Source organism: Myiozetetes cayanensis, unplaced genomic scaffold (assembly GCF_022539395.1).
Source record: "Myiozetetes cayanensis isolate MyiCay16 unplaced genomic scaffold, myiCay2020 scf18, whole genome shotgun sequence".
Lineage (NCBI taxonomy): Eukaryota > Metazoa > Chordata > Aves > Passeriformes > Tyrannidae > Myiozetetes > Myiozetetes cayanensis.
The window spans coordinates 11,971,480-12,253,656 of NW_026087389.1; the positions used below are offsets into that span (position 1 = coordinate 11,971,480).

Genomic DNA, 282,177 nt, shown 5'->3' on the forward strand with positions numbered 1-282,177 from the left:
TCTGCATCCTCTAGGAAGGTGAGGAACTCTGGGACCTGCCAGCCAGGAGCTGGCTGCTCACCTCCATCCATCTCAAGGGAATGTGACCACAGGGACTGTAGGGCATCACCCTGGGCAGAGCTGGATGGAGCTGCCACAGGGATCAGAGCCCCTGACCCCCACCGGGTTAGAGCACCAGCCCTGGGAAGGACAATGGTGGTGAAGGGCTGCTCCCCACACCAGCACAGCTCACACAAGGCTTCAGGACTGCCAGGCCTTGGGTGGGACTTTTCCTGCCCCCTCAGCTTGGAGTACCCAGCATATAGGGCTCTAGCACCCTTGTACAGGAACTGCCCTGAAGCCATCTGTGAGGCATCCTCCTGCCCTGCTCGAGACACCATCTCCCACCAGCTACCAGAGCAGACCAGTACCTGAAACCTACCCCAGAGCTGGAGAACCCGGCCACTGAAGATGTGGCTGCACTTGTTATGAGGAGGCAAAAGGGAAAGGATGCCCAGCAGGATGGTCAGGGACCCCACGTTACTCTAGTCTCACTTCCTGCCCACCCAGTGACTGGTGGAACTGTGCTCGAGGCTCCACAGCCCAGGGTGCCTCCCTGACCCTCAGGGTGCCCCTCACCCCCAGGGTGGCTGCTCCTTGGGGGCACATCACATCCTCCCCCGTGGTGTCTGTGCTCACCTGGGGCTGGCCCCGGCTCATGGCCCTGCCATGTGCCTCATGCTACCCCCCCTCTGTCCCCTTGGTCACCCCACATTCCCCTGTGCCCAGCACCTCACATACCTGTGCCCTCCCAGCCACTGGCGCAGGGGCTCCCCTCCGGCTCCTGGCAGGGCAGTGGACAGGTCCGGGGGCATCTTTTTGCGGGCAGCAAGGAGAGTGACAGTGGGGGTCGCTGGGACCCAGAGCCGTCTCACAGCTGGGGGCCCGGGACAGGGTCACCGGCCACCGAGCGAAGATGCTCCAGGGTCGGCTGCAGGCAACTTTCCCAGGCACACGCTGTTCCCAAGCAGGGGAGGAGTGGCGATGCCCCAGCTCTTCTTAAAGGCGCAGCAAGCAGTGCATCCCCTCCTCTTCATTAGCCCTCCTCTCCTTAGACCCCAGCCCTGGCCCCCACACCTGGCTGGGGGGTTCTGAAGTTCACCGTGGTCACAGGTTTCCCCCTGCCTACCCCATTCCTGTGAGTCCGGCCGTGAGTCCAGCATCCTCAGGTCAGGACCATCCCCAAACCCTCCTCCCGCCAGAGCTCGTTTAATGACGACAGGGCGGCCTGTCCCAATTAGACAAGGGGCTTCGTTAAACAGGGAGCGGAGGGGCCTGCCAAGGGCGCTGTGTCTGGCCCCGGGCCCGGCGCTGGTGGAGCAGCCTCAAGGCGCGGTGCCGACGACAGGGCACGGGCGGCCGGGGGTCACCCTGGCAAAGGGGGGCAGCGCTGGGGCGAGCATCGCCCGGCGGGCACCGCAGGCAGCGGCACCGGGACAGCGACACTTCGCAGCCGTGCCGGGGGCTCTGCCTGCCACCTCGGCCTCTAGGACTGTGCCAGGCACCGATTTGGGGTGGTACCAAAACCCGATGTCCATGGGGCCATGGACAGCATCTTGACCATCTCGTCAGCAGCATTCCCCTTACATTGGCACTGGAGGGGGGTACGCAGGTGTGCTGGGTCCCCAAAATCAGAGTGCCTTCCCCTCTGCGGTGTTTCCCAGCTTCCCCCTGCATACCAGGGCCAGGGAAGGAATCCGCGGCCCGCGGCGCGGACGGTGCTGCCTCTGCAGAGCGAGAGCGCCAGGTGCGAGTGACTCACGCGGGCGCCCCGCGCCGCTGCAGCGAGTCCCTCCGGGAACATCCCGAAAGGCTGTCAGCCCTCCCTGAAGCCTGGCAGGCTGGCAGCCAGGCCACCAGTCACTCCCACAGCCCAGTCTTGGGGTTCCCCATCTCCCAGCTAGCTCAGCCCCAAAGCACACTGACTCCTCTTCACTGACACTAATCAAAGTTTGCAGGGCTGACCCCGACCCCAGCTTCTTGCCTGTGCATGCCATCCTGGTTCCCAAATGCCACTCACCAGCCAGTCAGATCACAAGAAGACAAAAAACCTATCCCTAGGTCCCACTGACCCTGGTCCTTGCAGGGCACTGCCCAGGCAAGCAGGGGGCCACACCAACCCCAGGCATAGGAGCCTCCCCCAGTTTGAGAGTGCACACAGGGGAAGCACCAGGACTGAGCTTCTCCCTGCCCACGCTTGCCAGGCATGAGGCCTCACTGCTGCTTTGGTGGGAAACAAGAAGTAAATGTTTTCTTCAGCCCCAGGTGAGGTTTCAGCTCTCTTGGATAGGATGAGTCATACATTCATCATGGTGAGATGCTGCACAGTGAGATGGGTGCTGGGATGCAGAGACAGCTGTACCTGTGGTGCTGTAGGGTCTGCACCCCATCCTCTGCCCACCCCCTCCACACCCCACAGCCACTGCCTCTGGTGCTGATCTGACATGGGCTGGGATTCAGCACAACCCTTACAGGACTCCAGTTTTCTGGTCCTGCAGTGGTCCTCACTCCAGCATGACACAGGCATTTCCCAGCCAGTGGGAATGCATGGGACAGCTCTGGGGTGCTGTGAGGGAGAAACCCCTCTCCAGACACTTTTAAATTGGGAAGCTTTCAGACCGAGGGGAACAGCAGGGGGCTGGTGCCGAGGAGGGTGAGAAGAGGAGAAGCTGGTCAGAGCCCGGAGGGGGAACCTCGCCTGCCACAGGGGCCTGTTGGGACACGCTCCAGGAATGTCTCCCAGCACCAGTCACCGCCAGCTCTATGCTGTGGCACCCAGCCACCCAGTACCAGCATCCTGGGAAAGGGGCCCATGATCCCTTGCCATCATCACCAGTCAGCTTGGGGACAGCCCAGAGGGACAGCATCACACTCCCAGTGCAGCCTTGGGGAACCCCTGTGCCACCCCGTGGGACACCCCAACAAACCCAGGGGCCACAAAATAGGCCAGGGTGGGAAACTGGTCACCCCTTACCTTCTGCTGACCTGTCCCAAGGGATCCAGGGTGGAAGACAGCCGTGACAGCCCCTCCAGGCTGCAATTCACAAGGGAACAGACAGCAGACCCCCAGCTCTTATTGCTGCAGGGGACAGCTTGCAGCACCCCCCATCCTGCTGCTGCCCAAAGCCACATCCCTGCAGGAAAAGGAATCAAAGTATGACATCAGGGTGAAGCCATGACCAGCGAGCTGCCCTCTGTGCCCAGTGGCTCTGGGGATGCCCAAAGCGAGGAGGATGCTCCCAGTCGCAGGGATGATGGAAGCAAGTGGTCTCACTGCAGTCAGACTTGGGGTTAGGCTGAGCCCACTGTGCCCCCACACCAGGGCTCCCCATGGGGTAGGTGCGTGTCCCAGCTCTCCCACAGCTGCTGTGCAAGGATGGGAAGTTTTTCCTGCCCATAAACTGTTGTGTCTGGAGGCTGCTTCCAGCACGGCCGCACACCGGCATCGCACGAAGCTGCGCTGGAATGCGGCCAAGCCCTGCCGGCCACGAAGAATAGGATCAGGGAGAGAACGGTAACACCATGAGGATGTGACCCCCCCTTGGCTAAGTCGGGCAGGAAAAGGCAGCCCTGGTCAAAAGACAGCAGGGTGGCTCTCAGGGATAGTGAGGGAGAGGAGAGCCAGGCACCGCCAGGGCTCTGCAAAGGGCCAGTGGTGCTCTGCAATGGCATGTGGCCAGCATGCCAGAAGGGAAAGGTGATGATGGGGATGATGGAAGCAGGATGAGGAGCCAGCAACACTGCATGGAGTTCTAGAGTTGCCAGTTAACAACCTACCTTCAGCTGTGTCCTGTGGCTGGGCTTTGGATGATGCTGGGGATGCCCAGAGAGGATGCAAGGTGGCTGGGGCTGGGTGTCAGGAACCCATGGGGAGGCAGGGGGAAGGGTTAAGCAGGGTGCAGGCAGGAGCTGCAGGTGACCACTCACAGAGCCCAGCTCATCTGCAGGAATCCAGCTTCTCCACTGACTGAGGCAAGAGCTGTTCCCCTTCAATCCCCACCCTATAGCCCAAATTTTGCAGTAGGGTCTGGGCTCGGTAAAATCAGCCTTGCTTGTCCTTGAGGATGAGGATGAAGGAGACAGTGGAAATGCAGGGACCAGGTGCAGCAAAGGTCCTCCAACAACTTTGTGTGAAGCCAATGCTTCTTTTCCTCATGCTGAGAGTCCCATGGGGTGCTCATGCCCTAGAGACATCCCAGACAGCCCAACACACAGAGCTATGGAAGGGAAATTCCTGCTTCTTCATACAGGCAGATGAATTCCCTGCCTTGGGGTTACAAGGATTGAGGTGCTCCCAGCCCAGCCCTGGCTGCAGGGTTTGCAGGCAGCAGCAGGCAGTGTCTGGCAGCACCTGGGGCACAGCCAGGCTTGGGCGGCATGACGGGAGACCCAGGGACTCAAAGCAGTGCAAGAGCAGGGACTGGCAGAGCAGAGGGAGTGGTTTCCCCTTGGGTGCCTGCAGGAAGGAGGAGATGAAGGGAAGCCGAGGGAGTGCTGCCAGCCCACGCTGAGCACACTCAGGGCATGTGTAGGCTGGGCAGACGGTGCACAGAGCATGACTTGACACGCAGGGTGGCTGAGGCAGCCCGTGCCCACCTGCACCCACCAGAGCTGCCCAACCTGCCTGCCCAACCCCACGGGGGTCCCCAGGGACCAGCATCATCGGCAGCACAACACCACGGGCCAGGTGATGAGATGCAAAGGTGAAAGGTGGCATTCCTGCTGCCCCGGCTCCAGGGAGAGCAGCTCGGGGCAAGGCCAGGTCACTGGTGCTTCCCTGCAGCGCTGGGGAAAGTGAGGGGATCATCTTACCTGCAAACACCAAGGTGCCACATCTCTGGCTGCCTCGAGCCCTCACCAGCATCCCTCTGGAAAGGTGCGTGGCAGACAGGACAGCTCAGCCCCTGCTGGGTGCTGGGGGTTGACACTTGGCCTTGCAGGGTGCTTGCCACACTGCTCCAAATCTGGCTCCCAGGGGCACACAGCTTCAGGGAATTGGAGGGGCACACAGGAGCCCCAGCACTGTTCCCAGGTACCTCACAGGAGTGCAGACCAGCAGCACGGGCAGGGTGGTACTACAGCTCTCTCCTTCAAACCAGACTGACCTGGGAGCAGCCAAGCAGGAGTGTCTGCAGCAGCTCAGGACAGAGCCCAGCCCTGCAGAGCTGGGGCACTTGCAGCAGCACAGCAGCCCCTGCCACATGTGGGGACAAGCTGCCCACCGGATCCCAAACCTGGCACCACCTACACACCCCATCAGAGGGGACAAGCACCACAAAGCCATGGCTGCCCCATCCCTCCTCCCCAGCCCGTGCTGGGCAAGGCACCACCACCTTCCCTGTGCATGAGAGCTGCTCTGCTGCCTGACATTGAACTCTTCAGGGAAACGGCAGTTGCCCATCTCCCAGTGTGGCACCCGGGGCCACAAGGCCAGCTGTAGCCTAACCTGGCTGTGGGAGCCCCCACAGGAGCCCTCACAGACCCTGAAGACCCTGCAGGAGTGGGCAGCAGCGTGGCAGGGGATGCCAGGGGAGCAGCACAGTGGCAGGGGCTCACAGAAACCACTCACCAGGCAGGGAGGAGGAAGGGCAGACAGGCAGCACGCAGCCCTGGGATGCTGGAGCCGTTCCCGGGATGCTGCCAGCTGTGCTGGAAGAAGCTGCTCCTCGTGGGGGGTTCACACAACTTGATGGGGCCGGGAGTATTTGTTCCTGCCTCCAACGGCAACAGCAGATGCCTCCCCGGCTGCAAGGGCTCAGGGCAGCTGTATTCCCAGGGGAGGAGCGCTGCCAAGAGGAATAGCTGTGAGTCCGAGGAGCCAGCCCTCAGGGGCTCACTGTGGACTGCCATTTCCTTCTCAAGAGATGGAAATAACGAGTCACTAACGCCTTGTGCTCAGTCCCTCCTGCTGCCAGCCCACAAGCATTGCCACCACTGGCCTGTGCTCACAAGTGACAGCAAGAGAGACCCGCTCTGGAGCTGCCCCAAGAGGGAGTTTGCTCACCTCTGCTCTCTAAAATCAGTTCTCTATCAGCCCTTGTGCCAGGGAAAGGCTGTCCCTCACTTGCTCCATTTTTGGCTGATCCTGCTCTTACTTCCCCACTTCTGCATCTGGGATGCAAGTCTGGCATCTGGGAGGATGTGGTGGTTGCTCAATTCTTCCTCTCTGCCTCTATTCAAGTGTTTCACAACCTGCACCAACACCCCACTAAAGACTACCTGCGGCTTCTTATAAAGATCTGCCAGGACTCGTGAAAAGAGCCCCCATCTCACTCTTCCAGGGGCTTGGCTGCTCCTTGCGCAAGGGGTGCCCGGCAGAACTGTGGGGAGCATCGCCTGCAGCTCGAGGAGTGGGGGGAGACGTGTTTGGAGGGGGCTCTGCAGCCCAGCAGGCACCTATGGGTACGTGCTCCACCAGGGAGGGGACGGCACAGCTCACACCCAGGCGTGGCGGGGGCCCTGCCTGGGACAGGCAGGGGCACAGGATGGGGTACATACCTCTGGAGAGCTGGGACCACGCTGCAGCCTCTAGGGAAGGGGCTTTGGTAAGCCTTGGGTGCTGGTCAAGGCACATGGACGGCACAAGCCCTTTTACCTGCACTTGCCTGTAGCAGGGGGATGCTGGCTAACAGTGCTGGATCCCTGGCAGCTGCAGGATGCTGCCCTGAGTGTTTTACACGTGGGAAGGACGATAAAGGTCTGCTCATCAGTCTGCTGGGGTAGTGAGCAAACCACAGGGACCCCCCACCCAGGGGACCAAGGCTGCAGAGGGGTCAGGATCGCCCCTCTGTGTGGGGCAGCAGCCAGGCTGCAGGGGGGACTGTGCTCCAGAGGAATTTGTGCAGTTCACAAGACCAGACTTGTCCTCATGTCTCTCCCCCGCGAGGCTGGGCCATTGCTCCTTCAGCTCTTTGGCTGGGTGCCCAACTCCAGAAGAAAGGAATAAAAAGGACGAAGCACCCGCCCTGCCCTGTCGGGTGAATCGCTGTCTGTCACCATGGGAACTCCTCCCTCCCCAGTCCCCCCCAGGATGACTTCATATCTCCACTGAGCAGGAGGGTGCGTCACTGGGATGGCACAGGGCGGGGGGACACGTACACCCCACACAAGGACCCTGTGGGGTGGATGTGGGGCAGGATGCTGCAGAGCGCCAGGGGGAACGCTGAGCAGCCCAGGTGGGGGGCCCAAAGAGGGTGGGGGTACGGTCTGCACCCACAGAGTGCATTCCCAGGGGAATGACAGTGGAGGGCTCTCAGAGCTCCAGCTCCTCATGGAAAAAATGTCACCAGCACCTCCACACACCCCCCACCCCATGCTTCCATGAAGGAGGGAAGAGCACAGCATCCTGTCTCTGGCCCCTCACCACCTTCTGGAGTCACCTTGAACCACAAGGACCTCATCCTCCATCCCCCTCAGCAAAGCTGGGGCAAGGTCACCTGTGAGTCACCGCTGCATGTGCGAGGCAGGAACAGGAGATACTTGTGTTCCCATGTCATAGGGGCTCCTGCCAAGCGCTGCACATCTGGAACAGCTGTAAACAAAGCAGGGGACGACTAAGAACCACAGCGGACAACTGCCAGGGGCAGCGGGGACCTCCAGCCTTGCAGCAGCCAGTGGGGGAAGGGATGGAAAAGTAGAACTGCCACGTGGATCCCAGATGCCCAGGGCTCAAGCACACGCACGGGCTGCCTCTCCCTGATAGCCCCTTGGCACACCAGGGTATCCTGCTGCCAGGGGAGCAGAGGCAGAAACTTGCCACAGACACAGTGCCTGCTACTCCAGTTCCTAAAGCTACTGCTCACCAAGCCTCCTGTGAGAGACACCAGCCCTGCTCACCATACCCATGGGCAGTTATCCCTACCTAGAAATCCCACCTTCCAGGCTTCATGGGTAGCACCAGGTCTGTTCCTCAATAACTACAAGCGCTGCTCAAGAGCAGCGCAGTCTGAAAGGAGGGGCCATGGGTTTGTTTATACAGCAATCTGTACGGTGCCAAACTGTGCAGTGCACCCTGAGAAACTCAGAATGCATTTTTCTGAAGCTGAAATGCATCAACTCCTAAATCTTGAAGCAACATAACTTTAATTCCCTGGATTAAACATTCAAATAAGGAAGAAAAAAATACCCCCCAGAAGAGTAAACTCATCCTTCCCTGAATGTAACAAATCAAAGATAAGCAGCACGCTCCCTTTATAGCGTTATCCAAGTGCCTACTCTGGATAAAAGCCACATGCAAAGCAGAAAGCAGTGAGTGCACAGTACTGGGGCTGTTTTGCACATCTGTGCTGAGGGCAGTGCACAGGGAGCAGCTTTTTCCTGTGCATTGCACCTGGTGTCAGCATCCACCTTCACAGCAGGACAACACAGCACCCAGGAAAGCTGAATGCTCAGCATCACACTGCAGGCTCTTGGCAGAACCAAGAACAGCGCTCAGATATTCAGGCTCTCTTTCACTATCTTAAGCCTTGCTCAAATCAGGCCATGTGGCATTCAATCCAGCTTCCTTCACTGTCCCCATGCTGTCTGTGCTGTGCAGTTCTTGCATCAGAGCAGGATATGGAACCTTAAATAACCCCAGAGCACGGCAGAGGCTCAGCGATGGATGATGGGACACTAAACAGCAGCAGTGTCTTCAGAGCCCCTGAGAGGTGATCCAAAACTGTTGATACCTCTTTGCACAGAAAAAATCCCCCCTGCTCTCACAGACCAGGGCTGGAACCTCCCCATGTTGCCACCCCAGTAGCCCAGTGCTGGGCCAGCAGTTCCATTTTCCATTCCTGGGCAGGTAAGAAACCTGGGCAGATCCTCCTCCAGGCCCCATGCTTGACGTGGCTTTTCTGGGCAACTCCAGTGTTGGGCTGAATGGGCAGCAAAGCCAAACCTATGCCTGGTAGCCCCACTAAAAAGCTCAGAGCCTTGAGGAAGGAAAACATGTAAGGGGAAAGGACTGGAAAGCAGCGACTTGCATGGAAAAGTGAGAACCACTGATCCTCTTTGGATGGCACGTGGGGTAAAGCAGCTTTTAATGAGGATGTTCAGGGCTCTGAGTCACCCCTTCCTGATACACCATTGAAGACAGAGCCGAGACAAAGACAAGTCCTGCCACCATGCCTCGTGCCTCATAGCAGCCTGGGTTGGCTGTAGCTGGCAGTCAGGCCTGGATGGGCCTTTTGTCCACTGCTTTTCCACGCAATGAACACACTAAAGCTTTACATGAGGCATTTCCTTTTCCAAATAGGAAACAGGATCTCTGTATGTGTGTCTGGATACCACTGCTCACTGTTCCTCTCTCCGGGTGTACAAAGCCCCAGCAGTGCACAGAAGAGTAAAGTGAAGTGCAGGAGCCCTGGGCAGGGCAAGCCTGTGAGTCTGCCAAGCACCAGGTACCACCCTCAGCCTGGCAATCCTGCAGCCTTGCTGAGTGACATTTCATCACAAGGAGAACCCACCCCTCTCCTGGGCAAACCACAACCCCTCCCAGGGGCTGGCTGGGGGAGAAGGCCCCTGGTCACAGCCATGCTGATGCCTCAGTTAATTCCTGCACTGGGGTTCTGAGCAGAGCAAGGCTCCAGCAACACGGTGCAGCCCAGAGCTGCACTGCGCCCTGTCTCCTAAACCCCACTCACCTATGGCTCCCACTGCTTCACCAGCCTTGGCAGGAGAGCAGGTAGAGAGGCAGGCCCAGAGGGCTGTGGGCTCTCCTCCCAGAAGCTCTGTGGCACCAAAGAGCGGCACAGCTCCAAGCCTCTCATTTCTGTGAAAGCCTCCCTGCAGCTCCCTGCTTCCCCAGGACAGGCTTGGCTCAGCACCTATGATTAGTATCAACTGTACTTTCCAGGGCGGGTAATTAGTTCAGGTGAGGCAACTCTGACAATTGGCTGCTGTGGCCCCTCTCTTGGCAAGCACCCGGATCCCAAACAAGCATCTCACATATCAAAGGGGCTGCCTGCTCCACAAGCAGATCCACCCTGTGCATCTGCCCAGCCCTGCACTGGGGGTACTGGCAGCTTTTCCTGCAGAGAACAAGGAAACACGGAGCGCTCAGCACACGGCTCTAGTGAGTGCTCCCCATTTTCACTGCTGGAGTTTACATACCTGGAATAGCTCTGCATGGTGGACACAAGCCACTGTGCAGGTAACTGTGCAGAGCCTTGCACAGGATGCCACAATGAGCACGGTATCCTCCTTTCCAAATCCTCCTTTTTGACAGCCAACAGACAGAATGCCAAGGTGTCATGGAGGAAAGCAAACTGCCCAGAGGCAGGCGGAGGGTGCAAGGTTCAAAGAGGGAATTCACCAGGAGAGGATGAGACCGTGCAGAAGGGGAGGGAGCAAAGGCCAACTCATGCACCAGGCTAAATTTATCAGCACAGTCTAATGGGATCCCAAGTAACCTTCCAAGTGAAGTAGCAAAATAAAACACTTAAGCCATTGAAAACTAAACTGGTCAAAGAGCCCCGCTGAACAATCCCGCATTGTCCATGGAGCCAGGAAACAGATTTATTAGGTCACCCAGGCCATCTCCAGTTACAGTGAACTTGGGACGGTTCTAGGGATGGTTCCAACTCCCTCCTCTGGCATTGCCACTGTCCTTCACTGGGCAGCAGAAACAGCAGGAAGGGGAGGGGAGAGGTCCAGCAAAAGATCTCACTTTTTCAAGGTTCAGGAAAAGCACTGAGGTAGGACACTTTCATCATGCCAGACGCTTGCCAGTTTTGATTCCCTTGGACTGAGGCTGCTCCAGTGGAGCAACAGAAACACCCTAAGATAGCTCAAACAACAAGGCACCTGCCAATGAGATTAGAGATTCATTCTTCCAGCACCAAGGGATTCATCTGCCAAATGCTCAATGACTCTGCACCAATTCCAGGCTACACTTCCCAAGTCCCTGATAAGGCTCAGAGCATGAGTATCTTTGCCAAGCAATAACGCTCTCAACTCCCGAATGGATTTCCCCTCCCCATCTTTCAGATCCCCAGTCTGAATGCTTGTTGTTTACCAAGGAAAAGTTATATGGCAAACCTCTCAATCCTTGGAGCTGGGGAGATGCCTGTGTTTCTGGAAGCACGGAGTGCCACAGCACACAAACACAACAGGCACTCACTACAGGTGCCATCACAACTGCAGTCAGAAGATGCCAACATCTCAACCTCGACTCCTAGCAGGCACCCAACAGCCCTCTACATCCAGTGCCAGTCACCAGGACATGGCTCCTACTCCAGGTCAGCCCAGATACTCAGAGTTCTACATGGAAAAAGCATCTACAAAATCCATGTAAGGCTGCATAAGCCAGGCACCCTTGAAGAGCTGCAGCCCTTTAGTCAGGAGTTATCCTCGCTGCAGTGCTGGGAGCACACTGCTCAGCACAGCCAGCTGCTTTTGCAGAGAAACAGCAACTTGGAAAGCAGCAGTTGCAGAGGGGTTTGTATCTGTTCCCAGTATAAACTAGTGCAGGAGAGCCTGAGGAATTAATTACTCAATAAAAAGATACCTCCAAAGAAGAAAACTTGTAGGAAATGCTAAAGCAAGGATATACATCTGCCTTCCCTTGTATTTCTCACCAGCTGCAAAACACCCTGGAAGCTCACCCGGGAGGGGAAAATATATAGCAATGGAAGACAAAAGAGGATTACAGTCTGATTGCAGTCACCAAACCAAGACACAATCATTTACTGGTTCCACAGGGCTTGAGGCGTAAGTGAGCCTGTTTAGTTTTTCAGCCCTCAGTGCACTTGTAACGAGCCAGAGCTTGTGATGTTAGTTAAACCCAAATTGCACCAAGAACATTTAACAGTTTCAAACTTGCCTTGTATACGCAATGAGTTCAGACACACTGACTCTCTGATCAAGAATCCAGATTCAGCACAAATGATTTAGTACACTGGATTAGTCTCAAGTGTAGTGACTAAATCTCAGAAACTTTTTCACTATTTTTAAATCTCACTTGTCAGGGCAGAACCTGGAAATTAAATGAGAATCCCAGAGACACTCATCCCAAGACAAAAATCCAACAGGAGTACCTCACAGCCTCCAAGGGTAGCTGTGTCAGGCTAGTGCCACCTGGTGGGAAACTCTTCTCCACCCCCCTTGCTCAGTTTCATCCTTTCTGTTCCACATTCCAGCTTCCCGGAGGCAAGACAAGGGAGCAACAACCAGATTAACACCAAAAAAGCAGAAAGGGCTGGGTAGCTCTTCCAGCTATTCAGATTATCTTCCAGGTATAGGCTACAGTTTCTCAGCTATTGTAAAGTTGAGCCTGACTGGATGGATGGAGGGTCATCTGCAAAAAGAACATGTAGACCAACACCAACACACTTCACAACAATCTCTGCTCATTATTAAACTGGTTTACAGGTAACCAGGAAGATTAATTGACACATCTCCCCATAGAAACATGGGTTATTATAACACAGCTCCTCTGGAGAGATGTCTGTCTAGCAACAGCTCCAGCTCCTCACACCACCCTGACTCTGCTAGAGCAACACCAGCAAGGCCCTGCTGACCACCCTCTCCAACCTCAGCAAGTGGTGGGGATTCAGCTGGCCAGGTCTGGCTGCAGCTGATGAGGGACAGAGGGGTTGCACAAGCTGCCCTCCACCCCCACCCCCCGGTGCGCACTCCAACAAGAGGGTTACAAACACTAACACCACAGCCCAGGGACAGGACAAGGACCCACTTTCCATAGATGCATTTTGATCTCCTTGATGAGCAGAAAAGTGCAGAGGTTCCCCCAGACAGTGCCCTCTACTCTTAGGTCTGCACAAACAGCACAGCTACAGCTCCAGTGTGACTGGGCTGCTCCTTGCACAGAAGAGCACACTGGGAATAGCTTGAGCTACCCTGGCAGCCTCATCCCAGTGTAAAGATTTCATTCAACCAGCCTAGAGACAAAACCTCTAAATGACACTGCCAGCTCAGGACAGAGAAGGCAGGGCTAATGACAGACACACAGACAAGATTCTAGCATGAGCCCTGACAAATCAAGACTGATTGGTCAAATATGTCCCCAATTTGGCAAGATTAACAATGTCTACAAACACAACCCAGCAAGACACACTTGACTCCCAGCAGAACCAACTCCACATGGGATGTTCTTTATTTTTATACATTTAACACCGAGAAGACAGCTGCTTTGAATGGACTCAGCCTGCCCGTGGTATACAAGGCATTCAGTGGCAGAAGGAACCTGTCACAGTCCACAGCTTCACTCCTTCCAACCTGCAGGCACACATCCTAGAGACGGATCCAGTACATGGCACTGCGGAGACGGTTGTAATCCAAGAGCTGTTCAATGGGACCTGAGTGAACAGAACAAGAGTTAGTCACTGGAGACACAGTTAAAATCCCTGTGCAGTTTCTCATGGTCTTAAAGCAGACGGTGGCAGAGCAGACCATGCTCACAATCCAGAGCAGTTTTGCACAAAACCAGGCAACCACAGCTCAAACCTGCATCAGGAAACCCAGGAGATACCATCCCCTGACAGAATAAGCTGTTTTTCTCACACTGCTCCACAATGCTCAGTACAGCTCCACATACAGGTATGCAATACAGGGAGCCACCACGTCATTCCAACTTCCTGTTCATAAACTGTCTCCCTTCCCAAGCAGCTCCACTTAGAAGGCCAGAGGAAACAGCTGCCTGGAGGAGGGGAATTCACAACACACAGGAAGGAGGCAGCAGAGCAGAGCTGAGCTGCTTAGGCAGGTTTTCCGAGAGGTATTTGTCCTTGGCCAGATAGACATGCCAGAGCAGCACAGGAGAATCAGGTCCCTTCACTTCCCTTACATAAACCACCCTGACCCCAGGGTAAGGACACCTGGCAGACGTGCTGGGCCCACACCCAGCTACAGGACTCCCAGTCTTAGTCACAGCTCCACAGCAAGGAGAGGTGGGAGGACAGCCAGCAGCTCCCTGCCACTGCCTCTCCCTCACCTGCAGGTCTGATCTCCTGGGAAATGTGCCTTGGCACACCTCATGTGCACAGGCAGGAGGATACCAGTAAAGAACCAGAGTGGTTAAGGAGGTCAGGACAGACACACCAGGATTGCCTGCAACTCACTTCCACACAGCTCTTGGCCCCATGCTGTTTTTTAGCAAGTACTAATTACCACACACTACTTACCCACTGCTGCAATTGCCGGGCATTTGTCATAAATATATTTACTGCAGACATCTCTCACCATTCTTGCATCAACAGCCTAATAAATATCAAATAACCAATTAATGACTCTTCCAGTAGACCTGCACTTCTCAAAGTTGCAAATTTACTGTTGCCATTACATATCAAGATCATTAAAAAGACACACTCAGACTCTTGGGGACCAACTGCCCAGCTCTGCCAGTGAGGATGGCCAATGTCCTACACAGCACATTCCTCTGAAGGTACAGAAGACAAGGCAGTTAAAAATCTGAAGCCTTCCAAGGGATACAGTGGCTGCAGAATGACACAAATTAGGTGTTGGACACCTCTTGGTGAAATATTAAAGGAATTTCAAGTTGTGCTGCTTAAAACAGATGTATGCCTTCTTTCTGGGATGCCCACACAGACACAGGATACACTGAGTCTATGCCAGAGATTCTGACCTCTACATCAGTATCGGTGGGATAACCACCTGGACTCCAGGCAGTCTAAGGGATAAATAAGCCACATGTTACTCCAGCAAACTAAGGCCAGAAAATGCTGACATTAACCACGCTCAGGTACCTCAGCCAACACAAATGGATACCTACAGAAATCCTGGCATCCCACTCCTCCAGAGGGATACGGCGTCCATAGTTCAACAGATGGCTTGCAATATTCTCACACACTCGTGTAGTACCTAGAGATTGAAAATATCACATGGTCAGTGAAGCAGAAAGCCTTCCACAATAGCACAGTCCACAATCATCAGCCAAAGCACAGACGAGAAACTGCAACTATTAAACCAGTTGCTAACGAAGCACAGTCCTAATTCCCACTCTATGCAGCTCCAGCAGGAGCTAAGCAATACACAGATTGCTTCACTAGTCTCCAAAGTCTTACAGCCAAGGCAGACCAGTCTGAGGGTCTCAATTTTTAGGTCACCAGGCAGTATGTCACTCGCTGGAGCACAGCAGGCTGGGGATGGCTGCTCTGCCAATATGGCAGAAGAACGAGAAGCAGGGAGAGGAAGTTTTGCCCAGTGCCTGCCAGCAGAACTGCAATGTCCAGCACAGCTCCTGCTGCCCAGGAGAGACACGAGCAGTAACCCTCTGAAAGCTGCACAGTGGTCCATCCATAAAGCAGAACATACCATCCAGTTGAGCCACCATGGCGTTTCGGAGATAGTTCTTGGCTCTTGTCACCTCTGACTCTGTGGTACTAGTGCACAGACGCATCCTGGAGAGGAGATGGAAAAACCACAAAAGCTCTTAAAATTGCTTGTCTGCTCAGACAGAAAGGGAATTCCTCCCTTTCCCAAGCCTCTGCAAAAATAAGCTATTATCAACACTGCTTGCCCTGCAGGCTGAGATTCATCCTTGATCTCCACAGAGCAGCTAAGAACTGGGGAGCACCGAACAGCAGGAGGCAAGAGCTCAAGCTCACAGGCAGGGGATTCAGCCAGCAGGATACATACTGAGTTACACTCACAAAGGTCTGAACAGCCCTGGTGCTGGCTCTGGCTTGCCCAGCAGGCCCAGCAGCATGTGGAATGCACTGCCCTATCACAGGAAAAGGAAGGCGTGTCAGCCATTCCCACGCATGGCAAGCTGCTATGGAAACTGATGCTGAAAGAACAAGACAGCTCCACAGAGTCTGTTTGGACTCCAGCTGCTAAATCCCCTCCTCCCCTGCCAACAGCAACGTCTCTGGGGCAAGGGCTCACTCCACCTGCTCCATACACAGCACAGCTTGACTCTGAATCTCAGATGTAGCCTCAAACCATTACTGGTTTGTGGACACAATGAGATGGACAGCCAGAAGGTTCCCAAACGTTGGCATGACTCCAGCAGCAGGACATAAATCAGCTGCAACACAACAGCCCGAGTGGTAAGAACTCCGCCTGCTTTGCTTAGGCTTAACAAGACAATGGAGATACGTCTCCTGGGCACCCAGGAAAGCCTTGTCTCTGAGGAATGATCTCGACTGCATATAAAAAAACCCCAAAGCCTCGGTGCTAATACTTGAAAGTGTGAACAAAAGACCTGAAGAGCCCTAAGGGATTAAAACAGCTCCTCAAAAACCACATCCTACAAGATTTACAGAAACCACTTACAGGATCACTTAACCAGAATGCAAGTTACCAAGAAGTTCACAGACACAGCTCCCTGCAGACTTCATGTGCTCCCCCAGCAGCTCAGCCTCCCATAGGAGGGTCAAATCTTAAACACAATTTCTGCCAAAGTTGTACTTACCACTCCCCCTGAGCACAAAACATCATATCATCTATGGAAAGAGGATCGGACACAAAATGGAAACCGAAGAGGCCAGTGTCAGAGTAAGAGGTGTTGAATGTCTGGAAACTGTGGCAGAGATTATGCTCCACAGCAAGCGTAGCCAGCCTGCTAGACTGATTCTGTAAATAAGGAGATACTGTCAGCCATTTCGCTCTCAGCTTCCTCACAGCTCAAATTCTTTCCCACTGAGATGTTTTCATAAAGACCACAGACAAGACAGAGCGGAACACTTTGCTGAAGGGGATCTTAATTTAGACCCTTCATGTGGTCAACAGATGAAACTCACTGCTGGAAAAGCCACAGACAAAGGCCTAGGAGTCCATCCAGCAAACCCACTTCCTTTCCCAGCTGCAGATGAGGAGCTGGTATGCATACCACCGTAGGAGTGGGAGAAAATGGGAAGCACACGGTCTCCCAGCAGCAGGGGCTAGCACACTTACACAGTCCAGACAGATTCCAGACGATAATGGATACAATACTGGGATTTTGAACAAGTTCCACTTGCTCTGCAGTTGTAAGGCAAGCTTGCATCATGAGACTGTAGACTGTGCTTCCATCACCGCCCCCACCAAGTGGTTAGTTGTGAGAGTGGGAATAAGCTGCTGAGAATTCACCAGCTAAACCTCTTCCAAACTTAGCAGAGAAGGTTCAGTTCATCTCCCAGCATCACCCCTCAAGATCTGCCCTGGATTACCCTTGATTACTCTTCTATCCTATTTTCCAAGCTCCTAACCCCTTCACAGTTGGAAGCTAACCACAACAGCCTTCCCTAAGGCACATTCACACCTAGATTCCCCACAGTACTTCATATTAAAAGGTTCCAGGCTCTCCCTGTCACACTCACAAGCCTCTTACCTTCCCACCTCCAAAAGTGCGGTCGTAGCACCCAATGATGGCATTGGCCACGTTGAGGACAACGTTGTCTGGATCAGCCCATCCTGGTCCCTCCACAGCAAGAGCAATATGGGCAAGGGGCAGAGCATCATCTCTGGCACGGATCTAGAACATTAAAGGAGTGGAGGAGAACAGCATGAGCACTGTGACTTGCCCGCAGCCTGCTGCAACACCAGGCTGACAAAGCAGGGTACTTGATGTGACTCCAGTGAAATGAAAGAGTCTCAGGCACTACTGAGCACAAACTGCTCTGATGTGAGTTTTCCAGCAGATGATGTGAGCAACAGCCTCTCATTCCTAACGGATGTGGGTCCCATCTAAAACCCAACACGTGGCAATAAGCCCCAAGAACAGAACATGGGAGCACTACCAAGATGCCGCATCATCAGCTTCTCCGAGATACACAGATTTTTCCTCTCAGCAGCAGCTGTAATTGGTTTCACATTCATTCAACAGCTGGGCAACACCTGCTTGTTTTGATGGGGACCAAAACAACTTTACCTCACTCCCTGTGAAGCGACAATGCGGGAGGATAGGCACAGCATCCTCTTTGTACTTGACAGACACTCCACTGAAGTGTTGCTTAGCTGCATCTACCAGCTCTTTGTGCGAAATACCTGGCAACAGCAAAGAGAGACTTGCAGTCCTGGAGTACTTTAACAAAACGATCTGATTTTACATTAGAGATGTGTGACAGGGGTTTGATCATCAGTTGAAAATATCAGGCTTCCCAGAACCACAAGGATCTAGAACTTTACCTCCAGCAGCTGCCAGGACCATGCGGGGTGCCTTGAAGTGAGTATCAACATATGAAGCCAGATCTGCTCGAGTCAGCCGCCTAGAGAGAACACAGAGACCTGGCACATCAGCATCTCTGATCTGGAGGAATGAGAGGCTTAGGACAATCAAGTTTGCAGTGCAGAGACAGCAGTGATTCTGTTTGTTGTGGGGTAACAATACTTTTTAGAAACAAGACTGTGCACTGTGTTTTCCCTGTGCTCTAATTCTAGAACACGAAGAGCGGGAACCAGCAGCTAAGATGAAGAGTTAAGGATAAAATTCAATGCAGATTGGAAAGTACTGAGCCCAGTCACTGACCTAACGCAAGGCCGCTGCTTCAATGATCACCCTAGCTCTCAATTTCTCTAACAATTGACAAGCATGGGAGAAAGTTCATCCTGTCCCTTCCAACCTCAAGTCTTGCACTAGGGGGTTCTAAGGAATGTGTGCAGCATTATGCTTTCACCAGCTTCAACAAGGAAAACACAGGGCACAAGGAGAGCCCCACGGGCACAGATCACCTCCATGCACACACTGGTTTCCTCGTGCAGTCACCACAACCAACCAGCAGCAGTCATGCACCCCACAGACTGAACCCCTGGGCTGTGCCCTGCATCCAGCCTGTTGCTCACTTGATGTTCTCTGTGGTCCCCTCAACAGTGTGGGCCAGCGGAGTGCCCTGGAAAGCAGTGGCATGAAGGTAATCAAAGGTGACATCCATCAGGTTGCTGTCCATTTCTTTCAGCTCCTGAAGGATGACGCCACGTTCCTTCTCGATCTGAGAGTCCTCCAGCGCGCAGTTCTGCACAATGTCAGCCAGGAGTTCTACAACTGCAACACAATTCCCATGTTAGCATCCCACTGCCTGACTGCCACCCACTGTTGCTGAAAGGAGAAGAGACACACAGGAGGAGTGAGCAACAAACCACGCTGGGGAGGGGATGCAACATAAAAGGGCTGAGTGCTGCCCGTTCCCACAGCACAAACAACACCGGTTTAGCAAGAGCCTCCAAGTCAGCTCATCACTGCCAGTGGGAAGCAGGCAACATCTGCAGAAGGTGAAGCATGTCAGAAGCAGGGTACTGCTCCAGAAACACACTGAATCCTTACACAGAGTCTGTGATACCCCATATCTACAGTAAGGCCCATAGCCCTGACTCATCATCACCTCTGGCCAAAACCAACCCAGAGGATTCTGCACATGGCAGCAGAGCACAAGCAGCATCCACAAGAGCTGCAATGAGGACTCCTCACACAGCAGCTGTTCCTGACCTCAGTTTCCCAGCTCCATAAAACAACCAGACTCCTGAATCCCCCCATCCTCCCTCCTGGCAATACAGTCCAGCCTGACACAACTAAAGCTCTTTGTTTAGGAACACACGAACTTGCAGCGCTGAAGCACCATGTCACTGCACTTCTCTCTTTAACTACCAACCAGAACCTCCAACTTACTGTTCAGCTACAGCTTCAATCCCTGGTTGACAGAAAGGATGCTTGGGGGAGAGAAACACAAGCACATGCGCTTGCTGAAGCTCCCAATCAGACTTTGCCCCCTGGCCATCCTACCTTTGGGCATGTCCTTAGACAAGGCTTTTATGTAGAAGGCAGTCTGCTCACGGGATGTGTACCCATTCAGGTGAGCACCCAGACTCTCCACTTCCTTCTCAAAGGCAGAGCCAGGACGATTCTTTGTGCCCTAAAAGGAAACAGATAAACTCAATCACGAAATGAATAACTTTCCACACCCCCCACACCCCCCCGAAGAATTAAAGCAAGGAAAATAACAACATTCAGTATTCAGAGCAGTTCTGTGCAGACCCAGCACACCTCCTTACCTTAAAGGCCAGGTGTTCCACAAAGAAACCAGCCCCGTTGTTCTTGGCATTTTCATAGCGGCTCCCGGCCCCGATCCACACTCCCACCTGGCAGCAGAAACAGGGAGTGACAACAGCAGAGAAGAAAACAATCAGCATCCTCGTGCCATAAACAAAACAGTAGGGACAAGAAGTCTGCTACCCACACTTGACACCAGTAGCATCAAAGTAAGAGCAAACACCAGCAACTATTTCCCGCACACGTTTTGGCTTTTTATCTGTCAGCCTCACCAAAGCTGGTTTTGCCAGAGAGAGAACTCCTACCGATCACTTATTGCTCACGCAAAATTGCAAGGCTAAGAAAACTTGTAGAGCATGAAAGCTTGACTACAGACTTAAGACAACACTAGGCTGGGCCTTCTGCTGTTAGTTAATTAGTTAATTGATCACACCAGTTCACAGAGAGAAGCAGTGGGGACTCTGCCAAAAGCTTTGGTTCAGACTGGGTCTGTCACTTTTCGGAGACCAGATATAGGCTTCAAGCAAGCCCTCAACCTATCCTAAACTTACGGTGCAGGTTGGCTGCCTGGACTCCTCTGAGGCCACACGGAGCCCGTTCTCCAGGGTGGTGACCTCGGTCTCGGGGATATTTTGGAGTGTCTGGGCATAGGTGGCAGCACCTCGCTTCCTTGTCAAAGTCAATACAGCTGCCTGAAAAGACAAAGGCTGTCACGACCACCGGCCAGCAGCTCCCCTCGGCGGGGCCGAGGACCCGCCGCGGCGCCAGAGGTTCGGAGCAGGAGGAAAACCCCAGGGACGAGCCATGCGGACCAGTCACACCGGCACCGGGCAGGGAGCGGGCGGCGGGCCCCCGGAAAGCCCCGCACCGGGTGACAGCGACAGCCGCCACCACCCCCGCCCGCCCAGCCCCGCTCCCGCCCCGGGGTCTCACGGACACCGCCGCCCGCCCCGCGCCGCCCGCCGCGTCCCCGTGACCTTCCCGGCCGCTGCGCAGGCTGGGCCCGGCGGTAGCACCACCTTCCCACGGGGTCGCCCGCGCCCCGCCCGAACTCCCCCCGCCGGCGCTGCCCGCGGAGGGCGCGGTGACTCACGGAGGGGCGCGGCCCCCACAGCAGCGCCCGCCCGGCCGCGCTGCCCGCCCGGCACACCGAGCGCGCCGCCATCTTGTCCCTGCCCCGGCCGACCGACCCACCGAGCTGCGCCTGCGCGGAGGGCGGGCCGGGCGGCTGGGGCGGCACGGGCGGGCGGCGGGGGCGCCCTCTGGTGGCGGGAGGGCATGGGCGTCCCGGGATGGGGGTCCCTTAGGAATAGGGGTCCCGGGGATGGGAGTCCTGGGAAATGGGAGTTCCTTAGGAATAGGGGTCCTGGGAGATGGGGTCCTGGAAATGGGGGTCCTGGGGGTGGGAGTCCTGGGGATGGGGGTCCCTTAGGAATAGGGGTCTCGGGGGATGGGGGTCCCTGGGGAATGGGGGTTCCAGGGGATGGAGGTCCCACGGGATGAGGGTCTCAGGGGAATGGGGGTCCCGGAGGATGGGGGACCCTGGGGAATGGGGGTCCCGGGGAATGGGTGTCTCAGACCCGGTGGGTGGGGGTGTCAGGGGAATGAGGGTCTCAGAGGAATGGGGATCCCTGGGGATGAGGGTCCTAGGGAATGGGGGTCTCAGTGAGACAGGGATCCTGGGGATGGGGATCCTGGGGAATGGGAGCCTCAGGGGAGTGGGGGTCCCAGGGGATGGGGATCCCAGGGATGGGAATCCTGGAGGATGGTGGCCTGGGGCACAGGGGTCATGGGGAATGGAGGTCCTGGGAATGAGGATCCTGGGGAAAGGGGGTACCAGCTCGTTCCACTCCCTCGGCCGCAGCCCCATGGGCCTGAAGGAGTTGCAGGGAGAAGGGGCAGAACAGAGACACGGGGTGTCAGGGCACCCCACCTGCAGGGTGGTCATGCCCAGTGGTGCTGAGGGCCAGCCGGACAGCCCGTCCCGAGAGCACTGTTATTGAGGAAAGGGCATTGAAACCAACCCTAAGAAACACCATAATGCTTTATTGGCAATGCTAGCCCACTGCTGGGAGTGGGACCCCCTTGACCCCTCCACTGCCCCCCAAACCACGTCATGGCCAGTGGGACAGGCCCGTGTTGGCAGAGCAGGAGCACCAAGCGGGGACACCAGGCGGCCCCTCGGTGTGAGGGCCAGCAGCAGTTCCGTCCAGCAGCAGCCCCATCCCAGGGGTTCACGGCCAGGGCAGGACCCTGGTGGTCAGAGTCCAGAGGGGCTGGTGGGGGTACAGGGCCTTCAGGCCCAGGGATGGGTGAGTTGGTGCCATCAGGGTGGCAGAATCCTTCTCGCCCGCCCAGTTCCTGGGGGAGACATCTTCCTCTTGCAGGGCTACATCCTGGTGCTGTGGTCCACCTAAGGGGGACAGACAGGGAGAGGTTGGCTTGGCTGCCCCCTCCATTCCCCCCAACCTGTGATGGGGGTGGTGGGGCCAGGTGCTCACCGAGGCCTGGCGCCGCTCCCTGCTGATGTGCTCCACGGCATCGTGTACAGAGGGGAAGAAGGAGTGCTTGGTGATGGTTGAACTGAAGAAGTTGCCACGTTCCAGCTGGGCCAGCACGGGCCCTGTGTGGAGGGAGAAGCATCTAAAGTGATGGCACCCAGCTAAGTCCCCCACCCCCGCCCGGAGCAGCCTCCCGCCTCCTGTGTTGCGTGGGGACACCAGGATCAGCACCAGGGACCCAGGCTCAGATTGGATCCATGGGACAACCTGCAGCACCCATCCCCTGGGGAAGCCCTGGGGATGGGAGCACCATGGAGGGATCCCCAGGCCAGCAGCTGTGTGCAGGAAGGGTGGCCATGCCCATCAGGGGCTCATGGCTCTGCAGATCCCCCTCACCCGGGCAGCTGGCAATGAAGACGTCCACTTCTATTTCACGGAAATCCCTGAAGATCTGCAAATGGCAGAAAATATTTTACACAGGAGGAGGGAGGGACAGCATCCATGGGGCCACCCCACAGGGCCTTGGAGACACCCTCGGTGAGGCTGCTGTCCTGCCTGCTGCCCTGGGCCCTTACATTCTTCAGGATCTTGATGGAGACGGTATCCACGAAGTTGACAGAGCTGAAGTCCAAGATGATAGCGTGGAAGCCAGGCTGGGGCAGCCCCAGGCTGCGCAGGGTGGGTTCCGAGTGCACACTGTTCTCCCCTGCATTCAGTTCAATCACTGCCACGCCTGGACCATCCTCTGCGTTCTGGGGGAGGGAAGGAGACAGGGTGTCACTGCTTTGGGTCTGGAGCCCCCTGGGCTCGCCCTGCCCTACAGGGCAGTGTGGCTTGGTGAGGCTCTTTGGCTGCACCAGGGCATGGTGCATGGTCCCAGGAGTAGGGGCCCCTCTCATACCTTGACCTACTTTTGGGCTCTTTCCAGATACGTCAAGACCCACCCCTCTCCCCAGTGCTGCTCTCTGGAACCAGTCTCATTAGCTGGCACCAGGCCTGCCTTTGCTCTTGCTCTTAATTCTGATTAACTTGCCAAAAGGTTAATGACTCTCTGGTTCCACCACATAATCATTAACAGCTCAGCTTTTCTGACCGACTTTGGGTGTGACGATGTGGCCCAGTTCAGTCCCAGTGCCTTTCTCACCCCTTGGCCCCAAACTGAGCCGGGAACCCTGTGGGCCACTGAGCCAGGCCAGTGCATGGCCAGTAGGGCCAGAGCCAGGCAAAGAGGCAATGCAGGGTGGCACCGGAGCAGTCCCCTGTGTTAGGGAAGCACCTTTTTCTTCTTTGCCTTTTCCTTCTCTGCTTTCTTCTGTTGTTTCTTCAGCTTCTTGAGGGCCTTCTTTTTCTTCTCAATCAGGCGGTCCACATTGATGCCGCTCTGCGGAGCAGTGCAGCTTTGTGTCCCCAGCTGCCCCATTGCTATCCTGGTGCTGGCAGGCAGGGGCACACGGGGACCACTGTGGGGCTGGTGACTCTCCTACCTTCTTCTTCAGGGCATCAGCGTACAGCTCCACGTTGGCAAAGTAGAGGGTGCAGGAGGAGCGGAAGATCTTCACGCCAGGGACCTCCTGTGCCTGGGGGGCAGATGGGGAGGGTACTACCCCTGGGGATTAAGCCACCTGCTCTCTTTCCCTCCCTTCCCCAAAATGCCACCAGCTCTTTCCTCAGTGAACAGCCACTGGGGGTGCATTGGAACACCCCCCTCATTGCAGGTGGCTCTTCCCCCAACCCGGTGCTGTTACCATCTCATATTCCGCCACATCCCTGTAGACATCGGTGTTGGAGATGCGCCCCAGGATGGAGTAGTGGGGGCTGCGGGGAACACAGCGAGGGGCTGAGGTCACCATGGGCTTCTCCTGCCCTCAGGATGCAGCACCAGCCCCAACCCCGGGGTACTCACAGCTGGGTGCGGAAGATGACTGTGAGCAGCCCAAAGGCCACCGAGGCTGCCAGGCCAATGTCCAAGTTCAGCAGGAGGGTGGCCACAAAAGTCACAATCCAGACCATCTGGAGAGGGGACACGGTCAGCTGCAGCACGGCCTCCCCAGGGCACTCTCAAGCCTCAGGGAGGGTGGAGAAACCCTCTTCAGGGCCAAAAGCACAGCCTTGGGGCTGATCAGCACCTTACCAGGTCCACCCGGTTGGACTTCCAGAGCGTGCTGAGGTCACTGAACTGCTTAAACATGCCCTTGAGGTTGATGATGATGATGGCAGACAAGATGGCCTAAAAGAGAGGTCTCTGCAGCTATGAGGAAGCTGAAGGCAGGTCTGGGAATGTCTGCTGGCTGTTACCCTGCCACACTGCCATGCCGTGGGATGGGCACAGGGGTGGGATGTGGCAAAGAGGCCGTGGGACTAGATGTACCTTGGGCAGGTCATAGAAGAGCTCTCCAATCTTCAGGATGGTCACCAGGATGACCAGGGATGCAATGACACCAGCTACCTGTGTGGAAGGAGAGTGGGAGGTGAGGGGGGAGCCCCCACTGCTGGCTGTGCTGCCTGCCCCTGCTCCAGCCCCACTGAGGGAGGCAGCGCTGCCTGGACCCACCTGACTGTTGCCACCCGTGGTCTCCTGTACCAGGCTCCGCGACATGGAACAGCTGATGGCAAAACACTGGAAGAAGCCTCCCAGGAAGTTGCAGAGGCCCAGCGCAATCAGCTCCTGCAGGGACAGAGCAGCAGCAGGGCAGCACCATTCTTTCCTTTGACTGCAAGGGCAAGCTTGGCTTTCATCCAGGGCAGGGGCCCTGCGCCTCAGAGCATCACCTGGTTGCTGTCCACTTTGTAGCCATGCTTCAGGGCAAAGATCTTGCCCAGGGAGATGCAGATGGCATAGCCGACCACGGCAATGGCAAAGGCATTGCCTGCCACCTGCCCAAAGTAGCTGACATTAGGGACCACAGGTGGCTTCAACCTACATTCAGGACAGAGACATGTGGCTCAGAGAGGGGTGCTGTGGGGGGCACGGTGTCCCTGCCCAGCCCCTGCCACCACTTGGCCCTGCTCACCCGCTGGGGATGGTGCCCACCACGGAGATGTCAAACTTGTCATTCAGGTTGACGCCGTAGGAGATGCCGGTGGAGACGATGATCTGGGGGAGAATGACTGGAGTGAGGCAGGGCCTTCCTGCACAGGGACTGTGGTGGAGGGCATGACATGTGCCCTGGAGCTGCACTTGCCAAGGAACTCCATCCCATGCCTCCCCTCCCTGGAAGGGACAGGGACACGCATGTCTGCATCCCCACAGCGAGCTGGGGCAGCTCTGTGTACCGTGACAAGCTCGATGGGGATGGGCATGGGAAGCTTGGCGGCAAACTTGTGGTTGAGCTGTTTCACAATGAAGATGGCCACCATGGCAATGATGGCGGTCACCAGGGTGCCCACATTGGTGTCTGGCAGCTTCTTGCAGATCTCAATGAAAGTCTAGAGGATACAGAAGGAGGGAATGTGTTCAGGAAATCAGATGCCTCCCCCAGAAGGTTTATGGGGGCCTCACCCCACAGGTGATCCCCCAGGGTGTCCTGGGCAGCAGTGAGCCCCCACTCACCACAAACAATGAAAGTGGCCCCGAGTGCTCGCCTATGGAGATCCCGAATACATTCTTGAGCTGGGAGATGAGGACATGCACGGAGGCAGCAGTGGTGTAGCCACGCACCAATGGGTCCGAGAGGTAGGTCACCACAAATCCAAACTGCAGGAGACCCAGGGCCACCTGAAAGGAGAGGCACCAGAAGTGACCCACAGCTTACAGCTTCCTGTTCTCTGCTAGGCTAGGCTGGGGCCACCTTACCTGGAAGATGCCTGTAAGGACAGTGATGGTGGCGACCAGCTCCACCCTGGCAGCGTCCCGCAATGCCTCATTGACCGTGGCATTGCTGCCATTGACAGACTCCACGAAGTTCTCACTAGGCAGCAGGGACTCCGTCAAGCTCCCAATCATGACGGAGATGACGGCAAAAGGACCTGGGGACACGTAGAGTGTGGGCAGGGAGTCCAAGGTGAGCACCAGGACCTCTTTGAGGGCACCTCTTAAGGGGTCAGCTCCTTTCATCCTTGGGCGAGGCTCAAAGCCCACCCACTGTGCTTTGGCTCCGGTTTGGCCAATCACCTTCTGGGTGGGGAAAAGGCAAGAAAGGTCCGCCCTCAACCATTCATGTGGCAATGCTGTGCCATGGATGAAGGCTTGTCCCTCTCATCCTCGCTCCCTCCCCACCGTTGCTGTGCAAGCACGTGGTCCCTCAGCTCACCCACGGAGTTGTGCCTTGATGTCCCGAAGAAGAAGTAGAGGAAGACAGGGTAAAAGGAGGAGTAGAGACCGGTGACAGGTGGCAACCCAGCCAGCAGCGCATAGGCAAGACCTGGATGGTGGAGCAGGGAGAAATGTCATGAAGGGCCAACTCCTGCCCTCCCCTCAACCCTCAGGGAGCCCCTGGAAGCCTGAGCATAGGATTACTCACCCTGGGGCAGGTGCATGATGCCCACACTGAAGCCTGAAATAATGTCCCCCAGGAGCCAGTCCTTGACTGGGTAGCGAGGCAGCCAGTGCAGGAAGGGCAGGAAACGGAACAGCAGGGACTTGGCAGCGGAGCCCGTGCATCTGGGGGGAAAGGAGTAGAAGCTGAAGCTGAGCACAAGTGCAGGGGCTTGGGGACATCAGTAGGGGTAGACAGGGCCCCATAAGAAGCAATGGGTCCCATGGGACACCCAGCTCCATCCATTAGAGCCAAGTGTCCCTCCAGTCAGGAGAATGAAGTAGGGACATGGGTGCTTGGGTTTAGGGGAAAGGATCCCCAGGTCTGCAGCTCCTCGTGATGGTGGGGCTGGGGTGCACAGTGCCTGGTGAGGTCCAGGCACATGCCCCTGGCCATATGGTCCTACCTGATCTTGCGGAGACCAATCGAGCCCTTAGTGGGAGGCTTCCTCTGCGCCACCTCCTCCAGTTCAGCCTCACTCAGCACCTCACGGGGTGCTCGGTGGCTCAGTGCCATCTCTGCCGCCATGCCCACCTGACCTTCCTGCATGCCAGTCCACTGCAGGGACATCAGGGACAGCTCAGCTATGTCCCCACAGCTGGAGACACACAACACCCTACACGCCCCCCAGCCCCTCCTCCAGCTCCACTTGCCCCACAGAGCCATCCCATCCCAGCCAGGCAAGCAGGATTGGCCCTGAGAATAAGCATGAGCCAAGTTTTGGGAGTCCTGAAGCAGTGCCAGTGGCTCACAAGGGCAGGTGGGCAGGGAGGGAGCTGAGGCTTCAGCAATCAGTGCTGCCCACTCCTGCCCTGCACCAGCCCCCTCTGCCCCACTGCAGTGCACAGGTGGGGTCTGCCAGCAGAGCTGCCCCGGGGGGCTCCCCCTCTGCCTGCGCGTGCAGGACCCACCTCAGTGCCAACCCCTCTTCCCCTCCGTGTACCGCAGCAGGGCAGGGCACAGCTGCCGAGCAGAGCCCTGGCCATCCCACAGCCCCATCTGCAGACTTTGTCCCTTTACGCATGAGGGGAGCAGGAATGTGAACCCCCCAGCAAATGTCACAGCTTCCCATCCCTCCGACAGTGCCCTCCCCTGACCGCTGCACTGCAGAGCTGGGGTGAGCCTGTGGTCAGAGGAGGGAGGCTGGGCTGAGGTTTCACCCTTCACAGGGCTGGGATAGTGGGACCGAGGCTTCTCCCTCTAGATCCACAGCCTGGTCTTAGGGCTCAGTCTGAGAGCTGCACCATCCTGCTGGGCTCACCCAGCTGGTGGCCTGCCTGGTCCTGAGGTGCAGCTGGACCCACATCCCCTCACAGGGTGCCTGGGGTTGTGCCAGCCCGAGTCCCTGTGTTGACCCCTGTTATCACTCCTACCTGCTGTGCCCAAGTTGGTCAGGAGCTGCCAGGCAGGTAGGTGCACGCTCTTCTCTGCTTCCTCCTATTTATTAAAGCCAGCCCGTGATCTTTGAAACACCGCTCCCTGCCTCCTGTCCTTCCTCCTGTCCTGCCGAGAAGCTGCCTGCTTCCCAGCCCCACTGCTGCACCCACAGCACCCACCTCACTCCCCTCCATGCCCTGATGTGCTGAGTTCCTCAGCTGTGGCAGGCCCAGAGCTGTCACCACTCTCCCCAGAACCATCCCATACTGGGGACTGTCCATTCCAGTCTCAGTTCCTGGTCTGCAGCCATACCCAGGTGCTGCCATGCCCAACCACCCATGGAAGGGACAGGGCAGTGGTCTTGCTGCTGGGCACATCCTGGTGCCAACCTCCTGCAAAGAGCTGGTGCTGGGCACTTACCACCCCAAGGCACTGCCCAAGGTCCTGCCATCACCCTCCTGTGCCCCCACAGCTCCCATGGGTGTCCCTTCCCCAGCCCTGTCCTGGAGCAGGAGCTGTGCCGAGGACGAGGAGGGCTACCCATAGCCTCAGGTCATGGCATCCAGAGTATTTTCCACAGCCCCTCACTTACCTTGCTTGGAAGAGGTGTGCTGTGCCCTGTGGACTGCCCCACTCTCCAACAATTTAAACAGACCTAGCCGTTATCTTGTTCCAAAGGTCCCCAGCGGGCACCAGAGTCCCACTGAACCCATCATTCCTTCCTGGGCTCCATCATGACCTAGAATTGGTTTCAGAGAATGTCTGAGTCATGCTTGACCTGGTCCCATAGGGGCACGACTGTGAAAATCCAGGCACCCATAGCTGACTGGTACTAGGGTGTGGGGTGAAGGCAGCGGGCAGGGCCAGGCATCAAAGAGTACTGGGTTCCCTGGGTGGTGGGATAGGGCTGGTGAGTGGAGTAAGGGGTGACATCCAGGGCCACAATTTCCAGAGTTGGAGCAACTTGTCCGCCTCCCTGGTGTAGGGTAACCCACGGCCACCCTGGCTCTCCCTATGGTGAGCATGACCCACATCCCACAGCAGCCCTACACCTTTCAGGTAGTGGGGCTGAGCCTGCTCCCTCAGCCTCTCCCACATCCCTGGCCCCTGCTGTCCACCCACATGCCCATCAGTCCCACCGTGACCAGGTAAAGGCACAATGATGCTGACACAAGCACCATGTGACTGTTGCCTCCTCATTGTTTATTCACTCACCCAGCAGGAAATCAGAGGCCATCCCAGGGCTCCTGCTCGGAAGCAAATAGCACGGGGTGTCATTTACTGCCTCCTTATCACTGCTCCTTGTCCCCACCCATGACATTCCTTCCCACATCCCTGCCTCCAGCCCCTGACGTGCACCCCGGGCTGGCCACTCTGCCTGTGACTCCCCCTTGCCACCCCAGCCCCCATCCAGCTCTCCCTGCCCCTCACCCCCCTGCCAGCTTCAAGAAGGGCTGCAGGACAGGACCACAGCTCCCAGCACTGCCACTACAACTTCCAAGGGTCACCCTGAGCTGGCCCCCAACTGCTTAGGGGATGGAGCCCGGGAAGAACAGAGGGATGACAATTGATGGTGACCCTTGCTCAGAGTGCTGGGGATCAATGCTGACCTTTGATCTCCTGCTCTTTCCTCAACAGGAAGGGAGGGATGGAGGGCATCGGGATCATGCTTGGCCTCTGCTCCACACACTTCCTTCTCCTTACTGGAAGCCAGCTTGACACCATTGAGGTCAGGCAGCCTTTGGACAGTGGATCTTCTTCCTTTGTTCTAGGTCCGGTTGGGTGTGCCAGCTGCTGCCAGGCACCCGCCCCACGGCTAACCAGTCACTGTGGCACCACAGCCCTGCCGGCAGTGCTGGGACCACTGGCCACCACTGCAGCCAATCCCAGCTCTGGCTGAACCAGCCTGGACACAGCCCAGTTCAAGCAACTGACAGCCCCTGAAGTCCCTGTCCCCTGGTCACCTCACCCTGTCCTCAGTGACGCCCCTTCAGCCTACGAGCTGGCTGGGAGCTCCTGCCCAAGCCTCCTCCCACCATCATCTCAAGCCCCAGCGCTGCACCCATAGCCCCATCCACAGATCCACTGCACAGGGAGAGAGGGCAGAGAGGCCAGTACCATTTTATAGACTTTTATTTCCAAATCTGGCGCTTCCATGATACACTTTTACACAGCCGGAGAGGGGGCACGGGCATCTCCCCGCTCCCTGCCAACAGAATCGGGAGACAAAGAGAGGAAAAGAAACCCAACCAAACCCCACAAAGGAAAAAACCCAAACCCAAGGAGGATGCTCCCCAGAGCCCAGGTCACAGCACTACAATCAGAGACCAAGCCAAAGACTGGTCTGCAAGAAGTAGACTCCTGCTTCTTGACCGGCCCAGGTCTGCAGGGACAGCCACTGGATCTGCTGCTCTCTTCTTCTTTTTGGCACTTGTCACTTGCTCTCCATTTGGCACCAGCATTAAGAGCCCCACGCCCAACTTAGCAGAAACACGGGCCCTACAGCACCATAGGGAGGGAATCCCAAGACTCTGGTGCTGGTACTGCACAGCTGGAGAGAAACATGTAAACGAGCTTGTTCCCAAAGGCAAAGATGGGCAGCATGGAGGGGCCTGGCTGTTCCCAGTATGTGGGGCCAGCAGGCTTTCCCTCTGCACACTGGTCCCGAATGGCATGTAAACATGTCAGCAGGCCCTGCTGTCCTCATCCCTGGGAAAACAGAGAGCCTGCCTCATCAGGGCTGTGCTGGGGGGCCCACGGCACCCCAGTCACCAACCCTTCTGTTCCCTTCACACTCTTCCCACTGACTCTGGCATGTAGCCAAGAGGCCTTGGCCTCCCCAGGGGCCTGGAGGACAGCAGCACAAGTCCTCTTCTGTAAACATGTTGGGCTGGGCTACAGTAAGATGCTATGGCAGTGTGGCAGTAAGGCAGTAAGGGGCACACGGTCACACAGCCCCAGGAGCACCACAGGGCAGCCGAGCAGAAGCACCACGCTCGGCCAGTGAGACGGAGCACGCCAGTCCCCCAAGCCAAATGCCCTGGCCCGAGGCTGGGGTAGGCACAGAGGGGTGTTACTTCACAGCAGGGCCAGTAGGAGCCCCAGGCCAGGCCCCAGGCTGAGCAGAGACACCATCAGGGCAACCTGAATTTCCAGAGAGGGCAAAGTGCTGTTTATCTCCATTTCCCAAAATCCAGGCCACTCTGAGTTGGGGTCCTCTGCTAGTCAGAGGATAGCAGATATATGCAGAGCTCCCAGGGATCCAGCTAGATACAACTTTTGTGGGCAATGCTGGACCCCGAGACTGGGGTCCAGCACATCATGCTCCTGTGGACGCTAGTCCTCCACAGAGAGAACACTGGCTCTGGGAACAGCCTAGCCTGCTGCTGAGCAGGACGAGGGTCATCCAGCTCCTTGCCTGGACTCACAAACTAACAGAGAATTTCTCTGAAACATCCAGGTGAAAGAGCACAACACCCAGTGGGTAAAAACACAGTGCTCCCCTGTTGAACAGAGGAAACCAGCATTGACGAGACTGGGACCATCCTGGTACAGGACAGGGCGGCACAGCAAAGCTTGTCTCCTCCCCAGCAGGTCCCTGCTCCTGAATTTGCTGCCCTATTTGTTTGTGCTCTCACTGGCACACAGCCCCTCACCGAGGTGGGGCAGCCCCAAGGGGGAGGGTCCCACAGGAGGGCAGAGGGAGGCCTGGCTGCACGGGGCTGAGGGTCACCAGGCAGGAGGGTGGCAAGACACGTGTGGAGCTGCACAGTGGGAGGGTGGGAGGCAGCAGGGCCGGCTGTCCTGCAATGGGGCTTGGACAAAGTAGTGCCAACAAAGACTTAAGGATCACCTGGCACTGTCTCTCCAGTCCACAGGGACTGTGGTCCTCATAGCCCCAGGGAAGCTGGCAAAGGGCTGTTGGTGAAACAAATGCTCCAGGTCCTGGGAACAGACCATCCGTAAAAATAACCATAGAAATTTCTTTTCTCTCTGATTACAAAGATACAAAAAGGTAGAAAACCCTCCCCTGCTCCCATGTCCTGGGCTCCATCTCTGTCCCTCTGCCACTGCCCACCCTCCGCACACACACACGTACACCCCACGCACAAACAGCTCGCAGAGAAAGAGCTCAGCCCCGGCAGGCTGGAGTTGCCACCCTTGCCCAGCACTACCTGTCACACCGGGCAGGTGACGGGGAGCACAGCAGCAGTTGAGAGCCTGGAGGTTCCTGGCAGTGGGTGGCGTGGGCTGCCGGCCCCTCAGCCCACAGGGCAGGGGAAGGCAGGGTTGGTTTTGGGCCTCTGACCACCATCAGTTCTGGCCCCTGCCCCCTGGGGACACCAAACCTTGGCTGGCAGTGCCTAGCGAAGGGCTCTGCTTCTTCCATCTCTCTTCTGGACAACTTCGGCCCCTCAGGAATGGCCCTCATTTCTCATTATTCTTCTCAGAGGAAAGAAAAACAGCGTTAAGACATGGTATCTCTCCTGGGCTCCAGCATCCTTCCCCTGCTAGGCCAGATGGGGACAGGGCAGAAACCCACTCCCATGTCAGGGAAGGAGTAATTGTATCCAAGTCCCTGAGTCCAGGGACAGAAAGCAGGGATGAGGTGGAGTGGGGTGTGGTAGCAGCAGTACCAGCAGGGAGCAGAACTGGAGGGGAAGAAATGACAGACTGGGACAGAGTCCCTGGGGAGAAACATGGCTGAGGCAGGCAGAGCTCCCCTAGGATTTGGGCTCCCTCCTCTCCAGCCAGCCTGGCCCTTGCATACATCTGCCCACTGGGACTTAGAGCCAGTGCTGACCAAGGGGACCAGCCATGAGGTCAGCCTGGCTGCACAGAGCATCGTCCCCAAGTCCCCACGGGCCACAGGCAAGGGCCATTGTCTCTGGCAGAGCGGGCAGACTCACATACACAGATGTTCCTGCCCGTGTTGCACTGCAAGCACCCAGAGCTGTCACACTTGAAGCCTCTCCCTGCCCAGTCACTGTTCAGGACCAGGAGACACCTGCTGCTCACCCTGGGGGCTCACCCCTACACCGCCCTCTCCCTCAAAACCAAACTCCCCTCAGGAAGAAGCCGGGCAGGTGGACAATGCACAAGATCAGCTGAACAAGAGCTGGCTGAGGAAGGAAGGAACACACTTACTCTGAGTCTGGTGACAGCTCCGAAATGCTGTGGGAGGTGGCAGAGCGAGGCGTCGAGGGACACGCTGCGGAGGGCGTCGAGGTCTGCAAGGCAGAGGGGGTGGCAGTGGTCTGGGGGCCTGAAGGCGTGCTGGAAGATTGCACTGAGGACAGGACGGAGGAGTTAAAAGAAGCAAGGATGGAAGAAAGGATATCTAACTGTTCAGTGGAAGGATGTCGGCTGGGAATGGCCTCCAGGTTGTCCCTAGAAGGATGTCTCCTCGACAGCGGCTCTAGGCTTTCCCTAGACAGCTGCCTCCGAGAGAGACTCCCCAGGTTGTCCTGTGAGGGCTGCCTGCTAGGCACTGTGTCCAGAGGCTCTCTGGAATTAGATCTTCTGGATAGAAAGTCCAGCTGCTCCCTTGAAGCTTGTCTAGCTGATGCTAGCAGGTCCCTTGAAGGCTGTTTTCTAGAAAGTAAATCCAATTGTTCTCGAGAAGTATCTCGACTTGGTAACATGTCTATTCGGTCTCTGGACACTTGCCTACTTGGCAATGTGTTAAGCCACTCTCTAGAGACTTCTCTTACTGGCCCACAGTCTAGCTGCTCTCTTGACCCAAATCTGCAGGGCAAAGTATCAAGGCAGTCTCTGGAGCCCTGTCTCCGGGGCAGCGTGTTCCCATGATCTCTCTGACTGGGCCTAGCAGCGAGTAGATCCAAGTTTTCCCTCGATGCGTGCCTGCTTGGGATACTTTCCAGGTGTTCAGTAGACCCATGCCTGCTGGGGATAGTGTCCAACTCCTCCCTGGACCCATGCCGACTGGGCACAGCTTCCAAGCACTCTCCTGAGTTGTGCCTGCTCAGCTGCTCCCGGGACATCTGTCTCCTCATCAGCATGTCAAGCTGCTCCCGTGATGAGTACCGGCTGGCTGGCTGCGACAGACTGCCGGCTCCAGAGTAGATCCTGCCGTAGGAGGCAGCAGGGACAGCCCTGTGACCCAGCGTGGAGGTCTTATACCACGTCAGCTCGTTGGTCATCCTGCCAACGGATGGCAGGCCCTGGAGGGTCGGTGGGTACTGGAGACGGTTCTTCAAAATCCCTGCACCAGACAGAAAGAGAAGTCAAATCTTCACACAACAGCAAAAAGAGCATGAAAACCAGGGAGATAAGCCATACCTCCCCAAGGGCATGGCCAGATGGATCTGATGCTGAGCCTTCAGGGCCAAGTCAGCCTGACACAGACAAGGCCACCCTTGCCCGCTTGCTCCAGGCTGTTACCTTTTCTTTGCCGTTGGGTCTGGGTGAGGGAGTTCTCATCCCCGCTGGTCAAAGCCAGGTCTGGCTGATTATTGTTGGCCGCATCCTTGTTGATGTCAAATCCCAGCTTGCGCTCAGAGCCCCACTTCTGCAGGGAGCAGGGATGAACCTCGCACTCGCCCAGAGCTGGCCAATATGACATGAGGTCATTGCCATCCACATCTGAAGGACGCAGCAAAATGGGCCCCAGGGAAGAGGGAGAGAATATTTCGATGAGCAGCAATTGAGCCATCACAAGACATGGCCTGGCCCCCAAGGGACCTGAGCTCATCCTTTTCCCTGCCAGAGCCCTGGACTTGCCTTTGGGAGTGGTGTTGGCAGGGTTGGTGAGGAGGCGTTCGCTGTGTGCCGCCCGCTTGAACTGGCGCTGGAAGCGGCCCCGCAGGCGTACGTTCTCTTCGCTCTCCGAGGACGGGATGGAGAGGCTGCGCTCCTCATCCAGAGACAGGTCACTGTCGGAGTCCGAGTCCTGGTCTGTAGGAGCACAGTTTGTGTCAGGGAGATGTTTAGAATGAAGGTGAGAAAGGCTTCTGGCGCCAGTGCCAGGCAGGTGGAAACACCCCAGGGCTGACCACCCTTGTGAGAGTGACTTACCCCTCACTGCCTTTCCCTCAGCAGCAGATTGTGCCAGCTGCCCTGGCCCTATCACCAGGTACCTACGAGAGGAGCCTGGCTCCCTCTCACTGCACCTCCCTGTAAGGCAGCTGCAAACAGCCTTAAGATCCCCTCTGCCTCCTCCTCCAGGTTGAGCAAACCCACCTCCCTCAGCCTCTGCTTGTTTGCCCTGTGCCCCAGCCGTGAGGGTGGCTCCTGCTGGTCTCCCTCCAGTGAGTCAAATGACTGTGCTGTACTGGAGAGCCCAGTATTCAGACAGATCCCACAACAGCCAATGTTCCCTCTCTCGCTTTCTCCATCTCTAGCCCCTTGGGGCCCGGTTATGCCCTTTGTCATCTGTCCAGGAGGAGGCTCTGCTAAATCACACAGTGGCTGCCTCTCCCTCCTATCCGCCATGTTTGGAAGTCACAGCTCAGCACAGAGTGGAGGACATAATCATATAGCCAGAGCCTGCACTGGGGAGAATTTCCTTAAGCCAGGAGTTCATCTGGGATGCACAGAGTTGGCCCCAAACCCAGGCATAGGGCTGAATCTTACCTCCCCCAGCATCGCGGTGGAACATGGCGACGTCGATATCTGTGGGTCCGGCATGAGCCAACAGGCTGTGATCAAGGGCCGAGCCCTGACGTGCTGTCACGTTGTCTCTGAAACACAGGAGGCCCAAATGGTCACAGAGGCAGGAGCCTCCATCTGCCTGGGCACTGTGGCCCCCCAGAGCCCCGCTCCCTACCTGAGGTATGCCCGCTGGCTGGAGTGGGTGCGGGCAGAGCGCACGCTGCTCACCGAGGAGACGGTGGAGGCCCCCAGGGTGATGCGGATGAGCCCACTCTCCTCAAACAGTGCTGTGTTGTTGTAGGCACTGGGGCCCTGGGGAGGGCAGGGAGAGGCTATGTTAAGGAGTTGCCATGGCAGCTGCCACAGGGATGTGGGGACATGCCTGTCAGCTCCAGTCGCAGACATGCAGCCTGACCCTGGAGCCCTGGGCTGCTCTGCTCTCACCCACCTGTGTGCTCCTCGTGGCCTCCTCACTCTGCCCCTTCTTGCCAAGGCAGGCCAGCTTCCAGGCCTCCCACACCTCCTCATTTAGCACACAGAACAGAACCAGCACAGCCAGGCCCTGTGGGGAGAGATGCCATGAGAGACAGCCCCTCATTGCCAGCTGACCTGCTCGCCCACAGCACCACTGGACAGTCCCTGGCCCCTCAGGAGCCCAGCGTGTTGGCTCTGGTGGCCACCAGGACTGGGCTGCACCAAAGACCCCCCAAAGCTGATCGGAGCTACCACCTGTGATGGCCATGGGTGAGAGAGGAAGGGGTGGGGTGTCCTCCTGGCTGGCAGTAGCAAAGGAGCAGATGGCAGAGTCCCCTGCAGCAATACCATCCATAGTGGTAGCAGGAGGTTGGCAGGGTGCTGCCACGGGTCTGATTTTGGGTATCCAACACTTCTGCTGCACGCTGTTCTCTGCTCTGCCCTCTGAGAGCATGGAGGCATCTTCCCTCCAAAGGTGGGCCTTGCTATCCTTTGGATGTCACCTCTGAACCAAACACCTTGCAGCCACCTCCTGCTCACCACAGGTACAGCAGCAAGGACTGGCAGGAGTCACTCACTGCCAGTCACAGTGTCACAGTGGTGACAGCAGAGGGGTCAAGGAGCACAGCAAGATGCTGGGAGCTCAGTGCAGGCCACCCACTCTCCACAGATGGCTGTGGGGACCACAGGGATGCTCTCCTGGGCTGACCCACGCCCTCCCCAGCAGAGGCTGGGCAGTTACCTGGAGGCTGCAGAGGACAGTGTAGAGGTAGTGGAAAGCCAGGACACTGTTGTTGACAGCCAAGAGGCCAAAGAGCCAGGTAGTGCTAATAACTAGAAGCAGAACAAAGGAGCTCCGTAACGTCATGCTGGAGAGAGAGACAGACAGACAGACAGGCACACAGACACACACCAAGAGGTTAGTGCGTACTGTTAATCTACAGGCTAGTGCTCACAGACAGAGATCCAGAGGGGAAAGTGATCCTGTCCAGCCCTCCCTGTTGTTCCCAGCACTGTCGGCACATCCCTGCACAGTGGTCTAGCTCCTGCTGACTCCCAGGCCTTCCCTTCTGGATCATACATGGCAAACATAGGTCATCTGGAGCCACAGAGAGCTGAGCCATGCTCCAGGGCTGGCTCAGAAGGGAGTGGGAAAAAGTCCTCAGGAGCATGTAGGAGAGGAAGAAGCAGGTGCCGGTAGCTGACAAGGGTGAAGGGTTGAATCAAAGCACACACATGGGGTGGCTGTGAGGGCAGGTGGTGAAGGAGGACTAGTTGGTGGGTCAGGGTGGAGATAGGGATGTAGGAACAAGAGGAAAGGACAAAGTTTAGGAAAGGTTAATGTGGCTGGTAGGTGTGGGAGAGGAGAGTGGCTGCGAGGCTGACACTGATGCACAGAGGGGCCCTCTGTGATGGTGGAAGAAGGAGGATGGTCACTGAAAATGCTAAAAACCATGAGCCTCTTAGAGCTCTGCTGGGAGTTTGGCCACTAATACTCACAGAACCGATTTCTTCTTGGTCTCCTTTTGGCCTGGGGAACAGGACATCTTGGCCACAAGCAGGAACATGACCCCATTCATCTGAAAGTGTTGGCACTGATTAGAAGCTGTGCCAAGGGCCGGCTCTGACCTGACTTCCCCAGTGCAGAACATGGGCAGACTCCAGGTCCACCAGGCCCATGCAAACATCCCTTCCTTTCCCCTTCATGCCCGAGCCATGGCCTCCCCCAGGTTTGACTGGAGTGAGGAGGGACAAAAAGAGGGCCTTCTAACTGAGGGAGGGGGGTACAGAGAATGGGGGAGGCAGTGGGCAGCCAAAGAGGAGCAAGTGCCCGTGGTGGGGAGAAGGGAGGCAGGAGAGGGTTGTGGGTGAAACAGGACAGGGTTTTACCACAATGACGACAGTAATGGGGCCTGCAAAGCTCCAGACCAGCTTATCATGAATGGAAATCCAGCAGAAATCGGGGTTCCCATAGCCCTCAGGATCCAGGCCAACAGCCAGCCCTGCAAGAGGAAGAAGAGGTCAGGTCCAGACCCAGCAGGCTTGGACTTGTCCAAGCCATATCAATCCAATTGCAGCACTGAAGGCAGTGAAGAGGCTCTCTCCCTGCTCCTTGCGCTGTGCACAGGCTTCCCCACCACAGGGAAAGAGCCACGACTGCGAGCCCCACCACCAGGGCCTTTATTTCCTTTTCCCCAGGTATCCCTGATAAAGCCCAGCCCAGCAGGCACTCACTGCCAGTAACGGGTCACCCAAGCATGCATGCTTGGGAAAACAGGAGACCTCAACTACAAGTCCTGGGTTAAGGCATGGGGAGATGTGCTGAGAAATTACTGCTCTCCAGGAGGCAAGACAACAGCCCTTGGTACACGGTCCCCAGCTGACCACCCCAGCACTGCCTGCTGCCAGCATTGCTGTCCATGGCAAACCCACCCTCAGCTCTCTGCACTGGCTGAGCTGGGCACCACCAGGTGGTCAGGAGGCCGCTGAGAACCAGCACAAATGGTTTTGGCACGGCTGTAGGACAGGCAGCTCTTACCAGTGATGATGGCAGGCACTCCCCAGCCGATGGCATAGTAGAAACGCATGGCCCCGAAGTTGACGTTGCGGGCTTCGGTCTGCATGCGGTAGATGTGGAGGCCCTGGACGAAGAGCCAGGCAAAGGTGGAGAGGAAGAAGCAGTGGAGGAGGATGGCAATCACAGTGCAAAGAAACTGGGGAGACAAAAGCCACTCAGAGATGATGCCACTCTGCCAATGCTAATGGCATCATCCACACCTCACCCTCACCCCCACAGGCGTGCTGGTTCTACCACAGACCTGGTTCTCAGTGCGGTTGATGCCCAGGAGAAAGAGCAGCTCAGAGAAGAAGAGGGTGACTGATATGTTGGAGTGGATGCCACGGGTGTTGGACTTGAGGCCTTTGAGGCAGGTCAGGAAGGAGAAGGTCAGCAGCAGAGACACCAAGGAGAGAGACATCAAGGAATAGGTGACAATTGCCAATGTCTCCAGGTCACCTTCCAGTTGCTGAAGCAACAGAGAACCAAAAGCAAACAGTGGTGTTAGAGGCAGACACAGGATGCCTGCAGAGCTCTCAAACTCTAGTTGTGCCCACAAGGAATTTTCTGCCTGTGCCCATTTATTATTATTATTTAACAGTCCCCACCAGTGCCCACAGCCCCTTGGGCAGAGTTTACCTCTCGGTGCGAGCTGTCCATCAAAACCCCAAAGGTGCCAAACTGGGAACACTGGCAGTGGACGTGTGTGGTGTTTCGGTACACAAGCTCGCAGTCCCTGGCTGTCCAGAAGCCAGAGGGGTTGGTCCTGCAGCCACCAAAAAGCAGAGTGCACTTAGGAGAGAAGACAGATGAGTGTGGGGTGTGGGGGAGGAACTGCAGAGAAGATTGGTGACTGGCAAGGCTCTTCTACAGCTTAAGTACTGGAGTAAGAGTGTGGATGTGGTGCTGAGGGACATGGGTTAGTGGTGGGCTGGAGAGTGCAGGGTTAACAGTTGGACTCAATAGTCTTAGAGGCCTTTTCTAAACTAAACAATTCTATGACCCTGCTGTGCCCTCCCAGCAGGGAACCCCACCAGGAGAGAGTGGAAATGCCCCACATCCCAGTGCTGCCCAGGTGCACAGGCCATCTGGGGAACAAGGTGTCTGGGGAAAGCAGCTCAGAGAGTGGCCCAGCCATGCTCAACTCACAGGTTGGAGTGGTTCCACTGCACACAGAGAGGTTTGCTCCTGTTGGCTGTCTCCAGCAGGTAAAATTCCAGCACAAGAGGGGTGTCCAAGGGCCCTTGCAGGAAGGTGTGATTACTGAACACAGACACACTCACGATGGGGGAGTTCATCACAGGATTCTTGGGGAGCCTGCAAGGAGCAACAGAGCTCTACCATCACTGTGCATGGCATCTGCAGACCCTTGGGGACTTCCCAGATGTCCTGCCCTGACATCTCACAAGGAACAGGTCTGCCCAGTCCACACCAAGGGCCTGGGAAACATGGGACATAGCAACGCCAGGGTGGGGAACAGGCAAAGGGGAGGGGACGTACCTGACGCTGCGACGATCCACCTGGTAGCGCGCAGGCAGCAGCCCCCCGAGGGTGCGGTACATGATGAGGATGACCACAGTGAGAGCGGGCTCAGGCTCTGGCAGCACCTGCCTCGGGGAGGAGTTCTCCACAGTGTAGTTCCCTTCACCCCCAGCCAGTGTGGGCACTGCTGTAGGGGCAGCTAAGGCACACAAGGGGTGGTGAGAACACAACACACATGCTGCTCTGAAGACAACTTGTGAGGTCATCAGGAGCCTTTAGGATGTGGTGAAGCCAGAAGCTCAGGCTATCAAGGGGAGACTTGTGGACCTCTGACAGAGCCAGGTCTCAGCAGGGAATATGCAAACTAGATGGCCTTTAAAGGTCCCTTCCAACCAGAATCATTCCATGATTCTACATCTTTCCTGCCAGCCATACCCACCCAAGCTGTTCCTTGAGTGATGTTCACACGCTCACCTTCAGCTTTTGGCGGGCTTAGCACAGACAGCGGCAGCACAACGTGGGTGTGGGGGTCCCAGGCGGGCTGGCCCCGGAAGAGGCTGCTGTGGTAGCGAGGGTAGCGCCGGCGGATATGGGAGTGGTTCTCCATGCGATCGATGCTCAGCACTGCAGAGGAGCAAGGGAGTGAAGACAGATCTAGAATGGCCACCTGGAGAGAACCAAGCTCCAGGCCACCTCAGGTTTCAAGTCGCCGGCAAAAGGACCACATGAGCCACAGGCAGGGTTGTGGCTATGTCCTGTGTTTGGGCATGACCCATGACACAAATCTCAGCACCAACAGTGCTCCTTCCCAGCCCAGATCCATGCTCTGCTATAGGGTAGACTACTTCAGCCACCAAGATCAGCTGCTTTTTTACTCTAGACTGGGAAGTAACTGGGAGCCAGCACACTCCTGGCTCTGCTGCTTTTGGTGGTGTGTCAGCTAGTCCAAGCAGGGATGGGACCAGGACATCTCTCATGAACACCTCCCCATGCTTGAGAGAGCCACCAGGGACATTATCAGCACCCTCCCTGAGATGCAGTGAGATAAGAAGGGAAGTAGGTTAATGGAGGAATGTCTCTGCAGCACCCCAGCCAGCCCCAGCCAGCTCCTACTCACTGATGTTGGGGGTGACGACGCCAACGGGGTTGAGGTAGGTGAGTTTCATGTTGCTGGCCAAGGTGCCCGAGTAGTCCCGCAGCTGCTCCATGAGGCTGGCACTGCCGTGCTCTCCGTGTGGCAGCATGGCCCAGTGCTCCCGGTTCTCAGGCGCCAGCACGGAGCTGCCTGCGCGCAGCAGGTTCTGCACAGGAGAGACGTGAGGGCAGGGGGTGAGGAAGCACTGCCTTTGGGACCCTCCTGGCCACGCCCAGACTGCAGCACTGTACACTCTGCCCAACTGGCTGCACAAGGGTTTGGGGTAGAGAGGTACTTTCTGCTACAAGAGGCCTCCACCCTCATCGCTCATCAACCAGTGCCCTACAGAGACATCTTCCCTGCACTCCTGCCATGAGGGACCTGCAGGCAGCACTAAGATCTCCCTTTGCCTTCCCAGGCTGAGCAAACCCAGGTCTCTGCCTCTCCTCATCCACCTGGTGCTCCAGCCCTGACCATGCCTGTGACCTCGCTTCTGTTGGGCCACTGCCTGTGTGGCACTGGGGAGCCCGGTGCTCCTGACGTGGTCTCACCACATCCTCGATGCCTTCAGAGACACAGGCTCAGGGTGGCTGATAGGAGAAGCAGCACCAGAAGTCACTGATCTGGGGGAAGGACTCACCTCATTGAAGTGGGCGTCCTGTGTGGCTGTCAGGCCGAAGCCATGCTGCTGGCTCTCGAAGGCCATGAGGCGGGACAGCAGGCGGAAGGCGATGTGCACGTCATTGCCAAAGTAGTGGTCCATGTGGTCCGTCACAGCCCGGAGCCGGTGGGCCAGCTTCTTGGCTTCAATTGTGTTGAGCTCAGTCTTGTTCCTCTCCAAGCCCTCCAGCTGCCAGAGGGGAGAAAAGAGGGGATTAAATAATTAAGCAGGTTCCTTACCGGGAAACTGGGATGCTGCGGGCCCCACTGGACACAGAGGTTATTTTTGAAGCCACGGCACTGGCAGTGGTGGTCACTAGAAGAGGGAGCACTTCTGGTAGTCTCCAGCAACATGCCAGGAGCTGCACTGGCCCAGCTAGCCCAGTGCCACACACAACAGAGGCCAAGAAGAAAGGACAGGGCAAGGGTCTGGCGATACTCCCTGGAAACTCTCCTGGCTTCAGTTTCAATTCAGCCCAGGTGAGATGCAAGTATTGAAGATACTTGCCTGGAGATGTCAAAGGGATTTGTCACTGATAGAATCTGGAGGCTACAGAGCTTCCATGGAGCAGATATCCCATCAGGTTCAAACCACTCAGCCCAGCTCAGGGTTACTTATTTTCCTCTCAAAAGCTGTGGCAGGACACAAGTCATTTCTGATGGGGACACTCAGATTACATGAAGCCAAGTGAACTTAAGCTCAGACCAGTGCTCCCACAGAATGGGTTTGGGGACAGAAGATGAGAAAAAAAGGGTGCTGAACACTGTGGCAAGTCCCTCTCATACTCCAGGGAGAGCTGAGTGCTTTGAAACCTGGCTGTGAGCCCTTGTCAGAAGGCCCATGCTCTAGCAGGGCTGCAGAGCCAAGAGGATTACCAGCACAGACAGTTCCTTGAAGGCAGGTGAAGTGCAGTTGAAGAGATCTGGCTCCAGCCAGCCCTTCTCCTCATCACAGTGTCTGACAGCTGCACCTGAAGCAAGGAGGAAGGGCATGTTGGAAATTCAGCACAGAATACACATCCCCAGCAGGGACCCCCTGCAGCAGCTAATCCCAAATAGCAGCAGTGGCAAGTGATGGGGAGGGTCTATAACACCCCAGGGCCATTGTCCTGCAATTATGCAATTCATTCTACCTTTGGTCTGTAACACCTGCAGCTGCTGCTGTTCCTTCCCTCCAGGAGCTGGATTCCTCTGTGTGCTTCAGGGCTGCGTCACACCAAGTGACATCACACAGAATTGCAAAAAGGACTAAGTGACTTGGCAGGACTCAGGCTGGAGAAGCTCCAGGGCGTATGACTGTGTCCTTAGGGGACATCTCACCCCAAGCTACAGAAGCCCATGCAGCTCTAGGCATCCCCTGGCTGACATCCTGCAATGCTTGCTGAGGTCCTGCTCTCTCTACAGGGCAAAGTCACTCCAGGAGCACAACAGCCCTTCAGTGGGCTGGCAAACCTGCCCCAGAGATGAGCCCCTGCAGTTGATGGGGATGGAGCAGTGGGATGGAGGACTCCAGTGTGGAGGATCCAGCTCTGTGGGTTCAGTATCCAGTGCCAGACCCCAACCCCTGGCTGGGGCCTAAGCACTACTGCACAGCAATGGAGTCACCAGCACTGAGTGGGATCAGCTGTTAAATATCACCGAAAACCCTGCTAAAGCCAACATGGAGAGCAGTGTTCTGGGCCGGGAGTGTCACCACAAACACTTTACACAAGAGGAAACAGGCAATCCCAGTGTACACTGCAGGACTGTGGAGGAAGTCCTCCTGGGGAGAGCACCAGGGCACGGGAATCCACCTGAGTGCCCATGGCTGGGAGAGGGCAACAGCATGGCCAGGGCAGGGAGGAGGGGGAGCCTGGAGGAGATTCCAGTTGCTGCTCAGAAAAGCCGCAGTAATAAATGTGTCCCTCTCATCACCTCCAGCTCCTAGCTGTCCTCCCAGTCACCTTTCTCCCAGCTGCAGAAGCACAGGGACCAGTGCCACTGCAGCTGGGAGCAGGGAGGACAAGGAAATTTTCACACTGCTGGCCTTTCTCTTGGACAGAACAGAGATTTACTCAGCATCCGACCTCCAGGTCTCTGTGCCTCCCCCCACCAGTTGGGTAGAGGGAACAGGACCTAGTGCTGTGTCTGCCCATTAGATCCTGACCCTGTCCTACTGCCCCCCACTCTAAAAACTTTCCCCTTCCTCCACCCCACAGCCATTCATCCGTTGCCCATCACCAGCTCCTTTCCCTCCCAGCCTAAGCAAGCAGGTACCACCCAGAAGAGCCAGCATCCATCCCAGCCAGGGAGCAGGGCATGGGCCCACCCAGAGCCAGCACTGCAGGCTCAGGACAGTGGGTGGCAGGGGCTGCATGCGGCTGCAGCTGGGTTTGTGCTGGTTAGTGTGCTGGGAGCAGGGAAGAGCGTGTAGGAGCAGTGAGGCCAGGCAAAGCATTGGGAAGACTCTTGACAGCTCCAGAAGCGGAAGGGAAAGTGCAGGGGTGTGCAGGGTGTCAGGCAGGGAGCAGGGAGGGAAAGCCGTGTGGCGCAGCCCTTGCAGCACAGGGGGAAGGAGAGGGGAACAACCTTACCTGCACCCCTCAAGCCTGAGCACGGAGGGCGAGAGAACCGGGGAGAGAAGCGACAACAGTTAGGAGCCAAACCTGCCTCCTCCTGGGGCGAACGGCTGGAGAAGGACAGGGTTTGTATTGTCCCCTTGGGCTCCCACTGCCCTACATCCCAGACACCCTGTCACTGAGGACAGCTTTGCCTCCTCCAGCTCCAGATGCTGCCTCCTACCCAATATTCACCTGACGGGAGGCTGTGCCCTGCTTCCCTCGCAGGGCACGTGGGGATGGGGCCAGCAGAGCTGCAGAAAGGCACTGCGCTGCTGAGCTGCTGTGCCAGGCCTGACCTCAGCCTCAAGCCCACTGAACCCAAAAAGCAGCAGGAACAAGGTGGGAACCAAGGCTGAGGGAACAGCACAGCCTCAGGGCTGGGTGACGTGCCTAGACCTCACAGCTTTTACCCAGTTTCAGCCCCATGTCCAGCCCCCTCTGCTCTCCCCCAGGCTGTGGCATTTTCTCCACCAACTTCCTTCTCCCAGACCTCAAGTCTAAATGAGCTAAATCAGATTGGGGTAGCACAAGAACAGTGATATCACTGGGGCTGCCACAGGCCCTGGGAGGACAGCCAGGCTGCCCCCTCCCCTCCCCATTGCATCCACCACTCACCCAAGGAGCCTTTGGGACACAGCACTGCAGCTGAGAAGCCAAACTTGGTCTGAGGCCACCACACACCCGCCTTCAGGCTTTTGGGGCAGCCGTCATAGAGCACTGCGGAGACATGCAGCCCGAGGGGCTGGTCACAAGGAGGAGCCACTGACACTGAGCCCCCAGCACCAGCTCCCCACTGTGCCCACACTCACCCTCACAGCCGCTGGGCGTCACCTCAGCAAAAGGGCTGTCACAGCTGTTGCACTGGCGGCCGATGACCCCTGGACGGCAGTGGCACCGGCCTGTCTCCCTGTCGCAGGAGCGGGAGGTGGAGCCCACGGGGTAGCAGTCGCACGGCAGGCAGGTGTCACTGCCTCTGGGGCGGTAGTGGAAGTCCTGGGGGGAGACAGGGACAGTCACCAGAGAGCCCATTGGGACAGCAGCTGAGGCTGGTGCCTGGGGAACCCCTGGAGCCAGAGCAGAGAAGAGCCAGGCTCTCCTGATTTGCAAGCACCCAGTGCCCCCACCATCACCATGCTGGGGCATGAGGGCCACACAGAGGAGCTAAGCAGGGATACAGCCCAGAGTTGGGCACACAAAGCAGGGCCTGGGCAGCTGACAAGCCTTTGGAGGGGACAACGAACAGCAAGAAGAATGAGCAGGGCTTCAGCCAAGCCATGGGTCACATTCCCATTGGCACAGCCGCCCCTCACCTTGCAGTGGCACTGCCCGTTGGTTTTATTGCAGTCAGGGTCAAAGCCCTTGTTCACATCACAGTTACAGGGCCCGCAGGAGGGGTTCCCCCACCAGCCCTTCGGACACTGCTGGTCCATCCTAAGGAGAGAGACATTTCACTGTTACAGCCAAATCTCCAGGCCTTCTCCTCCCACCAGCCCAGCTGCTCAGCAGCTCCAAGGAGCCAGATGGCACTGAGAGGTTCCAGGATGAGAGGCCAGCATAGAGCCAGGCACAGAGGATATGGCTGTGCCCTGTATCTCACCTGTGCTCACAGTACTGCCCAAAGAAGTTCCCGCTGCACTCACACACGTAGCCCAGGGGGGAACCTGGCTTGCGGCGACACACAGACTTGTTCTTGCAGGGGTTGAGGTGACACACATCCACACAGTCCCCTCCATAGTACCCTGAGGTGTGGACAGACACCACCATGTAAAACAAGTATCTTCCCCCTGAGAGGGGCCAGAGCACCAAGGAGTGGACTCAGAGGGCTCAGGAGGGATTCTGCCCTCCAGGAAAATGGATGAGTGTCTGACAGGGATGTGACTCGCCCAAGGGATGGACAGGAGAGCAGTCACAGGCCAGGAGACAGTCACAGGGGTAGAGAAGAAGACAGGCAGGCACGGAGAGCAGAGGAGGGGCAGCGTGCTGCAGGTCCTACCTGGCTGACAAACACAAGAGTAGCTCTGCCATTCATCCTTGCAGACACTGTTGGCTGGGCAGGGGTTGGAGTCGCAGGGGCTTGGCACACTGCAGCCAGCCTCTACTCTCAGGGCATGGCTGGGCTTGGGCAGCACAGTCCCGGTGACACTGTCACCCAGTCGCACACCCTGCAGTGCAGGTGAAAAATTCACAGAGAAGCTTTGACAGACACACAAGGCTCCAGTCCCCTACTCTCCACAAAACCCCAGCAGCAGCCACTCCCCACCACCCCTATTTATGGCTGCCCCACCCAGCACCTCAGAGCCTTGAATGCTCAGAGGAAGAGTGACACCAGCAAGACGAATGATGACAGCAGCTGGTAGATCTGTGTTTTCACTCCTCCAAGTAGCATACCCACTGAGAAAGGATCAGAGCAGTGGACTTACCTGTATGCAGCCCCTCAGCCCGTTCTGCACCTCGCCAGAGCCCAGGACTCCACCCACATGCAGGTGTTTCACCTTCAGGCCATGTAGTTCATTTCCTACAACGACTGTATCCTGCAGAAGGAAAGGGAGTAACATGAGGTAACCAGCACCAGCCCTGCCCCAGCCCTCTCTGAGGGTGCAGAGGCACAGCCTGGCTTGTGTTTGCCAAGCACCCCCCAAAGTTCCTGTTCTGGTGCTGGGGTCTCAAACAGCACTCACCTGGTAGAGCCCAAAGTCCAGAGTGAGGGTGATGACGTAGCGCAAGTCTCGCCCACTGCGGACGTCCCGCAGCTCCAGCTGGAGGTCGTGCCATTTCCCATCGCTGAGCTGCAGCTGGTCCAGGAGGAGGCTGGTGCTGCGCCCGGACCCCCTGCTCACCATGAAGGAGAGCAGGCCCCCAGCCAGCTGCAGAGAGGGAACCAGAAATGCCAGCAGTGAGAAAAGGCCTCTCCAACTCTGGCTGCTTTCAGTCTACCCCCTATCTGAGGAAACCCAGCCCTCTAAATGCCTCTCCCCACAATCACACTCTGCTTGGGATGGAGACAGCAGGGATAGCAGTGTCCCCCTGCTCTCCTGGGGCAGACAGCAGCAGAGGCTGAGGCTGTGTCCCTACCTGGCAGAGCAGGGTGGTGTACTGGCCTGCATGGGCCTGCAGAAGCACCCCATCCATCTGGCGTGTCCGAAACGCCAGCCCCAGGTACCACGGCACGGAGATCTTCACATCTGTCTTGAAGTCCCAGGTCAGGACACTGTTGCCCTGGAAATAGTGGGCATGGTGCATGGCTGGAAGGGAAAGTGGAGGTGAGGAGAAGGGATGGGCACTTCACAGGGAACACTAGATGCAGGGACAACAGAGCTAGTTCAGCTCACACAGATCCCTCACTCTGTTTCCACAGCAACCCCAGCACAGCCTTGCACATACCCACCCTGCCCGTGCCCAGCAGTGCCCGCTCACTCACGGTGGTGGCAATCTTTGCCCCCGAAGCCAACAGGACAGAGGCAGGAGTAGGTCCCCCAGCTGACAGAGCAGGTGCCACCGTTCTTGCAGGGGCTGGAGTCACAGAACGTGTGCTTGGCGTGACAGCCTAGAGGTAGCAAAGTCATCTGTATCAGCATTAACCTGCTCACCACCTCCCCCCAGCCCACATGGAAAGTGGGAGAGCCTGCCAGATTTTTCCCTGGCTGACAGAGGGGCAAGCCCAGCCATTTAGTCTCTCTACACAGGCCCTGTGTGCTCAGTAATGCAGGTCAAGGCTGTCACTACTCCTTATGCCAGAATAAAGACACTATAGTGCTGGGCTGACTATCTAGCATTTCCCAGACAGGCCAGCTCTGCAGGCTCTGCACTTGGGATCAGGGAACATTCTCAGAACATTAGAGGCATTGGCTCATTTAGGGGTATGTGGAAGCCCTGTTCCCCAGGGGGAAGTAGTTCCCTAGGGGGAAGCTGCTCAGCTCCAACTGTGCTGCCATGATGATGTTACAGCCCAGCAGTGCTGTTGCCTGAGCAATCCCCAGGGCAGGGGCTGGCAGGAGCAGACAGAGGTGTTGATACCTGCAGTGGTTCCATTGTTGGCGATGTAGGAGGCCAGGTCGATGCGTTTGCTGTCAATGTACAGGTCTCTCATGCATCCCACAAAGTCACGGTGAGTGATGGGGAAGTTTTCTGGAAGGTTGGGGACCCCTCCAAGGAGCAAGGGACCTGTGAGATCCAGGGACCTACAGCAACAGAAGCCCAGAGTGTTAGGAGCTACAGCAACTCAGGCTGGCCAGCCAGCTCCCCAGTGCACAGGGCCGGGAAGCAGACATCCTCAGGGACAGGTATACACAGCCAATTTCCCAGATGTGAAGGGCTGGCTCCTCAGGGGACCTCTCCCCACCACAGCAGTGCCCACCAGTCTCCAAGGAACTCACTTCTTCGAGCTGGTCTGCACACCTTCTGCAGCACAGGAGTAGTTCCCAATCTCGCTGCCAAACTGCAGGGCCACCGAGGCATCACATTCATCTATCGTCAGGATGGCCACCTTGTCCTTGGAGGGGCCCTGCACCACCCCCAGGGTGCTGACCTTGGGCTGAAAGCAAATGCAGGGTGTCAGCAGCACATGTGCCCCAGACCCAAGCACTCAAGGGTTCACACAACAGTGAGGAAAGGCCTGAGCGTGACTCAGGCACTGCTGCGCTGCTGGAGGTTTGAGCAATGCAGGGGGGACATCTCTGGCTGAGCCCAGCAAGCAGCACCAGAGAGGGACATGGGCAAGGACACTGCACGGAGAGCATCCCTGCAGCCTCCAAGAGCTGTCTTGAGTGCCAATCTCCCCCTGCACCTGGCTATCTGTTCCACTGCATCCATCCCTAGAGAGCTGAAAACCACCTCTACCTTCTCTCCACAGCCTCCCTCAGAGAGCAGGAGAGCCAGAGCCACTCACTGGTGTTAAGAGAGAGCAACACATACCTTGTTGTAGTAGCGGAGCTGCAGCGTGTGCCACTGCCCATCACTCACACCCCCCGGCAGGTAGGGGCTCACCACTGTGCTGGACTCTCCTGAGGAGACAGAGATGATGGCTGGCTGAGGGAAGCTGGACAGCCCTTGGATGTGTCTGCCCTTCCTGAGGCACCAAGCCCACCGTGCTGCCCATGGCCTTGTGAAGCTTATGGTGACATAATGGGCCAAAACAGCAACAGAGGCCCCAGAAGGGTTTGTCTTGGTTTGTGCTCACAAAGCACTACTGCACTTGCACTCCTGAGCCCAGGGAGGGTCCTGAGACACACCTGTCCCCTGTGTTATCCACTGATGCTCACCAACACCTCTCACCCCTGCCTCCCCGAGCATGGACTCCATCCAGGGCACCACTCTGCTCTCCCTACTCTGCACAGGTCTTCTCACAGTTCCATGACACAAATCCTACAAGAGGCAGGGCTGAGCATACCTGTTGAGTATTTCAGCTGGACCTGCCCCTGGATGATCTCCACTGCCAGGAAGTCATGCCTCTCGTTCAGGCGCCCATTGTAGAGCAGGAGGCCGCTGGGCTCCACGGTGCTGAACCTGGGGAAAGGGAGGAAGCAGAGTGTGCAAGGAACATGTGGAGATCCCTGCTCTCCTGTGGCATGCATCACCATTCCAGCACTGTCCCAGGGACACTGAGACCTGAGCATGGAGGCAGTGAGCTGGCAACATGGAAAGGCTGAGGCACTGAAGGGAGGGATAAGCTGACACCAGGGCAGATTCAGAGCCCTTTGGTCAAAGGTCCCACAGCAGCCCCATGGGAAAGCAAAGCCAGAAACACACAGGTCTGGAGACCATCAGCCAGCCCCTACACTGGCCCAGGGTGCCCCAGATCAGGGCTAGGTGAACCAGGGACGCTGGTGTCCAGCGTAGGAAGGAGAGCACTCACGAGAGGGCAAGGGTGAAGTGGAAGCGCTGTCGCAGGCCCCGGAACATGACGAAGGATCGTGGTGGGAAGGAGCGCGTGGACAGCTCGCAGAAGGGCGTCTCAAAGCCGCCCGCCGGGCACTGGCAGCGGAAGCCCCCGTCGGCAGCGTTGGTGCAGGTGCCACCGTTGCGGCACACGCCGGGCACACACCGCCCTGAGCGGCTGTCCACTTCACAGTTCTCACCTGGGGGAGTAAGGAAAGAGGCTTGGGACACAGGTCCAGTGGCCACCCATCCTTTCCCCAGGAGTGCAGACCTCAGTCAGGTTTGGAGCAGGGTAGCCCCAAACAGGGGGGACAGGACTTTGTGGAGCAGCTGGGGGCCAACGAAGGATACGACAACCCAAGTGTCACCCAGGTGATCCCCACAGTAGTAGTTCCCCACAGGTAGCCAGTGAGTGAGCTACCACTGCCAGCCCTGCAGCACAAGCCACTGGGCTGGATGTGAACCCAGCTCTCACTGAAGGGGCAAGTATGGCATGGGAATGGGACAGGGACAGGAGGGCACTGGCCACAGCTGGGCTGCACAGTCCTAAGCATGGAGAGGCAAGGACAAGCCAGAGAAGTTGCGGTAATGGTGAAGTACCTCCTTGGTCCCTGCCACCACAAAGGCCTGGGACAGGCATCACAGTTCTGCCTCTGATGTATGGGGACAGCCCAGTGCCCCTGAGCTCCCCCACCAGGTGCCTGTGAACCCTGCGTGCAGGCTCTGACATAGGAGCAAAAGCCAAGTGGAAACCAGTCAAATGAGGGATACCAAATACTGTTGTGCCTTGCTGGCATTGGTAACAGGGAGACCTCATGCCAGCTCAGTAGTGCAGTGCAGGGGGTCCAGCCAGCCCCTTTTCCCATGCTATCCCCACAGTACACAGGGAACCACTCAGCTGCAGTCCAACACCCCCGGCACTGCTCCCATTACTTGCTCTGTGGCATGCAAGGAGGATGAGGAGACAGCATGAAGTGACAGGGAAATGAGCTCATTAACCCTTCTGCTAATGGCTGTTCACGCTTCAAATGCTGGGGGTTAATTACCACTGACTCTGCTTATCTCACCAGGAGCCACCAAGAGGAGAGCGGCTCCGAGGCAGCCATCTGCTGCCATGATCCCTCCCGGCAGCAAGGGCAAGGCAGAGGATCCCTCCTCAGTAGCCACAGGCCACCACCCCTTACCCAAAGCTGCCAGACATGGGTCTCCACAGCCTGCTGGTGATTTGTGGTAACAAGACACTGGCTTTGTCCCCCACAGTTAGGACCAGATCTGCCTGGATTGGATCCTACCTAGTGGGGCATCAAGGCCCAGCCTCCCCTTCTGTTCTGGGTGGGCAGCAGCTTACCCACTGCACATGGGGCCATCTCTGCCAGACCAGCTGAAGCACAGGCAGACACCAGCAGCTCAGATAGTACCAGAGCCTGTTAGCATGGGGGATGGCCAAGAAGCCTCCTGTGCCCCAGCCTAACACAGTCCATCTTAGTCCTCCTGCTCTGTGAAAAAGGCTGGGAGATGATGGCCAGGCTCCCCAAGAGCCTTTCATGCCACCTCCCAACAAGACAGATTTCTATGGCAACCTCAGCCCTGCACATCCAGCACCATGGAAACACGGAGAGCTGGGCTCTGACACTCGCTGCCCTCCTGGGAAGAGCACCCTGCCATGGTGACAGCAATGCCAAGGGACCTGCCCACCTGTCCCCCCACAGTCCCCAGGCTTAGCACTCACCACTGAAGTGCTGACGGCAAACGCAGGTGTATCCCCCCTCCTTGCGGGTGCAGATCCCACCATTCAGGCAGGGGTTGGAGTAGCAGAGGTTGATCTCCGTCTCACAGTAGTCCCCGGTGAAGCCCTGCGGGCAGCGGCACCGCAGGCCAGTGATGGGGTGGATGGGCCTGAAGAGGGTGGAGGGGGAGGCGATGAAGGGGGCCGAGCTGTCGAACTTGAGGACGGAGATGCACTTCATGTAGTTCTGGCAGGGCTCCCTCAGGCAGACGTTGTCATCGAAGGGCAGCACCTCCAGCATGGAGGCGCCCGTCAGCACCATGCGCTTCATGTACAGCTGCTCCTGCAGCTCCTCCGAGCTGAAGTAGCGCCCGCCCCGCGGCGCCAGGGCCGAGAAGCTGACGTTGAGCACCGTGCCGCCCACGTCCGTGTCGTTCTGGATGTTGAAGATGAAGATGTCCTCCTTGGGCGTCGCAAGCACGGTGGCCACCCCTTCCAGGAAGGTGGACAGCAGCGGGGAGAGGAACCGCTCCTGCCACATGTTCTCCAGCCGCACCGTAATGCTGTTGGCCAGCATGTCCTCCGTGATGATGATCACACGCAGGACGCACTGGGCCGTCACGCTGTGGATCCCATCTGTTGGAGGGAACAGGGACACACTGCAGGTTTCTGTTGTTTGGAAGGTTTCTTCCCTCCCACCCCAGGGCAAAGACCTGCACCCCAGTGTGGCCCCCGACAGGGCTGAGTCCTTGGCTAAGGAAGCCTGGAGCCAGAGCCCCAGGTGCCACCTGGGCTGGAGGGGGAGTGGCTGGTGTGGCTGCACCTTCTCCCTCCCATCAGGCTCTCCACTGAGAACTCTCAGGTTTTCTCCCTGTCCTGGATCTCGGCAGCAAACTGAGCTCTGAGGAACAAAGGTGCTCAGGAACAGAAGGAAGTCCCAGCAGGATGTTTGGCAAACACAGAAGCTGATGCCAGGGCCCAGGGTGTTTTGCTTCCCTGCTGTGCCCTGTCTGCCTCCCCCATGCTGCCTTTCCCTGCGCTCTCCTCCTGCCGTTTCCTTCCTCTCTCCTCCAGGCTCTCCCAGGCTTTTGTGCTGGTCTCCCTGCTTCCCCCCTTCCCACCATCTGCGCTGCATCTCTTCCTCCCTCGGTCCATCTCCGGTTTGTTTAATTCCCTTTAATCTCTATTTTCCTTGGAAGCAAACTCCATCCCTTTGGGACCCCACAATCTCCCAGGCAGGAGCACAGGAGCATGCAGGCACACTGGAGCATGCCCGCTACTCTCTCCCAGGACCTTGGCCAGCAGCAGCAGCTCACCCACCCCACTCACAGGCAGCAGCTCAGGCTGCAGGGGCACAGGCAACACAGCACAGCCCAAATGGGCAATGGCAGAGCTCCCATCCCAGCAGTTCTGTGATCAGGGGCTCCTGTCTCACCCCACCTACCCAGCTCCCAGCAACCCAACGGATCCTGCTGCCTTGGAGGGTCATATGTCCCTCCCCACCAGGCCAACCCAGACAGCTCTGCTAGAAGCTTTGCCAGATATACAGCAGGGAGAAACCTGTCTGCTGCCCCCAGGATGCCTTTCTCCTGGTCTGCTCCTTCTGGGCCCTCCAGCCCCAGCACAGGCTCTGGCAGGCAGAGCCAGCCTTCAGCATAGCAGATGCTAAAGCAAGGGCCACACCAACCTCGGTGGCCCCAGAAATGTTTGATAAGGTTTATCAGGAACCTCACTGCTCCTGAAATGAGGCAATCCATCTTCCAGCCCACTGCCAGCACCCCAAAGCTGGTGCTCCACAGGCATCAGCAGCACATAGCTGTCACCTGTTGTTCCCATCTCCTGCCCCACATCCACCTGAGAGCCCCAAACCCCCACATTTCCTTGGAAACCTGGCTCTCCATCATCATACCAAGACAGTGCATCTCAATAGTGACTACCAGGACTAATCCTGCATCCCAAGTCTTGCTGCAACATTCCCTACGTCACCTCTTCCAACCCAGTGCAAGGAGGCACAAAAGGCAGCAGGTTTCCTGGCACCCTGGTCAGCCTCAGTCCCAGTAAGGACCAGGGGTGCAAATGCCAGCCACCTGTCCCTCACCCAAGCCTCATGTGCAAAGGTGCCTTTACTGTTCCCCTCTTCCAATGGCTGCTGCGCTGCAAAGCCTTTTGATTTCCCTCAGCCCTGTTTGAAGCTTGCAGTGCAGGAGGATTTAAAGATTGTAACGTCTCCCTTTCTTCCCGCCTCTCTCTTCTGCTCTTCAGAAGGTGAAAGCTTTCTGGCGACCCTGCAAATTCCCGTGCAAGCACCAGCCTGCACACCGGGACTGGTGCTCTGGAGATAAGGCTCGCTCCAGGCTAGGGGAGCAGCGTGCCAGTACAGTCACCCAGGGAGCTAATCTCCTGCAGGAAAGGGGGGTTGCTTCTCTCTGAAATCAAACTGCTCCCATCCCACATGGAAGCAAGGTGAGAAACCACCCCTCTGTGTGACACCCTGCCAGCTCTGACATGGAGGGCAGCATGAGCAGCAGTTACTAAATGGCTTTGTCTGGCACCTGTCTGGACATGCCAGCAGATTTAGACCTGCCTGGGCTCAGGGCAAGGAACTGGCATCACCACCTGCATCCCTGAGGCACCTTCTCTTCGCAAGAGGCTCAAGGAGTGCCAAGATCACGCAGACCTTGAGGGGCAGGAGTGAGAGGAAAGCCACGAGCCTGACTCAGTCGCACTTGGCATAAGATGCTCCCCGACCCACATCATCCTGGCATCCCCCCTTGAGGGGCCACCTGGTGAGCCAGCACCCCAGGACACCACCACTTTGTGACCAGGTCCCTTCTCAGCACACAGCTGGGTCATGTCCCAGCTCCCCCTCCTCTCCCTTTGTCCCCTCCTTGCAGTTTGCCTCTCTGGCCAAGGCAAGCGTGAGCTCAGCCCAAGCCCAGCTCCCTTCCCCCTCCTCTCTTTGGCTCATAGCTCACCCGGAAGCAGCCACGAGGCCCCAGGGACAGCTCTCGCTCTCCCCAAGGGCTGCTCAGTGCCCAGCAATGGGCAGGCAGACATCTGCCTGATTTATGGCTGTTATTAGGCCTTGGCTGACACGATGTTGAGTCCTGGGGCAGGTCAGGGGCTAGCAATGCCTCCCAGGAGCAAGGAGGCTATGCCTGGGGAAGAAGGTGGGCTGGAGGACGACTGATGCCTTTGGTATTGCCCAGCCCATAGCAGGAAAGCCAAGCACCCCCTTCCCATTTTCCCACAGCAATGTGGAGCCAGCTCCAGATCCACAGCCAGCCTCAATAAGCTCCCTGTAACACACTGTCCCACCTCATCAGCACACCCAGGGCTGCCTCTAACCTCAGCTCCATGCAAGGAGAAGCAGATGGTTAAGAGAATGACCCGCTGCAAATGGGGAAAGCAAAAAAAAAGGCAACCAGAAGAAAGCCCAAAGCTGGCTGGAGGCACTGACCCCCCATGGGAAGCATTTTAATCACGAATGCTCAGCCTTTCTGATTAAATCCTGTGGCTGGAGAGCTGGTGCCTGGTGAATATTCATGCAGCAGAGTGAGGAGCCCTAGAAACATGGCTACAGGGAATGGAGCAGGTAAAAGGGACAAGGGGCTCTAACCCCTTTGCTGGGCAGCATCAGGTTTGCACTTCCAAGACTGACAATTATCAGCTTCAAAAGCAGCAAATTTCACACAGTAGTGCTGGCCATGGACACAGCCCCTCCACGCTGCTGCCCTGCATCCTCAAAGGTCAAGAGCAGATTTTAGCAGCCATAGGTGTCCACACACCTGTGAGAAGCTGGGGTCAGTTTTGGGGCTGTCAGTCCCACTGGAAAGGCACTGGTCTGTGACAGCCCAAGTCTTCCCTGTCTCCTACAAGGGACTGAGCTAAGGATACATACAGCTTGCACGCAGGCAGGCAGAAGGGCCCCTTGCCCTGTGTTTTAGAGGGATACTGCCTCCCCCAAAGGGGCGATGAAGCTCACAGGCAGGCAGGGAAGCCACTCCCTCCTTGGATGCTGACCCTTGGGGTACCCACCTAGGTGCTACTGCTGCCTTCCAGCAGCAGGAAGGTGCTCTGGCATGGTGCTGTGCCAGGGGCAAACAATGCAGCCAGGTCTGAATGTCCTGGCTGCCAGCTCTGTAAACCCACCCTCCCTCTGCACGCAGCGACAGCATGGGGCTGACAGAGCTGCCAGCTGGGCGGGGGGCTTCCAACAACAAAGACGGAGAAACCAAACCAGACTTCCACCTCCACAGCCAATACCAAAGCCAACAAAAGGCCCGTTTTCCAGTGTCTCGCTTCCCTCCCTGAAACAGCTCTTTCCCTTCCATCTTCCCCCCTCCTTCATGAGCACACCTCTCCTATTCTCCCTTCCCACTGGAAGATGACGACATTCTAATTGCAAGGGCCCCCTTGCCGCGAGGCGGCTCGATACAGGACTTCGGGATGTGATTGTCTGCTGCCTTTGTGCAGGGTTAAGTGTGCGAGGAGGCAGGGCTTGCATAAACACACTGGGGCAGAAGCTGGAAAGGTCAAAACCAACCCCCATCCCCAGCGATGGGCATGTGTGCGCCTGCACCCGCTCTCGGCCAGCCCTGTGGCTACAATTAGCCCCCACAGAGCCCCAGCCCACCGCCCGGCTGGTGCTGCCCATGCAGGATTGCCTTGAACAGGTCTCCTCTTAAAGCCCTCCGCTCCATCTTTTGAAAAAGATCCTCCTCTCGCTGAATAAGCCGGACAGAGAGAGGTAAAAGGGAGGGCAGTTGGCTGGGGGAGCATCACGACTTAGTGTACGGCTCCCCAAGCACTCTTAGTAATTCAGTGCTTGGCCTCTCCAGAGAGGGCTGTTGCCCTCCCTCCCCCAAAGCCACTCCACATTCAGCGATGGACAGATGCCTCCATTACAGATCACGCATCCGCCAGCAAAGAAAGGCTGATGGTGAAGGCAAACCTCAGACTCTGGGAGCTCCAGGTCCAAACCCCATTTACTCACGGGCAAGGCCCTAGGTCCATCTTTGCCCTGTCCTCAGCTGGGCTAGAGGGGACCCCAACACTCCGCCAAGCCACCCCGGCAGCTACCACTAGCATCTGCATTTGGACACTCTGGCAACATGCACTATGCAAGAGTTCCGAGCACTGCATTCAGGTTTGTCACAGCTGTTCCCAGCAGCACTAAGTTGGCCACAGAAAGGTAGTACCAGGCTTTAGAAGACCCCTCAGAAGTGCAGGTGTTGGCAGGTGCCACAGCCAGAATCAAGACTGAACCGTTTGCTACCAGCAGATGGGTATTTTTAAGAGGGTTCCCTCCAGACGGAGTTCAGTCCCTCCCTCCCACGCAAAGTCGGAGGAGCGCTCAGTCCCAGCAGGGAGAAGAACCACCTGGGCTTGGGAGCAAAGCAGTGTACCAGCCCCTGGGCCAGCAGCTTGGTCCTCCTAGAAACTGTCTGCTTGCCTAGCCAGCACCCTACAGCACACAACACAGCCTGGCTGGCCACAGCACCTCCAAATGTGCCTCACTCACAGCTAAAAGCAATCCTCACACCTGAGTAATGATGCTTTGTTCTTGCAGACCATCTCCAGCCTCAGCCCCTTTATAAAGCACTCCCCAGCAGCCTGGCTCCCCGCTCCCACCCTTCATACCACTCCAGTAGTATTCCCTGAATAAAATAGACTCCCAGTTCAAACCTTGCTGCCAGTCCCCAACCCGTCCCCAACAAAGAATGGGCTCCCTGAGGGGGACTGCGTGGAGTTCCCCCAAGGTACTGCACTAAAGGTTTATGATTTTTCACTCCCTACCTGTGACAGTCACCAGCATGGAGGCCACAAGTGGACGGTTGTTGTCCAGCTTACGGCTCAGCCTCAGCTCCCCGCTCGATTGATTTACAATCAACAAGTGCAGTTCATTTCCCCGCTCAAAGGTGTAGAAGAGGCGGTCGGATGCATCTGGGTCATATGCTGGGACCTTCCCTATGATCCCTGAGGGGAAGGTGTTGGACTTATTGGACACGTAGTTATTGAATAGGATTTGGAAGTTCTTGAGAACAGGACTGTTGTCATTCTGGTCAATGAGTTTGATGTGGACTGTGGCTCTGCTGACCAGAGGGGCAGAGGTGGCCTGCACTACAATCACATACTCGGGTTTTGTCTCATAATCCAAGTCTATCAAGGCTGTGAGCTCCCCAGAAAAGATGTCCATCTGAAATATCTCAGGGATGTTGCCCTCCACAATTTGGTACATGATCTGGGCATTGGGTCCCTCATCTGGGTCGACAGCTGTGATTTGGGCCACCACAGAGCCTACGATGCTGTTTTCCTTTACCAAGACCTCAAACTCTTCAGCGGGAAACACGGGGGCATTGTCATTCACATCCTGAATGGTGACCTGGATGTGGACGGGAGTTCGCTGAGGAGGGATGCCCCTGTCCACAGCATACGCAGTCAGTTCGTAGACGGGAACGTTCTCTCGGTCCAGCCTGCGGACAGTGCGAATGATCCCCGAGGTGGGCTCTATGGTGAAGTCTCCATCCCCATCCTCCCCGTTCTGGAAGGTGTACTGCACTCGCCCGTTGGTGTGGGCATCCCGGTCAGTGGCAGAGATCTGGAGCACGCTGGTGAAGGGAGGCGCGTCCTCAGAGATCATGCCCTGGTAATGAGGGCTGACGAACTGGGGAGCATTGTCATTAACATCATTCACCATGATTTCAACATATGTGGTGTCTGCTTTCTGGGGGATCCCGTTGTCCTTGGCAGTGATAGCCAATGTGTACGTGACCTGGTCTTCATAGTCCAGTTCTGCCTGGAGAGTGATGGCCCCAGAGTCTGGATCAATGCGAAACTGAGGGACGTTGTCTTCCAGGTAGTACGTGATGCGGGCGTTTTCCCCCACGTCATCATCTGTGGCACTGATCACCACCACGGTGCTGCCCACAGGTCGGTCCTCGTTGATGCTCACAGAGTAGTGGGCACTCTGGAACACAGGCCGGTGAGTGTTGGCATCGGTGATATTGATGTGAACGTGGCAGTTGTCACGCAGGGTGCGATCAGAGGCTGTCACGGTGAGCACGTAGCGCCTCTCCTGCTTGTAGTCCAGTGGCAGAGACAAAGTGATGAGTCCCATCTCGCCTTGGGTGCTGATGGAGAAGCGGTTCCTTGTGTTGCCTCCCGTGATCTGGTAGGTGATGGCACTGTTCACATCCCGGTCGATTGCTGTGACGCTGAGGACGCTGGTCCCCACAGCTGCATCCTCGTTCAGGCGGATGAAGTACTCCTTCTGGGTGAACTCGGGGCGGTTGTCGTTGACATCCATGACAGTGATGGTGACGCTGGCCGAGGCGGATAAAGACGGAGAACCATGGTCACGAGCCTCTACTCCAAAAAAATAGTGCTCAACTGACTCCCGGTCCAAGGGCCCACTGACTGTGATCCACCCTGTGGCACTGTTCACCACAAAGGGTGTGTCAGCAGAGACCCCTGTCAGTTTGTACTCCAGGCGCGAGTTCTCCCCATAGTCCGCATCCACGGCCTGGATGTGGATGACAGAGTGGCCAAGGGGAGCGTTCTCCAGGACAGAGATTTGAAAAGGAGTGCTGACAAAAATGGGGGCATGGTCATTGATGTCCACCACCTGGATGCTGGCCATGCCAGTGTTGTTAGAAAGGGGAGGACGCCCTGCGTCCTGTGCCCGGATCCTCAGGGCGTACTCCCGCTCCACCTCAAAATCCAGTGGGGCCACCACCTGTATCTCCCCAGTGACACTGTCAATAGAGAATTGGCCCCGGCTATTCCCACTGATGATGTTGTAGTGGACCAGTGCGTTGTTGTCCTTGTCCAGGTCCGTGGCGGTGACACGCAGGATCTCGGTGTGGGGCCGTATATCCTCCCTCACTTGGACGATGTAGCGCTTCTCGCTGAACTGAGGGATGTTGTCATTCTCATCGAGGACCGTGATGTAGACCTTGACCGTGGCAGAGCGGGGCCCTGGTTCCCTTCCCTGGTCATTGGCTTCCACCACGAGGGAGTACCTCTCCATCTTCTCCCTGTCCACCGGCCCGCTGGTGGTGATGAGGCCGGAGCGGGGGTCGATCTCGAAGACGTCGTGGGCAGCCCGTTCATTGACAAAGCGGTAGCGGATGTTGGCGTTGGGTGGGGAGTCGACGTCTGTGGCCCGCAGCTGCAGGATGGGGTATCCCTCCTCCACGTTCTCCCGGATGGTCTCCCGATACTCGCCCTGTTCAAAGACGGGGTCGTGGTCGTTGCGGTCGGCCACGGCAATGGCCACCATGGTGGTGGCGGAGAGCCGGGGTGCCCCGTGGTCGGTGGCTGTCACTCGGAAGTAGTGCAGGTCCATGCTCTCGCGGTCCAGGGCCTGGGTGGTGGAGATGAGCCCGGCCCGCGGGTCGATGCTGAAGAGCTCCCGCGAGCGGCTGTTCATCAGCGCGTCCATGGAGTACACCAGCCGCCCCGCCTCGCCCCCGTCGGGGTCCTGGGCCGCCACCGCCACCACCGCCGTCCCCGCCGGCTGGTTCTCCGCCACCTCCGCCTGGTAGTTGTACTGGGGGAACAGCGGGTGGCGGTTCGGGGCTGCGCGCCGGCCCCGCCGCCCCGAGCCGGGCGCCGGGGACAAGGGCGGCGGGCGCGGCGGGGCGGCGCGGGGCGGGCAGCGCGGCGGGGACCGGCGGCGGGGCAGCCCCGGGGGCGCGGCCGCCGCCCGGCACGGCAAGCCGGTGGGGCAGTCCCCGCGGGCCGGCGGCCCCCATCCCGGCGGCGCGGCGGCCCCCAGCCCGGGGGGGAACAAAGGGAGCAGCAGCAGCGGCAGCAGCACCGGCAGCAGCCCCCGGTGGTGGTAGCGGCGGCGGCAGCAGCGGCGGTTCGGGGCGGCCACCCGCTCCTCCGCCGCCGCCATGGTGCCTCGGCGGCCGCCGCCCGGCCCGGGCGCACGGCGGTGGGCTCGGCGCCGCCCCCGCTCAGCGCCGGCCGCCCCCCGCCCCGCCGCGGCCGCTGCTGCCGGGGGAGGCGGCGGCTCCTCCCGCAGCCCCAACATGGCTCCCGCCGCCCCGCCCGCCGCGCGCCCCGCCCGCCCCGCGCCGCCATCTTGGGCGAGGGGGAGCGGGCAGCCCTGGCTTGGGCTCTCGGGGTCTGTGCTCGGTCGCGGTGCCCGCGCCCCGGGGACACCCGAGCACCGTGCGGGGACAGGCGCCCGCCGGTGCCAGCCCTGCTCCTGCCCGAGGGGTGAGCCCCTCTGTGCCGGGTACGGCTGTGGCGGGCGGCTGACAGCGGCCAGCCCCGGGCAAGGGGCTCCCGGAGCCTCCCTGGACACCGACACGGTGACAGCACCCACCTGCTGACCCCCCGACCCGCTGCTGCGGCGCTGCCCCTGCACCGGCGTGGTCCTTGTGCCACCACCGGCGTCCCCAGGGCCAGGCTGCATCCCCAGGGTGGCGCGGATTTAGCTGTCCCACTCCTGTTCCCAGCGCGGACCTCAGCTGCCATCACCCACCAGGTGAAGCATCAGCACCAGAAAGTCGCACGTTTTTCTTCCTGCATCTGTGATTAAACAAACAAACAAACAAAAAACAAACACAACATTTTTTCTAGGAGGATTCAGTTTGGGGCCCTTGCACCAGGGTGGGTCATTAGCTCATCAGCCTCATAACTTAGCTGTTGGTTTGATCTCAATCAACTAATATTGCAGCCTAATCCACTGGAGCTTGTAATAGGCTTAAGAGTAGCAGGGATTTAGGGCCTCATTAGCATTCCATGCCACAGTGGGGGGACATCCTTGCCCTCGTCCTATTGAAGGAGAGGGCACACTGGGGTGAACACTAGGGAAGAAAGAGCTATGACAGGGAGGAAAATAGGGCAAATCTGGGAGATGGGGCGAATTCAGGATGGGGTAGGGAAGGGCAGGGAGTACATGGGACACAGTGCCTCCAGGCCCATCCCGGCTCCAAGGGGGCTGCAAGAGCCCCCTGTGCCACTGTGCTGGATGGGCTATGGTTCCAGGTGGGTAGGCTGCGGAGCAGCCCTTGTGCGGCCCCTGCATAGCTCCCCAAAAACCTCACAAACTAACAGCAAGATGGATTCAGTGGGGAGATGGGACTTCACTGCTCAGCCATCACTCCCAGCACAGCAGGAGCCACGCTCACTCTCCAACACACTCCCACCCTGCAGGAAACAACACAAGGCTGTGCACGGTCCCACAGTCCCTTGGCAGAAATCCAGGTGGCAGCTTGGGAGCCACACACTGCTTTGGACAGCACAGGCCATCTGCACAGTGAGGAGGAGGTCAGAGGGGACGTGTTGGCCCCAGGACACAGGTCTGGGGACCTCCAGGGTGTCCAGCTGCCACTGCCAGGGTGGTGCCCTCTGCTCCAGCTGCAGATGAGGCCATGGCATCCCACCTGCTGTGGCTGCAGCACTGAATCCTGATGTCACCAAGACCTTGCCTCTGCTGATGCCCCATGTTCCTGTGCTCCCCCACCAACCACAACCACCACCAGCTCTCACCCAGCTTCAGTTCCACTGACAGTGACAGATGGTCCCCTAAAAATTATTGTTAATGTAGATGAGGGGGTGGGATGAGCACACGCTGCCCACTGATCGGGGGTTTGACAGCAAGCAGGCTCCCACTCCCAGAGTGGAAACTGAGTGAACACAACGTGGGGTCTGCAGCACACCCAATGTGTCCCCAAATCACCCTGCTCTATCCTCATGGCTGATGGCTCTCCATGCAGGTCTGGTGTCTCCCAACACCATCACCCATGAAGGAGCCGAGGCCTGGCCACCACCTGGGTAGCCACGGGGTGGGCAGGGCAGGCAGGGCTCTTCCTTGCCCTAGTGCTTGTGGTGAGTACAGGTTTTAAGACCACCATGGGAAACACCAAGCAGGCCCTAAAGTGGTGGCCAGTGCAGCTGAGCACATGCTGAAAAGAAGCTCCCCTGATGCTTACACAATGCTCAGGGCTGATACTCCCTTGGTGTAGATTTCTAAGCCTTCAGAGGCACTGGCATGTTAATTTATAAACTCCTAGGATTGGCCATCTGCTGTGATTAAATCCTCAGCCACCACAGAACACCTCTGGCTTGGCTGGTCCAGCACCAGCACTGATGCAGCTGAGGCCATGCCAGCCGTGTGTACATGGTGCACCAGATTTACATTCTCTTTTCCAGACCCCCAGGTGCCCACCTGAGCCCTCCTGGTGCCATTAGGCTGATGCCAGAGCAGCCCCGGCCCCACACACAGCTCACCTGAGAAACCTCATCTGACAGAGGGCAGCACATCACCCACGTGCAACAGGACCATGCTGACTGGATCATCCATCACACCCCCTCAACTGGGGATGTGCCATCAAGAAACTGAATCAGGAGAGAGGCAATACTTTTTAAAAGTAATGAAGGCTTTCAAGTTTATTTGTTCTAATTGCCCAGCTGACAGCTCAGGGGAGGAAGAGAAAATTATCAGGGTATTACTGCCACAAAATAGTTGTAATTGAATCATTCCAAACAATAAAGCACAAGCGCAAGTCACAGGCAACGCATCGCTCCCCCCACCAGTCCCCCAACTCCCTTCACTGTTGTACCACAATAAAAACACACCAATGCAAGGAGACAGTGCTCTAATAGCACCCTATTACGGCTAACAACCTCAAGTGTGTCACCTACACAGAGAGCAGGAACTGCTGAGCAGGCTGAGTTTACACACTGCAGTTCAGTTCAGTTCAGTTCCCTGCAATGTGCAAAGGCCTTTCCTGGGCAGTGGGTACAGCTTTCCCCTGGGATCCCCATAGCCAGCTTCTTTCCCCCCAGCTCTTCCAGCCCTGGCTGCAGTGGCAGCAGGGTGGTGGTGCAGATGTCATGCAGCTGTGCAGCTGGGACATGGGGTGAGTGACCCAAGGGACAGCAAGGGCTCAGGAGCACCGACAGGAGCCACCAGCTCTGCTAGTCCAGGCTCCTGGCAAGCACAGCCTTGGGTGCTGCCACGCTGCCACTGGGTTTGCCTGGCACAGCAAAGCCTGGGCTGCATCACTGAGGGCAAGTGCCAGAGGAACTGGCAGCAGGGCACGGGCCAACAAGCCCCAGCAGCACTCAGAAACAAGCCAAGGTTGGCTCAGGGGGATGTGCAACCCTGCACTGCACAGAGCAATGGGGCACAGGAGAGCCACTGTGGGGGAGGCACCACAGAGTGCTGGCAGCCCTTGTGTTGTGATTCTCCCCAGAGAGATATCTTGATATACTTCAAGGCTGCACACCTGGGCACTTAAGAAACACGAGTCAAAGAGTCAGGAGCTGGGACACAGCCCTGGCTCCATTTCTGCAGGCAGCTGTGCTCGATGCCATCCTCATGTTTGGAGTGGCACAGCTTGCACCTGGCACTGACACCCCTACCCTTGGCCAGGGCTGAGCCCAGTGCCTGGCTGGCTCGCTCAGCACACAGCCAGGAGCACAGACCACCTTCCCTACTGCCAAGGCAGTGCTTTATCCAGCACCCACTGCCCTCCCACCACACACACCCCCAGCCATCCCAGGCACCCCCAAAGCTGCACACACAGGGCTGAGGTTTGGGAGCAGACATCCACAGCCAAAGCGATTCATTAGCACTTGATACAGACCATTAAACTCTTCCTGCCCGGGCTTGCTGCCTCTGCAGCTCCGCTGGGAGCCAGCTGAGGCTGCGCCTGCCTTGAAGGGAGCGAACTGCTGAGTCCAGCTCTGCCAAACCCTTAATCTGGAGCAGCGAGGCTGGGCAGGCCCCCAGCAATGATTGCTGTGCCCCTAGCAAGGGCTGCTGCCCTCCACCACTCCTTGTTGGCCAGCAACGTGGCAGAAAAACACAAGGCAAGAAGCTGAGTGTGGGAGAAGTATTGGATTACCCCCATTTGGATGTCAGCACACCCTGTTTTGCCTCAGTGGGCAGCAAGCACCCAAGTCCCCCCACCACTTCAGTTCCCCCATGACAGGGCAGGGCAGGCAGGGCTACGCTCACAGAAGTCCAGTTTAAGACATTTTTATTCCTCTGCAGGTTACACTTAGTGTTTAAGAAAATACAGGATCCCTTTTGACATTCATACATTTTTACAGGGAAAAAATAGGTTTCTCTACTAGGGTGGTTATTAAGCTTGGGCATTCCCAGGCTGACTTCAGGAGGTCCTTGCCTCCCTTGGCTGCCAGGCCAACCCGCTCTGTTCCCAAGCATCACTGCCCCAGTAGCCAGTCCAGGCCTGCAGAGCAGAGCTTGTATCATCACCTCAAGCTAACAAAAAAAAAAAAAAAGTAAATACAGTCCCCAGTATTTCCAGTTCCACTTTCCAACAGCTCCTACACTGGGTACTGCTAAGGAAGACCTGGGGACAGAGAGTGACCAGACTGCGCACACAAATATCTAAGAGACCCACGTTAGTGTGACTATCTGTAACAGGGAAATAGGTTAATCCCATTTACTAGAAACCTAAAGGAAATATAAATAAGGGTTCCCCACACTTAGCGTAGTCACAAACAGCTACTGGACACCAGGCTCACGCTGCCTCCGAGCGCTGCCACGGGGAGAGGGAGGGCAGCGAGGCAGAGCTACTATGAAGCTCAAGGCAAGAAATCCACACGCTTCATGAACAGAGCACACCTGCCCGTGGGCAGCCCCTCTGCTCATGGGCAACGCTGCGAGAGGGCTGGCAAGCGGCAGCTTACACTTGGCAGGACACGCCTTTGTGCCGTGTCAGGGCCAAGGGCTTCCTAAAGGCAGCGTCACCCACGTGGTTGTTACTTCTAGGCTGCCACAGTGTGCAAGAAATTCAAATTTAAACATCACTATAGAAAGCAGATTGAAAAAAGCAGCTGCTGGGGTAAGACCTCCGTGACCCAAGGTGGGCTGCTGCCTAGAGGCAAAGCTGAGGGCCAGGAGGCAGTGAAAGGCTCACTAGACGAGGCGTTAGACAGCGAGCAGCTACCTTCCCTTGGCAGGGCTGCAGCACATTGGCACTAGCAGCAGAAAACAAAACAGATGTTACGAAAGCTTCTTCCAAGCACCAGCAGACTCCACTTGGTCACTGCAGGGAGAGAGACGCACATGGAAAAGAAGTGATACTCTAAGGCAAAGGCCTTTCTCTTCAGGAGACCTTGGGACACCAGTGCAGCTAAACACCCCCCCCACACACACCTGGCTGCTAAGCCCCCCGCAAGCTCTCTGCCCTTCCCACTAACACCAGCTGCCCAAATAGCTCCTGCCCGAGTCTTGCAGGAAAACCACGTGCCAGCGCCCACCCACTCCAACTGCCCCGGGCACCAGGCCCTGGGGGCACCCCACGCCCTTTCTGCCACTGGCGTTTCTAAAGGGCCGGTGAATGCTGTCCCAACCTTAGGCCTCGCACAGAGGGATATAAGGTATGAGCTGTACTGGGAGGGAATGGGGAGAAAGTGTCAACAAGAGACGTCATCGATCCAAGTGGTTCAGACTCCAGTCCAAGCTGAGGAGCATTAGCTGGTACCAGGAGAGATCTCTGGGAACTCCTTGTAAATCTCCAGGATGATCAGTTTGTCCATCTGGCACTGCTGGTCCTCCTCCTCCTCACCCAGGATGCGCTGCAGGATGCCCTGCAGGTCAGCGAGGCGGTGCTGGTGCTGCAGATAGGGTGTGGAGCGGATGATGGCGTGCATCAGAGACAGATACTCCATCCTCAGCTGCCAAGTGGGAGGGGAGACAAACCACAGAGCACAGTGAAAGATTTAAAGTGAGATAAACAAGCAGGCCAGCCTCCAGTGCACTATGAGCACAGGAACAGCTACTGCTGCTCCACCAGCCAGAGCACGACTCTAGAGGCACCTGCTTTTCCTTAAGGCTTATTAGTAACTATGGAAAACTCTCCTTTTCCCCCAGTAACCCAGTGCTGCTCCTCACCCACCCTCACATCCCCTGCCTCTTGTGATACCAAACCAGAGAGGTTCCTCCTACTTCTATTACTCACAGAGGGTCCCCCTTCCCAAAGGTCCCTGGTCAGAAGGCTGCAGACCACCAGAAGCCTGGTAGATCTTTCTTCAAATATGCCTATAGGCCAGGCAAGGATAAATCCCCCCCTTTTCCTCAGCTCCCAAGGTTGATTTGAGCACCCAGAAATGTTGTGCCCAAGATTCCATTCTTGCCTGCAGCAGGAGGCCCCACAGGGGACCAGGAGAAACACTGCTGCTTTGGGACTGTGCTCCCTTCCCCAATGCCCATGGGTTGGTGTGAGCACCTTGTCTCCTGGGGAGAGATCAGCAATCTGCCGCACCAGAATGTCTATCAGGACCATCATGTCTGTGTGATAGAAGATGCTGGCCGTGTCCTTGCTGGCAAAGATGTCCTGCAGAAACTTCAGCACGGAGTGTGGTGGCTGAGGCTGATGTTTGAAGATGCAAACTGGATCATCTGAGGGAGGCAGAGAGACTGTGCTAAGCAACACACTCCCCACTGCCCCCCTCCTCCATCTTCCGAGCAGATCCCTTCATTAGACCCTTTGGCTCTGGAGAAGAGGCTGCCCTGCCCTTGTCCAGGCCCTCCCTGCCCGTGGAGAGATTCGTGACCACAGACCTTAGTGCCTTGCAGGAAGGTGTGTAATCAGGATGGCAGCTCTGCAGGGTACCAAGATGAGACCAAACTCATTATGATTAGCATTAATCACTGTTTATGTCTCACCTACCATTGCAGGTGAGAGCTCATTAGCACATCGCCTCTCAGTACCTCCCCTCTTGGCTCAGCAGCCACCACTCATTTTCTCCCTGGTTTATTAAGTCTGGTCCAATGACCCCTCTGAAAAGCGCATCAGAGCCTGTACCAAAATTAAGCTTTCACCAGAGACCAGGCTAGTACTGTCCCAGAAGCAAGAAAAGAAACACTTCCAAGTTTAAATGAGTCACCACATCCTGTTCTCTTCCAAAACACATCCCTGCAGACCCCAAGAGGGCTCTGGGCCACTGCAGCCCTGCCAGCAGTTGTCAGGAAGGCGGGCAAAAGAGAAGCATCTTCATTAGGTTGTGGTCTCCCCCTCGTTCTTCACCCAGCTCCTCACTGTAAGGTGATCCCTGCAGGGACTCTGGCAGGAAAAGGGCTAAACAAAGGCTTTGGGAGGGGGCCAGACAGAAGAGCACTGAGGTGCCGGCTGCCCTCAGGCTGATATAGTGTGGAGACAGTGATTTGTTACCCCGAAGAGAACTAAAGCCAGAGTAAGACAAGCTGCAAGCGTCCCAGGATGAGTTATTTCCAGCAAATCAACAAAATGAATCTCAGGCAGCAAAGCCCCTGTGCTCCAGAAGGTATTAAAAAGCACAGTAGCATTGTGCAGCACAGGCTGAAAGACCTGGCGCTGCTCTTCCCATGGAGACCTCCAGCTTTCCAGCAATCTGCGCTGCAACAGCTCTAAGGTGTGGTGGATTTCACTCCATGCCTGGAGCTGACACAATGCTAACCCTCTGCAAGTGACTCCGAAATGAGAAGTTGCACTCTAGGCAGCATTTCGGGAAGGCAACAGCTCCCTCTGGATCTCTCCCTCAGGGCAGATGATTGCCAGCACCGGCTGAGGTTTGTGTGCCAGCACTCACTGAGTCCTGCCTGTCCAAGGACAGAAGTGGCCCAGGACCAGCTTTCCTCCCAGATAGGTGGCAGCTGGCCATGCTGTGAGGTGGGGCTGATCTGACCCAGGAGTACATGGAAACCACGGCCCAGAGGCCACTCCCCTCTTCCTACATGCCATCACCTTATTCCTTGTGCAGCTCCATCCTCAACAATGCAGACTGTCACCCTCACAAACTCTCCAGGAAGCAGCACATCCATCCTGCCTGAGCCGACAGGTCCTCAGCTACTGCATCCCTGACATCCCACCCCATAATGAGCACCAGGCTTGTCTTCCCGAGCCAACATGAGCTGCATCCCCTGCCAGGCACACACAGGAGTGCCACACACACACTCACCTCCTCTGTTCAGCAGCAGCAGCAGTTTCTCTGTGAAAGTCTTGACATTCGAGTGCTTGCTTATTGTAGTCATGATCACACTGTGTTCTGGAACTGAGGAAGAAACCTGTTCAGCACTTCCTTTGTTTCTTCAAGACCATGGTAATAAAAACACATCATGTGGGGCTCCTATTTCACATCAGTGTTCTGGGGAACCATAGTCTATCAGGGCTATGAAAAGCTTCAGCCTCACAGAGTGGATGGGCAGGGAGAGGGAAGGTGAAATAAATCTGGAAACAGCACATGAAACACTTGGGCCTTGGCGCTTTCCCTGTACATCTGATTCACATGTGGGCTCCCTAACCCTAACCCTGCTGGAACTTACAGTCTTGAAAGTTCTCTTAGGAAGGGTCCCAAGAGCATCCCAGAAGGGAAAAGTCCTTCCCAGCACTCAGCTGTGCAAGGGTATGGGCTGAAGACTTCTCAGAACTGACCCCTAGCCTGCTTTGAGGGTGATTTGCTGTAACTGAAATACATTTACCCCAGCAGGCCTTCACACACGTGTGTATGTGTACACTCAGAATCACACAAACAGCACAGCTGTGACTATTTCTGTGGCCTGTAATATTTCACAGGCTGCAAAGTGCCTCAGGGTCCTTTATATTGAAGGGCATCAATATAATATGGTTTTGGAAGAGTTTTTGAACTAATGCTGCACCACTCAACTGCACGATAGATGAATCTTGCAGACAGAGGAATAAAAAATTCAATCCACTAATAAGCAACCAGAACATCATTTAACACGTTCTTAGCAACAGAGAACAAGTCACTGCTCTCGGCTACGCCCCAGGTGGGCAATAATCCCCAGAAACACATTGCCTGTCATGCATTACTGCCTAATTACTGCAGCCAGCAAGAATATGGGTAAGTGTGGGAAGGGGTAATGAATGAAAGCAGCAGAGATATACTTAATCAGTCTCTGTGCAATCAACTTCCACGTGAAATTAGAAACTTTCACATAAATTTTAATGAAGCGCAATTCAAAATAACAGGTAAATTACTGGACACGTCATCGCTGCTTTATCCTCCCCTCTCTCCACAAAGTCAAGGATAAAGCCATGAAGCAGAACAAGAGAAACGGAACAGCTGGAGCAACAGGAGGCTCTGGGTTAAGGAGTGGCCTTTTTTAGCAGGACCTGGAACTACGCTCGGATCTTCCAACAGGCTTCAAAACACACAGGCAGACTGAAGGCAAGTGCCCTTCCTTAGGGACCTGATGCACTCTCTGTCCTCATGACCATATTTTCCTCTAGGGTTTTGCACCATATTTAAATACAGTGTAGTGCCCAAGACTAGGGGAACTGGAGGGGTGGTTATAGCACCATCAAGACCCAGTGAGATTCTCCCTCCCCATTCTTCACATCCTCACTCCAGACCACTGAAATTCTGCCCAGGCAGAGCAGCACCAATGCAACCTGGAATGTGGAGATTGAAGGCCAGAAGGACGTTGACAAATAAGTCAGGCAGCTGGTCAGTGGTGTCCGAGGGCAGCCCATCCTCAATCACATCCAGCAGGAACTGCACAAACTGAGAGTTGAGATGTTCTGCACAAGGAGAAAGGGGCATTTACAGCACAGTGAAAATAAACCAAGCAACAAGGGACCATACACAGACCCCTCCTCTGTGCTTTTATGCTTAAAAACCATTACTGGAGTGCTAATGTCAGTCTCCAGGGAATGAAAAGCCCTGCAAGTGGACTAGACAGACCACTGAAGTGTCTTTGTGGCTCAGAGAACTATCCACAGTGCAAGGGAATATAGAAATTTGGTCCCCCATTGGCATTTTTTTTGAGTAAATAAAACACTAAATCCCGCTCTGTTTCAGCACCACTGCTGCCAGTGAAGGCTTCAAGGTAGGGAGAGATTTGTATTCTTGACCACTGGCTTAATTAATCTATTGTAAAAAACCCTAATAATCTAGATCATTAGTAATAACCCATTTTTCAATTTAGTTATTAGGAAAGCTCAGGAGCTCATGCAAATAAGTCCACCTGCAGGAAATAATTGCCAGGGTTACATGAGGAGAGAAAAGCAGGAGGTGTGGAGGCTCACTCTAGTCTCTACTGCATCAGTTTAAATCTTTTATGTGTTTACTGGGTGTTAAAGTAAAGCTGCTGAGGAGACACTAATAAAAATCTCTATTGCATTTCTAGGAAAACTAAGCCCAGAGTTTCCCAAATATAGGGAACACAACATAGCCTTGGCTAGAAACAGGCAGGGTTTTCTGGCTGAAGGCTGAAAAGACAGAGGAGAAAACAGGCAGAACATTTGCACTTCATGAATGACTTCAAAACTCTTAATCATCTCCAATTTCTCTAATAGCTTAAACTACACAGGACTGCACTATCCTGTTAGAAGAGATACCAGAAAGAGGCCACATTATGCAGCTGACAGCCTTAGTGGGCGTTCCTGGAGGGATCTGGGATCTCAGCCTCATCAGCAGACAGTCTCTAAAGCAATAAGAGGTGTGTGCTTTCACAGAGGCCAGAGGGAAAACAAAAAGCCACCTAGTTACAGTGATGGGCAAATCCACCTCTTCTACACTGTGGCATTCAATCCTCCACTGCTCTAACCCAGATTTGTGCTGCTCCCTGGAAATCCAACATCTCAGCCCAGCGCTTCAGCTGCCAGGCTCTACTGATAAAGGACAGACCCTACTCTCGCTGGGCCTTCACTGAGCTGTCTCCACCTTGGCCAAAGGTCCCTTCCCTGTGTCTGCCAGCACGCCCCAGATGTCCCACCATCACCTCTGCTGTCCTGCCAAGCCGTGAGCACAGCCCACTCTTACCATAGTGGTGATATGGCAGGGGCTCCCCCATGGAGAACATCATGGCCAGCACCAGCGCAGAGTAGCACATCTTCTGATGATCTGCAAGGCAAAGGTCCTGCCATTAGTTCTTCTGAGGGAGTGAAGCTGCTCCCTAGCTGCAGTGGGAAGCCACACATTTAGTACAGGCATTTAACACTGATTAGCCTGCTCCTCAGTCCTGTGTTGACTGAGCTGTAAGGGTGTTTTTCCCCGTTTTAGCACACCACACGCCTTCTGTGCCATGTGTTTCCAAAGCAATTTAAAAATAATCACAACAAGAATCCTTGATTTTTTTTTTTTTTTCCTCTCCACTTGAGAGGATCTGGGCAAACTTGATCTGAATAATTAAAAACCTCCCCTGCACAGTCCCAGGACACATCCCATAGTTATGTAATTACTGAACCCAGAAAAAGCATCCATCTGGCCACCTCAAAATACTGCCTGTTCCAACCAACACCACCCCCGGACAGCCATGCTGCTTGTTACCATCTCTGCACTGCTCTACTTTCACTACCTCAGCTCTGCCTGGAGGTATAAAAGGTCCCTGGGGAGACCAGATCACTGCTCAGGACTCGGGCTGTGCATCTGCCCACCTCCTAGGCCACACGTTTCTCCAGCAATGATACATCCCACAGCCTGCTAATCCAACACAATTTCCATTGGCAGCAGCTATTTGTGAATGCTCCCCAGAACCCCTGCCAGTGCCTTTCCTGAATTTTAATTAACGGACACGTCTCAATAGATATTTGCAGAAGGAAAAAAAAGGCATGGAATAGGATCTGTGTCACCATCAAATGTAACCTCCATCCAGTTCAGCAAGTCTGAAGACAATAGGAAAATGAATATTACTATGTATAGGTCACCACACATACTGCCTAAATACAGCTCAGCTGAATCTGCCAGAAAGAGCCCAGGGGCATTTGTTACAAGGAAACTTAGGGTTTATTTATTAAAAACTGACCAAAACTACTTTTCATAAGAGGACAAGAAGTTCCCTCAATGTATGATGCTTCTCTCAGCTGTACTGCTGCCCTGCATGACACATGTTGGTTCCAGTACCCTCTCCAAACGCTTTAAGGTATTTCACTTCTTCATGCACAAATCGACCCACCTCTAAGCACCTGCACCCTGCAGTTTGGCTTTGACTGCACAGCACAGATGCCTTCACTGTCACCACATACTCCTGGACTTGGCCAAAGGATTTGCAACACTTGGCAGCTCTCAGATTCACTGTTAGCATGGGGGACAAAATTCTACTGAGTCATTCCAGCCCTGTGCCCCTGGAAAGTCAACTCTGTGAGCAAAGCCCCTATAAACAAAGCACACACAGACTTTATAAGAGCTCCACCAGATGCCTGAGTTTTCAAATAGCAAGCAGTTTGAGTAAAAATAGATCACTGGGGGCTTAACCAGAGATACTACAGCATTAACAAGATTAAGACTTTGTAGGAGAACACTCTAGACCATGTGGCAGCAAAGGAAAGCTGGAAGTGGTTGTTTACTCTTGGTAAACAGAGAGGGAGGAAATTTAATGACTTAATTATAATTCACACTTATATAAGAAGCTCTCAGCTATAAGGTGACAGTGATGCCAAAGCTCTCTGTAACAAAAAGGGATTTGACAAACTGTTCACAATTTCTTCACTCTTTCCTCCATGGCTTCATGAGTTGGGTATTGGAGGCAGGATACTGCAGATACACAAGAACCTGCTGTTCCCACATTCCTAGAAAGGCTTTCATCAACAAAACATTTTCTCTCATCACATCAGGAGCAATGAAATAATGAACAGAGAACCAGAAGCCAGTGATAAACATGGTTGTAGCAAATATGGAGGAAGAGACTAATTAGAGATGGGAGGGAGGAGGGCAGTTTTACGTGTCCTTGGCCCATCTGCCATTAACTGATGTCCATTCATCTTGGCTGACAGCAGACTCCATGACTAGGAGGCAAATCTTGTTCTATTTCCCTAAGGACACAAAAAAATAAAATCAAAGGATGCTGAAATCACTCAGAAAGCTGAACCCGGGGCAAATCCAGATTAACCCGGCACACTCACCCTGCACAGACTCTACAAGTTTTTGGGGTGTCCCAGCTGCAGCAAGACTCATCCAACACTCACAGTGCCAAAGAACAGAGTAATTGTCAGTCAAAACACAGCTTTTTTTTTTTTTTTTACCTTCCAGAGCAGCCCCAGTGGCTGCAAGAAAGTAAATAGCATTAATGCAGCTCTCTTTAAGCAGAGGGACTGCTGATGACAGACTGATAAGCATCACTGAAGTAGCCATGAAGGGCAGGGGAGATGCAGCTGTTTTCATTTCCAAAGCCTGCTGAGATACTGGTAGGAAACTATTGTGTATGAAAGTTACTTCTCAGAGGCCTTCAAAGACCTTGCTTCCACCCTCTAAACACAGCAGTGCAAAATTCAGGCCCTGGGAGCAGACACAATTGTCTACAACTGAAGGGAGAGGAGTCCGACAGCTGAGTTGCGTGTACTGAGCTGCAACAAGGCAGAAAGTCATGATTACAGACTGGATTATCCCTGTCTGTATTCTTCAGGATTGTTCTGGCTAATTCTGACTCACTGTGGCTTATTATAAGGTCTTCTAACACTGATAGATGTGCAGGCCAGCTGCAGCAGAGGGAAGGGGCTGTCCAGAAGCAGTAAGACCCAAGCATCTGGCAGAAGAACTGGCCAGCAGCCAACATGCCTGCATTAGTCCCAGGGAAAAGTCCTTCTCGTCAAAGGCACCCAGCATCCATGCACAGAGCTTCTGCCTCGGCTGCTCTTCAGTAATAAGGCAGGAGGGATCCCACAGAGCTGCTGCAGCCAGTTCCACACTCCCCAGTTGCACAGTGCTGGCACTGATTGCTCTGGCTCCAGCCACCATAGAAGGGATTAGCTATTCTGCAGCATGTCACAGATCAGCTGCTATTCCCCAGTTTTTAGTACCAAAATAAGCTCAAGGATTCAAGGTCATGTTTTCACTGAAGGTACTGCTTGCCATTTGCTGGCAGGAAATGCAGCCATAACCATCAGAATGGCAGGAGGGACCTACTAAAGCCCTAAAACACCTCTGAAGGACAGACCTGTTTGGGTCAAGGATGGTTACTTCTCTGCAGCCCTGCTGTGAAGGCCAAGAGGACTGGATGCTGCACAGATGACACTGCACAAGTGCCTGCCATAAGCTCAGCACAGGGAAGGCAGCACAGGATCAGGACACCGACTTGTGAGGCTCCTGGATCCACACAGCGGTCTGTCAGCAAAGGAAGAGCAGCTTTTCACCCTTCAACTGTACTGGAAAAAAATCTCACCTTGAGATGAAGTTAGGGAAAGAGGAGATGCTGCAGAGCTGCAGGTTGGCAATGTGGGGGACACAGCAGAGCCACTTCTCACCCACTTTCACTGCAATGCTTTTCTGGTCCCCAAAGCAGAGCTAACACTTGCTGTGAGACAGGCCTGCTCCAGCCCTAAGTGCTACTTGGAGATCAGCAGAGGTGTGCAGAATTCCCCCAGGTCAGAGCTCAGTGCTCCATCACACCAAGAGGCTGAGTCACCTCGTGCTGTCTGGGATGAGACAGCCCCAGGCAAAACACAGCATCACTGTGACCAGTCAAGGCTTAACAAGGGTGACCAGCCTGCCCTGCCTGCACAAAGACAGCTCAGGGACAGGGCAGGAGACAAAACCCTGTTTGGTCATGGTGCATAGGATGCTCACCTGCAGACCATCTTTATGAATTAGTGATGGAGGCACAATAAAGTTTATTTTTGGCAGCACAAAAATCAGGAGAAATGTTGCTGCAGAAGCACAGTCACAGTCCCATAACCAAGTATTATTTGCTTCTTGGCAGGAAAACCTCAGCCTGGAGAAGATGCTTCTCATGCATAACCAGATCAAACACCAACAGCGTGATGGGTTCATGACATAGAATTGATGTTAAACAGCAGTAGCACAAAAAGAGAGCACAGACAACACTGAAGTAATGATCACAGTCTCACCCCCACCAGTCCTTTGCCCTGCCCCAAAACACTATTTTTCAGGTCCTCCTCACCTCTGAAATGCCTCCACTTCAAAGTGCTAAGTAAAGATGAGTGCAAAGCTGTGATACCTCACATAGTCCTTTCCAGACACAAAGACACAGCCTCATTAGTCCTGTCCACCATAGTCAGGTTGGCACAGTCTGTGGTGGGAAACTGGGGACAGGAACAGTTCAAGGTGGTCATCCTGGACATTTACTTGGCTCACATGAAATAGATGTGACGGTCCCTGGTCTGTGCAGACCTGTCAATCCCTACACAGTCTCATCACCAAATTTATACCTCTCCACAGATCCATGACACCTGCAGCAAACCAACAGGCTACAAACTGCAACCAGGACAGCAAGGCTGCAAACAACAGGCTCCACATAGTCCCTGAACAGTCACAATCAGCACAAAACAATGGATTTTCAAGATCCCTTTAAAGGAAAAAGTAATATATGACACTGACAGCATGGGTGGCCTACAGGCTGATTTCAGAATGAGGATCAAAGCTGTGACTGTTCAGAATCAGGCATGTCTGGGGAGCATCATTACATGTTCAACTTGTTCTCAGGTTCTTCCTCAGCATATGCTCTTGGCTTCTGGGAGATAAAGAACACTGGAAGAGACAGTAGCTCTGATGGACACCAGCAAAATCTGGCCACACCACCACCACCAAGTTTTTGAGCAAATGGAGCTCAAAGGGAAGGAAGAACATTTTTTATAGCGGGAACAGGTCATCCTAACAAAGGGAGCAGGAGAATAAAATAGCAGGAACCTGAAGGCAAAGCCTAGGTATGGAAGTCAAAGAGCTGGGAAAAACAGGGCTGTGGCACTATCCTGCAGAGGACCAGGACCGCACTGCCATCTCCCTTGGCACAGTGGTGGAGAGAAGGCCCTTTCCTTCAACCAGCACACATCTCATTCACCAGGAAGAAACACCACAAAGATCGGGTATAGAGTGCTGAGAAAAACTCTTTAAGAAACTGCAGAGACCTTCCTTGAGATCTGCAGGTGTCTCTTGTCAGCATCATGAAACAAAACTGTAACAGCTCAAAATGTGCTTTAAGACATCTACAAGAAGTGGCACAGATCATTAATGGCACGTTCAGAGCTGGAGGGCCTCGCACCATTGGACTGAAACATCCCCTCTTGTGCATCCTCAATTTACAGCTGTAATAACCTGGATAACTTTAAAATCAGACACCATTCTGCCCACAGCACTGGGCATGCAGAGCAGCCAGGCAATGGGGGCCACCAGTGCTGCTGCAAATCATTTAATGGAAAGACATGTTCCAGGGAGCTGGGTACAGCAGCTCTGGCTCACCCTGGGTGTGGGTCTGCATGTCCCGGGCCAGCTCCATGGGCAGCACAGAGTTCACAAGCGTTGAGATGACGGCAGCATCCAAGTTGCACATGGCTCCAAAGCACTTCAACAGCAGCAGCCGCAACGGCACCCTGTGTTCCTGCAAAAACAAGTCGTTAGGTCAAGCCATGTCCCAGATGAGGGCTGACTCTGAGCCAAGATGTAACTCCTGTAAGTTCCCAATGTTGGGAAGTCACAGATCCTCCCAGGGTGACAGTGAACTCAAAAGCTCTACAAGCTTTTAACAACAGCACAGGAGTTCACACAATAACATTCACAACTGGGCTGGCTATGGGTGTTTGGCACGTGTGGTCAGGGGGCACGTGGCAGCCAGAGCTCAGATCTGAGGTGCCCCAATTCATCCACTAACTGTGATAACACACCAGCAACCTACATCCATCCCCAGCAAACAGGCTGACTGTGCTGGAGCCAGGATTCCCTGAGCACACTAGGGTTTTGTGAATGCTGCTCTGATTGAGGTTTCCTGACAACACAACATTTGTAAACCCTCATCAGCATGTGATAGTCAATGAACAGGACTGAAGCAGCTCCTCCACTGTGATGCTGTTGGGTTTGTGCTGGGAGTAGAGGGTATAACCAGAAAGTTCTGGGACATGCGAGGAATTCCAGCAAAGACAACGCTCAACCTGCAGCTCCCGTGGAGGAACTCTGATGCTGGGGTAACCTCCATACTCCAAACTCAGCCAATCACTCCAGGGGTTCAGAGAACAGAAGTGAGCAAAGCCCTGGGACTGGGCATGACACCAGCCAGGACAGGAGGCTCAACTGTCCCCACCTGGTCAGGCTTCCTTGAAGTCCTGGTCAGAGAAGAGCAGGCAGTGAAAGCCAGCAGGCTCTGTTGTGCCCTCCCTGCCATCCCTCTGCTCTCAGATGTGCTACAGTCCTCTGATGCTGAGCTCTGACACAGAAGTGCCAGATGAAAGTAAAATGCCACAAGACTTGATGTGCTGTAACTGAGGACTTAGGGAGAAGATGGGAACAAGTTTCCAACCCCCACAGAGTCCTATAACAGCACATTCCAGGAAGGAGAGGGCCAAAGCAGTGCTGCATAGGCATTGAAAGCTAAACTTCCATTTCTTCCTCTGAATACTGATTTCATTCCTCATTCCCAAGGCTTCTACTCACTACCCACTTTTCTAAGCAAAATTATTTACTAATGCACAGGAGTGCATCAATTAAAAGAGGAGCAGTCACAGCCTGTCAGCTTTCCCAAGGCATCCTCAGAAATATTTCCTCTAGATACCAGTGATGCCAATGCTGTCCCTCAACGGGCTGGTAAAAGCAGCAAGCTTTACCCTTGGCAGTGCTAGCTACTGCTTCAAAGTCTATAGCATCCTCTTGCTCTTTCACACAACTTTCATGCATAGCATTGACATTAGCCAACACTCAAAAGGGATGTGCTGCAACTCCGGCTAGACCTCAGAACCGTCCTACCCAAGGGAAACATCTTCTGTATATTCATCATATCAACCCTGCTCTTTTGCATCTTCAGGGAAATCTCAAAAGAGAGAACTGGTGCATTCTGCCACCTTACCATCTGATAATATGCCACAAGGGATAGGACAGATTCAAACTCATTCTTCTTGCACATTTTCTTGCAAACTTCTGGGTCTGCATCTGTCTGGAAGGAGGAATAGACAGGTCAGCCCCGTGGCACATCAAGACACAAGGTGCCTGCTGCAGGGACCTTGAGGGGGTCCAGTTGCTTTCAGATCTGAGTAGACCCAGCCCAACCATCTCACAAAGAAACTGAAGGCAGAGCTCAGGAACCACCACCCTTCAGATTCTGCATCAAAGTGAATTCCTGAGACATGCCTCTGTCATACAGCACATCTCGGGCTAAAAACACCTGAAACTTGACCTGAGCAGCACCTTATTGAGTGTATCATACAGTTACACAGGGCAGCTCCAGCACTGTTCCCATCCCAGGGAGTACATCTCCTCCCACCCCTAAATTATGAGGGATGGTTGCACAAAACACGACTCTGCCTTGCCCTGCAGGCCCCCAGAGAGGCGGCACAGATTGTATGTTGAGTGACAAAGACCCCAGCGTTTATTACAGAAAATTTACCTGCTCTGCTTATTTCAGAACTGCACAGGAATATAAAACAGTGCCAGAGCAAACCCCTAACACAGATCATGTCACTGCACTGAGGGCAGCTCCCATATCATCACACTCCCTAGACACAGATGGGCTTGTACTGCTGCTCACTGTGGGGATGTACCTCTCCCACATGCACAGATGTGGTGAGATGCTTTGTAGTTTCTCACAGAAACAGCTTTAAAGCTCACTTTCAAGGCAGCCAAAGAATTTTCTTCACATGTAATGAGCCCCACCCCACAGATACTTCTCAGCAACAGAGGATGTATTAAATGGAAGACTTTTTAAATGGGCCTAAGAGTTCAACAACTCTCACAGCAGACTTTCCAGGTTTTCTGTGAGAGGTTGTGTGCTTTTGTTGGTGAGGGTTTATACTCTCCTGTGATAGGTAAATACCACAGCTATCAGGAAGAATAGCTCTGTAACATTTTTCAGAACAGCTCTGTAAGGTGGAGTTGAGAGTAGAAGGCAGTGCTGCAAACCCCACACAGGAGGGCAGGGCTTTACTTTAACAGTAAGGGATGCACAAGAAACCTATGCCCCTTGAAACAGCAGATCTGATGGCAACATAGGGGTGGAGGAGGTCAGAAAAAGGAACTTCACCAGGGCTGTCCACTCTGCTCTGGCAGTAAAGAGAAACATTTACTCACCAGGATGCGAAGCAGTTCCTCCAGGTAGCAGCAGATGACATTCTCATCCTCGTAGAGTGCCCAGCTGCGCTGCTGAGCATCATCCTTGTGCCTGGCCAGATCTGCAAAGATCACCTCCAGCCGCTGCTCGTCGTGGCAGATCTGGCCCGAGGGCAGCCCCGCACTCAGGTTCTGCACAACAGCAAAGCCACTGGTTAGTGGGGCCCTGACAGCTCAGTGTTGTTTGGGTGCCTGTTTCCTCCAATCTTGTCTCAGGACTGGCAACTGACCTCATTCAGTCAAGAGCTGACAGTACAAAACCAGCAAGTTTAACACACGTTATTTCAGGTCTCATACTTTTGGAGCCACTGCTCTTTGTAGCTTCTGAAAATCACCCTGAGAACAAGCAAAGCCAAACCCATGTGGCATGGGTTAGGACCACTGCTGCGCAGCAGCTGAGCACCCCCAGTAAAACAGACGTGTCCTGGACACCAAACACCGCACTGCACAACTGCCTCTAGGAAGAAGTTCCCTTTGCTGCCCACTCCCTCCAGCCTTTAATCCTTGACTCAAGAGCAAGCAGTTGTATGGTGCTCCACATGCCAGCTGTTCAATACTAGGTCTGAATCCTCTGCATCAAGGACAGAAACCAATTCACCATGCCTGGTTTGGTTCTGCTTTCTTCCAAACAGCAGAGCTGGGCCACCATTCACCACAGCTCTGAAGTGTAAAGCTACTCAGCAAATCTTACCGCACATACTCCGTTCTCAAACTGCTGTCAACTGCATCCCCACCACTTATACCTCATACACAACCTTGCCATGGAGGCCTCACTCTTTGGTTGTCTTTCCTTTGCTTCAAGAAAGAAAGGGGAGCAGTTGAGCAGCATTTAATCTTGTCCTGGAAACCCAGAGAAGATTTAGTCCTGTCCTGGTGCAGCTCCTTCCTACAGGTTGGCTGTGCAGGCAGGGGCAGCAGGCCAAAGCAGACTTCCCATTGGGAACAGAGTGTGAGGGGACACAAACCCATGTCCTGTGCCAGTGGTGACACTCACACAGTCATACACCCACATGTGGACAGCCAAGTGCAGGAGCTGCACCCTTCCTGATCACCTCCCACCTTCCAGCCCTCTCCGGGAAAACCACTCCAGGTTTAACAGTAGAGTCTCACCTGCTTTTTTAGAGACAGAATTGCTAGTCATTTGCTTTGGGGTATTCAGGATGAATTAATTAGGACTTGCAGTCCATGCTTCAGTTACGCAATGAAGAAGTTTTCTTGTTGTTGCTGCTTGTTACATAATTTTTATGAGGCAGGTAATGAAGGAAGGAGCGTGCTGGTTAAACACAAGCCTCTGTACAGTCTTAAATTTTTGGGAAGCTGTGGGTGGTCTAGCAGAAAAGCAGGTAACCAGCTGTGAGAGAGCATGACAGTTTTCAGGAGCTGAGTACAAACACAAGAGAATCTCCCACTGAATGGTGATTTATCACAGGAGCAAATACATTAAGAGAATCACTTCAGCTTGCCATCTCCTCCTTCTCCTTAGGAGGATCTACAGCACTGCAGTGTCACCTGCCTGTCCTCATGCATCCCAGCTGCTTGGGAGGGTTCTCCATTTATGTACCTTACTTGCATCCTCCTCACCACAGCAGTGGAGGGCCGGTCCTACCTGCAGTGCGGCACTGCTAGAACATCTTTTTGGATGATCATTTTAATGAGTACTTGTTTTAATGATCACTCTTGTTCAGCCTCTTATCACTAATCTGCTTTCTCCAATCTTTTATCTGCCACCCTTGACAACTCCCCCCCAGCATCAAGCTCCTAATGGACTTGGATGAGATCAGTCCATTAACAAGCTCTTCCAACCCATCAGTGCAACTACATCCACACTGTCTCAGTGCAGTCTCAGCATCATTCTCTGCCCTTTCACCATTGGGGTTAGGTCTCTACTTATTAAACATCTTGGCAGCTACTACAACCTGCAGCATCATCATATGGTGGTTTCCACGAATCTGCTGGAGAGCCCATAAGCAGAAGGAGGTTTTGGTATTTCTAACAATGCCACTTTGCATTATCTTGTTGCTCGAATGGTTCCCTCCCCCTGCCCAGCAGAACAAGCTGTTGCAGGGATTTTGTTCCTCCTGAGCAGCCCAAAACCATTTTAGGAACTTTATCATACCCACACTGCTCAGAGGTGACCACACCTGCCATACAAACCCAGTTGCCATCCTGACCATTTCTTCTTCACCCCCTCTCTTCTTCCCTCCCCATCACCAAGCATGATGGATCACCAGTGCCATGGATACACACATCTACCAGCAGTTTGACTTCACATGAGTCCCAAACCCACATAGCAGGTCCCAGGCACCTGCAGCCCAATGCACATTTGCTCCACAGACATTCCCAGCAGCTCTGGAGCACTGGGATCCAACTACAGCTGAACTGAGATGGTTGTGCATGATGACCCTGCCATGGACCTTCATAAAGTCTCCTCCAGAAATCAGCAAAGACTCCCCTAAGCACTAATGTATTCCTCCCACCCTCCAGATTCCCTTTTGTTACAGTATTTCACTGAGGAGGAGCCCTCCCAACAGTTCAGCCAAAGGACTCGGCCTTGAAAGCACTCGCTCTGCTGACCTTGTCCTTCTCTAGGGCGAGCAGGGAGACAAAGCTCCCACGGGCAGAAGCTGAGCCCAGAGCAGCCTTTGTGTCTTATCAAAAGCAAGACTCCTTTCAGTAAAGCTGAATCAATGAATGAACAGGGAGGCAGCCCCGTGGTGTCAGGGGAAGGAGAGGGGCTCGGCCACATTAGCCATGAGGTTTGTCAGAGCTTGTTGGGGCCAACAGGGGCTGGTGACAGGCAGCTCAGAGCAGGTCACAGCCCAGCACTACAAGGGAAACCCCCTCCAGAAACATGCCACCTCCCACACCAACTTCCTGACTTGTTCCTCCATCTCTGACACATCCAAGAACAGTTTGACCCCGCTCAGCAGCCTGGGCCAATCTATAACATCCAACTGCATTACACATCTTTGTCAGCAGTTTTCAAGCTTAAATTTAAGGCAACCAGAGATAGATCTGAGCTACAACTCAGCAATGCTAATGTAATAAAAAGCAGATAAGTGATTTCTAAGTGCTCCCTCTTAAGGTGCAGCCAGCTTGTGCATTGGGCAATTTTTGCTGCCACACACTGAGTTTAATAAACCCACAAAATCAACCTCCCTAGACAAGACATCAGTGCTACTCCCTCCTCTGAGATGGGAGTTAATCCAGCAGAGCTAAAGGCAATCACATATCACCAATACATACTAATCCAAGTGCTTCTCCAGAAGCTCAAAAACCAGGCAGCATCTATATTATCTTTAGTTCTGTCCAAATTTTCAACAAGTTGCCTTGAAAGACAGCTCCAGTTTAGACAGTCACTGCAGCAATGCCTTTGAAAAGAGGTTTCATTTCCCTTTGCACATCTTGTCCAGTCACTCTGCCACTCAGAAGAGGGGCCATTTCCAAGGCCAGGGCCATTTCCAAGGCCAGGGTAAGTGCTGACACACAAGTAAGCAGGTTTGCTCCTGTAGATCAGGCTTCCCCAAATAGTATGGCACCTCTAAAGCATCTTTCCTAAGGTGTGAGCTGTTCAGCATGCTTCTTGTCTCTGCTGTTCCCCCAGCTTAGCCTTAAGTCACCTCTCTAAAAGCAGGAGCAAGATGCTGTCCCAGCAGAAGAGTCTTTCATTCTCTAAAACACACAGGCCTGGGCAGACTCCACGCTGGAGGATCAGCAAGGTAAATAAGAAGGAAGTGCCACTGCCAGTCAACCTTCAGAAGGCACTGGGGATAGAAGAGAGGTAATGGATTCTGGAATTGATTTAGTAAACCACTGAGCTGACTTTAAATTAAGACTGGAATAGGAATAGAAAGGATATAACTAATTAAAGAACACGATACAAAAGGTTGAAGCAGGTATGGTATCTACTAAGAGCTGACCAAAGCATTAAATCAAAGCTGATATCTCGCTCTGTTTTAGGGAGTGGAAGAAAAAAAACCTTGAAAAATATGCAAGAGGAGAATTGCCTACATATTTGCATGGACTGGGGAGTAGAGGGATTTCAGAAGTTACAAATTAAAGAAAAAAAGTCCTTGACCTAGAACTGACGACTCAGCAACAATTCTACACAGAAACCCTTGAGATTGTGGAATGATTTAACGAACAACGCAAAGTCAACGATAATAATTTGTGCCCTTAAACTACACTGGTGAAGCTATGGCAGTACAACCACCCCACAAGTACACACGACTGCCCTTCCAACTGCTAGAGCTGGTCTTCTACACCAGGTGAACAACCTTACCTGAGACCAGGCCCCCACATATCAGCAGAGCTACATCCTCTGTGTGGGACACTGAGGAAAAATGCACAACCACAGTGTTTACACTTGAGCACTCTGCAAGCTCACCTAGGCTCTCCTGAAAGCAGTACTGCTCAAGATAGGTATGATGAGGTATTATGAAATGGGACAGGACCTTCTGCTGTGTCTCCATACACTACTGGTCATTTCAAGGTCCCACAGATGTCCTAGATTACAGATATTGAACCAGACATGAGTAGATCCATACTTGTCCCTGCACCAGCATCAGAATTTCTTACCCTCTTTTTCAGGCTGGTCTGCAGCAATGGCCATGAAATTGAGGCTTTCAAATCCTCTCTGCAGAAACCTGGCACTAAATGACTTTTATGGAATTAAGCTTATTGTATCCTGAGTACAGGTATTAACAGTAAAAATAGTATTCAAATCTTGGACAAGGTCCAAGCAGCAGAAAACTGAACTTCTCAGCACTCAAGTCAGAGCCGGAACATTTGCTTGAAACAGCTAAATTTTTTTGCTGAATCTAGATCACACATTGACAGGGCATTGTAATTGGAGTAGGAAGTAATTAACTGTTGAGTTACGGCCACAAACAGAGACTTGATGATTGCTTATAGGACTCTCTATTCAGTGCAGACAGTCAACCAGATTATGATTTGATCTAAAATTTGAATGTCATTAGTTTTCCATATTCAAATGCCTCTGAACTGTTCATTATAATCTTGCCATTAGCAATGGAATTCCAATCTTAGATGTTTATATGAAGCTTACTGCTCAGGGTTGCATTCAGCAAGTGGGAGCTGAAATTTATTATCCCTCCAACTAAAGCAGACAGCTGCCCAGGTGCACTTCATTTCAATGACTGCTGCAGAAGAAGGAGGAATATAGGATTATTTTGGCATAAGGTTTATTTAGACCAAGCTCAGGACAGTGCTCTTCAGTGGTTGAAAAACTACTCTTCTGCAGACTTTAAAAAATGCAGGGCTGAGCCATGTGTTACAGAATAGAGAGGTTCACATTCTGTGGAAACCAGTTTTCATTGCTGTGATGACAGACCAGGCCAGACATATGGAAATTTTGGGTCCTCCATCATCCAAAGGGACAAGAATCTGTGCAGATTTATAGTATGAATAGGCATGCTGAATCTACACAGAGGACATGCAGCACCATAGGATAAGTTTCTACAATTCATTGTTTTATAAAAGGTTTCTACACAGAAGCACTTATGATGCAGGCTCCATCTTCCTCAGCTTCTATTTGTCATGTTTATAACAGAAAATACCTCTTTTAAAAGTCACTATTTCTTTCTCTGATTTTATGCTGCCACATAAAGATCTGTGACCTTTCAGAATGAGAGGTCAACAACTCCTGTCAGAGCTTTTCAGTGTGACTCAAGTCCTGCTGCATCCATTCCCACTGCTGCTTTGCCACCATTGCCATCCCTGGGACCCGAAAGGTTGTCATCTCCCATTGGTGTGCTCGTGTGGTTCAATTCACTGCTGTCCATCTCATCACCCTCTCCCCAAACTGCAATCTCAGATGACACCCACCCTTCCACCACAGCCTACCAGTGCTTCCCAGCACCCAGAGCCCCTCAGCTGGTTCTGCCTCTAACCCTCAGCTCCAAACTCAAGGTTATGTCATACATCTGCAGCTCATCTGGGGAATAAACTCACCTGTTTTCCACTTCTACCAGTACTCGGACCCCAGTTCCTTTGGCTAGACAGTTACCCCCCTCTAGCACCTTTCCTTTGGGAACTCACTCATTTCATCATCGAGAGCTCACTGAGCTCACACCACCTCATCCTCGATGCCAGGAGTTGGTTTGCAGCAGTCCCCAGCCCAGCCTCGCAGGCATTACCTTACTCTCCACCACAGAGATGAGAATCTGCTCCATGATGCTGCTGGTGGCGGGGATGGAGGTCTGGATGTGGCCGATGACGATGCCGATGGCCACGCGGGACAGCTCGTAGCTGAGGTGGGTGTTCCTGCGCACCAGCTCGATCAGTTCGGCACCTATCGTCTTGGGCACGGAGGCCACCAGGCCGCTGGGCTCTGGTGGCACCGGCTCCACTGCAGCCACCTTCTTGTCCTCCAGGCAGAGGTTGCTGAAGGCGTCCAGGCTCGCCGGCGGGGCCGGAGCAGCTTTCTTCCCCTGAGAAGTCTTCTCCCCATCCACAGCGTGGGACCGCTGGGTCCCCCTTCGGCCGGCGGGGCCGGGGCAGTGCGCTTGGACTGGGGAGACTTGCTGGCCCCGTCCTTTGGGGACGTCCCGTAACGGGAATGGGTCACAGAGCCGCTGTCCAAGTTGCGCGTGATCGTGGTGTGGACGCTCCGGCTCGGGACAGGGGGTGGAGTGTTGGCAGGACTGGAGGTGGCCGTCGGGAGAATGGTCTCTGACACAGAAGAAGCAGTGTACAAGGTATCCAGGGATGTCGTGCTTATAGAGGAGGCACTAGAAGCTGACCCAGGAATAATTTCAACAGCATCTGAAAGGGAACAATTAAACATTCCTTAGCAACAGCATCAAAGGAAGAGAGAAAAAAACAAATTGCTACAGCACAGTCCATTAAAAGGCTCATTGTGCATGCGACCAGAGCAGTTTAACTCCTCTTCCGGCCTCACTTATCTCAAAGCAAAATTGTACCAGTTCTCTCTGGAGCATTCCCACACAATCACCTCTTTAGAAAGGGGAAAGCTACTCTATTGAGATGAATACCCTTCAAAGGGCTTAGTGTTTTAGAAGGGGGAGGGATAAGACTAAGGGACAGAAGTATTTCCCCCCCTGGCTTAGCAAGGGCCTTTTTCTGCATTCAGGAGCTAAGCCCTGACTTCTGAATGATGGTGCCTCAGAATTGCAAGACACCAAAGGCTTCACACACCAGCCAGCACCTCCCTCTTGCATGCACTTCATGGTTAGCACTGACGGTGAAGGAAACACTTGACTGACAACACCTCTAGTCTCTCCCTTTCAGCACTCTCCAACATTTGATCACGAGCCCTGCAGCCCTGCTAGCACCTCACAAGCCTTCACATTATTTGCTCTACTGTATTTGTCCCCCCACCTCCACTTTTGACTAGCTCTAGCAGTGGGGGTCCCACTTTCCAAGGGAAAAAAAATCCACTACAAGGAGTATTTGTCTTTCCTTTAACCTGGTCTAATATACAGTTTTGGTAAGTCTTATCTGTTAGTTTCTAGAGGACAGAAACATATCTGGGTCCTTCCCTGACTGAAAACAGTTGCTTGGGCAAACACTGAGCTATCTAGAGCTTCACAAGAGCAGCTGGTGCTAGTGCTGAAAGAGAAGGAGTTGCACCCCATGGGGAGCCCAGCTCTCAGGGAAGGCAATTACTCCCCACCACACCAATGGAAAGAGCAGTGGGACAGACATTAAATGCCTTTGCTGCACATCTGCAGGCAATTCCAACCCTTCCTGCTCCATATGGGAGCCCTCCACTACTCCATCCACTGCTCCACCCTAAGGCAAGCACTGGCTAGGCAGAAAAACTGGGCCCTTCACTCCCACAGGGGTTCAGCATCCCTCTTGATCCTCCTCCTCATCGAGGACCTTCATGAATCACAGTTCCCAGCATGCTTCATTAAATCAAGATAATGAGCTGAAGGAAGCTGACCTTTGCAAATTCCCACTACCACAGTGAAAAATGGCTCAATACCATTAAGTACCATTAAGGAAGCTGGTGCCAGTCCCAGGTCTCAATTAACTACCTGCAAGTCAATAGTTCTGCCCTGCTCCATGCAAGGGGACATGAGTGGGCTTGAGATGGACTGTGTGTCACACTAATGGCATCACCGTCACAGCACAGGAGAGCACTAGGGCAAGCTGGCAGCAACTCTGCAGGATGACCACTGCCTCTGCCAGCCCAACAACACTGAAGATGGAGAAATTCCTGCCCTGTGGTCCTGATATGAAGTGCTCCTCACTAGCTGCTCCTCTACCTGTTGGTAGCACATAGGCAGCTGTGCCCCTGGTATTATTACTGCTCCCTACAGGCACCAGCCACCAATTTTATGGAAATCCCACCAACGTACAGAGAAAGTGCCTGACAGAGTGGGATTTAAAAGCCAAACTTGAGACTGTATTAAAAGCCAGTGAGCCCCCCTGGTGAAGTATCACACTCTGCACTGCAAGGGAACACTCCCTCTGCCTTACTGGGAAATGGCCATGGAGTCTGTGGGAGAAAAAGGATCTTGAACCACTGAGGTTGAACACCGGCCAGACCAGCCACATGAGCAGGCAGAGAGTTTGCTCCTTGGAGAGCACCACAATTCCCAGGGCCACAGACACCAGAGGAGCAGGAGAATGCTGTACCTGACACCTATCCACAAGCATCAGGCTGCCCAGACTCTCCCAGATCAAAGAAGGCTTGAAGGACCATTGACCACCAGCTCAGGACCATTACACTAAAACCTACAGGAATTTAGGATATATATATATATATCTCTTACAGAGATATATAAGGATATAAACCCTATAGGAATTTACAACATAGATTAGGATACTCTTCTAAGCACAAAGCAAAAGCATCCAGGCACCCTGGCTGTTACATTGCCCAGTGTTTGTTTCGCGCCCGAGATCCGGAGAGCTGTTTGTCCTTACTTTTAATGGGAGCAGCAATCTGTGCATTCTTGCGCTTCTCCGGAGGTGGGGGGGTGACAGGAGCAGCACGCCGGGCCTGCGGTGGGATCTATAAGGAGAGATTTCAGAGCAATCAAAGGAGGTTGACAATAAAGACATTCTCTGTTATGAAACCTTCCTTCTCATGTGCATGTGTACATTTGTCCTTACATCTCCCTCATCATTCGGGGAAGTTTTCTCAAGAGGACAAATATTAATAGGCAGCTCTCTAGAAGAACAAAGCAGGACTCGAGCTGGCTTCATCCCCTCCCTGTGACAGGCAAAGCAGCCCTTGTTTAATTGCTGTGTTCGGCGGCACACGGCACATACATCGTGTAGACCTGTCAAGCATTTACTCCTCCTTTATTCCAAATGCAATCCCACACACTCGCTGTGTCTCCACATTACCCTCAATAGCTCCACAGAGGCTGCAAACAGAGTGCCTATTTACACACTCTTCTGGGGAGATCCATTACATCAGCTACAAATACCCCTGCAGAAAGACAAAGCCAAGGGCTGGAGACATGTAAATGCCTTTTCCATGCTCTCAGAGCTACTTTTGTTCATGCAGGGAGAAAACAGGGATAGACCCTCTGTGCAATACTACACTACGCATAGCAAGACCTGCTGGGAAAAGCTTTTGCCAGGGAGTTGTATTAACTCTCTGTACCTAGGGTTTCTCCTGTAAGTCTCTTCTAGAAATGCCAAGCCAGCAGTGCACAAGCCTCAGATCCAGGTTCCTACACTCGTCTTTTCCTGTCAGATCTAAACACCACAATCAGCAATACCACTTTCACCTGGAATTACTCTGGTGAGGTGCAGCCTCAGGGTTAAACTCTGATCAGACACTGAACACAACAGCCAAGACAGGTGGGAGCACACTCCATCGATACTCCAGTCCCCACAGCCCAACAGCTCAGGGCCAGGAGACTTGGTCTGGGACCTCTTAGGACTTGTGCGATTCAGAGCCTGCTGCCTGAAACATGCCTCTGTTTTTATGGGATATTACAATCACTGTCTGCAGCAAAACCACCCAGGGCAGCACAGGAAGGGAAAGGAGGTAATGGCCTCAATGTCTCAGGTAACCCAGGCTAAAGGTAGTTGGAATCTGTAACAAAATTTAGTCCATCACAAGGGTGAATTTTCTAGATTTGTTTAGCTCTGAGATGAGAAGTTTTTCTGTGCCTTGTAATTACTGAATAGGCCTGGAACTCCACAGAGGGCACAGTGCCACCCCACAGTGAAAACCTGAGACCGGTTCCTGAAAAGGTCTCTATCTTAGATAGCTCAGTACAAGGAGAATTAAAAATGTACTATTTTCCCCTGGATTCAGGAAGGGCAGAAACCTCCTCTGAAATGGGAGTGAAAATAAGACACTTTAGGAACCACCTCAAATGTTCAAGACTCAGTGCCAAAAGCTGACTATACAGGTGCTCACAGCCCATGACTGGACTCTATCAGACAAGTGAAGATGCAGCAGTTTGCATAAAGACTTTTTAAAAGGCATCTCTCAGTTCCTTTCTCCCACCGAACACCAAATACATCCAATCTTTTACTATATCACTGAAGTCGCTTCTTTACGAGTGCCTTCAGCTGGTGGATTAGCACGAGACACAGCTGCAGACTCCCAGCCTGAGCTCTCTCCTCTTGTCAATCCGCCCCACATTGTTCTCTGGGTGCAGTGCTATATGATACTTGCATACGGCTTCAAAAATGATCCGTGTCAGTCCAAAAAGAGACTGCACAGCTGAGAGAGGCCAAGCAGGTCAGGAGGGGTCTCTGCATCGCAGGGCTGGCAGGCTGGTCCCAAATGCAGAAAGCTCAGCTGTGCTAAAAGCAGAGTCCTCTCTGCAGAGGATGGAGCTGACAGCACGAGTCAAAGCTGCTTGACATGGCACGGGATTTAACAGACAGGCAGGCTCGGAGCTTAGAGCAGACGCATGACATTATTTGTAGATAGCTAGGGTTGGGTCATTCTGGAGTATTTCCATGGCTTCACTAGCTCTTCCAAATTTACCACGCAAGTTTAACACAGTTATTACAGGCTAGTGCTTAAATTAATAGATGTACAGCTAACACTAGCTCAGGCCTGCCAGCCTCACTTAGATGGCCACGCACCACAGTCCAAGCGGCTGCGATGGGAACGTGAAGTATCACACGAATTTCCCCTATGCCTGCCCAGGCTGGGAAGTGCCACAGAATCAGGAGTCATGAAGTGTAACTCATGGCCATCCCCAGCCTTCATCCCACATCCCAGCCACTGCCTGGGGCCAAGAGGAGGATGTACAACACCAACCCTCCCAAGGTAAGGCGAGAAAACATTCCCTGTGCAGCTGCTGTGTGGAAGGTGACCATGCAGGAGTCCCTGCAGTTCAATCCCACCTGTTCAGAGGGGAGAAGATGAGGGACCTTACCAAGGATCCAGAGGGAAGTAACTATACTCATGTTGTATACTCCCTTTCCCCAGGCCTCTACAAGGAGGATGTGAACTTCCCCAAATCCGCAGATTTTACACATCTGCTTCCTCCCCCTTTCCATTTTGCAGAGGCTGCTAGCAGAGGCTCTGCTCCCTGCACTGCTCAAGACAAGAGCTGACTCAACCATAACAATCCCATTCCCTTCCCAGCCAGGCAGGCAGAGAACACCACCCCTCACTCCTTCAACTCCTGGGAACAATGCTATTACAGCAGGAACCTTTAAACAAAATAACAAAACAATAAACCAAATGAACAATCTCCCACCCACCACCTCCTCCAGGCAAACTCTGCCAAGCCAGACACTCTGGTCTGCAGCAAAGGTTTCTGAGATGAGCGTCACAAACTCACTGAGCATGCACAAACACAGCAGACTGACTAAAATACTGTGAGAGCCCAACCTCCTCCCTTGACAGCTGGTATGAAACTGCCCCAGCCTCCCACCTTATGCTAACTGTGGAGGAGCTGAAGAGAGGCACAGCACCATTGCCATCACCACGTACTTCAGCCAGTTCAGCTCTGGGAGTAAAGCCATTGAGAGGAAATTTGCACCTCAAACTTTGCTTAAGTTTTCAGATGCAAACACTGAACACACCTGAAAATCCCAAGCAGTGAAAAGCACATGCCAGACCTCTGCTTCTCCAGAGTTATTTACAAAGTTTGGATTGCAGAAAGTCTCCTCTTAGGCTGCTGCATAACCAGTGGAAGAAGGCAGTGCTGCTTCCTCCACTTTGTATTTTCAAAGCACACAGGAAATCTGTCAACTGAGCTGTTAAAATCTCAAGGAGCCCTTTCAGCACAGGGCTAAGCTGGAAGCCCTTCGACTGCATCCTCAGTGCCACCCAGGCAGAAACAGATCTTTGTCAGCCAAGGAATTTGTCTTCCTCCTTTTCTGACAAGCAACCAAACCACAGACAAATAAAGACAGGGAATCAGCATAGAGAATGGGATGTAAGGTGCCCCATTCACTCAGCCCATAATGTACAGGCTTGGGAATAGAGCTGGTTTGGCTGCCCAGAAACAAAAAAGAATACCAAGGAGAAAAATAGGGCTTGTAGGGATTGATGTGTTCTGCGTGAGCCAGAGCTACCTCTCATCTCCACAGACTCACAGTTCTTCAAGTGTAAAACAAGCCTCATCTGCTAGGAGTGACAGCATATCAGTGCTTTATAAACACACTGCCTCCAAACACTCAGCCCAGAGAGATGAAGAAAAACTACAGTGCACATGTTCATCTGTAGGAGAAAAAAAATACCTCCATGCTCATCCTTGCTTGGCACCTTTAGCCCTAACATGCAGCTACACCTACACAGTGAAATCGGCTACATCCTTCATCCCCAACAACCGCTACATCCGTCCTGGGCTGCTACTTTGAAGCCTCCCTGGCGCCACACAGTAACCTTGGAACTCTGTGTCACCAAGATAAAAAAAATCTGCTCTAAATAGTATTTCCTGCAATTTATCATGACAATTTTAATTCATCATGACAAGCAATGCTCAGACAAAGCGGGATCTTTGGGGTTTGGTTTTTGTTTTTTTTTTGTTTGGTTGGTTGGTTTTTTGTTTTGAGTAGTATAAATAGACAGCCACAGCAGATAAAATGCTTAAGGACCAATGATCTTTGTTGTGCAGACATAACAAGGGGAAAATAAAGCAGAGCTCAGTACTTGGAGGGAGTTCTGCTGCTCATGTCAAAACTGCCTTTCAAAGTATCCTCCAGGGAGCCTGCAATCCTTTTAAAAAGTTGCCAAGAGACAGTCACACCATATAGAGTGGATCTTAAATGTTACTATAAAACCATGGACCCTCAAGGATTCCAAAAAAGCATCACAAGTGTAAATGGCAGAGGGACTGTTCCAGATTTCTTACACAGAGACACCACCACTTTACACTGCAGTAGTCACAGGCAAGCAGCACAAACGCCTGATTAGTGACTGAAGCTGCAAAGGCATTTTATTCAACAGGACAAGCGATGTCGCACCACCAAAGGAGGAGCCTAGAAAGAATCCAGCCACTGTTACCTGGTAGAGACCTTCATCCTCCTCCTCGAACTCGGTGTTTGGAAGACTGTGGTGTCGCTCGTACCCTGTCCGGCACACGCCGTTGGGCTGCCGTGCCACATCCAGGTGGTGGTCGCTGGAGGACTGTGTCATAACCGTCCCCTGCGGGGTGGGAGAGTGGCTTTTGCGGGACACAGTCTCCTTCCGGTGATGGATCAGCTTTCTGAAACAGAATGATGACATCAGGAAGAGCAAAGCTCAAGGGAGCGACCATGCTGCAACATTTAAATGGTATTTTTAACTGATTTATTGCATTTGGGTTATATATACCAGAATGGGCTACATTACTCTGAACACCAACTCCAGTTTCATTAACAACTAAGGAAGCACTTCTGGGGGAGGAAGGAAGAGGCTTTGCAAGAGCCCATAATTTATTCATCAGTTCGCTGGAGAAAAATGCCTCTTCCTCGGGGGAGAGTCACATATTGCATCGCAAGCTTCAGAAATTGCCTGCACTTTAGAAACGCTGTTCAACTGAGATTAAACCAGCGTGCCTCAGCACAGAGTGTGAGGTGTCAGAGAAAAACAAAAATCCTCCTCACAAGCAATTATTTAAGAACATATTAAGGACCTTCTGCCACATGCCAACAACCTCTACAATTCCTGGCTGGTAGAGCAGAGAAAATGCAGCCAGAAAGGTTTCAGATTTCTCCTCCAAGCCTACAGTGCAGCTGAGAGTTTCCTCTTGGCATTCACAGGGATAGAGGGGCAAGGCCAAAGTTCTGCTTTGCTGGACACGGTTGTCAAGAGGAGCAGCAGCAGTTGCCAGCTGGGAAGCTCAGAGTGGAGCAGTCACTTTGCAGCACAGGGGCTCAAACCAATGATGTCCAGCTTGACCCCCAAAGATAGAATCACATAAGCATCACACACTGACCACCCTGCATTCACCAGTTCTCCCAGGTGCCCATCATACTTACTGGAGGACATCCCTCTGCTCCAGGTTGTATTTTCCCCCATTTTTCATGGCGGCATTGTGCACAGCCTCAATTGCACGGTCAATAGACTGGAGAACCACATCTTGCTCCAGCACCTGAGAAACAACATTCCACACGTTATTGCACTGCTTCACCTGCAGTTCTGCTGCACCAGAGCTTACAGTAGGAGAGACCACAGTAAGGGAAACTCCCAGAGTTTACATCTGGAAAAGAATGTCACTGTTACAAGCACCTACAGGAATACCAGGGACAGAGCTTCAGGACCAGTCAGCAGCCTTGGATATTCAAGCATGCTGCAGGCAGCTTTCGAAATCCCACTGCAAAGCCCAGTTTATCCCAAACTCAATTATTCTTGCTCTTACTGCCCTGCTATAGGGCAAATACACAGCTGTGAATGTGAAAGACAAGAGTTGAAATCTGGTGGCCTCCAGAGTCTACTGACTCTGGATTTGGTTTTCTTGCTCACTTTTTTCTTAATGGCTTTTATACTTGTTTTGTAACTTGAAGTGCCTTTTCCAAATCTCCACCCAAACTGTCACAGCAACATTTACTCCTCCTGCCAGCCACTTTAGTGCTTGTTACTGCAGCTTAAATAAATGCCATCCTTGAAACAAGAAATACCAAAGACACCATTCCCTGGGCTCACACAGGAGGCTGGGAGAGCTGTAGCAAAGGGGAACAGGAAGGTAAAGCAGGTTTCTACACTTGTGATACTCTTCAAGGCTTTGTTTATCAGCAGTTGACATGCCTTCAGGAGAAAAGACCTTTACAGGACTAAGGCAGAAGGCAAAGGACACGCTATGGAGTGTGCCCAGGATCCAGCAGACTCACAGGTCTCCCACAAGCTGCCACTGGTGCCTGCACCGTCCCTTCGGTCCTGCTGGTCCAGCTCCAGCCCACGCACATGGGGAGGAGGGGAACGTTTGGGCGCCAGTGCTCACTGCAGCTGTTTGAACACTAAACCCCTCTTTATCTTCACATGCTTTGGCCCTCCCTCCCTGCATCAGAGCAACTATTTATCCAGCCAAGGAACGGTTGGAATCTCATCAAGGATGCACCTTAATTGGCCTTAGGGGGCTGCAGAGCACAGAAGGCAAGCCCTCCCCACCGGGGCCAAAAGTGCCTGCCTCCATAGCACTGGCATGCAGTTTTCTGATAACATGATATGTATTATTTATATCCTGATTAATTGCTTAACCAAATGTGAATTAGCAGCTACCACAGACTGTGGGGGAAAAAAACAAGGTGTGGATGAGAGGCCTCCTTTGCAATACTCAGCGTTGAAAAATTTAGGAGGTTTTTTTTGCTGTTGTTGTTGGTTTGTTTTCCCAAGAAAAAGAGATAGGGAAGAAAGCAACTGGGGAAAACTTAAAAAATAAAGCCAAATTTGTTAAAGTATCGGGTCAAGGATAAACCCAACAATCAGTACTCAACTTTAGGGTGAAGCCTCCAAGCAGCCCCATATGGCCAAGGGAGCATTTCACCACAACTACAGAACTAAGTAAGGAAACAGAACAAAGCACATTTGAACACATTCCAAGGAGGGTTGGAAGGAATGGCAAGTTATTTCAGGGAATTCACCTCATTTTCTGAGAAGATAAGAGAAATTTACAGCAAGCTGCATGTTCTCTCTAGGAAGGGGGGGTGGGAGCAGTGCAGGGCTGCTGTCCCCAGGGGAATACCAGCGCTGCTTTGAGCACTGCAGACCCCTGCCCTTTGCACAGCCAGCTCACCTTCCTGCAGTCCCACAGGAGCTCCCACCCCAAAATTCAACACAACTCCCATTACAGCCTCCAAACACTGGCCCTGGTGCACTCCCTGTTCCCCTATTTGTAGTCCCTCCACATTCACCACCACCCCCTCCAAAACCAGCCCCTCCACAAGTTGCAGCCCTTTGTGCTGCCTTCTCTCACCCTCTCCATCCTGCCAGCCTTTCATGCACATGGGTTTCAACCCTTTCTCAGTCTGTTCATCCCAGGGAATACTGCAGTAGGAGCACTGAATCCTGCTGAACAGCTCAGCGTCTCTGCCCTCCTCCGGAGGGCACATCAGCACCATCCACAGCCCACAGGAATCCACAGGCTGGAATCACAGCATGGTTTTCGTTGGAAGGGACCTTAAAAATTGTCTAGTTCCAACCCCCCATCACGAGTAGGAATGTCACCCATTAGACCACGTTGCCCAGAGCCCCAGTTTCACCTGGCCTTGAACACTTCCAGGGATGGGGCATCTACAGATTCTCTGGTCAACCTGTTCCAGTGCCTCATAGCCCTCTAAGTAGAGAATTTTCCCCAACATCTAATCTAAATATCTCCTCTTCTGGTTTAAAACCCTTCCCTCCCTGTTCTATCACTATCTGTCCTGTGTAAAAACTCATTCTCCATCTTTTCATGAGCTCCCTTTACTGGAAGCAATGAGGTCTCCCCACAGCCTTCTCTCCCCACTTTCTCAGCCTGTCATAGGAGAGGTGCTTCTATAGAGCTGCTCCTTGCTGTGCAATGCCATTTATTATGGAGAGGGTGCTTCCTTTCTGATAAAACACGACATCTTCACACTAATGCAACAGTGTTGTGACAACTGGCTTTTAGCTGCTGTGCTCTTTCCTTTGTTTCTGCTCCCCAACCCTCTATTAACAGGGCCCTGTCAAAGGACTGGAATAAAAAAGCAGCATTAACTTGCCACTTGCACTTTATGACATTGTTGATGCTGCTCATAAATCATCTCCTCCCTTTCTCAGCTGAGGGGGGGGTGGGGAGCAGGGTTGTCAGCACAAGGGCTGTTTGCATTCTGGGTTTATAGGACACCCAGCATTGGGGATCCCCTGAACTGTAGTCATAAACTAAAAAATAGAAAACAGTATCCTGGATACATCATGTGGTTCGAAGGAATCCATACACTCCTGGGGTTAAGCAAAATGACACTGCTTTTTTGAGGAGGATGGATGAATACACACATTGCAGTTGAAAGAAGCACGGGTTGCACAGGAGCAAAAGTCAGGTTTGCCGAAGTCTCCCCTGTGATCTCCTCCTCCCTGGGACCCAGCAGGAGCTGGGTCCTCAGAAGCCCTGCAGAGCCCTGAGCTGCAGTCCTGCCCCGTCCCATGCTCTGGGATGCAGAGGTGAAACCCTGCTCATAGCGGACTAAGCTAAGGCTCACATGGAAGCACGGGAATGCAAGAGAAGGGCATGGCTGTACAGCGTGCTGTCAAAGGAGACGGTACAAAGCAAAGCCCAGGAATTCCACGGGATTTACTGGAGCTGCACGGGTGGGGGTTGGCAGAGCCCTGAGCAACCACCGCAGCACGCGAGCTGTTAACTGTGTCCTTCACCAGCTACCGGCTCACCAGGCACAGCCACGCCAGCGGCTCTGGAAAGGCGGAGAAGGCGGCAGGGACAGGGCACTGGCGGCAGGGGAAGGTACCGGCCCTTACGGGGTGAGCACAGGGGTCTCCTCGGTCAGCGTGGGGTGACAATGCCCAGGCTGTGGCCAAGAGGCACCAACAGGGCACTACCTTCTGCCCAACGTACCGTGAGGATCGAGGGGTATTTGGTGAAGTATTGATCCACATTCCTACTGGCATCTCACTCCAGAAGGGAGTGGCTGCCACCCCCTCTATCAGATATTTCTGGTTTAATCAAACAAAATGCTGCAGCAGAGAAACGCTGGGCTTTATAAGCAGCCTGACACAGCCTGCCTGGCTGCAGCAAGGGGCAGGGGACGAGCAGGGTGGTGACCCTTGACAATCACAGGCCTGTCTGGCTATTGGGCACTGGATCAGAGAAACAGGGGCACTGTCAACACACCCCACAGGTGATCTGCCCTGCAGGAACAAGTTACTGCTCAATTAGAGCCATGAATATCAGCCAGGAAACTGAATTTCTTCCTTCATAGCCCGGTGTAAGAGAATCACAGAAGCATCAATAAATCATTACTTCCTCGCTCCGTGCTAATAACACGAGCAAACAAAGGGTCTCCCCAGAGCCTGCTGCCAATTTCCTCCCCACCTGAGAGCCCCACAGAGCTAGATCTCAGCGCTGCCCTGGGCTGCTCTGCACACCCCAGGGCAGGTGGGGAAGGACGACTTCACCAGGCCAAAGCCAGGCTTTTAAGAAGTGTCATTACAGGATGTCTCGTGGGTATCTAAGCACGGCCAACACAGGACATGGCCCTGCACAGGCAGGAATTCATCTACCCCCACAGCTCACACTGCTGCCCTCCTCACTGCCCCAGGAGCAGCCTCCCCAAAGAGAGCACACCTGCACAGGACGTGTGGCACAGGACGATGAGAGACCTGAGACTCCCAGAAGACACTACTGGTGTCCTTGCACAGGCAGTACAACCTCCTCTCCTGCCCTCCCAGGGCTGTTGAAAATGTTGCCCCCTCCCTCTTCGTTTTCAGTCCTTCCACACGTACCACTGGCGTTGTTTAAATGCATTCACACAGAAGAACTCGCTCAACAGTCTAGAATAATCATACCTTTCAGAAAAGCATTTTCTAGACAAACAGGCTGACAGCTGCACCAGCTCAGAGAGGCTGAGCCACTCTGCATGCGCGAGGCTCCCACGTTTATCAAAGTGGCCCATTAATGTATGGCAGCCTTTTCTTTGCCTCCGCAGGGGGCTGATCCAAGAAAACATGGCTTTTTCCCCACTGCCTCCCCAGTTTTTAGTGATCAAGGGCGTTTGCTCTTCCGCATGTGCAGGAATCAGTGCCCTCATGCTTGCGCCTGCCTTTGCAGCCAGAAGGGTGCCCAGGCAGGGCTGCTGATCTTCACCCTCATCTCATTGCTCCAGCTCTCACAACATGACAACAAAGGACAGACAAAGTTTTGTCTCCAGTGACAGCTCAGTTTTCACACAGCTGCACTGACACGGACCACTGGTGAAATTAGGATATTTATCCCGCTGGCGTACACAGGCACAGGCTGGTTCTTTGTTACTCAAATCAGAGAGGAACACCACCTCTTAGGTCACATGCCCTTCGCCCCCAGTCACCGCCAGACTGTCTGCATGCTGTATTCCTTCCAGATTTAAATGATCGTGGCACCAATTTACGAAAATCAAGTATCCTTTGTCTGCGGCAGAGTGATGTGCCAGATCTGAGTCCCCCCTTCGGGACCATAGCTCAAGCAAATGGGCTGAGTTTTGGGTTTCTGCATTGCTGGGAGAAATTCAGCTCCTTTCTCTTTCCCTTTTTGCAGCCCCAATCAGAAATTTGTAGTCCTCAGGCTGTTGGCTAAGAGATATGCATTAACTTATTCTTGTCGGCACGAAGATATTGCGCCTCGCAGCACTTAAAAACACACGATAAAAACGCAAGTGAAAAACAATGGGCAACTGTCCTGGCTCCTGAGCAAATAAGATGAGAGAAGCTCCAAACAAACCTGCAGCATCTCTGACTCGCTAGCGAGCAAACAAAGACATGGCTGAGCTCTTCTGACAAAGAGGCAGCCCAGGAGCAGATCAGGAATTCCTGCTGATGCGCTGCAGTGGGTTTCTAAAGGATCGGTGTTTTTCCACTGTGTGCTGACAGCAGCCGCTCGAGCGGACAGCCTGCACAAATGGGAAATGAAGAGAAAGGATAGCCAGGGAAAGGGCTTAAGCTGTGCAAATCACGCTAAAGCAAAAGCCAGAGCTCCTGGCAAAAGAGATACATTAACGAGGGACAGTACAGGCACGAGAGGCATTTGGAACAAACAGAACCCTGAAGGCAGCAGAGGGATGCACAGCAACCAAACCTCGACTGATTTCTCTCCCAAGAGCAGGCAGCTTTGGAGTCACGGAAAGGGGGCAGAGACAGGCTGAGGGACAGCAGAATGCATGCAACCCACTACTGCACACTTGGACTTCCCAAGGTGGAAATGCCTCATCCTGGGTCTCTCCAGCCATGCTCAGACACTGTTTACTGGCCATGATGACCAGAATTAGCTACTGATTCCTTCCCCTCGTAATTCTGTGCCCTTCAGTAACCAGAACATGTGTCTCATGCCAAAACACTCTAAAAGGATAAAAGCAGAGACAGAAGTTTTTGAAATAAAGCAATCAACATAATTACATATCTTGCCATTCTCTGCTGCCTTAATTCTTACTGCTCTCAGTGCGTCAGGGGACTTCCAGGCTCAGCCTATCCCAGGTGAACAGCCTCCAGACAACAGAGCTGCCCCTCTGTTTAGGTTTACCTGTTCAGCATCCTTTTGGCATGCAATTGTCAAGCCAAGTCAATACTGACATGGTCAACATGGCATCTCTGCAAGGGAAACTTACATTTTGACTGATATATACTTATATATAAAGGATATGTACATACACATATATATATGTTGGAGTTACCATCTGTACTGAAAAAGAAAACTGTACACAGGTTCTGCTTTGATGAAAGCTCAGGATTATGAACCAGGATATATCAAGGTGGAAGGAAAGACACTACAGGGAAGTGCTAGAAGTTATTCCAAGATTTTTAACATATTAGCACTTTAAGTTGCAAAAAAGGCCAACAGAAGGGTCTGTGCCAGTCTCTGCACAGTCTTCAGCTTGGCAGCCAAAGAAACTGCTACAGATGCCCTTTGCTCACTGAGATTCAGCACAGCTCCAAGATCACTTGCACACAATCAGCACGGGTCTATAAGAAAACCCCTATATTAATTATGATCAAAAATGCAACTAATTTCTAAGTTCCCAGAGTGCTGGGAAGAGTGCAAGGTGCTCATCTCAGCCCATCTTTGTTTTGATTGAGTTGGCAAAAACGTGGACTGTGGGCTGAAGATCCAGTTGCAGAAACACTCTGCAGTTAATCAGGTTTGCCAAGCATTGCCAGGACAAGGAGCAAGGTCAGAGCCCAGAGGAAGGAATAAGCCTGGGAAACTGTGCAAGTCCTGGCTCCTCTTTTGGCATTCAGAGATGAAGGTTGAGTTTCCCTCCAAAATCTATTTCCATAGCAGGGATTGTAGCAAAATGCCAGAAAGGTGACAGTCATACGAGAAGTAGGACGAAGAAATTCAAATTTCTGATGTGTTCAAGAGAACTCTCTCCCTTCCCATTCACCTCTGCCTTGGAGCACATTTCCAGCATATCAGGATTGAGTAAGTAAAGCCTCCAAGGTCAAGCAGGAAAAATTGCAATTAAGTTGGCAATTCAACTGATGCACAAAGACAGATGCAGGAGAAGAGCACGTATGTACACGTTAACTGAAAGGGACTTTCCTCCTGCATGCCCAGACGGGCACTGATTTGACAGCTTGCAGTTACATGTTTGAGAAAGAGGAAATAACTTGTGATGCATCTTGCACAGGAATTAATGATTTATCAGTTTTTCTTCCAAAAATCCTCCCTGTCCCATGACTGGTGCTCTGGCAAGGGTCAGAAGGCAGCACACTGCAGTTATGATGTTCTTTGGGCGTAGTTATCGCGTTACCCAAACCTGAAACTATGGGCAAATTATAAAGTGTTCCTTATTAACTTCACAGAAAATGGAAAATTAAGTGGACCTGACATCTCAGTCCCAGTGATCATGGGAAGGCAGACCTGGCAGTGGGCACAGACATACAACCCAGGAACACCAGCCAGGCATGAAGGAAAAGGGGCAAGGGGGGTGTATAGGACACCATCCAAAGAAAGCACAGAACCTGAGGGCTTGGGCATGAACAACTCAGATCTTCCACAAAGAGAACAAGTGCTGCTCTCTGGTATCTGCTGGATGAACAGCCATATGTACTTTATTAAAGCCACCAATGAGGGAAAAGAGCTTCCATCCTCAAGGGGCAACCACAGGACAGTCATCAGACCTGGACAGATGGAAGCTGCAAACCAGACATGAATCCCCAGGATCTTTTGAGCAGCACTGGGATCAGAGCTGCCAGGCCTGGCACAGCCGAGGCTCCTTCCTGCTAAGCTGTTACTGCAAAGATGAAAACCTGCCTTGCATTACCATGAGCAAACCTCAGAGAGGCCTTGGAAAGTTTTCCCAAAAGATTATTCCAGTCAGGAGGATCAAAGGGAGTTTGTTGCTGCAGGATCAGTTAACAGTCTGACTAGAAAACAATTTTTCTGTGTTTTGGACTCTGCATGCAGAGTAAACATTGCCTCTTCTGCCACAAAGGAATGCAGCTCCCCTGTACACCCCAAAATAGAAAGAAAGCCAGCAGGACAGGATCAGAAAACATATTAACTGACACAGAAAACCCAGTGCTTGCCTCTGTAATGAGCATTTCTCTTCCTCAAGTTACTGATGCATCCTACCCGAAACAGAGCTTATCACAGTGATGTGATCAGATCACATGTGCAACCTGCTCCAAAATAAAATGACCCACAAACTACCATATGGAAAAACCTGAATATTTTTTTTTGCCAGGAGTAGAACTGCCTGCCCTAAGCAAATGCAGAAAGGCTGGGTTTATGCTGCCCCTCTGCTCAAAGAGAGTGGCTCCACATTCTCACGGATCAAAGCTCGTTGCAAGGGGGAAGGATCACTTACAAACAGTACTTTTACTATCACCCCTTCACACAACTCCCAAGCACATGAGTTTGACCAAGAGCCTTGAGGATTTCTCCCACTAATGTTTCAGACCAAGGACTCAAGAGAGAAGCACACTTACAATGTTTCTCCACAGTAGGTCCCCCCAAAAAAGCTCATTTCCATATAATGTTCCACAGTATGGATCTCATCAGCAATTTCTCTTCAGTCCACAGCCTCCTCTGGGTCACAGGCACAGGTATTTGAAATATCAGTATTAGGAGACCACAGGATACCCAAACACCTTCTTCCCAACATTTTCAGGCTGTACAGACCAGCTCCCACCAGTGTGGAGCAAACACAGCTCCCCTGTGCTGGGCAGGTATTTCCCAACATGGGAATCCCAAACAAGTCTTCCACAAAGCAGAATGGCATGTCCAGACCCAGCAGCCTCCCTCTGGTTGCCAGGAACCTTCATGACTTAAATCTGGTTCATTAAGGGTCTTTTGAAGCGTGACAGCCAGGCCCCCAGTAAAAGATAACCCTTGAATGCTCATTTGCTTTCAGGTGGGCCACTATAAAGCCAAGGCAAGAAGGAACATCCTCTGGAAGAACAGCAGGCATCTCTCTCACTCCCCTGCCATGGATTTTGGGAGCATTGTATTTTGACACGTTCAGAGTAGCACTATAAAACAGATGTTATTCGTGCTCTTGGCTTATCCGTGCCATACACAAGAATTACACAAAGTTAGGTGTGCCAGATAATTACAGTACAGCCATTTTCAGACCTTGAGGGTGCAGGTGCAGGGCAGCAAGGGAAGGGGCATCAGTGGGGCTGAAATACTGCACGCAGGCTGTGCTGTCAAGACGGAGATCATGCTAATTGGTCACAGACAAAATACCCAAGTGTGCCAACGCCCTTGTTAGCTGAGAGCTGCTGCCACAAGCACATTTATTCCTGGTAAAGTGGATGTTTCTGGAGAAGCAATCAGCACCCTGACAATCACCAAATCCAGGGAGTCAACACAACTGAGCTTTACTGGGACAGTGATAAACCTAATGCTAATTCATACTGCAAAATAAATGAAGATACCACTGAGATATACAGCAGTGTCTTACACTGTTACATGTGTGATCATAAAGACAGAGCAAAAGACAAAATAAACCCCAGAAAATTACGAACTAACTCTACAGTTGCTTTATGACCGGTAGATGGGGGAATGTGATTTTTTCTGTGCTGCAAAACTTCGACAGACTGACAGTTTCCAGTGACCTACAAAAGTACCTTGAGAATTGCAAGTTTAGCTGTGTTTATCAGAGGAATGAGGCTAACTTGCTGCTATCTCCAGATTCAGCTCAAGAGCAAATTCTGGGGTTTGTTCAGTGGGCTTTTTTACCTTAAAAAAAGATTATAGGTTCAACTGGATTTTCTGACATTTCACCTATAAGGAGGTAAGAGGTGAGTCATGGAAGAAAAGCAATTCATTAGTGTCCCATACTATCTGTAGGGGAAAACCAGCCTCTGCTTTAGCTGCAATTTATAATCCCTTCTCCTTTTGCAGCTTAGAGTGGCACAGGCTCCCCAGAAAACACGAAGAAATGGGGACAGGAAGGGAACGTCCTCTTAGGACATTGTGCTACAGGCAGCAAAACAGCCATAATCCTGTTTTCCACGCTTCCCGAGGCAGTGAACAAAAATCCTGTGTTTGTTGGAGTGTTCCATTCTCATGTGCAAAACTTGCTCCCAGCTCCCATGGCTCATTACAGCATCGATTTCTTCCATCCGCTTCCTCACACGCCACATTCACCTGTGTCAGCATCCACCTCACTCAGTGGCACCAGGGAGAGCAAATCACTGTATTTCAGGAAATCTTCCCAGCCCATATCAAGTGGGACCAATCCTCCAGGAAAGGAGATGGCCAGGACCCAGATCACCTCCATCTGACCCATCTGGTGGCCCCTCCACAGACCCTTCCAGTGCACAAGGCCACCCTGGGGCAGAGAAGTTGTGGAAGCTGCCTGACAGCAATCAAGAGGGGACAGTAACTCTCAAGCTGCATGGTTTGCACAACCCATGTGCAAACTGTCTCTTCCCCAACCTTCTAAACTCTGACAGGTCAGGGCTGATCACTCCTCACCACTCCTAACTCCCTCCAGCCCAGCTGTGAGAGGTTTGCCTGGTCCTTCACATCTAAAGAGTTACACAGGACCAAACACTGCCAACAGAGGAGAGAACTTTTTTGCTCAGTCATTAGGAATGTTTAAAAGCTTTTAAAGTGACCAGAGCTCAATATAATTTTAAGATCTCGAGCTTCTGAATAAGAGCTTGAGAACATAGACAATTCAAATGTGTTCATGAATGTGAAGGCTCAGATGCTGCCCCACATTACTAGGCAATGCTTCTAAGGCAGCCCGAGACCACAGACAAGATGATGCTTCACAAAACTGGATGCTCGAGGGGTTTCTTTCCATCCCTGGCATAAAAAATTATACTGTGCAGGTCCCTTGGTAATGACTGCACAATTATTTCAATGCAGCTGCTATCTCTTGTCATCAAGCTAATGGAAGACAGACACATGAAATCAATTCAAAAAACAAACTAAAGGGGATGCATTTTATAGTTTAAGTCAATAAAGGTGATTCTGGGACAAAAACTTCATTACATAGAACTCAGCACTTCAAGGGACATGTTTTTTTTGATGTCAAATGGAAAAAGTCTCCAGCTACAAACACTTTGATTTGGCCAGGCTCAGGAAAATCCCTAAGCTTTTGCAATAAGTAGGTAATGAATTTTTATGATCACCATTCTTACTTAAGGTGCTGTGTTTTCATGCAATTATTCTTTTAACACTCTAGAATGTGGGTTTCCCCGATACTTGAGCTTCTCCCCAAATATTCCCCAGGGACAGCTAAGCCCAAGTATGGAGAAAAAGGGCCCACAGACCTGCCTTCTGACAGGTCACTTGGGTGCAGCTCGATGTTCAAACCACAGTGCCCCACTGTATCCACCTGCAAACACATCCTTTCCTCAGGAGAAGGAAAAATGGTATCTTCAAGCAGCCTGGAAAAGCACAGAATGCACCAAGTTTACACAAAAAGAAATTGTCACCACATCAGATTGAGAGGCCACGGAGGTTTGCATTTGTCTGCTCAGTGAAGAGCTTCAACTTGATCTCTCTAGGCAGCCATCTGGTTTTCACAGAAGCTGCCCTGGTTCTCTGTAAAACCATCACAGCACACGCACTGAACTCGACTGACGGAGAGCCCTCCACCCTGACAACCTGCCCACCACCATTTCCATCCCCCACCTGCGAGCAGGGGAAAGGCGCCTGCGTGGTCCATCAAGGCTTTCTTTCCACCTCCAGAGGAAGGGGATGAAACCCAGAGGCTGAGCTCAGCCTCCTGGCCAGCAAGCTCAAAGGCAGTGGAGGAGAAGCAGGCAGTGGGAACAGTGGGAGGTGACAACCCAACCACATCAACAACTGCGGAGGTACAACCCTATGGACAGGCATTCAAGACCTTTTCATCAAGACATCGTCCCAGCTTCCAGGAGATTCCCGCCTCCTCATGGGCAAGTGCCTATTTTTGCAGCTCTTGCCTCATCTTCTCCCTCAACCCTTTGTTTTTATTCAATATAATAGAAGGTTTGGAGCAAGGGCCTGACCTCAGGTTTCCATACTACTAGGCACTGCCTCCACTTGTACTAGGAAAAAATCCCAAGAAATAATTAATAGCTATTACTTAGAAGTGATCTAATCTGAACTTGGAACCAGTGATTTAGCAAGAAACGACCGACAGCCTGGAATTATCTAGCATGCCTAGTCCAACAGCTTGGTTTATTTTTTTTTATTTTTAATTATAACTCTTGAGCAGCTGAACAAGCTAAAATATCAGCCTGTAGTGACATTTCCAGATCACAGGAAAATGTGACACAAAAATCAACACCTCGCAGACCACTTTCATGCACACCACCCAGCCTGAGCACAGGAGAGGGACAAAGCAGCACAACAGCAAACAGACCCCTATCCAAAAACACATCCCACCAGCATGAACAGCAGCCTGAGTCAGAGGAATGGGCTCAAAACACTCACAGTTGGGCAACATTGTCCCTCCAGCTGCTCCAGATGGACAGGAGGAAGGACAATGGGCTTCACAACTCAGTAATCAAGATGCAAGCAGTTTCCAAGGAGGAAGGGAGTGACAATTTCTTCTAAACAACTTCAACAGGCAGGCAAGTAACCAGGAAAAACAAACCCATGAACTTCCCACCTCACCCTAAAAAGCACACACTGGCAAAATTTTACTTCCCCTTCTCGCCTGAGGCTCATGCAAGAAGGGGACAGGATTAGCTCTTGGTTCCCTCGGAGGGAAACACACAGCTCTGCCACGCGAGCTCTGCATCGCGGGGCACGAACACAGAAAAGCTCTCATGAACCTGACCCCTCTCTCCTGCTGCAAGGGAGTAGGTCTTGTCTTTAGGACAACTCTATTTCCCTGCTAGTGTTGACAGAGCTTTCCCCAGCATATTGCTCAATATCCCTGTGGCACAAATGAGATGGGGGGTTACGGGGAGTGGAGACAAACAGATGCAGTCATGAATTGCGTCCTCTGTTCCACTTCTCACATGACAAGCTTAAAAACCCTTTAAAAAAAAAAAAAAAAAATCAAAGGTTTTGCCATGTGATAAAAGCCAAGACAAATTAGATTTGACAAGACCTTCCTCTAAAGGTCAACACTTCATTTATGAGCCACTGGCTGAGGAAGCAAAGTGATGCTCCTCCAGAAGCAGGACCAGGACACAATTCCTGCTGTGACTCAGACCTGAGGCAATGAGGGTGCTCGGGGTCCAAAGAAAGAACTTCCAGTGGGCTGCCATTTCAAATGAGAATTTTTCTTCTAAATACAGCAAGCATTTTGCAGCTCCAGACTCCAACTCACAGAAAAAGCAAAAAGCGGGGTCATCCAAGAGTGCCAGCATTCATTTCCCTGTGGAGAAAGAGGGCCAGCCCTAGAAACAGGATCTCCTTCCCACCAAAAGTTCTCACAGCAACAGTCACACAGCAGGTCTGGGAGGCAGTGATCACCAGCCCAGCAGGACCAGCAGACAGTGCAACAGCAAACGCTTCCAGCCCTCACAGTCCTTGCAAGTCCACACACAAATCCTCCTCTCCAATGAAACAAACTGAGCCAACTGTTACTGCCATGGCCAAGACGAAAGCCTCAATTTAACGTGTTGTTTCTGGAAGAAATACAATGGACATGCATTTTAATTTAAAAAATCTCTGCACGCAGAGCTCTATTAGAACCTGTGGCTTGTAAAATTTTGGTTACAGCATTTGGCCACATGGGATGTTAGTAACTGTGAAGTCTAATTTTCTTCCAGACTACCTAATGCTGTAGTTGCATACTAAGGCTGCTTGCACTTCCCTCCCTATAAACCCCTTCTGGAATTTGTCCTTCTTCCAGGGCCCAGACTGACAGCTCATATGCTGAATACATAATCCTGTCTGGGAATGACAAAGTTTAAATCCTTCATGAGGGAGTAAATCTGGGACACTCTTATAAATTCTGTTTGTTTTTATGTACATAAGGAAAGGAAGAAAAAGGAGGCTGCTTCTGTTCCAGAACCAAAGCTCTCCTAACAACAACCTCAACAGACAGGTTCATCTGTTTTCCATGTTTCACCCATAAACAAATGTAAATACCCACTTTACACCATGGGATTTGACCTTCCCCAGAGGCATTAATATGCCTCTGGCCTTGCAAGGGATCTTAGGTCAGCAAGTGACCATGATACAGTCTGGTTTTGTCAAAGCCTTTCCCAGTATGCAGGCTGTTCCAAGCATGAAGGTTACTCTTCTCTTGCAAGGAGGAGACTCTTCATGTTGTTCTCCCATCACCACTAACACAGCCCTTTTTTCTCCAGTGACAAGCAACATGAATTCCTCCCTGCTCTTCAGTGCCTTGCTCCCTCTGTACTTCACCACAGAGCAAGAGTTACAAGAAAATCAATTTCCATGAACTTTCTGGTTTGTTGGTTTCAATACAAATCTCTCCTCCTCTGTTTTGTTTTTTTCTAGTAAGAGTTCACCTGATAGTATGCTGGAAACCCTGAAAGGAAACACAAGAATGTGATCCTGGGAAGAGATGCACAAGCACAAACATAGAGCAGAATGCTCCTAGTTCAAAACTGCCAGTTCTTCCCGTTGCAACAAGAAGGTGATCAGTAAAATTGCAAGATAACAGCCCACATCACCAATGCTGCTCATCCATGGGCATCCAGGTCACAAAGGCAAATTTTATCTGATATCAAAAAGCCTAATTATTTTTAATCAGAGTAAAAGTGAGAACGTGTTTTCACAGTCAAGGCTAAAGATCATTACCATAGTTCTACTTTAATCCTTCTGGACCGTGAAAGATTGTAGAACTTCTGGCTGAAATTTCAAGTCTTTAGCTACAGTAATTAGAAATGGTTATAATTCCCCTGACTGTGTAATTTAGTCTCAAGAATAAAACTTCATCTCAAAGCATTAGCAGCTCTGACATGATAGCATCTCTGCTATGGTGAGAGCCCAGAGAAAAACGTTTCATTCTTTCACTTTCTTGCATGCATCAAGAAATGCAGCATCAGCTATAAAGCGCTACCAGCTGCTTATTCTCCAAAATAAAACTTTATTTTTAGCCTAAGCACTTACTCAGGATCTGCGAGTATTGCGATTAAGCTCTCACGCCCATTGAAAGCTCTGTCAATTCTGCAGCAGATGACAAATAACACTGCAGGCTCCAGTGCAGGGGGTGGTCCGTACAACACTCTGTACAATGATCACCTTCTGTCCGGGAGCAGCAAGAGCCAGGGGTCAGGAGCACCGGTTTTAAAACTGGATTTTGTGTAGCTGGAGGGAAAAACTCTTGCAGCAGAGCACAATTGCAAAATCTGTTTCATGCAACTGGGGATTTGCTATCAGAATGTCTCATGATCTGATATGATAGCACTGGAACAGGCTGCCCAGCGAGGTTGTGGAGTGTCCCTCTCTGGAGGCATTCCAAGCCAACCTGGATACATTCCTGTGTCACCTGCACCAGGTGACCCTGCAGGAGGGTTGGACTAGATGATCTCCAGAGCTCTCTTCCAACCCCAACAATTCTGTGATTGGCACTGTACAACCAGCTGGGGTGCTGGAACTAGGTGATCTTTCCAGTCCCTTCCAACCCAAACGGTCCTACGATTACCTCCTTGCTCCACAACCACCATCATCCCCATGCTTCCGTGCTCCAAACCATCATCTCCATGCTAGTGTGGAGGGTTTGGCAGCACCTGAGCTATCCCAGCTCGCTGCTTCCACAGTGCTCCTACACGACACCAGCCTCGGCACGTGCTGCTCCAGCACCGAACCAATGCACGTGCTGGGCTGGCAGAGAATCAACGCAATCAGAAACAAAGAGTTTTCCAGCAAGCCAGTGAACTGAATTAACTGAGAGTGGGGCTGACAAGAGCAGAGGCAGCCCAGGGGAAGGCTGGAGCACAGGGCCAGGTGTAGGATGTGGGATCAGGCTGATGGAGTGGCCAGGAGGTGCCAGACCCACATTTTTGAGCCCTGGCACGCCCTGGTCTGCAAGGAAAGGCAGCTCCTACACTACCTCACTCTGCACCACGCAATTCCAATCCTGAACCTGGTTTAATTCTACAACACAAACCAGGACAGAAAGGTTTTGGGAAACAGAGAGCACTCAAATCTCACTCTTTACAGAATCCTCTCTTCTCTTTGCAGCTCAGCACAAACCACTCCTGCGTCTGCCTGGCCAGGACTACCTGTACTCTACCACTGTGCACTCGCTCGTGCTGCAGGAGAATTTTAAGTTGTTGCTAGGCTGCACAAAGCAGTCTCTTATTTTTATCACTTGCCTGTTTATTCTTGCAAAAAAAGATACAGCAAACAGCAATTCAAGGCACCCTCAAATGCTTGTTACACTCTTCTTGGCTACGTTTTCTCACCAGGCAGAGCAAAGCTTCTTGGCCATCACCATACACACCTCTCCACCCAGACAGACCTTTTCTTGCTCCTCTAGAGTACCATGTGAAAGCATGACCAGAGAACCAACACTCACATTGCAAACAATTTTTCAGTTATTCCAAATAAAGTTCAAGTAATTTTGAAAAGGTTATTCAGAGTCCTTTCAAACCTATTTCCTAATGGCTTAATGCAGCCAAGCAGCTGATTTGCAGCAGCCAGCATGCTAACCCATTCCCACTTCAGCAGGAAACATCCCTCTGCAACTTAGCACTTATTTTTGCACCCTTGGCATTTACCAATACATCATTTTACAGCTGCCATTCCGCTCCTCGGCATGCAATGTTAACACTTCCATTGACAGGGAATTCCGCTGGGTCAGCGCAGACATGAGACAAGGCAGGATCAGGATCAGCTGTGGAGCCTGGTGAGATGAAGCAGATTGCTGCTCCCATGCTGTGGGTGGCACAGTAGGAGCAAAACACCACGGCCAGACCCTGTCCCACCAGAAGCAGAGCAGAGCAGACCAGCTTTCCTGACAGGCCAAAGTGTCACTCATAGCTCAGTATCCTCCCAGGAGAGCCGCCTGCTTTGTGCTCCTTGTGCTGCTGCATCCAGAGCTGGAGTAACTCCACACTCCTGTTACAAAATTACATGTCCCATCATGACAGCAAGGTACAGACTATTTAACCCGAAAGAAGGGCCCTTATTACTTGCTAGACTCAGCATTTTTCCCTTCCTGACACTAAGTGAACCTCCTGCTCCTAAGGAAACTTTTCAAATGGAATCTTTTACACATAAAGCTCTGAAAGGCCTGTCTTCTGGAGTGACTGTGTGGCTCCAGAGGACACTCTAAGCTCCATTTTGACCTCACATTTTTCTGCCACTCATGCATCACTTGAGCATCAGCACACAGCTGGAGACAGAAGACCAACCTCATGCTGACAGGCACCTTTCCATTCAATGGGAAGCCCTGGCACTCGTGCTGACAGCTGTGCTGCAGCAGTATTCACCTGGCATTAGGTATTAGCACGTCTCTTGCTCTGTCAGGAGCTGGAGCTCTGTCAGGAGCAATTATCCTCCACGCTGTCACCAGCCAGTGCAGCGCTGGGGACATGTTTCCACTGTCCAGGCAGCAGCAGCACCACCAGCCCCTGAGTTCATGACTTCGCTGGGCACTGCCATGCCAGTGTCACTGTCCAAGGTCTCTGCCATGGGTGTGCAGAGCTGGGGCTCAGTCACACACGAGGTCACTGTTTCGAGAAGCAGTTCACTCTGCTTATGGTTCACAAGCTGCCCCTGTTCAGCAGCACAGCTCAGTCCTTCCCTCTTGCTGCTTGACGGCCTCAGCATCTATCCCCAGAACAGCACTCAACTTGAAATGACTCCTAATAACCCACAACAGAGCTAAAAGGGAACTACAGAAGGAACATCAGCTGAAGTTGGGAGTTTCTAATTGACTCAAATTAACTTCACATCATCTGCACCTTCTGGTGCTCTGGCTAAGCCCTAACTTGTTTCTTAGGGGCATTTTTAAGAAGGATTTGTTGGTGGGGCTTTTTCCCCACCTACAACTTACCCTCTTTTAACAGCAACACTGAGCTACAAGGATTTCAGTATGAAATTCTGTGAAAACACATCACCCAAGAATAAGCTTTAAATAATAAACAGGAATTATTTTTTCCTCAGGAGAAGCCAGGGCATCAATTTCCCATATCTATGAAAGCTGAGCAAAAAAACCACTGAAACTCAAGAGGAGCTCATCAGAAAGGTAATGCTCCTAAGAGTGCACAGCAACAGCAGCCTAAGCATCCCATCAGCAAGGGGCTTTCAGGAGATGTGCTGTGAGGGGCTGTGATTGTTCGGCAACCTACTGCTCACCTGACTGCACTGCTGAAGGAGCCCAAGCTTACCTTTACAATGGTGACTCCTGTTGGCCAGTCTCTCTCCCTGCTAAGCACACTAATCATTAGCGGTGTTTTTTCCCTGCTGTGGTTGGGGCAGCGTTAATTGCCTCCCAAATCGCTGTCACTAATTAGTCTCAGCGCCTTTACTGAACCAAAACTGGGTGGCATATTGTTCGCACTCATCCTGGACATGGAGCAAACAGTTTCTAGCAGGCTTTTAGTGAGCAGATGCCTTCTGCCGTGAATAAACACAGGTTTTGACTTCACATCAGCTCTTCAGAGCTGGCAGAGCGCAACAGCAGAAAGTCAGTCACAGACACAGAGCATTATGGCAACTGCAGAGCAGCAGATTAGATCCTGCTGCCTCATACATCATCAGGCAAGTTCAGGTGCTGGAAATATAATGGCCAAAACACAGATGAGCAGATGCACGGAAGGCTCTTTGATTTCCTGCTACAGGGTCTAGGAGTATTTGGGAAAGTTACAGCTGAACTAGAGGAGAATGCTCACAAAGTCACCAGCAATGCTGCTTTAATATCAGTGCATTACTAAGAACCTGACAGGTTGCAAGCTGTGTTAAGGCTGTAGCAAAATATAACGTGAGAAATTAATGTAAAGTCGATGAAGAGATGCTTTTCCTGTAAGATTTTGAAATGTGTGCTGGTGAGGTACCTGCAAGAAAATCTGGTACGAGTGAGCAGCCCAGGAGAAGGCTCCTGCACCCACAACAGCGAGAAGACGTCATGGCACAAGCAAATGAAGCAGGGGACTGCAGAGAGGAAACTCAGGAGCAGCAGCCTGGAGCTCTGCCACCGTGGGGCTTTAAAATCTAGCAGTTCATAAGGTCTTTGCTGTGTAACTAAATAGCTCCTGTAAATAGCTTAAGGGCTTATTGATACACAAGATGTCCCTCCCGTCAGGCCATCCTGCCAGGCTGCAGAAGAGCCTCAGCCTCGCAGGACAGACAGACCAAGCGGCCGACAGAGAGACCTGGCACTGCCCTAACAAACATATACACACTCCCCAGATAACGCTCCTCTCACTGGAGTGTTCTGCAAAGCCCACACCCACACTTACTTACAGCCTGAGTTACTGCTAATCAGAAATTCAATGGCATCTGAAGGAGCAGCAGCAGCAGCACACTGAAATAAAGGGGTTTGTCACCACATTCAGAAAGACTTCAAAAGGCCCATTTGTAACATTCACGTGCATTTCTGTGCAGTTACCCACTCACTGATGCAAAGAGTCTTCAGCATCCAATTCCCACAGCTATCCCCTGAGGCCCAAATGTATAAACCCCCTATGAATTAGCTTTATATGAAAGGCCTGTTTTAACTTCAGAATCCATGTTTTCCCTCAGAAGCCTCCACTAAACAGTCCCTTCCACTGTACAAGTTGTAAGCAACCTCTTCTTCCTGTGACAGCTGCATGGGCATAGGGCTCATGTCCCGGCAGCCGAAAAGTGCTCTCCCTCCTCCGACCCCAGTTAGGGCTTCAGCAGGTGCTTGGACCTTCTGTAATTCCCAGTATCCAGTGCTGTCATGGCAGGCAGCTGCCGTGGTCTCTCCCAGCCCCCAGGACGCCGTGGGTGTGCTACGGATGTCGTGGTGGAAGGATGAGCCCCCCTCTCACTGCCCTGTGGGTGCAGGGGTGCCACGCACAGAGAGCCCTCCCGGCTGAACAGCCAGCACAGAGACGGCCACGGCAGCACTGCCGAGTTACACCAACTGGGGCTGCTGACCAGGAGAGTCCAGGGCACCTGTGGCCATGTACACTCCAGGGAAGAGGAGGATCCCCCCCCATCATCTCCCAGGGCATCACCCAAGCGTTCTTCTGCCTTCCTCTCCCAGTTCTACAGGAGTGAACAGCCCACCAACCCTTCACCCTGTGGGCTCCTGACACGAAGATAGTACCCAGGGGACCCACACCCAAGCCCTCTCCTTGGGATGATCCCGCTGAGCTCTCACTTTGTCCCTGACCCGGGGGGCTGGTGCTCCCCAAACCCGACACTCACGGGAGATGCCTCCTGCCTCCCTGTAACCTCCCGACTCCCACCCCACACGGTGCCCCACAAGGTTCCCGCCTGCCAAAGCCACGGGAACCGCACACCCGCTTCCCGAGCCGGGCCAGCGGCTCCCGCAGGGAACACGGGACGGACCGTGAGCGGCACGGCCGGGCTGTCCCCGCGCACGGAGCTGCTGCTCCGGCACAAACCCGGCCCGGCGCCGGCAGGAACGCGCCGCTGCCTGCGAGGGGCGAGGGCAGCGCTGCCCAGCCCCGGGACCCCGGCCCGCCGCCCCGCCGGCCCGGCCCACCTGCAGCCGCTGGAGGTACGAGGCCGGCGCGTAGCCCGTCTCGCCGGAGCCGGCGCGGGTGACGAGCCACCAGTGCTGGTTGCTGCGCTCCAGCAGCAGGAAGGTCTCCCCGGCGGCGAAGGGCAGCGAGTTGGGCTCGGCGGAGCGGAAGCTGTACAGGGCCCGGTACATGGTGGCGGCCGCGGCCCCGGCCCCTCCGCCCGCCGGACCCGACCGGCCCGCCCTGGCCCCGCCCCGCGCGTCGGCGAGCCCCGCCCCCGACAGGCCCCGCCCCCTACAGGCCCCGCCCCACTAGAGCCCCGCCCCCGCCAGCTCCGTAACGCCCCCTGGCGGTGCCGCTCCCACCGCTGCCTGTCCCGGCCCCGCCCCCGCCCCGAGCTCCAGCAGGGGGCGCCAACGGCCCGCGCAGTGCCGGGGGAGCGGCGGGACAGGCCGGGAATGAACCCGGGAATGAGCCCGGGAATGAGCCCGGGAGTGACCCACGGGAGTGACCCATGGGAATAACTCTGGGAGTGACCCACGGGAGTGACCCACGGGAGTGACCCACGGGAGTGATCCATGAGAATAACCCTGGGAGTGACCACGGGAGTGATCCACGGGAGTGACTCACGGGAGTGATCCATGAGAATAACCCTGGGAGTGACCCACGGGAGTGACCCACGGGAGTGACCCACGGGAGTGATCCATGAGAATAACCCTGGGAGTGACCCCGGGAGTGACCCACGGGAGTGACTCCGGGAGTGACCCAGGGAGTGACCCCTGGACCTATTCACGGGAAGGACCCTAGGAGTGACCCAGGGATCGACCCCTGCACCGACCTCGGCACAGACAGGGGACCGACCTAGGGACCGACTCCGGGAACGACCCTGGAAATGACCCACGGGAATGACCCCTGGCACCGACCCAGAGACCAATTCAGGGACCTACCCCCGGGACCGACCCTCGGGGCTGACCCCTGGGGACGGGCCGCCCGGCGCCGTCCCGTTTGTGTCCTGGTGTCCCTTCCCCATCACCGCCGACTCCCGGAGTTGCTGCTGCCACCTTCCACCCATCACCCACCTGCCCACAGTCCCTCTGATCCTGCCGTGTCCCGACTGGCCGCAGGAGCATCGCTTCACCCCCAAACCCCCTCCCCGCCCCATCCCGGCAGTGCCCCCAGCAGGCCCTCCTCTGAGAGTCCCACACGGCACCAACTAGCATCACTAAATCCCCAAAGTCCCCCCTGTGTGCCACGGGGACTTCACCTGGTAAGCCACCCAGGGCCAGTCCCTTTCCCCAGAACAGGAACAGGGCACGGCCAGGGCAGGCTCTGGCCCCGTGCTGTGCCTGCAGTGGACACGGTGACCTGGCACAGGGCCGTGGATCAGGGCCTGTCGGGCCAGGAGAACTCCAAGACTCAGCTGTCCCCAGCCCCATCCACCTCTTTGCCTTGACGCTGCATTCCAGGAGAACAACTGTTTGGGCCACTATCCCAAGCAGCCCAAGACCCCTGCAAGCCCCCCTCCACAGACATCAGGAGCTTCCCTTGGGCTTCACTGTCCCTGCAGGGGGTCTGAGCCCTTCCTGCTGCCCTGGGGAGGTGAGCAGCAGCCTGCAGCACATCCCCACCCCTTATCACCCTCCCCACCTTCTTCCCAAGCCAGGGCTTTCTCCATGCTGTCCCAGGAACAAGAGGAATTTTCCACCTGGCAAAGCCAGAACAGAGAGCCCAACATGGGGCTGTCAGCACCAAGGCAGGTGGGGGCTGGTTACAGCATCCCAGCAGGGCTGGTACACACGCTCCTGCTGCCAAGACCACCACAAAGACACCCCTCACCCATCCTGCTCACCCCCACCATCCTGCTGGGATGCAGGGATGGAGGGATGCAGAAACGGAATGGTCCACAGACTCCCTGCTCACAGTGACATGGGAGTTTAATTCATCCAGGAACCAAGCACAAACAGATCCAGCCTGTGGTTATATAATGAAAGCCAGGCTCGCAGTGGCCACAGCCTGCTCCCAGCATGGCCCTCCCAGCACCCTGCTTTTCCCAGCTCTGCTGGTGAGGTAATCCTGGCTGAGCATGGTTACGGTGGTGGAGGGTGGAGTAGGAGTGAGCGGTTGCCTAGGCTCCCCCACTGCGGTGGTGCCGGGAATCGCTGCTGGGGGCTGAAGCTGGGCACATTTGGGCTGGAAAGGTGATGATGGGCTGCTTTGGCTGGGAACTGTGACATGCAACCGGGGTTGAATCCTTCAGGAGGCTTTCAGAGTCTGGGCTCCCTGCCTGGTCACGGTCCCTTCCAGATGCCTGGCAGAACATGGAGTGATGGTGGGCAAGGGGTGGGCAGCTGTGGAACAGCACTGTGGGAAGGAAAACCTTCCTGCTTGTGGGTCATTACTCTTGGTATCACCCATATCCCACAAGGCCAGGATTCCCACAAGGCTTGTTCCCTTCCCGGTTTGGCTGCAGTGTTTACCCTGCCTCAGGGTCCACTCGCAGCTGTGTCCCCACTCCAGGTGAGCCCTGGCCACTCCCTGGCACATGCTCAGCTGCTGTTTGTGCTGGAATAACAGCGCTTTGTTTCCGCGAAGTCAGCAGCACAGGCTGTGCTTGCAGGCAAAGGCAGCTGAGGGGGATGCAGGCACCCACCTCCCACACACACGGCAGCAGCACCCCGGCCTCTCCCTCTGCTCTGCACAGCATCCCAGCTCTGCCAGACAGTGGCTGGGAAGGAGCCTGGATTTCCTCCGCAAGGGCTCCTGCAAACCCTTCTGCATCTGAGTAGAATGCAGAGCGCAACACACATTCCTGCTGCTCAGGAATCGGCTTCGAATTGCAAGTGCCGGGTAATTTGTATTGGACAGGGAGGGGCAACAACCAAGGATCCTGCTGCGTCACAAGACGAACTTGACACCTCAGACCTCCATCCCCTGCCCTCGAAGCCATGGGGACCGGGATCACCGTAAGCCGTGAAGGGCTCTGCGCGTGCACGGCAGCCCCCACACTCCTGTTTTCCTCAAGGGCTGTGGAGGGGAAGAGTTGCACAACATCTCTCATATGATTGGAACACAAACTTGCCAGCTCCACGTACACTTATATAATTCTGCACCGCCCGCTCGTCAACACGTTGCAAAACAGCAGCGGGATCAATCGCTCTACTTTTAGGTGTACAAATATTATTGTACTCCCACCAGCCCTCTCTGGGTGAAAAGTAATAGGGCATGTGAGGTGCTGCGAGGACCCTGGGCCCACAGCTCCTAGCACGATGCCTGTCCTGCAGGGACTGGGGCTGTCCATGAGCAGGATGGCCAGGCATTGGGATATCTCTTGGACTTCTCCCTATTTCCCAATATCCTGACAGCCCTCCCTTCCCGAAAAATCTCATTAAAAGGCTGTAGATATGACCCCCCGATGCACACACCAACACCACTTAAAGAAGGTCTCACTCCTCCAACTACATCTGCTCCCCTATGGGAGAAGCCCCCAAACCAGTGCTGCCTGCCAGCAGCAGGCAAACCCTGCTGCTGCCCCTGCAAGAAACACAGTGATCTGTGCTAAACCCAAAAACACCACAGAGAGCCTGCTCCTTTGGCAGCTGCTTCCCCTGGAGCGCAACACGTGGAGGAGCTGAAGCCGTCGGTGGCTCTGGGGCCCTCTCTGCTCCGCCCGCCCGAATCGCTGGGGTGTCCACAGGGCTCCTTGCACAACCCGCCCCCCACAACGCCGGGGCTGGCTGGGGCCCAGACCCCTCCTGCAGCCGCAGGAAGGAGCAGCCAGCGCCTGCCAACAGCTGCGCTTCCTGGAAATGAAGAAGACAGAAGGTCGGGAGAGTTGAGCGGTAGCGGAGGGGGGCCCGGGGGATGCTGCGGGAATGACTGAAGCACTGCAGGTTGCAAGGCGAGCCGCACGCAGCCCAGCCTGCCCTGCAGCTCTGCTTTGGGAAAACAAACTCTTTGCTTTCACACAGCAGCACCATGTTCTTCGTTAAGCTCTGCTCGTGTCCTGACCTGATGAGCCCCTTGCCAGCCCACACACTCTGCCTGCTCGCACAGCCCCTTCCCAGCTCTCCTCCACCGGGGCAGCTCCGCAGGCTTCAACACCATGCTGTGGTAACAGCCTGGTCAAGGGAATGCTGATTTTTCTGCCATCAGCCCAGCAGCAAGGCTCCCTGCCACACCTTGCCTGTGGTGAAAAACCTGGGTGTGGGAAGAATGCGTTTACAGGATGAGGGAAGAGAAGGGGGCCGGGGGTAAGGTGCTTGACAGTGAGAGCACAGGGTGGCCTGCAATGTGCAGGACCATGCCTGGACTCCCCATGGTGTCCTTCCAGCTGCAGGGATGCCAGGATGAAGGAGATGCTCCTGGGTTCCCCTCTCCAACCAAACCAGTGCTGCCTTGCCCAACACCACCTTTCTCATGTCCTTCCCCTGTTGCATGTGTCGGCCTGGGAAGAGCTACAAAGCGAGGAGTTGCCTGGGGAGCAGCAGCAGATCCTGGCCCTGCAGGCTGAAAGAGCTCCTCTGCTTTCCTTTCAAAGATAAACTGAAAAGACTCCACAGGGCCAATGCAGCCTGTCACAGCTTGGCTGGTGGGGACATTGCTGTGGTGCAAACCCAAGAAAGAGAAGGGAACAGAACCCATCGCTTCATCTGGAGCCTGGCATGGCAGGCACCAGCCTCCATCGTGTGAGGCTGCTGCCAACATCACCCTTTGCTGCCCACACAGTTTGGGGGGCAGAGGGGATGGGGACTGTGTCCCTGCTTTCACCCCTTGCCTGAGTGGGAGCCCTGGGCATGTGGGTGGGTGCAGCAGGCCCTGGTGGGCAGGTGAGGAGTGCTGGGACAGGGATCCCCACTGAAGGAACAGGGTGCTGTCAGCGTGGTGGGGGCTGTCTCCAGGCACCCCCACCAGAGTTTTCTCTGCTCTCATCCAGGTGGTGAGTTTCAGCCTTTGAGCAAAGGCCAGGGAAAAGTGGCTGGGAGAGGCCCCTTAGCAAGCTCTCATTTCCATACAATTGAGGGAAGGTGGCTTTGCCCTGGCACTCCCAGCCAGGGACACAAGCCATTCCTTGTCCCCTCTGCCCTGCTCTGCGTGACTCCAAGGCTGGGGCACCACTGCAGCTGGCCACAAGGCAGCACAGGTCCCGTGCCAAAGGTAGATTCCTGCATGGGATGGACAGACAGCAGCCCCTAGTCCCACTATGGCATCACCATAGAAGAAGATTAATTAGTGTCCAGTTGCACAAACTGAGCCCACCACCATTAGACACAGGGAAGGTAGAGCTGCTGGGACGCACAGAGCACCCTCTATCCCTGGGGCAGTGGGTGGCACAGAGGCTTCAGGGCACAGGGTCCCTATGCCCCTGCACACTGAGAGCCACTGTGTCCCCACAGGCTCAGGGCAGCAGGACGTGCCCCATGCCTCGCTGGGGCTGAGGCACTTTGCAGCCCTGGGGCCATGGGGTGAACCACTCTCCCTTGGGCAGGGATCACAATGACATCAGGCTGCTGCCCTTTGGGGATGTTACTGCCCAGCCACAAGGAAATATTTTGTTCTTGCTCCATAAAAGACATCTGTGTGTCCCTCCCTGCTGGCAGGGACCCAGCTTGGGGGGAAGAAGTACAGCAGCTACACAAGAGGCAACAGCACAGGATGGGGACAGCACAGGGATAAAGATGCCCTCTCCTCCAGGTTCAGAGTCTCTCCCCTGCCTCTCCTTGCTTCTGCCCTGCCCAGCTCCAGTGCCAGGGAGGCCACCTACCAAAACATCCTGGCAGGTCCACAGACCCCTGCTCAGCCCCCACCTCAGTCCCTAGCACCTTGCCATCAAAGCAGAGCTCAATTCACTGGAGAAACCAGTGCCAGCTGCAGGAATGCATTTCATCTCCAGCCAGCTGACGCGTGGCAATTCCCGGCAGCCACCCCAGTTTTAGGCTAGAAGTGACCTATTTACATAAGGCAACCTCGCCAAAAGCCTGGGGCTGGTGCAGCATCCCACAGGGGCAGCCGTGGGGAAGAAGCAGGAGTGGGTGCCGGGGGCCAGGGCCCAGCCAGGCTGAGCCATTCGCTGTCTCTCCCCAGCCCCTGCAAAGCCCCCAGTGCAGGGTCAGGCCTAGCATGTTGCAGCCACCCTGGGGGATGGTCTTGCTAGGGCTGGGCTGGCAGGAAAAGGTGGGTCCTTTCTGAGCATCAGGAAGCAGACAGGGAGGAGACCAGACACAGGGGAGCCTTGAGGAACAGAGACGTGCGCTCAGCAGTGTCCTCCATGGAGCAGAGGCTGCAGCAACGCAGAGCGGGGTGTCCCTGCCAGGGCACAGGCTGTCCCAGTTCCTGTCCCCCCACCCAGCTGCAGGGCTGCTCTGCAGAGGTGCCTCTGGCTCAGGGTGCCCCAGGACCCAGGCTCAGGAAGCCAGCCCAGCTGCCCTTCCCAGTGCTCCTGCTGGCACAGCCAGCACCAGTGGAAGCTGACCACCCAGGGAACACCAGAGCTGTGGGGAGCCGTGTTCAGAGCACACAGAGCAAGGGCAGGATTCATCCCTGGAAGGTAGATGCTTTCTGCAGAGGCAGAAGCACCAGTTCTCATGGCACAGATCTCCAGCCTACTGGAGGTTTTCTCTCACAAGGGCATGGAGACCGGGCTGCTTCATCACCACCCTGCTGCCAGCCCTGGCCCAGAGGGTCATCTCCAGAGCTTCTTCCTCCAAGGTCAGCCTGATGCCACAGCAACAGAGGAAAAACAGGAACAAAAAAGCCCTTGGGTCTCTTCCCCAGCCCAGGTGCTCCTCTCCCATTATTCCATCACTCTGTCCTTCACCATGGCCCAACAGGAGGGTGATCACACACCCCCTCCCCAGCCCCACACCCTGCTCATCCCAGTACTGTCCTCTGAGAAGCCCAGGCACAGGGCCAAGGGGCAGGCCAGCCGTTTGCAGGGACCGTGGGAACCCTATTCCCATCCCGGCACGTCCCAGGCTGGCAGTTACACAACTGCCTTTCCACAAACACAAGGAATTACTCAGAAGGATTTGTGCAGAACAGCATAGAAGGAAAACAAACCTGCTCTTGAACTTTGCAAGATATTATGTCATTCAGAGGGACTTGCATCGGGGTTGCCCACTCTTCAACCTTCGAGGACATGGTGCAAGCAAGGCATCTTTCCTCCTGACATTTTGCTCTTATATCCTTTAAAGTGACTAATGAAAAGAAGTCTCCTCTGTCACTGCTCCCTCACTCCCACTGCTGCAGCCCAGGAAGCTCCCAACCACCTTGTTGTTGCTTTGCAGCACTGGCACAGCCTCTCTTAATCCTCAGACAATATTGGCAAAAGGATTTTAGCAGCACAGGCCAGAGCCCACAGGGGCAGGTCCCTCCATCTTCCTACAGCAGCACCAATTCCACCTGGGGTTTTGTTACCATGACATATGGACCCCCAAGTGCTCCAGGTCCGGCTGCTGACACCGCACTGCTCTGAGACCAGGTCTAGACCAAGCTTACCCTGCTGGCAGCATTTCTGCAAGGGCAGCTCCCTGCCTCCAGCCTGGGCCCTGTCTGCAGGCAGCAAAACAAAGAGGACTTGTTCTGGAGGCAGCTTGCATCAGAGCAAATGCGATTGTTCTCATCGGATTTTATGAATTCCCTCCAGACTTCCTACGTAACACAAGTACATTAGGGGGACTTTATCCCTGCTAATTTCAGACCTCAAAGTCAAACCGTGTGTATCAGATGAATCTGCACAGGCAGGCTTATTCATAAGCAGCAGCAGTGATAGGCGACCACAGCGCCTGCCAAGAGGCTCGTCATTAGCTCGTTAGCAGAGGGCATCGCATCCTAAACTGGGGAACTGAAAGGGAAACGTCATCTTGCAGCCACGGTCCCTCTCCCTGTGCCAGGCACATCTCAGGAATAGCAGGCAGGAGCACTGCTGATCAATGCCCAAAGCATTTTGTAGTTGAGAGTGCCAAGAATAAATGGCCCCATCCTTCCCCTCCCCAAGGCTTTTTGCAGCCACTGCCTGGAGCAGCTCGAGGGGTGCTCAGAGGGCCTTGTCAGCCACATCAAGCGACTGGACACTCACCCAGCAGAAACAAAGGGCCTGTTCAGGCTGGACAAGCACATCTCCAGGGATAATAGCCCATGTGCTGGCATAAAATAGTGAGGTGACTGCAAGATGTAAAACTAGGTATTTAACACGGACATCAGTTTGTACCTGAACACTGTGAAACAAACAAACAAAAAACCAAAACAAAAAACCAAAACCAAAAGCCAACACACTCATGTTGTATAAGCAAAGGTAAAAAACCTCTTCAAAAGGTACAAAGGAGAGCCATCAGAGACTTTGATCAGGAGAACTTGATAGGACCTGCTGGGGAATATGAAACTGAAGCTGCAGGGCTACAGGCAACTGAAGAGGGTGACCTTCCAGCAGCAGCTCTGCAGCCTTCCTGTCACATCGAACCTCTCCTCAGCATGCCTACAGGCTAAGTATGGGCCAGGGAGATGATTCACCTCAGTCTTCTGCACAAACTGACTCGCTTATCCCAGGCATCTGTAACAAGAACATCCCCACACTTACCTCAGCACTTCCACACCCAGTTTTCTCCTGCACTATCATGACGACATAAAAGCTTCATAAGGGGAGAAGTCATTTATCTAAAGACAAATAAATATATGTTCCTTTTAAAATTTTGAGACAGTGGTTTAGAGTTACTCTGTTATTTCTCTTACTGCCCTCTCACTTTCTGATGCTTCCTTCCTGTGTGTCTGTCCCAGTTAAGATTTTAAGCTGTTTAGGATATCTTTCAGGTCCTGCAGCTCTGCCCCAGTCGCTGCCACTGCAGCTAATCCTGGACAAATTTTACATATTTGGCCTCAGGGTGGGTTAAAGACTGTCTATAGCTTTCCAGAAATAGGTTACACAGCATAAGATCTAGTTAGAAAAAAACCCAAAACAAGAAATAGGTTGTTGGAGAATTGAAGTGCAAGTTCTCACTTATCATTCCAGCTGGGAAGGACCTCCGGAGACCTCTAACAACCATTCAATCCTTCTGAACATGTTTACCTCGTCTCAGCCTCTCCTCCACCAAGGGCAGGTGATCCAAAAAACAGCCCTCTGCTGGACTTTCTCATCACTCTTGATGGGAGGCCCGGGATAGCCTTGCTTGTCCCACACAGTCATAAGTAAGCCTGGCTGTTCACATGCTGCTTTTGCATTACACCAGAGATCCGAGCTTCATCTCCTCCTCAGTCACCAGTAACAACAGAAGCATCACTTACAACGACCAAAAAGAATTTTATTGGAACATATACACACAGGGATAACAGAGGTATCTGAGTAATCAAATATGGAATGTTTAAGAAAGTTAAAATAAATAAGGATACCAAGTTTTGCCAGTGCTAGGTCCAGCACCAATGTAAGTAAATGCCCTCCAAACAAGTCTGACTCTGACAGGACCATCCCTGCAGAGCCTGTAAAGATTCCTACCACCAGAAAGTGGTCAATAATTTTGGAATACAAAGAGTCACAATAGTGCTTTCTACTGATGTGCATTCACACTGTTTATTCACTGCTTTCATCTCTTATTTCTTTAATAATATCTATTAAATTCTGAAGTCCAAAAACATAGCCCGTGTCTTGGCCCTCATGCACCACACTATCTTCTCCATAGTACTTGCAGGTTGTGTGGGCAAAGTCTATCATACGGACATCGACAGTACTGGCAGTTGGTTTGTAGGCATAGGCTCCCGCAGACTCATCTGAAGATTCCTCTGAAAGGTCCTCTAGGTCCTCTGGGTCCGAGTCAACAGCAACTTCCTGCCTTTCCTTTCCGTCATAAATGATCAGCAAGGAGCTCGAATAGAAGCGGTAAGACTCCTGTTTCTCTAGGACAGACTTGAGTTCAGTCAGTTTTTTAATAACAGACTCAAAGAGTTCCCTGCGCAGGTATTTGCCGTTATGAAAGAACTGGTAAAGTGCTTCTTTAAATCCTTGGACTGAGAGTTTTCTTCCGTGGTATTTATTCATGAACATCAGCTGGCCAGTGCCTGCCTGGTAGACCTGCATATACAAACACAAGAGAAAAGGAATAGTTTAAATTGCTGGTGATACTGACTCAAAGCCTTGAGGGGACAAAATTAAAACAAACAAACAAACAAAAAACCCACATGCTACATAAAGCTTTTACAGGATGACATACTACTCAGTAAAATTGCTCTTCCACAGTTACACAAACTGCTATCAACAGAACTTGGAGAACTGTGGAACTTGGAGGAAGTGGAAAATTCCTTCAGCTCAGATTGGAGCTTTTCCAGTAGGAATGTAAGAATGAGGACTTTAAATGAGATTAGGAAAGCTGTGGCCCAAATCTCCAAAGTCAAGCTACAAACTGTACCACTCATTCAGCTCATTACCTCCCTCTGCCCTAGGATGGTATCAACTGACTGCCAGCATGCTGGGATCTGAGTGACAGCAAACACTTCTACACAAAACTAAGCTGTGCCCCATAATCAACTGCATTTAAATAAATCCAAAGTGCTCCTGCAGGAAGATGCCTTCCTATAGGACAGTGGTCTATATACCCCATAGCTCAGCAATGCCTGAACATCTGGGTCAAGGACTGCAGGTGCTTCCAGAGTTCCTCTTTGTTTTCTAGCACAGGTCAATACTGGAAAGTGAACAATGAGCAGGCCCCGCTCAAATCCCAGCACACTGTGCTCAGAAATGCAGCTCCCACACTTTCATTTCTGCCTCGTGTTTTTCTCCCAAGTTAAACAGTGAGCTGAACACCACACAGGCCAACAGTCATGCAGTGGACCAAGTCCTAGCAAACACTGCTAGCATTCCTGGAATCTACTGGATGGGAGGAGAGAGGCTTCAGAAAAGCCTCGAACACAAACATGTTGTTTCCAATTTCTCATTCACATGTTGCTCTAGGAATACAGAAACAAGTAAACAAAAAAATTCAGGTGAAAGTCCATGTAACTGTCCCCTCATCTGGCCACGAGTCTTATCACATTGACCAAGCACTTCTCACTTGCACTTTGTAACAAGCAGACTTCAAGCAGTGAAAGATCTGTGGCTTTTCAAAGTCTATGAGACAGAACCGATTGCTTCTTACTATTCTAGCAAACTTTCACACACTTCATTCAAAATTCCCGTAGTGGCAGACCCTTCTTTAAACTGTTCCCTACGCTATTCTGAAACGTTAACAGAATCAGTTATTTTGTTGTGGCTTTAAACCGCTGATATTGCGCAGGAGAGCGTGTGCTCAGACTGCACTCGATGCAGAGCACAGGCTGCAGGTTGCTCCTGCAGATGCTGCCACCTCCAACTTACCAAGGATCCTCAAAAGCCTCACTCCCCTCTGTGAAGGAAATGGAGCACAGCACCTCAAGGGCCACAGCTCTCGGGATGAGGACATAAGCCAAAACCCCCACTAACAGAAATGAGTGCAAGCCTGTTGCCCCACACATGGCCAGTTTTGCCCTCACCTGCATGCCACAAACTCGCACCCCGATCACAGCCGACGTGCTCTGCTGGCACTTGCGGATCTGATTTGCCTTCTTCTCTTCCGACGCGTCGTCCCCGTGCTGCCGCGTCCCCATCTTAAGGTCCAACACGCACGGCACTTCGTATCGGGACGTCAGGTTTTCCAGCAAAATGAATTCTGATTAGTTAAGGAACAATCCTCACAACGAGGGACACACGTTTTAAAAACGTTATCACAGATTTTACAGGGTGCCAGTGTTAACTTTAGGCGTAGCCAAAACATGCCCAGTATAGCAGCCTATCAAAATTTGCAGTTACATAAACTCAGATATCCACCCTGCTTTACACCAGTTCCAGTTTTACTGGTCTTTAGAGAAGACTACTGAATTTCCACATTAAGTGAAAAGCAAAGTAATCAGGGCTATAAAGAAACATAACCTGGCAGCTGACTTTGAGTTATGCAGTGTTTGGTGTACAGCAAGAGAGTTTGTTTTTTGTGGGAAATGAAGATTTTGTGTGCTTCTGTTATCATTTGAAACTAGTGAGGCATTTTCACACTATCTCTAAAATACAGAAGTCAAAAACCACTTCAAAACATCTGTACTGAGATTGTTCCAAAGATATCACACATTTCTTAGGCAACTGAATAATCATCTACAGTGAAATGGTGACGTACCAGCCAGAAAATGCTTTCTGTTGAACAGTTTATTAGTCAGAGGTGTTTTAGTAATCCATTCACTGAAAGCCCTCATACATGATGAGGAATTTGTTTACCTAAGTATATAGATACTACTACTTTTGCAGGATGCAGCTGCATCCAAGCCTGCACACAGCAAGACCTTTTTCCATAGAGTGCTCAGGGTGGAGATGTTTGTCTACAGTTCCACAGCACAAAACCAGTGTGCTTCAGCTTTCATGGATTTAGTCACTGTTTTCCTTTCTCATGCTCCAATCCTACATGACACTTTATACCCAGCTTTTTTTTTTTACCAAAAAGGTTCACTAAAAAGAGGGTTCTAGTAGCAGAAAACTCCGGGCATTGGAATAGCTTCTATATTTAAGAAAATGCTAAAAAGAGAAAGAGGATACTAGTTTTTAAGATCATGTAAACAGCAATAAAATTGACAGAACTCTTCTTTGAAAGCTCTCCATAGAAAACTATTTTTGTGGAAAACCTCACACACAGTATGCTGTAAAACCTGTCCACTAACTAACCCACAAGTTGTAAATTTTAATTCAGTTATCTGAGTTTCCCAGCCTAGCTACTTTATCACATGCTGGAAAAGCCCATTTCTAGAAAGCACTGGCAATCCCTTCAGAGCCATCAAATAAATCACAGCTTCAGAGAGTCTCTCAGGACCACAGTTAAGCCTGCCCTGTACTTTTATCTGGTGTCTTCAAGAAATAAAAGGCAGAGCGCCCTACTCATTCCATTGTTATGAGGTATTTTCAGGAAAGGATACTGTATTGGTTTCGGTGTTTCGCGTTTTCCTTCATCCGCTGTAATTGTTGCTGGTGACATTTCATGCTCCAAGGATTATGGTGTTTAAACTGAGAACTGACATTTCCTTTTTTCTCTACAGTATAATACAAGACTTCAGATTTCTTCAGCCACTCAAATTCCTCCTCCAATTTGTGACTACAAAAACAGAACAAAGCAGCAAATTACAGGTCAAGTGGAAAAATAAGCCTTTGGAAGGGGTTGTCAGTGGATTTAACTTTACAAGCTGTTTCATTCACCTTCACTAACAGCTAGCAAAAGTTTTATTTTGCTCCCTGTGCAAATTACTTCTATGAAGTAATGCAAGAGGTAGTGATATGCTTTAAGGTTTATCCTTTGCTAAGGTCACTGTTTCTAGTGCAGCAATCACAGCTCACAGTTCACAGTGGGCACAATTAACAGAAATGAATGAGGGGGAAAATGTCACTAACAGGGCCAAAGCAGAATTCCTACAAAGGTATGCCATATATAGTAACACTGAGATATGCTTGGGGTTGATTGGGTTTTTTTACAGCTACTGTGCCTTTGCAGGTGGGTGGAAGTTTTTTTGTTTGGGGGCTCTCATTTTTTGTCCTTTCTGAAGCTTCAAAAATAACATTGGGAAACCTGTTTCAGCTGACCACCGCAGAAAAAAAATGAGAAGATTCAACATGCTACCAGTCTGAGGACATAGTAGTTTCACTACTGAACCTGTCTGCACTGAAGAGGTCGGGAAAAACAAAAGAAACAAGAGAAGAAATGAAAATGAAAGTGAAAGAGATCTGGAGAATTCTCTGAAATTCTGAAGACCAGAACTGGGCAGCAAAAAATGTTTTGCTTCAAGGCTCTGCATTCCAGTTCCCCTTGTCAAACTCACCTTTTCATTTTCTCCTCTTTCCTGTGCTGCCGGACCCATTCCTTAGATATCTTCTCATTTTCTAACAACATCGTTTTTTTGTTAGTCCATCTCAACAGCTTACTTTTGGGTTCACAGTCAGAGTTATCTAAGTTTTCTAAGTTATCGTGGTCCCCATTTAGTGGATATGCTATTAGACATAAGTTTCCATCTTCATCCTCTTCAAAGCTCACCGACACCACACCTGAAGAGAGAGGGGACCTGGACAGTTATGAACTGCTCAAGTGACAAGCAAGCCTTTTAGAACACGTTATTTTACACTAAGAATACAGCAACTTTATTCTTACCCTGGTCCTTAGTTTCTATCTTGCCACAGGCCAAACCTCATCTGCCAACCTAACAAATATCAAAAGAGCTAGACAAAAATGACACCTCACAAAAGACAATTTATCATATTGACAAAACAATGATACAGAAGGTCATTTTCTTTCTCTGAGGCAGTCAAGTAAGAATCAAATAATAACAGGACACAATTTCAATTATGAAAAATTTTTATTAATTTAAAAAAACTGACTGGTCTGATTCTAAGTGAGATGTAAAACATTTGTTAACATCTTGCAGTGAAAAGTGACCTGCACAAAAAAAACTTACACCAAAACCTTTTAAGTTTTGCATGACAGCAAAGCAAAAAGCACTTATCCAAACAATATCTGGTTACTAGATCCCCAGGGGAAAGGAAAGATGTGCAAGTAGACCAAAACAAGGAAAATGTCACATTACAACAGAAACTAATCCAAAAGCTTCCACTTAGAATCATCATGTTTAATTATACATTTTCTTCTCTTTTTTTTTTTTTGAATATATTTTATTGATACTGGTTATGCGGCAATCTTGTGAAATATGTAACAAAAATGCAATACAAAACAAATTTGTTTGTGGTACAGAAACATGGTGAACCTCGAAAGCATTTGTTTTCCTCACGCTCCCTCAGGAGTCTCTAGAGCACTGCACTGTGCTCTAAGGGTCTGAGTGGAGCGCTCTGACAGATGCACTGAGTGCTACATGAGCAAGTTTCGGGGGTTAATGGAGAAGCAGTATCAATTGTCTGGATTGGGTTTTATTTTGTTTTTCAGTCCTCTCTTTATTCTCAGATCAATCAGTCTGCACAGTTCTTGCAGCTCATCACTAGCTATGAGAGAGGACTCGGTGAGAGACTGGAACTTCGGAGCTGGGCAGGCAAGTCCCAGACCTACAGTGGCTGGAACAGGGAATGCAGAAGCTCTGACAGTCCTGCTGTCACAAAGGAAAGAACAATGGGGAAAAAGGGGGGCTTGGGGGGAGGGAGGGGGAGCCAGCTTAGCAAATGGTTTTGGCTTTTACACTGGAAAAAAATAACAGATAGGGACCAAGTGAGACCCCTAAATCCCTCCCCCCACTTTCCACAAAGCCACATACACTAGTACAATTGTTCTATTACATTTTCAGAAGTATCATTCAAAGACCATATTTTCTTGCAGTCCAACAGAACTTGTAATTAGACATGTCAAAAAGTCTCTGTAAGTGAGTAGGGAGTATTAACTCTGAAACATCTCTGAAGTCTTCCACCACTTTCACAAACAGTATGCAAAACTTAATCATCATTATGGTTGTTAAAATCAATGTGCTTTAAAAAGCAACTCCATTTTAAAAAGTGCTTCAGACATATTATTTATTAATCATCAGGCAGCAGTTGATGAAGTAGGAAAGAGAAAGAGTGTTCCTGTTAACTATTGCAATTCTTAGGAGAACTGGAATTTCCACTCCTACATAACTTCTGACTCAGCCTCATCACGGCTACTTGATCCTTGCCTACCTAAATGCCATGAATTTTCATTTCCTTAGTGGTAGAAACAATATTCCAAGTATTCAATAAGGCACCTTACTGACACGTATTTAGTGCAATCAAAATGAAAGTCAGAGGAGAAATAATAAAAAAAAAGAGACCACAACTAAGCTTACACAAAACACTGCCATCCAATCTTATCAAATCCCCTGAAAACAAACATTAAACAAGTGGGGAAAAAAAATTTTAGAAATCCATACAAAAAAAGCAGCAGATAGATACTGAAACCATTCTCAAGCTGTGAGCTACTTACCTGTGCCTAAGGGAGATATATGGGCTATCACCAGCAGAGTTGCTCTACTCTAATGCTGTTAGTCAGCATAAACACCAACTTGGCAAGCATTTCCACCCTGCATCTCCACAGCCTGCCTCAGACAACACCAAAATACATGAAAAGAAACCCCTAAAATCTCCTCCATACAGAAGAGATTTCAGAGACAACAGAGAGCACAGCACACTTGCATTCACAGCAACAAAAAGCCCAACCCCATTCAAAGGTTTGGTGACTTACCCTCATATTGTGGAGTGAATTTACGCATTTCTGTAGGGAGAGTCTCATAGAACTGGTGTTCCCTCTGAATAAGGGGTTTACAGATTGTCTTGTCATTAAACCGGAGGACACAGGAGTGTCCTCCAACCTGGTGGACAAAAGGCTCCAGCAGGACTCCCTTGGAATAGTGCTCCACTTCCATGGCTCCGAAGGCTGGGCTCATCCTTGTAGCACATTAGATGGAAGGCGGCGACAGCGGTGAGGGCAGCTGGGCGGTGAGGGCAGCTGTGTCTGGCTGGCTCGATTGTTCTGCGGGACAAACACACAGCGGTGAGGGCGGCTGTGCCCGGCTGGCTTTGCCGGCTCTGTGGGACAGACACACAGAGCGGTGAGGGCAGCCGTGCCCGGCTGGCTTTGCCGGCTCTGTGGGACAGACACACAGAGCGGTGAGGGCGGCTGTGCCCGGCTGGCTTTGCCGGCTCTGTGGGACAGACACAGCCCTCACACGAGGCCGGGACGCGCCGCTCGCGCTGCGCACGGGCCGACTGAGGGCGCGCGGCGGGCGCCGCCGGCCAGGTTCGCGCGGACACGCCCCCCGCGCGCCGCCACCAATGGGAGGCCGCGCGAGGCGCGCGCGGGGAGGGGCGGGGCCGCGGCTCCTTAAAGGGAAAGCCACCCAGCGATCCCAACCGCCCGGCCGGGGATTAACACCGAACGCACAGTTCCTGCCGCCCAAATTCTCACAGCAGCCAGCCCAGGCTCTCATTTCACCCGTTTATTCACACCAACATGGCAAAGGCCGAAAATATTACACGGATGCAAACTCTCCAGAGGAACACCGTAACGCTAATATGCCGTTTCCCAGGAATTTATTTTTGCGTGCATCCAGCAGAAGGCAGCGCTCCGTGCCAGCTGCATCCCAATGATCTGTACTGTACCCTGTCACTGCACGCTGGTCAGCCCTGGCCTGCCGCCAGCGTCACGCAACCTGCACTTCAATAGCAATTAAAGGAGCGAGGCTGAAAAACAAAACATGACTGTCCTGGTCTCTGCCTTCCAGTAAATTTTTAAGTCGAGTTACTCTAATTTTAGACCAAGGCTTTAATCATTAACCCTCTGCAGCTAAAAACAACCTCATACTTATTTTGCCTGAAGATCATTACACGAACAATAATGCACTTAGTTCAAAGAGACTACAAAGTGTTCTAGGTCACAGGTCTATTTTTATTTGTCCTCCTTAGATATTTAACAGCTTTACATTAACTGGAAAAGCAGAGACCTGCGGGCTTAGAGCAGCGGTGCTACCAGAACCACAGATGCCCACAGCATGCCCTGGACATAAGAGCATTAATTGAATTAAACAACTAAACTGCTTTAAGAAACAACAGGTCGATCAAGTGAATGAACTCCAGCTCCTGGAATGTTTACCTGCACCTAAGGATAACAGGTCAATAAGAGTTGAGTGTGTTTTCGTTGCTGGTTTTTGGTTGTTTGCCTTCCTCCCGCCCCCCCACTGCACACACCAGTCAGGGTTTTTATCTCCTTTTTTCCAAGCACCTTATTTGACTAAACGTTATCAGTTTCTTTTAAAAACAAACAAACATACAGAAAACAAAACTCAGACCAGCTCTGCAAGAGAATGAATGTAAAATTTAATCTGGAAAAGTGTTTCCCAGAAAAACAGTACTCTCTTCTGATACTCTATATTTTAAGATTAGAGCAAGATCAGTAAAGTTTCGCTTTTTCTTTGTACTACTTTGAATTTCCTAATAATTTTTTATTAGGAAGCTACTGCACCACAAGCCAATCTTCTCACCTCCCTCAACACCAACAACTTGACAACCCAGAAACACAAAGGTAAAAAACCCCTCAGGTTCCACCCCAGAAAGCCACTTCCAAACCCCTATTTAACTGCACGAAGCTGAGCAACCCTGAAGCACCCAGGCAGTGTGGAAAAGCCAAGTGCCTTGGCCTTGACTGACACTGTCAGTGCTCTGGAGGCACAGATTTGCTCGATGGCTCCCCACAGTACCACCCCTCCGTGCAGAGCCACAGGCTCCTCCTGCAAGGCTCCACTGCAAGTTGAGTTTACCAGTCTGTGTAACACTTGGAGCCTGGACCACACACACCTAACAAGCCGCATGAGCTCCTCAGTAAGCCCTGACTGAGTGGCTTCCATTTTCTATTACAAAAATTTTAAGCATCAGTCTGTGTTTGTGTAATGCACCAGTAATTTTACAACTCTTTTTCATTAGCATTTTCTAGAGCCAACAATGCCTCCAGTCTTCTGGAATTTCCCAGGGAGAGCCAGAAGTGTGCCAGGTTTCATTGGAGGCATGGAAACACACGTACACGATCTCACAGTGCCAGAGCTTTACACTGGTATGGCCACTTTTAGCAGCCTCACAGAACATCAACAGTACAAGACCACTCTTCCCAAGACAGCATTACCACTCCGTGGCCATCTTCCTAATTACCCTGATGTACAGACACTGATTTCCAGCTGCAGCAATTCAAACTGAGAAAGTACCTTGCAACATCCCTTAACCTCCAACATCTAGTTTGCCCCACTCCCTTTGCATCAGAGTTGCATCAGGAGCAAAGCCTTGAAGATGTTTACGCCTCAGAAATAACTCTATCAAAAATCACCTCCAACACAGGCAATGTACAACACCTTGCTTACCCAACACATCTTCAGGGAGCTCATTAGTAGCAGCTCAACTTGTTTGCTTTAATGTATGCCCAAGTGGTCTGGACAACACTTGTACTGGATCACGACATTCAGTTGGCAGTGAAATTGCCGAGCACAGTATTGCTCAGGACTACTTGTGCTACTTAGCCTTTTCCTGGAAAATTGAGATCTGGCAGCACATCACAAAGTGTAATTTCCCATTCGAGGAATAACAAAGCAAATTTTTTTATTGCTCTGATATTATAGAAATATGAGTTATGGAATATTTAGACAGGGTTGGGTTTGGTTGTTTTTTTGTTTTGTTGGGGCATTTTTTGAGAGAGAAAGGCTAGAAACATCTATACATAGTCACCCTGTACCCTGTCTGCACTACCACAAACAAATGTGAACCTACCAGACAATAAAGGGGGAAGCTCACACAAGTAAAGGTGAGTTTACTGTGCCTGTATTAGTAAGCTCTGCTTCTGCTTTTATCTTTCAAAGCCACAATACAACTCCCACATGTTCCGTTTCTACGACAAGATTTCTGTAGTATGAATCCCTGCTGAAAAAGCTCTATTAATAAAGCTCTGCAGTACAAACTGTGTGCAAGGCACTGCTGAGCTGAGCGTCAGCAAGGAGTTCCTTGCTGTACACCCCTTAACCGAGCTCCATGATTATGCAAAGCAATTTACTGCCTTCTTATAAACCTAACACATGTACATGATCTGAACAGAACAACAACAGTGCTCAACAAGGCAGCAGCAAGCCCACACGATCTTTTCCACAAGTTAGATTTCAATGAGGCTTTAGTTTTCACTTCGAACAATTAATATATTTTAGCCTTTCAAGATAAGCACTGTTTACCTAATAAATTGTTCCGTTTCACCTAATGAAATTCTTCTTGCTTGCAAAAAGATTTGGAGCAAGCTGTTAAGGTTTTTTTCTGCTGCGTGCTGTAACATTACCACTACAAACAATTGGGATTTGTTTGTCATTTTGGCTCTCCTCAATATTTGGAATCTTGCCATCCAGATTAACAACAGGACCTGGAGCACAACTGTAATGCCCATCAGAAATACTTTGTACTGTTTCATTTATAAATATCTTAATTCCATAAACAGCCTCACAGTATGCCAAATTGATTTCACTTCCTTAGAAATAAAAGCTTTGACCTAAGACCAAGAGCTTCCAGTGGCATTGACGCTGACCAGCACAAGCACAATGCAGTTTTTCACTGCCTTTCCTCTGATTCTACACCCGGTTTGTTCTAAATGCTCTTTGGGTAAGAAAGAGCCCAGAACAGCTGTTTTTAGGCAATCTTCCTAGATACCAAAGGCAGACTCAGAGTACCCTGCCCTTTTCCTCCTGTGTGCTTTTAAGTGCCTTTGGCTAAGAGCTTCTGTTCAAAGGACACATCAGCCAAAAAAGGCAAATTTACTAATCCTTCATGAGTCAACAATTTTAAGAGAAAAATCTGACATAACTCAAAGGAAGCAAACAAAAATGTCTCTACACATTAATATTAGCTTGAGAAATGTCATTCTTACAGTAAGCAGCAAAAGATGTTTAAAAGCCAAACCTGCAAACCAGAAGTGACACAGATAGACATCTTATTCTCATCACATGTGACAATGACCACTGAGAGAATACCGCAGTGAACTCATGTTTTCAGACTCCTAACATCAATCCCAGGTGACGGCATTCTTTGGAAGGTATTTCATGTCATTACAGATCCTCAACTTAAGTCCCACATGTAATTGTATTAATGAACACATCCTCTGGAGAGCACAGCTCTCAATTAAGCAGCAGCTCCTTCCTTCATAACAATCTCAAAATTAACACCTCTTCCAGAAACTTCATAATAGCAGAACCACTGATGCAGAGCTGCCCTTCTAGCCAACCTGTTAAAACTGGTTTCTCTCTAGTGCAGACTTTTGATTTTGAGTGGTCAGTATCTGCAACTCCAAACAGCCATAAATCAGCTTTGCAGTGACAGAAATAGCAAGGCAGCAAAGCTTTCTGCCTGTCCTTTATTCTCAGTTCACTGGACAGTGCAAAGAGGAAGCTGACAGGGTAGAGACTGCAGAGCAGAGCTGCTGCAGGGTGCTGTAACCCTGCTGAACCAGACAAAGCAAAGCCCCTTCCTGACGCTCCAAGGAAACAGAGGATTGGCACAGTCAGCCAACAGGAGAGAAAGACTACCAGTGATCCATTAGAGCAACCAAAGAGAAAGCTGCCTCAACCCACAGAACATTCAGGAAGAAACAGCATCAGCTGAAAAAGGACAGAGGAAGATGCAAGCATCAAGGTGGAAAACATATGGTGCGTTTTAGAGAGCCCACCCACCACCTGTTAGATGAACAAAACTGAGAAGGTACCTCAGGTCTGAGTTAGTAAGTCATCACAACGCTCAAAGATAACAACCCTTCAAGGACTGAAGCAGGAAAACACACTTTAAGAACCTACAATACACCTATCAAACAGGAATTTTATAAATCCTCATATGACAGAACTACACGTCCCATTACTAATAATGTGTTATTTTACAAACAGCAAGGTACATTCCTTGAATCAAAAAAAGCAGAGGATGCATCATCAAAATATTAAAAGCATTAGGTAGTTAAGTGTGCTCAGGGTCTAAGTTCTTGCACAGTTTGTGATTAATTTTGATGAAAATCAATGCCATTCCTCTGCACAAAGAACTATTTTATTAGCAAATTTTCCCAGTCTAACACTGTTAAGGAGTTGCTGCTAACATTCACTTTAGCTACTGCTTGGCTCAGGAACTGAAGTTACTCTGGTGTGCTCTGTTTCAGAAGTTCTTAAAATTAGAATGGTGATATTCATATCCTCTGGTGCCCACTCAGCTGCTGTGGAACAGTATCAGAAATACAAAATTACATTTTGAAGATGACCTGCATAAGATTAGAGAGCAAACCCTGTACAATAGATGATTTTAACTCTTAACAGAAAAAAAGACCTCTGCATGCATTTATCACAACTGTTTTAATTGATTCCTAATTTTAAGGATGCATTATACCTCTAAATATAATGCAAGTCCCACACTGAGATGCCTTTTGAAGCCTTTTCCATCTACAACAGTAGTAATATAACTAAGCAATAAATAATATAGTTTCTAACTTTTTAACTCGTTAGGACAGAGATGCAGAGCTCATGTAATAATGTGCTTGTATGAATCCTGGTTTTGGAAAAGTCTGAAGAGAAGCCTTAAATTCTGCCTGATTACAGAAAGCAAACACTTATTCTGATAACTAATTTTGAGGAAAAAGGTTATCTTCAGCTGAAGAGTGTGCTAACATTGTTGAGTCTCTGACTTTTTTTAGCTATCAACAAAAAACTGGCCCCTAAACAGCAAGTAATTAAAATTCAATACAGCAGACTTTGTAGCCTTCAGTGTCGTGGGGGGAAGAGGAGCAGTGTCACAGCATCAAGGGAGAGGAAAGACTAAAGTTTTTCTTTAAAATTATGACTAGAGGGGACAAAAAAAATCTTTTTTTCATTAAGTATAACTTTGAACCAAGTGGTTGTGATGAAAAAAGGATGCTGAGCTGTAACTTTCTACGCAAGTCAAGGTTATTTAAGCTCTTCTGCAGCAAATCAATCAAAGTAATGATCATTAAGTTACCTTTACGTGACTTGTACTCAGAGATGAGTAAGCATGACGTTTTGAAAAAACACTCAAAAGAACACTTGCAAACCCAAGAGTAAGACACCAGTTCCTTCATGCCCACATACTGGGGCTATGTGTGCATTCTCTTTCCAATCAGGAATACTTTTGCTGTAGCCCTTAGAGGTAAATCACACTGGGATTCAGGCACTGTAGTGGCACGTCTGTCATAACCACCTACAGACACAAAAAGCCAAGAAAGCATATTCTTCATGTTGAATGTAGGGTGATTGGGCTAAACCAACAAAATAAGCCACCTGATTGTTAAAAATGCTGATATAATGTAATTTTCTCTTTATTTTTTTAATTTATCTTTACTAAATGGCAAGTGATTGCAGCAGCACGTTGCTGTGGTGAAGAAAAATTAAGTAATTTCTCCATAAATAAGGGAAAAAAATTCCTTGAATTCTTTATTTAATCACATAAAACAGACTGAATCTAGAAACCCAGAATTATACATGAAGTCATGCACAAAGTTTCTACAAAACATGTTTGCAAAACCCTTTTGGAACATGGCTCAGCTAACTCAATAGCAGTCTTGGCCCATCAAGGTAGAAAGCTAATCCTATTTTTAACATCAGACTGTGAACAAAAGATTCCCACCAAGAAAGAATGAGTTTTGCCATTTTCAAACTGAAGAAAAATATCCTGAAATGCCCTTGGTTCTTCTGAGGATGTCAGGTATGTCACACCTAAGGGTACCAGATGATCTTCTCCTCTGAAAGGAGAGGGACAGTCCAACACTGGCTACAATGGCCAGGTTAAGACATCTCTTTGCACCTGTACATTTAACACCACAGCTGCAGCAGAGCCACCTCCTAGACCAAAAAGACTCAATTTGAATACAACCTTAGCAGGCATAACTAATTATGAAACTTAAGGCATAACACATTAAGGGAGCAAACTATAAACAAAACAATCTGAAGTTGCATAACTATCATTACTACTCCTCACGCACAATCATTATCCCTATCTTCCTTAAACCAGGTCTACATTATTAGGAGAAACCCAGTTTTCCTTTTGTCTAGGACAAGGCAAGGCAAGCCACCAAGGTGATCTCCCAAAACTTCCTCTTTGTTAACAGAAGAAGGCACAGCAGCCCCTCACTGCCATTTCCTAAACCTTAGCAAGGAGGTTAAATGCTCGCTATAACCAATATTTCAACATCCAAAAAGGCAGCAGCTTTCAGCTTTCCCTACACCATTTGTAATCTGTAAGCTTAACACCTACATACACGAAGTTCTGGAGAAATGCCAGTTTTACCTCTCAAGTAAAGCTATTTTATCTCCCTGGAACTAAAATAAAGCCAAGTTACAAGTTACTAAACATACTCAGCCAGAAAAGAGCATGCAATTCTGACCCATGCACTTTTTCAGGGATTGTGTAATTTAAGAACTAGCCTCTTTTCCAAGCAAAAATGCTATGGAAACTAAGAAACCTGAACCACCAAAACTAAACCACTTAAACTTCCTATTTAGAAACTGATCCATCTTAAAACAGTATTCTGGCATCACTGGCTAAAAACATCAGTTGCTATGAAAAGACAATACTGCCCTTTGTCATGGAGAAAAAATAGCCTTCAGCCTTTAATCTTCTGAAAATATGAAAGCAAGAGCTAAATTGTGTGGATTACACATGAAAGTATTATTCAAGACACCAACACCCTCAGAAATTCCAGCACGGAGATTAAAATAAATCCAAGGCTATGCCTTTCTCATTATCATGAATTTAGCAGTCTGGGAACTGTATTTCCAGCCACTCAATAAAAGAACACGGAATCTTTGTGACTGGCCCTTCAGTTGTGACCCATTTGCCACATATGATAAGCTGCTCAAGAAGACAAGTGTCAGGTCCCTTTCAAAGTTCACATTCACTTAACTACATAAAGATTTTCCCTCTGACTATTTCCTTCAGAAATCCCAACCCCAAATACTTTTTATGCCATAAGAACTAGGGGTTCAAAGGACAAGATTGTTAAATTTAAGTTTTGATGCCTAAACCCCACAATCCAAGCTAACTCCTTGAGCAAAAACTTCCACAGGAAAGCACAACAAGGATCATCCATAAATAAGCTATTACAGGAAGAATGGTGCCCACAATGCAGTAACGTATTTTATGCATCCCATTTATGTATATATTCATCTATACCATCAATATAACTCAAATGAAGTTTAGTCCCTTTATGAAGAAAAACAGTTGAAAAGTAGCCCAGGAGGAGATACAGTCAGATTTGAAATGCCCATCCACAATTTTATCTGTAATTCTTCAAGTGTTGGTTCCAAGACTACTTCTGATGATTGTGATAAATGGAATTTTTGCTCCAGAACACCTCAAGTTAATGAGATGCATTTAACTTTTAAAATCGTATTTATGTTTCAAAACATCTCAAACTACTGAAAACATCTCAAATCAGACAACACAGTACAGATTTGCATCTTAAAGGGAACAGTTTATATGATTCAGTGACCTCTATATGCTCCTTCCCTAAAGAGTTGAATGTGACTGGGTCCTAAGGCCTTAAAACACAACACCCTGCAGGGTTGACAGAGCAATTATAGAATTGCAAATGCAGAAGATACAACAGAATAATTTCAATGTGCTTCTTGCTCAACCGCAGCAGATTGGACAAGAGCAAGTAAGGACAGGAGAGGAGTCTTACATGACAGACTCTCAGGTGGCACAACAAAACCAAGGGAAAAAATTGTAACCATTTCCCCTGGTAAATGCAACTCATTTTAAGAAGTTTCCTCCTAGTAGAAGGGACAAGAACCTTTTGTACAAGCACACCTGCACAGTACTTCAAAAATGCTCAAAAAAAATTATGTACGTATTTAATGTTTCATCGTTGAGTGATCTCATAGAACACCATCTGGGGCCAATTACAGGCTCACCATAATAATCATTGCCAAAGAATTAATCCATTTTAATCCCATACAGTTTACATATTCAAACAGCAGTACAAAACCACTTGGAAAAAAAAATCTTATCAATTTCAGTAACCTAGAAAAGGAAGCTTCAGCAGCAGCCTGGCTATACTGCTCTCATCCCTGCTGCAGCTGACAAACACAACGATGCACAGGAGCGAGCTGGTTTTATTAACCTGGGCAATGGGACACAGCTATGGTACATCTTATTCCCTTAAAAATATCTGTTGCTTTACTGGAGTTTTTAGACCAGCCAGCAAGTGTGCACTTCACGACCATCTTCAAAGAGAGACCATCGCTCACCAAAAAGGGAACGCTCAGACAGGATGACTGCCAAAAACCTATTTTCTCTTCAAATATCTGCAACATAGCACCACCATTTGCACTGTGCTCATGTTCCAAGTCTGCATTTCCAAAAATCAGCACAGTGCCAGGGGAGAAAAATACTTCAAGAAGTCAAGCTTATGAAAAAATAATTTTATTTTTTTGGAATGCAAACTTTGTGCATAGTGATGTTAAATAATTTTTTGCACTTTAAAACACAATCATCATTCAGCACTTAGATTTAAAAAAGTGAAAGATTTTGTTTAAACACAACAACTTGAATAAGATGGTCATCCTTTCATCACACAACTCACTGCAGCTCCATCAGCATTTACTTCATCTTCTTGTTGAGAGACCACTCATTTTCTCAAATTCTGAAATGATTCTCCCAACCCTTTTGTTGCTTCCCTATCTAGAACTGTGCTCTCAACACTCTCAGATGTCTCTTCAGAAAACTGACTGGTGCCATTAAGCCAGAACCAATTTTCCTAAGATAGCTTGAACAGATTCCCAGTTACAATGATAGTTAAGTTAGTATGAGCACACGTACTCATCAATTTAACCTCTTATCTCCTCTTAAATTGAATCAACCTTCTGAAAGCACCAACACCTCAGAGAGATCAAGATGATGCCTAATCATGTCAGCAGTTTGTCATTTTTATAACAAGGAACCTCATTAATCTAATTGATGTCATAATGATAAAAAAAAAATCAATTGTCATCACACTGCCTCCATATACCCAAAACAAAGGCAAATAAATCACTGTTCTTCTGGAAAAAAGATACAAAAAATGAAAGAAGCAAATGTTAAAAGAAAAGAGGTCATCTTCAATAAGCATGAAATTAAGCAGCACCCAAAATTCCTGATAAGGTTTCAGGCACTGTAGAAAATTTCTGCATCACAGCACTGCACAGCTATTTGGGTATGCTAAAAGCCCTCTGCACTTCAAGAAAATAAAATCATTTTGCTGTGCTCATCCTAATGCAGACTTTGGCATAAACCCCCAAACCCTTGCTTCTTCTGTGATTTTCTGATGAAAAATTGCCTCAATAATTTTATCGTCTGTCCTTGAGCCTGTTTAAGTCTCAACACCCTGGGGCACTATTAACCAGCTTCAGCAAGTCATCCAAATGATTTTTTTTTTCCAGTTCCTTCCAACCTTTTGGATGTCAACAGAGCAGGACAGAAGAGAAGCAGGCAGGAACCAAGAGAGGCAGTACAGCTGAATGGCTACTGTGTGAATTCAGGACCTCCCCGTTCTGTTTGGGCTATTAACTGGCTGATGAGCACCTGCACAGCTCCAAACCAGGCACAGCCTGTGCCGTCTCTTGCCCTACCATCCATCGTGGCACGCACACAAAGTTTGCCTTCGTAAAGCAAAACTCTCAGTGGTCAAAACCATTTCATTCAAAGCTTTCTTTTTCCAGTAAAACAATGCAAAACTGGGATCTAACTGGTTCCAGCCATCTCCAAGAGACAATCCTCCACTTGCACAGGCAATCCAGACACAGGGTCAAAGGCTGCAGGTTAAGTATCTGATAACAGTAGAGTGGTACGTTCTGTACCTATTATGAAGATTATCATTATTTTATTCTAAACACAGCCTGTCTTTCAGAGAACAGTCAGGACTTCAAAGACTCTGCTACACAAGCCAAGAATTTGCAGAACATTTCAGATTTCAAGCTCCTAAACACCCAATTAAACACAAGCAATGTTGGACCTTCATTTGAACAAACAATTTTGCTTCCATGATGCCTTCCAGTACTTCAGACTTCGCAGAAGGAGAAATTTCTAGTTACTTACAGCACGATACAATGTCATACAGTTTTTTGCAGAAAGGGGGGGAAGGAATTATTTTGAAATTAAACAGTTACTAAGAAAGGCCCAAAATTACCATTCTAATGAGACATTTTTAACAAAAGTTACAAAAAACACACATCTGCAGCTATACCTCAATGCTCTTAAACTGTAACCTCTTAGTATTTCTAAACTACCCCTACATTGTTTCAAAGATGCAGTAACCTTGGGCAAGACAGAAAGCCAGATCAAAAGAATTAGCAAGAGGAAAAATCCTCTCCCCGCAATGGAAAATTTTCATCTCTTCAAGCAAGGCAGAGATGCTCAGCCGGACCTGCGTTGCCTGGAGACCAACCGCAGCTTCTTGCCAACAGGGACGAGCTCAGCATCAGCAAATTCAACAGCTGATAAGTGGATGAGCTGAATGAGAGGCGGCAAGTTTTTTCCACACATCAGTGTAAAAACCTGACAGCTTTCAGATAATGGTTCTAGCCCATGCTCACTAGAAAAACAAGAATTACTGTGAATGTAAAATGTCAGCTTAAGAAAGCTTCAATCTCCATCATACTTGGCTCTTATCCCCACACGCAGTAAAGAGCACATCCAAGTTAAAATTTTTAGCTGCACCTCAATTTCTGTCCTCTCCATCTTTTGATGGAGTATCTGAACTTTTGGAATATGTTCTACCCATTAAATGAGTTCTCAGTCGAAGCACTGGTGCAGAAATATTAAGAAAACCAGTGAACTACATCAAAAAAGAAGAAGCTACAACTCAGATTAGCATTAAAAGCCACATCAAAACTTGTTTCACTTCAAAACCCAGCCTTTGCCCCCAGCCTTTCTCACCTAAACTGCAGCTCCCCAGGCGAGCCAGCATCATACGTGTTACAGAGGAGAGACTTGTTTTGCCTATTCTGGATCTGGACCTCAGATCCCAGCCTCAGGCAGGCAGGGAAAGGCTGCAGAAGCAGCACTCTTGACCTTTTAAAGAAACACCTCAGCTGCCTCCCAATTTCCAAACCATCAGATAAGAATCGTTGGAAAGAACTGATATTTAATACCAGTTACTCCAGAATTTCCCCGGACCTTATCTAATTCAACTCACTGAACATATTCAGACAGTAAAGAATTAAGAGATTTTAAAGAATGACTTCTATTTAATTTATCCCTTCTGATAAATTCCACGAGTGAAGTAGGTCTTCTACTACCGACCTGACAGCACACACTTCCTTGCCTCCACCTATGCCAAAAAGAAAAAGGGCAGACATTTGTGTGTCACCACTACTGACAGACTAAGACGCTCTCAGTGCGTCGAGGTTTGCACCCTTTCCCTACCCCTCCAAAGAAAAAACATCCCCAAAATAGCCTCACACTCCCCAGCTGACCCGAGAACTAATGAAGTACCACCATGCCAGTGACCTGGATGGAAGCCCATCCACTGACAGGCACCAAAGAGGCTCGCTCTTTAACATCTTTTCTCATCCTGGTTTTTCCCAACATTATGCCTAACAAACCTAAAGTCCCCCTTGCAAGCAACTGGTAGGGAAAGAATTTCTGAGAGCACAAAGCCCAGCATTCATATGACTGACCACCATCCAGTTTTCCAGCTGCTTCCCAAACTACCACACCACAGGATTATGACAGCTCTGATCCACCTTTCCCCAAGAAGAAACAGCAACAGCTTACATCGCATCTATGACTTGTCCACCACAGACAAGATAACAGACTTTTATTTCAGAAAGGTATAAATTTCAAAGACAGCAAAGGCAGAAAAATGGCTTTTCAATTAAACAAATACAAATTTATGAAAAGCTACATGGACAAGTTTAAGGTTTGAAATTTTTTTACAAACATGTACACAAGTGACTGTAATCCTTCCCACAGCCCTTAACCAGGAGACACTTCTGAGCACTTAAAGCTACTCTTTTTTGAAGAAACTTCCCTGAATTCTGGCACTTAAATCATTACATTCTTCCTCATTCACTAATATACTTTAATTTAAAAAAATCTCAAACAATCTTGAAGATGCCAAATCAGCGAGATGTAAACAAATCAATCAGTCTCTTTTTAAAACACACATGTTTATGTGTGGACGCACGTGTACATAAACCCAGTTTCCGTTCCCCAATGTTATTGTTAAGTCCTGAAAAAACACAAGTGAATTTCAACTTAAAGACAATTTTATAACTAGTTTTTATCTTATACAGGCTTTTATGATTCTCTAAGAAAAATTAAGAGCAAAGATGCCAATTCTTGGCCAAAAGTACCCTGACTTTGTTACTCTCAAGTGTCAAATTTGAATTGTTCTACTCTCACTTCAGTGTTACATGTTGAGTAATGACCAGTAATGACATCACTTGAGTGAAAAGTTAAAGCAAACATTAATATTCCAGAACTAAATACTGAAGTAAAATTCTAATAATAATATTTGACACACAACTGTCCCTTTACATGTTCACGAGTCTAAAAAAGCACATGGGCATTGGATGAATTTCTAAAACACCTGAGTATATGGGACAACTAAGGCACTGTATTAAAAGACAAAAAAGAAAAAAATACAGCCTCGAAGTGGAGGGCGATTAAATTCCAGCACGTATCAGGAAAGATATCAGTGTTAAACACGCGTACTTTTCACAGTGGAATTAAGGCCAAGGACATATCAGGGTGTAACTACCAAGAGGCTGTTATTCCATCAACAACGATAACATTTATTTTCCTAAACTGGATGCCTATTTCCAAAGTCTCAACCGTAAGTGTTTTTGTTTAAACGCCTGCAGGTCCTAAGCCACGTTAACAAGCCATTATAAAACCGTGATGCTCGCACCGGTTCCTAACAAGCCATCACCCAGCACTCCCATTTCACAAGGGAAAAGGGTACCCGCGAGCAGCACGTCCACTTATGCAACGCACCCCGCAGCACCCGCTTTTCATTGTGAGCTATTTCCGAGAGCGAACCACGGCGGTCGGAGCCGCAGCACCCCCATCACCCGGGCAGAACGGGCAGACAACGTCCTGCGATTCAAGGAACGGCTGAGCAAGGGGCGACCGCCAGCCCGGGCTGGGCAGACGCCAGCGATGCAAGGCACACACAAGCGATGCGAGCGCGGCCCCCCCGCGCCGGGCCCGGCCCGGCCCCCGCCCCGCGACCCCGCGGGGGGCGCAGGAAGCGCCGTGAGGACGAGGATGCTCCGCCAGCGCCGCCACCGCCATCCCCCGACCCGCATCCCCGGGGTGACGCCGGGACAGAGCCCCCATTTCCCACCCCCAGAGCCCGGCAATGCCCCGAGGGCACCGCCGACCATCCCTGCCGGGCAGCCGCCCTCCCTCGCCTCCGCCGGGCCGGGCACCGACCTGCGGGCGGGCGGGGCTGCGTCCTGCACAGGAGGCCCCCCGGCCGCCCCCTCACAACTACTGCCGGGGGGTTATAGAGGGGGGGAAAGCAGCATCAAGGTGCGGGGGAGCGCGGGGAGCGGGGCGCGCCCGTTACCTGGAGCGGGGCCGGCGCCGGCGGCGGCCTCAGCGCTTTTGTTCCTCAGACGTCAAGATGGCGGCGCGGCGCGTGGCCGGCCCTCCCCGCTCCGGCGGGCCCCGCCCTCCCGCGCGCCTCCCCATTGGCTGGGCCCGCGGCGCCGCGCGCTGATTGGGCGGCCGCCAGCGCCGCTGTTGCCAGGGGAGCCGGGGCAGGGGAGCCGGGGCAGGGGAGCCGGGGCAGGGGAGCCGGGGCAGGGGAGCGGGGCCGGGAGGAACCGAGCGGTCCCCACATCTCGGCCCCGCCACGGGAAACGCGGGCTGGGAAGCGGCTCCTCCGTGTCGGCCCTTCCGCCCGAGCAGGCCCGCCTGGCACCCTGCCTTGTCCTCAAGCTTGGAGCCACCACCCAGCACGCACAGGCAGGAGCCAGCCCCGTACACCTCCCTGACCTGTGGGTTATTACATGTCTCTGACCTGTGGGTTACACCTCAGGCCGCAGCAGCCATGGACAGAGCTCTCAGTCATTTCCCCGTAGCGCCTGCTTGGAAACCATTTCTCTTTTGGCGTGTGACACACTCAGATGTTCCATCACTCGCCCCGTTGAGGAGGCAGAGGAAGAACATCTGAGCGTCCCTTGAAACAGAGGATGCTCGGAGGGTTGTATGACTGAACTCACTGTTCATCCTGTGCTCCTGTTTCTATTCCACTGAAACTCTCACTTAGGCAAACGCAGCCCAAAGTCCTGGAAGCTCCCCCCACTCGACTTTACCCTGGATGACTTCTCCAGCGAGTGTCTGATGTCTGAAATGCAGTTATGAAGCTTTGCATGCAAGGCCATGAACTGCGGGTAACAACAGAGCCACCATCGTTGTGAGGAAAAAAAGACAGAATAATGAGATTATTGCAGTTTAAATTACTAAGCAACAGTCTCTCTGACAATGAACTTAGTAACGCTCTGCCATCTATTTAATCACGCTAATGAGACAGAACAACTCCACTTAGATACAAAGTACTCTGCATTTCATTTAAATAAGGGTCAGGGAGCTAAAAGCCACACAAACCACCACACTTCTGTTGTACAACATACCCAGCAAAAGGCCTGCTTTGTTTCCAGAAGGCACCCAGCCTTTCTGGCCATGAGTTGCTAAGGCAGGGCAGCACAGGGCATCTTGCTCAAACCTCCCACCTCTGCTCCCCGACTGCCTATGCGTGGGCCCAGGGCCTCTCTGGCTCAGGAACAGCTCCTTGGTTTGGAGGAGCACTGATTTACCAAACAGATTCAGAGGGCAAGAGATCTCTGATTTCTCTTTGTTCTAAAGTAAAAGCATGCACAGTCTCTTGTGTAAGAAACAATTATATCCCCCAGTTCTCACTGCTTAAAATATGCCTCTTGTTCATCAGGCTGACAGTCAAAGCCAAGCAGCACTGCTTGTTGAGAGTCTTCTCATTTATCTCGCTGGTGCCATCGTGATCATCTTCATATAAAAATCTGGTTTGGTATGTGTCTCTCACAATTTAAAACTGATGACTTCCCTTGGATATTTAAAATTTTGTTTCAAATCCATGCCTCTTGGGCTGAAGCTGGTCATGAGAGACCAAGTCTGTTATATTAGAAAGTAGAATATATATATATCTATATATATATATGCGAAGAAAATTAACTGGCAGTTACAACTGGAGATTATTGACACATGCTAGTAGTTTTAATCTTTGTTTGGAAGCCCAGAGCTGGCCCAGGGCTCACATCTGACATATATTCCCCGGCCACAGTAAGAGGGGAGCTGAGGTGACATCCCATGGGCCCTTCCCCAGTGGGTGGCTGCATGATCCCTCCAGAGGCCAGGAATATTCCCACATGCTCACAGCAGCATTGAGTTTCCTCAAGCCCCACTCCTCGCTGCACTTCTCTCCATTCCTCTTAATTAGCGGGGGAGTAATTCCAGGCTATGCGAGTCACTCGGCATCTCCTCCCTCCTCCACGATCAGCTTCCCTAGTACAGTTCACGCCGGTAGTAAGATGTCAGCCTCGAGCTCAGCTTGGTAAGCCCTTCATTCCTGCACTGCTGTTGCCTGCACACAGCTCCTACTCACCTCCTAAACTTCCAGCCCCCCATCCCATTGGCTCTAGGATGAACCTCCAGCTAGCTTGGCTCCCAGACACACAAGGCAGGCTGATCCTCTGGCTGCATGGCTGTCCAGGTGACCCCACAGCACTTCTTGAGAGCATTTCACCCTAAGCAATGGCAGGAGGCCGGTGTAAGGCGCTTTAGCTGCAGGAGCCACTGCAACAGCAACGTGGCTCAACCCTCCTCCTCCTCCTCGCCAAGACAAAGGAGATGAAGCGTTTAAGCCAGTGAGGATCTGCTCATGCAGGCAGTTTCTCCCACTGCTAAAACCATTCACAAAATAAACAGGCAACAAACATTCCGATTCCACAAACACCTTTCCTCTCCCTTGTGTACACTGTGTGTCTATATATACACATATGAACAATTTTTAAGAGCTGGTGGAAAGTGCCAGACTGACAGTTTAAAAGAACAAGCACTTCCTGTTATTTACAAAGCTGGTACAATATAGGAAGCAGCAGAGCAAACTTCTCCCTCTTGCACTGTCAGCTCCACAATCCAGAGGAAACATCCTTGAGCATAAAGTTAATGCATATTCATTTTTTCATCTTCCCTGCTAAGGACCTAAGAATTGAACCTTTTACAGGGAGCAGAGCACTGTTATGAAGTTCCCTAATTCAGTATTATTCTTACCATGTGAGGGTTGCAAAATTTCATTTATATGAAAACCGAGACACCGAATCGAAAAAATGTAACCCTCCCCAAAACTCAGCCACTTCTCACCAACCCAGTTCCAACACAATACAATGTTCTAACTGCATATTCCTCACCCACAGTCTTAATCCCATGGTCTGTCTGCGTGGTGTGGTCTGTGCCATTTTTACGTGCCTGTGGTAGTTCAAATTAATGCACATGGGTTTAGTTATTATTTACTTACAAAATATTTCATCAGAGGATGTGTCTGATTCAGGACTCAAAAAGTCAGGCCACTAAAGGAGGACAGCATGCTTTAAAGGTGTCTTGCACGGAAATAGATTCCATGCTCTATCCTCGGTCCTCCCAAGGTCAAAAACAATAATTATGAGAATGGAGCTGGAAGAAGGAGGGTAGGAATGGGGATTTTTTGTGCAGAGCAGCAGCAAAGCCCTATCAGTTCAGCTGCCTGCTGGGCAGCCCTGTCCTTCGCCAGGCACTTTCTATTACTCCTGAGCAATTTCATGTTGATGGATGAGTCACAGAAGAAAAACACAACTGGACTTTGTTTACTGGGGTGCAAGCTCAGCTCTGTGATTTCTCAAGAGCTGCAGACATGCAGAGCTGGCAGTTCTGCTCCACCAGCCAAGGTGTGAGGGACTGCAGGTGAAGGATCTCTGCTTTCCTGCAAAAGGCTGTGATTAATGGCAAGGGTTTTCTCCACCCCAAGTTCCTTCTAGCTGATCTGCCCAGACCCAGGAACCATGAGCAAAAACATCTGTAACTTATGGTTTAAGGTTTAGTTTGTTGGCTGTGCTTCAGGCAAGCGGGGAGCACGCAAGAGCCACCGTGTGCTGACAGCAGGGGCAGCGGCAGTGCCCAGCAGGGAGGCTGCTCTCCCGCTGGGAAGGGGCTGAGAGCCACCACCTGCACTCAGTGGGATTCTGCAGGAGCCTTGGACTGCCTGTATGTGCCTGGGGAAGAGGAAGGAGAGCAATCAGAAAAGACAGCAGCAACAAAGAGCTGCCTCTGAGCCAGTCACACATACAAACCACTCCCATGCCCATCCTGGGAGATCTTCAGCCTCTTCAGAAACCAAGGACTATTGCCAGATCCACTCCTGGGGGTCCTGGATGAGTCCTCCATCTCCAGAAAGCTTGCCTTGCCTACTCAGCCACACGGAGCTCCGGAGACGGTGTCCATGGGCTGCTAACGGAGATCCGCCTTGGGCTCCTGACAAGAAAATGCCAGTTACAGCTGTGTCCCCCGGCTCCCCTCCCTCCACCAGTCCTGTCTGCAGAGGCTGTAGCTCTCCAGCAGAACTCTCTTACCTAGTGATCTGCTGTCACAGCGCAATTCACATGCTATTGTAGGATAAACCAACTTGCCAAAAAACACATGAGAAGAACAATGCATACATAACAACTGTCCAAAGGTTAGGAGAGGCCAGAGAGTTTTTTCCATACAATCTTTTCTAAGTTTTTCTGATGGGCAAGGCAGAGCCTTTAAATTCACAGGCAGGTCTCCTGGTGTGCACTGGTAATACTGGAGTTACGCAGATGTGGCCACCCTGGCACAGTGGCGTCACTCACACATGGTCTTCCAGCACTTCTGGAAAAGTGTGCTGGGAATCCGTCAGGCTAGTGGGGACTGTGTTTGGGCAGCAGACTTTGCAGCCAGAGTCAAAACCCAAATCCACAGCTTTGGGTCAGCCCCTAGCTCCTGCCTCCTGCATCAGAGCTGCCGTTCTCCATGGGGGACCATCTCAGCTGCAGCTGAAGCCAGAAAGAGCCGGCAGTTTCGGTTTCCTCTTGTGTTCCTAGGCTGAAGCAGCGCCATCCCCCAGTGCCTCACCTCCTGCAGCTTCGCTAGCTCATTCCGCTTGTTCTCAGCCTCCCTTGGGCACTCCTTAGTGAATAAATCTCCCTGCTTCTTTCCCTATCCCATAGGGCCAGGCAGAGCACAAGGGCCATTCCAGCAGGCTAGAATAATTATCTCCATTTGTGTTATTATTTGTGGAATAATTATGTTTATCATGGTGGTGCTTAGCGCCAGACCTGTGTCCAGGATTGTGCTTTCCACTCCAGGCTTTGCCCAGAGACCCTTGGTATTAGTTGGGGCACCCAGACCTGTGGCACTGCTCTCTGCCCTCTAAACAGTTACAATTTCATGGCTTTGCGTTCAGCAAAAGAGTCTCAACTCCCCAGCATGCACAGTAGCATGACTCAGAGCTGAAACTCCTCCGGTGAACATTTTGGGAACTTCCCAAGCTGGGTGATACTGGACTTTGGCTGGTGTCCCGCAGTCACACACCCCGCCACACCCACCCACCTGGCACTGCTGAAATGTCACTGCCACTGCTCAGCCCTAGCACAGCAGTAAAAGGGAAAAGCCAGTTCAGACAGGAATATCAATCAGAGTAAGTCAGCTTGCCCTTCAGCTGCTTTAAACCTGCCACCCGCAGCCTTTGAATACCATTTTTGCTTCTGTGGCCACTTTGCACAGCCTGGTTTTGCCCAAAGATAGACCACAAATCCTGCTCCCACTGCATTTCTGTGGGATCAGGGCCAGTCCCAGCAGACCCTTTAGGAGGTATCTGCAGGCAAGAGAAGGTCAGAAGCTTTGGCTTGGCAGCTGCAGACACCCCTCACTGAGTCCCTCGGGCAGAGAACTGGTTACGGAAAACTTCACGTCCCCATTCAACAAACTTAATGCTTGCAAGATTTTGCACCACCAAGATAAATGCTGGCAAAAATAGCAATTGAGAGGGGACTGTCTGTATTTCACACATCACAGGGCACCTTTTGTGCAGGAAGGAAAGGGCTTGCAACGCCTCACTCACCACCATCCATCTTGCTGCAGATGGGCCAATGCTGTCTGTAGGACCTGCTTCCTCACAGAAATCAAGTGTGGCTCCAGCTCGTGATGGCATAGGCTCACCAGCAGCTCTGTTTCCTGCCCACCAAGCCTGCAGTGACCAAATAACCACAGGTTTGGGCTGCAGATGCTGTGGCACTAATGCCCCACTGCAGGAAGCAAAGCCTCCCTCCCTTTTCCCTTTCCATGTGCCCCTGAGGGCAGCCCCCCATTGCTCCCTCATTTTATCTCCTGCGGAGGAGCTTGGATGTGGGTTTCCTCCTGTTCTTTCTCTTGTCTGCTCCTCCTGATGGTTTTCCTCTGAGAAGCCACCTACCAGTCTGCCCCCTGACTGCAGCCATCAGGGGGAGGTGACGCTGCAGAAGTCAGAACATTCTCCCATGTACCTTGTAGCTTTGCAGATAAGCATTTTCATCCCACCTTGAAGGGGAAAACTCTGCCAGGTTCTCCAAAACAAGGAGGTTCAGCTCACCTCAGAAAAAATCCTCTTGAGTCATGGAAGAGCAAAATCCCTTCCCTTGATGGATTTTTTCCCACTGAGGAGCTGACAGTGCTCATGGCAGAGCCTGCATTACTGCAGGGCAGGCTGGCAGTGGCTGTGAGCTCCAGGGCTGTGAGCCCCCTCAGGGCCATGGCCATCCATGCAGGGAAGCTCAGCCTCATGTGATGGGCACCATGGAGGAACGGGCTGAGCTCCTGCAGGTTCCACACTTAGTTCATGGGGGCTTCCCCAGCAGATTGCTCCACTCACTAGCAGACTTGTACCAAAAAAATCCTGTAACGTGTGTCCACGGTTGTGACTTGCACCCTCCTGCCCCTTCTGCAGGCTCTCCATCCTGGCCTACTACCCAGCTGTAGTTTTCCCCACCAGCTCTCCATGGATAAAAGTGCAAACCGGAAGACCCACATGAGAGTCAGGAAGGATGGGGATGATCAGTGCTGTCTCCCAGCTGGGATGAACGTGCTCCATTGGGTCTCCAGGCCGCAGGGAGCCAGCAGCAGCAAGTGCTCCTGGCCCATTGCCCCTGCAGCAGCAGCACTCCAGGCAATGCCAAGTGGATGGACTGAATCAGCATTGATTGGGAATGTAATTTTTTATGAGTTCAGCCCTCCCATCCCTTCCCTGCCATTTCTCATGCTGCTTCAGGAACTCTTCCTCAGGTTATTTTTAGTACCTGGTTACATCACTGCCAGCTTCTGCTGCTTCCAAACAGGCACCAGCAGAGAACATCCAGGCATCAAGGCTGCAGGGCTGTAAGGATGGCAGGTTTATCACTCAGCCAGCAGACAAGCAGGCTGCACTCGCCAGCTGCCGGATGGAGCCTGGTTTGGGAAAGCAAACACAGGGCATCTCAATGGTGCCCGACGGGGAGGAGGAACACCCTGCTGCGAGAGCCCCGCTTCCCCCTGGACTGGGGAATGCTTTCTGGCAACGCTGCCATTGCCTGGCTGTGCAACAGCAAGCAAGTTAATTAACCCTCCGTGCTTCTCCTCTTCCCAAAGAGAGAATTTATGCTGACCTACTTCTTACAGAGAAATTTGCAAAGGGTTTCAATGTCCATGATGAGCAAGTGGCATCAAAAGCGCTAATTATGCTGGCTGTTCCCAGAACCCAGAGCACTGCTGAGGCAAAACAAGAACATCACAGCTCTGGAGCAAGTAAGACAGAGAGCTCCTGCTGCAGGGAAGTCATGATTTCCAGCCTGGCAATTGGCTCATGCTTTTGGGCAAGAGCAATTCACGTGCTGACCAGCCACGTGGAAGGATGGCTCAGGTTGTGAGGTGGCACAAGCAGCCACGTGGCAAAGAGGAAGCTTTGCCTGGTACCTCTTTGCAAGGAGGGCACAGAGGTCCCTGCAGCCCCTGGGTGGACAGTGTGGGCAGCTAGCCCAGGGCAAGTGATACAGCCCTGGGGCAGCAAGGAGAGGCAGGGATCTTCACCAAGGCCTCAGCATGCTGGAGAGGCTGCAAATGCTTGGCGTGCCTCCGCAGGCATGCTGACACTGTCGCTGTGCATACCAGCACCTCTGGGGCCCTGCAGGGGCTGCCTGAGCCACCACAAGTTTTAACCTCTCTCCTCCCCACCTATCCATCTCTGAGCCTCCCTCACAGCCAGAGCTACAGAAACCTGTGCCAGAGCTATTAGCAGAAATGAGGAAATCAGGGGATCCAAGTTTGGACAAACATCCTTACCCAGAGGCATCCCCATCCCCACAGCCATGCTCTGCATCCCAGCTGGCCAAAATCCCTCTCCCAGAAGAATCTGACCAGAACAAGGGCTGGAGCCCTTAAGGAGGAAATTCTGAGTTAAATTCCTTCCTCCCAAGTCATTTGCAGAAGGGAACAGCATGTTCTCCCAGCACATAAATGACGTCTTGCTGGCCTCCTGCTGCTCTCCAGCTGCCTGTCACCATGGGGCCAAGGCTTTCCCTGTGAGGCAGCAGGAGGGTTTGGCTGCTGGATAGAGAAGGACTGGAGAGTGTATTCTGGTGCCTCTGCTCCAGGAAGGGCTGGCAAGGGGTGCGTTTCGGGTGGCATGGGATGAACACCTCACCAGAAAAGTCCTGCATCTCCCAGAAAGGAGAGGATACATCAGAGAACTGCAAAGATCCTCTCCATCCCCCAAGTGAAAAGGAGTAACAGTTACACTGCAGATTATATGTGAGCCCAGCATAAAGCAGTTATCATAGATTCACAGAATAATAGAATATCCTGAGTCGGAAGGGACCCACAAGGATCATCAAGTTCAACTCCTGGCCCCGCACAGGACAACTCCAGAAAACCACACTGTGTGCCTGAAAACATTGTCCACTTTGTAAATTCTGGCAGTCTTAGTGCCGTGACCACTTCCCTGAGGAGCCTGTTCCAGTGCCTAACCACCCTTTGGGTGAAAAATCTTTTCCGAATATCCAACCTAAATCTCTCCTGACACAGTTCCATGCTATTGCATTGGGTCCTGTCACTGGTAACCAGAGAGAAGAGATCAGTGCCTGCCCCTCTGCTTCCCCTCGTGAAGAAGCTGCAGACAGGGATGAAGTCCCCCATTAGTCTCCTTTTCAGTTCTTAGTGAAGGCTCAATAATCAAACCCAGGATTAAGCAGAACTGAAGCCTCGCCTGGTGTAAACATCTGCAGCCATGTGAAGGCTGCAAGCCTCATCCTAATGCACCCACAATTCCTCACCAGGAATACGGAAACAGTTAAACCAGCCCAAGGAAGCTGATAGTTTTGTATTTACATTGAGCTGCTTAAAAAGTAAACACGGCGTAAGGGCGTGCAGGCTTGCCAGCAGCTGTCACTGACCTCAAAATCAAAGATGTTGTGGGCTGATCCAAAGTAGGGCAGGCTTCGCCAGCTGAGCGAGCACAGCAGCTGTGCTGGGGATGAGAGGAACGTGAGCTCTGTCTGGCACGGAGCGGGGCTCCTGCCCCCTCCCTAGGCCAGCTGGGTCACAGAGCTGATGAAGTTTTCTGAAACCATATTCCTGATGTTTTCCTCTCTCTCCCTCACCTCAAAGATGAGGCAAATGCCATCCTACTCTGGGCAATCTGTGTAGGGATTATTAAACCAAACTGTATCTGGGCCAAGGTTAATGAAAGAGCCTGCAAAATCCTCCTGGTTTTGGTTCCCTCACTGCAAGCAGCTTGGCGCTGTGCCGGTGGGGAGGCGCAAGGCCTGTGGCTTGTGCACGTGCCTGGAGCCACAGGGAGCCGACCGGGGCTGGCCCTGGGTTTCCTGTCCTCACAGAGCTGACAGGAGGCTTGCTTCATCCTTGCTTGGGAAGCCCGTGGCACACCTCTGCTGACAACTGGCAGGGATTGTTGTCATCTGTTATCACTGTCACCCCACAGGGACACACTCTGTGTGCCTCAGCGAGGGCTGCAGCTCCCTCAGAGCAGCTCCGAGGTAGGAGCTGCTTTTGCCTCAGCCCAGGCTTTCAGGGCAGAGATCGTATCACCCTGCCATGGACGGTGCCACACAGGAAAGCCACGGCTGATCAACACTGCAGGCAGAGCACCCATGTGATGTGTGGGCATCCATCCAGGAGAGTTTTCCTTACCCACCTGAAGAGTCACAAATCCTGCACCTCTACTTGGGCAACTTCAAGGCGGCCTCACTCCTGTGGGCTGCCTTGGGGAAGATGGGAAACATGCTCAAGATCTTTCCCCCCTTAATTTTAGGTGAACAGAGAAGTTGTTTGAAGTGTGGGTTTGCGTTTTTTTTTCATTTTCATGCCTTTCTCATCACGGAGAGCTTTGGAAATGGCAAAGTAGGGACATCACAGCATGATCTCGCACATCCTTGCCCTGACAGACTCCCTATCAATGGAGCAGTTTCCAGCATCTCAACCTTGATGTTAAAACCAGTAAGTCCCTGGCCACCAATGCAAAGCAAAACTAGAAACCATGGCACAGCAGTCAGGGCAATAAGGTTTCTTGCTTTCACCAGCATGAGGCTGCCCAGATCCTGCTGCCTAAATCTGCCAGGAAACTCAGGCTCTCCAGTCCCAACCGCTTCCCTAGGGCTCTCACCAGGGTGCTTCCCTTCCAGTGCCAGCTCCTTAATAAATACTGGTTGTTCCCATCACATTTCTCTCACGTTGGCTGCTGACGCCACCCCTGCTGGCAAGCGATCAATTCCCTATTCACTGAGTCATGCAAATTCATCAAAAATCACCCTAGATCCATGGAGATGGGCTCCTCAGTGTGTTGTAAGAGTTCAAGGAACAGCTGCAGTGGTGGCCCATGGCCTGGAGATGCAGCCCCATGCTTGGTATCAGCCATCTGCCCTCATCCTGCACAGCAGGGCCATGAGGAGCTGCTGCAGTTGAAGGAAGCAGAGCCCATACCCCATCTTTTGTCTCTTCAACATCCACCCTTCAATAAGGCACAATTATCTGTTTACTTAAGAGCAAGGGTAATTAACCACCCAAATGGTGACCGAGGAATGTGAGAGTCACAATAGTCCCTATTATGGAGTAGACCCACTAAATGGAGATCATTGTTCTTCCTGGCCTTAAAAACTTGGCAGCACACCCCAGAACCTTCACCCACTGTGACTGGCACCAAAAACCCACAGGGAACTGGTATCAGGTCAGCACTGGGGAGCAAGGCCAGCTTGGTCCATGCTCTTTGTGGCAGGACTGGAGCTGGGCAAAGCTGCCGCCAGCTTGCCAACATTTCTGTACAACATAGGAATTGGTGCACAAGGTTTCCCAACCCAGAAGATCACAGTACTAATTTGAGTGCTGTAAATATTTGACTTTCATCTGCAATTTAACCTTGCCTGCCTGCAGCTGTGAGTAATTTCCCAGCAAAGAGCTGACTTCACCATGCCTCAGGGTGGGAACTGCACCACCAACCCCCAAACTCCGCAGAGATCATTACCCCAGCAAAAATCCCTGGCACCACAGTGCTCACTGTCGGGGTGAGCTCAATCCCTGCCACAGTTTTCAATGTCCTTAACTTCCTGGGTGTGGATTTACACGGAGGACAAGGAGGCTGAAGGCCCCATCAGCTCTGCTGACTCTGCCTGCCATCCTATCAGAGCTGTGGGCTCTGTCGGTGCCTCCATCCCACTCCATCCCACCTCACAGTCATGCTGGGATATTTATGTCACTGGGCCACACTTGTGAGATGCCAGTGGTGTCACTGAGCTGCATTTGGCGGACACAGCAGCCACCTGTGTTTACCCGCTCGCTCCCGTCTCGTGCTGGCACGTACACGATTACAGCTTTTGGGTTGAGCCGCCCATCTGTTTATAGCAAACGCCTTTGAGCAATGTGCTGACGCCTCCCATGAGCGTTGCTGTGCCAGGCCAGCCTGCCTGGCACCTTCTCATCAGAGATGGCTGCAGGGTGACTCTATGCACCTCCAGCGCAAAAAAAGCTCCTATGATGGTATTCCTGCCCTCCCTGGAACACTTACGGTCTCTGAAGCCTCATTCAGGAAATATATTGGACTCTGCTGACATGCGACTGAAGTGAGGGATGCCAAGTGGCTGCACTGTCCTTGTTCCCAGGGACAGGGATCTGCCATGCTGCCCAGCTGCTCTCAGCTACTGTAGAGCAAAGTCACAGCCTGGATGGTTTTGCTCCGCAGTCCCAGGACAGGCAGGAGTTGGGCAGTGGGGCCCTGGCAGATGGCAGTGGGATTTTGGGACAGAAGAGATGTGGATGAGCAACAGCAGAAAGAGATACTGCAATGGGGTTTGGTCAGAGGCACCCTCAGAGCTATTGCTATCAAAAATAAAAGGAGGAGACAGCCCCAGACAAGCCCACCCGCCCACTGCCATTCCCAGAGACATAACGAAATGTTACACAACGCGCCGGGAGGCTCTCTGCTCACGTCATGCCTGGGCAAGGAACGGTAAGAGCTGGGCACATGTAATCAGGAGCAAACCCTATTTATAGCACCATATAATAAGCTACATCTGAGAGAGAAGATGAAAGGGAAGATGAGTCAACAGGGTAAACAGGGCTGAACTTTCCTGCTAGCGGGGCAGTCAGTTCATGTAATGAGAGACGTTACCGGGAGAGCTCTCCCCAGCAGCATCACTTCCAGTGGATAAAGGCTGACAGCTACATCCTACTCAGGACACATCCAACTCCAACAGAGGCAGCCCTCAGTTCACCCCTAGGGAGAGAGGCAGGGGCTGGGTGGACCCTTTAGCTTCATCCTGCTCATCAGCTCCTGGCTTTCTCCTTCCTGGAGGTGGGGAGAAGCTGGGGGCTTCAGCACCCCCACACTGGCACTGCCTTGGCTGCCCTGTGCACCCGTGACATTTGCAATGGTCCCATGGGGATTCTCTGTGTCCCCATCCAGACATCAAGAGCTCACACCAGGAGAGGGGACGTCTGCCCCAAATGCAGCATAACCAAGCTCAGCTCTGGAGAAAAGCAACCCTGAGCTTGGCCTGTGAACCAGCCACATTAAACATCAAGGGTTAACCATCAGCGAGGGTCCCCTCAGACACAGCCCTAGGGACCATCAGGTCCCCTCCCCAGCTCAGCAAGCAGCTCCTGCCCAGCCCAGTCGCTCATGCAGCCGGCGGCTCACACAATGCTATTTTTAGCCTCCTCACTCAGCCTTTCATTTTAAAGCCACCCATGGGAAACATTTCCATTTTATCATGAAAACAACTCTGCTGCAAAAATAAATTATGAGAACATCAAAGTGCTAAAATAAAGGGGGAAAAGAAAGGCCTCCTTATGCCAGGGAGCAGGGAGAGCGGAGGGGTGGCTCTGCTTCTTCCCAGAGGGATGGACAAAAAGCAACCTCCTAAAGCTCTTTCAGAACAAAATAACAATGCACCAAATGAGAAAAGCAAATTAAAATGAGAGCAGAGAGCTGCAGAGCGAAAGGATGCACTGGCAGCAATGCAGTGAGCCCTCATGGGGCAGATGGATCTCCTCCATCCAGGCCAGAGTGGCCATGCACAGATTTCACCCGGTTGCATCCCAGGGAAAGTCTTGCTGCACATCACCCCCACTCTGGGTCCCCACAGCTAATGAGCACCAGCCCTGGCTCCTTGTACCTTTCCAGGTCGTGAGGAAGCTGCTCTACTTACTTAATGTCAGTGTCTTTGCTAACCCATGGCATTGGGAATACAATGTGTCTGGGCTGTAAAAATAGTTGTGAGCATGCTGGGATCAGGGATGGGTCGTGACCAGCGCTGCCATCCTGCTGCCGTGACAGTTGACAGCATGTGCCACCCCCCTCACCTGTCAAAAATGGAAGCAGCCAGAGCATGGGGTGATGCCAGTCACCATCCATGTGGTCCCTCATGCCTTGAACTGGAATGCTGGGGGATGTTCTGGAGACACTCTGTGCTCCTTCACCATCCACGAGACCCCAGGGAGCAGCTGCTGCACCACAAACAGCCATACCACACGTGCCAGTCCCAAGCCCCAACACTTGCCAGTGCCAAGGACAGAGTAGGCAGCAGAGATGCCCTTGCTGCCCTTACAACAGCCATGGGGAGCACAAGCCCTTAAATGAGGGCAGGGAACGAGCCAAGGGCCTGACCTCTGTTTGACACCACTGAGGGTGAAATCCAAACCTCAATCCACAGTGTCCATTACCTAATTAATGGGTTATAACATGCTTGAGGAAATAAACCTTTCCCAGCCCAGTGGCGGGGGGAGGAGGCAACTGCCTGTGCCCCTACACCAGTATGCTCTTGTGCACATAACTGGGCAGGACCAAGTGCTGGGTTTGTCTGTGCTTGTTTCAGCAATTCAAAGCCTTCAGCCAAACTGCACAGGGAGAAATCCCTAGAGGAGCAAGGCCCACTGCCTGGGCTCCCAGGGCAGCCGCCACCACCCTCACAGCACCCGGGGCACAGCAGGGAGGGGGACAGACAAAATTGGCTGTCAGCTGCCAATGTTCTTGGGAGAAGCCACAGAGAAGTCACCCCCCAGGCTGGTGACGCACAAAGCAAAACCCAAAGCCTCTGTCCCAGCACACTCACGACTCCTCCCGGCATGGGGTCCTGCACACCCCCAGCTCAGCAGGCTGCAGGGACCATTTAATTGTGGTTTATGAAACGTCCCACTGTGCTGATGCCGTGGGAGGAAATAGTGTCCCACACAGGGGCGTGACCCTGACGGATGTGCCATCACCTCCCCACAGTACAGCTCAGTGGGGATCAGGCTGTGCTTGTTTCGCTCTGGACAACTTGAGCCAAACACTCAAGGATTTTCCAAGAAAAAGCTGCACTGATGCTCCCCCTCCACAGCTATCTGATGCTGGAGCCAGCCAATGGCTTCCCAAAGGAACTCGCAGGCTCCAGGGTCCTCCTCTGTCCTGGGCAGCTAGGGCAGGGCTGAGCCACTTCTTTTTGAAAAGTAGTGTTAACTTACCTGGATGGGAAGGGAATGCTGAATTTCCCTGCTCTGTCCCTCCCTCCCTCCTTCCATGCATCAGGGCTGGCATCCCTCAACTCCCGGCTCCTGTTAGCAATTAGCTGTTCTTGCTGGAAGATCTCTCCTCAGCCCAATTTTTCAGAGAAACACCCTTAGGGGGAAAATCCCCACATGTCATATCATCAACAATGACATCAGGCTATATTCACCCCAGAGGAGTGAGCTGGGGTGACACAGGCATGGGCAACCTCGGCATATGTGGTTCAGCCTTGTAAAATGTCTCAGTCTACAGTGAGATGGGTGAGGTGACGCTGCAGCTCAGCCAGGATGCCTGCACCACTCTCCTGGAGCCCTCCCCTACAGGATCATGCCAAAGAGAAACTGCCCTTGTTTTACTCTCCTTGCACTACACAGACTTGCTATCCAGTTATTTTAAGAAGTTGGCACGGACAGATGTACTTGGGCTTTCTGTGGAGTACTGACTTGTGCCGGCCACCCTGAGAGCCAGCCGGCCCTGTCATTAGCAGAGGTGCAGATCTGGGAGCTGTGGGTGGCTCTGTTTGCTTTGGGTTTTGCACATGCTCCTGTATTCCTTGGTATCTGCTCCTGCAGCTCCAGCTGGGCACAGCTCAAACAGCTACCCCTGAGGTTCTGATCTCCCTGGTGCCACATTCCCCTTTGCTCCAGTTACAGATAAATTCAGACTATGCTGGCTAAAAATACTGACAAGCAATTAATCCCTCTTTGCGAGGTGGGACATTCCCCCCTCTGCAGAGAGTGGGTGAGGAGGTGAAGCCAAACCATGCCAACATAACAAAATCCTGAGCAACTGAGGTGACTGTCGAGGCGGCACATTTCTGCTGGCAAACACAGGGCTGAAGTTCACTCCTTCCCAGAAACACACATCTGCTGTAGCTCAAAACCCTTCCACCAGCTGGACCCCTGTCCCTGCACAGCCAAGGCTCAGTTCCACCATTAACTCAGAAAATGTGGGAGGAGAACAATTTCTCATGCTGCTGACACAGGGTTTCTGCGGCCCTTGTCTCTGGTACCCTGGTGCCCCACCATGGAAGGTTATTTTGTCCTGCCAGTGGTCCTGTTATTAAGTGCTGACCCCACAGGCAACTTTTTAGTTGAACATTTTAGTTGCTTTTAGTTTTTAGTTGCTTTAGTTTTTAGTTGCTTTTGGCCATAGGAAAGCTGCTGTGGGGCTGGAGCTGGGCAAGATCCAGCACCATCCCTAATGGATAATGTTCCAGCAGCTGCACAGAAGCAGCCCCAGGAAACCCGCTGGCCGGACCCCCATCCCTGTGCTGCCACAGCACACACGACAGGGTCCCATCCTCTTCAACACGCTGCAGGGGTTTCCTGTTTTGCAGCAGTGGGGAGCTCTTCAGCTCCTGCTGGGGTTTGACACTGTGGGTGCTTCCCAGGTGCCCCTCAGAGCATATGGAAACTGCTGAAACAGTTTGCAGCCCAGGACAGCCCGTGCTGTTCCCTCAGCAGGTACGGATGTCTCACACCCTCCTCCCCGCTGCCCAAACAAACACACCGCCGCGCTCATTACAGCAGCTGGTTTTCACATCCGGCTCCCTGCGGTCACACCTCCACGGGCAGTGCCAGGGGCAGGTGACGCACCGGAGACCTTTCAGCAGCCCTGCAGTGACGCTCAGCAGCAATCGGAGGTGGCACTTTCTGCCACCTCACCTGGCAGCGCGGGGAGCTGGAGGTACCTCCGCCGCAGCTCAGCTGCCTGCTCTGCACTGTGCGGTGGCACCACCCAGCTCGGGGCTGCCCTGCCTGCCCGGGACATGCAGGGCAGCTGCAGCAGAAACACAGATGAAGGGGATGTCCTGCAGCAGCAGTAGCACTACTACCAGACAGGGATGCCACCACTGCACACCCTCCCACAGTCTTTGCAAGGGTGTGCTGACCCCCAAGTTACTGCTACCAAGGATGGTGACATGTGACCAATACCCGCAAAACCAACAGCCATTTAGGATAGCATGAGAAGAGAGGGTGATGGGAGGTGACACTTCCCCTCCTCCAGTCCCGGTCACATATATCGGTTCCTGGGAGGTTTGTGCGTGTCCCCTCATGGCCCATTTGGGTCCCCAGCTTCAGTCCCACATAGAGCAGGCAGACATCCACTCATATAAACCCTCTGTATAGAACACAAGCAGATCCCTTCCATGCAAACACTCCAGCCCTGCCCACCCAGGACGCGGGCTGGCCCTGGCTGCTGGTGCAGGGCTCAGCACTCAGGAGTGAGGTTATGCTTTATTGCACAATGCTGGAACGCAGCGGGTTACCTCCCTCCTGCCGCCCTGGACTTCACCCCTCCCTCCCAGCCCTTCCCCAGCTCCTCCAGCTCCAGCTGACTGGCGTCCCTGGCTCTATTTTAGCACACTAGACCGGTTGTTTCCCTGTCAGAGGTTCATGTTTTTATTTAACTCCCTTTCAGCTTCCCAAATTAGCACGACAGGCTCCTGCTCTGTTTGCTTTGGAAGAAGATGCGTTGCCACAAATTATTTTTGATTTAAGTAAACAAAACCTCTCCTCTCCTTTTTTACCTCACTCCTGTTTGATGTTGGTGGCTAATTTCAGTGCCCCGAGAAGCGAGCGCAAGGGCACTGGCCAGGATCCAGCACGAGGCACCGGGGACGCCGTGGGCTCCCTGCCCTGCCACTGCTGCAAAGCCAGCACAGCCCCAGCCCTGCTGCAAAGGGCCACTTGTGCCCCTGAGCCCCAAAACAGCCCCAAGCTGTAGATTCACCCCAACAGCAGCACCTAGAGCAGGGTTTCCAACCCTGCTGGCCACTGGTATGGCAGCTGGTGCAGTGTCAGGCTGCTCTGTCCCTCCTGCCCTGCTGCTGCATGTGCCTGCTTGCCAGGACAAGGGCCAGGCTCCCCACTGGCATGCTGCAGATCACTGCATCATTTCTCTCACCCAGCATGCCACTGCATGGGTTTCCCAGTCTGGAGCAGCTGGGGAGAGAGACAGGTGGGTGGACATGAGGCTGGCATTGCCACAGGGCATCATCCAGCCAGGCCAGAGGACACGACGCTTTGGAGCTGGTGTGAAATGTGCCAGCTTGATGTCATTGCCTGGTGGTGGGAATGAGGACAGGTGGACATGCTGCAAGGGGGCAGCAGCCCATTCCCAGCAGATACATGCAGATTCTGGGATTTGTCCCAGTGTGCCAGTTCCCAGCGGCTGAGCCAAGAGATTAACCAGTGCAATTCCCAGCCAGTTGCTCACCCTCTTCACTGACCCACCCAGCCCTATCCCCCTCCCCTCAGACAAACAGTTTCTTTCGCTGCCTCCATCCCAAAGCGCCTCTGCATTTGCAGCTGGGAGGAGGCAAATGCACAACTCCCTGGGGATGGGGAAGGTTGGCAAAGAGGAGAAGCCAAATCTGGAGTGTAGGTTTTAAATCTGAGAGTGCTGGGAGCCTGCCCTTGGCCACTGTAGGACACCACAGGGGCTACAGCAAGCCCTGGGTGGCACAGCACAGCATGTCCCTGTGGGTGAGGCCACGGGCAGCATGAGGCCGGGTAGGACCCCCACAGTGGCCCCTCAGGGCAGGGTCCTGCAGCTGTAACAGTGTTGGGGGATTTTTGGGTAACATGTCAGGCAAGGTCCCATGTCAGAGAAGATGCACAGGGTGGTGTTTATCCAGCACTCATCCCAAACTATTTTTGGGACCTGTTTTGCCACAGGACAGAGCCTCCTCACCCATTGGCATGCAGTTACCTTGGGGGCACAGCCCCTCCCAGCACAGCGAGCGCCTTGACCCCACGGTGGGGGCAAAGCAGCAGCTTTGCAGCCTGGTGCACAGACTCCCCTGCAGCAGGGCCAGCTCCCACAGAGGACAGTGACCCCACTGTGCCCCACCCCCTGCAACCCACCTAGACATACTCATGGCTATTTATAGCTGGGGCTGAGGTTGATTTGGATCAAGTGGAAGATAACAAGGTTATTTTTAGGTTTATCTCAGCCTGTGAAGGGAAATAGGCTTTGCTGGCTCAGACAGTCGCTGCCCAACCTGTGTCGAGGCACGGCCAGACTCTGGGATGAGTGACTCCCATGGTGGGGCTGAAGGAGGGACACACTTTGAGTGCATCAAGGGATCAAGGGCACAGAGGATGCAGTAGAAGAGGCCTTCACACACTGGTCCCCATTGTGCCACCCTGCCTGCCACATTCATCGAGGGAGCAGCGGCACAGGGAGCCCTCGGCTCCAGAATGTCAGAACTCAAAAAAATAGAGCCCACCCTGTCTATGCTCCTCAAGCCCCTCCATCCCTCCTGACATGGTGGGCAGGTACCCACAGGGATCCTGTCCTTCCCAGCACAGCCATGCCCTCCCCAGGACGGGATGCTGGCGCCGCGCATAATTCTGTGGGAAGGCGGTTTCAGACCAAGAGCTCCAGCTTGGCAACATCCGACTGCCAAAACAGTTCCTTTAATTACAAAGTCCTGACGCTGGGCTGAACGGCATCTAAAAATATCAAAAATACTAACTCATCCTGTAATGAGGCATTTAGCAGAGGGAGCCACCACAAAAGCCAAACCAGCAGCACTGGGAGGATTTTCCCATTGGGAAAGCTCATGGAGCCACCATGTTCTCCTCCAAAATGCTCCAGTGAAACCACAGCTTTGGAGGGAGGGGAGACAGCTTCCCCATAGCTGCATACCCCCATCACTTCAGCTCGCTGCATGAACCCTTGGGGTCCTGGCTGGACAAAGCCTGGGGGAAGTGGGAGGATGCGCCAGGTCAGGCCAGACTCACCCCACAGGGTTCCAGTGCCTGTAATGCCATAATATCTTATATATTCTTTTAGATTTTATATTTCCTTTCTGATTATGGAGAGGTAATGATGGGTTTGACCACATCTAAAATGATTTCAGCAACAACTAAGGTAGTGACTTGTCCCATATACTGCCAGCCCCACAGGTGAGACAGGGTAAAGCAGCAAGCAGTTGCAAATAAAGTTCCACAAAGGGAATTTCTGGGCAATTTTAACACTACACAGCCCAGCCTATGACAGCAGGATTGCCTCACCAGTGCTTGGAGAGGTTTAATGCTCAAAATTTGGTCATGCTGAAGGCAGTGCTGGCAGGGCTGCGGGATTGGTGTCCAGCACCAGCTCTTGGATGCCCTCAGCTCTGGCACGTGACCCGGAATTACTCTGGGGCAGATTCCTGATGGATGTGGGGATCATTAAGGAGGGGAGGTAGTGCAGAGCCTGGAAACAGGGAACCAGCTCCTGCTGGTGACAAAGCTGGAGGAGTCATTCCAGCTGCATTAATGGTCCCGGGAGACTGACTCCCACCCCCTGATGACTAAATCTTACACAAACCATTCCCAATTTCCCCAAAGTTGCTATGAGAGTCTCATAGCTCCTGATATCCAGGAGGGTAACAGGGAAGCCGTGCTCCCCACCCACCAACCTTTGTCCCTCCACAAAGGGAAGGGGACAGGACACCATCTGTGTCGTTGGCACAGAGAGAGGTGTGACTGTAATGGGAGCAAGCTTTGACCACAAACATGCTGCACAAGAGTGCTGGCATTACATCCCAACCCTGCGGTCTGGGACTCAAGGGCACGTCTCAGGAGAATTCCTGATTGTGGTTCAGTTTTTGATTTACGTCAGCTCTTATCAAGAAAGCTTTCTGTGCTCTTTATGACAGGAAAAACACAGCCATGACTGTGCAAAGGTTTCTGCCACTCTTCCCGTCCCTCCCAGCACCACCGTCCAGAGGCTGGCACTCCCCAGTGCCCCACTCACACTCATCTCCCTAAGGGCTTGCCCTCCCCAGAGCGGGGTTATGTTCCCATCCCAGGAATTGGCTGACGCCACTGCACTGGCTTTGCTCCCTTTCCTGGAGATCCCTCGGTTTCTTGAGGAAATGCAAATGACTCCAGCTTAACCCACTGGCACAGCCAACAACTTTCCCGATTGTAGGAGCACCTCCCAACCCCAGTGCTGACACACAGAGTTTTACATACACGGTCCTGCCTGTGCAGCTCCGAGTGGGCAGGAGGGCGCTGCCCAGGCACGCCTCCTGCCAGCCCTCAGTGGCCTTTTGCACGCCCGCCTCCCTCGATCAGCAGGGCAAGATATCAGTCTCCCTCCTCCCATGCCTGGCACGGGATTGCACCTGGGAGACCTGGGAGACCTGGAGCTGACCCTGAGCTGATCTTTGGCAGGCACCTCGCTCACTCAATTAAAGGCAAACCCACAGACAGCAGTGTCCCAGGGAGGTGGTGAAGTCAAGTGACAAGCGTTTGGTTTGTGGTGCACAAGGTCACGGTCACCTGGCTCCTGGGGGCCTTGGGGCTGAACTCAACAGCAGCCTGAAAAAGCTAAGGAACTTTTTGTGAGCAGCTGCTCACTGCCTCATCTGATCCACCATTCCCAAACCAACCCTGGACTCCTCTCAGGAGCTGGCTGCCTTTCACTAGTGGACTGCTGGCATGGTGGGAAGGGCTGGAGCTAGTGGGAGGAGAGCACTCCTTCCCCACAGCACCCACCCAAAAGCGAGAGGCAAGCTGAGCACCTGCCCCATCTCACAGCCCCCCACTGCCAGCCATGCACTGGTCATGACACAGGTCAATCTCTGCAGCACATGTGCCAGTGGCACTGTGGGCATGAGGCTTCATCCCTCAGGGGCCAGGACACCAGTGGACACCAGGCACCTGCTGGCATTAGTAGCCTCTCCAGGGGTTATTTTTCCAAACGCTGCCCATGCCCTGATGCCCCCTGAACCACAGATGGCCTGTCAGCTGCACACCTTTTGCTCTGGCCCCTGTCCTGGGTTTTGCAACTTTTCCCTGTCTTTTCCCCCCATGCATTACAGGCGGCTTCACCTCGGGAAGCTTGATGCTCACACCCTGGATCCCTGTGCCTGCACTGGGAACCACAACCAGAAACACAGCAAGGCCAGGGGTATACACAGCCAAAATGCCTGAAATACAGTAAATATGGGTCTGGCTAGAAAGATGCCGTACACAGCACTGTGCCTTACTCCTTGGCCCCAGCTGCACCCCAGGATCGACAAGGAGAGGACCAAATTGGAAGTGGGGAGCAGGGAAATGGCAAAGTGGCAGGTTTCAGAGCAGAGAGGAGCTCCCATCTCAGCCTTGCCCTGCCAGGACCCTGAAGCCCCAAGGGCAGAGCTCACCTGTGGCTCTGCACACAAGTGGGATGAGCTCAGCCATCCTTTGCTCCTGGCACAGAGTCTGGAGCGGGAGATGTTGGTACTTGAAGCCCAGGCCCCACCATGTGGGAAGGGGATGGGTGAGTGGGTTCATACCCAGGCTGAACTATTACATAAGGGCAGAAACACATGTGGGCTGCCAGGCAAAACTGTAAATAATGTTTGTGCCAGAGCCCAGCTCCAGAGTCAGCAGGACTGGGGAGTCTTGCCCAGGGCTGGGCAGGTGAGGGCAGGTGGAATGGGCACGGGGAGCCCCAGGAGCAGCACATGGCACTTCAGAGCAGACTAGGCAAGGTTCATGTCCCCCCTCAGCCTGTACTATTTAGATCCCTTGCTTGTGAAAGCAAGACCTGACACAAACAAATAAATATTATCTGAAAACACAAAAGCCCTGACAAATCTCCCAAAAATTCTCTACGTGGGCTGCACAACAGTTGCACAACAGGAAGAGGCTGTTGATCCCATTTCTGTGTGCCGGCACAGCACCAGCCTCCACCCAGAGCTGCCTGCTCAGGCTCCAAATGCAGCTAAACCCAAAGTCAGGCACTGACACAGAGAATAATGGCAGGTAACCTGTGGCCAGGTGCATCTCCCACTAACTGAACCCAGGTCAGTAGCTCTCGAGCACTGCAGGGAGATTTGCAGGAGCCCTCCTGGCCACAGTGCTCTGGTTGCTCAGATGGGAACGGCTGGCAAGGGAGCAAGTGCCGGAGAGAGATGAGGAGAGGAGGAGAGAACGCTGCACAGGCTCTCCTGAGCTGTGTGGGATGGGAGGCCTGACATCATTTCTCCAGGGCTAAAGGGGTAGATGCATCGCCCCCATCTCCTCCAGCCCACGGGAAATGGGACACACATACTGACTTCACTCCCAGCACCATCTATTTTTCTCCTTTCCTATCCCTCACATCCCTTCCGAGCCAGAGCCCAGAAACAGCCTTCAAGAGCTGCTGACACAGAGAGGTTTTCTTGCAGGCCAAATCCAGTATCTTGCAAAACAAGTTAAATAATTAACTCCTTTCATGGGTGACTTGCTCTTAAACTTCAAAGTCTGGGCAACTTATGGAAGGAGTGAATTTGACCCTGGGAACACCCAGCTCCAAGCATAAGAATGCTGGGCTTTGCCCTTGAATGGGTGACATATGGGTTTGGCAAATATGGAGGGTATAGGTCCCACAGAGAGAGACCAGACTCTGCCTAGACATCAGCCCAAAGCAAGGAGCAGAACTTGCGGCTTGGAGTTGGGAGTACAGCATTGGTACTGCCTCTCTGATTCCCCCAGGGTGCTGCAGCAGCTCCCCACGCTGGTCCCTTGCTGCCACCTGGTGTCACCTCGCTACAAGTGCTGGCGAAATGGGGTGTTGAAATTTGGGATGCCACGGGCATCGAGGCTGAAGACAGCATGGGCACAGAAGTGCCCATGAGGTCCCCATCCACAACATCCGTGGTCCCAAGCAGCCTCACTTGTACTCCAGCCTTCACCTGGATCTGCAAACAGGCCAGTGACTTCTCTCCTGCCTACGGGGTCAAATCCAGGACTGCAAATATTTCACAACCAGCTGGACACCACCAAGGGTTATTTATGCTAAGGCAAATACATTCCAGTCATTGGACCTGGAGGTGGTCCCCATGGCACCTAGAAACTGTCAGTGTGGTCAATAACAAGAATTACTCTTGTTACTCCAAATCAATTTTCTTTTGCAATAGGGCAACAGGCCCCAGAGGCAGAGAGAGCAGTAAGGACTGTACTTCTTTAGTAGGGTTTTTGCTAAGCAAGACTTTGTCATTTCCACCGGAAAAATAAAGAAACTCAAGATTAACTCAACCTGCAAGGTGGCTACAAAATATGCAGCAAAATTCTTCTCACTAGTTACCAGTGATTCCCTGTGGAAGTGGAAGGAGGCACTGTTTTGCCCATCTCCATCAGTGCCTCAGTAATTGAGCTGGAGGCCAGGGTGCTTAATGAACACACAGCTGATACCACCCCAAGGGGATGTGTTTGGAAGCTGTGGTAGGATACAGATGATCTTGGCAATTAGACCAAAAAAGTGTGGGCAAAGTAAGGCGGATGTAGTTCTGGAAATACTTATGATGCAGTATTCTGCTTCCAGGTATGAATAACCGGTGTGCAAAGGCAGGCTGGGGATCAAGGTTACAGGAAAGGGTGAGTCACAGGCTGAGCCACGTCATTCGGGGTAGGGTGAGGGGGGTGTTATTGTTACTATTTATTTATTTTAAACCATGCTGACTCGGGGTGTTTGCTCTTAAAACACTCATGAAGCAAGACATACGTTGTTTGAAGCCAGAAAAGTCTAAGCTCAGAGCTTGTACCCTGCAGGTACAGGAGCAGCTGGCAGAGCCTGCAGGATTCTACTCTGGACACAGGAAATCTGTGAACACGCAAGAGGGAGCTGCAGGTAGCTGTGAACAGGCTCCCAGCATCCGATGGGAACAGGAGAAATAATAAGCTTAAATGTCAGCAATAGTTTCAGGCTACTTGTTAGGATGCCCTCTGAGCCCATTTCCAAGACCAGTAGAGACATTCAGGGCTCATGCAGGAGATGATCTAGGGATGGCCTGGATGGCCTCTCAAGGTTTCTGCCAGCCCTACATTACTACCATCACATGAAATGGCTGAGAAGCACCATAGGCTGCTCCTTCAGGACACAGACTGACCTGCCTCTTGAGCTCTCCGGGCTTTCCCAATGCTTGGGTGGCAAAGGCAGAGGCCGTGGAAGACCCGAGTGATGCCTCCCCTGCAGCTGCACATGCCTCTGTGTTACCCACCCAGAACACAGCACACCTGCACAGACGTGGTCCAGATCCTGGGCCAAGGGAACGCTCTGCAAACCCAAGGGGAAGCACAAATCCTGGCACTGTTACTGGAAACCTGCTCGCTCACCCAGTGCTCCTGTCCAGCCTTTCCCAGAACACAGGAAAACAAAACCAACAGAGTGGCACCGCAGGGCTGTGCGTGGGGCCTGCTCTCCAGAGCAGAACAGAGGTTTTGGGGAAAGCGTGGGCATCAGAGAGGGGTGTGAGGGCACCGTCTGCTGGGCACCTGGTTTCGGGCAACAGCCAGAGCCCTTGTCACAGCACCCTGCTCACTGCTGGGCTTAAAAAAAGGACTGTCAGCAGCCCTCTTCAGCCTGCTGGCTGAAAGGAAATTTCACACCAAGTGAAATTGTGTTTCAGCCAATAGGCACAGCCCAAGTACCCGGGAACAGCTGCCACCAGCACTGTCCCGCCACAGACCTGGATGCTCAGCAGCAAGGGAGCTTGCTCAGAGGCATTTTTAGATTTATTTCAAGCCAGCCCTGTTGCTGCCTCTTTTCAGGATACAGTGAAACAGCCTTAGCAAGACTCGTAGCAACCAAGGAGCCTGTCGGCTGAAGACAAAGTTTCTTCATAAGAAGGGAAAAGCGAGGTTTGCTCTGCCTATCTGGAGCTGCCGTCAGAGGCAGCAGACAGGCAGCGCTGTCGGGCAGGGAATGGCAGGGAGGAGCCTCCCAGCACGAGTAGCTCAGTGAGTATGTAATGAACAATCCCAAACCGCCCCCAAGAGGCTCCTGTTCGCAGAAAGGCCCCCCAAAAGGAAAAACAACCAAAACCCAACCCCCTCCCAGATCCTGTATGTTTTTCTTGCATTCACTGCAAGTCTCAGCTGGGGGGTCCTGGCAGGACACCCTCGTCACATCACAAAGCAGCCACAGGCATGTGGGGAATATGTGCCTCCACCACTGCAGGGACATGGATGGGGGGGCTGTGGTGCACCCTCCACAGTGGGTGAGAGGGGCCATGCTCCAGGGCACTCCTGTTCAGGCTTCCACAGGAAAAACAGTGTATCCAAGAGGATTGTGGAACATATTGAGTCAAGGGAAGGCCAGGGTGGGGGACACCCACGGCAGCTTTCAAACCATTGTGCCAGACACCCTGAGAATCACTCTGCCTGTCAGAGGATGCTCTGTGCAGGGCTGTGCTGGTGAAACCCTCCCACAAGGCAGCAAATGCTGTTAAGTCTCCTTTGCTGGGAAGAAAAAAAAAACCAAAAAAAGATGCTTCTCCACTGCAGACAGGCATCTGTCCACAATTGTGTGGAGCAGGACCCAGCCCAGATTTCCCTGAATGTCCATGTTTCAAGGACACATTTTCCCCTTTGGCAGCAGCTGGGCGCACAAGTAGCACCCTGTCACCAGCTCTGTCCCTCCTGTTCCCACTGACACTCCAGGAGCAGGTACCACCACAGACCAGGATGTTCAGCAGGAGAGCTTGCTCAGAGGCATTTTTAGGTTTATTTCAAGCCAGCCCTGTTGTGTTTTCCAGCCTCTTTTCAGGATACAGTGAAACAGCCTTAGCAAGATCCACAACAACCTAGGGCCAGCTCCTTACTTAGCTTTTGTGTGAACCTTTACCTCCATGACTCAGCCCAGCCCCAGCACAGACCTGGTTTATTCTCATAATTACAAGGAATGCAATACTTATACATGGCGCAACAAACTAAAAGGACACCGCCTCCCTCCCACCATGCCAGGATGCTCAGACTATTGCAGGAGCCCGGGCTCACCACAACTGAGATCCAATTATTTCCTTGTTCCAGTTCTGCCCTCAGGCCACCCAAACCCACCAGGAGGAGCAGGAGCTTCTGCCCTTTCCCAAGCCCAGCCTGGACACAGCGTTACCTGGAGGGTGGCCAGGGCTCCCTGGAGACTCAGTGCCAAGGGGCAGCAGCTGAAAAGAGGGGAGGAGCCCTTGCATGGTATGGTAATTTTTTGGCTCCCAGCAGGAAATGAGGGTTAATGGGAACAGGAGCCAGGTGCGTTTGCAGGTGCAGGCAGCTTCCCTCCCTGCCTCTCCTCAGTAGCTCAGCTGCTGCCGTGGGGCCACCCTGGGCACAGACATAGCCAGAGCCAGAATGAACAGTAGCTGCCCTTGACTGTGCAGCTGGAGCGAGCTCTGGGTCAGTACCCAGAGCCCCCTCTCCTCTGGGGGAGAGAAGTTCCTTCCCACCCCTGCACTGTGGTCATTAATAGGGTCACCTTGACCTGAGCATCACTGCAGCAGTAGCAGGGCACGGGGAGGGGAATGAGGTGCCAGGAGGATGCTCCCCAGCCCTCCCTGCAGCTCCTCTAGCAAATAAGCAGCTGCTGGGCCTTGAGAGCCCCCTAGGAAAAGGAGAAACAAAAATACAGTTGCCTGGATATTGATGTCAGGCTATTGACTAGCACAGTGTATGAATTCAGTAAAACTTGTATTTTACAGCTGAAATTGGTATTTAACACGCTTGCAAGAGTTTTAAGAGGAATCTTGGTGCTTAAAACCCAACTCCCTTGCCCCTTGAGATTTTATTTTCCTTCTTGAGTGTTTGTCACTATCTTTTCTTGAGATGAGACTCAAGCCTTCTTGAAGAGATGAGACTTGAGCCTTCCTGGTCTTCACCATCTCTCTTTCCGTTACCAAATATTCCTCAAGCCCAAACCTTCATCTCCCAGAAGTGTGGGGAGGAAAGAAGCAGCAGAACAAGGCCCCTGTGCTGTGTATCATCCCATACCATAGCCCCCTTAATCCTCAAAGGAAAAAATAATCATGGCACCGTGGACTACTTGAATCACTAGATTTTAATAGCCATATAAATTCTTTGCATACAGCAATCTGTGGCATGAGAAACCATATAGATACCCAACAAGTTTTTCTGGCTTTTACCACATAAAACTATCATCAATTTTATTTTTTTTTTATCAACTCCTGTAGTAGAAACAATAACCAAGCAATTAACAGCAGATTTCTAATTTTCTAACAGAACAATGTTTCTTCTCTTAAAAAGAGCAGAGAAGCTGGCAGGGAGTTTCAGATGCATGTACAGATCGGGGTACCTCGGGCAGCTGTCGCGCAGATGGCTGTCAGCACTGCAAGCGTGCATACCCAGTCTGGGGGGAGCGTGAGCAGCACCTGCTGTCAATCCCCAAGGAGGGCTGGGGGTGACCAAGGGGTGACAGCCACCTGCTGCTTTGCCTTTGAGGGCACCATGCACCACCTTGCCCTCCAGCACCCACTGGTCCTGCCCGTGACCGGGACCCAGTGCCCTGTCGCTGGGGTAGGCAGTGAGGGACCGCACCTGGAGAGTCACCTGTTTCTACCTATAATTTCACTTGATCAGGAGTCATAATCATCAAAAGCACACTGTACCTTTCCACACCACCACCCAGCACCTCACAGGCCAGCTGACTCTGTCCTCGGCTGCCCAGCTAGCCCAGGAGCCCACATGCCCTGCACCAGCCACACACAGAGCCCGCTCCCACCCCTCACGCCTGTCCCGGTGACATTGGCTTTTGCAGAATTCACAGAATTCATAAAGAAGATCGTTATTTACATCAAGGTGTTCAGCAGCGCGATGTGACAGAGGAACTGAGACGAGTTCACCCACGGGCTTATTGCTGACTCGGGCCCGGGCACCGAATCGCCCCGGGCGGTTTCCATCCCTCTGGTTCACACAGCAGTGGCAAAGCTGCCGCCTGCACCCCGTTTCCACTGGCTATGTTCACCCTCAGGGAGAACCATCCCTGGGCAAGGCGGGCTGTGCGCGGACGCCACACCCTGGGCAACATTAAGGCATTACATATACACAGGAGCTATTCAGGGATTTAGAAAAACCCACTCAGTGTAAACATTTTTTGCACATACAGTCGTTGGACTTCCACACATGAAGTTTTCTGTTGTTTTCTGCATAAATCACGAGTTAAGGAGCTACAGAGAGAGCACTCAAGCCTGGAGCACTGGGGGGCTCTCTTACAGCACGGCAGCATGCAACACGACGGACTCTAAGGAGTAGAAGTACTGTAAGTCTCAGTCCAGGATGCTCCCTCCTTCCTACACTTCATATATAGTTTAGGTAAATGTCATGGACAACTACGTGCTGGTAACCCGGGTAGGATGGGCAGCTGTGTGAGGAGCACTGGGTGATTTCAGCTCATTTCTACTTTAAGTAGAAAAGGGAAATACTCTGCTTCCGTTTCTGTATCTATGGAGGTTGCTCAGTGACCCCTAGATCACTGTGCCAGTGGTGCTATAGGTTTAGGTATCAGTGATTCTGCCTTCCTCAGGGACTTTGGCACATTGACTCCGATTCGTACAAGATCCCTGAGAACTTATCAAATCTGCAGTACTTTACAATTTAACAGACCCGGCCTGGGCACTCGGCTCCCTGCCACGCTCACGCCTGCTTCTTGTTGTTGTCTATGCTGTGCAGCAGCGCCAGGAACTCCAGGATGAGGTTGGCCGTCTTGCGGGGCCGCTCCACCACCACCGAGTGCCCACAGTTCTCCAGGATGTACACGTGGCAGTCTGGGATAGCGCTGGCTAAAACACTGGCGCCAGAAACATCCAGGACCTGGATGGCAGGGGAAAAACAGTCAGAGCTGCGGATTGCTGGACACCATAGAAACCCTGCTGGAGCTGCCTTTGCAAGTCCAATTGAGATGCCGAGCAGGGATGCAGACACAGTCCTTGTGATGCCAGCACCCTGCCTGGGGACAGGGAAAGGAGACTGCTTGGTGCCAGTCTCAGCATGCAGCAGGGAACTCTCTTGGATGCTTTTTGGCTGTTGGCTCAGTGCAAAGGGGTCATTGCAAGCAAACACTTACATCCTTGCATTTATAGAGCCCTTTGCATGCCTGCAGCTTGCTTCCTCCCACTTCTTCCCTCCCACTCCTGCCTCTGAAACCAATCCTACAACTTTGCCTTGAAGCCTGCCTCACAAACAGCATATCCCTTCGCAGTTGCCAGGACAACTCTCTTTGCTGATACTTCATTCTTCTTCCCAGCTTTGGTGCTGGCACCTACCCATCCACCTGTCCCCCTGCCCTCCCCAGCCCCAGCTCTGCCCTTTCCTCTCTCTGGAAAGCTGACTGTCAGCTTTCTGCCCATCACCCTGCCGAGGCCCCCTGTCCAAAACCACCAGGGACAGGGACACACAGTGCCAGCTCCCCACAGAGCAGTGCACAGCTCCACAGCACAGCCCTGTGGGTGGGCACAGGCAGAGACGGAGACATGGTCCATGGGGGATGAGGAGGGTCCTGCATACCTGGTCCTGCTTTCCCCAGATGACCTGTGTCGGCGCTTTGATCTTGCTCATGTTCTCGTGGAGAGAGTGCCTCGACTTTTCATCCACAATTTCTAAAAACACTAGTGGGGCAAGAGGAGAGTCAGTCCTACATGGGAGATGTTTTGCCTCCCATGCTCAAAGGGGCCCCTGTGGGCCAGTCCTGTCAGCGTTCCCTCACTGGGAAACCCATGCAATGGTGATGGTCTGTCCTTGCCCGGCCACCAGGCTCAGCTGCAGCGGGCCCCTCCACCAAACCATCTCCTCCTGGGCACTATTAACTCATATGGGATGGTGAGGGTGAACCAAGTGACCCCATTACCTGTGGGGGTGGCAGTGGGGGTGGCAGTGCATTGCTACTAGCGAGCAAGGCGTGTCCCCAAATCTGTTAATGATGTTGCTCCTTCCCAGCCTCAGCAAGGCAGCAGAGGGGTGCTGGGGCCGGGCAGTGTGCAGGGGACATGGGGGCTGGGGACAGCCCATCCCCACACCCTGGGGAGCCTGCTGGAAAGCCTGGTGAGGAGGCTGCAGCCATGTACTTACATTTCCGGTAAAATTCATTGTGTGGGATGCGAACGTCAACGAGGCCCTGGAGGATCTGCAGGAAGAGCAGAGGAGAGTTGCTAGAGGGGACACATGCCCCACACAGGGCTAAGCATGCCCAACAGCACCTGAGAGCAGCCCCCGATACCCCAACATGCCCTGCACAAGCCTGGCCCCAGCATGAGCTTCTTCCTAAGCATGTGGGACTGTTAAAACCACACTTAAGCAACATATATTTCAGCAACAAGTAATTTTGTCTGCTGTGATGCAGATGCAATTTCTCCCCCTGGCAAGCAGCCACCTCAGCCGTGACTGCACTTCTCTTCTTTGTTGTATTTTTTTTCCCAAAACCCCGAAAGAATGCACTTAAAATTTTTCTTACTCTCCAATCTACTCATCCCAGACTTCCTAAGGAAAACTAACCTAATAGCCAGCCCCTCGCCAAGTTCCTGTCGCCTGACAATGAGGCAATTAACATTTCCATGGCTTTTACTTAAAAAGCAGCAAACAATCCCTCTCTGCTCCGGACAACAGCTGCCTTAGCTATTTAATGCTTCCTGCCGGCCATATTTACTAAAAAACCCTTCTACATCGCAGCCTGCTGCCAAAAACTTCATGGGAGGAGGAATTCCAGTGGACGCTGCCAGAGGGAGCTCAGAAAAGTGGGTTTGAAGGGGAAGTGCTGGAATGGTGCTGGGAGTGGGGCCAGGGGTGTCTCCTCTGGGTGATGGCAGGGACGGCAGCTCCAGTTCCACTCCCGACACCACCTCAGCTGCCACCGTGCAGGCTCAGGGGGAAGCAAACCCGCTCACCACCTCCAAGCCCCCTTTCCCAGCTGCTGCAGCATCGGCTTCTCACCTGCTGTGGCACCTTGAAGCGAACGTAGGAGCAAAGCTTCAGCATATCCGCCATCTCCTCGGGCGTTGAGGGGATTAAAGGGATCCTGTCAATACGTTTGGACTCCTGCAGCTCCCGGAGCTGCTTAATGAACTTGCTGTCGGTGGTACTTGGCAGGCCTGGGCGAAATGAGAAGGGGGGCATGAGCTAAAACCCGGATGAGACCCCCCAACAGCCCAAGCAACAAAGCATCCCTGTGCTGACCTCCCTCATCCCTGCCTCTGGCTTCCTGCCTGCTCACTCATTAAAAAAATATAAAAAAGTGTGGAAGAAAATATCAGTTCGTACAGCAACAATATGCACCCAGAGATACCCTAACCTCCCTCCTGCTCCAGGGACCCCCAAACCCATAGGCTGACACAACACGAGGTGTATTCCCTGTAGACATGCATGAGTACTTCAGTAAAAGCTATAGCACCTATTTTTATGTGGTCAGCAGATGCAAACCCTGATGCCCAGGCTGCCATTGCACAGCATTGGACAGAAAATGTCAGCAGCCCTATCTGCATGCACCACTGAGGGAAAAATCCCCTGGCAACAATCCCAAGCGTTGCTGCAGCCCCCACAGAGGTTTCACATGAAGAAACAGCCGGAGAGTCAGTTGACACCTCTCCCAGAGGGGAGTGGGAACCCTGACGCCCCCAGAGCCTGGTAACTAGGTAACGTTTGCCTTGCTTCATTCCTTAGTTCTTATTTGGAAGCCGCTTTCCTTGCGTGGGAGGGGGAAGGAGCTGCTCTAACAACTGGGATGCAGCAAAGCCCTCCTCGTCAGAGAAGCTCCCTGCCCCCAGTGCCTCCTGCAGCATGTCATGCCCAGGCTCCCCTGAGCCCCCTGTCCAGGGGATGGTGGGGAGGAAGGGGATGGTGGGAATGGGGGGATGGAGGGGTGCTGAGCAGGCACAGGAACACCTCGCTGACCTGTGCCCAGTGCTGAAGTGCTTTTCCCACTCAGGGAACCCAAAGGTGGGAGGTCAGAGCTCTCCAGCTCCCAAAGAACCAGCCCTCCAGCACACCAGGGCTTATCAGGAGGCCAGGCTGGGAAGGCTTTTCCTATTGCAGTCTTGGTTCCCTCTCGAGAACTGAGAAGCTGCAGACATGCCATGTAAAATGCCTGCCATCCCAAGGGAAGAGGCATTTTCCTGCAGAGGACTTGTCCTGTTTGTCCTGTTTGCCCTAGTCCCAGCTCTAACCAAGGCACAGTGGGGCAAACGCCAAACCCCTGGAAAAGAGCAGTAAGTACTAGGCTGTGATTTTCTCCCATGCCCTGCCAGAGATTTCCAAACTGAAAATACAAATTATTTCAAAATGCTTTGCACTAAACCCCTCTTCTGTCTCCAGCACTGCCCTGGGTTTTTGCACTGGCTCCTGATTGCTCTCTCCCTGTCTCGCCTCCCTGCCTTGCCCACCTGCAGGACAGATGAGGGTCAGGCTGCAAACATCTTCTGGGTACTGAGCAGCATAGACACCAGCAACATTTCCCCCCATGGAAGTGCCAACCAGATGAAAGGGCCTTCTGTTCAGCTTGATGCACTCCACGAACTGGCAGGGAGCAGAAGGAGCGTTGTTAGGGGAGAGGAAACAAAAGCATGGGGTCATTAGAGAAATTCTACTCAAAAGCTTGAGGCTCTGTGAAGGGAGGGAGCAGGGCCCCTTGAGCGGGGCCGCACAAGGCAGGACTCACGGGGCTCAGCATCTCTCACGTCCCCACCTCCCTCGTGTCCCCTACGTCCCCCCGTTCCTCTGCAGAGCCAGTGCAATGCTAGGGCTTTACCTGGTGTATTCTCTTAGCTTGCCCACTGATGGAGTAATCGTCCAAGTCTGAGCGGGTTGTGCCCTCGTGCCCGGGCATATCCACACACACCAAGTGCAGGTTCTTTGGCAGGAACTGCAGAAACAAACCAGGGATGGTTATGGTGCAGGGAAACAGCTGCAAAGCCCAGGGGTGGAAAGTGGTGACCACGGGTGGGAGCAGGGGGGTTGCTCCCCTCCTAGCAGCCCCAGTTACTTGTGCGCCAGAGTAAGTCAGCTCATGTAGCAGGGATGACATGATGAGAAAGCATGGCCATGACTTGCTTCCCATAGAGGCAGCAGGTATGTACTGCTCTTCCCCAGCAGCTCTGCATGGCACAGGGATGAAGGAATCCAGCGAGCAATGAGCATGGAGCTAAGGAGGGTGTTCCTAACACGTTACCGCAATCATCCCATCCCATGCACGCAACCACTGGGTCCCCACACTGCCTCCAAACCCAGGGCCATCAATTCTCACTAAGGAGCAATGTGATAGAAGTGGAGTCCCACCTTGACTATGGACAGCCACATGTCTTTGTGGGCTGAGAACCCATGTAGCATCAGGATGGACGGTCGGTATCCAGGTCTTCCTCTATAGGAATAACAAAACTGATAGTCATCGTAGTTCGCATATCTAACCTGCATGCCCAAGGCTCGGCGCCAGTACCTGGAAATGAGAAAACACCAGTGAGCGAGACAAGATCAGGGCCCAGCCATGATATAAGCCAGGTGACAATCCAAATGCAGCCACAGATGGCTTGCTGAGGCTAGTTATGCTGGGGTCATGCTAGTGCCATCATGGGACTACTGGGACTAATCCGGAATATCTGGTCCCTGGACCAGGTCCTGTGCTTCCATACAATCCCTTACAGGTGTAGTTCTACTGGCTGACTGCTCATGGCTCCACTGCAAGTGGTTTGTGGGGACACTTTGTCTGTAAAGAGTTTTCAAAAAGGCCCTAAATAACTCTTTGGCAATGGAAATGGGCCAAAATGACAATCGTAAAACTGAAAACACCCAAAGGTTGGTCTGAGGAGAGAGACCCCAGGGAGAGGCACCACACATGGCAAGGCAGCATGCAGGGTGGGCGGGCTGAGGGAAGTGGTTCTTCCAGGTGGGTAAGGAGGATCTGCCACAGAGTTATTTGGACACAGTCCTGCATCAATGGGAGAACATCAGCCCACAGACAAGCACACCAGCCAAAATAACAATGTCACCTGGGAGCACCAGCCAGGGAGAACCTGGTTCATATGGACCAGGTACATAACATTTAAAAATGTACTTATATACACACAAAGGACTGGAGGGGACCATCCTTACACAGGGTCTGGCACCCCAGGAGATACCAGGCTAACCCCAGGGTTGTCCCTCTGAAAGCAAAGGGAGACAGTTCCTGCCAGCACACTCTTGCAGCTCAGAGGATGCAGTGAAACTGCCGGCCAGAAGGACCTGGACAGAGATTATCGGTGACACTTTGGACACATGATGTGGATGTGTGGCCCAAGACAGAGAGCAGGCTCTCTTTCTCTGCATTTCCCTATGCTCAAACATAACCCTTGTCAGGACAACTACTGGGCTACTCCTAATGGCCAAGACACTGGAAAAATATATGTTGTACCAGAATTTATTTAAGACACAAGCGCAAGGTCATCAACACGTCTGGACTGTCCTACCTCTCTGCCCACTCAAAGCTTATGCATAGTGAAATCCTCTTTTAGCATAATCCCTTTCTCGAGGGAGCTAGTGGGACTTAAGCAGCATCTTGGCTCAGTGCTGGTCCTACAAGGAGAGGTGAATTTCTCCCTAATAAGTGTCTTAAGAGTCCTTGCCTCAAAAGCACTGGCGTGAACTACCGATGGGCAAGATGATAACATTTTTAGCAACTGATCCTAATGGATCAATTCAGCAGAAGGCAAAATAATCTGTGCAAAGCTGAACTGATCCCCCAACAAGGTGTTAACTCGCTTAGTGGCAGTGGCTAAACTGATTAACCCCTGTCACAGCACAGGCAGAGCGGCTCCAGGCCGGGTCAGTGGGGCAGCCCTGGACATCGTGCCAGGCAAGGAGGCGCATTAGCAGCAGGGAAAGCAGTGAGACCACGGGCAGGGGGGACCCAGCGTGACCCTTGACTGCACCAGCTGAGGACACTGCAGACCAGCAGCAAGGAGGAGGAGGAGGGGTCAGGGAACTGTGGGAGAAGGGAGAAGCATCCCCTGGGACCTCCCAGGGATCTCCCAGGAGCAGTGCTGCAGAGCTAGAGCTGCATGGGGCTGGAAGGGGAGGGCAGTATGGCATTCTGCCTGCCCCTCTCCTGCCTCTGCTGATGGGGAAAATCAGTGATTTCACCCAAGAAAAAAGCCAATTTAAAAAGAAGCCAATAAGAACGGAAGAGTAAAGAGCAAATCTATCTTCTCGCCCACTGTCCCTAACAAAAGAGGTGATCATGACACACAGGGCACTGCAGTTACTCCTGCAAGATGCCCATACTGCCAGAAATGCTGGGAGAGAGAGAGATGGGGGCACCAAAAAGACAGGCCTTCTGATCCCTGCTCACACACTCCCTTCCCTCAGCCAAACACAGACCAACTTGCCCCCAATGCATTTTCACCCAGTTCCTGATCTGTAACCAAAAAGAACAAAAGCAGCAGAGGATACTCTACCTCCCTCTCACCCTGGCTCCTCCAAGCTCCCGGCATCATCCCCAGCACCTCCTTTGCCCTGTCCTGCCACCCCTGCTTGTGGCCGTAGAAGGCTTTGCCCTGACCACACTCACTCAGCTCTGCTGCAGCAGTTTCTCCAGGGATCTTCCTTGGAACCTCAGCCCATCAGAGTCTGCCCTGGCTTCCAGCAGCTGCTCATATATCCAGAGAGAAAAACCACTTTCACTGCCAAACCTGATACCACTTGGACATCTGTGACTCAGAAGGCTGTCACACCACCTGCTCTCCTTTGCAGAACGACAATGCCATTCCTGGGGTTTTCATTCCATGTCCTCTCCTCTCTCAGCCTCAGATGCTGTTAATTAAAGTGCCATTAGAAACAGGCTTCATCTGAGTGCTGCAGTGGGCAAAATCTTCCTTTCACAGGAGGTCACTTGGATTTAGGAACACACCATGAGCTGAGCTGCAGAAGCCACCATCTACCAGCAGCATGTGAGGGCAGCCTGATGTGCTGCCTGCTCTGCCTATTCTGCCCACTCTGCCCACTGCTGCCTGCTCCATGCTGGGTGATGAGACTCTGCCTTCACTTCTGAAGGGAGTTATTCCAGCTTTTCCCTGCAACAAACCCAGAGAGGAAAGCTGCCAGAGTGCTTATCACTGATTTCCAGAGACAAAGGAGGACTGAAGGATGTAGTGCCTGCCTCCTGGTAATCAGAAAGGACAAGATGCAAGGGTGTAAGGAAAAGCATCGTCCCATCTTCTCTGATGATCTATTCCAGAAGAAGAGGTGAGGATGAGAAAAGCCTTGTCTGTAACTACTAGTGAGAGAAAAGCCTTTGCCTGCTGAGCAGGGAGGGAGCATGTGAGCATGGGGACACCCACACCATGGCCACATTGATGAGGTGGGAGGTCACCAGACTGCCAGGGCTGCCAGGCTGGGCGACAGGAAACAATGGCTGTGCTTTTTTCAGCCACAATCCTGTCCTTAGAGGAAACAACCCAGAAAGATTTGGAGAGATCCTGCAAGCTGGCACTGCAGTGGCAGCCGGGCCAAGAGCCCCTTGACACAGTCCAGCCAAAGCCCTGGGACAGCAGGGGCCAGAGCAGCCCCAACAGATGTAAGCCTCCACAGCAAAAAATGCAATAAAAAATGACATTTTCTTCCTACAGAGATGCTTAAAGCTACTCACAGCAACACCCACCTCCATGCACACCACCGTGCACCTGTGTGTGTGTGGGGACCTGCTGGGAACAGCAGCCGTTCCACCCCTGCGCCACACGGAGAGCAGCCGGGCTCAGGAACTCACCAGTAGTAGATGCGGATAAGTGCTGAGGGCCACAGGAGGAACGAGGCCACGAAGGCCAGGATGGGGATAGCCAGGGTGCCACCGGCGATGACAAACATGTTCAGCACATCCAGGTCCATGCTGCTCTTCACCACCCAGCCTCACCTGCCTGCGTTTAGGGAAGGATCAGAGGTTAACCCCCAGAAATGATGACAAGTCAATGCTAGATGAGAACTCTGCTGCCAAGTGAAGAGGAAAGTGGCTCTGCAAGAGGCAGAGAATACTGCTCAGGAGCACAGCAAAGTCTTCTTAAGTTCTAAAACCCCATTATTTCTTCTGGCTCCTTAATGGATCTAATTATTGCAATGTTATCCTCTCAGGAGAGCCCATCACAAAAAGGCAATGGGCCTCCTAACAGGAATGGAACATGTCAAAGGTGACAGGTATCAATATGGCCCTTGGGACACTTTGCAGACACAGGAAGCACAGCCCTCCAGTGGGTACAGACAGCCTTTCCCCCCACCATGGGTGCAGGCAGCCTTTCCCCCCTGATTGGGTGCAGGCAGGGCTGGCTTAAGGCAGGCTCCACATTTCTTTTTGGAGACAGGCGTCCAGCTCCTTCTCCCCTCCCCCTGCCCAATCCCAAATCCCCAGCACACAACCACTGACCTAGAATTGATGGGTTGAGCCCGGCTCTCATTATCGCTCTGCACAGACACCAACTAATCAAGGAAGCAGAGCCTATTAATGTTCTCGGAAACTGAAGGAAATAACTTGGCAGGGCACTCTTTGGTGACCAGCCCTTATCTGAGACAAATTTATCCCCATCCCCACCCCCACATCTTCGCTTCTGCCCCACATTTTGCACTTGCTGTGGATTACAGGTGCCTATCCCAGCTCCCCAGCATCCTTCAGATAAATATCAGGGACAGCAGGCAGAGGACACTGGGTGCAAGGGCAAGCTCCCACACAGTGCCTTGCTTGTCCCTGAACTCTCCCCACGGCAGGCAGCTGGGAGATATTTTTCTCATTAAGAGATTAAATACTGCCACACACTCATCTCCTCTAATTCCCTCTGCTAACCAATTCGTGGCTCGCTCTTTCCTCAGCACTTTTATACCGCATTAATAAAACAAAACATCCTCAACGCCTTTGTTCCCACCAGCTGCCCACCCCCCATCACCAGCCTCACGTTTCTGCCTGCCAGGACGGGGAGATTTATCCCTACTTCCTGCAAGACTCCCAGTGGGATGTGGCATGTTATGCCATGAAACAGGAACAGAATCACCACAGTCACAGCCTCCCGCCCCCAGACACCGTCACACTGGACCACATCGAACCCCCAGGAGAAACGGCTTACAGAACTTCTGAAGCATCAGCCAGATTTGCCCTCTTCCCCCGGGAAAATAGGAATAACTGAAATTCGAGGAAGACTGTAAATATTTCCACACCAGGCACCTCCTTAACAAAGCTAAACCTCATTTCCGCCTTCAAGCCACAACAACACGCTGTTACTCGCTTAATAAACATTTTGAAGAAAGATCCTTGATCTCAGCACGGCTTATTCATAGATAAACACTTTGTGCAACCGATAAACCTTGTCGGTGGGAGCAGGGCTGCCGGGGAGCCCGCCCCTGAGCGCTCGCTGCCTTTCGCTACATCACTAACACAGGGCAGAAATTAAGCACAGAAAATCGCCATTGTTCCCAGCGGTGACCCGTAACGACAGAAGGCTGCAGGCAGGAAAAGCGGAGGCGGTGGGAATCCCTGAGCTCCCTGGCGCGGGGTCGCCACCTCTACCTCCACCTCCACCACCGCTTTTAGAAAGCAATACAAGAAGCAGACAACCTTAAAAAGCCCGGCTTACCTTGCAGAGTTCCCCTCCTCCTCTCGGCACAAGTCCTGCTCGCTGTGGGCAGCGGCAGTGTCTGAACAAACTGTCAGAAGAGAGGAAAAAAACAAGGTCAAAATCGCAGTCCTGCCTTTTCTCCTCCCTTCAGGCTCAAGCAGCCCGGCGAGTTCAGGGTATTTAAGTCACCAGCTTCCCTTCAAGACGCCTCATATTCACCTTCTGACCAACCTTTCCCCCATTTATGTAATGGGTGATACAATAAAGCCAGTCGGGCGCACTCGTGCCAAGCAGGAGCAAAGTGCAGGCGGCCATCGGGAAGGAAGCAGGGCCGGGGCGGCGCGGCGGGGAGGGCCAGGGCTGCGCGGACCCGGCGGCGTGGGCTCACGGTCGCCCTTCAGGTGATTACTGCTATTAGAACAAAGCCCGATAAGCAGCTTCGCTTCCCCTTCCTCTTCGTCTTAAAGGTACTTTTCCAAGCACCCTCCGTGCCCCCCCCGCCGCTTTCCCGGTGTGAGACTGGCTGAAGCGCGGCGCAGCCGCAGGAAATTACTGGAGAGGCAGGGAAAATGCTGGCCTGAACTCGCGGGCAGATTTTGGCCATGGAAATTCACGGTGGAGGATCAGTGGGAGCACCGGAGCCACCTAGCACGAGAGACAGAAAACCCCTGAGAGACATCCCCCTCCTCCCCTTCCACCACGGCCACAGGGTCGGGGCATCCCGGGGGTCTCCCGTCCCCACCGTGCCGGAGCGTTTCGGCGGGGCCGCGGCAGACACCGCTCACCACGTGTGCCCCGGCGCCCAATGCCGACCCCGCCCGGGGCCCCTGCACACGGGTGCCCGGGGGCGAGGATGCTGCTGAGCCTCCTTCCGCGTGGGCAGAGCATCGCCACTGGCCTCAGTGGCTACCTCCGATGGAGGCAGCGGGAAGCAAAATGCCAGCAGGCCCAGCTGTGCACTCAGCGGCAGCCACACCATCACCACAGTCCCCAGCAATCCCAGCCCCATAAAGCCACCTCTGCGCCCGGCAGCGCTGCAGGGACACCGGCTCCCGAAAGCCTCGTGGGAGCACCCACAGCGCCAGCCCCCTGCGATGGTGCTGTGCCCAGGGGACGATCGCCAGCCGTGCTGCGCTGGTCCCTCGCTACCAGCTAGAGACACTGCGGACTTTAAAAATAAAGGCAAGCTCCCTGGTAACAGCTGCAAGTCTTCAGATCACAGCTCATCCATCACCTTGAGGTGCCCTGTGACCAAGAGTCACCGCAAGTGGCCCCAAGTGTTGCTACCACTTCTCAGAAGGATCTCCACGTATTTCATAAATTATTTGCAAACATCAATTAGGCAACTCTGATAAATGGCATATGATCATGGTGGTAATAGATCACCTGGTGATAATGTCAAGCTTGTTGTGCACCTGGCAGGGCACGAGATTCCAAACCAGGAGCACAGGTTCCCACACTGACAGCTGAATGACAGTCACTAACCACTGCAGCCTCTGTGTCCCATCTGGGAGGACTCCCCAAAAAAGGCACCCCAGGATGGTCCTGGGACAGATGCTAAGGGGAGGCTCTACATCTCCACTTACTTCCTACTTCCTACCCTGTGCAAAATTCAAACAGGAGCCTCATCACCTGCAGAAGGGCCAGGCAGGGGGGGCTGTGTGTCACGACAGAGGACAGCATGTTGACAACAGTCCCTAAGGCCATGGCACAAAAGTACTTTTCTCTTTCAAGCTGGGTGAGTCATATCAGAGAGGCTGGAGAAGGCCCAACAGTGCAGCTCAAGTGTATCTATTGATTTTTTCCAAGCCCCACATAGGATGCAGAAGCAACAGCAGCACAAAAACCATCCTAAAGCAGAGGTGCTGGGTTGGAAAAGGAGAGTGGCAGCAGATGTTCTGGGCAGCCCTGAGCAAGGCCAAGGAAGGATTTCTCAACACAGGAATGACACCTGTGCCCTCACTGACCAGACATGCCAACATTCAAGCACAAAGGTTGTCCTGGGCTGTACTCATTGGGACTGCCCTGCACCCAAGGTTTTGCTTGCCCCACCTGCACCCAGGGCAGTCTATGACTGACAACAGAGTTAAATCACTAAAGAGCTGAAATCTAAGCAGCACATTTAGGTATATGTTATTTTTTTCTTTTAAGATTTGAAAAGGAAAAAATATCAACCAATTTTAAGATCCCACTGCAGAAGCAGGGAGCTTTGAGGGACCTCAGTGGTTGAGATGTGGCCCTCAGAAATGTCAACTCACACTACTAACCATGTAAGAAATAAAACCCCAAACATGCAAGTGACGCCTTTCCCTTTGAAACTGCCTTACCCTTGGCATCCTCAGCAGCCAGAAAAATAATATTGACCATAAATGATGACATAACTAATATTACGATTCCCCAGTGGTGTAGTTTGCTGGGTGAGCCTTTAGATGCCAATCACAGTGAAGTTGTAGTTTAAGATCTATTAGTGAATGATCTCTGTCTGTCAACCAGACAGCTCTCAATCTTAATCCAGCCTCCAGAGCGAGACGAGAGTAGGAAATGCGCCCTTTCACCTTCATTTATTTATAGATGGCAGAAATGAGGTCATTATTTCTGCAGCACCATTTCACAAAACATGTATCTCTGACACATTTGTATCTATGCAACATGGCTGAAACATGAGCTGGAGAGTCCAGGCTGGCTCCCGACCCCGCTGCTTCACCCCAGGCTGGGAATATCCAGGGACGAGCTCTGTGTCACTGCCAGCCAGCCTGGGGACAAGGTGGATGAAAAGCACGACCGAAGGAGGCTGTGCTGCCAGCCAGCTGCTGTTTTAGAAATTCATAACGTGCACATCCTCCTTCCGGACCCCGTCGCCATCCTCACCCTGCCGCACACGCACGCAGCGGGGCATGCACGGCACAGCCGATGTCACGAGCGCGCCCGGACTCAGCCCTCTCCTGGCGAATGTTGGGGGCGGGGGTAGGAAAGAGTTGGGCAGGGATGGGGTAGGAGTATCTGGGGGCCACATCCCGGCCCCTTCTCCCAGCACAAAGTTCCTCCTCCCCCCACCCAAAGCATCCTCCTCCAGCCAAATGACAGCATCCTCCAAACAGCAGCAGCCGAGACCACAGAATCGTGTAGTATCATAGAACGGCCTGGGTTGGAAGGGGCCTTAAAGATCATCTTGTTCCAAGCCCCGTGCCATCAGATGATTAATCGTTGGAGAGGGGGAGAATTTAAAGACAAATTAATTAAATCTTTGGAAATATGCATCTGAAATAATTTCTTGCATTTTTGGCTTTGCTCCCGGTCTCCAGCCCACCGCCGAGGGCTGGGAGCGAGGAGACCCGGACACGGGAACGGCTGCCCCCTCGGTCGCCCCCCGGTTCTGTCACTGCTGCTGTCAGCCCCGCATCCCGCCCCCCCCCGCCTCTCACCGTGCCGAGCCGAGCCGAGCCGAGCCGTAATGGCAGCGCCGAGCGGCGAAACGCGGCGGCTCCGCTGCGCCCTCCCCCCGCGCCGGTGCGGCTCCGCGGGGCGCAGCGAGAGGCGGGGATGCGGCTCCGCGGGGCGGGATGCCGAGGGGGGATAGGCGGGATACAGCCGGGGTGAAAGGGGCATGAAATAGGGGGAGGGGGGGGCTGCAACGCGGTGCGAGGGGGGGATGTAATAGGGCGGCTTTGGGGTTACAGCCGGGGTACCCAAAGGCTGAAAGGTGGCTACAGTGGGGGAGTGTAAAGGGACATTAATGGAAGCTCAAGGAAGGATGAAATAGAACCGTGGTAGGAGTACAAGTGGGGAACGCAATGGGACTCCCATGAGGGTACAAGGAAGATTGCCACAGGGGTGGGAAGTGCAGTGGGGGGCTGCAGGTGGGGTATAATGGGGGTGCACAGGGGCTACAAGGTGGCTACAGCGGGGGGTGTGAAGGGACGTCAGTGGAGGTGCAAGGGGAGAGTGCAGTGAAGCTGCCAAAGGAGTGCAAGGAGAGGGAACAGGGGTGGAAAGGGGGGTGCAGTGGGCAGACGCAGTGGAGCTGTAAAGGGAGATATGATGTGAATTCAGTGGGGTGGCAGCAGGGGATGCAACTGGACTGCAGTGGGAATGCGTGTGGTACATAACTGGGATGCAAGGTCTGATATAAGATGGGGTATAAGAGGGATAGAAGGGGGCTACAATGAGGTGCAAGGGGGGTACAGAGTGGCAACAGAGGGATTTGATGCGATAAGTGGGGGTGTAAGGGAGGGCTGTAGCTGATTTAGGGTGTGCAGGGGGTACATTGGGGTGTGCAGTTACAACAGGGTTACAACAAAGATGTATGGGGGTATGCAAGGGACACACAGCAGGGATTCAAGGAAGATCCAATGAGATTACAGAAGTTATACAATGGGGTTGCCATGGGGATGCAACAGGGATAAAAAAGGGAATTTGATAATGGCAGCAACGGGGTTACAACAAGAAGATACAAGGGTGGATACAATAGGGGTTACAACGGGGAGGTAAAGGGGATGCAAGACGACTGCCACGGAGATATGGAGGGGAATGCAGTGCTGCACCCCACAGGGAGACCTCACAGCCTCCTTGCACAAGGCCTGGGAGCAAGCATGGGAATGGGGGACAGCTGTCCCCTTCCCAGGTCCTGGTGTGGGCTGTGATCCGGGAGCACAAAGATCTGCCCTCGTTCCTGTGGAAGGGGCACAAAGGTTGAAATCAGAGCATCCCACTGATAAAAGTCCCATTTCAGGTATGAAAGTAAGTAAGTCTGCCATTTAGGTTACAAGCCTCTTACCTGGTCTCTCTTCCCAACAGATGACACTGCTTGCTCTCAGGAGCTGCGTTTCAACCTGCATTTAAAATCTGCTCTGTTTTTATTTAAAATTGCCACCTGAATCCTTTTGCTATAAGCAATTTACGTTCATTCCCCTTGGGTCTTATATCAGGCTGGTGTGTACCTTGAAGATAGGCCAAAAAATCTGAGAAAACTTAATTAAATTGGAAATGAGATCAGCTCCTGAGTAAATGCAAATTGGGTCAAATCCTCACCCCAACTGTGCTTTGATAAGGGATGTCCCTTTGGTCTGCCGGGCTGGGAGAGATGAGATAACTGGTATAAATGGCTTCCTGGGTCAGAGTTTACTATGATAACCATAAGCTTTTGATAACATGAGCTGTTAGAAGAGATTTATAACTAAAATCAAGGGGTTTAGGTGGCCTGGTGAAGGTGAGGCACAGCTTGTTTTGGGTTTTCTTTAAAGAGCTTCCCAGTCAAGCTGGGCTAAACAAAGCTGAGCTTCCTTTAAAGTGACCTAATCGGACATGGGAGGTGTTTCACAACCCTCCAGACATTGTTTACGGTCGCATCTGTTTGTTCAACTTTCTCGTGCATGGCCATGGGACACGTGCAGGGCAGCGCTGACTCACTCCACGGATGGATTACCCACCCGATGGCTATTCCAGGCCACCTGGTGGGAAGTCCCTGGATATGGTCATGGTGAATTATGGCTCTTAAAATAGAGAAGCTGAAGCAGAGACATGCAGTGGTTTTATGTCGAAACACGGCATGAGCCAACCAGGGAACCTGCTCTTGCAATCTCAGCGTGCAGCCACAGGGAAGAGTCACTGGGAGACTCCTTCACTGGCAGTGGGGAAAGGAGGGATCATCAAGGCTCTCCTGAGCCAACCACTACTGGGATGAGGCCACAGCTTCAACAGGTCACAGCCCTGGCGAGGCAGTCTGCAGTGCTGTGGTGACTCTGCCAGGCAGGGGCTGATCCTCTGTCCCAGCAAAGTGGAGGAGACCTTGGACTCTCCAGATGGCGTGGGAGGCTGTGGGGAGAGCACAGGGCACGGCTGGGCTCCCTGTCCCCACAGGGAGCAGATGAGCTCCTAAGGACACCTCCTTAGGACCCCGTGAGGCCATGTTTGGGGTGGCTGTGCTGTGGCAAGCCTAATTTAAAGACCAGTGCCTGCACTGACCTGCCCCGTGAATTTTGTTTTTCCTGTCAGCCCACAGACACAACTCATCACACAGATGTGGCAGCTGGTGAGGATCGAGTCACCCCTGCGTCACCCCTCAAGGCTGCTGGCACTTTGGAGCCCAGCGCCAGCTCTCCTGGCCTTCAGTGGAAAATTACTCATTCCCAGTGCCAGGGTCAGAAGCTGAGCTTCCCACCAGCACAAGAGCACAGCTTTGATGCTGTGAGCAGGACATAGGATGACCACAACAATGACTTATGATCCACTTAGAAACAAAATCTCTCCATAAATCAGAGCAACCAGAGGATAAAAAAAGTTAAAAATAATCAGAATTAGCTGTCCCGTGGCAGAAACCAGTCAGCAAGACTTTCATGTAAACAGTCTTGTTTTCCATAGGAAGGTGGAAGCTCTGGTTGGATTCAGGCCAGAGTGGCTGTGAAGAACTCCAGCTTGTGCCTCACCAAGCCGAGCAGCAACATTGCTCCACCAGATGAAAAGTTTCCATATTATTTCCCACTGCTGGGTGATGGATCCCCAGGGCACATGGTGAGGCTGTTTGTAATCATAACAAGTGACAGCACGCTGCTTTGGTGAGGTGAATCATCTTTCCCAGGGTGATGAGTCCTCATCTATTTCCACTCATGTGGTGGCGGCCCTGGATGCCACGAGCGATCCCCAGGGGACTGTGGGGCAGGCGGGTGCCCCAGAGCCCACCGTGGGACCTGCTGTTGAAGAAGGCCTTGCCATGCCCCAAGCAGTGAGAGACTTTAGCAACACACAGCTACCAAAATTCACCCCCCAGGACAGTGATAAGATCTCACTCCAGTTTGCAAACAGCAGCTCCCAGTGAGCACAGGGGTAAATAACTCCCCTGGGCACTTCTTTCAGCAGCTGCCCTGTCACTCTTCAGTGGCTTCATTGCACAACCTGGGACAAACACATGCTCCCACCTTTTGAAGCATCATAAAGCCAGACCTACTTTCCATTTAATAGCTTTAAATAATACCTTCTTAACTCTACTCAAAGTTAATGCATATATTACACACATTTTAATTACATCTTTCACTGCTAACAATGCGGGTGTACTTAATGTCACAAAACCTCCTGATTTGGTGGCTGCAACATCTTTCTAGAGGGATAACTTCAAAGCCTCATCTCCTCGTCACGCATCAAAGCCTGTATTTCAGATTACTGTGTGCTGCCCTGCAGCTCAGCTAAACGGCCTCATTCAAGAAACTGAAAACATGATGAGGCGTTTTTCCTTGGCCCGCCTTACAGCAGGCAGGCTGGCACGCTTCACACCACTGGTTGAACAGTACTGACGTACACAGTTGGAAAAGAAAGCCCTATCAGAATCCTGGATCAGCAAAGGAGTTATGCCCTAACAGTAATTAAATAGAACAACGTACCTTCCAGAATTATAAACAAAAATTAAGCATCAAAGAATTGATTCAAAACGTTCCATGTGTCTTGCATACCAAATACTTTTACCCTCCATTACACCAAAATTCCAGAGGGTCATTTCAGGACACATTGCCATTATGTTGGCACTGAAGCCGCTTCCCAAATGACCATATTTGGTCTGCAGCCCAGCTATGAACTTTAGAAATGTGAAATGGCCCAAGTGGTTTGGTACTTATTAACCTGAAATTCCAGGAGACTGAGATAAAATACTCTGCCTGATGGTTGTGATAAGGTCACCCAGAATCCAAAGGTCATTTCATTTGCCCAAAAGAACCTACTTTTACAGTGATGCTGGTAACTTTGGGGTTGATCCTTCCTGGTCCTCCTCTCACCACAGCAGATGTTGACAGAGCTGCAATTTGAGTAAAAATGGTAAAAATCAAGAAATACAAAACACCTTAAATCCTGGTATGTGGAAGGGGGAGCCCCTTGTCTGGAAAACAGAGCTGTGGTGGCACCTGGAGAGAACCAGTGTGGCAGTGATCGTCCCCACACTGCCCCCTCGCACCCAACATCTCCCCTGCCCATTCTGCCTGTGCTTCCCTGGAGCCACATGCTCCCCTTTGGGGGGGGACAGAAATGGGGCTGTTCAGTGGGGCAGCAGGGGCACCCCAACAGACCAGGGCTCAGGCAGAGTGGGCCAGCCTTTGCACCCTTTGTAGAAAGGACACAGCAGCACTGGTGACCCCAGTGGTACCAAACCCCTGACCAGCACACAGACACCACGCCTTGCCCACAGAGGAGAAATGAAGCTTCAGGACAGTCCCAGGGTGACCTCACACCCCATAGGTGCTCCCCCCCACTGAACACCCCATGAGTCACACGGCGCTTCAAGCCCAGAATAGGCTTCCTCTGCCAGAGCAGGAGGGGATGTGGGCTCACCCTGCAGTGCCTGCCTGCAACCCTCACAGAAAGGCACAGGAAACCTCAGAGATCCTCTCAGTCCACCTCTGCCAGGAAAAGCAACTTTGGGGGTGACCCAAGGGCAGCCAGGACTGTGGCCAAAAGGAAGAGTCTGTGCCTGAAGGGAGAGGAGGAACCCCCACATCACTGCTGGACCCTCATACCCCACTGTCCCATGGGGACCCTAAGCAGGCACTTACACAGACACACATCCCACCATCCATCCCACAGCACCTCCTTGGGAGCAGAAAGAAGATGCAGGGCTGAACTGCTGCCCCAGAGGTAGCGACACACCAGCCACAGCCACCACACGCCCAGTGGGGTCTGCCAAAAAAGCTCGGCTGAAGGGCCCTGGGCAGCACCCTCTCACTGCTCTGAGCTCTTGCCCAGACTGGCTTTGGCATTACTTTCTGTCTCATCACCTGGGAGGAGGGAGAGGCTGAGGAGGGGCTTTATTAAGGCATGTCCCACAGGTGCTGCTCACCTGACATCATTCCATGTAGGGACACAAACCCCAACCTGTGCTGGTTTCACCAGCAGCTTCACCCTCTTGTGCAAGAGCAGGGCAGGCCTGAACTGTCAGTGTTCATGCACCATCGAGGCTGTTTTATGGTCTGATAAGGAACAAAGAGCACACACACAGAAAGTGCAGTAAACAGGGAGATAAAGCAGTGCAGAAAGGAGTGTGAGCTCTGCCCTGCACAGGTCACCTGGACACTGCCTGTCCCCTGCTAATGCATTAGGTGGAGGGGCAAGGGGAGGCTGATAAGCCAGGAGCCCTGGGGACAAACACAGCACTGACAGGCACGGTTCAGGGTCGGACCCTTCATGGGTACCACAACAAACATTTGTTCTTTGATGCCAGGGTAGCCAAAACAAGCCTCATTTTGGGGACAGCTGCAGGTTTTGATGACTTTGACCCCGAGGCTGCAGCTGCTGTTGCAAGCCCTTAGCTCAGGCTGTGCTTTCAGGAAGGTCGGGTGGGGGATTTACAACCCCCAAGACCTTCATTTTCACTCTCTCTTTATTAGTTTTCTCTAGAGCCTCTCCTGCCTGGGGCCAGCTCACTGGGAGACCCAGCAGAGAGGAAGCAGTGCCCAAGCTCTGTTATGTCAGAGGGTCACATGCCCACTTCCCCTTAGCTGTGTGTTAGCAAACACTGGGGCAGCACAGTGGTGTGTCCCTTGCCAGCAACCCGTGCTCCAAATCCCTGTCTGGCCAAAAGGGATTTGTGGTGCCCATTCCAACGTCTGCAGCACAGTCCCTGGAGAGCTTCAGCTGCCTCCCCAGCAAGACCTGAATCTCGCTGCTTTCAGCTGTGCTGTGTCTTTGGGAGCCCCTCCATGAACTGCGCTTTGTGCCAGCTCCATCTGAGCCTGTTCAGTTGGTTCAGACGGTGTTGGGAGCTGTGGGCTGGTGCCTCTGGATCCAGATCTGCATGGGTGGCTGTGTGGGCAGGGCAGTGGGGGTGCAGACAGGCTGTCATGACTGCTCCCAGAGAAAGGAAGGAGGATATGAAAGCATCCTGTAGGCACAGGGAGAAAAATCCAAGATGCTTAAAGATGTCATTTAGCTTGACCTGTTGTTATACCTCCTACCATTATACTTGATTGGGGGCCAAAAATGTGTCTCTGGCTGAGGGCTGACACGTGGCAAAGGATTAAGGGAGGGCAGTGGGATGGTTTTCCTGCAGAAGCCACTTCGGTGACTGAGCCATCCCACCTGCAGTGTCCTCTCTCAAATGTTGTTTTATCCAAACTCATGTGTGCCCTTCCACCTCACAGCACAAGCCAGACCCACGTGCACAAATTGAGACTGCTGTGCTGGGAACACCTGGCCAGGAGTTTGAGGGACTGTGTTGGGGCATCACGTATCTTCCCATGGCTGCCCTGCAGCCCCTTCCAATAGGGCTTCTGGTGCCCTCCAGAACCCCCTTCTGCTTCCCAGACCCTCTCACCATCTACCCCATCCATCTCCTGGTCTTGACCTCTGGCTTGGACTGGCCCAGGGAGCCTGGTCCTGGTCCAGCACTGCCTGGAGTGGTCCCAGTTAGTGCTCAGTCACGGCAGGCATCCCACAACGGGTGTCTCTCTGTGGGGAGGGATCCTGAGTCCTCGTGGAGCAATTGCTCTGCCAGGACAGGGAGGTTGGCTCAGCAGAGCCACTTTTCCCACCAGGGCAAGAAGTTCAAAGTCTCCATGCTGCTTTGTGCTGGGACATGGAAATGAAGGAAAGGAGGAAATGGTGATTCCTGTTTGTGATGGATACAGCTGACTGCTCAGTCTGACCTCCCAACCAGCCGCAGAGGGACGGATGCGTAAACACACACACATACATATTTATAGGCTCACTGGCAGCAACTCATTTTGCCCAAGTCCCTCAAGATGTTGCTCCTCTTCTTACTTGCACTCCTCAATTTCAACCCATCTCTTAGCCTAAAACTTTGTTCCTTCAATGTGAGGTCTTTTGGAGAAACCAAAATAGCCAGACCCGAAGTCGTCGACGCCGTGGTAAAGGTACGTTCGTTTGCCTGGATGAGACGTTGAGTTTTCTGAGGGTTTCTTAGCTGTGGAATCTTGCATTTTATTTATCTCTCACTTTATTTTTCTTTTCAAGTGAAAAAATGAGTGCATAATTTAAGAAGTATTGTACTCTGAAAGTAAAAATCATCCTGTGGTTGAACAGGATGTTTGCTGTTATTTTAGCCTGAGTGAGAATATAACAGAAACAACATTTGCTGTTTCCTTTGGAAAATGGAGTTAGGAAAGGAGGAAAACCTCAGTGCACAGTAAAAGTAATTTTCACTTTGAATCCACAGAGCTTTGTTTTATGATACATTATTTGCCTTCCTTATGTGCTAATCATTCTGAAATATTCCCGTCTAATTAAGCCTATTCTCAGGACAGCAGAGAGTATCTGTCATATTAGAGTCTGATAGAAATCTGAAAAGCTCAATTGCTAATTTATGTGTGCAAATCCTCACCGTCAGGCTTCCTCTGCAGCAGCTGAAGATAACTCTGCCTTTTAAAAGAACAACATTTTAGACTTTTAGCTTTTGCAAGTGCCCTCCAAGATGCCACAGTAAGGGAGAACGTGGTGCTCGGCGTTAGTGGCACGGCTTTGTGTCCTGAATGGCACCAGCGAGGAGTGGCACCATCTGGTAGTTGGGTTTTAATCCTTTGATTGCAAACCACCAGAGAAGAGGGGTTTGTGTGGGCTTTGCATTTCCAGACCGTTCTTCTTGTACTGCCATTGCTGCGGGCAATGTCTACTAAATTATGGGTAATTTAGGTAATTATGGGTAAGTTAGAATTGGCAAAAAGGGGCTTTTTTTCTGACAGAAATCACCCACAAAGTTTAAAGAACAATGAAACCAGGGGCAGAGAGAAGCCCCTGACCATGCTAGGCTGAGTGTGAACTGGGTTTTCCCATAAGGAATCCCAACAGCAGCTGCAGGAGCTGAGCCCCACTGTCCCTCTGAGCTGTGCAGCCCTGTTTTCAGGGAGGAGGTTGCTTTGGGCTCCAGGGACTATTTCCAAGACTGGGAGAGGTGAGTGCTGACTGTAGGGAAAGGGGATTGGGCAGTGGCAGCATCCCAGCAGTGGCAGGGGGTATCAGGCTCACAGCAGTTGCTCTTTCTGCCCCTTACCCTCCACACTTCCTCCTCAGGGGAAAGTGCAGAAGTTTTTCACTCAATCTGAAACCACTCTGCTCCCGAGTTTCCTCTCCCAGCTCGTGCTGGAGCGTGCAGCAGCTCTGAAAGCAGAAGAGCTTCGCTCCAGCCAGTGCTCCCCTCCCATGTTCCCAAGCTGAGTGGCACTTCTTCCACAGAGGACTTCCCCCACACCAGTAGCCACTTCTTTCTAACCCCTTCCTAATCCTCCAAAACCCACCACGTGTGAACTTCCTGCTGCTCCTTCCCCTTGCAGATCATTTCTCGCTGTGACATCATGTTGCTGATGGAAATAAAGGACAACAAGAACCGTGTTTGTCCTCTCCTGGTGGAGAAGCTCACCAGGTAGGGTGGCCAAGGGCAAATGGGCAAATATTGGGAAAGATGCTTGGCAAGAGCCTGTGCTCTGCTCAGTGTCACCCTACTGGGGTGAAATCCTAGGATTTGGGCTCTGTCTCAGCATCGAGGAAGGACCAGGCTCTGGCAGTCTCGCTGAGGGACAGGGGCAAAGCCAGCTCCAGACCACTGTAGAAAACATTTTTAAGTCAGTATAACCAGGTTAGATTCAATTTGCTACAGATTAATTCCCAAAGGAAAAAAGAAAGGAGGGGAAATGCCCTTGCCAGGCTGGCACCAGGCTGCAGCAGGACAGTCACCTTCCTGCAGGGCTGGGAATTGCCTTAGATTAGTGATTGACAGCCTGGAGTGACAGTCCAGACAAAACAGCAGCATTTGGCTGGCTGAACGTGAGACCCAGCTGAAGGAGAGACAGAGGCTGCAGTGAGCAGGGAGAAGGTGGAATGAAGAGCCAGCGCCAGAGAAAGAGTCCAGCTCTTGAGAATGGTTTAGTGTCTTTACCCATCTGCGTCTGAGGTCAGGCAGGAAACATCCCACACCCTTGGGCACAGGCAAAATTACCTTCCTCTCAACCCCTTTGGAGTGCAGAAATGAACTCAGGAACACCACTTTCCTTCCAGTCACCTGAAGGAGCCAGAGGAGGAATACAGGTGCATTGCCAGCCAGAGGCTGGGCAGGAACAGCTACAAGGAGCAGTACATCTTCATCTACAGGTGAGTGAGGCCCCTTGCCAGCAAGCCAGCCCTCATCCTGCCCTCTGGGTCCCAGCCCCACAGAGGCAGGCTGGATGGGGTGGTGTCTTTGCTCTGAGGGAGCTGGAGAGGTGCAGGCTGTGTGGGTGGGATGAGCTGTCCCTGGGTGTGGGGATCATCCCAGACACAGCCACCAGTGTTGCTGTATCTGTCCCAGACCATGGCCTGGGTCAGAGCATGGAGTCAGTGTTAGACATGTCCTATCGAGCCGCGAACGTGACGTCCCGTATCCTGTCCATTCTGCCGCAGGCAACATCTGGTATCGGTGAAACAAACCTACCAGTACCCTGACACCCAGCCTGGGGACGAGGATGTCTTCTCCAGAGAGCCCTTTGTCATCTGGTTCCAGTCTCCAAAAACCGGTGAGATGTCTCAGAAATGTGTCCTTGTCCCACTGGTGAGTCAGCAAGGCAACACTGGCTGGACCCAGGTGTGTCAGGGAAGGCTCAAGGGGCCTCATCCAGACCCCACACTGCTTTTCCTTCCAAGAGCAGCGTTTTGCCTGTCTGGGAAAGGCCACAGCCCCAGGAAAGTCTCTGCTGCCCCAGACAGTGGGCTGGTGGATGCACTCCCTGCCACTGGCACGGCCATAGGAGCAGCGATTGCCACGGGTGCCGGATCAGGGTTTGCCTGCACTGGCACAGCATCCCTGGCTCAGCTGAGTGCCTGGAGGGGGACACTGTGCAACCACACAGAGATTGCCCCTGGTCCACAGTCAGAACAGAAGCTCTTTCTTCCTCAGAAAAAAACCCCCTTGCTTCCAAGTTAGTCTGTTTCTTTGTGACTGATTCTCTATTTAACCATTTTTTCTGTTCTTCTGCCCTGTTTTTAAGCTGTCAGTGAGTTTGCTATAATCCCTCTGCACACCACACCAGACACTGCAGTGCGGGAGATTGATGAGCTCTACGATGTGTATTTAGATGTCAAACAGCGCTGGAAAACCGAGGTTGGTCGCTACCTCTGTGTTACTAAGAGGGCTTTGGTAGAGTCACCTGGCAGGCTATTCACTATTCACAGCTGATAACCTTAAACACACTGATAACGAGACCCAGGTTTTGAGTATCTCTGTGATGTATTTTCACTGAATTCTCCACATTTTGTACAGTAAATTTGATCTCCCAATAAGATTGTTATCAGCATACCCTGGTGTGCCCAGCAGAAAGGAGAAGTCCCACCGCACTCAGAGAGTGGCTGCTGTTAGAGCTGTAATGGCTACTGGAAGTATCAGTGGACCTTAAAAGTCCTTGTCAGTCTTCTTTTGAAGAGCTGTCCTCATGGTAACTTCTGAAAAACCTCTTACCTTCCAGAACTTCATCTTCATGGGAGACTTCAATGCTGGATGTGGCTATGTTCCCCTAAAGCACTGGAAGAACATCCGGCTGAGGACTGACTCTGAATTCATCTGGCTGATTGGTGACAAAAATGACACGACAGTGAAGAGCAGCACAAACTGCCCATATGACAGGTAAAGGGACACTGCCAAACCGCTCACTGGTTATGACTCTCTGAGTGAAAAAATAGATCAAAAGCTGTCAGTGACCAACAGAGAAAACAAATGTACATGAGGCCATCAAAGCTAAAATGGCGTCCAGGGAAAATGTGATCCAAATGCTTCTTCTAGTCAGGAGCACAGAGCACTTTGCAGACCTGTTGGTGAGCAGGTTTGGAGAACAGGCAGGATTTCAGGCAACAACCAGCTGTTGCTGTGGCTCAGGTGGGGATAGATGGCGGGCCATTCAGCAGCACTTCTCATCCTCAGGGAGACCTGCAGACAGCTGGAGGAAGGTGCTGCTACCTGCTCTGTGCCAGTTTTGCACCACGACTTTTGCTCTTACATTTGTAATTTGGATTGACAAATGCAAAGCCAGGTTCTGCTTGGGGATGGGGGGACACCTCACCTTCCTCTGGCATGTGGCAACTCCTGCTGCCACTGCAGTTCCCTCAGCAGGGACAAGCGATACATCAGCTCTTAGAACCCAGAGTCCTCTCGCAGAATGAGCTTCTGGATCTAAGGAGGACTTCACTGAGACTCCAGTCATTGGTGTCCTGTGCATTTTGTATCCAAAACAGGGCTTTCAACTTCCCAGCACTGGTAGGTGGGTTTAGACAGAAGTCATTTGTCATTAGCTTCCAAGCCAATGCATGCCAAGATATTTAGATGCCTCGCTGACAAGGAGGGACCTAAAGGAGGTGGCATCTCTGGTTGGGAAGCCCATGGATAAGGACAAACCATGCATAGCTGTGACTCCCTGCAGGTCACTCCTCCAGCCACCCCCTCATCTCACCAGCTGCTGCTGGTCAGGCACCTCATCACAGCACCCCATTCCCTTGGTCCTTGCAGGATCGTAGTCAGCGGGCAGAAGCTCATCCACGCTGTCGTGCCACACTCTGCCACTATCTTTGATTTCCAGAAGGACTTTCAGATGACTGAGGAACAGGTAGGCACAGCACAGCCCCTGCAGCAGCGGGGCAAGGGCTAACACAGGAGTGCAAAGCCAGCGGTGTCCAGGCAGTTCTGAACATGGTCCTGGCCATAAAACTGCTGCATCTTCCCAAAGGGATGCAATGCTTGCGTTGCACATCCCCACATCCATGTCCCACCTGGGACAGGGCTTGGAGAGACCAGGGCAGCCACTCTCAACCCTCTGTGCCCTTGTCTTGCAGGCACTGGGGGTGAGCGACCATTTCCCGATAGAGTTTGAGTTAAAAGCAAAAGGTGGCTTCTTCAACTGGCTGAGATCAAAGTTTTCAAGGAAGAGGAGGCCAAGGAAGAGCCTTCAGTCAAGACCATGACCGTGCTGAGTCCTCATCCATGGCGTGGAAATACACAAATGCCAACAGATCTCGTAGAAGACTGGTGTAAATATACTCACAGCAAGTGGACTCCCCCCCAAATATTTTGTTAAAGTTCAAATATTTTGGGTGAGAAGGCAAAATAAACCTTCATGTTGTTTTCTTATTTTCTGTATGCAGAAATAAACCAGCTAGAAGCAGCATACTCTACTTACTGTACCTGTTGGAAATGTAAGGAGCTACTACAAGGGTAAAATACTTCTGTGTGCTTTACCTGCAACACCTGAAGGGCAGGGATCTCCACACATTCCTGTGGGCTATGGAGCTCTGCCATTCCTCTGCAGGGGAGGAAGAATTAAAAGGGCTTTCTGCATCGTGTGTGTGGGGGGGGGGCCCGGGGGGGGCTATGCACTTCAGAGCTGCAGCCAGCAGGACTCAGGTCTGCGCCCTGGTGGTTTGCAATGAAGGATGTTGCTGAATTTAGAGTATTTCTCGGTGGGGGTTTGTAACTGCTCACAGCGTTGAGGGCTTAGGGAAAGACAGACATTAAAGACAGAGGGACAGGCAGCAAGGGCCCCTTTTCTGCACTCCCTCAGCCAGGAGCAGCAGGAAGCTGGTGGTTCTCACCCCTGCCTGCCTGCCCGCCTGCAAACCTAAGGTGAGACATCCTGTGGATACCAGGTGACTCTGCTGCCAACAAAGTATCATAAAATTCACATTAAAATCTGATTTCAGATCCTGACGTGGCAGTGAACTGCATTCCCCCCCTGCTCCAAGAAGCCCCTCTCCAATGCAGCTCGAAGCCCTCCAACGAACCAGATTTTAATGACGATTATTTAACGTAGTGGTGCAGCAATCTGTTTTCCTAGCTCAGCCCACAGGCTGTATTTAGTGCAAACCAAACCCTCTCACACAGATGGCATCCGAAAAGTGGGAATAATCCAACTGTTAGTAGAGGCAAATATTCATCTCCCTTCATCAGTGAGCCCTGGGTTGCCTGCTGAAGGGGCAGGGAGGGCAAGCAAGCAAGAGGGGCTTTGTGAGGAGGAAAACAGTTTGGCCTTTGTGAAACTGTTCAGTGAGAAATGAATTTGAAGAAAGAAACTAAATCAAGAGAAAATGATCCCAGGGGTATGTGTGTAAGGCAGACAACAAATCCTCCAACTTTCAGTAGCAATTAACTTGAAATCATACAGCATTTCATAAGCTCCCTCGGTTATACTGCAATCAAGGCAAAGGAAAGAGCCTGATTTAGAACAAATATTTACATTGAGATTTTTATAGAGATGCCACTGTCTGGCTGACAGCAATGATGCCTCATGTGAAGGCTGAAGTCAGTCTGAGTCTCTGGCCTCATGTCTTGCTCCTACGTAAGTCCCTTCTGTCTCTTGGCTTTCAGAAAGGAACAGTGCACAAAGGAATAAATCACGCTCCAGGAAAGCCATAATGGGCACATTCAATCATGAAGAAGATGTAATTATGACTAAGTTTTACTGAAAATATTTGTCCTTATTTGCGATATTGAACATAGTCCTTTACCCAGCCTTTGAAGATAAGAGAGCAGCCTTGGGAGTGATGTCAGTGCCTGTCAGCTTGGAGCTGTGAGCTGGGTTTGACTGGGATAGAGTGAATTTTCTTCACAGTAGTTGGTCTCTCACACAGTTTCTGCCTCTCACCCCACCAGTGAGTTGCTTCGGGGTGCACAAGAAGTTGTGAGGGGAGATCAGACCCCCAGTGACACAAGGGATATCCCACACCATATGGAGACACACAGCACACAGAGCTCGGGGAAGAAGAAGGAACAAGAGGACTTTGGGAGTAATGGTGTTTGTCTTCCCCAGTAACCATTACGTGCGATGGAGCCCAGATTTCCTGGGGGTGGCTGAACACCTGCCTGCCCATGGGAAGCAGTGAATGAATGCCTTGTTTTGCTTTGCTTATTAAACTATACTTTTCTCAACCTATAAGTTTTGTCAGTTTTGCTTTTCTGATTCTCTCCCCATCCCACTGGCAGGGATTGAGTGAGGGCTGTGGGGCTGAGGTGTCAGCTGGTGAGAGACAGCTTAATACAAAATGGTGCTCCCCCATGGAGAGCTGGGACACGGTTTTGTGGAATTCACAGCAGAGAGACAACGTCTGCACTCGGATTGTAATGTTTGATAGGGGTGGGAGGTGCCCAAAGCTCCTACTGGCAGCACAGTCTCTATAGATATTCCTGTGTTTATTCCATACATTCATTAGACATATTATAATTATATCCTAAAATGTTTAACAGTTCATGTCATCTCTAGATTTTCCTCACTGGGGATCATTACCCAGCTGTCCCAGCTGCAAAGGGGTTTTCAAGTTGTTCCAGCCTGCAGGAGCCTTGATATATTCTGCAGCCAGAACAAAGATTCTCTTTTTGATGAATGAGGCTTCTTGAATTTAATTTATGATCAAACAGAAGTTTTACACTGGGAATCCAAAATTCCTGGAAAGACTTTGTCTCATGCAAGCCAGGTCTCAGATCATGGGAAAGAAACAAAGAGGCTCTTCAGAAACTGAAAACTCCCAGCAGCCCTGGCCAGGCAAGAACACAGAGCAGACAGGGTTCAGCTGAACAAAAAGTGCTAAGACCCCTCAGGTTTGGGTCCTTGGGAAGCCCTTCTCCAATGTATCGTGCTGGAGGCATCCTCACTTCTTGCAGACCCAAGGTCTCCACTGCCCCACAGAGGGATCCCTCCCAGGCCACAGAAGGTCCCTGCTGCCCTGCTGCTGGGATGGAGCCTACCTCCTTTTGCCTCCTTGGAGCTACCGGCAGCAGTGAGCACACAGGAGAGCTGGCACAAGACCCCAGGAGATCCTCACTTGTTCATTCAGTGTCTGTACATCCCCCAGCACAGACTGATGGATCATGCACTGTGATTGAGCCTGCAGCATTAGGGGAACATTAAAAAGTTATATATAAACCATCATCAAGCAAACATGCTGGGATGTGCTGTTTAACAAACTGGACAGAAGGATAGGGGTCATCTGGACCAGGGGTCGTCCCCTTTCTGCACCATGGTAAGTGAACCCAGTTCTTAAGCCCTTGGGCACAGCAATATCCATGTGCAGCACAGCCTCTCTCATTTCAGTTTACATCCACATTTGTTTTGCTTTCCTGAAAGTTTGTGCATGAATGCACACAGACATGAGCAATTCAAGCCTGAACACCCTGCAGAGCTCCTGCTTCTTCCCCGCCACACGGGCAATGGGTGAAGAGAAGGAGGTGCCAAAGCCACCACTGATGGTATTTGGGCTGGGACACATACACATCCTGTGCCTGGACATACAGATCACAGAATCAAAGAGCAGTTTTGGTTGGAAAAGACCTTTAAGATCATCGAGTCCAACTGTTAACCCAGCACTGCCAAGGCCACCACTAACCCATGTTCCTAAGCACCACATCCCGTTTTTTGAACACTTCCACAGACAGTGATGCCACCACGTCCCTGGGCAGTCTGTGACAGTGCTTGACAGCCCTTCCAGTGAAATATTTTCCCCAGTATCCAATCTAAACCTCCCCTGGTGCAACCTGAGGCCCTCTCCTGTAGTCCTGTCCCTTGTCACTTGGGAGAAGAGACTGACCCCTACCTTTCCACACCCTTTTTTCAGGGAGTTGTAGAGTAATAAGGTCCTTCCCAACTTCCTTTTCTCCAGGCTAACCCCCCTCAGCTCCCTCAGCTGCTCGTCACAAGATGTGTGCCCCAGACCCTTCACCAGATGTACACCTGTACAGATATTTGGCCACATACAGATGTGCAGCAAACGACGGAGCTGCAGCCCTAGAAAGGCTGTGTTGTGCTGTTGCACAGCAGGGCCGGTAGCACTGATAGCAAATCAAAGGCAGAAAAATCAAAGAGCCTACCAGTGTGGGATTGCTAAAACCAGCAGTTGGTCCAAGCCCAGCTGCTTCACAGCTCCCTCAGCCTCTGGAGGGATTGTGGGGAGCACTCCGTGCCCCAGGCTGGACTTGGCCACTCACCGACTGAGCATCTGCCCCAGAAAAGGACCAGGAGGGGAGCAAAGCCTCCCTGGGCAACCCATGGAGAGCTCTTCCGATTCCCTCGCAGCCCAGAGCTCAGTGGTCCCTGGGGGGGCTTTTCTCTGCCAAGCAAGTTGGGGAGATGGAGAGCGGGAGGTGAGGACAACAGTCCTATTTCTCCTGCCTTTATTCAAAAGGAAAACAATTTGAAAAAATCGCTTTTTCCCTCCCCTCTACCTATGGGTCGTTAAAAGCATTTGCAAACCTCCGTCAGCCCCCAGGACAAGGCGTTTTTCCCTCCTGCGGGGCGCCCGCCCCCTGCCCGCGAAGCGGAGCCAGGTACACATTAAATATTGCTAGAGCCCCCTCTGGTGGCATTGCTGCGAGCTCCCAGCGCCTGGGAAATTCACACCCACACCCCTAGCACGGCCACCAAACCCAGCCGCGCCGAGGAAGCGGGATTTCACACTTCACTGGGAGCTCATGGAGCTGCATCCCCCCGTGTATCTCCATGCAGACCTCTGCACTCGCTGCAGAGAGGCTGACCCCCATCCCTGAGCCCACCACGTCTGTAAATGAGTTCTGCAACAAAAAGGGAGCGCTCCCTTGGCTCCAGGGCTGGTTATTCATTGCACAGGGTTACTTAACTGGGAACGTGCTGCGATGACCTTCGTAAGGCAGCCCTGCTTGCAGGCAGTGGCTCCCAGGACGTGGTGCTGGCAGGTTACAGGACACATGTTCCCCAGGGACCCCGTGGTGTCCCTGCCATACCTGCCCCAGGAGCATCAGGGCAGCTGGCTGTGTCCAGCAGCAGCCACAGCCCTTCCTGCCTGCCCAGCTCCTCAGGATGTCTTCCAGTGACTGTGCTTCTGCTCTTTGGTGGTTTGTCCCTGGTTTTGGGGAAGATGTGAGGCTGTTCTGGCCACCAGCACCACCATCCCTTCACAGGTGCCACCAACCCCTTCTCCAGTGCCAGAGTCACAGAATATCCTGAGTTGGAAGGGACCCACAAGGATCATTGAAGTTCAACTCCTGGCCCTGCACAGGACAACCACAAAAATCACACCATGTGCCTGAGAGAATTGCCCAAAGGGTTTGTGAACTCTTCAGGCTTGATGCTGTGACCACTTCCCTGAGGAGCCTGTTCCAGTGCCCAATCACCCTCTGAGAGAAGAATATTTTCCTAATATCCAACCTAACCCCCTGAGCCGAGTTTAGCCCACGCTCCTCTCCATCATCCCAAGGGACACAACCTCTGCACTCTCACCTGGTATATAATCACAAGCACCCTTTCTCTGCATGCTGGTTTTCAGCTGGTGAGAAAAACAAGGTTAAATACTTTGTGTATCATTTTAAATATAATGTCTCAACTGTCAGTGTTCGCAGGGGTAATTTTCTGTTAGACAGGAGACAGATTTATAGGAATTAATTTTGTGTTGGCAAAGTAACCAGAAACCTTCCCTGAAAAGCTCTGCAAATCCAGCATTGAGACATGACTGCTTTTTGTGCCTCTCTGCTGGGAGGAGGGCCTGACCCCAGCCATTTTTGGGGAAGCCAGATGCAAAATCCCACCCCCCAAATAAAACACCCTAGCTGGATATCACTGTCAGAAAGAAATACCCCCCTGGCAGGGCCAGCTTCTCCATGGGGCCCAAAGGACTCACAGGCTTCCAGCCCAGCAGGGATGTAAATATTTGCAGTACCAAGGTCCTGCAGAAAGGCAGCTCAGCACAGGAAAGAGCTGTCAAACATACCTCTGGGCCCTGCTAAATCATATTTTCCTATTAATTTTTTTTCAAAAATCATAAATACTAGCCTTTCGTTCATGTTATATAAAGAATGTGCTTTAAATTTCAGTCAAATTAATAGCGACAGGAGCTATAAATCCACCCTGATTTAGTGACAATGTTTTTTCTAAGTGCACAATATAAATTCACAACCACGAAAATTAACTCTGAAAGTCTGAGAAATTCTGAAAAGCCATTTAAAAGCATTTTCCCAGGAGGCTCTGGGGAAACAGCCCAGCACAAGAGGGGGGACTGGCAGCGGGGCTGTTTTGATAACCTTCAGTGAAAGGGACCTGGGAATATTAACCATTACTGGAGGCTGTGGAGGAAGAAATTGCTGTTGCCCTCCCTGCTGCTTTTCCAGCTTGGATGGAGCCGTGAAGATGTGGCATCTCACTGTGGGGGGAGGATGGGAATGGGGGAGCCTTTAAGTCACTGTAACATGGGGAGAAATTACTTTTAAAAACAAACCTTTGCTTACAGGAGTTTGGGATGCCTAAAGGTTCAGGTACCAGGCGGGTTTGCTCCCAGCTTGCAGCACTACAGCAGGTCTGGGTGCCCTGGTGCATGTCCTGCACCACTGCTGTCAGCAGCAAAATTCCAAATGCTCCTTTGTGCTACTCTGGATATGGACAGGAGATGTGAAAAATAAGAAAAATAATTAAAAAAAGAAGGTCTCTCCAAGCCAGCAGGCACAGAGCACAGAATAAACACCTGGGGATGCTGCCGGCAGCTTTGCAAGACCCCATCCCTTCCATGCCAGTGGGTCCAGAGCTGTCCCTGACTTGGCAGAGCCCAGACTGGGCAGGCAGTTTCATTTGGCTCATGGCAGAGCATGGTGCAGCCAGCTGTCATAATAACAAATGGTTTGCAAAGAGTCTCTCCTCAAACAAACAAAAAACACTGTGTAAAAAAGCATCGTGCCATTGCCCGAGTTAAGTTTCAGGTAACTCGATCCCAGTTTCTGTCAAGTGATGTCTGTTTATATGTAGCCACCTTGGACAGGCTTTTAAAGGTGATTTATACATAGTTTGTTCCCTCTTTTTTTTTTAGGTGAGAAAGGTGCATTGTCTGCACTGCAAGTACATTTCAATGTAGGGTAAAAAAAACAAATTGAAAAATAAAATCAAATCAGTTTAAAGCAAATACATGTAGAAGTTAAAAGTGAGTAGAGAAAAAAGCAGTTTCTGGATTGGAAATTTCACAATCATCTCACTTTCCAGAGACAATTAGAGGGAAAACTAATTACAGGGTTTGCATAATCTGACCAAACCCAGAGCTCTGCTGAGCAACAGCCCCAGTGCCCGCATTGTTAATGCACCCAAGAGACTCAGAGCAGCTCAGGGCTTTTTGGGGAGTGAAGGGAGTTGCAGCTTGAACACACAAAGTGCTCTGCACAGTCCCAGCCCTGGAGACTGACCACTGCAGTAACATTTCCAAAAAAATTAATGCTCTGGATCATCTTTATATATATACATATAAAGTAATTAAATTATTAATTTGAAGCAATTCAAAGACAAAATAATTTGAATTATTAAGATAAACACTGGAATATCTATAAGTTATTAGAATAATTTAAGTAATAGTAATTATTTAATGCCCAAGCTATTAAAATTATTTGAATACATATATTTATTATAGATACTCACAGCTGCACAAGATGAAATGCAGTTTTGAGTACACCCCAGTATATGAGGTATTTGCCATGCTGGCTGCAGAGATGGCCATCACAGACATGGATGTAAGCAGGGACACCCAGAGGGGTCTGAAGAGGGAACTCCAAAGCTCCCCAAACCAAAGGAGAAGGCCAGGGGCAGCAAATGCAGGTGAGACCCCAGGGTATGGCAGGAACAAGCACAGCACAAGGTCAGGGACCACTACAGGGCAGACAGGGAGTGAAAGACAGGCTGAGTGTGCAGGAGCACTCCTCCTGTGAGGAGCTCCAGGACATCATCTCTAAAGATCCCTCCTCTCTGCCCACTGGGATGTACAAATTCATCTGACCCCACCAACACCAGCCAGGGCAATGGAATGCTCTGGACCATCCCATGAGTGGTGTGCCACGGGGACTTACCTTTTACCACCGAGACATCCAGTGAACCTCCCAGAGGCAGAGGGTCCCAGTGTTTTCCTGTGTGGCAGCGCCCTGACTTAGGGGCTGCCCTGGGTCAGTGGCCACCAGGGGTCCAGGTGGCCACCAAGGGCACTGCCAGATCTAGCAGAGCCCTCACAGGACAGTTTGGGCCAGTTGAAGAGGGATGGATGAGTTCCCAGTGGGACTCACAGGTGGCCAAACCCTGCTATAAACCTGCATCAAGGAGAGACTATAAACAATGAAAAGAATTAAGTTCAACCAAAGCAGCAAAAAACCACTTCCACAGGAAGAGGCAGAAAAGTAATACCAGCCCTCTGCCTATAATGAAGAATCCCTCTTGTACCATTGCAAGGCTACCCAGCAGGAGGCACTGGGACACCAGTAACCCAGGACACCAACACCCCAGCCCCACAGCTGCCTGCTGAGGTGGGCACTGCACACCAAAACATTCATAAAGGTGCCAGAGACCAAAAGCAGAGTAGAATGTCCCCCAAAGCACCGCTCTGTGCCCAACACAAAGTCAGTCCTCAGCTGCTGGAGCTGGCTGAATGTTGTTGCAAACATCAACACAGCCAAGTTACACCAGAAGCTCTTCTCATCGCCACCACTGGGTGCTTGCTGTTCTTAGCGAGGTAATTTTTATGGACACTCCATAGCTGTCAGTGCCCAGGCAAGGCAGAGTTGGTCACTTGAAGCAGAGCTCAGCTTTTGCTGCAGGTAAACCCAGCCATGGTACCAACCAGGGTCCCTTAAATTCAGAAAACCCCACTAATTTCAGCCACTGTCATTAAACCCAGACAAGGGGTAACAGGCAAGAGAAGGCCAGACAAGGGCAGGGTGACTGGGACATGGGGGTTACACAGGTGAGACGCTCTCAAGGTTTACTCACCCCGACAGCTGTATCCAGGTTATTTTGTTTTGTTTAAAAACATTAAATAGGAGTTTCACGCTGACGTAGCACAAGGCTAATGAAACACAGTTAACTATAAAAAGGAAATAATCTGATAAACCTGGGGCAGGAAAGTCCTTGGCAGCCACTGCATCTCAGGTTTCACTGGGGCTTTCAGCAGGAGCATGTTTGGGAAAACATCTGCTGGTTTCCATGGCTGTGCACTGGGGCTGCCGGCCCCAGGTGCAGGGAGACACCTTCTGCAAACAACCCCAGGAGCCTGGAGGGACACAGAGAGCCACTGGAGTGCCCTGGGATCAGACTGATAACCCAGCTGGCAGCTCCAGGGACACACCAGTGCCAGCTCCACTGACCCCATACCTGGGGTCTGTGCAGGGGCAAAGTGGTACAGGATGTTCATATCATAGCTTAAACTTCTGGCATCTTAAGGAAAAAAAAAAAGGTTTTAGAGGAAAAGGAAAAAAAAAGAATGGCACTGAGGTTATGCCCAAATTTTCAAGGCTACCTGAAGGGCCTGTTGGCTATCCAGTCTGCCTGAAGCTGCTATGTGGTGTAGTTTCAGTTTGAACTTTACTGACTACATATAAAAAGAATCCAATGTTGTTTTTAACATGCACATTTTAATGAAGCAAACATTTCTATTTAATAAGTTATAACATACAATTTTACAATCCTGTATTTTTATTCCAGTTTATTTTGTTTTAAATTCCTACTTTACAATGTAGTGAGCATTTCACATTAAGGCACAAAAAAAAGCACAGTAAAAAACCCCCCAACTTTCCTTTATTTTCCCAATGACTGTGCTGCAGAGTAGTGCATCCACATGTAACTACAGATCCATTAAGCATGAACTTCTCCCAAGGGACAGTGACATTTCAACAAGTTTTCAACAAATCCTACCTTCTCCTAGTCGCAGAGTTAAAGCTCATTAGGAGGGTCTACTAAAGCCCCAGCAGCTGACAGCAATTCAGATATGCACTTGGGAAGTAGCGTGGAGTAATCCGGGACAAACAGACAAGTTAGAAGGAAGTTTCCACTCCCTGACCCTCCTCAGCAATGCCTGTTGCAGCACGAAGGGGATTGCAGGAGCTGAGTGTGCTTCAGGCATGTCCTTGGACTGAGACACAATAAAACACCTTGGACCAAAGATGGGTCTGTTCATCGTATTATTGCTATTATTTGTATTGCTATGACTGGTGCGTTCGCACACCCTCCCTCCCTCCCCACACCCCTGCAGGCTGGTCCCCTTCCCAGGCTGGCTTTTTGCACCCTCTCAGCTACTCCCCAGGCCTGTGGCCTCCAGGGAAACCGCTGACCATCATCCCAACACACCACGGTGCTCTGTCCTGCAGAAACTGTGTCACACAGGCGAGAGCTACCCCTGGCTCGGCAAGTTTAGGGGATTTACTTAACCCAGCCAGTCTGGGGGCTTGTTCTTAAATAAAAAGAGTGTGGGGAGTTACCTGTAAAGTTTCAGAAACATCACCAGAATGCCAAGCTAATTAAAAACCGCATTGCTAGCATCATGGACAAAAAGCTACCTGTCTAGAGTTACAAAGCATTAATATAGAAAGGCTGAAAGCTTCCAGGAAGTCAATTTCAATCTGCTTCTGGTTTGCTATAAAAGATAAACTCTTTCTAAATGTAAACCACTAGCATTTTCAGAAACATTTTAAATTTGAGTGGTAAAGCCACTTATAGTAGCTTTTTATAATGTTCAGCGTTAAAATTGATCAAGTATAGAAAGGCACCTATTATAGTACCAGTTTTACCTCATTTCTTTACAGAAAAGAATTTGAACTGGGGACAGCCCAAGTCATATTCCATAACTAAAATGTAAAGTCTCCAGTCAAATAAAATCAGTAGTTAAGATACCCAATTACAAAGACAAATTCCAGTTTTCAATTAACATCCAAAGTCTTTAGCATCCGCAAGGGAAATTAGTGTCTAGTCATCCATATGATTCTCCGAACATTAGAAGTGACCCGGACTGTACTGCAAAGGTACAATTTGAGGAGGATATTAAATAGATTGACATCAGGTTGGTAAGTAGGATAGAAGTGAAATGCTTGTAAAAAATAGTTACAGAGTTTACATCTGACCGCATTGAAATGTGAGCCGTGTGTGTCTAGATACTGCATTTTGCAACAGGGCTGCACCCAGGATAACTCTGCATCTGGGCTGCAAATGCAGGGAGTGGCTCTGGCGCCGTTTATGGAACGGTGATGTGGAAGGGACTCCCGGGGATGTGCTCGTCACCCCATTTCACTGCCAGGACATAGTCACCCCTCTCCTTGACGACGTAAGTGACGTTGTACTGATGGCTGCCCAAATGCTTGATGGACACCTCTTCGCACGGTATTGTAGGTCCGTGGACACCAACTAACAGCATATTGGAACCTACAGCAAAATAACAGCCTGTTAACATTGCTGAGCTTAAATATGCCAGCATGGTTGTACCATAATATACTGGCTCTGTAACACATGGATTTTGTTATTTCAGTTCACAGAGTGGTAGTCTGAGGTATGGCTCAACTAATTTGGTATAAGAAGGAATTTTATGTTAAAAAGCTTTCAACCTCATAGAGGCAAGGCTTTATTTGTGCATTTTGCCAGATCTGATAGGGTACCACTCTCTAACTCAAGCACAGGAGACATCAATGCTGCTTGTGAAAACGAGCTGGCGCTGCTTTACAAGTACTTCATCAGAAGTTAATAGCAGGGGCCAGTGAACACAGCTGGCCTGTAATCCACCCTCCACAGAGCTCCTGCATGATGATGATGATGATGATAATCAGTGCTCAAGGCAAGTGGGAACATTGTGCATTACATGCTACAATGCACCACAAGGGTTGCTTAAGTTCAGCAACCTGTCTGTTCTCATGCCATAACCCTGTGGTTCTTTCAGGTGCACCTGGCTCAGATGAGGTCATTTGGAGAGGAACTGGCATCTTTACAGCCTTTATATTAGGACTGACTTGGTGAGTGTGGTGTAGTATTTAGAGTTTTTCTTTAGAATCAGATCAACACCTCAAGCTCTGAACTTTAACTCTGCAAGTTGGTTTAGAGGAAAAAACAACCCAGCTAAACCACCCACCCTGAACATCCAGCTGGTTCCTGCATCCATACCTGCTTTGCTGCAGTCCACAGAGAAAGAACTTTTCTGACCCACAAAAGCCTTTGAGAGTCCTGCTCCACGGGAAATCACTTTGCTAGCATCCGAGGTGGATTTGGGAATGGCGCTATAGCAAGTTTCAGTCGATGACCTCGTCACCGACTCTACCAGGATGGAAGAAGTTTCGTTGGCACTGCCTGGGCTAACCAGTCGCTGTCCTGGAAACAGAGAAGATTTCATTTCTGACATTCAGATTTGCCCCATCTGAAAGGCATTCACAAGGAGGTTTCAAAACCCTCCCAATGATTAACATGCATTCTGCATCCAAAATGCATTTTTGAAGAGGACCAATTTCCTATTCGGGTTTTTAAGCTGACATCTTCCAGTACCGCTGGCAGCAATCCCATCCCAGAGCCCTCAAGTGGTTGAAGGACCACAGGAACTTCAGGATTCATTAAGCAAAGCTGGCTTAAGAAGAGTTAATTGTGCTCCAATCACCAAATGCCAAAAATGAAACTTGAGTTGGCAGAAAAGCAGGTGCAATTTTGCAATAACCCGTTTTGAAAGCATAGCGTGTCCCAGCCTGGGGAAGTGCAGTCCCTGCCACCCTCTCCCAAGAACATCCCTCACTTTGGGCACCAGGAGAGGGTTCACTAGCTCAGGGGCAGCAGCAGAGATGAGCTCCAGCCTGTGCTTAAACACAGTGCTGAAGAGAGAAGAAGCTTCCTAAACCAGCCTTCCTCACATCACCTAAAAGCCTCCCAGATGTTACCGACATTTGCTTAGGTGACACCTGCACCAAAATGAGACCAAGAAAGGCATCACTTATGCCACAGGCAAGCAGGTTTCAGGCTTTGGGGGGAAAAAATGGTAAATAAGTCATATTTCCCTACTGCCAGTGCAACACCCTGGCACTAGATCAGGATTTAATTTTCCCCCACAAAGCTATTTTATGGCCCACCACTGAGTTAAGCTGGTAAGATCCATGACTGCTGCTCTTGGAGCTGCTCCTGAGACCCCTCAACTAGGCTTTGGAGGTGATGGGAAGAAGCATTTTGCTTCTTGTGTTTTTGGGCATCTAGACCACAATGCCACTGTCTCAGAGGGATGTATCTGCTGAATGACACGAGCTGCTGCAGGCACACAGTAAGTACTGGTTAGCTTTTTACCTGTAACCTTTGCTTTGAAGGGGCTGCCCACTATGTGGTTAGGTCCACCATATTTAACTCCAATTAAATAGTTTCCTGGAGCCATGGGTGTGTACATGACTTTGTAACCTTCTGGAGTTTCCTGGCAGTCCATTTTCACCTTTGATGGCCCTTCAATTGTAACAGAGAGGGTACCTGGACCAGCCTTGGTCGTGTTAATGAAAAACTCCGACTGCAGTCCTAGAAAGACGTAGCACAGTAAGACACACTCTTCCTCGCACCCACGTTACACATGCAGCCTCAGTCAGTAAACAGGAAGGGGTAATTCGGCGCAAGACCAGCTGCCCAGGGCTGCAGACAGGGAGGGACACCACATCCCCCCACCCCGCATCCTCTCACAGGCTCTGCACCCCTGGAAGTCTGCCTGGCTTCATCCTGCTCCCTTCTCTGCTTGGGTTATGTGACTGTGTGGAACAAGGGGTCACGAGAGCCCTTCAGGACTGGAATGGAAATAATTCACCATCAAAAAACTGGCTTAGAGAGAAAGCAAGAGTGTCAAAGCCCACACTAACACAGCTCCAGCATGGCTAAATTCAGGAGAGCTCGGAGCTGTCTCGCTGCCTGGACCACAAATCAGCACTGAAGAGCCCACAAGAAAGCAGGAGAGACAAGGGGCAGGAGATCTCCTGGAGGAGACGGGTGTCTGAACTGCTTGGCAACAGCACTCCAAGCAGTTTGTGGAAACAAAAGCTTGTTTAATTACAGCATCTGGTTAACACAGCTGAATTACTGCTGCTAATACTAAGCCAATGACACAATGCCAATGACACAGGAAAAAATTAAACAAGGCTTTCAGCCCCCAAATAATTTACTGTCAAACTCTGGCTTAAAATATTTATGATCTTTGGGCTGTAGCATGAGACACTGCTGAGAAGGAATAAAGTGCTCAGGCTCACTCAAAATCAGGACGGCCATGGGAAAGTTTACTGCTGCTGCGACAGAAGCATGCAGACGTGGGAATAAACTAGGGAGAAGTTTGTAGCCTCTCCACACAAGAGGCTGCTGTGTCGCAATGCTGGGAGAGCCCAGCTCCCACAGAGGATTGTGCCACGTCCATGGCACCGCCTGCCCAGGAGGTCAGGCATCAACCTGCAATGCCCCTCTCAACTGGAGGGAAGTTAATTCCCAAAGCCAGCAAGCTTCACAGCTGCTCACTAAAACTTCTTGCTCCAGAGTCGGTGGTTTTCCCTGTGCCCCAGATGAAGGCTCGCATTGTTGGAGGCTGCAGGCACACAGCCCTCGTGGGGGATGGTTCAGGTGCTCAGCCACTGGCTATTGAATCCCCTACACTGGGCCATTGTTCAGAAATGCTGCTCGGCAGCTCCCAGGGCACCGAGCCTTTGGCAGCAGCCGGGATTCAACAACGGGGCACAGAGTAACTTTACTGAAGTTAAACAGTCTGTTTAGATTTAAAACAACCCAAAGCACCTTTATAGAGGGAGAAAAATTCCCCTGTCCCTGATGCATCAGTGGCTAGTATTAATGAGTGCTTTTGTTTCCACCTATTAAAGCAGCACAGGCTGTATCTTTATTTTATGTGGTGTATCCACATGTCTCCAAAACCAACTGCTTGGTTTCTCCAGAACACCAGAAGCTTTAACTGAATAACTGCAGTATTTTTTTCCCCAGGGAGAAAAAAGGTAATGAAACGGAATCCACAAGACACAGCAGTAGATGGGACAAGAGGAACTAGCTATTCCCTTGCACAACAAAAGGAAAGAAAAATAATCAGTTTTACTCTGCTATTCACCTGTGTGTGTGGCCTGAGCAAGCACACAATTAAATAAATCAATGTGCATATCCTGGAATGTTTTCATACGTTCTTACTAAGGCCACAAATCACAGAAATGAAAAAACAAACCCTAAACTCTACATTCTTGAGTTGAGAACTATCAGATGAGGCAGCCGCAGCAGACACAGAGGTGTCAGATTTCCACTGCATCTGAAGCACACAGCCAGCACAACAATCCACTGTTCTCCCCAGGGTTCACATATCATACGACATTTAACTTGAAATTTCTTAAACCTGCAAGCACTGAAGGGAAGCTAAAAGGGTACACCCTGGTACCCATTTAATTAACAGGGGCACACAAGTTAAACAAGATTCCTTCAACTAGACAGCCAACTCAGACATTGTGTTCATGCGTGGAAGGGAGCCAGAGCATCTCCAGAGCTCCAAGGGACCACCGAGGTGGAGCTCAGCTAACTGGCAGAGTTAGCCCAGCTGCTAACCAGCAGCTCCAGTGAACGCATGCTGCAGCTGCTGATTCACAAAAGTTTTAAGGTTGTTAAGGCTCAGTATAGCCTGCAGACTGGTAAGTGATGGTTATAAGACATGAGGAGCATGCTAGAAAGCAAAATTAGCTCTGCGCTCAGGTCAGCAGAGAATATGGGTTAGTTCAGCTGCCTTAGCAGGCAAAGTCATGTAAAAATATGCCTTAGGAACAGCTTCTGTGTGTGCCTCAAAGCCAAGTGCAAACAGGTCTGTATCAGAGCTGTAAGAGGAGGGTTACCCGTGGTGCCGCTCTCCAGGCCGGATCCGTAGGCCGTGACCAGCGTGGGGTTGCCCGCCTGCCCGGGCTCGCCCACACGCACTTTGAACGGGCTGCCCACCACGTGGCTCCCGTTGAACTTCACGTCGATGGAGTGGATGCCGTTCTCGTGGGGGATGAACCGAACGGCGTACTTATCTGCGAGAGAGAAGTGGCTTTTCTGACATATCAGAGGTAACACTCAAACAATAAACCAGCAATTAAACCCAACTGGTTAGCAACCCAAGATTCTGTAATGCTTTGACGTATTTTGGTCCCAGGTTTACTGAACTCAACCAAACGAGCTGATATTTAAGTAGGAAAATGCTGTATTTATTGCAGAAGGTGTTACAGATTGGATTTTCACCTCATTTACTAGGACCTCACCTCAGCTGTCATCTAGTCTGCAGGGTGAGTTTTAGGGTTATTTGCCTCACTCGTGCACTAAACATGACAACTGAATCACAGCCTAATCTGTCAGCAGCTGAGGGAGCAGTGCAGAGAAGAAAAGCAGCTGGTCAGAGGAAGCCAAATCTCACCAGCGGGCTGAGCGTGCTGCTCTGACATCACAGACACGGCACCTTTATCTAATGAAGTCATTTAGCAATTTGCTGATATTTAACATTTTTGATTGCGTGTTAACTCAGAGGAGGGACTGATCTCCGCCAGCTGGACAGCTGCTGTCTGTCCATAGTACAGACCATAACTCATAGCGACTTCAAGCGAAAAAGAAAAGCTCATTGCTGAAACAGGTGTTGAGCTTTCTGTAGTGTTTGCTTATAGTCAGTTTCCTTGACATTTCATATGAAGGAGTGAGTGCAAGTTAAAAATAAACTATTAGTCAAAGATAGAAGCGTAGCTTTGAAAAATAAACTTCTTCCCATCATATTTCTCCCACATCATATTTCATTTATGACTAATATTCTTGTACCTTCACTGGCAAGTCAAGACTTAAATATCTGTACTTCACACAACTAGGGGTCAGTCAGTTCTTTGGCTATCTAGGAAAGGCATGGACATAACCCTGACTGAACAGCTCTTGACACCAAGGAGTCATTTTCGAAGCAAGGTGCTCATCCCTTGGGCACACTGTTCACAAGCCAAAGAAACTGAACTCCCTTACTGTGGGACAGCAAATGTTTTGGAAGAGACAGAGTTTGTTATGACACCGTAAAGCTGTGCTCACCTGGCTCCAGCTCAGACACATGGCACTCTTCGACAGCTCCGGAGGGGCTGTGGACTTTAGCATCGATCTTGCCCTTTGCCCCATTCAGCCTTATAGCAAAGGATGCCGGCTGATTAACTTTTAATCCAGACTCCTGAGAATGCAACAGTCAGATTATCAAATTTAAACTTTTTGTTTCAGACAGTACAAGATTTGTGGCAGGGAAATAACCACTTCAGCACGAGGGCTTTTTTAGGTTTCAACAAAAGGCATGATGCTGTCATTTGCATTAAGTCTCAAATCAGCTCTCTCCCTCTTAGGGGGTGGCTGATTCAAGAGTCACCCATATTGCCTAGGTTGACTTTTCCCATGGTAACCTGGGTTTTTGGAAGCTCGAGGGCTCTGCCACATCAAAGAGAGGCAGGCTTACAAGACTAGTCACCCGTTATCACTTAGGTCAGTCCTCGGTATTCAGGCACTTGATTTAAAGGATGCTTAAGCTATAGCTCCATTTTCAGCCCATTCACTCATTCCAGATTCATTCAGGGAAAGCCTCTGATAATCCAGTTGTCTGAAAGAGTAATATGCATGTTTATATTTGCCACAAGAGGCTGCATTTAGAACGCCACCACAAGATGTCTTAAACATGAGAAAGCAATTTAAAACACAAAACCAGATGTTGCGGTGCTGTCAGGCCATCAGTGGAAGGCGAGGCAGCTCCACATCTGAGCTGCAATGGTCCTCAACCAGCGCAGCACATGCAGCTATCCAGCAGTAATATCTCATGTTTAACATACTTTACCTGATTTTGTTTTCAACTAAATCCTGAAGAGGGAAATAAATGCAACTGAGTAGAACTGAGGCAGAATGTATAAAGAAGTCCCTGATGGGGGTTTAGTGGAGGCTGATGCTGCACAATGCACTCCGTTACCAAATACTCAGCTTTATCTGCCTCTCCAGGACTTAATTGAAGTGAGTATTCCTGTCAAAGAGTCTTTAAATGAAACACAAGGTAAACATCAATACCACAGTGACTAATTAACGCCCTTGTAACTCCTGCTTAGAAGAGATACGATTGGATCAGGCTGTCATGGTTCATTTACACAGCCGAGGTGAAGTCCTGCAGCCCAAGAAAACTCCTGGGGAATACAGCTAGGACATAGCCAAAAAAAAGCCTCAACTGAAGTACTAATCACCACTCAGTGAGGACTGAGGTACAGTATATTTAGACACAGATTCTCAGTCTCACATCCAAGCTTCTGGCCTTGGAGGTTTTAGTCAGGCCTTTAATGTTACTTGTATTTTAATGCCTGTAACCACACGCACACACAAATGACATGGTGAGGTTAGCAGATGATCGCAGACCAGCTATAAAGCTGTGATTCACTCTGAGATTCGCTACCTCCCATGAATCATGTGAGCTGCTACTGTGTGGTTTCATGACATCAGCCAGAGCAAATCTGCACCCCAACCTCACCGTGGGGCCCCCTCTGTCTGCCCAGTCAGTGACATCCCAGCCACTCAGCCCTACACTACCCATGGAAACCCAGCTCTTCATCCATGGGCCAACCAAGGAACTCAGTGCCAGCATGATCACTGGTGGTTCACTTCCATGTTTCAGTTCTCCTTGACCTTCCCCTAGCTAATGGGGTGGGAAACACTTTTTAACTCCTCCAATGCTATTTCTGGAGCCTCTTGTTCCTAATTCCTGAGTGTTATCACCTGTAATACACTCAGTTGAGCCTTCTGCCTTTGAATTCTGGCTCGGCAGAGCTGGGCCAGCAGCCAAAAACCTCTCTGGCTGCAAGCTGAGCTTGAAAACAAGCACCAACCAAGGCAAGACTTTTACTAAGAAGAAATGACAACCATTTTGGTCTTGGAGAACAAGGACGAAATCAGTCTGTGTGGTAAGTTGTAGAGATGTTTCCTTATGTCTCACCTGAAGACTAGTGACAGTGAGCCTGCGAGCATCATCAGAGGGGGCGATGACGGGAACCAGGTAGGGGCTTTCAGGAATGTGCTCATCGTTGAACTTTATGGACACCTCATAGTTGCCTGCAGGGAGAAAAGAAGCAATGAGTGTCCTTACTTTCTTTGAAAGTCACATTCAGTGTTGTCTCCCTGTGATTTGGTCTTGGTACGTACCTGGCTCTTGAACTATGTACGATGCACCACATGATCCATCTTTATGGTCATCGAAGGTGATTTCTGCTTTGCTTGGGCCTTCTACAGCAATAGACAGTCCTCCAGCTCCAGCCTCCCGTGTCCATATACTGAACTCAGCTGTTGAAGCATATGAGCATACAAGTTTGTTGCTGCTGGGTTGCATCTTCTTCCTAACAGACTGTGCAGTATCTCATACTTAAATGTATCATCATTGTGTTATCAACCTGGAAGATACTGCTTAGCAGTTTCTCCAGAAGGCTCCTATTAGCCTTGAATTAGCCCATCGGCCCTGTATAACACACCTTACAACCTCGAGTTCATCTCATGAGAGCAGTGTAACCCCACAGCATTATACCAAGCTCTGTTAAAACTCTCAGAGAAGAGACCAACAGAAACCAAAACACTGCACTGCAGAGCTGCACACAGCAGACACTGGAGCCCAGCGAGAGCAGGGGACTCACCTGGGACACCTGTCTCTCCACGCTCCAGCCCTGGGCCTCCAGCTCTCACTTTATGGGCTCCTCCCTCGCCCAGTGGCCCCACAGTGAACTGGAAGGGGCTGCCTGGCACCGGCTGCCCTCTGTATTTGACATCCACAGTGTGGACTCCCATTTCTTGTGGCACAAAGCTGACGCAGTAAGTGTTTTTGTCAACCTCTGAAATTTCGGCATTGAAGTTTCTCCCAGAGGGACTAGTTACCTGTGCTTCCATATCTCTACAATCAATTTCTAACAAGAAGAGAAAAAAAAATGTAGATTAGAAAGTTTCAAGGGGTTTTGGTATTTTGTTTTTGGAAGCAGGGCCTGAGCTGAAGCGATTACACAGTACAAATGACAGAAGAGGTACATAGGTGCTCAGGCAGGTGTGTGCTGCCAAGCAGCAAGCCCAGCCAATTACAGCTTCCCAAGTCCTGCAGGGGTAGATGAAGTGGCTGGAAAAGTGCAGCCAGCTAAGCCTAGCCCACATGATTCACAGTTTCCAGACAGCATCACAAACACTTAACAGCCTACATGATGATCTTAAACCCCTGGAGCCAGGGTGAGCTGTACAACCCATTCTCCAGCCTGCTGCACACAAAGTAAATTAAATTAAGGCTTCCCTGGTATTTATTTCTCCATATGTTGATCACGGTTATGTTTATTTTTAACCATTCAAAGAGACACACTACCAGTGTTTCTTCCCTAAACTACCTTAATGTAAGGATGTCTTTACAGCACTGAAGTTTGTATTTCTGCTTCAGGTACACCCAAGCTACACAAGTGCAAGTTGTGGTTTTGGGGATAAAGATGTTGCTGCTTACCTGGGATTTTTAGGTTCAGATCACACACACTTCCTACTGTTGCAACAGAGGGAGCCCGTCTTGTTCGTGTGATGCTCTCCTTCACTCTTCCTTCACCGCTTATCTTCACACTGAACGGGCTGCCTGTAAGTACCACAGCAAGTCATTCCTCCTCTGCTCATTACACACTGCATTGAGGGGAGAAGTGAAAGCTTCCTCTGACTTGTAGGGGATCACAGGGGAAGTTTTATAGCCAACTAACAGTCAGGTTCAAGTGAAATACACCCACGGAACCAGAACAGTTTCTGATGCTTGCTGTGGAGGACCTCCTCAAATCTTTGGGACTTATGGTGCAAGCCAGATCACACAGGCTACCCACAGTTCCAGGGCTCTGCTCAGCTAGGTAGGACTTCAGTTGTACTAACCAAAAATTTGCCCAGTGCTTTTGCTTACCTGGAATATGTTCATCTGCAAATTTAGTGGACACAATGTACACACCAGGTACAGTTGGAAAATAGGACACTTTGCAAGTTCCATCTTCTAGATCTTCAGTTTGGATCTCTACCTTGCTGGGTCCTTCAACTGCCAGTGAGATCCCACCATAACCTACAATACAGGTAAGTTAGCCTTACATTTCCATAGCTCTACTCTAAACCTGACATTAAATAGTTCAAACCCATAGCAGCAGCTGGTTGGTAGGATTGTATCATAATGGGCACATGGAATTGCATGATGCCTTAATGACATTTCTGTACTCCTAATCAGTCAGATATTGAAGGCACAGGATGCATTGAGCTCCTAAAATCTTCTGACCATATCCCTTTTAATTTGTTAATATTGAAAAGTTATCTTCAAAGCTAAAAGGTTATCCAAGGCTCCACATTAACCAACAGGGAAATATCTTCCTCATTTCCTTCTTGCTTTCCTTTCCATTCTACCAAATGATACCAGAACCAGCACCATCAAATGAGAAACTTTCATCAGTGCCCCAGTGACAGTCCCTGTTGGCTGTAACCCAGGACATCAGCCAGGACCATGCAAATCGTATCCTAAGGTAGTAGTGTTGTCTGTAGTCAATAACTGACAATAACGACCATGCATGCTGAATACACTATTTGCAGCTGGTGGTCACACATGAGGGGGCAATGCTCTCATGTACATGGGTACACTCATGAGTGGGTACATATCTCACAGCATCTCACAGTCCCTTGGCCATGGGACTGACCTGCGTCTCTTGTGTCTACAATGAAGTCGCACATCTCAAAGGTTCGTCCTTCCACCAAGCCACGCCCAAAAACTCTTGCCCGTCTGGCATCCCCGATCTCCGACTGCACCACCATGATTGTTACAGGGCTGTTTGGTACATGGCTCCCGTTTTTCTTGATGCTAACCAGATGTTCTCCCACTTCCCGTGGAATGAATGAGATGCCTAAGAAGCAGAGAAATGTGACTAATTTATTCAGTTTTTATTCACGTTATACTTGATTTAAATGCCTTAATCACACCAAGAAATGAAACACTGGAGGAGTGCTGTCTTCACCCATGTTGAAGTGTTGCTCTCAAGTGGACCACAAAGCCATTTGTATATGCTGACAAAACCCACTTCAATTGCAACCTGACATGTCACATGCAAGCTAAGACAAGGTCATTCTTCACACTCTTCTCTCTTTGGGCAACTGTATCAAACACTACCAACCACTTGGTTTGACAACACTCTTCTGGGGAAGGAGCAGAGAAGTCAGTGATTTTACATAGCAAAACAAACTGGAGCTAAGGCTACCCTACTAATCTCTCAGAGCTTACCAATGTGGTTATTGGGCAGCCTCTTCAGAAGACAAGGCTCGTCACGACCAGACGGGGCTTTAATGCTGGCTGTTAGGAGGCTGAGATCAGTCTCATTGATGTCCAACATAAAGTCAGCAGCAGAACCAAGCTTGACCTGAGACCGCCTTCTGTTATCATCTGAATACATAACGAGAAATGAGTCACAAAACTTCACAAGGTTAAGTCAGAACAAGTCAGAGGACTTCAGGTTCCTGCCACAAACCAGGTCCCCCATGCTATCAGAGGTTAATTTTTAATATGAAGTGCTTCCCGAAGTCTCAACTTTATACCTGTGATCTTAGCCGTGAATGGGCTGCCTGGAATGTGTTTGTCATTGTACTTGACCAGGATGCTGTAGTTCCCAGGCAGAGTTGGCAGGTATGTGACTGTGCACGTCCCATCTTTGTTATCAATGCAGCTGATCTCTGCTTTTGAAGGTCCTTCAATAGCTAAGTCCAGCCCACCTAGGAAACAAGGAGAAGGGCACTTCTGTAAATCTTTGTGCACATCAAGTCCAAAGACCTGGTCCAATGAGAAAGATCCAATACTTGGTACTTAAAACGCAGCTTAGATGTGTGTTTTCAAAGTACAGCAGCAAAACCAGCTCAGGCCAATCCACTAAGGCCACAGCTCTATTCAGTCTGTTAGATTTATCCAACAGAGATTCCACACCCACTAGATTTAAGCTGCCTTCAGTTTATTCTTAATTAAACAAAACATTTGCACCCTGTACCACAGGATACAACTAGACAGAGCTACTGCTCTTGGGAAGCGGTAATAAAACAGCTTTTACTGCAAGTTACAGCCTGAAATTTGCACAAGTCATTTGTATCATATCAGAGATTCATCGCTGGACACATGAATGGAAATTAACGCCAGTGTGCATTACACTACCAAAAAGATCCTGGTTTAGGGTAGGACGAGTCTAAAGGACAGACTTACCCTCTCCTGCATCTTCCGTGACAATGGTGAAAGTTGCTGGTTTATTGGCAACCCCATAAATGAGGCCAGGCCCATATGCAGACACACTGCCACTGTTGGGGTAATTCACATAGAACTGCAGAGGGCTCTCTAAAGGAAAAAAAAAAAAACAACCAAAAGAGGCACTTTTAAGGATGAGTGGCCTGGACTACAAGAACTGATAACAATGTTCTTCAATGCCCTTCTCACTACTTGGTATCTGAAAAACCTTTATGTGACTGTAACACACTTAAAAATCAAATAAGCCTCCCCTTCCATCCTTAAAATAAACTTCTTCACAATTTGTTCCACATTCAGTCATGAGAAAGTGTTCCTCAAATTACCAGAAATAAGTTTCAATGATGTTGTAAAGGGTCTTGTTCATTGAAAGTTTATTTTTAGCACATTAAATCAGAACATGACTCAGAAGCAGGCTTTCAGTTCAGGCAGAGATTCTGAATTTTGGTAGCTCAGAATTAGGAACTAGCAGAGCACATTGTCTGACTCAATGAACCTGAACCAGCAAATTTGAAGGGTATCCAAAAACGTGTTTGCCAGCCTCAGATTAGCTAAGCTGGTGCACAAGAACAAAAAGTACAGTCACCAACAGCCAATAATGGTTTCAAAAGAAGGCACAAATAGCTCTTCAGTCCAAAGCTAGATTTTGCAGCTGAGACAGCAGCAGGTTTGATTCATGACAGCCTTCAAGGAGGTAACATCATCCTTCTGTCCTGGTGCAGGGTAGTGGTTTTACTGAATTAAAACATCCAAAAGTTCAGCACTTATGGAGATTCTAAATCCATACAAGCGCTGAAGAGACTGAAGTAGCACCATGCACCACATCACCAAGCTCCCCGCTTCATCTAAAGTTATCCTGTCTTTCTGTACCAGCAGAACCAGCAGCTCTGCCCAGGCAGTGCTGAAGGTATTTTGTCTCACATCTACACATCTTCCTACAGATCTGCCCCTTTCCCCCCAGCCCCACACAGCCGGCATGTCCGGAGAACCGCAGGGCAGCTGCAGCCTCCAGGCGAGGCAGAGCTTCCGCTGGGGAACTGGTGAAGCAAGGACAAAAGAAAAGAAAGGGAATGAAAGGCAGTGGTTTCTGTTTGTTAAGAAGCAGCCAGGAAGAAAGAAAGATTACAGCACAGTGTGCATGTGTATTTTATTTTATTGCAATGAGATGGAAACAGTAACTATAGTGTTTTAGCCACTCAGTCCTCCCCACAGATTGCCAATGCAGTTTTAAGGATAAACACACACTGTAACCACTAGTTTTGCTGAGCACCATGGCAGAAAAAGATGGAAGTTAGAAAATCGTATGTTTCTTCTTCATAATAAAATGCCACAAAAGCTAGTTCCCAAAACCAAAATCCATTTTAAGCCTGGCTGGTACTATTAAACCACAATGGAAGCTCACATGTGCCAGCACTTACTCCTTTGCTTTAGTTCTCTCTGGACTGATTGCAGAGGAAGTGCTGCTAAGTAGTAAGACAACCCAGGCAGTTCTTACTACAGTGTGTACAACTCAGCTATAGAACATCAGCAGGGAGGAGATGCATCAGCAGGACCCTGCACTCGGATTTGCATCGCCTGCTTTGTCAGACTCACCTGGGATGTGCTTTCCCATGTACTTTATGTGCATTTCGTGCAGCCCGACCTCAGTAGGAGCGTATTTCACTGTAACTGTGCCGTCTTTGTTATCCACGATATCTGGTGTATCTGTCTTTCCAGAGGGCATGTGTACTTCACCTAAAAAAGGCCACCATGGGAGTTACAGAAGGAGAAGCTGCCTGCTTCCCCTCTCCCACCCACAGAGAATTGTCTAGCCATTTCAAACAAGCATTTTAAATTGTTAAATTCCTTACCCACAGGCACAAATAGGAGACTAATGGGAACACTAACCAGACATGTTTTCTACTTAAGCTACATGAATACAGCGCAGTGGTAGACATCTGGCAAACAGTCCTGTGACCTTACAAACTCTACAGGCAGGGCTGTTTGCAGCAGCCACTGAGCTTTCCACAGCAAGCCCCAGAAAAGTCACTGAACTACTTCATAGCAAGATGCTCCACCTCCTGTGCTCTTTTGAAAAGGGAAGACCAACTGCTCCTTCAAGCTGAGACAGCCCAGTGTTTGGGGTAGGATTGCTGAGCTAGAGGGCAGAGGGGACACAGCCCTTGTGTGCAGGAACTTAGTGCAACCAGGGTGCTACTGGGGTGATGCTCTCAGCTGTCAGACCTGTGGAAGAGGGGCTGCCTGCTTTGGAGAACGTATGTAACAGGACTGCAGGATTAACTGTTTTGCATCATCTGCTTAAAAGAAATAATAGAGCTTATCAAGGATGCATGTAGCTGCTCCAGAAGGGAGAAAGCAGCAACAGATCCTACAGTGCAGGAGCTCACAGCCTAGCACTGAGGGCCACGACAGCACTAAGAATCCCCTCACTTAACTCAAACCACTGGCAGGGCGTGTCCTACTCATCCCTCAGCGGGTACCACTTGATGTGAAATTAAACAACTAAGTTGCTGGCAGGATACAAACCTCCCCCACACACTATGATCTAGACCACCCAGACTGGTAGCTGCAAATGGATAAACACACTAACAAAAAGCATAAACCTCCCTGAGAGGCACTCCAGGTACCTGTTATTTCTCCTTTCCTTACAGCAAACGGGATAACCAAATCAAAGGGCCTGAATCCCATGCCATTCATGTCTCCAACTGGGACATAAGCTTCTTCTGTAACCTAAAGGAAGCAAAAAGATGGGTGACTTCAACAAGGGTGGTGGAGCCAAATGAGCACTGAGCAACTCCCCTGTGAGCACAAGCAGAAGAGAGTGTGCGGTGATTATTGCAGCCAGCCAAGGACGGGGCTCAACCAGAGCAGTGTCCGGCCAAGCTCTCCTTCACAACACCACACTGCAGAGCAGAGCAAATCAAACACGGCACGGATGGAAGACATGCTGGAAAAAAGTTAGATATATAAATGGAACACAAAGGGATGGAAGACAATGTAACACACGCAAGACCCAAAGTGGTTCCATCTGAAAGGATTTAGTTGCTTAAGGCCTGGAAGAGAAAGTGATTTTTAAATGGGGCAAAGTGATTGCAACACAACATGGACAAAAGAAACGAGTTTCACAATGTGACTCCCAACTCAAGACACTGTGATTTTACTGGGAAAACAAAGCAGTACACTCAGGTTGCTTTTGCCAACAGTAGACATTTGAGAAGTGGAAGCTGTGGGTGCAATGATCCTCTTCGTGTTTAAATGAGAATTTATTCGGAGACTCCCTTCAAGCAGCAAAGAAAAAATAAGGTCTGCATCCCAAGAACAATTGATGAAACAGAAAGAATGAACACAATGACCAGAGCAATCAAGCAGTCCCAAGAAGCAGGCTGTCATCTGAAATGGAACACAGATGGGGAAAAGCAACTGAAAAATGTAAAAATTGTGTACCCAAGGGCGGAATCCAGGAGGGGAAGCGCCCACTGGCTCCTGTGACCGTGCGGCGACATCATCTGCATCTACAGCCTGGGCAGGGGTAGAGGCAGGTTAGGTGTTATTAGATGTTATTCTGCCATGGAGGCATTTCCACCTTTCATAGTTCAGAACACACAGCTCTTTCTAGTTCAACATCTTCCTCCCACCGCATAGCCCTCCCAGTCCTCTCGCCATAGCAAAGACCTGGATCCAGTCAGGGAAGCTGGGAAATTGCCCTTATCTGCAGGCATTGGGCACTGGGGGAAGCCACCAGCAAAGGGATGAGGCCAGTACATGCTGCTGTTTGGTGCTCGAGGGGAAGCTGAAAGCTGTGCCTGAACCCTGGTGGAACTGAGTATCAAAGTTGCTTTTTTATGGGACTGATGCAGGGAGGGAAGGGAAAGGTTTCAACCTAAGCTGTAAGTCCCCGAGCGCTGCACAGCACGGTGTGCCAGCTGGGAGGCACGGGAGCCGGCTGCCGTGGGAAGGCTGCTCCAGCTCATGCACTTGGGGTGAATGACCCAGCCCACATCCAGCCATAGCTGCAAAGCCATTCTTCTGATTCATAGTTGGGACAGCGTTGTCAAGACATGGAATGTGTTTTCCCCTGGTACAGCCGCTCTTCTCACCAGGCATGCCAAGAGGATGACTTGCAAATTCCCATCTCCCCCATTAATCCAACAGGAGCGGCTGGGGCTGACACCCACACTCCCTTGGCAGCTCCCCTGGGCTCAGCCACCCCAGCCCCTCCTCCTGCCCATTCACACCACTGCAAAGCCCCACTAATGAAATAACCCACTGGAAACTTCTGCATGGAAAGACTCCACTAAGAAAACCAATGCAAAAGAGAAATGCTGCTGTTCCAGTGTTGTGTGTTTCCAGCTGAGACACCCAAGTCAAACACGTAGTCTATCAGTCAGCTAGGAAGTGGGAATTCTGGCTGGCTGGGAGTGGGCTCCCTGACCTCGAGAGGCACTTCCTGTGGCAAGCTCTGAGCAGCGACCAAGGGAGTTGCTTTTCTCAAGGAAATCTTCAGACACCCAGCGATCTGCCAGGGTGACAGGTAGGAAGAGCCAGCATGCCCGGCCCCAAGGATTTGTGAGCTCCATCCACACTCAGCGCAAGTACCATCCTGTGGTTTCAAGGACCAAGATGCACCGGAGGTTGCTTTGACTGAGATTACAATACCAGGAATTGTTTTGCCAACACAGAGAGCTGTTCTTCACATGAAGAGCTCCTGTGAGCCCTGAGAGGCACCTAGTCTGCTTCTCAGGGGGCTGGGGTTTTGTTTGCTAAATGTGCTGACATATTGCACATTGGAAGGAAGATAATTAGGAAGAGGGGGAATTTGGCTATAACAGTTTAACTAGCACTTGCAAATCATTTTAAAGTGTGAGCTAATAGTCTACTTCCCTGCGATCTGTCAGCAGACCATTCCTTATTTTGGGGTCAACTTAATAAAGAGCAAGAGACAGAGAAGGCAGAGCACTGTATCTGACAATGGCTAAAGTAATTAGTTGTAGAAACTGATTACAACCACCCTTACATCATTTAGAAAAAGAACTACATGGTCAGGAAATGAAAAACAAATTTCTTCAGAGAAGCCAAGTCTTCATCCTCTGATGGCTTCTATCCCGCTTCACTTAACCGTATTGCCTGCTCAAAATAAGCTCTGCAAGTAACGAGGATTCATTAGTTCCTGCTAGCCTAATAAATGTCTGAGCAAACATTTACACACAGAGTTAAACCTATCGCTAAATAAAACATGGCAGCAGGAATCCGAGTGGGAGGTACTTCTGGAGCAGAGCTGGCTTACCATGACGGTGAAAGGACTGTTGGGAATGTCCACCCCACCAAAGCGGACATAAATCACATAGGTTCCTGGTTTGGCGGCAGTGTAGAAGATATCGTAAGTCCCGTCCTCATTTTCAACAACATCTGCTTCAGCTTCTGTCCCATCTGGCGTGAGGACGGTGCACGTCACTTTTCCCTTCCCTGCTGATTTGGCGTCTACCACAAAACCAACCTCCTCACCAGTCTTCACAGTGGGTGCAATTCCAGGACCTACAAGGCAATTTTCATTACAGAAAGCATTCAGAGGACAGTTTTCCCAGGAAGGCTGCCTGCGAGGCGCCTGGGGAGCACAGCACCAAGAGGCTGGTCCCAGGCACCTACAGATGTGGTTTTGGGAGCAGATGTACGACAAGGGACATTCATAAAATTGGTCAGCACAGCGGCATGCAAGAGCTGGCTACTAGCTTTCCTTCTCCTCTGCAATCAGAGAGGCTGGATGAGAACAGAGGGGAAAAAAGCTTAGTTTGAAGAAAGCAATGCCTTAACCCATACTCTTATCATCCTACTCCTTTATGCAGAGCCAAAGGCATTTTCTTCTGCCCAGCCAGCAACTCAGCTGCACTGCTTTAACATAAACCTCCTGTGTAAGCAGCTATAAAAGGACGCAGTAGCAGCCATGGCCATGTTTCCTCCACCATTGCCCACAAACAATTTTCCACTGCTCTGCCACACAACCCAAAAAAAGAAAATCATGCAACAATGCCCAAATTGTAGCTATCAGATCCAGCTTGAAGCACATTGTATTTAAATGAGAACTATTATGTCTTATTTGCAGTATGTATTGAACATTCCTGGTTCTGACTGGCACTTGTTACCAGGTAAACAGCTTCTTTTCAAGTGGGAATGAACATGCTGGTTTAATACCTTGGCACTGTTCCAGCATTTACTCCTACATACAGCGATTGTATTTCAGCTTTACAGCACAGAATCAGAAGCACTTCTTGGAAAGGGAAAATTTTAGCTGCCATCTGACAGTAATCTCCAACTCAGTTACTTTGAGTAAGTAGCCACTTGAGTTACTTGGGAGAGTATCAGATTCACCCATTAAAGTATCTTTTTTGTAAAGTAAAGGGAATCCCTCTCTTTTTTTCCCCATTGTGTCAGGAATTTATTTCTGTTTAAGACTACTAGCAGCCAGCTCCTGGAAATGCATCAGGTGCACTCTAACTGCACAGTGCCCAGGTCCAGCACAATGCCCAGACACTCTCACAGATCTAAACCAACAGATTAAATTTCCCTGTTCAATTTGGCCTTGCCTAGTTTCATTCTTTATTCTAAATATCAGTGGCATTCTTGTAACTAGTTTGTGTCACTTCTGCTCCCTGCCACAGCCTCCTAGGAGGTGGTACCGTGCTGCAGTGACCAGCCCAAAGTCATCTGATGAACATCCATCCTGAGAACAAGTGAGGAACAAAGCTGTACGTGTGCTCCTGCAGCAACTAATTCAGAGTCCTTCCCCTACACCAAGGCATTGATTTTCAAGGCAACGATTTTTTGAGTCATAGCAATGTCTTACCTTTAGGTTTTTCCCTTGCACTTGCCCCTCCCAAAAGCCTGTTCAGACCCAGGTCAACTCTGACCAGACAGAAAAGCAGCAGAAACCTCCACTAGTTAACACCCAGCCTGAACAGGATTTGCTAACATTGAAGCACATGCTACTTACATCCTCAGAATTAATTTTGTTCTAGCCTGGAATGAAAAGCTTCCCGCAACACTCACAGTGCAAGGAGCATGATGCAGTGGACACACATGCAGATGTGTTATTTTTAAATCAACCTCAATGCAGCTCTCAGCAGGATTTATCTACGCCAAAATAAGCATCAGACTTCAGTTGCATCTGGCTGTTTGTGACAGCCCAGGCAGTTGAACAGATTTATCTAGAGGCTGTAAGAGATTCCTGCTCACCCGTAGGGCAGACACTTCTTTGTCTTCAGGAAAACCCTTCCTTGTAAAAGCAGTCAGATTACAGAAGTCTCTAGCGTGTCTTCTACACCCATTACATCAACTGTACCATGCTCAGAAGGCACCTTTACACCCAGCACAAACAGCAACAGAGAGGGACCAAACACTCACCTGTGGCCAAACACTTGCTGGCATCCCCAGATGGAGATGCCCGAATCCGATAGGGAGAGGACGGGATATCATCTCCGCCATACTTCACACCAATCGTATAGCGGCCTGTTTTGTCGGGGACATAGGTGACTGTGTAAGTGCCATCCTTGTTGTCATGAATGTCCACTCTCTTGGGTTTGCCCTCTTGGTCCTGTGGAGTACAAACCAGAAGATTTATGCACTAGGAAGTTAGTTTTGAATTCCTTTAGTAGGGCAACAAATATATATTTAGATAGTCTCAAACAGATACAGAACTGCAGCTTTTTGAGGTTTAAATACATTTCACTAAAGACTAGTACCAGCAATTGATTCCTGGGAGTAGAAAGGTATGAGAACACTATAAAACAATTTGTACTATCATCAACTACCCTTCGTTTGATACAAGAATGTTTATAAGAAGCAGTAAGATATTTTAATGAACTTTAAATTAATTGTAAGAAGTTTCAGGCTTCACTGTTATATCACTGCTGGAAATGAAGAATGATTCCCAGATCCCTGAGGCAGAGATGGGGAGCCAGACTGTGCAGCTCTGTCCTGAGTAAGCACTGGGTAGCCTTGGGCAGCTGCTCCCTGAAAGGTCTGAGGGCAGGGGGAAGCATTACTGGAGTCTGCTGTCTCCTGCACGAGGCATCCAGCTGCTGGCACACTGCAAAGTCGACAGTTGAAAGCAGGTCTATGCAGCCCCTTCAACTACCATTTCTCACCAGCTGCAAAGCACAAAGCATTTTAGAAAGTCTTCCAAGCCTGTTTACAGGGAACCACATGTCGACTTCATTTTGTATTTTATGACTTAACACTGCCTGGGGTACAGTATAAGCTGCAGAGGAGTTGAGATTTAGGTACAGCATAGAAGAGCTTAGTTCTTTCAGGAAGGCTTGTGAAACATTTGACATTCAACAGCTCAGAACAAGGAGCAAGCAAATGTTGCCAGAAGGATCACCTATGCATTTCCACCATGCAGGGCTTGTGGAACTTGATTTTCAAAGCCACAGCCAGGCTGGGAGCTCTGATAAGTATTTTGGATCCTTTAAGGCCACACATGCATGCCAGAATAATGGCAACTGCTTTGCTGCACCTGAACAGACACTGAGACAGCACAGGAGCAAGAATGCAAAAGGGCAAGTACAACCAGCCATGCCATGACCTAGGCATGCCAGAGCTGAGCTATGTGCTTTATGGTCCACTAACCAGAGACCTTTTTGTGAGGCCACAGAGTCCAGGCACCAGAAACTTCAGAAAGAGCAATACCAAAGCCAAATAAAAACATTCCTGCAGTATCTCCTTAAGCAGCTTATGACTTCTGGCAACCTTGAGGGAGACTTGTGTTTTAATTTATCATAATGTCATGCTCAGCATGGATGTTATCTCATGGCCTTGTTGAACTGCACTGCTAGAAGGCTGTCTCCATTCAAATGCCAGTATTTTCATAATCTTACAAGAAACTGTTTATCTCATTTTGGGCATTTGCAGAGTAAGGTTAAACAAGAGCCAGATATAGCAGGGCTGATGATTTTAAGACAGCAGTTTCAAAAAAGCAGTCTCAAGAGCTTCACCAACAGAGTGCAAGACTTTCCTGTACCAGACCTTGGGGTCTGGCCAGCAGCCCAGTCTCCAGGACACTGGGTATTTCAGGGTAAAGCTGTGGACACCTCTGATGGGAGAGACTGCTGCCCACCTGGAACAACACATTTCCAGTCCTGCTTGGTTTTGTAGTTACTTACAGTGATCTGTACAGCCAGAAGTCCCTGCCCAGCATCCTTAGCATCCACAGCAAACTCCACAGGCAGGCTGGCTAGAATGCCATAGGAACTGAGACCTGGTCCGCTCGCCGTCACTTTACTGGCATCATATGTAGGAAGCACCTTCACCTTGAAGGGACTAAAAGAGAAACCCATTATTGCCTCCTCCTCCCCAGTCAATGGCTGGCAGCTGCTGCAGCACACACTGAGGTGTCTGCTATAGGTGCAGCAGGCTAAAACCACCACTGAACCCAGAAGTCTTGCAAGCAACAGCACTGGTTAAGTAGAAAGGACCACAGCTAGTCCTTAAATGGTGCTCATGTGCTGGGAGAGCAGAACTGGATCATCAAATCTTCAGTTCACCAAAGCTTATCTCATCACCTTACCTTCGAGGAATCTCTTCATCAGCATATTTGACAGAGATCAGGTAGGGGCCCTCCTGCATAGGGGTGTACACCACCGTGTGGGTGCCATCTCCATTGTCTACCACGTTAACAGGACCCACAACTCCTAAAAAGGCAACATATGATTTTCTCAGTTGCATTGTCAAAACCCAGTTCCTCACCACCATTTGCTGCACAAAGCTCCAAGATGCACTGTTCATTTACAGTTTGCAACAAGCTAAATTTAATTTTTTTTTTTTGAATGAAGGCGACAGGCACGGATCAGTGATCAGTTTCCCTTATTTTGTATTCAAAGCCATTGACTTGACATAGATTTGTTATCCACCGCTCTCTGGGCTCCCATCTTCTCGCTGTAAACAAAAGCTAGCATGAAAATACCAGAGAAAGATCTGCCTTTCTGTACAGTCCAGGTCAAGAGCAATTGCTAAAAGTGCATGGAATATCTTTCAAGACAGAAAATGAGTAATAGTTATAATTGCCTGCACTGTCATTTATAAGATTACACACTGTTACTGGGATTCACTGCACAGAATTGAGCCCTAAAGCCAGTTGGTGTGTAGCATTCACCAACCCAGTCTTTCACAATCAGGAGTTTGGAAAGGCAGGCTCAGTGCCTAGGCAGAATGGCCCTGCAAGCTGCCAGAGTCCTAAGAAAGCAGGATCAATTATTTCAATTTGCATTAAGCTAAATCTACAACAGATTACATGACATATCAGTTCAGATCAACACACAAAGCAGTCTACAATTACAAGTTGGCTTTAAAACATAGGAAGGATTAGTAGTAAAGCAAGCACAAAAGAAACCTATATAGTTGCCATGCAAAGCCTCAAAGCAACACCGTTGGTTTCCACTCCCTCCTCCAGATGATTCTTGCTGTTGCCAATTGGATTTCCAAGAGCCAAAATTGCCAGTAGCTAGTGAGAGTTCAAACCTGTCTCAGTGTCACCCTTTGGACCACCTTTAAAGAAATCCGAAATTGCTTTCAGTGGGGAGCGCCATCCCTCGGAATTCGTCTCATCCGCTAGAATTAAATAAGTGTTACCTGAGGGGCACCTGCACAAAGGGACCTGACACTCCAGTAGGGAAGCAGCTCTCGCCTCCTAGCAAGGTGAGACTTGCAGCCAACAGGTACTCGCTGCCAAGATACTGTGCCACTGAGACACAGCTTTCTAGCAATGCAAACATTAACGCTGTCACTCAAGGGCCTTGTTGCTCTCTGGGGACCACTGAGCCGTTCCACTGTGATTCAGAGACTTCTGCAACCCAGTTACACAGGTTTCCCAAAGCACTGCATATTAGACTTTGGATTTTCTTTTTTATGTCTAAAACTAAGCCACAAATGTTCGCTGGTGATGGTGACTCACATCACTTCTCCCAGCTCTGAAGATTAAGCTAAAGCCATCAAAGGCACTGTCCAAAGCAGCACTACGTAGGACACAGCTCTCCTGTCACAGCGTGACACAAAGGTCAGCTATCAAGGGGCAGCTATCTTGTTCACAGATGAACAGGAACAGAGAAAAATGCTCACTCCAGTGGCATCACCACCTTTGCAAGCAGGGCCATGTTACCGACCCAAACACAGAGAAGGGGTTGCAGCCAGATGGAGTACTTTGGTTCTTACCTCTGGGTCCTGTCACCACCACCTCGAGGGGTGCTACTCCTGCCTTGCTGGCGTCTACAGTGAAGGACTGTGGGATTTTAGCTCGAACAGCTGTTCCCAGACCTGGTCCTGCTATCTTCACCTTGCTGGGATCCACAACATCCTTCACAGGAACCTTGAAAGGACTGCCTGGAAGTTGACACAGCAAATGTAAAACACCAGAGTTAACAATTACAGAGAACAAACTAAAAAAAGTCTTTTTTCCCTACTTTTCCTTGGGTTTTTTTTATTACTATCATTCAGCCACTGGCAGGAGTGACAACCCCATGGCCTCCACACTGCTCCTTTGCTTCTGCAAAAGCCAGAAGCATAATGATGGTGCTTCTACATTTTCACTGTCTATTCAACAATTCAGTTGTGAACCATCTACTCCTCACACCTCAGGAAAAAAAACAAACATGAAAGAAACCAGAAGTGCAAATGAAGCATCATGCAGGTGCTTGTTTCCTTCATATTTTAGCAAGTTCAGTACGTCAACAAAGAGAATGGGACCAACAGGAAACATCTAGTGCAAATGAATGCACAGGTAAACACAGAGTTTAATATAATCCCCATGACAGGCTGACCCTCTTACTGTAGAACATGATCTTGAAGACATCCAAATACCAAAGGGGTTATTTTCATGAGCTGAAGTAATACACACCACTTGTGCCTAAAACCAGTTATTTGTCAAGGGTTAGTGTCCCTATCCCTGTCCCACTCACCTGTACCCACGTGAGCAAATGCCATTGCTTTCTATGCCTGAATTCCCAGGGAAAGCACAAAGACAAAATCACATCAACATTCCACAGCATGAGGGAGATGCACCCAATGCACTGAGCCTTTAGTTTGGCTTCTTCCCTCTTCTGAAAGCCACTGAGCAAGAGCTCTTACCAGGAATATGCTCTCCCCCGTATGTGATGTTAACATCGTAATCTCCTGGAACATAAGGAATGTACTCGGCACTGCAGCTCCCATCTTTGTTATCTTTACAGCTAATTTTAGATTCTGAAGGTCCCTCAACGGTTATTCCAAGGCCACCAATTCCTGCCCCTCTGCAAGACAGAAACACACACTGTTAGAACTAACTGCTTCAAACAGCAGCTTTGCAGCTTTCACATGCTCTGGTTGCATTTTCATCCTTTTTGGAAATGCAGTAACCTGCCTTCTGATGTCCAGCCTTCAGTGTGTGCTAGCATGGAAAGCTGTTCAGCACTACCTCACCCACATTTTCCTAGAATTTTTGTCCCCAACAACTATCAACCCCTAATGTCTAATGTCTGCAGAGCAGAGTGCTCAGTAGATGATGAGGTAGCACACGCAGTCACCAGGTGGACACAGCTTGGCCTCTTTATAAATATTTGTACTGAGTTTAGCATCCTGCATTGCACACATCACTACCCTCCTCCCTCCCTCAGATATTCCTTGAAGATCAAATAGGCTCAGTCACCTGGTGACAACTGAGAAGGGGTTTGGCTGATTTGTGAAAGCTTCTGTGAGTCCAGGTCCTTGTGCCTTCACACGTGATGGATGGCAGCCCTCTGTCACGTTCACTCTGAAGGGGCTGTTCGGCACAGGTACATCATCATACGTTACGCTGACCGTGTGTGGACCTGTTAAGAGGAGGAAAACATACCCTGAATTCCCCAAATACACTGATCACTTAATATCACTTCTATGAGACGCTACAGACCTAAATGTCAGTAAAAGTTTCCTTCTGCATTTCACAAGACTTCGCTAGTGTTTCATAACTAGAGACACTATCTACACTCTCTTCTTCTGAAGCCAAGTTACTGTAAAAGTCAGTTCTTCAAGTTCAAGTAGAGCTGCTTCCTGCAGAATTAGCTCCTCTACTGGTAAAACTCTTGCTAAGATGCCAACAAGTTACTGGCAGACCTCGGCAGTTTGCCAAATGAAAGTGGCAGAAGAGCCGCTTGCTCTTGGTTTTCCCCTTTCAAGTTAAAAAAACCCAACAAACCCAAACCCAGAGGTTACCCTTTTCAAACGGCGTGTACTCTACTGAGTATGTTCCATCAGCGTTATCTTGGATGAGACAGTCTGTGGGGGAGCCAGATGGGCTCATGATCTGCGTCCTGATGTGGTCACCACCGGCCTTCGTTAGAGGTCGAGCATCCACAGTGAACTCAGTTGTCGCTTCTCGGAAGACATCTGCAGGAAATGTTTTCAAGAGTCACTTCATGAACTGCATGTATTTCCAACAACCAAACATTCGGTGAAGCATCATGATAAACAACTTGTTTGGGAACATAATGAGACTCCCGAGTCCTTCCCAGGTCACCATGGAAACATGCAAGGCTTTTACAGCTTTCAAGGCCCAGAACACTCAAACAACTGCAAGTCCTACAAACACTGATAACAACAGTTATTCTCACCTTTTCCTTCCACTCCTGGCCCAAAGACTTTAACTCTGCTTGTGTCCACAGCTGGCTCCACTTTGACCCGGGCTGGGAATTTAGGCACTTGCTCTCCTCCATATCTCATCTTGATTGTGTACATGCCGGCCGAGAGCGGCACGTACGTAACAACATAGGTCCCGTCCTTGTTATCGTCGATCTGGACCTCGGCTTTGGAACCAGTATCTGACACCATGTCCACCCGCAGGTCCCCAGGACCTGCTTCCGTGCAGTCGACATTCAGCAGCCCCGGCTCACCTACTTTACCACGCTCCAGACCAGGGCCTGTGGCAATGACTTTAGAGACATCAAACGGCATTTCTATGTCTGCCTTAAAGGGGGAGCCAGGAATGTGAACTTCTTCGAAGAGGATGTTTACGAAGTACTCTCCAGGCTTCATAGGCAGGTAGGAGACAGAGCAGGTTCCATCACCGTTGTCTGAGCATTCAATTTTAGCTTCACACGGGCCTTCTACTGTCAAACCCAAACCTCCAGTTCCTGCCCCTTTCGTATCTATTGTGAATTGGGCTGGTTTTCCAACAAGGCCCCCTCGAAGACCTGGACCATGAGCTTTTACCTAGAAGAGGATATGCAGTTGAGCTAAACTGCCTTTTCAGTATTATTGCTGGAAGTTAGAGTTGTTTGTATGTGGGACTCGATTAACAAGCTCTTAAAAATATACAGAAAGCAATGTTTCCTTTGCCACTCATGCCAGTTTTACTGTAAAGTTGGTACCTCTCCTCCAAAGAGGTTTCTAGGCAAGGATATTTATACTCTTACCATAGCTTTTTTTACATAGCCATGGGATATAAAAGGTGGAAATGTTAAAATATTTGATGGCTGTACACATCTTCTTCTTGAAATACATTTCCTTAGGAAAAAGCATCCTAATACAGTAGAGATGCTTATCAGGCCAACTTCTATCAAATTAGGAGCAATACTTTTCTTTGCCCCACTATGCAGGACACTTGCAGTATTCTCGATTAGTTCAATGTTCTTATTCAAATATAGTCTTACAGAAATTACTTCAATTAGTCATGGAGGCTGCAAAAGGACTGACTGAGCACTCTGAGTAAGGATGTTTGTGGATCTGGTTTGGCCAAAACCAAGCCAAGTCTCATGCAATAGCCCACAATTAAGTTTACATCTATCACTTGCTGTCACAGCCCTAAACCATTCACTTACCTTGGAGGGGTCTGGAGGTAGCGTGGCCTCCACAGTATAGGGGCTTCCTGGGATTGGGTTGCCGTCATAACTCACATCCACCACATACAGTCCTTCTTCCCGTGGGATGTATTTTGCAGTGCTGCACTCCTTACCCAGAACTGGTTCCACCAGACATGGCACAGCTTTTCTCATAGGACTGGAAATATTAACATCCAGTTTGCCTTGCCCACCAGCTCCTTTGGTATCAATTATAAATTCCTGATCCTTCCCTACTTCCACTCCTGAAAAAGACAAAACCCATATTACATTGCTTACTTAACATCAGACAGTGGTCCAAGAAATGTCCCATGCACACACCACTGAGGGAGCAGGCACTGGCAGAGCCCTGCTCAGTCTGCGTCCCTCTGCAGTCATAAAAACCTCCCAAACCAAACAAAAAAATAAACAAATGCTTTGGTTAATTGGAGCTACAAAGTTACAGAGTGTAACAAGTGTGTAAGACATGGTCTGACATTCTCAGAGGCTCATTTCAGGAAAGCAACAATGTTTCACAGCCTTAAGTTCTTCCACTTTTGGAAAACAAAAGACAGTATAAACGATACTGTGCACTGTGGCAGTTTCATACATTTGAATAAACAGCCATCTAGCCCTGAGGAAAACAGATTTCTTTAGTGGGTGCCCAGTTGGGTGAAGAGTCCAGCTCTGTTCACCACAAAGGACCAAACCACAACACATCCACATTGCTATGTAATCTTTGGGGGGGAGGAAGTCTCAAATGAAATTCAGTCCTCAAGGGAACCAGCTTAGTCAGAGTGGCCAAGCTACAAAGTTGGAGCTGGTTGATTCCCAACTGTAGCAAGTCTAAAAGAAGATTGTTTTGCCCACTCCTGTTCCAGCAGGACATGTTAGCAATCACCCAGATTCAGGAGACACTTCAGAGGCAGGCTATGGGGCTTCCAGCCCACGGGTACTTACTGTTTTCAAGTCCATTGACTTTAACTTTGCTTAGGTCCAGTGGAGCAGCAACGCCCACAGTGAAAGGGCTTTTAGGGATAGGATCACCGCCGTAAGTTACCGAAACCTTCATTGGACCCTAGTTGGAGAATTTATAGGTTAGCTCAGTTCCTCACTTCGTACAGACACACTAACAACCAAGCAGTACGTAACCACTTCACCTAATCCATTTTAGCCAGCCACAGCCAAATTTATTTGTTTATGGACACTAAAGCTCTACCCCACTGCAGCCCTTCAAAGAATTAAATAGTTTTTATCTAATATAGGAAGAGAGAAAGAGACAGATCTTTCCAACATTTAATTAGATTACATTCAAGCGGCCTGGCAAAGGCTCCAGCTCAGGCTGGCTCCCACCCTCTCAGTGCTCAGACCTAAGAGCTGAATGAATGTCCCAGTGCTCCAGACCAGGTATCCCCTTCCACTGCACGGAGAGGCCTGGCCAAAGCCAAGACTGCAAAGAGGCTGTATTATTACAGAATCTGAAATACCAGGGGTTTAAGCTCTACAAGTCAGAAAGATTAATGCTCTTGTGTATTTTGGCTGGAACACTGCACAGCCATGGCAAGCTCCAGCCCACGATGTGTGCTCCTTTTATTCTCTCCTACCACAGTCCATATTTTAGCTATATTCACTGTTTGCTTACTTTTCATTCTTGGCTGGTTTGGTTCCCAAGTGAAATAATTATGGATGTTTCATGCAAGCTAGTGAATAGCTTCCATGATTATTCTTGGTTGTTTTTAGAAAACACGCACCCGGGTAGCTGTAGCAACACCGTGAGATAGATAAGGCCGAATAAACAGCATTAAACCAAGGCTCCTCTGCCGTGACACAGCCCCTCAGGAATTTAACAACCTAGTCCATCCTTCCCCTATTCTGAAGACTCCAGAGTCTCATTCAAAAGTTACTGCTTAGGAACCTGAGAAAGACAGGGTCAGGAATGACCTATGTGCTCACAGCCTGGAGGGACAACAAGGCTACTCTAATTACTGAGCAGTCTCTTTTCATCTCCTTTGTTTAACCATTGCTTTCCTGCCACTGCAATCTGTGAGCATCTCCAACACCTCCTCCATGACCCAAGGCACTTCTCCAGAGGGAAGATAAGTGGGAAACCTGGTTTGGGCATCCTGGCTTGTTTCAACACTGCTTTTCAGGTGAAACATAGCAATCTGGTACTACTCACAAACATATGCATGAAGTATATATGACTGTTCCATTCTGCATACCAACCCTGACCAAACAGGCCAAAGCCTCTCCAAGCAGGCACGCCAGCCACCTCCTGAGCTCATGCAACTGCTTTATCCAAAAACAAATTCTAGCTGTATGGTGCTTCCAAGAATGCATTAACAGCTAAATAATACTGCAGTCCTCCTTATCAGTCCCCTTTTACACAGTTCCAATCAAGGAAGCTGGTGCAGATGACCAAGTAGTTTATTTGGCTGTTCAGCAGAACAAGACCAGCAGAACACTTTGATCTCAGCACCTCAGCACCCACATCTTCAGAATTATATGAGATTCATGCATTCTGGAGTTTAGTGGTCCTTTACAAAGACACAAGCACAGCATGAGGAAAAATACTTCTAGTTATTAGTAGCTTCCAGTTTCAGCTCTTTAATGATGTTGCCAAGGAAGCATTCGGTCTCTGAATCAAACAAGTCAGATTCAATTTTTTCCAACCTAAGGGCAAGCCTCAAATGCAGACAAATACTTTGGATGCATTTAATCTGCAGCCCAGCTTCCCTCCTCAGCAACAACTTGTTCACTTTCCTACTGGGAACTGGTGCAGCGTGACCCAAACTCTCTTCTTTTTATCCCTGCTCTGGTTTTCCCTTTGGCTCCTTTGACACCAGCAGCTTGCCGAGAGGCAGCACTCCACAACCTCGACTCTGCCGGACCACAGCAGTCAGGGTAGCAGCCAGTTCTGTTTCAGAGTCTAGAAAGGTTTGCCATCTTTCCTCTTCAACTGATAAGGTATGGAATGATGATGTGAACTGTGTGCTACTGCTTCAATCTCTCTCTTTTCCCCAGAAAAGAAAACAGTGGCAATCTATCAATAGCTACACCAGAAAACTGCATTACTGCTTTCCAATCCAAATTGTACTGCAGGCTTTAGGGATCCTGGGGAACAGGACACCCTGGAAAGCCTTTCTTGCTTGTCCCACTGTGCACAGGTACCATGTAGGGAGGTCACCACACTACAGAACACGAACTCTTCACTCTTGTACTGCTACATAAGTCAGACCTACCTGCTGTATGGGAGTGTACCTAACAGTGTGGGAGTAGTCATAGTTGTCAATGACATCCAGATCCACCACCGCCTCTCCCGGCACTGGGCTGCTGAACTGCACATCCAGCGGTGCTTTTCCGGCTCCCTTGGTGAACACAGTGAAGTGTGTTGGCTTGCCATTTTCCACACCTGAAGAAAGATGTTAATTCTAATTTATGCAGAGCTTGTACACAGAAACTCTTCTCTAGAAGCCCAGTATCAATAGCGCCCAGTCAAGCCAAGTGCCAAGGGAAAGGTGTCCAGTTGCCTGGCACCCCACCCTGCTGTACCCAGGACTGCACTGCTGCATCCCAGCAATGTTCAGCCAGGCAATGGGTACCCTGCAACAGCCCCTCACAGTCCAGTGCTGACCACACAACATCAACCCAGTTCTCACCAGTTTTGTTCAGCCCAGGTCCTTCAGCTTTCACTTTGCTGGCATCATGTGAGGGGTCCACTTTAACTCTGAATGGGCTGGCAGGAATTTCCTGCAACAGAAACACAGTTCTAAACATAAACAGGTCACTCTTTGGTAGCCAAAATTAGAGAGATAATAATTTTAAGATAATTTTGCTCCAATTCCATTACCATTTTGAGTAGAATTTTGCCTCACTCAAACACTCTGCTTACTGAGTGGTATCATTCAAAGTCTAGGGCAAAGTTGAAAGAAACAGCTGGACAGTTTGCAGGGGCCAGACAAAGTGCATATGAGCTGACATAGAAGGGTCAGCTGTGAACTGCCACAGCCAGCTGTGAACTGGCACATGCTTGGTGATCAAAGGGCAGATAAACAGACTCCAGAAACATCAGGTTGCAAAATGAAAATTACAAACCTCTCCTGCAAAGAGCACTTTAATGGTGTAGCGCCCCGCAGCAGGTGGGGCGTATTTCACTGTGAACGTATCATTGGCATTGTGGATGATGTCGAAATCTATGTCCTCTTCCTCATCACTGACCACACGAGCATCACACTTAATTCCAACACTGACATCACCTAGGAAAAGAAAACAGAGGTTTTACTACTGGACAGCACAGGCACTGCCAGCCAAACAGCCAGATCACTCCCATCCCCAGGAGTTGTTCAAGTCACTATATTAACTGATGCAACTGATTGAATTCCAAGTCACTGCAATGTTCTGCTTCCCAGGGTTTTTCCACTAAACAAGGAAAACCATATGGAACACTATATAATCCCTTCCCTTCTGCATGTGGTACCAGTGGTTCTGATACCACAGCAACAGCCCAGCCTGCCTTTACCTTCTCCTGCATCCGTGCAGTCCACAGTGAAGTGGGTTGGCTCATTTGCTTTCAGGCCAGTTCTCTCCACACCAGGACCAAACACTTTCACTTTCTGAGGATGACTCCCTTGACCTATAAGGACCTACACAGATTCACAAGGGTCAGAATCACATATCTGTGTCATGCTCGAGATCACAGTCAAGTCAGAGCATTACAAGGAAAACAGGACCAAGTGAATTGACCCGAATCCCCCAGGCTGCAGCTGGGCTGATAAGAGACCTCCACTATATAAGCTTGTAAAAACAGAAAGATTGTTAGTTGTACTAACAAGTAGTTGTGAGCACAAATATCTTACTTGGCTATACTAAGTACTATCTGTCTCTGTACTTACCCTAAATGGGCTGTTGGGCACATTGGCTCCTCCCCAGACAACAGAAATTGTATGTTTGATTGGTTTAACTGGCACATATGAACAGGCAAACACACCATCAGCCTTGCTCTTTATCTGGATATCAATAGGGTTTCCTTCTGCATCCTAAAAAAGCAGTAATACAAGCAGAAGGTTCAGGTACTTAAAAAATGTTTGCATAGTTTGAACAGCCCAAGACTGTTTCAAAATATTTCAGTTTTTTTCCCCAGAATAGCAACTCCGAAGTTCTCAGAAACACTGAAGAAACATGCAATAAGTCTTCCTCATCTAACACTTGCTCATTCATTACACCATCCTACAACACATAGGAAATTCACAGGCTCAGAGACACTTCCGTGCTTTCAAATGACAACTCCAGGAAATTACACCTTGCTTTGCTGAGGAGACTCTAAGTAAGGAAGCAAAGCCATGTTTTTCATACACCACAGAGAAGTCACCTTGAGTTAGGTTGTTGCCTGACTACATTACACAGATCAAAGCACAGAACTCTGAGTGAATTACACATGCCCAGAATTAAGTGGTGTATGAGTAGAAATACTTAAGGCATTTTTCTCAACAGTATTAAAGCCCTTTTGTTGAAGTTTCACACAGCTGCCTTTGGCTTTTTACCTGTGCATACATCTTCAGAGGTGCTTTCCCAGCATCCTTGGTTTCAACTGTGAACTCAGCAGGATTGTTCACTATACAGCCAGTCCTCTCCAGGCCTGGGCCATAGGCCTTCACCTAAAAAAGCACCTCAAGATTATTAGCCTGCAGTTCAGAAAGAGAAGCAAAACTAAGTGATATATGTATAAAGACCTGCCCCCTCCACAAAACCCATGAAGCACAGGATGCTACTTCGGCAAGTTTCCATTACATTAAATCAAAACCACAACAGTGTTATTAGAAAAAGCTGGGCAATATCTGGCTGGAGCTTGGCAGATTCAGAGCTTTAAGCAGAGGCGGCTTAACAGTCAGGTCTGCTACCAGAATCCTTCAGAAACATCTCTACTGTAGTTACATCAGATGTGCTGTGTCATAGGTGAACTCTAATACACCACCTTATCCGAGTTGAAGTCTCCTGAAGCCGGTCGGATGAAGGCCATGTAAGGACTGTCTTTTATGTCCTCATCATCACACATGATGTGCACAGCATATTCACCAGGCTCTTTGGGCCAATACTTCACATCACATGAGCCATCATTCTTGTCATCACACTCAATTTTAGCCTGAGAAGGGCCTTCTATTGCAAAGCCTGAAAAAGGAACAAGTAGGTTCCTCAGGTTAGGTTTGTGGCAGCTGCCAATTTAACATTACTTCCACGAATACCTTTTTATCAGCTGTAAACACTCCTGATCTCTCCATCACCCTTCTTCATCAATATGGGAGATAATCCATCATCCATCATTCCCTTTTGGATTTCATCCCCCAAAACCACAGATTAACACCCCCCCAAATTAACACATGCTCCTGTCTCTAGGACTCCCCTTGATACTCTGATAGATGTTTGTGTTTAGACCACAACATCTTAGACATGGGGTTTTTTACTGTTGGGAAAGCTATTGTTTCTCATGAGTTCTTTGCTAGCGTTGCAATATGTAAGTATTTCAAACAAACTAAGTAAAGTAACAAACCAAGAGAGCCAACTTCTGTGCCAATGGACTCGACCACAAAGTCAGCTGATTTGCCCACAATTCCCTCATGCAGCCCTGGCCCCCAGGCTCGCACTTTCTGAGGACCAGCTTCATGACCCACTTGGACTTCAAAGGGGCTACAAGATAAAAACAAAGCATAGTATTAGAAATGAGGACAAATATAGCATCAATGTTTTTCCCCAGGCATTTTAATGAGGCTTTACATTGGATTTTCCAAATTAATAGATGCTACCATGTGGTGGCACGGTGCCCAGCAGAGTGTCTTTCTAGCAGAGAGGTCATCCAACCCATCATGTGCTTACATCTTGCACCACAAACCCTGAGCGTCAAATATTTGGCTTGCTCTGCTTGCTGTAGCCCTGGACACTAAAATAACAAATCCTTTCAAAAACTCATAGTAAAGTCCAAGCTGCACAATCCACCAAGTTTTATTGGGTTTGTATTCTTGATTTTGGGTTTAGAAAGACTGATGCAAATGGTCCTTCAGAGCTTTCTCAATATAAGCAGCTCCAGCCCTAAAACAGGCTGTAGATAAACTGTTACAAGAGCCATTTGCCATTAAATTGTCCCCTCAGTTTCTTCAAAGGTCAGTGTTGTTTTAAATGCTCACCAACTACATAACCCACTGAAGGGCACAAAAATGCCCAAAAAGCCACTTCTAACTCACCTTTTTGGGATGTTGTGCCCACCCCATGTAATCGTGACAACATACTTCCCTGGGGTAGCTGGATAATATTCAAATGCATATACACCATCCATAAAGCCTTTTTGTTTCACCAACTCCTCCAAGCCCTCTGTTGAAAGATCAGTTCAGTATTAAACTTAGCAGCTTCCATCCTGCTTTCAATTACTCAGACAAGTTCATGTTTTCTAGTATTTATTTTAGCTTGCAAGAATAAATTTCTTCCAACAGAAAAAAAAAAGGTCAGGTTATAAGGGAAGTTAGTTCTAGCTGCCCTCTAGGACAAAGACAGCAAACACTTCCAGAAGAAATACAGCAGAAAGTATTTTAAGTTACCAGACTTAATAGGTTCCCTTGTGTTTTATTTTCTTAGTCTGCAGTATGATGCATGTCATATGTTAAAACAAAAAAGCTTAACATTTGTCAGACTTTGTAACCACAAATATGCAGGGAATGCCTACTTTTCATTTTCTTCAAGATGAAGAATTTAGGGAGAAAAGCTTAATACACTAAAATTTACATCGATACGTCTGTTGCTTTTTTCCCCCCAACCGCACGAAGCCACACAGTCAGGGCTCTGTGCGTGTGGAGGAGGTGAAGGCAATACAATGCACCTTTTAATGCCGTCCCAGCTGGGGGAGGTGACTGGCTCTGAGCACCACACAGGCACCGCAGCTCCCTGAGAGCAGCAGCACAGCCACTGCTGCTGGCGGCCTCACGAGCCAGCAGCCACTGTGCTCCCACCGTCCCAGCCTGCCAGGCAGAGGGCCACATCCAGAGCTCAGGCCACACCAAAGGACCTGGGGATGGATCCTGGCAGATGGTCTCTATGTCAGCTCACAGGTTCCCTTTCCTCCTCGGCTTGTGTGCCCAAGCAGCCAGTGGCACCAGGAGTGCTGCTCTCAAGAGAGCAGGATTTTCACTCTGCCAGAGACTCTGGAGCTTGACTTGCTCCCGCAAATCAGATGAAGAATGCAATGAGCACCCATAAAGCTTGGAGGCCATGGTAGGCAGATGCATGGTCTTTTCAGTTTTGCTAACTGATGCATGAAAATGGAAAGAACTAAAACCAGATGTTATCTTACCCAGCCCTGCAGGTCAAAACCTTCACACTAGACAGAAAGTACCAGAAAACCCTTCTGAAATTTGGCTTTTTATGATACAGATCCCATCAGTTCCATCAGGACACCATCTCCTTACTGCTCTTCCTTTTCCCAAGTTTTGATTCCCACCTTCTCCAGAACATATCCACAGCACAGATTCACCCCAACACTCACTTGGTCCCTTTATAGTTACTCCAAGGTCTCCGCTCCCCGCCGCTCTCGTATCAACCTTGAAGTCGGCCGTTTCCCTCATGCGGACGCCCTTGGGCTGCAGACCTCGACCAGTGGCTCGGCATGCGTTGGGATTGCAGGCTGCAAGGCAATCCCAGCCATTAATACTGGCTTTGATTCTCAACATACAGGTAGCCTAGCCAGCCTGGAACAACCTTTAGTTTAATGTTGACTCAGGGCAACCACAGCTTAGCTTTCAGCACAAGTTTTAGGGTTATAGCATTAAAGCAGACAGACAGGAGTCTGCCCAGTCCCTTTCTATGCCTTATGGCATTTAGGCAGTAGTGGTCAGTGCAGCCAGGCAACACTGACCCCCTACAAGGGCTGTTTTTTAGAACTCTAGCAAACACTGAAGCCCTGCTGCTTTCCAATTCTATGGCAGTTATCAATATAAGACTTATACGCAGCTATCACATACAGATAATTCACCACAGACATAACCTTCCTGGCGCCTTTTGTGCTGAGGCCCACTGCAGAGTGGGGGGAAGGTTCCCTCTGTAGACAAGCCCCATTGAACAGTATTATTGTGCTGGTCTTTCAGAAGCACATGACTGGGATAACTGCTAGTAGCAAGGCTGAGTTTTGCATGTGCTTCATTAAGAGATGTTGCATCAAAACCCCTCCACTTGTTGCAGCTCACACTATCCAAGAAGCAAAGCCACCAAGCCCTCTGCAAACTGTAGCAGCCATGGGTAGGGGCAGGAGGTTACACATGGCTTAGGCTTATGCTTGGCTCTTTTACTCCAAGTGCTTCTCCAGGCCTGCAGAGTGGCTACAGAATTAAGTACCAAGCACTTATGAACAGTTTTCGTCACACAATCCCAGCTGTCACGAGGTCTTCAACACCAGAAACCTGAAGGGTTTGAAGAAACTTACAGATAACCACAGCTTCCCAGCACTGTAAACTGAACATGCATTTTCCCAAAACACGCCGTGCTTACAGCAGGAGCACAAGTCTGCCAAGCAGCTCCTTAGGTTTTCCCTCACTACAACAGCTCACCCCTGCAGCAGCCAACACCGCTCCGTGTCCTACACCGGACAGTGTGAGCGAGGATCGTGTGCCATCTGCTAGCTCTGAAAGCTCAGTGGGAACACACAGGAGCGTGGCTGATGTGGAGTGGGAACAGCTTGCAAAGAGCTTACACAGCTGTGTCAGGCAGCTTGTGGTTGAGCCAGTTTCACTGACTGGGTCACACACCGCTTCAGTTCGCTTGCAACTTTCCTCCCTAACCCCAACAAAACCAAAAGCCCTTTTGGCTGGGACAAGCTGCAGGCTAGAAGCTTACAAAAAGCAAACATGACAGAGCATCCTGCACACCTCTTACCAACTATGAAGCCATTAGCAGTGAAGTCCAAAATTCCACAAATGGAGGGTAGCTCAGGAGAGATGAGCAGAGATCTAAAAGCATAGGAGCACGTAAGGATGGAACAGAAAGCAAGTTAGGTGTCAGTTAAGGAGGAAAACAGTAAATATAGTCATTTGAGGAACGAAGGTGGAAAACAGCAAGACGCTGCATAGCTGCATAAATCACTCAAAAAAAATACGAAGGGCAGCTTAACATTTGGAAGTCTAAGCAGAAAGGAAACTAGCAACAAAAGCCATATTACTGTTAGAGAGCATTGGTTTACCCTGTGAATAACCAGTGACCCACTGAATCAGGACCAAAATGTTGAAAGGTACAGAGAACGTAAAGGCAAGATTCAAGCACATCCTGTGATCACATCCAAGGAGAAAAGTGGCCATCTACATTTAAATGCTTTTTTAAAAAACATACCCTCTCCAATGAGAACAGTGCAAGGAGTTTTGGGAATTGCTTCCCCGGCAAAAGTCACTTTGACAATGTGAGGACCAGCTTGAACAGGTTTGTAGGTGCAACGGTAGACTTGGTTGCCTTTGTCTTCTACTACAACTTCAGCAAGGTTTCTCCCTTGAGGATCCTCCACTTCCACATTCACGTCACCCACACCAGCACCTGCAAAGGAAACAAGTCCACCTGAGCCTCGGCTTCCCCACAGCAACAGGCACTGTGTTTTGGACCACTGCCACCTGTCTGGGCTCAGCCAGCCACGCTCTGCAGCCATCTCTAGGCTCAGCCTCTATGTTCAGCTTTTGCCAACAGCAACCAAACATTCCAGAGGGGAGGGGGCAAGACAGGATGGTGGCATCTCCATGAAGTCAGATTGACCCCATGGTCCAGCCATGGGGTTTCACAACAGTATTATGGTACTGAATTTACATACTGCCTGGTTATCCTATGGCTACCACGCTGTAACATCTCTATCACAGGTCAGCTCACAGCTTTAGCAGTCAGTTCAATCTCTCAAGCTCTGAAGGGGTTTAGATTAAGAGACTGGACAATGCGCACGCTGGTCTGGACAAGGATCCTTCTCTGCAGGACATATTCACTTTTTTTCAGACACCTGCTCTTCTCAACTCATCACAAAACAGTTTTCTATGCACTTTCAGAGGCCAGACAAGTCTTTACATGATTCAGACCACTCCCTCTCCCAATTAGAGGCTGAACATAATACTTCCCTTCACTATAATGCATTTAATTTTATTCCTAAGCTCCCTCAGGCAGAGGGCAATGTAAAATATGCTACTCAGCGTATTTCGGTGTTTAAGTGCTACAAGTAACTGCCCTAAGTAGTTTCACATTGTTCTAAATGAATTAGCATTTGTAGCATCTTATTGACTCATTCCTCTAGGCTATGGCATTGGCCTAACAGCAAACAATAAGTAACGTGATGGAGATGCCCTAATGAAGATAGTAGCCCTCTAATAATTACAATAGAGGTTGACACCAGTTAGTCATTGAAGTATGAACTGGAAGTAGCACTGCAGCAGGTTCTTTCTGTAGAGCTAAATACTGTGCTTTTACAGTTTGTTCACAGTTTATCTTTCACATTTATGTCCAACCTGTCACATTCCTGTTTAAAATGAGTTGAGGGAAGAAACCAGTCAGGAACTTGCTTGCTGCCATCTAGCAAATTCATGGCAAATTTCTGGGTAAGGCTTAGCCCCCTCCTGCCCCAGCTCAGCTCCACACATCAAACATTTCATACACAGCTGAAGCCTTCAGAGCTGCCTGGATGTTATTCACCTCTGAACTAGATGATGCTACAAATCCTCGTCCACTTTTCATTTTTTTTATTTCTCCAAGGCCTTAGGTTCTGACATTTGAGGAAACTGAAGGATTTCCATCCTCCTTCATCCTGCTTACCTGCTGTATAGAGGTCAAAGTAGGTAGGCTTGTTGGCAATGTTCCCTGTCGCCTCCAGTCCCGGTCCCTTTGCTGTCACTTTGCTTGCATCTCCCTGGGCTTTGTCAACATTCACTTCAAACGGGCTCTTCGAGATGTGCTGCCCAGCAAACAGGACTAAAACCTACAGACAGAAGAGTATCAGCTCAGACCCACTCGGCAGAGGCAGAGCTCAGCATCAGCGCCATGAAACCAAGTGCAGGGTCAAACACCTGCATTCCTGGCACAGAGAGTCTTTGCCTCAGAGGTGAGAGATCATCCACTCCACAGCCTTCATCCTGTCCATACAGTGTACCTGCTGGCCACCTCCTTAAAGTGCTACTCATGGAGTCAGCCACACCTGTGGGGACACTTGAATGGGATGTGCCAATAATTAGCAGGTTTCCACCCAGTAATGAAGTGGAAGCAGAAGTTCCATTTATTTTTTCAGGCCAGCTGTGGGGACCAGCCACTCTGGCAACTGTCAAAGCAACAGAATCACCTATCATAAACCTGCTTCTGTGGGCATCTGGGGACAGAGCTGCATGGGGAACCTTCTCTGCAAAATCCCTACAGTGCACAGTACCATCAGCAAAGAAACAACCTGGTATTTTCATCTGCCTCTCTGTGTCAACACACAAAACTGGCTTCATGAGTTGCATGAAGTGACCACATGTAAGAAGAGAGCCAGGGTGACACGTGCACTTTCTCCCAACACACACTTCTTTCCCCTTTGAGAAGGGAGCAGCCCAAAAGCCCAGATGGAGACTTAAGGCCACACCAGTTTTCCTTTTCTTCAGGATGCCCAGAGTGGCTATTTGTTGTCAGTGAACAGGCAGCCCTCAGGGGCTCACATTAACAACCAGCAGAGCAGTGTCTTTAGCAATAGAGAACACCAGTTATTGACACACAACCCACCTTGTGAGGTCCAGTAACCCTTGGAACATACTGGACTGAATAGGTCTTGTTTTTGTCACTGGACGGTGTTATCTTCGCCTAGGAGAGAAAACACATCCATCATTGAGCTGTGCCTACGCACGCCAGCTGAACACTTTTCTGAGTAGCACTTGATACTGCAAACTATTTCCAGAGTCAGCAATGTTAGAGACTTGTTGCTGTGGGAGCAGGGATCCTTGCTACCTCCTCTTCTCACACGGAAAAACACCCCACTGGTTTTGTCTTTACATGAAAGGAAGCAAGGCACCTTCTCCCCACCCCAGCCCTTTCCCTCGCTGTTAATTGCTCTACTGAGGCAGGCCAAAACTGAGGAGACGTTAAGTCCAACGTACAGCTGTATTTTTCTGGAATGTTGTAACATGATCAAGTGGAGCATTTGGATGAGAATTTCTATAAACATTCAAACCAGCATTTTAACTCAAAATGATTCATGGCACCTAAATAGCTGCTTTAGCCATTCTTGCAGAATGAGTAAGGGCAGACAGTGATTTAGTGATGTGTCTTATCTAAAAGCAGGTCAGAGTGTACTTGGCCAGTCAAGCTAAAGTACTTCAACTACTGGACACTGGAGTTGCGTTGCTTAGTTGCAGATAGTGACTTTTTTCCCAAGTTCATCCAGTTAGGCAATTAGGAAAGGCTTGAGGCTTCTTGCATTTTTGGTATATTGTATTTCGTAACTTTTTAGATGACTTATCTGTTAGGACCTCACTTGTGAAAGATGAAGGTTAATGCAAAAACTTCAGCATGCACGCCAACTTTATTTTTCTATACAAAACATTTAACATACATACCTCCTCTCTGTTTCCTTCAGGATCCTCTATGAAAACCATCAGGTCACCCTGCCCAGCACTGATGGTGTCCACTGTGAAGATGGCAGGCTGCTTCACCATGTTCCCATGAGGCTCAATCCCTGGGAGAAAGACACAGAACAGCACATTAGCTGTTGCCACAAAACCCAAAAGACAGTTTGGAGGCTACCAAAAAGCTGTGCAACCCATTCTCCCACGCTAGCCCCCAGCACCAGCTTCCCCACTGCCCAGAGCATCATGCTCACCATAAGGTCTACTCTTACCATAGAAGCATTTTTAAAAATTGGTTGAATCATTGACACTCAACTCATCTTAGGATCTCTGACAGAGTCAAGAACCTGGTTGGTATCTGGATTCAGGTGAAAGCAAGTTACCCTGACATGTATGGAGGGTCACCCCCACTGCTGGCAAGTGCCTGTCTGATGCCGACAGCAAGTGGGGTACCTGCATTAGCTGCTCTTCAGGAGTTGCCCTACTTCACACAGCTAAATGCTGAAATGGGCTGCACCACAGGAAGGGAGACTAGGGAGGCAGGAAAGAAATTTTGGGAAGCCTTTTCGTAAAGGCATTACCCTAGAACCAAGGGTTCTTAAATAAGATAATTTTTACCTATACTGTCTCATCTTACTCCATTTTCAGAACCCAACAGTAGACACTGCTCAGATTTACTATTCTTTGAAAGCTGCTCAGACTACTTTGTCGGAGTGAACACTGCAAGAGGCATGTAGGAACTTCTTTAAACCACGAAAATCCTGCTATTCAGTGAGGTTTCCACTTAATTTTAATCAGTTTCCTTATCCCTCAGCACAGGGCCTGCTACAGCACGCATTTACCAGCAGGGTTTCATCATCTCCCATAGTCCCAGGTCATGACATCTGTCATGGTGGTGTCAGACTGAGTGGGTGGAAGAACTTCCCAAAATTACTGGTTCCAGACTAGCCCAAACACATATACCCTTCCGTCCAAGGGAATTGCTCCTTGGCTTATTCATAAAACCGTGGGCACTACAGCTCCATAGCACAATTAGTGGAAAGTGCAACGTCTGATAGATTATAAAGGAAGTGGTTGTGAACAACAGAATTCCTGAACTTGTTTATCTTCAGAAAACAATAACTTGAGAGCAATGCAAGGAAGATCATGTTTTTACTAGGAAATCTGAGCATTCTGATAAGGTGTTAACAATTGACATATTCAATCTCTCAAACTAAGCCCTAGATTATCATCTAGCCTAAACGGCCATAACTTCGCTCTTCAGTCTTATGAAGTCTTGTAGATTAAACAGCTATAAATTCACTCTGCATATCTTCAGTCCACCCCACAAGCACTAAGGGTACGGTATTCAAGTTATGTGTCCCTCCTTCTGTGAGCACCAGGAGAACTGCTTATCCTCTGAAGAAAGCTTCAGCCAGGACACCATTAGTCACAACGCTTTCTTGGCCAACATTTCATCTTCTAGATTTTACTCTCTTATCAGAGGTCTGCTTTGGCTGGTTAAATGAGAGCTCATAGTGCACCACTGATGACCTGCGTGACTCTGTACCTCCCCCCTGCAGGCTCATTTCACATCAGGTCTATGCACAGCTGCCCTCGGTGCAAACCAAACCACTGCAGCGTCCAGGGGGCTGTGCTACAGCTAGGACTCATATTGGGAGGTTGTGAGTAACTTACATGGAAAAATGGTAATATAAAAAGCTAAGATTGACCCACTTCACACTTGACAGTCACCTTTTTCTGGAAGCATGAAAACCTTTTCCTCATCTGCCCAAAGACCCTGCCCAGCTTGGTAGAGCCCCTTGCTTCCTGAGTCACCTTTCAGTGCTGACATATGGTAGCAGTAAGAACAGCCAATTATATTTCGTGACTCTGTTTTGGCAATTAACTTCAGAAAAACATCAATCTTTCAAGAAGAGCCACTCACCCTTCATAATTTCCATTACAATGGCTCCATAGCATCGCATGCATGAGTACAATAGAGTAATTCCAGTTTTTGAAAGAATAAGAACATGACTAAAGCCAGGCTTGACAAATTGAGGTAGGTTGATCAGTCATTTACACATCTGGGGCCTGAAAAATGTTTCTATGCATTGTGGTTTGCTGTGGAAGGCACCAATAAAGGACATAAACCCCAAGTAGGATAAGTGCTAGGATAAGAGAGACACAGAAGTGATGAGGTTTTTCTCTTTAAAGGAGTGCTTTATCATGAGAAGTATTCACTGTTAGATCATCGACAGGCAGCAGCAATACTGATAGCTTGAAATTTCACACCAAGGTTGTTTTAGACCCATATCATGCTACTTCTTCCAGCTGTGGATGGGAGGCTGGCAGCTTGCAGAACAGGTTCAGAGACTTTGGGGAATTTACATGTTAGAACTAGGAGTGTCTTTTGGACTATATCCATATATTTATGAAACCAGGCACCACACCAAGAGTATACAAGTGAAACTTTGAAGTCAGTTACAGTAGGTCTGAAGTTCAACATAAGCAGAAAACCCCACCCAGCTTTCTGAAGAGTTACATGCTCCATACAGCTTCAGCTCACCAAGTCCTTACCTCTGCCATAAGCCCTTGCTTTCTTTGGATTCAGTTTGGGTTTTAAAGGAGCTCCTGGTTTCAGCTTGGCTTTGGGGAACTGGGACAGGTAAGTCATCACAGAGTGCTCATCCACATCAGGGTGGATAATTTCTTCAGGGGTAATAACCTGAAAGACAGTGCAATTAAGTATATTGTACCAGTGCTTAGTTACTGCATGTCAACACAGAAACAGAGCTATGACACAGTCTGAGATTTCAAAACTCCCACATGCTAATGCGATTTCTTACATTTACTTTCCCTTTGATACACACAACATCCTTTATTATCTCATGGTAAGAAAATCAAGAAGCTCGTTATAGTCCCAGTGTGGCTTGGGGGCTCTTTTTAGGGGTTCTCATGAGACTGCAACCAGCTTACTGGTATCAAGGTAAGACAGTGGTAGTTATGTTCCCCTTGAAAAGCAACATGGGGATAATTAATACTGAAAAAATTAATAATTCATTATCCTGTATGCTACAGCTCTGAACTGCAGTGCTTGCAGAGTAAAACTTGTGACCAGTCTCTTTACCTGCTTCCACAACATAAGTTGCTCTGACAGCTTCAGAGACTTCAGCAATTCTGTCCAACTTTATCAGCGCGAAAATAATCTAGTTTGTAAATGCATTGTTCTCTGTTTGAACATCATCTTTGCAGGTGATTTCCTAAGCCAGTAAGTTTTTCTTCTGTGGAATTCAAAACAAATTCACTCCATGGACTAGAAGAGCAGGCACCAACACACAGGCACTTTCCCCCTGCACCACATGTTGCAACAGCAGCTGTCCTCAGCAGAGACACCTACACACGATCTTAGAGCCAGAGCTCTGAAATGCAATAGTGTGTTTCATTATAGTTTGCCCTTTCTCAGGCAATTTCAAGAGTTAACTGTAACTTTTTGAAGTGTCCAAGCAGCCTCACTTGCTTTCCTCAATTTAAACTCAAGCCAGTCACAAGGACAAAGCCATCCATGTGCGCCTGCAGGCAGCCCATGTCTTGGTGGCCTTACCTGTGGCACACCCAGCCAGTCATCTGCCTGCTGCATGGCTTCCCGAGCATTGTCAACGGGTTTCTTCGGGTCCCACGTCTCCCAGTCTGGGCACAAGCCTGCAAGCACATTTCATTTGTTAGATGTTATCTGCAAAGGAGCTTCCCTAGCTGAAGAAACCAAGTATGAACTCCACAGCCATTTGTATTAGACCGTCATGTAGACAGTGTAATACTGTCGACAGTATTACAGACATTCAGAGCTTTGCAGAAGTAACCAAAACAAGACAAGCAAATGCTGCTCACTGAAACACCTCTGAGACAACAATCAGCACAGAGTCATAGAATGGTTTAGGCTGGAAGGAACCTTTAAAGGTCATCTAGACCAACCCTCATACAACAAGCAGCAATGCTTCAACAGCAGCCTGTCCAACCGGACCTTGAATGTCTCCAGGGACGGGACATCTACCACCTCTCTGGGCAACCTGTGCAAGACACCACTCTAAATTTAGCATAAATACATCTAGGCGTCTTTTATGTTTTGCTGGCTCTCCTGCAGCAAATTTGGTAGCAAATTTCAACCGCTTGCCACAGCATCCCAGACTGCATTAGATGAGCACCAGCAATCCCACTAGCAAGGCTGTTTTACAAGAAGGTGAGGAAACTGCCTATTTCACACTTCATCACACTATTTGCCTTTAAGCAGCTCAGCCTCAGCTTGCTAAATACTGAAGTTTCAGGTTGTGTGCGGCTTCTGCCTGCTCCATGCTCCCTCTGCAATCCTATTTCAGAACACATGAAGCCTCCTGCTGCACCCTGAAGTTGAAAGGTTGTTGGCACTTGCCGTGGGAACAAGCCTTTCTTCCATTTAGGAGCCAGCATTTGCGCCTTTGTCCCCTGCACCCAATGCAAAGTTCAGACGTGGTACCTCCCATAATGCAATCACACATTCTGCTGCAGGCCAGAATTTCTCTTGGCCAGGTCGTTTACAACTTGCTGCTTCCCACAGCTGGCCTCTCTGGACTTGGGTTTTCTTAAAAGCCTCATTCATGTCTCCTGCTCAGCAGTAAAAACCTCCCTCCATAAGAAGAGCAGCCACAAGGACAACAAGCAAGGAAAACACTGATCAGCAGAGCAAAGGACTTACCTGGAGCGCAGCTGTCAACAAGAGCACCCAGTGCTTTGCCATCCTGCCAGTTTTGATTGAAGTTTGTGATTGGCAAGTAGGGAATTTTGTTCTGGATCCAGCCCAGCAGCCTCTGTTTAGGGGTCTGCTTCTTTGCATCATCATCACCTTCATCCTCCCACACTGGCATAGAAATGGAGTAGTGCAGGATAAGGGTCCATATCAGGCCAAGGATCAACTTCAAGTTTCCATCAACTATGGCTTTACTATCTGAAAGACAAAAGACATACAACTGATTATTTGCTATCCTAAAGGAAAGAGGTGTGTTTTTATAACAGCTGCACCCATGCCCAAATAATCAAGGACCAGAGAACTGACCCAGTTGCAGGCACTTGTTAAGGTAGAGACCATTCTTCACACACTGCATTAGATGGGACAGGGAGGAAAGAGAAGAGTCAAAGGACTCAGTGATCTTCAGCTGTCTTGCGAGATCAGTGCTCTCCAAGGGTGGTATGACTTGCCCTTCAGCTTTACAGTCTTAGCTTAGAAGAACTGGCAGTTTAAAATCTCCAGTATTTTGGATTTGGATGGTAAGTACCACCTGGTATTTTCCAATAGCATTTGTCTCTTATGAAAATGGCCAAACAGCATGTGATGGAGTTCACAAGAACATCACCCCAACAGGGTGAAATAGCCCAGGGCATACGTGAAAGCATCATTTAGGAAACAGCATTTATATACGGAAACATGTCTCCCCACACATACCAACAATTTGCATTAAAAATGGTAGAAAAAAGAGTGCTATATAACAAAGCCAAGCAAAGACAGAGTTTGGAATTAGAACAAAGTCTGGATATCTCAAGACCTGTGCACAATCAGCAAAGCGGGCAGTGGAGGTCCACAGAGGATCCTTTGCACCATCACTTACTTTACTGCCTGCACAAGAAGTCATCCATTCATGCTACAAATTCAGAGTTACAGAAAAGAAAAGCCAGCTCTGGTTTCTCCATGTCACACTCGAGCCTAGCAAAAATTTATCATCCCAATGGTCGTGCTGCAGCTCTGCTGTAAGACACACCGTGGAGCTAAGTTTAAGGCTGCTGGGTATCAAGATCAGTAAGCAGCTGTCTGCAGGGGCAGGATATTTTTCTGCATCAGTTTGGCCTTGTGAAGTGACTACTACAGTTTTTCAAATCGTTGTGTAAATTACTTTGGCTTTAATGAGTCAGAATGGATGCCCTCCCTCCCTTTGAGTTTGTAGTTGCTACTCAGGTTGTATTACACTAGTAATGGCTCCAGTTTTTCCAAGTTTTCACCCAAACCAGAACTCTTCGGCAATGTTTCGGGATGCTCTCAGCCTGACAGTTCCTTTCATTCACAGCAGTATGTTACAGCACAGCATTTTTCTGTTCTTTCCTCCATTTCAGTGAAAATTGTTATAGAAATCCCTTATTAGTCAACAGAAGTTAAAAGTGACCTGGTAGCTTTTGACTGTTCTCCAGCTCCTGGAGCAGATGCTGGAGTAAAGACAACTACAGCTGTATAAACTCCCTCTCATGCCACCACAATAATTGTACAGGGCTATTTCAAGAGTCCTAGCTAGAAAAGCAGAGGTGTTCAGTAGCAGGATTGCATCCTCCAGTTCAAATCCAGAGTGCTAACAGGCAGAGTCCTCCCAGTGCCCAGCACCCACTGGGCATGTCTCACCCGCTCCTCTTCAGGTACAGAGATCACAGCAGCAACCCAGTACTGCTTTATCAATACAAAAATATCTACTGACTTTCAAAACAAGTGATTATACAGAATAGTGACCAAGAACAGTACGCACCAGCATGTTGCCTTTAACCCAATGCTCAGGCAATGCAGTTAATGTTTACATGGTTTCACAACAGAGCAGTATGTCCCGAACAGATAATACTGTAACTTCAGACCTTGCATGGTGATTGGACTTACTGGATAGTTATTGTCTGGTTTCTATTCCAATTTTAGTCGTAGTCAAAACCGCTGTTAAAAAAAATCCACTAATCTTACATGATTATGGTAAGTGTCTGCCACTTGCCTGCTGATTGCACATCCAGTTCGAGATACGCAATAGATAGCTATGAGGTGATTAAGCCCTGCTGAGTTTTAATTACACATTCCAAGGTAAAAGTCTACATCATGTAAGCAGTGTGTTTCCTAGTGACAACTAAACAGTCCCTGTTGTCACCCATTTCCGTCCCCTTTCCAGCTGACTGCAAACTGTAAACTGATGATAAGATGCTCCCTCACACCAGACCATCGGAGCAAGGCCCCACTGCCCACCCGCTCCCTGTGCCTGCAGCCCCTCCATCCCAGCCCCTGGCACACTGTGGTGCTGGAGCATAACTGGCCATCCCATCCCTGCACCAGAAACACCTCCAAACTTCGGTTGCAGATTTATATTGACATCAGCGTTTTTACTAGAGGGACACAGAGATAATTTAGTATGCTACAAGCAAACATTTCAGAAAGCTATCCAGCATTTCTAGGGAGGAAAGCCAGCAGGACAGAACCACCTTGAGCACAATGCTACACACACACACACTATTGCAGATAAAGAATGGCTCATTTCAACTACCTGAAAGGAGGTTGCAGCCAGGGGGGCGTTGGTCTCTTCTCCCAGGCAGCTACCAGTAAGACAAGAGGGCACAGTCTTAAGCTCTGCCAGGGGAGGTTTAGCTTTGATTTTAGGAAGAAATTCTATACAGAGAGAGTAATCAGGCACTGGAATGGGCTGCCCAGGGAAGTGATGGATTCTCCATCCCTGGAGGTTTTCAAGATGAGATTGGATGTGGCACTTAGTGCCATGGTCTGGTAACCACAGTGGTAGTGGACCAAGGGTTGGACTTGATGATCTCAGAGGTCTTTTCCAACCTGGCTGATTCTATGATTCTATATTTATAGCACATAAATAATGTCTGTGTGGATGCACTGGGGTTACTGCAGCAACCAGCTGCATGTTCAGAGCTTTCTTCAGCACCCCATAGGCACAGCTGGGCTGTGGTCCTTGACCTGGGAAAAAGCAGCCTGTACAGAAAACAGCTTCACATTGACAGCAAGAATATTCCATCTCATCAGCCTCTTCCAGAGAGGCCGGGCACAGGGCTGCTGCCCTGATGACAGGAAAAGGTCACCGCAGGAATGGGACGGCTCTTCCTCTCTGGGGCTGGTGCCATCGCCACGACTGCACTTTGTTAGCAAGTCAGCAAGCTCTCACAGCCTCCCGGCTTCCTGACAGGCATAGGGATCTCATGACGTAATTTTTTCAAGCCTGCTTTTAAGAGGGCTTGTCTGCTTTCATTTGGGGTGGGGAGAAGGGAGGGAGAAGAACTCATGGGGAAGGCAGGAGACCTTATCAGCATCCAGCAGAGCTGCCCACATGCCCTTCCCGCAGGCATCCCGTTCCCAGCTACAGGGGACCTCACCAGCAGCTCAACACTGGAGCACAATCTCTATCACTGTATAAAAGGACCCTCCACGTTCAAGAGAAGACCAAAGTCCAGCTCAAAGCAGGCTTGGCTTCTAAGCACTGCTGTAAAGTCTCAGCTCCACCTGAGCATTCAGCCTTCCCTAGAAAAGCTTCCTCTTTAGTGCTGCCTTTTTCATTAACTGACTAAAAATATTCAGTGCATTCTCCTCGAGGTCTCTTGGGCTTTAAGATGTAAGTGACATCCAGGAAGACATGCATCTGTTCACAGGTCCTGCACAGGGAGCACAGAGCTGGCCCTGAGAACACTCTTAGTACAACCAAATTTGCAGGCATCCCCCAACAGCTCTTGAGTGCACATTGCCAGTGTAATATGGCCAAGGTGGAAAAAAAATGTTTCCAATGACACTTAAGACCAACAATCATTACTGCAGGCATTGCTGTGTACCCCAGCTCAGCTGGCTTTCCATTGAATTCCTCCCTATTTCCTCGTTTACTTCAAGACACTTTCTGGCCATTCCAGGCTGGAAAATGGATTTCAAAAAACCAGACTTGCACCACTGCTTTCCTACAAAGAAAATTACTTTTAAGCATACTTATTTCTCAAACAATCAATACTTTACAGAGCCTTCAAAGCCATGTTTCTCAATTGCTCCTCTGAAGCTCATACTAAATTTAGAACATAGAGATGCACACTTGGGTCAGTGTTTCAGAACCACAGGACAACAGCCCAGCCCCTTGACAATTCACCTCCACCACTCCCAGCTCCATTTGGCTTTCAGCTTCACTGGGTTAGGTGGATGGGAACAAATTGCCTGCTTTCAGCTGAAACCGAGAGTGTGTTTGCTCTGAGTTTCCACAGATTAAAGGAGCCCTCTCCACGCAGGAGAGAGCTGCTGGCCCCGCCTTCCCGGGGCTCAGAGGAACCCAGCTGTCACACCTCATCCGCCGAGATAATTTAATGGGGCTGAACCTACTCTTTACAGCATCATTGCAGACAGCTTCAATATAACCTTTTTTGGAGAAAGTGTGGTCATCTGCATAATTTGCTTTATCCACGTCACAGTGCTTATGTTAACATCTGCAAGATGCACTCACAGGCGTGCCAGAGCGCACTGTTCCCCTGTTCCTGGTAGGAGATGTGTGCTTTGGAGATCAAAGTCCCCACACAGCTGACTCATACATGATGACAGCCACTGGACTTCTGCTTTCTAAAAACACCTTTTTACTGGAAGCCCAGGCATGAGGCAGGAACCCATGCCACAGGAGCTCTTGCCCTCCTCAAACCAGTAACTGGGAGGACTTGGGCTCAACCAGAAACAGGTAACTTTAAAGGTGCCATCTAGAAGAACCAATGGGTGAAGGGTTTGGAGGGTTTTTTGTGCCTTTTTTTTTTTTGAATGCTGGAAGGTGACCACTTTAAGACAGTCTGCAAGTCCTCATGGCTATACATGCTGTCCTGAACCAGCAAGAAGCAGAAAAAGCACAAACACTCAAGTTTGGATTTGACACAAACTTTCATTCCCACCTACACTGTTCAACGTGCATTTTAGCTTCAACTCTCCAACTGCAACTTGCCTTCCTCCTCTAAAAGCACCCAATGGCAATCCAAGGTCAACAAAATAGCAGCAGCCATCCCACCAGACACAGCCCCTGTTCAGCTGCAGGCAGGCAGGAGCCTCTGCAGGGAAGGGCTGCTGTCAGCCCATTGCCGAGGTCCTGCCGTCGGGATACATCTCGACATGCTGACTGCTGGGGAAAACCTGCCAGCCAAACTTAAGCTGTTCTGCAGAATCAACACCAGCATTGAACAGTGAGCACTCAGTCTTCTTAAAAAAAAAAAAAAAAAAAGAAAGGAAAAAGGCCTATATATAGCCTACAACATTAAGTTTTATGTAGAAGTATCCTGCTTCCTAGTCAGCTATTAGGATTTAAGTGGCTGCCTGGTAGGGTAAAGAGGAAAACAGACTGAACCAGAGCTCATTTTCTTCCCCCATCACACCTCTGAGTCTAGATTGTAATTCTTACCCTTTTATTATCCTATTAACTAAGTGGCAACCAGCCCAAAAAATGGATTACGGCAATTCCATAGGCCGGCAGTACATACCACCAGTCTCAGTTTTGAAAAGGAACCAAGTTTCAACTGCTCAAACTGATTTATAATTGTTGCTCTATACTAAATATTAATACGATATGTTACACTTGGACTGTTAAAATCACACTCCTCAAAGCACAAAGAAAGATGTTAAAGTGCCATGGCTTCAGCCAGCAGCATGACTGGTCTGAGCCAGCAATGTGACCATTTTGAGACAAATGTGTGTCATTTTCAAGGCTTGGGCCACAAAAAACTTCCCAACCCAACCCACCAAGAGGAAAACCACCAGTGCGGGGTCCTCTGCATTAGTGCTTGCAGCTGCCCCAGGAGCAAGTGCCAGAACTGAAACCTGGCATTCGTTTGAGGCTTGTACATTCGTTTACTCCAGTAGAGATCCCTAAACTCTACCTGGAGCACATGGCTTAAATTATATGACTTTCATTAGGTCTATAATTCTAAAAAAAAAATAAAAAATAAAATAAAAACCACAAACAAACAAAAAAACCCACACCAACCAAAACCAGTGTTACAAATAAGTTTGTGACTAGTATTTTTTGCTCATGTGCAAGTCTGCTCTGCATTCAGATTAAGCATTACCCAAACTACGGTAATGTTCCTTAAACTCTGCCCTACAGCAGCGCTGCAAGTCATTCTCTGTTGGACAATTAGTGGAAACAAGATAAGCTACTGAAGCAGACAGCTTCCTTACTAAGTCGAGCTAGTCATACAGACTGTGAAGTCTTGCAAAACAAATGAAGGACTGAAAAAGCAACTTCTGAGTAGTGAATTTTACTTAAATAGTTTCTTGGCTGAGGCTGCAGTCAACACAGCCTGTTCACTGTCTCAGCAAAGTCATTTCAGAAGCTTTCCTGTTGATTTTCACATGTGGAAGTTAAACCACAACCAGTACTGATCTTTTCATCTAGCTTCTCCAGGAAGAGGTCATCCTCTTCAATTTTTATGTCTTCCCTACTTTAATTTTTGTTCTATGGGGAGAATCCAAGACGCGTTGTTCTTAATACAAAACAAAGGAGCAGTATCACCAGCAGCCCTTACCCCTTGTGTCCAGACACGGATGGAACTCTGTATAGCACACAAAGTTCATCTTAGTTATGGATCATTTATGTAGAGAATTTTAAAACTTGGTGTCTAAGTCTCTGAGCATTTCCCTACCTCTAATTCTTCTCACCTTACATATAGTTATATATGTAATTAAACAATTACAGCAGTTGGGGGAATGAAAAATTAAGGACTCATTACAGCTTAATCTTCTGGAACAAAGAAAACTCCACATTGAACAGAGCTCTTCAGAAGCCTGGCTCCTGCATGCCAAACAGAAGTATGCAGATGAGATGGAGCTGAGCAAGCTGTCTAAAGAAATTCTTTGCTGAAGCATACAATATGTGTTCATAGGCTTACTGCGCCTGCTAAAGACATTAGTGACATCCTCTGTAGGGATAATATGTCTTTAAATCAATTACAGGGGTTCCTCTGTGCTCTGAGAACATACTGCAACCATTTCCTCCAGTGACCCTTAAGCCCAGGTCCACCTCCCAGCTCCCCAGGGCTCAGCCCACCGTTTGTTGCCCAGCCACGTGCAGCCCTCACCCCACAGAAGCACAGCTGAGCCTCCTGCCCAGAGCTGGCACCGGGCTGGCGGAACTCGGGACGGTTCCGTGGGTTCCTGGCTGTAACCTGCCAGCCTCTTACAGCCACATGTGCCAGCCCCACTGCACCTTTGCTTCTCAGCAGCACGTGCAGATGGTGCTATGACCCCTAGCAGAGCTGTTCCTCAGCATCCAGCTGACCTGTGATGACCTGAATACCCGTGGGCTTTCAGCTCACCCGCTCCCAGCTCAGCTCCTGCCCCCCGCCAAGGCGCAGCCAGCACTCAGCTTCACTGACAAGCCCCAGGGACTGTGTCACCTGAGGGAGTGTATCTTCAGGAAGCCTAAGTGATACACCATGTACACTTAGAGACCCACTAAGCTTTTTACAAGGTGGGTTTTCCAGAGGAGGAATGACTTTTCACTGGAGGACTGTAAGAATAGTAACAGAGTGCTGATCTGGGCACAGACAGGAGGATGGAAAAAAAAATTGGGATTTTTATTTTTTTTACAAGGGGATGGAAACCGTTTTCCTCTATGCTTACCAGGGTGTCTGGTTATTTAAAAAAAAAAAAAAGTCTTTGTGAGACACATCTAAGGATCTGAAACATTAAACATTACAATTCAGAGCTTTTTAAACTACTAAAATAGTTTTTACTTTAACTGGATTTGAAACCACTTATGTCAGAGAACTTCAGGTCAGTGTTGCATCTATCACTCTGTACTGTCTACTGGTGCATGTTGGGCCTCTGGAAAGGATCTCATGAGGTGGAACTAAAAAAATAAGTTCAACTCCAGTCCTTTCAGTGTAGGTTTGGCAAGAAGAAAAAATCATATAGACTTTTAATATAGTAAAGAATAAAAATAATCAAAGAGAGGAGCTCAAAGAAGTGAAACACAGATTAAAATAACTCTGCCCAGCTTCTTAATAGGTACCCAGAGAGCACTCATGTCTCACATCTAGAAGAAAAAGGCATAACATGAAGCAAGTTTAAGCCAGCAATGTAACAGCAACAGAAACCAACCCAGCTTCTCCAAGAGAAACTCAAATCACCCAAGGGGGCTGGTAAGAGAAGTCAAGAATTTCAAAATTAGGAATTGTTAGGGTGGGCGGGGAAAAAAGTCAAACTGTGGGTGGCTTATGATCAAATTCCTTAATATTTTCACTCTGAACACACCTAAGGTTTCTGCTGCCATAAAAGGCATATACCACGTTACGATATGGGAAGGTAAATGCGTTACTCTCATGTTCAGGAAGAGCTGCAGGCAGGTGTTAGTGCCGTGAGTGGTCCTAGGAGCATCTCCCCTGTGGGCAGAAGGAGGGCTCCTCACTGCCTGCGTGCTGCTGGGACGGGATTAGCAGTGAGCAAGGATGCAACAGAGAAGAATAAAAGCTGCCATTCACACTGACTATTTCAGACTCAGCTGCTCCCTGCCAAGCAGGTCCCCACTCACAGCTGCAGGACCACGGCACAGATACCCAGCCGAGCTGGCACACAGGAATGCTGCGCTGATTATTTGAGATTCTTTTTGGGAGGAAAAAAAAAAAAAAAGGAGGGAGCCTGAATGTTCAGCCTTTGTACAGCAGCAAGTTGCCATGAGTGCTGCTTTGTCCACAGCCAGCAAGCCCCTCGCCAGCTTGGCGGGGCAGCCTGCCAGCACACCACCGCCACACTGACCCCAAAACACGGCTCAGCTCGAGTGCCAGCAGCAGTGGGGCAGGAGGCACTGCCGGGAACCCCCGTGCCCCACCTGCAGCTCCTGCCCCGCACACGGCCGGCGGCACAGCGGGCTCCGGGCCTGCCTCGGCACGACGCCGGCCGCGGCATCATTGCCAAAACCACCGACAATGGGCCCTGCGAGCACAGCCCCTGCACCCAGCAAAGCGCATTCCCTGCTGCTGAGCTCATCCCAACGCCCCTCGGTGCTGCTGCCGGCCCCAGGAGCGGCTGAGACACCGCGGCTCCCGCTTGCCTATGCCGGGGGCGGGCAGTGGAAGCGCCCTGCACCACCACTGAACCAGCAGTTGGCATTCAATCCCCTCGATGGCAAAGACCCGCGTTTCCAGGAAGGAATGAGTGGCAGCTGGGTGGCAGGACAGCAGGCCCTTCATGCTTTGCTGTGCCAAGGGAGCCCAAGCCCACGTGGGACATTCCTGCTCCCCAGGGGCTCAGGGTGATGCAGAAGCCCCCTGTCCTCCAGGACAGCATGGCTGGCATCATGCCAAGACCCACTGCATCAATCTCTAGGACAACAAGTGGATTAGGAAAGCCCCTAGACAGCGCCTGGCACAGTGGGATGGGGTTGTAAGAAGGGCTGAAGGATAGCACCCACACAGACACCCCCACAGCCCCAGGGTCAGAGCCTGGAGAAGGGAAGTTCCAGAAAGTCCTGAGAACAAGGTAACACAAGGCACTCAAGTGCTGATTAATCATCCAGGAATGGGTCGGGAAGGAAAGTCCCTGCAGTGGGGCTCTAACATGCCAGAGAGTGGATTTCTGTTACATGATGGAGGGATGGGGAAGGATGCCATACTCCTGCCTTTGACACACTCTGCTGAGAAACACTTGGCTCAGCTTTTGAAACCAAGTGACTAGACGCAAACTACACCTCCCTCCTCTGGGCATGAGACAGGAGGGAAAGGGGAATGATCCCTCACAGGGTCTGTGCTCCCCAGGGGTCAGTACATTTACTGCCATGGCACAGGAAGGCTTCACCTTCCCATCAGAGTGGGCAGCTACACCTGAGTCAGCAACACCACTGGCCAATTCACAGCAAGCTAGTTTCACTTTAAATAAGACATTAAAATTTTAGTCAAATGCAGAATTGTCTAAGCCTTGCATGAAATACTTGTCTAGGGGTCTGATCAGCTCAAGGTTGTTATTTCATTCAGCATACAAACAAAGAAGTACCTCCTCACAACTCATCATATGCTTACATAACTAGAAAGCCAACTCTCAATCAGCAAGGCTCAAATGATAAATACAACTGTAGTCAGAATTCTGCAAGTGACACAACAAAGCCACGAACTGTCTCTGAGCGTGAGAGTGCTGTAACCACCTCTGTAGGATTAAGGTAATCCTAAATCTCACAGGTTACTTCAGGTCTCATCAAGGTCAAAAACCTGCCTAGTTCTTGCAAAGACCTCCCAGGGGCTGGCAGAGGCATTAGGTGACAAACCATTAGCGCTTTGCTGTATCTCACATTACTGAAGGAAGGTTATCAAGCTTTGGTGCAGAGAACAAAGGGAAGGTCCATCCTCAGCCACCAGAGTGTATTGGAGACGAAAAAGTTGCAAGAGGTTGCAAGAGATACAGCTAGGAAAAAAAAAAAGATGCTTCAGCAAGACCAAAGAAGCAACAAATAATCCAGAGGTTTCCAGACACCAGAGTGACCCCCGTGTTGCTAACAGCGTGTTTACTCACACTGGGAGTAGGTCAAGATAGTTATATGAAACAGTATGTAAAATCCTGCTCAGATAAATGAGCCCATTCAGATAGGGCTGTCTAACATCTTCTGTGCAACAGACACCAGGCACAAAAGCTGCAATGGACGGCCTTTCTGAAGCCAAAACCAACACATTAGAAATTATCAGAAGTGATTACTGTTTAGGGAAATCCTTGGCCGCAACAGACACTAAGATTCAGATTTTCCATTTGAAACCAGAATTGCGGTAATGACTGTGATTCACTGTGCACAGGGCTGTTCAAAGGAAATCCCCATTCATGCAGCCCTGCACAGCTCTCCACACTGCAGCACCAAAGCACATAGGACTGGAGCACACTTTGTGGTCTGGGGTTGGTAACACATCAGAAAGCAGCCTGCCAATTACTTTAGCTATGTAAAAGATTTGTGGTTTGTCTCAGTTTTGATAGACTGATTCTGAGCACTTAACAGCACTGCTCTATGCAGGCTTGTTTTGAAGCATACAAACCCAGGTATAATGTTACAGGTGCTCCATAGCCCTCTGCACCTTAATGACAGTTATTCCAGAACATATCAGCGGGTCAGCTATCTCAGTCCAACCACTTTCCTAAGAAGCAACAGGAAAGTAATTAAATGCTAACCTTCTGTGCTGGGTTTGGCTGGGCTAGAGTTAATTTTCTTCACAGTAGCTGGTATGGGGATGTGTTTTGGATTTGTGCTGAAAACCGTGTTGATAACACAGGGATGTTGTCGTTCCTGCTGAGCAGCACTCACACAGAGTCAAGGCATTTTCTGCCTCTCACCCCAATAGCAAGTTGGCTGGGGATGCACAAGAAGTTGGGAGGGGAGTGCAGACCCCCACCAACACCAGAGATATCCCATACCGCACAGAGTCACACTCAGCACAAAGCCAGAAGAAGGAAGGGGTGGATGTTTGGAGTGATGTTGCCTATCTTCCCCAGTAACCACTGCATGTGATGGAGCCCAGCTTTCCTGGGCATGGCTGAATATCTGCCTGCCCAAGAGAAGTGGTGAATTAATGCCTTGTTTTCCTTTGCTTATTAAACTGTCTTCATCTCACATACAGGTTTTCTCACTTCTTCTCTTCCAATTCTCTCCCCCATCCCACTGGAGGGGAACGAGTGGTTGCATGGGGTAGAGTTGCTGGCTGGGTTTAAACCACGACAAGCTGCCATTGTAGCCCCACTGCAGATAGAAGTAGCTGCTTCGGAGACATGCCTCCAACATCTGAGTCATTTCACCAGTTCATTTTGACATTCAGACACAGCACACCCTCCTAACACAAACATACAGCACCAGAAGCAGCCCTGCACTCACTAACACCAGCCATCATCCTGCCTTCGAGCTCCAGCCACTGCCACAGCATTGCCATGTGAGGGTCCATCAGGAGGGGGTGACACATCTGCACATCCAGGCTGCTTTCTGCAGCCACACACCAAGTGAGGATGCTCAGGACACAGTCACTACAAACACATGCACGGGCCAAGAAAGCACTGCTGCTTTTCTCTGACCCCTATGAAGGTGTCTTAATGTTTCTGGGCGTAAGTCAGATTTAACCCTTTGTGAGCTTTCACATACAGACACCTATTCTTCCCTCCACAGGAAACCATGACCATCCCTGAGCAAGAAGGAAGGAGGTAATTTTCCTCCTAGAATGTAAATTCTTAAATAAAAAAATATTCAGTATTGTGCAGCCACTTCTTAAAGGAGGAAGCGCTCACCCCTTTCTGGAGAAACAGTGAAGTTGTCTGAACACGTTTTTGTATACTTATGCAAACCAGCAGTAAACACACTTCCATCTGCAGATCACACAAGGCTGGCCCCTGCACGGTGGCGATTTCAGCCCTGTGTGTTTAACATCCCACACACGACAGCCCTGTGTTTATACAGTTTCAGCTACAAGCCGTTAACATAAGGAATAGACGCTTGGCTTGAGGCCCAGGTAATTCATCCAACGGTGGCAGCCACTATCAGACAGAACTCTTTTGAGAGGAGCTTTCACGAGCGGGAGAGTGGTGGTGAATCTGCAGAGGCACAGTCTGCACGGGTGGTCTCTAAGCACCTTAAAGAGGACCATATGGGATTAATGGTACAGCTTGAGCACACATTAGCCCCAGCTGTGCAATGCAAGTTCATGAGACCATGTACCCCCTCCTCCCACTCAGTCACTGCACAGCAAAGCTTTGCTTTGAACGTGGGGGTTTTGCATTGCCCTGAGTAGTCCAGTGGACCCCCTCGTCTCACCACAGCTGCCACGGGCTGGCTGGCCCCAGCCCCCAGAGCTACCCTCCTGCCCCGTGGGTCCTGTGCCATGCAAGGGCTCTGCTCCGTGGCCATCCTCCCCCTCTCCCACCCGCAGGTTGCTCCTAGCAAGGGGCAGAAGTAGCTCTGCTCATTTGACACCATCAGCCTAATCCAACTTTGTTGGGAGCTGCTCAGCCATAACAGGCTGTGGCTGCTAACAGCATTTCCAAACTAGCCAGCGCTCAGAGGGATTCCACCTTTTCTCTCCAGAGGCTGGACTTCAAATCTTCCAACTAAAGGCTTCACACAAATCTTTCCAAACTTCTCCCTAGTCTTCAGGGACAGCACTCCACCACACACATGCTGACCAAGTGGGGTGCAGGCAATTACCCAAATCCTCACCAGCTGCAAGATCTCATTTTTAATCTGCAGTCTCACATTGTTCACATTTGCAAGCCTATTGTGTTTCGCATTTTTAACACAACACACAAAAATAAAGCACTCGCTCTAGGGACAATTTTTCTAGAGTTGGAATAGTTGCAGCAACATCACAACTACACTGCTCTGCCTGACCTCCCGAGCCTCTTCCAATTGCCCACCAGGTTTGGCACAGCATTAGGCCACCTCATTTGTTAGCAGTTCCTCCATTTCACAGTGAAAAATGTTTAATAGCATGCTATTACCTCTACCCAGACAGAACAAGAGCCCCACAGGTGTTTATCTTGCTCCTAGATGAAGACTGGGCTGCTTCTTTCAGCTTCTACATTTGAGCTTGAATATCCTTGCTGTTCAGGTACTGTTTCAGTAGCCTGAGTTGGTTTTCTTACAGGTAGAGTAAGAAATATTGTGCAGCTTGTTAAAGGCTATGTTTAAGTAATAAAACTGGTTAATTAAAATATTTGAGCTTCCTCTGCCTTAGGAGGCAGTGCTTTCAACCAATAGCTGCAGCACTTTGTGTGAAGCAGTTCATTTTTTCTCTTTGCAATTAAAACTTCTCAAAGGGACATAGTTTTCTTATTTATCTATATCAGAAGAAGTATTTCTTCACTCTTAAACACTGAATTCAGAGCTAGGCTACAAAACCACAGCAAAATTTGAAGTGGATTTGTTGAAGTAGGGTTTTATGCCACTAACTTCAGGGGGCTTCCCTAGTTGAGTCAAGTGTTGTTCAGCAGAGCTTTCACCCAGGAAACCCCAGACATTTCCACTGTTTCCAGGGCCTGAACTAGCAGCTCCTCACTGAAGTCTGCTGCTCATGGTGCTTCCACAGCAGAGCAAACCACCTCCATGAGATGACTCTCAAAGAGCAGCTCTAAACTGCTTCCTTTCAGAAATCAGGACATGGAAATATACTCAGGTGAGGATCCTGATAGTAATGCGGTTAATTCTCTGGGACAAGGGCATTGCAATACCCTTGTCCAGGAGTTCCACATGCTCCTATCCCTATAACTGCAGATGTCTGCAAGTCGTTAGCATGCTCAGCAGTGCTCACTGAGCAGCCACGGATCATCCGGTGTGACAGCACCAAGGGCAGTGCTGAGCTGCCTTCGCTGTACAGTGGCCGTGAGCTGAATGCAATCAGGGCTTCTTCACTCATGGTTCTGGGGAGAACCTGAACCACTGCAAGACTATCTCAGGCTCTTCTAACTTTTTTGGATGCAAAAAATATAACTGGCTACCTGGGTGCTGTGCTTGCTTCTGAGTGGCTCTGGGGAGCCCTGGGGTGCACTGCAGCTCAGGGCCACGGGGATCTGCAGCACTCCTGGCTAGCCTGACTTTGTGGCCTCCCAAGTAGACATCTCACTTGGTCTTTGGTGACTTGATGGAGCTGGAAATCCTTGCTCTTACTCAGGTGAGGCCAGGAGAGCATTAAGATGGCACCGCTATAGAGAATCCCATGGTCCCAGTTTAAAAGCCCACATGTCCTGACTTATGACAGGCACAATGTCCAGCACTGCTGAGCTCGGGCTGTGGCAATGGAAGTCACTACCCTTTAAAGTGTCACCACAGATTTTCCTGGCAGTCACTAGCCTAGTTTTTCTACTTCTTCATAGCATTTTTACCACATGCCTAAAAGAGTTACCAAAAGAAACAATCCCCAGAGACTACTAAAGCTGTTTCTATTTGACTTTTAATTAGATCATTGATCTTGCTCCAGCAGTTACATGAGCTATCGGATATTTGCATGCAGCCACACCGTTAATCAACAGCTGGAACAAAGCTGAAACAACACGATTAGCATCCCAGTCTTCCCACAGCCTGTATGTTAAGTCTGCTCAGACACCAATTCTTCCCCCACAAGGGAATTTGATAACAAGCTATGTCTGAGCAAGTAACAATTGCTCAGAGAGCCACCACAACTAGAGTGACACCAGCAAACAGTAGCTCTGCAGGAGGATCCAGGTGCTGGAGCAGGCTCAAAGGTGTCTGGGCTTCAGATTATTTGGGAAACTGACAAGCAGAATTATTTACAGTCTTGCAGAGAAAAGGAAACCCTGAAGAAATTCACTGTCTAGCTGTGATGGTGAAGTAACACTTGGTATCTTGCACCATCAAAACGACAGTTAGACACCAATTTTGTTTAGCAAGCCAACGTTTGCTGCTCTGTAACAAGGATCAAAAGCAGACAGATTAATCCAAGATTTGTGTCTCGCACTATGACAGATACAAAGCGTATTTATTACACTGTCAGATGAAGAGACAATTGCAGGACCCTGCACACACCCCCCAGCTCAGACTCTTAATTCCTGCAATCCAGGACCAGGGGAACATGCTCCTATCACTCACCTTATAAGAAAGGGAGAATCTGCAAAAAGGTGAAGTTAACCTTCAAGATGTACTTGTTAGTGTTTTAGCACCAGGGCCTAAACTAGTTCCAAGACTTGGCTTGCCAGTATTTGCCTATGGAATGTCCACTAAAACAGCTGTACCTACTACTGCAATGTTGTTGTGAGAAAATGGAATGCAAAACAGTTAATTACACCAATTAAAGGAAGTATAGATAGAGCATGTTAGTATCTAGCCAAGGGGAACAGTATTTCCTCTTCTGTGTTTGAATAACCTTCAGATGCACACGAGCATTTGCTCAGCACAGCTCTGTACGCCGTGCCTTCTGCTGCAGGGCTCCAGAGCAGACTTTCAAAGCTGTGTACACAACATAGCTCACCAGTTGCCACCTACAGCTGATTTTGGGCCCACCAACCATGAGAGTGCCCTTTCATATAGGCTCAGAAATACAGACACATACATTGTCTCCTCACAAGAGCAACCACAGACTAATTAAAACCAGTAGGCAGTCACAAGCACACGGGGTAGCCTAAAATTGCCGTAGGCTGCAGGCCATGGAGGAGAGCAGCCACCAGCATCCTACTCCCAGGTCAGGCTGGGGCAGCCCCCAGGTCCAGATGTGCTCACAGCACCCATGCAAAGCACAGGACTTGGCATTTCAGAGCAGCTTTTAATAGCTCAGCCCAGAGCTCATTGCACAGGTTTCAGCACAGAGAGCTGAAACCCCCGATTTCCTCCCAAAAAGCGGATGGAAGCCCACTGGCCAAGGGCTAGCAGGAAGGGTGGCTCCACTGCTTTCAGCTGCTCCTCCGCAGCAGAGCGGCCGTGCAGAGGGATGTGGTCAGTGTCACAAGTGCCTGCACCCCACCCAGGCAAGCAGGAGGCAGCAAGAGCCACCGCAGCATTGTGGGGAGGGCAGAGGGCAGCTGACAGCTCTGCCTGGCTGCTCAGCACAGCACCCACGCCATGCCAGCACCACCCGCAGCAATGCGCCTGGGCGACACTGGGACGTGCTGCTGAGACAGCCCTTGCCCAATCTGTCCTTCTCAGCAGGCAGCCTGGGTGTCAGCATGGCAGCCTATGCCCACCTCGCCCCCAGAGGACCCATTATTTGGGAGCTGTGCTGCCACGTAGCCTGGCCAGCTCATGCTGGAGTAATTCAATGCACTGACAAACAAACGCGTCATGATTTATGGCATGGCCTGAAGCAAGGGAGAAGGAGCCACAGCCCATGATGTCATTGCAGCCCACAGTGATTTTTGTGCTGTTACTGGGTAACACTGGCAGGAGAGTTCATGCAACCTGCTGCTGCTGTTAGATGAAAACAGCTTGTCCTTTGCAAGAAAGACCCCAGCCTGGATGATCAAAGCTCTGCCACTACCAACTTACCAGCCTGATCAGTAAAACTTGCTATATCTCAGTGACCAGAGAAATTAACTCTGAAGGTAACTGCTGAATTTATGCTTTAAAGTTAGAGACTGCCTTCTATATTTATTGGTTCTTTCCCATTAGATTAATTCCCTACTTCTACGGGTTGTAAGTAAGGAGGACCATCACCTCTCTGACTCGGGGGAAGCATTCCATTAGCAATCAGACACTGCAGCTGTTATGTGTGGCCGATCTTTTCAGACAGTTTAGAGAGACATGGCTTCTTTCAAGGGCAGTATCAGCAGGAGGTCCAAGCAATCCCAAACCATCACACCAGGGGAGACTGGATTCCGCTGCTCCACCCTCTGCCCACCCTCAGGCAGCCCAGGGCAGTGTCTGCTGGGTTACTCAGCAAAAGGGAAGATGTGTCAGGCAACCCCTGTTTCCTCAGGAACTTGAGCAAAGCTTCATTTGGCTGCTGTTTGAAGTGGCCTCGCTTGTTCTCACTAACACAAAAAATCCGGTTTATTCTTGCAGTGGTTGTATCACCATTGCCATGTACCACCACAGTAGGAACTAGACATGGCATACATCTCACTGCAGATGTTAGACTTCAACTGCTTACAGCACAGCAGTGCTTACAGAAGGCATTGTAATCTATTAGCTGAAGCCAAAGCCCATCACAGCAGATCCAATCCTCACTACGATGTACCAGATACTATGTAGACACCTTTAAAACTCAAAGCTAGTTGCAGGACAGACAGAACGCCATGCTAACAGGTTAGTGACCACATCAGAGTTCAGAGAACCATATGGTTAAGATACAACATACACTTACTGCAAGGCTTTTGAGTACAGGACTAAGATTCATCTCCTAATGATGACCTTGAAGAAAGTCCTCCCTATTAGATTACAGAGGAATAGTTCCTCCTCAGGAGGAACACAGGCAGATTGCAAGCTACAAAAACTTTTGCCTTGTGGGGAAAAAAAAACAAAACAGCACCAAGTCCCCAGAAGCAAGGCCTAAGGGAAAAACCTCATTAGAGTTCCATCGCATTATTCCAAATCAACAGGCAGAGCTCACTTAGCCCATTGCACAGAACCTCAGATCTCAGTTGACAACTCTGGACCTGAGGTCAAGCTCCTAGGAAATGCAAGGGTAGCTCCACTCACCCCACCCAGTGGGTGGTTTCAAGATGGTAGGCGAGTATCCACCTCTACCTCACACACACACACATCCCCTACAGCAATCAAGAAAAGATACAGTCGCAGCTAGCACAAGTTTCACAGATACAGTATTTTCATGAAAAATGTTACACTTATTTCCCCAAACACCACCACTATTAGCATTAATTCAACCTGCAACAAAACAAAGCACCACCATACCTTGAGGGCTGTATCAGACTGCTCAGATCTCCTTACAAGGGTGGGCAGTGTCTTCCCCTAGCCTTTTCTACATCTATGTATTTGGATTCTTCCCCTAACAGTTAACATTCAGCCACACAGCATTTCCTTCCTCCATAAGAGACACACTTGGTCTGATATCTGATTCTGTCTTCTTGTCACATCCACGCAGACTGCAGCTACCAATCCTCACATACATCCCCACAGGCACCTGCAGGTTTCTGTACAGAAAGCCCATCTACCTCACCAGAGTCAGGCTTAATGCTCTGTAAGCAGGAGCTACTGTGACAGGCTCCTCAGGCACACTGCACCAAGCCCTAACAGAGCCAAACCCCAGCTCACTGAGCTCTGCATCTCTTTTACTGCAATGACTTACAGGTCAGGTGCCATATTTATGAGCTGAATATCATGCCAGGCAGTAAAGGAATAAGATCCAACTGATGCTGGTGGCTGGGACCTGGTGTCACAATACAGCAGAGGTTTGTTCACACCGGCATTACCTGATACACACTCTCACTATGGTGAGCTTGCTAAGCATGCATTAGTGGTCTAAACTCAGCAGACTCTTGTTCAGGGCCCAAACTAGCTGCACATCAAAGTCTGTTTCTGAGGGGCAGAGAGAAAACAGAATTCCTCTGCAGCCTGGGGGATTCAGAAACCATTGTTTTACTTCCCATTGCTTGGAGCAGACACAGAACAATGCTGGCAACATAACAGCACGGCCACACACAAGGCTAACCACCTTCTTAGATTCCAGTTGCAGGCTAGAAAAGAGTTATCGTAACCCATTTAGATTTAAACATCCCCATGTAAGTCAATACAGGACATGGCATTAGAATATAGAGCACTTAAGACTTCAGTCCTTCTTGAATAGCTGGCATAGCTTTCAGTGCCTTAAATAAAAAGCTGTTTAGTACATTAGTCTAACTGGTCCCAAGTAATTTTACTGGAGTTTGATCACTTTACAAGTTTCTGCTCATATGTAAAAGAATGCAAGAACAGTCTGTGTAAGCTACCTTACAGTTTCCTGTAACTTGGAACTAACAGTTCAGGCAAAGGCACTTTTTCATTAGACCAGCACTCCAACTGAAACAGAAGGTCCTGAGGAGACCAAGCAGCCTCTGAAGCTGAAGCCACCTCCAGTCTCTGGCAGTGATGTCCACTACCAGCCTTGTCAAAATTTTGACTCTTGTCAAAAATTATTTTCAAGGTGACACATTTCCAAGAAGCAGAAATCTGCTTCGAAGACGCTGGATATTTTCCAGAAAACAGTCTGCAGGGAAGTCACAGATAAGTGACAGACAAAATGCCAGTGTATTTTGACTAACTCATGGTATGTTAATAGAACATGGAGTGAGACAGAAGGGCTCCTAAATGTACACAGGCTGAAAACACATTTTTCTTTTTTTCAGTTTTCAAGAACCTAGCTCTAGGTGTTACAGGACAACACATTCACCAAGTTTTAAGAGACACTAGTTTTCCTCTAGAAATATAGTTTGTTTTGTCACCCTTTAGTGTATCAACAGCCTAGGAAAGAAAGTTGGTTTTCAATCATTTTCCTAAAATGAGATTTCCTTAAGTTCTCAGACTCACAGATCAAGATGTTCACCTTCAGTGCACACTGGAGGTCTGCACTATAGACTGCAGTGAGTGCATCAAGTACCTGGTCATTAACCAAAACCCCACCTGATACACAGGTTAGGCTTGGTCAGAGACAGCCTTTCCAGAAATACTCCTGCAGTTGAGATATGCCAAGATCACCAAAGTCTCCATGAGGCAAGTACCAACAGACCACAATTATAACCCCATCATCTCCTCATCCATCGCCTTCCTGGCATAACTCAACTCCCTGTAGGCACTGTCATGGGACTCAGGACCACCACAAAGACAAACCTGAAAACAAACCACACAACTATAGCCCAGGCCAGCACCAGATCCTAGTGCCAAGGCAGCAGACCTGCCACTGCCCATCCACTTACTTGCTTCACCACTTAACATCCCGCTGTTGCAAGGCAAGCCAGATCAGCTCGCTTACCTGGTGAAAGTGCAATCTGGCAGAGAAACCACATTTTTCAGTTTGATCAGTCTGACTCTGGCAGCCCAAGACTGCAGTTTTACCCAACAAGGCAGCTTGGCAGCCATCCCACCTCTGCCAGTGACACGAGGCTGCTGGGCAAGCAGTAGCCATGAGAACACTGTCAACAGGCACTGAGTAGCATCAGAGTGCACACATAGGACGTGCTGCCTGCAAGCTTGGGGGCAACTTGGCAGGTCACAGCCCAAAACCTCTTGCCAGGCTTCAGACACCCAACTCCACTATTTCTAAGATAAATCAGTTGACTCCTACTGCCAGTTATCAGGATTTCTAGGGACAAGCTCAGTGCCAAATAAGCTTCACCCCCCTCCCTTCTCTGCTAAGCAATCTGTAGAGTGATCAGCCCCTTCAGCCAAGAGCAAAGCCCTTGTGCTCTGCATTCCTGGCATCCTACTCTCAGTGCCTGTCATGCCACATGCCACTCAGCACCCAGGAATCTGCAATTATCTCAGTCTAGCAGACAAGGAAAAAAGCTAGACTTAACACTTGTTAACACTTGAGCAGCACAGCAGCCACCTCATGTTGAGCACAAGATTCCATGAAGTCACCTGCCCCCACAGCAATTTTTTCAGAGCGTTCAGTCCCATCCTTGCTGGATGGCACAAAGCACCCATGTGCTCCATGGCATTTTTTACAGCACATCATACATGCAGTCAAACTTGCACTGAAGGAACTTCACACCTAGAAGAAAAGCGTCCTGAAACTACCAAAAGACTCTGAGCAGATATTAAACAAGGGTAAGCAGAAGCAGGAGAGGTTTGGCTGCTAACATGCATCCAGAAAGGGTTGTGGTCAAACACTGTGAATTAAAATAAGTTCTCTGTGTATAAGCAGGCTTACTTTAAATGGACAAACATTAAATGCCAAAAGCTTGCTACTGAAAAGGTTTAGTGTGGTTGTAGTATAGCACCAGTAGCTGAGCCATAATACATGGCTTCCAAAATGTTCCTGGAAGTTAAATAATAACTGGAACAGGCTCTGCATCCACTTAGCAGAGGTCTGATGGCATTATTAATGCCAGAAATCCAGCAGGCGCAGCTGTCAGGTTTTCCCAGTTGATTTGGCTCAGAGCTGGCCCTAAACACCCCAGGCTCTAAAGACCAACGTGGTCATAAAAGTTCTGCACCTAAAGCCTTTACTGCTTTCTTTTTTTCACTTTAGCTCCAGGATCTGCGATGGTCCTGGGTTTGTTCAGCAACACAAAAGAGACTAAACAGTAGGAACAAAAAGAAAGCTCCAAGTTCTTCAGAACTTGCAGGGAGAAACACAGCAGGGGTGAGTAGTGATCCCAGTAGATGCTGCGCCTGCAGGAGAAGTGCTGAGGGCTTCAGCCCTTCAACCCAGTGGTGCACTGTAAGGCTCACTTGGAACATCTTTTTTGGAAAGGACATTCAGGATGTTTTTTCAGGACTGGCTCAGTTTATCCAGGACTGCACAGTAGAGCTCCTGTGCTACCTCCTGGCTCCAGCTCAGGTGGCACAGCACGGATGGGGCTGTATATCCCTTCATGCAGAGGCTGGGACATGACAAAGGCACTACCAGTCATAGTCATTCCATTTTGCCAAAGCTTCAAGTTTTCTCAGGGTTTGTTTGGTTTTGTTTTTTTTTAATAGCCAACACAATGCAAGTAAGCTGCAAAACAAGTAGATGTGTCTTAAATGATCACAGCCACCTGCAGCACAGTCGAATCCTGTAAGGGAGCTGTGCCGCTGCAGCAGCGTTTCTAGAAAGGAAGTCACTGGAAGCCAGACCTGGCTGGACTAACCTTGATCTCCCAAACCCACAGCCATCGGGAAGTCCCACAGACAAATAGGAAGGCAGATGCAGCAGCAACATTCTTCTGGAGTAAACAATACAACAAGAGAGGAGCGCTGGCCTGGTGTTTGTGTCGTGGCTGTAAGGAGCTAGTCCGGCAGCTGCCACAGAAAGGTGAGCTCCAATATTAGCAAAAGCTCAGCCCAGGAGTCAGCAGCTGCAACTCGAACCCCACCGTGTGAGAAGGGAATTCATCTCTAAGTAAATAATTAGCACTAGCTCCATTCCCAGCTACAAGTACGTTCACTGTTCTGCCCTGGGAGGATAATCAGCCACTCAGGACACAACAGTACTCACTTCTACTTGTACAAAGCTGCTTTGACACATTAGTAGAGTACCCAGCTACTCCACCTAGCCATGGGTTTCCCCCAAACTGCAAAAGTTTTTATTTCCTTGCTATTGTTGCTGAATCCTTTGAAGGGAAACAGCTTTCACCTTGGCCAAGAGTTTTAGACAACTGAGCAGAGCTGCAACTCACCCAAATTCAGCTGTGCAATTCATCGAGGCCAGAGTCATCAGGAGGCAGTAGTTAGAGTTATCTGGCAAAGAGCTAGAGAAGGCAGTCGAATTCCTTCCCAGAGATCTCTCAGGCATTCAAATTACTGCTTTACAGACTACGTTGTGGCCACACCTGAGCTATTCCCAAAACGGTCACCGCATGCATTCCTGAGGGATCATCTGAAATCCGACGTGCATGCCAGCAGCTTTCGTTTCCTGTGCAAGCCACCAGTTATCTACCGATTACACGCTCCAGTATGGCACGGACAGGCAAATCTCATGCCAGCCAGGGTGGCGGCACCTCAGAGCACCCTTTGCCTGGGGTCAGTAGGGTTCCTCGTACATTTCCTACCGTAACCTACTGCAGCAGAAAGATTGAGGAGAAAGTGCAATCCTGCTCAAAAGCTGCAACTGTGCTTAGGCAAGCATCGATGCTAATCTGAACACTGGCATCATCTACTGGGCTGTGGTGAGCAAGAAAACTCTTCTCAACCTCCTGTACTACCTACGGCAGCAGCTGTCTCCGCACAGCTGTGAGAGTCTGTCTCCAGCGCTCCGCCAGAGCCCAGGTACGCCTGGCTAAGGCAGGCATCGCCCCAGTCCCATCTCCTGCCGGGCTGCTGGAGAGGTCAGTGCCTGGGGAAACTGGCTGCACAGGGAGAGAACGTGCTCTAGCACTGGGTTTCTTCAGGAAAGAGCAAAAAGCAAAGCCTCACCTATGAAGGAGTGACCAAGACAGACGCTGAAGGAGCACAGGAGCCCACTGCCAGCTCCGGTAGGAGCGCACTGCCAGCTCCGGCAGCCGGGCTGTGCAGCCCCACGGCACACACAGCACTGCCAGCCCCGACAGCCGGGCTGTGGGGCAGCCCCACGGCAAACACAGCTCTTTAAGGACAGAAGCTGCAACAACCCTTCAGCTTCCGAGCCCGCAGCCCCCACCGCCCTGACCCCGTCACGGCTCCGACAGGCAAAGGTCCGGCGCAGTAAAAAGCACAATAAAATGAGAAAACAACAAAAGCCGTCCGCCCGAGACGCACTCACCGATGGAGACCAGCTTGATGCTCTCCCGCTCCAGGAACTCGAGGGCCACCGAGACGTTCTCCAGCTGCATCTGGCGGAAGGTGGGCCGCTGGTGGTACTTGCGGTACATGCGCTTCTGGCTTAGCACCTCCAGCAGCGCGATCAGCCGTAACCCATCGCTCAGGTCATGCTGCAGGTTCCCGATGCGCTTGTTGACACACCGCAGGTGCTCGTTGCACCAGCGGGTGAAGGTGTTCTGCTGGATCCGCTTCCACGGCGCGTCCTCCGCCAGGTCCTTCTCGGTGGCCGGCATCTCGCCGTCGGGATCGGCCGCTCTGCGCCCGCCCTGGCCCCGCGCCTGCGTGCTCATGGCCGGTCCCGCTCCGCCTCCTCGGCCCGCCGCGCTCCGCCCGCGCCCCGCCCGGCCGCGCCCGCCCGCCTGCGGGGAGGGAGGGAAAGGGAGTGAAGGAGTGAGGGAGTGCGGCGCTCCGCGGCCGCCCCGCTGCTGGATGCTGCACCCGCTCCTCCTGCTGCTGCTGCCGCCGCCCCCTCTGCCCCGGCCCGCCCGCTCCGCGCTGCGCTGCCGCTCCCCGGCTCTGCACGGCCCCGCGCCGCCGCCCGGCTTTATCCGCCGGGAGCGGCACGCCCTCGGCCGCATCAGCCTCCCGCGCCCCGCTGTACCGGGCAGGGCTGGGCTGTGGGCTGGGCTGGGCTGGGTTGGAAGAGCCCCTGGCGGAACGGGGCCCCCGCTGGGCCGCCCCTCACCTGGCCGAGGCACCGGGCGGGGCCTGGGTGCGGCCCCGGGGCACCGTTGCTCGCCCGGCACCGCGGCACGGGCGGGAGCGCGACCCCCTGGCACCGGGGCACGGGCGGGAGCGCAGCTGGCCTGGCGCTCCTGCTCGGCCGGGG

At 50.7% G+C, this 282,177-nt stretch overlaps 8 protein-coding genes across 20 annotated transcripts; 1 reads left to right on the top strand and 7 right to left on the bottom strand.

Moving 5' to 3' along the window:
* Window positions 1-13,117: 13,117 nt before the first annotated feature.
* On the bottom strand, window positions 13,118-21,162 carry LOC126638792 (cytochrome b-c1 complex subunit 1, mitochondrial). The gene is made up of 13 exons (XM_050312960.1): window positions 21,057-21,162; window positions 20,515-20,655; window positions 19,966-20,052; window positions 19,697-19,826; window positions 18,763-18,961; window positions 18,109-18,188; window positions 17,852-17,967; window positions 17,312-17,455; window positions 16,415-16,575; window positions 15,313-15,398; window positions 14,771-14,859; window positions 14,163-14,238; window positions 13,118-13,337 (listed from the first exon to the last, which is right to left on the bottom strand). Exons 1-13 carry the CDS (start codon window positions 21,126-21,128, stop codon window positions 13,273-13,275), a joined length of 1,446 nt encoding a protein of 481 aa, XP_050168917.1. The 5' UTR covers window positions 21,129-21,162; the 3' UTR covers window positions 13,118-13,272.
* A 910-nt stretch (window positions 21,163-22,072) lies between these two features.
* On the bottom strand, window positions 22,073-29,635 carry SLC26A6 (solute carrier family 26 member 6). 4 transcript variants are annotated; one of them, XM_050312789.1, is made up of 19 exons: window positions 27,346-27,739; window positions 26,925-27,064; window positions 26,715-26,825; window positions 26,258-26,430; window positions 26,015-26,179; window positions 25,738-25,890; window positions 25,476-25,558; window positions 25,234-25,381; window positions 25,016-25,129; window positions 24,833-24,910; window positions 24,596-24,691; window positions 24,368-24,474; window positions 24,210-24,279; window positions 23,949-24,041; window positions 23,741-23,845; window positions 23,040-23,216; window positions 22,861-22,915; window positions 22,465-22,586; window positions 22,073-22,376 (listed from the first exon to the last, which is right to left on the bottom strand). In XM_050312789.1, the coding sequence occupies exons 1-19, from the start codon at window positions 27,603-27,605 to the stop codon at window positions 22,353-22,355; spliced, it is 2,274 nt and encodes a 757-aa protein (XP_050168746.1). In that variant the 5' UTR covers window positions 27,606-27,739; the 3' UTR covers window positions 22,073-22,352. The 4 variants fall into 4 exon arrangements, with proteins under 4 accessions (XP_050168746.1, XP_050168748.1, XP_050168747.1 ...); XM_050312791.1 differs by lacking the exon at window positions 22,073-22,376 and adding an exon at window positions 28,909-29,635 and having other exon boundaries at window positions 22,468-22,915; window positions 27,346-27,497; XM_050312790.1 differs by lacking the exon at window positions 22,073-22,376 and adding an exon at window positions 28,313-29,635 and having other exon boundaries at window positions 22,468-22,915; window positions 27,346-27,497.
* Window positions 29,636-30,431: 796 nt separating this feature from the next.
* Window positions 30,432-61,345, bottom strand: CELSR3 (cadherin EGF LAG seven-pass G-type receptor 3). Of its 3 annotated transcripts, XM_050312786.1 has the most exons (36): window positions 58,238-61,345; window positions 52,442-53,074; window positions 50,690-50,912; window positions 50,225-50,340; window positions 49,750-49,838; window positions 49,212-49,369; window positions 48,853-49,016; window positions 48,257-48,382; window positions 47,911-48,080; window positions 47,517-47,702; window positions 47,259-47,369; window positions 46,832-47,000; window positions 46,436-46,577; window positions 46,149-46,269; window positions 45,648-45,831; window positions 45,454-45,555; window positions 44,812-44,826; window positions 43,115-43,209; window positions 42,219-42,428; window positions 41,561-41,744; window positions 40,918-41,067; window positions 40,462-40,642; window positions 40,111-40,278; window positions 39,601-39,727; window positions 39,224-39,430; window positions 38,944-39,118; window positions 38,295-38,407; window positions 37,905-37,984; window positions 37,147-37,273; window positions 36,379-36,492; window positions 36,106-36,242; window positions 35,913-36,019; window positions 35,061-35,234; window positions 34,722-34,922; window positions 33,465-34,542; window positions 30,432-32,759 (listed from the first exon to the last, which is right to left on the bottom strand). In XM_050312786.1, the coding sequence occupies exons 1-36, from the start codon at window positions 61,341-61,343 to the stop codon at window positions 32,732-32,734; spliced, it is 9,471 nt and encodes a 3,156-aa protein (XP_050168743.1). In that variant the 5' UTR covers window positions 61,344-61,345; the 3' UTR covers window positions 30,432-32,731. The 3 variants fall into 3 exon arrangements, 2 of the variants coding, with proteins under 2 accessions (XP_050168743.1, XP_050168744.1); XM_050312787.1 differs by lacking the exon at window positions 44,812-44,826; XR_007628658.1 differs by lacking the exons at window positions 30,432-32,759; window positions 33,465-34,542; window positions 34,722-34,922; ... (1 more) ...; window positions 35,913-36,019; window positions 37,147-37,273.
* A 4,083-nt stretch (window positions 61,346-65,428) lies between these two features.
* On the bottom strand, window positions 65,429-115,707 carry NCKIPSD (NCK interacting protein with SH3 domain). The gene is given in 14 exon segments (XM_050312784.1): window positions 65,429-67,111; window positions 67,663-67,835; window positions 69,374-69,466; window positions 70,828-70,956; window positions 72,200-72,280; window positions 77,567-77,705; window positions 79,161-79,247; window positions 80,378-80,548; window positions 86,575-86,910; window positions 86,913-87,202; window positions 89,333-89,420; window positions 93,846-94,047; window positions 94,802-94,914; window positions 115,499-115,707. Coding segments are annotated over 14 exon segments (2,277 nt in total). The 5' UTR covers window positions 115,670-115,707; the 3' UTR covers window positions 65,429-66,907.
* Window positions 115,708-124,747: 9,040 nt separating this feature from the next.
* Window positions 124,748-146,654, bottom strand: IP6K2 (inositol hexakisphosphate kinase 2). 2 transcript variants are annotated; one of them, XM_050312847.1, is made up of 6 exons: window positions 146,567-146,654; window positions 131,693-131,980; window positions 129,321-129,543; window positions 128,427-128,602; window positions 126,966-127,141; window positions 124,748-125,532 (listed from the first exon to the last, which is right to left on the bottom strand). In XM_050312847.1, exons 2-6 carry the CDS (start codon window positions 131,892-131,894, stop codon window positions 125,035-125,037), a joined length of 1,275 nt encoding a protein of 424 aa, XP_050168804.1. In that variant the 5' UTR covers window positions 131,895-131,980; window positions 146,567-146,654; the 3' UTR covers window positions 124,748-125,034. The 2 variants fall into 2 exon arrangements, with proteins under 2 accessions (XP_050168804.1, XP_050168803.1); XM_050312846.1 differs by lacking the exon at window positions 146,567-146,654 and having other exon boundaries at window positions 131,693-132,055.
* A 27,215-nt stretch (window positions 146,655-173,869) lies between these two features.
* Window positions 173,870-188,906, bottom strand: ABHD6 (abhydrolase domain containing 6, acylglycerol lipase). 2 transcript variants are annotated; one of them, XM_050313006.1, is made up of 10 exons: window positions 188,813-188,906; window positions 185,409-185,478; window positions 183,563-183,710; window positions 180,106-180,262; window positions 179,579-179,692; window positions 179,214-179,346; window positions 177,769-177,926; window positions 176,911-176,965; window positions 176,350-176,450; window positions 173,870-175,656 (listed from the first exon to the last, which is right to left on the bottom strand). In XM_050313006.1, exons 3-10 carry the CDS (start codon window positions 183,679-183,681, stop codon window positions 175,480-175,482), a joined length of 1,014 nt encoding a protein of 337 aa, XP_050168963.1. In that variant the 5' UTR covers window positions 183,682-183,710; window positions 185,409-185,478; window positions 188,813-188,906; the 3' UTR covers window positions 173,870-175,479. The 2 variants fall into 2 exon arrangements, with proteins under 2 accessions (XP_050168963.1, XP_050168964.1); XM_050313007.1 differs by lacking the exon at window positions 188,813-188,906 and adding an exon at window positions 185,610-185,866.
* Window positions 188,907-196,042: 7,136 nt separating this feature from the next.
* Window positions 196,043-203,217, top strand: DNASE1L3 (deoxyribonuclease 1 like 3). 2 transcript variants are annotated; one of them, XR_007628668.1, is made up of 10 exons: window positions 196,043-196,234; window positions 197,648-197,736; window positions 198,369-198,461; window positions 198,750-198,862; window positions 199,334-199,446; window positions 199,808-199,965; window positions 200,842-200,938; window positions 201,165-201,359; window positions 201,474-201,524; window positions 202,978-203,217. XR_007628668.1 is itself a non-coding variant. In XM_050312864.1 (8 exons), exons 1-8 carry the CDS (start codon window positions 196,103-196,105, stop codon window positions 201,291-201,293), a joined length of 924 nt encoding a protein of 307 aa, XP_050168821.1. In that variant the 5' UTR covers window positions 196,043-196,102; the 3' UTR covers window positions 201,294-201,390. The 2 variants fall into 2 exon arrangements, 1 of the variants encoding a protein (XP_050168821.1); XM_050312864.1 differs by lacking the exons at window positions 201,474-201,524; window positions 202,978-203,217 and having other exon boundaries at window positions 201,165-201,390.
* Window positions 203,218-210,694: 7,477 nt separating this feature from the next.
* FLNB (filamin B) lies at window positions 210,695-281,653 on the bottom strand. Of its 5 annotated transcripts, XM_050312638.1 has the most exons (47): window positions 281,290-281,653; window positions 257,462-257,710; window positions 256,337-256,434; window positions 255,313-255,460; window positions 252,745-252,863; window positions 251,915-251,992; window positions 250,979-251,141; window positions 249,530-249,727; window positions 247,698-247,835; window positions 246,406-246,532; window positions 245,718-245,854; window positions 245,145-245,338; window positions 244,714-244,827; window positions 244,066-244,209; window positions 243,693-243,816; window positions 243,269-243,429; window positions 242,833-242,923; window positions 242,416-242,585; window positions 240,134-240,251; window positions 239,177-239,439; window positions 237,971-238,568; window positions 237,573-237,746; window positions 237,028-237,190; window positions 236,472-236,632; window positions 235,560-235,727; window positions 234,870-234,959; window positions 233,920-234,043; window positions 233,516-233,672; window positions 231,756-231,945; window positions 229,645-229,892; window positions 227,805-227,879; window positions 226,988-227,090; window positions 225,954-226,094; window positions 224,325-224,453; window positions 223,673-223,846; window positions 223,362-223,520; window positions 222,784-222,987; window positions 222,012-222,164; window positions 221,580-221,702; window positions 220,741-221,007; window positions 220,259-220,396; window positions 220,053-220,168; window positions 218,135-218,267; window positions 216,931-217,107; window positions 214,379-214,597; window positions 213,224-213,427; window positions 210,695-212,494 (listed from the first exon to the last, which is right to left on the bottom strand). In XM_050312638.1, the coding sequence occupies exons 1-47, from the start codon at window positions 281,636-281,638 to the stop codon at window positions 212,307-212,309; spliced, it is 7,959 nt and encodes a 2,652-aa protein (XP_050168595.1). In that variant the 5' UTR covers window positions 281,639-281,653; the 3' UTR covers window positions 210,695-212,306. The 5 variants fall into 5 exon arrangements, with proteins under 5 accessions (XP_050168595.1, XP_050168597.1, XP_050168596.1 ...); XM_050312640.1 differs by lacking the exon at window positions 234,870-234,959; XM_050312639.1 differs by lacking the exon at window positions 227,805-227,879.
* Window positions 281,654-282,177: the final 524 nt, after the last annotated feature.

Excerpts from the sequence above, each read along its gene's own strand:
- FLNB (XM_050312638.1), bottom strand. The coding sequence starts at position 281,638 with ATGAGCACGCAGGCGCGGGGCCAGGGCGGGCGCAGAGCGGCCGATCCC. Across the intron at positions 243,430-243,692 it reads CTGCACGGATGCAGGAGAAG|GTGATGTCAGTGTTGGAATT; the intron begins GTAAAGGCAGGC and ends TTCTTTTCCTAG. Across the intron at positions 237,747-237,970 it reads GCCAGGAGTGGAAGGAAAAG|ATGTCTTCCGAGAAGCGACA; the intron begins GTGAGAATAACT and ends CATTTCCTGCAG.
- LOC126638792 (XM_050312960.1), bottom strand. The coding sequence starts at position 21,128 with ATGGCGGCGCGCTCGGTGTGCCGGGCGGGCAGCGCGGCCGGGCGGGCG. Across the intron at positions 18,962-19,696 it reads GTCTAAGGACATGCCCAAAG|TTGTAGAACTCCTGGCTGAC; the intron begins GTAGGATGGCCA and ends ATTGTGTTGCAG. Across the intron at positions 15,399-16,414 it reads TTTTGTGCTCAGGGGGAGTG|GATGCGTCTGTGCACTAGTA; the intron begins GTAAGTACAACT and ends TCTCCTCTCCAG.
- ABHD6 (XM_050313006.1), bottom strand. The coding sequence starts at position 183,681 with ATGGACCTGGATGTGCTGAACATGTTTGTCATCGCCGGTGGCACCCTG. Across the intron at positions 180,263-183,562 it reads CTTATCCGCATCTACTACTG|GTACTGGCGCCGAGCCTTGG; the intron begins GTGAGTTCCTGA and ends TCTCATTTCCAG. Across the intron at positions 179,693-180,105 it reads TGTGGCTGTCCATAGTCAAG|TTCCTGCCAAAGAACCTGCA; the intron begins GTGGGACTCCAC and ends TTGTTTCTGCAG.
- CELSR3 (XM_050312786.1), bottom strand. The coding sequence starts at position 61,343 with ATGGCGGCGGCGGAGGAGCGGGTGGCCGCCCCGAACCGCCGCTGCTGC. Across the intron at positions 42,429-43,114 it reads TCAAGGAACTGTCTGTGCTG|CTGGAGGGCTTGGAGAGGAA; the intron begins GTAATCCTCTTG and ends CCCCTCTGGCAG. Across the intron at positions 37,274-37,904 it reads ACCAAGAAGAAATCGGTTCT|CATGACGTTACGGAGCTCCT; the intron begins GTGAGTATTAGT and ends CTCTCTCTCCAG.
- SLC26A6 (XM_050312788.1), bottom strand. The coding sequence starts at position 27,605 with ATGGCTCTGTGGGGCAAGTGGAGCTGGAGGAGGGGCTGGGGGGCGTGT. Across the intron at positions 26,826-26,924 it reads CATCATGCACCTGCCCCAGG|GTCTTGCCTATGCGCTGCTG; the intron begins GTGAGTAATCCT and ends TCCACCATCCAG. Across the intron at positions 24,280-24,367 it reads GTCATCTTCCGCACCCAGCT|CCCCCACTACTCCATCCTGG; the intron begins GTGAGTACCCCG and ends TGTTCCCCGCAG.
- DNASE1L3 (XM_050312864.1), top strand. The coding sequence starts at position 196,103 with ATGTTGCTCCTCTTCTTACTTGCACTCCTCAATTTCAACCCATCTCTT. Across the intron at positions 198,462-198,749 it reads CAGTACATCTTCATCTACAG|GCAACATCTGGTATCGGTGA; the intron begins GTGAGTGAGGCC and ends ATTCTGCCGCAG. Across the intron at positions 198,863-199,333 it reads GTTCCAGTCTCCAAAAACCG|CTGTCAGTGAGTTTGCTATA; the intron begins GTGAGATGTCTC and ends CCTGTTTTTAAG.
- IP6K2 (XM_050312847.1), bottom strand. The coding sequence starts at position 131,894 with ATGAGCCCAGCCTTCGGAGCCATGGAAGTGGAGCACTATTCCAAGGGA. Across the intron at positions 128,603-129,320 it reads AAAGAGGAGAAAATGAAAAG|TCACAAATTGGAGGAGGAAT; the intron begins GTGAGTTTGACA and ends CTGTTTTTGTAG. Across the intron at positions 125,533-126,965 it reads TGCGAGTTTGTGGCATGCAG|GTCTACCAGGCAGGCACTGG; the intron begins GTGAGGGCAAAA and ends TTGTATATGCAG.